At 43.4% G+C, this 288,358-nt stretch overlaps 9 protein-coding genes, 4 non-coding genes and 1 pseudogene across 29 annotated transcripts; 8 read left to right on the forward strand and 6 right to left on the reverse strand.

The window, feature by feature from the left end:
- The first annotated feature begins 22,880 nt into the window (after nucleotides 1-22,880).
- Nucleotides 22,881-24,455, forward strand: LOC139553903 (thyroxine 5-deiodinase-like; annotated as a pseudogene).
- Nucleotides 24,456-53,196: 28,741 nt separating this feature from the next.
- Nucleotides 53,197-106,023, reverse strand: ppp2r5ca (protein phosphatase 2, regulatory subunit B', gamma a). Of its 6 annotated transcripts, XM_071366669.1 has the most exons (16): nucleotides 105,813-106,023; nucleotides 103,126-103,194; nucleotides 101,005-101,158; nucleotides 71,189-71,388; nucleotides 66,348-66,458; nucleotides 65,756-65,848; nucleotides 63,802-63,932; nucleotides 63,573-63,632; nucleotides 63,242-63,350; nucleotides 62,089-62,142; nucleotides 59,776-59,946; nucleotides 59,285-59,412; nucleotides 58,481-58,582; nucleotides 58,037-58,109; nucleotides 57,231-57,350; nucleotides 53,197-56,636 (listed from the first exon to the last, which is right to left on the reverse strand). In XM_071366669.1, the coding sequence occupies exons 1-16, from the start codon at nucleotides 105,948-105,950 to the stop codon at nucleotides 56,499-56,501; spliced, it is 1,851 nt and encodes a 616-aa protein (XP_071222770.1). In that variant the 5' UTR covers nucleotides 105,951-106,023; the 3' UTR covers nucleotides 53,197-56,498. The 6 variants fall into 6 exon arrangements, 5 of the variants coding, with proteins under 5 accessions (XP_071222770.1, XP_071222771.1, XP_071222772.1 ...); XM_071366670.1 differs by lacking the exon at nucleotides 57,231-57,350 and having other exon boundaries at nucleotides 105,813-106,014; XR_011670757.1 differs by lacking the exons at nucleotides 57,231-57,350; nucleotides 101,005-101,158; nucleotides 103,126-103,194; nucleotides 105,813-106,023 and adding an exon at nucleotides 82,674-82,866 and having other exon boundaries at nucleotides 53,197-54,936; nucleotides 55,038-56,636.
- A 627-nt stretch (nucleotides 106,024-106,650) lies between these two features.
- dync1h1 (dynein, cytoplasmic 1, heavy chain 1) lies at nucleotides 106,651-154,735 on the forward strand. Its single transcript, XM_071366664.1, has 75 exons — nucleotides 106,651-106,997; nucleotides 112,519-112,606; nucleotides 113,097-113,270; nucleotides 113,392-113,647; nucleotides 113,925-114,111; nucleotides 114,362-114,633; nucleotides 115,172-115,399; nucleotides 115,681-116,757; nucleotides 116,908-117,087; nucleotides 117,406-117,555; nucleotides 117,679-117,825; nucleotides 118,048-118,188; nucleotides 118,460-118,636; nucleotides 118,777-118,887; nucleotides 119,047-119,166; nucleotides 119,558-119,797; nucleotides 119,965-120,120; nucleotides 120,382-120,495; nucleotides 120,636-120,746; nucleotides 120,983-121,192; nucleotides 121,401-121,547; nucleotides 121,795-121,961; nucleotides 122,404-122,577; nucleotides 123,706-124,060; nucleotides 124,352-124,546; nucleotides 124,781-125,063; nucleotides 125,400-125,500; nucleotides 125,622-125,781; nucleotides 125,982-126,222; nucleotides 126,417-126,600; nucleotides 126,776-126,988; nucleotides 127,492-127,730; nucleotides 128,004-128,160; nucleotides 128,592-128,819; nucleotides 128,986-129,216; nucleotides 129,641-129,781; nucleotides 130,825-131,058; nucleotides 131,738-131,944; nucleotides 132,344-132,465; nucleotides 132,750-132,915; nucleotides 133,756-133,919; nucleotides 134,190-134,319; nucleotides 134,702-134,835; nucleotides 134,961-135,075; nucleotides 135,318-135,479; nucleotides 136,920-137,134; nucleotides 138,016-138,220; nucleotides 138,641-138,814; nucleotides 138,996-139,115; nucleotides 139,306-139,426; nucleotides 140,562-140,757; nucleotides 142,450-142,567; nucleotides 142,876-143,091; nucleotides 143,457-143,669; nucleotides 144,037-144,164; nucleotides 144,478-144,631; nucleotides 144,954-145,251; nucleotides 145,475-145,728; nucleotides 145,983-146,117; nucleotides 146,279-146,373; nucleotides 146,537-146,711; nucleotides 146,903-146,978; nucleotides 147,217-147,377; nucleotides 147,576-147,687; nucleotides 147,798-147,982; nucleotides 148,292-148,405; nucleotides 148,948-149,118; nucleotides 149,417-149,634; nucleotides 150,148-150,251; nucleotides 152,103-152,317; nucleotides 152,628-152,781; nucleotides 153,054-153,196; nucleotides 153,574-153,742; nucleotides 153,978-154,102; nucleotides 154,336-154,735. Exons 1-75 carry the CDS (start codon nucleotides 106,745-106,747, stop codon nucleotides 154,462-154,464), a joined length of 13,935 nt encoding a protein of 4,644 aa, XP_071222765.1. The 5' UTR covers nucleotides 106,651-106,744; the 3' UTR covers nucleotides 154,465-154,735.
- LOC139554063 (small nucleolar RNA SNORD50) lies at nucleotides 145,303-145,374 on the forward strand. Its single transcript, XR_011670797.1, has one exon. It is a non-coding gene; the product is annotated as a small nucleolar RNA SNORD50 (small nucleolar RNA).
- On the forward strand, nucleotides 145,786-145,857 carry LOC139554062 (small nucleolar RNA SNORD50). The gene has a single exon (XR_011670796.1). It is a non-coding gene; the product is annotated as a small nucleolar RNA SNORD50 (small nucleolar RNA).
- LOC139554061 (small nucleolar RNA SNORD50) lies at nucleotides 149,180-149,251 on the forward strand. Its single transcript, XR_011670795.1, has one exon. It is a non-coding gene; the product is annotated as a small nucleolar RNA SNORD50 (small nucleolar RNA).
- On the forward strand, nucleotides 152,456-152,525 carry LOC139554064 (small nucleolar RNA SNORD50). The gene has a single exon (XR_011670798.1). It is a non-coding gene; the product is annotated as a small nucleolar RNA SNORD50 (small nucleolar RNA).
- A 401-nt stretch (nucleotides 154,736-155,136) lies between the features above and the next one.
- LOC139553909 (uncharacterized) lies at nucleotides 155,137-157,781 on the reverse strand. Its single transcript, XM_071366674.1, has 6 exons — nucleotides 157,719-157,781; nucleotides 157,447-157,554; nucleotides 157,104-157,171; nucleotides 156,874-156,948; nucleotides 156,126-156,221; nucleotides 155,137-156,035 (listed from the first exon to the last, which is right to left on the reverse strand). The coding sequence occupies exons 2-6, from the start codon at nucleotides 157,484-157,486 to the stop codon at nucleotides 155,505-155,507; spliced, it is 810 nt and encodes a 269-aa protein (XP_071222775.1). The 5' UTR covers nucleotides 157,487-157,554; nucleotides 157,719-157,781; the 3' UTR covers nucleotides 155,137-155,504.
- Nucleotides 157,735-168,255, forward strand: LOC139553906 (WD repeat-containing protein 20-like). The gene is made up of 4 exons (XM_071366665.1): nucleotides 157,735-158,068; nucleotides 161,174-161,356; nucleotides 161,575-162,867; nucleotides 163,487-168,255. Exons 1-4 carry the CDS (start codon nucleotides 157,799-157,801, stop codon nucleotides 163,535-163,537), a joined length of 1,797 nt encoding a protein of 598 aa, XP_071222766.1. The 5' UTR covers nucleotides 157,735-157,798; the 3' UTR covers nucleotides 163,538-168,255.
- An 18-nt stretch (nucleotides 168,256-168,273) lies between these two features.
- LOC139553908 (MAPK/MAK/MRK overlapping kinase-like) lies at nucleotides 168,274-174,040 on the reverse strand. 2 transcript variants are annotated; one of them, XM_071366672.1, is made up of 12 exons: nucleotides 173,619-174,040; nucleotides 173,280-173,394; nucleotides 172,769-172,858; nucleotides 172,599-172,669; nucleotides 172,394-172,472; nucleotides 172,194-172,242; nucleotides 171,883-172,061; nucleotides 171,600-171,701; nucleotides 171,318-171,491; nucleotides 171,053-171,176; nucleotides 170,658-170,849; nucleotides 168,274-170,076 (listed from the first exon to the last, which is right to left on the reverse strand). In XM_071366672.1, exons 1-12 carry the CDS (start codon nucleotides 173,623-173,625, stop codon nucleotides 169,999-170,001), a joined length of 1,260 nt encoding a protein of 419 aa, XP_071222773.1. In that variant the 5' UTR covers nucleotides 173,626-174,040; the 3' UTR covers nucleotides 168,274-169,998. The 2 variants fall into 2 exon arrangements, with proteins under 2 accessions (XP_071222773.1, XP_071222774.1); XM_071366673.1 differs by lacking the exon at nucleotides 173,619-174,040 and having other exon boundaries at nucleotides 173,265-173,394.
- Nucleotides 174,041-177,718: 3,678 nt separating this feature from the next.
- LOC139553910 (kelch domain-containing protein 2-like) lies at nucleotides 177,719-183,440 on the reverse strand. The gene is made up of 14 exons (XM_071366675.1): nucleotides 183,306-183,440; nucleotides 182,420-182,674; nucleotides 182,075-182,154; nucleotides 181,840-181,957; nucleotides 181,388-181,500; nucleotides 181,153-181,234; nucleotides 180,793-180,876; nucleotides 180,598-180,678; nucleotides 180,299-180,357; nucleotides 179,307-179,416; nucleotides 179,152-179,224; nucleotides 178,915-179,002; nucleotides 178,710-178,762; nucleotides 177,719-178,490 (listed from the first exon to the last, which is right to left on the reverse strand). Exons 2-14 carry the CDS (start codon nucleotides 182,666-182,668, stop codon nucleotides 178,367-178,369), a joined length of 1,314 nt encoding a protein of 437 aa, XP_071222776.1. The 5' UTR covers nucleotides 182,669-182,674; nucleotides 183,306-183,440; the 3' UTR covers nucleotides 177,719-178,366.
- A 130-nt stretch (nucleotides 183,441-183,570) lies between these two features.
- pole2 (polymerase (DNA directed), epsilon 2) lies at nucleotides 183,571-192,803 on the reverse strand. The gene is made up of 19 exons (XM_071366687.1): nucleotides 192,685-192,803; nucleotides 192,043-192,143; nucleotides 191,639-191,714; nucleotides 191,453-191,530; nucleotides 191,086-191,179; nucleotides 190,375-190,449; nucleotides 190,172-190,255; nucleotides 189,786-189,842; nucleotides 189,595-189,643; nucleotides 189,406-189,478; nucleotides 188,912-189,084; nucleotides 188,527-188,616; nucleotides 188,350-188,404; nucleotides 188,095-188,154; nucleotides 187,911-187,988; nucleotides 186,131-186,239; nucleotides 184,141-184,317; nucleotides 183,917-183,984; nucleotides 183,571-183,745 (listed from the first exon to the last, which is right to left on the reverse strand). Exons 1-19 carry the CDS (start codon nucleotides 192,777-192,779, stop codon nucleotides 183,727-183,729), a joined length of 1,611 nt encoding a protein of 536 aa, XP_071222788.1. The 5' UTR covers nucleotides 192,780-192,803; the 3' UTR covers nucleotides 183,571-183,726.
- A 33-nt stretch (nucleotides 192,804-192,836) lies between these two features.
- Nucleotides 192,837-202,960, forward strand: LOC139553911 (protein kintoun-like). Of its 10 annotated transcripts, XM_071366680.1 has the most exons (14): nucleotides 192,837-192,953; nucleotides 193,464-193,576; nucleotides 193,874-193,942; nucleotides 195,611-195,728; nucleotides 195,816-195,906; nucleotides 196,009-196,121; nucleotides 196,522-196,617; nucleotides 196,715-196,798; nucleotides 196,980-197,060; nucleotides 197,245-197,303; nucleotides 197,421-197,528; nucleotides 197,631-197,703; nucleotides 199,083-201,958; nucleotides 202,124-202,960. In XM_071366680.1, exons 13-14 carry the CDS (start codon nucleotides 199,958-199,960, stop codon nucleotides 202,499-202,501), a joined length of 2,379 nt encoding a protein of 792 aa, XP_071222781.1. In that variant the 5' UTR covers nucleotides 192,837-192,953; nucleotides 193,464-193,576; nucleotides 193,874-193,942; nucleotides 195,611-195,728; nucleotides 195,816-195,906; nucleotides 196,009-196,121; nucleotides 196,522-196,617; nucleotides 196,715-196,798; nucleotides 196,980-197,060; nucleotides 197,245-197,303; nucleotides 197,421-197,528; nucleotides 197,631-197,703; nucleotides 199,083-199,957; the 3' UTR covers nucleotides 202,502-202,960. The 10 variants fall into 10 exon arrangements, 9 of the variants coding, with proteins under 9 accessions (XP_071222781.1, XP_071222782.1, XP_071222778.1 ...); XM_071366681.1 differs by lacking the exon at nucleotides 195,816-195,906 and having other exon boundaries at nucleotides 196,513-196,617; XM_071366677.1 differs by lacking the exon at nucleotides 195,816-195,906.
- A 551-nt stretch (nucleotides 202,961-203,511) lies between these two features.
- lrr1 (leucine rich repeat protein 1) lies at nucleotides 203,512-209,269 on the reverse strand. Of its 2 annotated transcripts, XM_071366688.1 has the most exons (5): nucleotides 209,044-209,269; nucleotides 208,490-208,712; nucleotides 207,476-207,574; nucleotides 205,068-205,795; nucleotides 203,512-204,931 (listed from the first exon to the last, which is right to left on the reverse strand). In XM_071366688.1, exons 1-5 carry the CDS (start codon nucleotides 209,163-209,165, stop codon nucleotides 204,676-204,678), a joined length of 1,428 nt encoding a protein of 475 aa, XP_071222789.1. In that variant the 5' UTR covers nucleotides 209,166-209,269; the 3' UTR covers nucleotides 203,512-204,675. The 2 variants fall into 2 exon arrangements, with proteins under 2 accessions (XP_071222789.1, XP_071222790.1); XM_071366689.1 differs by having other exon boundaries at nucleotides 208,490-209,269.
- Nucleotides 209,270-288,358: the final 79,089 nt, after the last annotated feature.

Genomic DNA, 288,358 nt, shown 5'->3' on the forward strand with positions numbered 1-288,358 from the left:
GCACCAATGCTTAGTGCCAACTGTAAAGTTTAGTGGAGGAGGAATAATGGTCTGAGGCTGTTTTTTATGGTTCGGGTCAGCCCCCTTAGTTCCAGTGAGGGGAAATCTTAACGCTACAGCATACAATTACATTCTAGACGATTCTGTACTTCCAACTTTGTGACAAAGGTTGGGGAAGGCCCTTTCCTGTTTCAGCATGACAATGCTCCCGTGCACAAAGCGAGGTCCATACAGAAATGGTTTGTCGAGATCGGTGTGGAAGAACTTGACTGGCCTGCACAGAGCCCTGACCTCAACCCCCTCGAACACCTTTGGGATGAATTGGAACGCCGACTGCAAGCCAGGCCTAATCGCCCAACATCGGTGCCTGACCTCACTAATGCTCTTGTGGTTGAATGGAAACAAGACCCCGCAGCAATGTTCCAACATCTAGTGGAAATCCTTCCCAGAAGAGTGGAGGCTGTTATAGCAGGAAAGAGGGGACCAACTCCATATTAAAGCACATGATTTTGGAATGAGATGTTCAACGAGCAGGTGTCCACATACTTTTGGACATGTAGTGTATCACACTGCTAAGTATCGCATGATCTTGGTCAAAACTCATAACGAGGGAAAACTACTTCTCCTTTTCCATCAATCATATCCCTTCCGAGTGGCTCAGCAGTCTAAGGCACTGCATCTCAGTGCTTGAGGCATCACTATAGACACTCTGATTTGAATTCGGGTCGTATCACAACCGGCCTTTGATTGGGAGTCCCATAGGGCAGGGCACAATTTGGCCAGCGTCGTCTGAGTTTAACCGGTGTAGGCCGTCATTGTAAATAAACATTTGTTCTTAACTGACTTACCTGGTTAAATAAAACATTTAAAATGTCAGGGGTTCAAATGGGGAATTCCCACACCCTTGGATGGTGAAAAGATTCACTAAGCAATAAAAAAAAAAAAAAATTGCTAGCCTGGTTACCTGTTGTCATTGGTTGTCATACCATACATGACATACCTCTAGAGCAGTGGTTCCAGAACTTTTTATAGTCCCGTATCCCTTCAAACATTCAACCTCCACCTGCGTACCCTCTCTAGCACCAGGGTCAGCGCACTCTCAAATGTTGTTTTTTGCCATCATTGTAAGCCTGCCACACACACACTATATGATACATTTATTAAACATAAGAATGAGTGTGACTTTTTGTCACAACCCGGCTCGTAGGAAGTGACAAAGAGCTCTTGTAGGACCAGGGTACAAATAATAATATAATAATAATCAATAATTTTGCTCTTTATTTATCCATCTTACATATAAAACCTTATGTGTTCATCGAAAATGGTGAATAACTCACCACAGGTTAATGAGAAGGGTGTGCTTGAAAGGATAAACATAACTCTGCAATGTTGGGTTGTATTGGAGAGAGTCTGTCTTAAATCATTTTCCACACACAGTCTGTGCCTGTATTTAGTTTTCATGCCAGTGAGGGCCGAGAATCCACTCTCACATAGGAACGTGGTTGTAAAGTGCATCAGTGTCTTAACAGTGCGATTTGCCAAGACAAGAAACTCTGAGCGCAGCCCTATCCAGAAGTCTGGCAGTTGCTTCTGATTCATTTCAATATTCACAGAACCACTTGTTGCAATTTCGATGAGGCTCTCTTGTTCAGATATCGGTAAGTGGACTGGAGGCAGAGCATGAAAGGGATAACGAATCCAGTTGTTTGTGTCGTCCATTTCAGGAAAGTACCTGCGTAATTGCGCACCCAGCTCACTCAGTTGCTTCGCTGTATCACATTTGACATTGTTCGTAAGCTTGAGTTAATTTGCACACAAAAAAATCATACAATGATGGAAAGACCTCTGTGTTATCCTTGTTAATGCAGACAGAAAAGAGCTCCAACTTCTTAATCATAGCCTCAATTTTGTCCCGCACATTGAATATAGTTGCGGAGAGTCCCTGTAATCCTAGATTCAGATCATTCAGGCGAGACAAAACATCACCCAGACAGGCCAGTCGTGTGAGAAACTCACGCAAGCGGTCAGACAAGTGAAAATTATGCTCAGTAAAGAAAACTTTAAGCTCATCTCTCAATTAAAAAAAAGAACATGTCAATACTTTGCCCCTTGATAACCAGCACACTTGTGTATGTTGTAAAAACGTTACATGGTCGCTGCCCATATCATTGCACAATACATAAAATACACAAGAGTTCAGGGGCCTTGCTTTAACAAAGTTAAAAATGTTCACTGTAGTGTCCAAAACGTATTTCAAGCTGTCAGATATTCCCTTGGCAGCAAGAGCCTCTCGGTGGATGCTGCAGTGTACCCAAGTGGCATCGGGAGCAACTGCTTGCACACGCGTTACCACTCCACTATGTCTCCCTGTCATGGCTTTTTGCGCCATCAGTACAGATACCAAAGTCCATTTGATGTCACAAAGATGTCCAGTACTTAAAAAAAGATCCTCTCATGTTGTCCTGGTTTCCAGTGGTTTGCAGAAGAAGATGTCTTCCTTAATTGACCCCCCATAAACGTAACAGACGTATACCAGGAGCTGTGCCAGGCCCGCTACGTCTGTTGACTCATCCAGCTGTAACGCATATAATCCACTGGCTTGTACGCAAAGCAGTAATTGTTTCAAAACATCTCTTGCCATGTCACTGATGCGACGGGAAACAGTGTTGTTTGATGAAGGCATTGTCTGTATAGTTTTTTGGGCCTTTTCCCCCAGCATTGTCCCAGCCATATCCGCGGCAGCAGGAAGAATTAAGTCCTCCACAATAGTATGGGGCTTGCCTGTCCTAGCCACTCGGTAGCTCACCATATAAGACGCTTCTAGCCCCTTCTTATTAATGGTATCTGTTGCTTTCATACATGTCTTACTACTCAAAAGTCATCTTTATTCTCGCTCAAAAAACTCCTGTGGCTTATTTCTCAAAATGTCATATGAAGGTTTCCTGCGAGAGAGTAACGGTTAATGTGATTGGATGCTAATTATTTGACTAGGCTACCTGTATTTGACATTGTGTTGTTATTTCGGCAAGTGGTTAGAGCGTTGGACTAGTAACCGAAAGGTTGAAAGATCAAATCCCCAAGCTGACGAGGTAAAAATCTATCATTCTGCCCCTGAACAAGGCAGTTCCTAGGCCGTCATTGAAAATAAGAATTTGTTCTTAACTGACTTGCCTAGTTAAATAAAGGTAAATTAAATAATTTCACTGAACACCAGATGGTTTAATTTTATTTTTGGCAGTGAAACGAAGCTACTCAGGCGAGAGAAAAAAACTCACCCAAATGTATAGTCCCGTTGGAAAATACAAATGTTCTGTTTGAAAATGTGAAATACATTTTTATTTGGCGAACCCCCGACGGCAGCGGAGCAGGCTATATCAAATCAAATTTTATTTGTCACATGGGCCAAATACAACAGGTGGTGACATTAACGTGAAATGCTTACTTACAAGCCCTTAACCAACATTGCAGTTCAATAAATAAATGTATATAACAATAATGAGGCTAGATACAGGGGCTACCGGTACCGAGTCAATGTGCGGGGTACAGGTAAGTCGAGGTAATTTGCAAAGTGACTATCCATAGATAATAAACAGCGAGTAGCAGCAGTGTAAAAACATAAGGTCATAGGTCAAATGTGTAAAAACATAAGGGGGGGGGGTCTTCCTATGACACCGCCTAGTAGGACCTGGATGTCAGGAAGCTTGGCCCCAGTGATGTACTGGGCCGTACGCACTACCCTCTGTAGCGTCTTATGGTCAGATGCCGAGCAGTTGCCATACCAGGATGCTCTCGATTTTGCAGCTGTATCAGGATCTGGGGACCCATGCCAAATCTTTTCAGTCTCCTGAGGGGGAAAAGATGTTGTCGTGCCCTCTTCACAACTGTCTTGGTGTGTTTGGACCATGATAGTTTGTTGGTGATGTGGACCCCAAGGAACTTGAAACTCTCGAACCGCTCCACTTCAGTCATGGTCCAAACACACTAGGACAGTTGTGAAGAGGGCACGACAATGCCTATTCCCCCTCAGGAGACTGAAAAGACTTGGCATGGGTCCTCAGATCCTCAAAAATTTCTACAGCTGCACCATCGAGAGCATCCTGACTGGTTGCAACACCGCCTGGTATGGCAACTGCTCGGCCTCCGACCGAAAGGCGCTATTGAGGGTAATGCTGTCATGTACAAATAGATGATACAGTGCCTTGCAAAAGTATTGATCCCCTTGGCGTTTTTCCTATTTTGTTGCATTACAGCCTGTCATTTAAATTGATTTTTATTTGGATTTCATGTAATGGACATACACAAAATAGTCCAAATTGGTGAAGTGAAATGAAAAACATAACTGGTTTCAAAAAAATCAAAAAAATCAAAAACTGAAAAGTGGTGTGTGCATATGTATTCACCCCCTTTGCCGTGAAGCCCCAAAATAAGATCTGGTGCAACCAATTGCCTTCAGAAGTCACATAATTAGTTAGATTGCACACAGGTGGACTTTAAGTGTCACATGATCTGTCACATGATCTCAGTATATACAGTGGGGAGAACAAGTATTTGATACACTGCCGATTTTGAAGGTTTTCCTACTTACAAAGCATGTAGAGGTCTGTAATTTTTATCATAGGTACACTTCAACTGTGAGAGACGGAATCTAAAACAAAAATCCAGAAAATCACATTGTATGATTTTTAAGTAATTAATTTGCATTTTATTGCATGACATAAGTATTTGATACATCAGAAAAGCAGAACTTAATATTTGGTACAGAAACCTTTGTTTGCAATTACAAAGATCATACGTTTCCTGTAGTTATTGACCAGGTTTGCACACACTGCAGCAGGGATTTTGGCCCACTCCTCCATACATACCTTCTCCAGATCCTTCAGGTTTCGGGGCTGTCGGTGGGCAATACGGACGTTCAGCTCCCTCCAAAGATTTTCTATTGGGTTCAGGTCTGGAGACTGGCTAGGCCACTCCAGGACCTTGAGATGCTTCTTACGGAGCCACTCCTTAGTTGCCCTGGCTGTGTGTTTCGGGTCGTTGTCATGCTGGAAGATCCAGCCACGACCCATCTTCAATGCTCTTACTGAGGGAAGGAGGTTTTTGGCCAAGATCTCGCGATACATGGCTCCATCCATCCTCCCCTCAATACGGTGCAGTCGTCCTGTCCCCTTTGCAGAAAAGCATCCCCAAAGAATTATGTTTCCACCTCCATGCTTCACGGTTGGGAGGGTGTTCTTGGGGTTGTACTCAACCTTCTTCTTCCTCCAAACACGGCGAGTGGAGTTTAGACCAAAAAGCTCTATTTTTGTCTCATCAGACCACATGACCTTCTCCCATTCCTCCTCTGGATCATCCAGATGGTCATTGGCAAACTTCAGACGGGCCTGGACATGCGCTGGCTTGAGCAGGGGGACCTTGCGTGCGCTGCAGGATTTCAATCCATGACAGCGTAGTGTGTTACTAATGGTTTTCTTTGAGACTGTGGTCCCAGCTCTCTTCAGGTCATTGACCAGGTCCTGCCGTGTAGTTCTGGGCTGATCCCTCACCTTCATTATGATCATTGATGCCCCACGAGGTAAGATCTTGCATGGAGCCCCAGACCGAGGGTGATTGACCGTCATCTTGAACATCTTCCATTTTCTAATAATTGCGCCAACAGTTGTTGCCTTCTCACCAAGCTGCTTGCCTATTGTCCTGTAGCCCATCCCAGCCTTGTGCAGGTCTACAATTTTATCCCTGATGTCCTTACACAGCTCTCTGGTCTTGGCCATTGTGGAGAGGTTGGAGTCTGTTTGATTGAGTGTGTGGACAGGTGTCTTTTATACAGGTAACGAGTTCAAACAGGTGCAGTTAATACAGGTAATGAGTGGAGAACAGGAGGGCTTCTTAAAGAAAAACTAACAGGTCTGTGAGAGCCGGAATTCTTACTGGTTGGTAGGTGATCAAATACTTATGTCATGCAATAAAATGCAAATGAATTACTTAAAAATCATACAATGTGATTTTCTGGATTTTTGTTTTAGATTCCGTCTCTCACAGTTGAAGTGTACCTATGATAAAAATTACAGACCTCTACATGCTTTGTAAGTAGGAAAACCTGCAAAATCGGCAGTGTATCAAATACTTGTTCTCCCCACTGTATACACCTGTTCTAAAAGGCCCCAGAGTCTGCAACACCACCAAGCAAGGGGCACCACCAAGCAAGCGGCACCATGAAGACCAAGGAGCCCTCCAAACATGTCATGGACAAAGTTGTGGAGAAGTACAGATCAGGGTTGGGTTATAAAAAATATATCAGAAACTTTGAACATCCCACAGAGAACCATTAAATCAATTTTTAGAAAATGGAAAGAATATGGCACCACAACAAACCTGCCAAGAGAGGGTCGCCCACCAAAACTCACGAACCAGGCAAGGAGGGCATTCATCAGAGAGGCATCTGTCATCTGTCATATCTGTCATAGGACCACTTTAAGCCATACACTCCACAGAGCTGGGCTTTACAGAAGAGTGGCCAGAAAAAAAGCTATTGCTTAAAGAAAAGAATAAGCAAACACGTTTGGTGTTCACCAAAAGGCATGTGGGAAACTCCCCAAACATATAGAACTCTGACTCTGGTCAGATGAGACTAAAATTGAGCTTTTTGGCCATGGCTATCTCTGGGGCAAACCCAACACCTCTCATCTCCTCGAGAACATCATCCCCACAGTGAAGCATGGTGGTGGCAGCATCATGCTGTAGGGATGTTTTTCATTGGCAGGGACTGGGAAACTGGTCGGAATTGAAGGAATGATGGATGGCGCTATATACAGGGAAATTCTTGAGGGTAACCTGTTTCAGTCTTCCCGAGATTTGAGACTGGGACGGAGGTTCACCTTCCAGCAGGACAATGACCCTAAGTATACTGCTAAAGCAACACTCGAGTGGTTTAAGGGGAAACATTTAAATGTCTTGGAATGGCCTAGTCAAAGCCCAGACCTCAATCCAACTGAGAATCTGTGGTATGACTTAAAGATTGCTGTACACCAGCGGAACCCATCCAACTTGAAGGAGCTGGAGCAGTTTTGCCTTGAAGATTGGACAAAAATCCCAGTGTCTAGATGTGCCAAGATTATAGAGACATATCCCAAGAGACTTGCAGCTGTAATTGCTGCAAAAGGTAGCTCTACAATGTATTGACTTTGGGGGGTGAATAGTTATGCACGCTGAAGTTTTCTATTTTTTTTGTCTTAATTCTAGTTTGTTTCACAAGAAAAAATATTTTTGCATCTTCAAAGTGATATGTTGTGTAAATCAAATGATACAAACCCCCCAAAAAATCTATTTTAATTCCAGGTTGTAAGGCAACAAAATAGGAAAAATGCCAGGGGATGAATACTTTCGCAAGCCACTGTAGCTACAAATCATTCTAAGCAAATAGTCTCCGTGCTGCTATGCTGTTTGTTGCTAATTTGTTTCTGCTTGACTACCTGCCAACTTTACGGTTTTTACTTTTACATTTTTAATAACCGTTTAATCAAAATCTTCAATTTACACATTTAAGTTTTTTTCCTCGCTCAACTTTATTCATTCAACTTTTTCACCCCGGACGCTTTATCTGAACATGGTTCTACAGGACCTCCACTATCCTAAGCTAAGTAGTAACATTAACACTATGCCATCTAATTGCAGTCGCTGTACTCATAATATGCAGGAAAACTATCACCTTATGCTGAGGATAGCCGTGCCGCGAGCCCAGCTTTAGATGCAATCGTTAGGCAAGGGTCATTTAAGTGTAGGAAAGGATGAAACAGCGTCTGCGTACAGTCCCCGCAGCCGGACAATTTTCTCAAGGCTTCTGGAAGGAAATGCTCAACCGGTGTCGCTCATTCAACCGACAGAAACTTTCAACCGCTTCTCCCCATTAAGCAACTAGTCGGAGTCAGAGGCCGAGCCTTCTCTGGTCTCTCCTCCACCCGTTACGGGGTCTGAGCCGCCGAAGCCGCCCACCATTGGCTCTGACAAATTGAAAACCCTAGTCATTGGCAACTCCATTACGCCCAGTATTAGACTTTAAAAGAATCATCCAGCAATCATACACTGTTTACCAGGGGGCAGGGCTACTGGCATAAAGGCTAATCTGAAGTGTGCTGGCTAAGGCTAAAACTGGCGAGTGTAGAGAGTATAGGGATATTGTTATCCACGTCGGCACCAATGATGCTCGGATGAAATAGTCAGAGGTCACCAAGCACAACATAGCTTCAGCGTGTAAATTAGCTAGAAAGACGTGTCGCATCGAGTAGTTGTCTCTGTCCCCCTCCCAGTTAGGGGGAATGATGAGCTCTACAGCAGTCTCACAACTCAATCGCTGGTTGGAAACTGTTTTCCGCCCCTCCCAGAAGATAGAATTTGTAGATAATTGGCCCTCTTTCTGGGACTCATCCACAAACAGGACCAAGCCTGCCCTGCTGAGGAGTGACAGATTCCATCCTAGCTGGAGGGGTGCTCTCATCTTATCTATGAACATAGACAGGGCTCTAACTCCTCTAGCTCCACAATGAGATAGGGTGCAGGCCAGGCAGCAGGCTGTCAGACAGCCTGCCAGCTTAGTGAAGTCTGCCACTAGCATAGTCAGTGTAGTCAGCTCAGCTATCCCCATTGAGACCGTGTCTGTGCCTCGATCTATGTTGGTCATAACTAAACATGGCGGTGTTCGCTTTAACATTCTCACTGGATTAAAGACCTCCTCCATTCCTGTCATTATTGAAAGAGATTGTGATATCTCACATCTCAAAATAGGGCTACTTAGTGTTAGATCCCTCACTTCCAAGGCAGTTACAATCAATGAACTAATCACTGATCATAATCTTCATTGGCCTGACTGAAACATGGCTTAAGCCTTAGGAATGTACTGTGTTAAATATGGCCTCTCCTCCTGGTTACACTAGTGACCATATCCCCCATGCATCCCGCAAAGAAGGAGTTGTTGCTAACATTTACGATAGCAAATGTCAATTTCTGCATTTTTGTCTTTTGAGCTTCTAGTCATGAAATCTATGCAGCCTACTCAATCACTTTTTATAGCTACTGTTTACAGTGCTCCTGGGCCGTATACAGCGTTCTTCACTGAGTTCCCTGAAGTCCTGGCAGATAATATTCAAATTTTTGGTGACTTTAATATTCACATGGAAAATTCCACAGACCCACTCCAAAAGGCTTTCGGAGCCATCATCGACTCAGTGGGTTTTGTCCAACATGTGACCAGACCTACTCACTGCCACAATCATAAGCTGGACCTAGTTTTGTCCCATGGAATAAATATTGTGGATCTTAACGTTTTTCCTCATAATCCCTGGACTATCAGACCACCATCTTATTACACTTATTTTAGGAATGTCACAGATCCCTCCAGAACTTTCATTACACACACTGCCATTGTGGGTTGCGCAGATGATTACGGGTCTCGTCCCGTGTGTTAATCATTGTGCACGTGTGTTAATTATTCGAGGTACTCATTTGCTCTTTTGTTTTGGGTTTCTACCCTGTGTTTTGTTACGTGTTTGTTTGGTCTTCGTCTCTTCGTTTTACACGTCACGCCGTAATTTGGGCTTAATAAAAAAAACTATAACGCATTCCTGCGTCTGTCCCCTGATCCTTAATGCCAACGAGACAAGGAATCACAGTTTTGAGAGAAATATTCTTTAAAATCACAGAGGGATAGATTATTTTTCAGTTAATATCCATTATTGCCAGTTTTTAGAATTTTATACAAATTTTTGGAGAGTTTGAAGTTGTGATCCTTTTCTCCTGACAAGGACATTTCCAGGCATAGAGCTGACATGCAAATGAATAATATTGAAAGTATTTAGAAATTTCAGAAAATATATTTTCCCTTGTAAAATTCCCATAAATATATAGTAATATATTTTATTACTATAGAAATAAAGTTTCCCTGCAGGACAAGGGTTGTCCTGATCTTTAAGAATCTCTGAGCTAATATCCTGCTATTTTACACATTTTGCCATGAGGCTGAAAGAAAATGTTGCTGTTTTAAAGCTCATTTTATGTAATTCTAAACATTTATTTGATGGCTTATGACTTTTTCATATACTATCTGGGGGGCTCGACCTCCGGGGGGACACCAACCCCCAAAATAAAATAAAATGCTTATGGGGGGGGGGGGGGGGGGGGGCTGCGGGGGGTGTGCTATCCCAGTAGATGTACATTTCCAGGTGGGTGTTCCACATTACAAGAGGATGAGGTCATGAGATAATGTAAACTGCTTAGACTGGGTGAAAAGAGCTACATGCAATTGGTCAATAACATAGACAGAGAGAACTGTATTTCTGTTTTGTTTCACCGCATTCAGCCAAATGTGGAGCAACATTTTATGTCATTTGATTTAGATATTGGCCGACTATCAAATACCCATCTTGGATAGAGGGGGAAGGAAGCATAATTTATAACTGTTGACTGGAGGATAAAAATGAGAAAAGCTCCGTGCTGCTGCCATGTTGTGTTGCTACCATGTTGTGCTGCTGCCATGTTGTGCTGCTGCCATGTTGTGTTGCTACCATGTTGTGCTTCTGCCATGTTGTGTTGCTACCATGTTGTGCTGCTGCCATGTTGTGTTGCTACCATGTTGTGCTGCTGCCATGTTGTGCTGCTACCATGTTGTGTTGCTGCCATGTTGTGTTGCTGCCATGTTGTGCTGCTACCATGTTGTGCTGCTGCCATGTTGTGTTGCTACCATGTTGTGCGGCTGCCATGTTGTGTTGCTACCATGTTGTGCTGCTGCCATGTTGTGTTGCTACCATGTTGTGTTGCTACCATGTTGTGTTGCTACCATGTTGTGCTGCTACCATGTTGTGCTGCTGCCATGTTGTGTTGCTACCATGTTGTGCGGCTGCCATGTTGTGTTGCTACCGTGTTGTGCTGCTGCCATGTTGTGCTGCTACCATGTTGTGTTGCTACCATGTTGTGTTGCTACCATGTTGTGCTGCTACCATGTTGTGCTGCTGCCATGTTGTGCTGCTACCATGTTGTGCTGCTGCCATGTTGTGTTGCTACCATGTTGTGTTGCTACCATGTTGTGTTGCTACCATGTTGTGCTGCTGCCATGTTGTGTTGCTACCATGTTGTGCTGCTGCCATGTTGTGTTGCTACCATGTTGTGCTGCTGCCATGTGTTGCTATCATGTTGTTGTCATGTTGTGTTGCTACCATGCTGTGTTGGCTTGTATTGCTGCCATGCTATGTTGTTGTCTTAGGTCTCTCTTTATGTAGTGTTGTGTTGTCTCTCTTGTCGTGTGTTTTGTCCTATATTTGTATTTATTTATTATATTTTTAATCCCTGTCCCCGCAGGAGGCCTTTTGCCTTTTGGTAGGCCGTCATTGTAAATAAGAATTTGTTCTTAACTGACTTGCCTATGTAACGGATGTGAAATGGCTAGCTAGTTAGCGGGTACGCGCTAGTAGCGTTTCAATCAGTTACGTCACTTGCTCTGAGACTTAAGTAGGGTTTCCCCTTGCTCTGCAAGGGCCGCGGCGATGGGTAACGATGCTTCATGGGCGACCGTTGTTGATGTGTGCAGAAGGTCCCTGGTTCGCGCCCGTGTCGGGGCGAGGGGACGGTTTAAAGTTATACTGTTACATTGGTGCCGTGACCCGGATCACTGGTTGCTGCGGAAAAGGAGGAGGTTGAAAGGGGGGTGAGTGTAACGGATGTGAAATGGCTAGCTAGTTAGCGGGTACGCGCTAGTAGCGTTTCAATCAGTTACGTCACTTGCTCTGAGACTTAAGTAGGGTTTCCCCTTGCTCTGCAAGGGCCGCGGCTTTTGTGGAGCGATGGGTAACGATGCTTCGTGTGCGACCGTTGTTGATGTGTGCAGAAGGTCCCTGGTTCGCGCCCGTGTCGGGGCGAGGGGACGGTTTAAAGTTATACTGTTACACCTAGTTAGATAAAAGATAAATTAAATAAAAATAATTTTAAAAAACATATTACTTTAAAGTACTGAACAAGACAAGACACAAAGATAGGCGACAATTTCTCAAAAATGTTAAAAGGGTTCATGGCAATGAGTCACATGCTCGCAAAACTCCCAGTGTCATGTGATTTGGGTTGAAGAGTCACCACACACTTTGAAAGGCTTTCCTTGAGTGGTTCGCTGCCCTCAAGAGAGCGTGTGGTTGTTTACGAAGGGAGAAGGCTGAAAAGAACTGATGACATCAAAGGTCAGTTATCAATATGTTGTCAATACACTATCAATACGTTATCAATATCTTATCAATATGTGATATGGAATGATAATGATCATTGCACAGGTCACAGATATCTAAAAGATAAATGGTCCATAAACACTGCGTGTAGCTCCTTTCCAGTGATCAAGATAAGATAGATCAGATATTGAACTCTGAAAGGTCAGAACAACATTATGCTGCAAAGGGCCATTTTCTGTTCAAATAGCTTGAGAGAAGAACGAAGTTAAGTTTCATGTGACACATATAGTCACAGTTTGTATAACTGCTATCAAAGACAGAGCCTGCTGTGTGCGGATCGACGCACCGTTGCACACTAACCTACTCCACTGGATAGGTCTACCACGGGATGGAGATGATGCGATTATGTAAATTATTAGAAGTGTAATTTCATTTGATTCTTATTCATTTTTGCTTACTTCAAAAACATAGCCTACACACAATTACTGACAGCCGGCACCTGGGCATTCCCACTGGGCACAGACGTCAATTCAACGTCTATTCCACATTGGTTCAAGGTAATTTTGTTGAAATGACGTGGAAACAACATTGATTCAACCAGTGTGTGCCTAGTGGGTTATGAGATATATTAACTGATAGCCTAATTTTGACAGTTTGATCAATGTGCTAAAGGAAAAAGGACAACATAGGGCCTTATTGGGTCGAATCGTAACTATATGCACTAAGAGTGCATAAATACCTCTCACTTTCCTGCAAATCTTAGCCCTATAGGTTTACATATTTTTTAGGGATTTGTGTGATATTTTAATACGTGAAAATTCAAGATCCATTGTATTGAAAGAATGTTGTAACCAGTGGCACCTCGTCATTTCGAGCCTCACATTTCTTTTGCAAGAAATGTAAATAAAATATATACTGTATATATATATATATTGGGGGGGCTTGTCTGTTTTTAATGTTATTTTGGCATTAATACGTGTCACATATCAGTTTGCAAACAATGTAAAAAAATATATACAGTTGAAGTCGGAAGTTTACATACACTTAGGTTGGAGTCATTAAAACTCGTTTTTCAACCACTCCACAAATTTCTTGTTAACAAACTGTAGTTATTGCAAGTTGGTTAGGACATCTACTTTGTGCATGACACAAGTAATTTTTCCTACAAGTGTTTACAGACAGATTATATCACTTATTGTATTTGTATTTTCTCATTGTATCACAATTCCAGTGGGTCAGAAGTTTACATACACTAAGTTGACTGTGCCTATAAACAGCTTGGTAAATTCCAGAAAATGATGTCCTGGCTTTAGAAGCTTCTGATAGGCTAATTGACATCATTTGAGTGAATTAAAGGTGTACCCATGGATGTATTTCAAGGCCTACCTTCAAACTCAGTGCCTCTTTGCTTGATATCATGGGAAAATCAAAATAAATCAGTCAAGACCTCAGAAAAAAATTGTAGACCTCCACAAGTCTACTTCATCCTTGGGAGCAATTTCCAAATGCCTGAAGATACCACGTTCATCTGTACAAACAATATGTAATATAAACAATATACAAGTATAAACACCATGGGACCATGTAGCCTTCATACCGCTCCAAAACCGCCATAAAAAAGCCAGACTACGGTTTGCAACTGCACATGGTAACAAAGATCGTACTTTTTGGAGAAATGTCCTCTGGTCTGATGAAACAAAAACAGAACTGTTTGGCCATAATGACCATCGTTATGTTTGGAGGAAAAAGGGCAAGGCTTGCAAGCCGAAGAACACCATCCCAACCCTGAAGCACGGGGGTGGCAGCATCATGTTGTGGGGGTGCTTTGCTGCAGGAGGGACTGGTGCACTTCACAAAATAGATGGCATCATGAGGTAGGAAAATGATGTGGATATATTGAAGCAACATCTCAAGACATCTGTCAGGAAGTTAAAGCTTGGTCGCAAATGGGTCTTCCAAATGGACAATGACCCAAAGCATACTTCCAAAGTTGTTGAAAAATGGCTTAAGGACAACAAAGTCAAGGTATTGGAGGGGCCAACACAAAGCCCTGACCTCAATCCTATAGAAAATGTGTGGGAAGAACTGAAAAAGCGTGTGCGAGCAAGTAGGCCTACAAACCTGACTCAGTTACACCAACTCTGTCAGGAGGAATGGGCCAAAATTCACCCAACTTATTGTGGGAAGCTTGTGGAAGAGCAAAACAAATTCTAGCCCCTTGGATGCTGCCATAGAGTTACATTAGAAGTGCCCATCCAAGAAGGCTCAAGGTCATTGGCAACAGATAAAATGGTGTCAAATCACGTTATATGTACAGTAGCTCTGATTGGACTGATCATGTCAACATCATACTTTCAAAATCTTAGCTAGCAGTTATCATCATGAATCAAGTTGACAATCTACTGGCAAATCCTTTTTAATCCTTGTCATATGAAGAGAAATTATAGAAAAAAAACGTATCGGTACTCATCGGCCATTGGACATAAACATAACACAACAAATTGGAAATCGCAAATTCAACCATGACTGGTTTGGAAGGAATCAGTGACAGGGCTGCAATCATTGCAAAGCAATCACTAGCCTGCTATTCAGTGGGGTGGCTGTGTGGTCCCAAATCTGGGATTAAAGGGCTCTTTTCCAAGTTTAAAATGATAAACATTCAACATTGGCCATGCTGTCAATGAAGCATAATATGCCATGCTCAAAACAACTTAACTCAGAACTGAGAAAACTTGACTTCGGTGAGTTCAAGACAACTGGGAAGTCGGGAATAAATGAGCTCCAACTGGGAAAATATGTTTTGAACGGTCATCCAACTCGGATTTGTAAATCCGGCCTCTTTCTAGAGCTAAGACCTGAAGATCAATGACGTCATCATGATTCAACCTTGTTTTTTCTGAGTTCCCAGCTGTTTTGAAAGCATCATAAATCCAGAGAATGCCAGACTTTGATAACAAATTAGTCCACAAAGGAACGCAGCGCCACCTTCCTGTTCAAGTGAGCACTGCACAATAATGTAAGTCCAAAAATGTATTGAATGCTGCTGCATACATTTTGTAATATGCCAGAGAGATATGTATACTGTAGCTAAGAAAGTAATACTAAGTGTATGTTGTGTAGTAAAATGTTAGTAGCCCATGTGCCTCACCCTAATAATTTGGTCTATTTACCCTTCTTAATTTCACCTACTGTTCTGACTTCGTGGTGCACATGTAGCCTATATCCTGTTTTAGAGAAGTGTAATCATCAAATATTGTAAGAGCTTTCATTGTTTGCTTATATGCCCTTTTTATTTATCCTACGGTTCTGACTTGGTGTACAGGGAGAACACTGTAAGAACGGCCCATGTTCTGAATTCTGTCGCTGTACATTTCAAAAGTGCTAAACAAATAGTTATATTGACTACTGTACGTCCGTATGTTCGTCCGAGCTCACTCATTGTCTTACAGATTGCCTCTTATCTGCTTGTCGTTCCCTTATGCGATAGTTTGTACATCTCAATTCTCATTAGAAACCACATTTGTTTAAGCAAGTCAGCCATATCAGCTATTTTTTTTTTTAAAGGCAGCCATATCAGCTATGTTTTTTTAAAGGCAGTAAATGAGGCTGAATGAACTGTTTTGCTGCCAGATAAGGCTCCGCTGATAGCCAGGTGTAGTAGTGGTCAAGATGTTGGGACAGCTTTATGTAGGCCCTAACAGTTTGTGGGCACCGTTTGTCACCATTAAAGTGGAATTAATGTATTGTTTAGTGTTTTGTTTTGTAGAGGTTTTGCTGGCATGCATCCCACTTCTTTTTTTTTTGTCCCACCAAGATTTACATGCTAAATTCGCCAATGGTTGTAACTAACCCAAGACGCAGCAACCTTCTCAGCAGGGGTTGGGACCTAAATTATTTCCTAATATCAAGGCACAAGGCGAGACACAAATGCAGACACAAGAGGCAGATGGTTGGAGTCTTACAATATGTATTCATCCAAAGGGGTAGGCAAGAGAATGGTCATGGACAGGCAAAAGGGTCAAAAACAGATCAGAGTCCAGGAGATACAGAGTGGCAGTCAGACTCGAGCTCAAGGCAGGCAGAATGGTCAGGCAAGCGGGTACAAAGTCCAGAAACAGGCAAGGGTCAAAACCAGGAGGACTAGAAAAGGAGAATGCAAAAAGCAGGGGAACGGAAAACCGCTGGTTGACTTGGAAACATAAAAGATGAACTGGCACAGAGAGACAGGAAACACAGGGATAAATAAAATAAAAGAAGCCACACCTGGAGGGGGTGGAGACAATCACAAGAACAGGTGAAACAGATCAGGGCGTGACATCCTAATCGTTTCATTCTGAACAAAACCAAAAACCGTTCCAGTGTTCGGACCAGCAAAATAAAGTTCAGAACCGGTTCTAACCAAAACAAAGTCATGTTTTATAAGGTTCATTTCTGTTCCTTTTTTAAACCTGTGAAACCAACCGTTTTTTACATTTAGCTAATTCAATTACTTCACCAATCATTCCGGAAAGAGCAGGCAAACTAGTTGTTTACATATGTGATGGACAGACAAGTATGGCGCAAGGTGTGACTGAAATTTTGCGGGTGGGAAGAGAGCGAAAGAGGGTTGAGGAGGAGGCTTAAAGCTGCTGGTCATCTTGTTATGACATGCATTATGTGAATTAAGTCCACAAAATTATACCTAGGAGGAGAGGTTTCTATGGAGGAACTTTGAATGTCCTTTAAACTAGCAAGCAGAGTGACACCAGATCAATAACAAAAAACATCTTACCTTTTGGTAGTTAATATAGGTATATGGCAGGTATATCTCACTGGTCACCATAGCAGCACCCACTCGTAGCACGCGCTCCAGCAGGTATATCTCACTGGTCACCATAGCAGCACCCACTCGTAGCACGCGCTCCAGCAGGTATATCTCACTGGTCACCATAGCAGCACCCACTCGTAGCACGCGCTCCAGCAGGTATATCTCACTGGTCACCATAGCAGCACCCACTCGTAGCAAGCGCTCCAGCAGGTATATCTCACTGGTCACCATAGCAGCACCCACTCGTAGCACGCGCTCCAGCAGGTATATCTCACTGGTCACCATAGCAGCACCCACTCGTAGCACGCGCTCCAGCAGGTATATCTCACTGGTCACCATAGCAGCACCCACTTGTAGCACGCGCTCCAGCAGGTATATCTCACTGGTCACCATAGCAGCACCCACTTGTAGCACGCGCTCCAGCAGGTATATCTCACTGGTCACCATAGCAGCACCCACTCGTAGCACGCGCTCCAGCAGGTATATCTCACTGGTCACCATAGCAGCACCCACTCGTAGCACGCGCTCCAGCAGGTATATCTCACTGGTCACCATAGCAGCACCCACTCGTAGCACGCGCTCCAGCAGGTATATCTCACTGGTCACCATAGCAGCACCCACTCGTAGCACGCGCTCCAGCAGGTATATCTCACTGGTCACCATAGCAGCACCCACTCGTAGCACGCGCTCCAGCAGGTATATCTCACTGGTCACCATAGCAGCACCCACTCGTAGCACGCGCTCCAGCAGGTATATCTCACTGGTCACCATAGCAGCACCCACTCGTAGCACGCGCTCCAGCAGGTATATCTCACTGGTCACCATAGCAGCACCCACTCGTAGCACGCGCTCCAGCAGGTATATCTCACTGGTCACCATAGCAGCACCCACTCGTAGCACGCGCTCCAGCAGGTATATCTCACTGGTCACCATAGCAGCACCCACTCGTAGCACGCGCTCCAGCAGGTATATCTCACTGGTCACCATAGCAGCACCCACTCGTAGCACGCGCTCCAGCAGGTATATCTCACTGGTCACCATAGCAGCACCCACTCGTAGCACGCGCTCCAGCAGGTATATCTCACTGGTCACCCCCAGAGCCAATTCCTCCTTTGGTCATTTTTCCTTCCAGTTCTCTGCTGCCAATGACTGGAACGAACTGCAAAAATCTCTGAAGCTGGAGACTCATACCTCCCTCACTAGCTTTAAGTGCCAGCTGTCAGAGCAGCTCACAGATCACTGCACATGTACATAGCCCATCTGTAAACAGCCCATCTATCTACCTACCTCATCCCCATACTGTATTTATTTATTTATCTTGCTCCTTTGCACCCCAGTATCTCTACTTGCACATTCATCTTCTGCACATCTACCATTCCAGTGTGTAATTACTATATTGTAATTACTTCGCCACCATGGCCTATTTATTGCCTTAACTCCCTTATCTTACCTCATTTGCACTCACCGTATATAGACTTTTTGTTTTCTTTTGTTCTACTGTAATATTGACTATGTTTTGTTTATTCCATGTGTAACTCTGTGTTGTTGTATGTGTCGAATTGCTTTGCTTTATCTTGGCCAGGTCGCAGTTGCAAATGAGAACTTGTTCTCAACTAGCCTACCTGGTTAAAACCTCTTAGCGCTAGGGGTCAGAATTTTTTATTTTCTTAAAATAACGTTCCCAAGGTAAACGGACATTTTCTCTGGCCCAGATCGTAGAATATGCATATCATTTACAGATTAGGATAGAAAACACTCCAAAGTTTCCAAAACTGTCAAAATATTGTCTGTGAGTATAACAAAACGTATTCTGCAGACAAAAACCTGAGAAAATCTAATCAGGAAGTGATATAATTTTTTTTAAATCTGTGTTTCCTGGACCGTCTTTCTTCCATTTAAAGGGGTATCAACCAGATTCCTTTTCCAATGGCTTCCTCAGGCTGTGACCAGGCTTTAGACATAGTTTCAGGCTTTTATTTTGAAAAATTAGCGTGATTTTTCAAAAGTAGTCAGGTGTCCTCCGAATAGTTCCTCCGCACGTGAGAGGAGCTCTCCATTTTCCTTTTCTCTCTTAATGAATAGGTTATGGTCTGGTTGAAATATTATCGATTATGTTTGTTAAAAACAACCTGAGGATTGATTATAAAAAACATTTGACATGTTTCTACGACCATTACGGATACTTTTTGGAATTTGTCGAACGGAAAAAGGCTTTGGTTTTCTGAACATAACGCGCAACCCAAATGGCGTTTTTTTGTGATTAAAGTAATATTTATCGAACAAAAATAACATTTGTTGTGTAACTGGGAGTCTCGTGAGTGCAAACATCCGAAGATTATCAAAGGTAAGCGATTAATTTTATTGCTTTTCTGACTTTCGTGACCAAGCTAACCAAGCTAATACACTGCTCAAAAAAGTAAAGGGAACACTAAAATAACACATCCTAGATCTGAATGAATGAAATATTCTTATTAAATACTTTTTTCTTTACATAGTTGAATGTGCTGACAACAAAATCACACAAAAATTATCAATGGAAATCAAATGTATCAACCCATGGAGGTTTGGATTTGGAGTCACACTCAAAATTAAAGTGGAAAACCACACTACAGGCTGATCCAACTTTGATGTAATGTCCTTAAAACAAGTCAAAATGAGGCTCAGTAGTGTGTGTGGCCTCCACGTGCCTGTATGACCTCCCTACAACGCCTGGGCATGCTCCTGATGAGGTGGCGGATGGTCTCCTGAGGGATCTCCTCCCAGACCTGGACTAAAGCATCCGCCAACTCCTGGACAGTCTGTGGTGCAACGTGACGTTGGTGGATGGAGCGAGACATGATGTCCCAGATGTGCTCAATTGGATTCAGGTCTGGGGAACGGGCGGTCCATAGCATCAATGCCTTCCTCTTGCAGGAACTGCTGACACACTCCAGCCACATGAGGTCTAGCATTGTCTTGCATTAGGAGGAACCCAGGGCCAACCGCACCAGCATATGGTCTCACAAGGGGTCTGAGGATCTCATCTCGGTACCTAATGGCAGTCAGGCTACCTCTGGCGAGCACATGGAGGGCTGTGCGGCCCCCCAAAGAAATGCCACCCCACACCATGACTGACCCACCGCCAAACCGGTCATGCTGGAGGATGTTGCAGGCAGCAGAACGTTCTCCACGGCGTCTCCAGACTCTGTCACGTCTGTCACATGTGCTCAGTGTGAACCTGCTTTCATCTGTGAAGAGCACAGGGCGCCAGTGGTGAATTTGCCAATCTTGGTGTTCTCTGGCAAATGCCAAACGTCCTGCACGGTGTTGGGCTGTAAGCACAACCCCCACCTGTGGACGTCGGGCTCTTACCACCCTCATGGAGTCTGTTTCTGACCGTTTGAGCAGACACATGCACATTTGTGGCCTGCTGGAGGTCATTTTGCAGGGCTCTGGCAGTGCTCCTCCTGCTCCTCCTTGCACAAAGGCGGAGGTAGCGGTCCTGCTGCTGGGTTGTTGCCCTCCTACGGCCTCCTCCACGTCTCCTGATGTACTGGCCTGTCTCCTGGTAGCGCCTCCATGCTCTGGACACTACGCTGACAGACACAGCAAACCTTCTTGCCACAGCTCGCATTGATGTGCCATCCTGGATGAGCTGCACTACCTGAGCCACTTGTGTGGGTTGTAGACTCCGTCTCATGCTACCACTAGAGTGAAATCACCGCCAGCATTCAAAAGTGACCAAAACATCAGCCAGGAAGCATAGGAACTGAGAAGTGGTCTGTGGTCACCACCTGCAGAACCACTCCTTTATTGGGGGTGTCTTGCTAATTGCCTATAATTTCCACCTGTTGTCTATTCCATTTGCACAACAGCATGTGAAATTTATTGTCAATCAGTGTTGCTTCCTAAGTGGACAGTTTGATTTCACAGAAGTGTGATTGACTTGGAGTTACATTGTGTTGTTTAAGTGTTCCCTTTATTTTTTTGAGCAGTGTTTAAGGCTAACTGTTCTAGCATTGATTGCTACACTCACAAAAGCTTGGATTTCTTTCGCTGTAAAGTATATTTTCAAAATCTGACACGATAGGTGGATTAAATAAAGGTTAAATAAAAAATTAAAAAAATCCAGCGTGATAGGTGATAACTTGGCCTATGGTATCCTTAACTAGCATTGAAAAAGTTAATACAGTCTTCTCTAGCTACACTGAACAAGAATATAAACGCAACATTCAACAATTTCAAGATTTAACAGTTCATATAAGGAAGTCAGTCAATTTAAAACACATTCATTAAACTCTAATCTATGGATTTCACATGACTGGGAAGGACACATCTTCTTCGCATATAGTTGATCAGGCTGTTGATTGTGGCCTGTGGAATGTTGTCCCACTCCTCTTCAATGGCTGTGCTAAATTGCTGGATATTGGCGGGAACTGGAACACGCTGTCGTACACGTCGATCCAAAACATAACAACCATGCTCAATGGGTGACATGTATGGTGAGTACGCAGGCCATGGAAGAACTGGTGTGATGTGGAGGTCCTGGGCTGGCGTGGTTACACGTGGTCTGCGGTTGTGAGGCAATTGGAGGTACCGCTAAATTCTCTAAAATGACGTTGGAGGTGATTTCTGGTAGAGAAATTAACATTAAAATATCTGGCAACAGCTCTGGTGGATATTGCTGCAGTCAGCACGCCAATTACACACTCACTCAAAATGTGAGACATCTGTGGCATTGTGCTGTGTGACAGAACTGCACATTTTGGAGTGGCCTTTTATTGTCCCCAACACAAGGTGTACCTGTGTAATGATCATGCTGCTTAATCAGCTTCTTGATATGCCACACCTGTCAGGTGGATGGATTATCTTGGCAAAGGAGAAATGCTCACTAACTGGGATGTGAACTAATTTGTGCACAACATTTTAAAGAAATAAGCTTCTTGTGTGTATGGAAAATGTCTGGGATCTTTCATTTCAGCTCATGAAACATGTGACCAACACTTTACATGTTGCGTTTATAGTCTAGCCTAGCAGTTTGCTGTTTGCACTAACCTTTGCAGACTGATTATGCATATTATTTGTAGGCCTATTGTAATTTAGTGGGAGAGTGTCGATGAGTGCCTTGTGCGTAATTACGCACCTACAGGAGTTTGATGGTTAACTGCAATGTAGTGGATATATCATTGCCTAATTCATATCGTTATTAAACTCACTTTGTCATAATTAATTGAATTCAGATGATGAGTGAACAAACAAAAAAATACCCGTGGCCTTTTCCTCCCCATTCATTAATAATCTTTAACACGGGTCGATGTGAACTCCAAACGAATAGTTACACAATGTTTAGCAATTACAATATAGGCTACTAAATCTAAATTGTGAATCCTTGTTCTATTAGGATTTTCAGAAGAGCTTGTGTCACCGTTTTTTTCATAATTTATTCCGTTATTGTGCGCTACAACACTTCAAAATGAAATGTTACCCAATTATACATAATAGACATCTTGAAACCTGAATAGGTGTTTTGGCTGTGTGTTATGGAACGTTTAAAATAAAGTTCCCTTGTTCAGGCTATGAATAAATATTGTCAAGTGCCGTTTATTTGAATGAAGTATACTAGAGCATTTGACCCCTCTCTTATCCAATGATTGATAATGATAAATGTATAAGCAGACTCAATAAAAGCAATACAATCAAGCACCAGCGTCGTGGGGTGGTTTCATATTGTACAACGCTGAAAGCTCCAGCAGGCAACAAACACCAGACGCTGGGATCGGAAGAAATTGGCCGTACATACACGGTTAGGTGTTTTGGACAAGAAAGACAAGCATATAGGCTACTTATGAGGAGGAGGAGGCAGAGTTAAATCTCGTTTTCTTCCTCACACACACACATCTCGCTCTCTGCCTCTCCTATCATCAGTAGCCTAAATTAATAGAAGGTAATCCCCGCCATGTGAGGAGTCGGCCACGATTTGGAGGCGGGGTGTTTTTCATTCAAATCCACTGCCTGTGCTATAAAAAGGGAAGTTACATGTAGAGCGCAACTTCAGCAAAGGATCGTAGCGCAAGAGTAACGCGGTCTGTCTGAAGTTTTAGAAGCTATAGCCTAAAGATATTAGCCGGTCTGCGATTATTAGTCGGCATGAATACAGTCAAGGCTATGAAAAATGCAATTGTCTGTCTTATTTTACTGCCTCGCTTCTTCTTGGCAGCGATAATGCTGTGGTTTCTCGATTTCCATTGCGTAAGAAAGAGGGTCTTCCCCAAAATGAAAGAACAAGAAGGAAATATTGTCGACCCCCCAGTATGTATTTCCGAGTCTAATCGAATGTTCAGCTGGGAGTCAATCAAAGCTGTTTGGCATGGCCATAAACTGGACTTCTTAAAATCGGCGCACCTTGGATATGTAGCGCCCAACACTGAAGTTGTGCAGCTCGGCGACCAGAGATGCAACCGGATTCTTGACTATGCCAAAGACAAGAGACCGCTCATTCTAAACTTTGGCAGCTGCACCTGACCACCGTTCATGACACGCTTGAAGGCGTTCCAGCGTGTTGTGCAGCAATACGCTGATATCTCAGACTCTGTCGTTGTGTACATAGAGGAAGCGCACCCGTCGGACGGATGGATGAGCTCTGACGCTCCCTACCAAATTCCCAAACACCGCTGTCTCGAGGACAGACTCAGTGCCGCTCAAATAATGAACCGTGAGGTCCCTGGGTGCCTTGTTGTCGCAGACAGCATGGATAACTCGTCCAACGCCGCATATGGAGCATATTTCGATAGACTTTACATACTTCAAGACGGAAAGATTGTCTACCAAGGAGGTAGAGGGCCGGAGGGATACCGCATCTCTGAGCTGAGAGACTGGCTAGATCAATACAGACAAAGTGTTGGAAATTCAAGAAACGTCGTTATTCATGTCTAGAGTTTTATCAAATTTTAGGCGTCACCATTAAATAAGTTATGTCTCAACACATTTCATACACTGCAACTTTTCAAGAGTTGCGGCTCCAATAACGTGTCACAGGGACACACACAAGCATTTTCACTTGTGTTGTTTACTAGTGATGTATGTATAGGCCTATCCCAATGGTTGCAGAATTGCTTGTTTTAGTTGTAGTTATTATTTTGACCGTGGACATCTCAACATATTACGTCAATAGACGATCGCCTGCAAGGGTTTATTTGTCAATACCATTTGTTCTGTGTTCCCATATTTGTCATGCTCTCTTTATGCGAATGTTTGTGTGGAAAGTGTGAGTAAAGTAGGGTTTGCCATGACCAATTTATTGCCAGTATTTTTGTGAAGTTCGGTTTTTAAAAGGTACCTCACCAGAAAACCGACACTGATGTTTTAATGCTGAAGATAATGATTGTGTGCAATATCTTTTTACTTGTATTTTTGGTTTTGTAAATATGGTTAACTTTTTATGGAGATACTTTTATAATAAAATGTCTTATTCTATACTCTGGAAAATAACTATTTAAAACATTTCGCTCATTGCTGAAGGTGAATTCATTTAGGATGATGTGTATGGTATTCATTTAGCATGCTTGATCTGCATGGAATAACTAACTATAGTCACTTTTAAAATTATGGTAAGGGAATTACTGAGTAGATAGCCTATAGCCTCTAGCAACAGGCTTTCTCCCTTGTGCGCAATAGACTGTGGAAAACGCGGTTACTGGGTAAACCACACATTTCTTTGATAATTAAGAACACCTTTCTAATATTGAGTTGTTCTTCCCTCAGAACAGCTTCAATTCGACGGGGCATGGACTCTAGAAGGTGTCGAAAGCGTTCCACAGGGATGCTGGCCCATGTTGACTCGAAAGCGTTCCACAGTTGTCAAGTAAGTTGGTTGTTCTTTGGGTGGTGGACCATTCATTGGTACACACGGGAAACTGTTGCGCGTTAAAAACCAAGCAGCTTTGCAGTTCTTGACACAAACCAGTGCGCCTGGCACGTACTACCATACCCTGTTCAAAGGCACTTAAATATTTTGTCTTTCCCATTCACACTCTGAATGGTACACATGCACAAGCCATGTCTCAATTGTCTCAAAGCTTCAAAATCCTTCTTTAACCTGTCTCCTCCCGTTTGTCTACACTGATTGAAATGGATTTAACAAGTGACATTAAAAAGGGATCATAGCTTTCCCCTGTTTTCACCTTGTCAGTCTATGTCATGGAAAGAGCAGGTGTTCATAATGTTTTGTACAATCAGTGTACCGTAACCTGTGCATGCTGTTTTTTTTTATAAACTTCAGTCAGAAACCCAAACTATTGGCATCAGAGTGAATATCAATTTGCTGCGCTTTACTCTCTCTTGCTCACGCTCTCTCTCTCTCTCTCAGAAACTATTCATTGATATCAGAGAGAGCATATCAACATTTAGCTTCCGTCTAAAAGTATGCTGTTTGCTCCCATGTCATATGAACAAATTTACACTGAAGCTGATGGTCAAACGTGTTTAATTATCTCAAGTATCAAATCAAAGTAGAGTCCATGCCTTATGTGTTCAATAATCTATGGGTTCAATAATCTATGGGTACATCTACACAAGCACCCCCATTTTTATCTTTTTTCCCACTAATTGTTCTTTTGACCAATGAGATCAGCTCTAAAAAAAGATCTGATGTGATTGGTCAAAATACCAGAGAGTGGAAGAAAGATCAGAATTGGGCTGCCTGTGTAAACGCATCCTAAGTGTTCAATTATTGTAACGATTGTCGTCGAGATTGTCGTCGAGAAGGAGAAGAGGACCAAGGTGCAGCGTGGTAAGTATTCATAATACGTTTAATAAATATGAACACTCGAACAAAAACAACAAAACGACAAACGAACAGTTCTACAAGGTGCAACAAACACTAAACAGAAAATAACCACCCACAACTAACAATGGGAAAACAGGCTACCTAAGTATAGTTCTCAATCAGAGACAACGATAGACAGCTGCCTCTGATTGGGAACCATACCAGGCCAAACACATAGAAATACAAAACATAGAACAACATAGAACACCAGACATAGAATGCCCACCCAAACTCACGCCCTGACCAACCAAAATAGAGACATAAAAAGGATCTCTAAGGTCAGGGCGTGACAATTATCTGTGTAAATCATCTCACATATCAAAGTAAAGCCCATGCTCTACATGTTAAATCATCTCACATATCAAAGTAAAGCCCATGCTCTATGTGTTAAATCATCTCACATATCAAAGTAAAGCCCATGCTCTATGTGTTAAATCATCTCACATATCAAAGTAAAGCCCATGCTCTATGTGTTCAATCATCTCACATATCAAAGTAAAGCCCATGCTCTACATGTTAAATCATCTCACATATCAAAGTAAAGCCCATGCCCTATGTGTTAAATCTCACATATCAAAGTAAAGCCCATGCTCTATGTGTTAAATCATCTCACATATCAAAGTAAAGCCCATGCTCTATGTGTTAAATCATCTCACATATCAAAGTAAAGCCCATGCTCTATGTGTTAAATCATCTCACATATCAAAGTAAAGCCCATGCTCTATGTGTTAAATCATCTCACATATCAAAGTAAAGCCCATGCTCTATGTGTTAAATCATCTCACATATCAAAGTAAAGCCCATGCTCTATGTGTAAATCATCTCACATATCAAAGTAAAGCCCATGCTCTATGTGTAATTCATCTCACATATCAAAGTAAAGCCCATGCCCTGTGTGTTAAATCATCTCACATATCAAAGTAAAGTAACAATAATAAGAAAAGTTCTTCTTTTTTTACTGTTACACAAAGACTTCAGTGCCCCTAATAGGCTCACTGTTCTGAGGACCGTGTTCTCATTAAAAGTCATTCAGATGATCACTTAGATAAAACACTGAGAGGAGAGCTTCTGTCTGATCAAACTTTCTATGTAAAAAGGAATACTCAAAAGTATCCACACTTAGGGAATAAAAGGTGCTATCTACAACCTTAAATGGTTATTTGGCTGTCCCCATAGGAGAACACTTTGAAGAACCCTTTTGGTTCCAGGTAGAACCCTTTTGGGATCTATGTAAAACCCTTTCCAGAGAGGATTCTACATGGAACCCAAACGGGTTCTACCTGGAACCAAAAAGGGTTCTCCTATGGGAACAGCCGAAGAAACCTTTTGGAACCATTTTTTCTAAGAGTGCATGTATTCCTGCCTTGAGGAACCATCATATAGAATACGCCGTTTTGACCGCACTTGAACAACACTTGTGCTGCTGTGGTTACACTATGTTGCATTTATAACATAATTGAGCGGTCGTAAAGTTATGACCCACATGGGTGGTTCCACAGCATTTCAGTCATCATACTTCATAAAAAACGATCTGCTTTTCTCTGCTTTGTATCATTGAGAGAGAAAAACAACACTGGTTCAATCACCAGATATCATGTAATCAAACCAGAATGTCCTAAGAAGAGGTGGCCTTTGTGAAAATAACATTTCTGAAGGTCATATTGTGAATACATTCTCTATGAATGATTAATAATATATTGTAACAAAGATTTAACTTTCTTGTCGCACTGGTTATGGTTGCTGCCTTTGGTCATGGCGACCAGAGTTTGAGCTTCTGTAGGGACAATATAATGCATTGTTTATGTATGGGTTATCCAGTCCTTTAGGCTAAAACAGTCTCTGCAACAGCTTCAAACTCATGCACATTCTTTCCAAATGTGATCCTGTGTTTTTCACAGCGCAAGACACCCCTGGCTAGACAAACTCACATCCTGTAATCAAACCATTCTGTCCCTACAAGAGCTTTCATTTTGAGTTTGTGCAAAACCTTGGCAAAATGTATTTCCACCAAAACCAATCCCATTGTGCAAGTGTCCTTTCAATGATACATTATACAGGTCCTTATACAGGTCCTGACTCCTTTCTCCATACGAACAAGTGCACTTTTAGAACAAAACGTGTCCCTCTTCACGACTATGATATCAATTAGCGTGAGCCTGGAAGATCACATATAAATCAGACAGAATAGTCTGACACTGCTTCATTTGTCAGCTATTTCTGACACCGCACAAGTTCTTTCCCCCTGTTGCTTGGTTACTGTTTTTGCATAGGTCGACAAGACCTAGACTGAGAATCACAACAGAATGGGTTCTCCTTGCCAGCTCCTCACCAACAACTCAACCCACCAAATGTTTTATAACAGATTACCAATTATTTCGTCCCAAACATCAATACAATTATACTTGTAATATCACCATTATCAGTGTTGAGAAGGTTATTGAGTTTAGACTCAGATATGCAGATTTCTTTGTCACTCACAATTCAATGCATGTCACTGATTATATAAGATACAGCGCCTTTTTCAGTCTTAAACCAGTTAACAGGTTTCCAAGTTAACAATAAAATGTCAAATGTCTTCTACTGGGAGAACGTGTGTTTGCATTTGTGCCAGGTTTTATTACCGTCACAAAGATAGTTTTTTCTTTGTCGCCAGAAAGCAGTTGATTCGTTATACTTCCCTCTCTATGTTAGACTATGGTGGTACTATTTATGCGCAAGCCTCAAGCTCTACACTGAAGGCTCTTGTCTGTGTATCATACAGCCCTTCATTTTGTCACCAACCAGAGACGTCTAACTCACCACGGTGATCTCTACAGTGCTGTCGAGTGGACATCACTAGCAACACGCAGGCTCAAACACGGGTACGTTCTTATTTATGACGCCATTTTAGGAAAACTGCCATTTTAGTCATCCTGTCTTCTAGCTGGGAATGATAAACTGTACAAGCTCAGATCAAATCAAATGTATTTATATAGCCCTTCTTACATCAGCTGATATCTCAAAGTGCTGTACAGATCTCCATCTTGTTTAAAATGAAGAGTCCCGGGCGTTATAACAGAGTGTGAAAAGAAGGTTCTTTCATTACTCAGCCCACTGGTCTTGGAATTGCCTCCAAGCCCACCTACAACTACAGGACCCGGTGTCCCTGGAGGAGGTCAAAGGACAAATACATGAACAGATTGTTGAGACATGTAGTTGTCTCTAGTTGTCACTAGTTTGCGTTGTCTTACGTAAGGAAGCATGAGGTTTTACTTTACACACACACACACACACACACACACATCCACTGTTTGTTTGCTGTTGTATTTTTGCTGTTGCCAGTGTCTTCTGTCTGTGTTGTCCATTTTGTCTTTCATTATTGTCGTTTTTTTTTTTTTTTTTTACCCAGCCCTCGTCCCCGCAGGAGGCCTTTTGCCTCTTGCCCGGCCATCATTGTAAATAGGAATTTGTTCTTAATTGACTTGCCTGGTTAAATAAAGGATACATAAAATCAAATAGTATCTGTGTAAAACAAAGAACTGTTGTTACTTTATACTAATGTAATTTTATATACTGCATACATTGGTAACACTTCCTTGAATACTCTCTTCATAATGCACAATAAGCACATTTATAATGCCTTATGAGTTATGCATAATACAAGATAACACATATGCACTAATACCTGCTCATGAACATCTATAAAGTTGTATAAGCAGGCAGCATACAACCTTATGATGCAAAGTGTTGTAATGGCTTATATGTAGCCTTTATGCTTATAGGTGTAAACTCATTTGTAAAGGTGAGAGTGAATAATGTCTCTATAACTGTCTATGTAGTGCTTAATATACTAAGCATTGATTATCTTTTAAGTCTGATTGGTCTGAGTCTAGATCTGATTGGTCTGAGTCTAGATCTGATTAGTCTGAGTCCAGATCTGATTGGTCTGAGTCTAGATCTGATTAGTCTGAGTCCAGATCTGATTGGTCTGAGTCTAGATCTGATTGTTCTGAGTCTAGATCTGATTGGTCTGAGTCTAGATCTGACTGGTCTGAGTCTAGATCTGATTGGTCTGAGTCAAGATCTGATTCATTCTTTCCTCTCTCAGAGAGGCATCTACACTTATGTTACCAAGGCAACCAATCCAAAAACGACCAAATCTTTGAGGTCATCGTGTCGTGGATGACGCTTCGTGAGCTCCATCCAAATGTGATACGACGTTATAAGCATTAGGTTCTGTACACCAGGGCCCAAAATGTGTACGTATACCTAGTGTTGTGGAAAATGGTTCAGATCAACTTACTGGGTGCATCTCCAATACTATTAACTGGCCTCCTCTCCTTGTCTCCTCTCCTTTGTCTGCTCCTTGTCTCCTCTCCTCGTGTCCTCTCCTTCGTCTGCTCCTCGTCTCGTTTCCTTCATCTGCATGGTTCCGAGAATACAACGTAGAAAATAACGTAATGGATCTCACCAGAAATTAGCTCTCACCCCAGTCAAGTTACTTCACATCTGTGCAAATGTAGGAAAGGAGACGTGACGATTATTGAGATGCCCCCACTGTTTTCTTTTGTCTTAACAAATGATTAGAATGTGCCTAATGTATATATTTAAAACAGGGTTTGTTTCCTGTATCTAATCATTTTGTTTAATGACTAATATGTTTGTGTAGCGTTGAGATAATGTTCTAAAACACTAGCTTTGGTTAACTCAAATGGCAATGGCTCATGTAGAACTGAAAACAAAACCCTTATTGAAACCATACAAATAATGCACTGATTGACATTGGCAAGTATGTTGGGGAAAAAAGGGACACAATGCACAGTATACTGGAAATCAGTTGATATCTGTAATCATTTGGAATTAATGTTTGTCCCGGTTTTAAATCAATACTTCTGCCATAAAATGCATGTATAACCTTTCATTTCCGAGTGGTTAATGTCCCAATATGTTCAGTTGTTAGGTAAATGCCATCTGGGAGATACTTGTGCACTATGTGGTTCGTGCGTAGTTGTTGAATTAGAACGTTCTGCGTTGCCACTTGCTCGCAGTGACAGTTGTCAGGGAACTCAGTTCAATGTTGGAAAAAGACATTATTCCCATGACGTGGTTTTGAAATGAGAATTAGCATCAAGGCTAAGCCACGACCCATTGGCGTCATTGGGAGTGACGCATTAATAAACAACATTTATTTTTTCTGGAAACAACAATTGGAACGCACTTTGATAATCATTGTACAGATGACTTCCCTTTTGATGCCAAATGTTCCCATAATCTGATTCCCTTCCGTCTCAACCAAGTTGTGTTTAGCTTTGTGGGTCTGTTCGTTTCTGTGTTTTTAAAAGTCTGTCTTATTCTGACAAATCAAGATGCTTGTTGGCTGTTATTAATTACATTGCTATAACTGTATTTGAACACACTGTTGTTGAGCATTTATTTTGTTCAACGTAGAACTCAGTCTCTGATAACTCTGTATCATTTGTGGCATGACTTTGATGCCTACAGGACAAACAGCAAGAAGATACTGGCTACATGGTGGATTTTAAACACAACAATCAGACAGAAGTGTTCAGACAAATATTGTTAAGTCTTTCCAACACAACAAGGTATCAGACAAACCCTCCTTTCCATGGAAAACAGAAAGAACAAAAAAAACTAAACAGCTTACTGTTCATTTGTCTCATATCATAAAATGTATTCTCAGGTGAAATAAAACATGCTTATGTCAAACGGGGAGACTGAAAATCCCCAATCATCGTGAGCGACCGTGACAGAGAGAGAGAGAGGGGGAGGGAGAGAGAGAGTCAGACAGAAAGACGTGCTTTGGTGACGGACTTGTTCTGCGGCAGCTGCTTAGATTACTGTGTTTGGGCTTAAGCCTGCCTCCCCGTCGCTCACCTCAACTGCACTCTACTCCTCAGTCATATCCTCCCTCCCTCCCTCCCTCGCTCGCTCCACTCCTCCCCCCTCCCTCCCTCGCTCCCCTCCTCCCCCTCTCTGGCTCTCTCTACCTCTCTCTCCAGTAGAGCAATACCTCCCCCTACAGGCCTTCTCTCTGAGTCTTCAATGTGCTGGCTCCACAAGAATATCACCACTATCACTGTCCACATGGCAAGCACCAGCAACCAGACAAATATTTGGACCTGCATGGACTGGAAGTTGCACAGGCTGAGAGGAGGAGAGGAGAGGGATTCCGCTGTCTGAATGGATGGCTGGCTGATTGATGGCTTTTCCTCAGAACCAGCTGAACAACAGCCAGTGTGAGCTGAGGCTCTGTGACTTTAGCTGACCACCGTTGCGACGAACTGGCTGACTCCCGTTGGGACAAAGTGGCTGACTCCAGTTGGGACAAAGTGGCTGACCCCCGGTGGGAAGGCGTGGCCAAACGGTCAGAACTCATGCATCTGGTGCACGTAGCTTCACGTATGGACCACAGGGTTCAGAGAAGAGGAGTGGGGGGAAGAGGGAAGGCTTCCATGAGTGCCTGTCTGGGGCTCAGATCAAATGGGGACAGTGGTCAGTGGGGGTTGGTGGGGTAGGGGATGAGCAGGCCTGGAACTTCTTGATTTTAGGAGCAAGGCTATTTGGCCTTCTAGGGGTGCCCAATCTACCAGGGCCATCTGCCAGGGCACCAAGGCCATCTGCCAGGGCACCAAGGCCATCTGCCAGGGCACCAAGGCCATCTGCCAGGGCACCAAGGCCACCTGCCAGAGCACCAAGGCCACCTGCCAGAGCACCAAGGCCATCTGCCAGGGAACCAAGGCCATCTGCCAGGGCACCAAGGCCATTAACCAGAATAGCCCATTTAAATTGATTTGAAAACCAAAAAACACAAAGTATTCTGTTAAGAAAAACCTAAGTGTATGTAAATGTACATAAAAGACTAGCCTACATGTCGGAGTGTAGGGGATAGCCTGTCATATTGGCTACAGCCTATCATGTCTACACCGATGCTGACATGATGGAGGACCCAGAAAATGTAGCCAGTCAAAAGTTTGGACACACCTACTCATTCAAGAATGCCAAGTTGTCATCAAGGCAAAGGGTGGCTACTTTGAAGAATCTCAAATATATTTTGATTTGTTTAACACTTTTTTGGGTACTACATGATTCCATATGTGTTATGTCATAGTTTTGATGTCTTCACTATTATTCTACAATGTAGAAAATAGTAAAAATAAATACAAATTCCAAACTTTTGACGGGTACTGTATAGACTAAACGCCAGTCATGTTTGACAAATATAATGTAGGATAAATCATATTAACATCTAAAAGCTTGATTCTGTTGGCATACTGGAATCACTGTTCGTTCGTTAGGAAAGGACAGGAAGGCCATTGGCTGTAATCTGAGCGGAGGCAGTCAACATTTTGAAACTATTTAACCATAAACGCAATGGTTTAAAACCTGGATTTTTTATTATTTCATTTTAAGAGGCATGTCTTACCTTGTTTAAAGTAGCCTAGCCAAATTCAGACCATAGGAATGTTGAGGGAATTATTTTCTCAGCACTTCCTCATATGACCTTGAAACCAGTAGGATATTTCTACTGGTTTTCAAATTAACCTTCTTTCATTGTCCAGCAGCGATGGACACAATCCTTGTTATATTAGCAACCAATGCTAGTTGTTGCATCTTTAGATCATATTTTTTCAAAATTTCAAAATGATGTTTTCATCTCGGTCACATGAAACCACTTGCGTCAGCCTTATTTCTTTAAAAAATAATGTTTTATGGAGAGTGGTTGTATGAATTTGGGATCTATCGTCCCACAACAGTCCCAGAGTCTGTTTGGAATTTCTTTATGCCACAGAATGACAAGCTGACCAATAGAATAGGTAGGCAAAATGTTGTACTATGGGGGGATAGTAGATTGACCAGAGACGGTTAGTGGGAGGAGCTATAGGAGGATGGGCTCATTGTAATGGCTGGAATAGAATATATGGAACGGTATCAAACACATCAAACATATGGAAATTCCATGTACTACATTACCTCCTATAGCTCCTCCCACCGGCCTCTACTGAGATTGACATAGGCTAGTGATTTTGCTGTTTGTTACTCCTCTATTTGGCTGAGGAAAAGTAAAGGTGGACAATTATTTTAACGTCTTCAATGTGCGCCTCGGAATTCGATAAGGAGACGCTCCGTTGCGTCCCCGATGTGTCTGTCTTCACTTGCAGCCTACTTCGGAGCTGCAATGCATGTGAGAAGGACCCAATCATGTGACGGGCATTGGCTAATAAGAATTGAGATATCTGAGAGAGCTATGTGTGTGAGAGGTGCTTCGGAACACGACTATTGGCAGCCGGGAGAAGGGAATTATAATTATTATATTCAGCCTAAGGGCATAACGGCAACTTTGGCCGCAAGGCATGGATCTTTTTAGGGCCACACAAGGGGCATGGCTGATGCCACCGGGACTTTTGAAGCCTGGGAGTGAGGGATGAGGACATTTGAAGCCTGGGGGTGAGGGAGGGGGACATTTGAAGCCTGGGGGTGAGGGAGGAGGACATTTGAACCCTGGGGGTGAGGGAGGAGGACATTTGAAGACTGGGGGTGAGGGACGAGGACATTTGAAGCATGGGGGTGAGGGACGAGGACATTTGAGGCTCCTTTGGTCCTGTTTATGAAGGCCTCAACTTGAAATTCCCAAAATTATTTCAACTAGTTTGCCTTGGCAGAGACTTCTAAGTATTTCCAAATGCTATTTGGTTTACCAATTTTGCCAAGCAATCAATGTCAATATAAAAGTAATTGGAAGTACGTTAACAGGCCGACATTACACAGATGACATTACACAGAAGTTTGTTGTCAGTGAAAACGTTGGTAGGCTAAACTTTTTCTCATTTGAGTGGATGTTCAGACACAGTTCCATGAATCTCCCGACAGTCATTTTTCAGACCTTATATCTGCTAAGTAGCGATGTGATGCTGCAGAAATAAAGGTTATCACCATGACGTACCGCTTGACCTGTGTGACACACAGGGTATAGGTTTACTATTGGGCTATCTGCCTAAGAGATTCTTTATAAGACTGCAAATCTAAATATTGTCATGTTGTGTATTCAGAGAAAAAATCTATTGATTGGCAATAGTTGTGGCTAAAATGCTTACAACTACGTATACATATATTCTAAAAATCAAGGAGCCACTTGCAATGGCGTCGAGAAATCTGGGGCAGCCCTTTCCTGCAGTCAAATGACCTAGTGGCCTCATGGGTGGAACGTTTGATTTTTTTTCTTCCGAAAATCCAGTGTTTCTTTGTCAAGCGGTTTTATTATATTTCAGTCTTCTGTAATGTATAAAAAGTGTAATATTGGGATGGACAAACTTTGAAGCATAAAAATCACATCTGATTAATAGTTTAACCCAATAGCCTTACAATTTTTCTAATTCGTTTTTCTAAAATGCGCAAACTTCTTTTGTGTGTGGGATTTGGCAGATGTGAACGCTGCATGGTGAGATAATCAGGTCTTTTCTGCAGGGCCACTTTAGTTCTGAAACATTTTGGAAGTGCTTTCTAATTAAGTTAGATCCACTTTATTTAATTCAGAAAATCCAGTCAAGTCAATTAACCAGGAGCGGTCGGGGGCAGTGAGTTTGATAGGTCAGAGGTGAATCGCATATGGCCTGAAGCCCAGTCCAGAGGGAGCCTCAGGAAACCACAGAGTTCAGAGAGAGCGAGAGACATGCACTATGGGTTCATGTAGTACTTTGTCCGCAATGACCCACGGGATTATTGCAGGTGACAACTTGGACCAAGATATAACCAACCAGGTTAAGTTGTTATTCGCCGTCCTCTGTTATTATAAGGGAAGAAGAAGAGTGGACTGGACAACGAAGTAAAGATCGTTTAGATATCACTATCCACATAAAATACAATAGACATCGTTCTTTGCCTGGAGTCACAGTTTGTTATGGAGTCAACCTGACACCAAATTGATGAATTCAAAGCAAAAACACTATCACTGCATTAAGATAATCACAGGAGGAGATGCCTGTCTGGCTGCATGGCAGCTGGCCATGTTTGTTACCCAAGGCCTGTGTTCTAAAGAGATGACAGGTTCGCCTCCCACAGGCTGTCTCCTCTTGGCAGGTGACCAGCTCAGGTGGGGCACACAAGGACACGCTGCAGCGGGACAAGCTGTAGCCTGGAGATACTAGTAGACGTACAGCAAAACACGGCTCATTATGGAGAGCTCTGAGAGTTCCGACGTAGCTCCTCTGGACAACACCCACTTCTATCAACTTCTATCCGAACTACTGTCTCATTAGTGGCTGCTGATGGGAATCTCACCCCCCCCGGGAATGACGAGAGAACAACTCCAGTGTCAGTCCAAGTGTTATGCAATACAATGAGGCCTTTTGAAAAACTGGAACTTTCTGTTCGTCTGGCACATTCAGATTCACAAGGCAAGGCAGCGACATGGCTCGGAACGTGGATGGCTTGTTTGTATCACCACAGAACAAGAAACTAAAACCAATAATACAAATATTTTTTATCTGGGTAAATCACATCTGTCATCTATGTAAGAACTGAGTAATACAAGTTTGGCTAGCTTTGATGTTTTTTCAACACATGCTAAATGAGTTCGCACAGCACAATGTTTTTTTTGCCTCAACTTAAAATGTGTGTTTTCCAACACATAGCTACATAGTGCCGATTCCAGCTACAATAGTAATTTCAAATCAAATCAAAGTTTATTTGTCACGTGCGCTGAATACAACAGGTGTAGACCTTACAGTTAAATGCTTACTTACAGGCTCTAACCAATAGTGCAAAAAAGGTTAGGTGAACAATAGGTAAGTAAAGAAATAAAACAGTAAAAAGACAGGCTATATACAGTAGCGAGGCTATAAAAGTAGTGAGGCTACATACAGACACCGGTTAGTCAGGCTGATTGAGGAAGTATGTAGATGTAGATATGGTTAAAGTGACTATGCATATATGATGAACAACATTAACAATGTCTACACTATATTTCTGATTAATTTGATGTTATTTTAATGTACAAAAAAATCTGCTTTTCTTTCAAAAACAAGGACATTTCTAAGTAACCCCAAACTTTTAAACTGTAGTGTATTTATGTGGCAAGTACATGGTAATAACTAAATAAAATATCACATAGATGTTGTGACTAGGTATGTACTTATAAGGTCCTCAATAATAACCTTTGGGACAAAAATATACTATTTCATTACATTTTACTAAGTATGTAGTACTTACTTGCTTGGTTCCTAGTAATTAAGTTTGGGACTGAATAGTTACCATGCATTTACTTTTTGATACTAGGTATTTACCTGGTTATTAGGTAATAATTACCAAGCTGTAAAATAAGGGTTGCCAAAAGTATAAACACAAATATGACATTCTGCATGACATTAGCAGCCTTGTGGTCCAAATAGCATACCTGCTCTCTTTTAACACCAATAAACAATTTAAATTCTAATGGTCTACACACTGATGTAAGATTGTAAATCAATTTGTGTACCATTGGAATTTAAACAAACTGATTTACAATTTAAACAATCTTGAATCAGTCTGTAGACCATTAGAATTTAAACAGAGGTCAGTAGACCAAGTATAAACCAGCATTAAGTGTTGAGGAGCCTATTGTTGTGCCTTTTACTTGGAGTTTGAAAGAGGCTCTTCGGGGTCTCCATCAGTCTCAGCCCTTTGGCATTCACCTGGAATGTGATTATACCCAAGATCACCCAAACGCCTGTGAACCCTGCAAGAGGATACTACATGCCAGAGAGTGACGACACTCCTCAACCAACATCCTGAAGGCTCTCAGCTTTCACATATTGGCAGGTACTGGCTCCATCTGCACAGGCAGGGCATTGTCCCTCACGTCTAAATCCTTCTGACTACCACACTCTGTATTAGAAAGCCACACTGTGTGCACTCCACAACTGTACCTTCGAAAGGATTCCTGTGATACATTTCTTTGATGTACAGTCCAAGGCTACTGGGACAGAGGCCTTAAGGACTTTCTAGTAGGGTCCCCTATACGGATTTGTCAAAACGTGATCCCACAGACAGACATTCTGAGAATGTTAGAAACATGGCGTTCACGTCAGCTAGAGAATTTGGTTTGCTGAGTTAATTGATAATGGATACAGTTCAGGGGTATTTCCAATCCCGAAGAGCAACTCAAGCACTTGGTATGGAGGATTTACACTGGCTTCAGAAAATATTCACACCCCTAAACATTTTTTTCCACATTTTGTTGTGTTACAGCCTGAACTTAAAATATATATTTTTTTTTTCAACATTTTTACAAAATAATAAAAAATTAAGAGCTGAAATGTCAATGAGTCAATAATTATTCAAACCCCTTTTTTTATGGCAAGCCTAAATTAGTTCAGGAGGAAAAGTTTGTTTAACAAGTCGCATAAATTGCATGGACTCACTCATTGTGCAATAATAGTGTTTGGATTGACTACCTCACCTCTGTACCCCACACATACAGTACAATTACCTGTAAGGTCCCTCAGTCGACCAATGAATTTCAAACACAGATTTAACCACAAATACCAGGGAGGTTTTCCAATGCCTCGCAAAGGGGCACCTATTGGTAGATGCGTAAAATTGAAAAAAGCAGACATTGAATATCCCTTGGTGCATGGTGATGTTATTAATTACACTTTGGATGGTGTATCAATACACCCAGTCACTACAGAGATACTAACTCCGTTACCGGAGAGGACGGATACTGCTCAGGGATTTCACCATGAGGCCAATGGTGACTTTAAAACAGTTACAGAGTTTAATGGTTGTGATATGAGAAAACTGAGGATGGATCAACAACATTATAGTTACTCCACAATACTAACCTAAATGACAGAGGGAAAAGAAGGAAGCCTGTACAGAATAAAAATATTCCAAAACACGCATCCTGTTTGCAACAAGGCAGTAAAGTAATACTGCAAAAAAAATGTGGCAAAACAATTAACTTTCTGTTCTGAATACTAGGTGTTATGTTTTTTGGGCAAATCCATTACAACACATTACTGAGTACCACTCTCCAAATTTTCAAGCATGGTAGTGGCTGCATCATGTTATGGGTATGCTTGTAATCGTTAAGGACTGGGTAGTTTTTCAGGATAAAAAAGAAACTGAATAGAGCTAAGCACAGGCAAAATCCTAGAGAAAAACCTGGTTTAGTCTGCTTTCCACCAGACACTGGGAGATAAATTCACCTTTCAGCAGGACAATAACCTGAAGCACAAGGCCAAATCTACACTAGTGTTGCTTACACTGCTGCTACTCTCTGTTATTATCTATGCATAGTCACTTTAATAACTCTACCTATATGTACATATTACCTCAATTACCTCGACTAACTGGTGCCCCCGCATATTGACTCTGTACCGGTACCCCCTGTATATAGCCTCACTATTGTTATTTTACTGCTGCTCTTTAATTATTTGTTACTTTTATTTCATAATCATAATTTTTTTTGGTATTTATTTTATTTTAATTAAACTGCATTGTTGGTTAGGGCTTGTAAGTAAGCATTTCACTGTAAGGTCTAAACCTGTTGTATTCAGCATTTCACTGTAAGGTCTACACCGGTTGTATTTGGCGCATGTGACAAATACAATTTGATTTGATGTTCCTGAGTAGTCGAGTTACAGTTTTGACTTAAGTCTACTTGAAAAACTATGGCAAGAAATAAAAATGTTTGTCTAGCAATGATCAACAACCAATTTGACAGACTTTGAAGAGTTTTGAAAAGAATAAATGGGCAATTGTTGCATAATCCAGGTGTGGAAATCTCTTAGAGACTTACCTAGAAAGACTCACAGCTGTAATTGCTGCCAAAGGTGCTTCTACAAAGTATTGACTCAGGGGTGTGAATACTTATGCGAATGAGATATTTCTGTATTTCATTTTCAATACATTTGCAAACACATGTTTTAACTTTGTCGTTATGGGGTTTTGTGTGTTGATGGCTGTAACACAACAACATGTGGAATAAGTCAAGAGGTATGAATACTTTCTGAAGGCCCTGTATGTAGTAGTGCTACTGCAGTTGTTGTAGGCTACAGTGCGTCTCTACACTTGATCATGATTTTAGCCGAGCCACTCCAGTGCCTTTAGGGTCAGCTATGGTGAATACGTAGAAAAACACCAAAAGGGATAACTTGTTTCTACACTAATCTGTGACTTTTACTATCACCGGGGCAGGGCGCATTGAGACACGCACTCTACATAGAGCGGATCAGCACCACCGCTTCATTTCCCAGCTGAAGTAACATAAGGAACACTCAGCAAATAGCAAACAAACCAAGCATTTCATCTGTTAATATCCCAAAGCAGAGTATCCCTCATTGTCCAAATGTCATCATGTTAGGAGTAATGCCACCGGAAAATCCCCACTAGTCTAGCTTCTAATCTCATATTTGTCTGTAGTCTTTCCTAGATTTGCCAGAGTGAACACAGATTAGGATTAAATAACAGGAAATGGATCATATTTATGCGCTTTCTAATTTATTTGTTTTTTTTGCTTTTTAAATTTTGCTGTCCCAAAGTGAACCTTTAATTTACATTGTGCTAGCGGGATTGTAACATGAATTAGTTCACAAATGATGGTAAAATGCTATACAATTTCCTGGGGCATAAATTAGTACCCATAATGAACCACAAAATGATTATTCTGGGGTGGTAATGAATATCATTACCTTTTGAAACTTAATTGACCCTTTCCACTCTTCGCTTTGCAGAAGGCTTCTGAGGCTACAACTTCATGTCATAGTGCCACAGTTCCTGAAAAACATGATCTATGCTGTATGATCTATGCTGTAGGTGAGTCTCAATCTGATGAATAGACAATTCCATAATTACCCATGACCACCTCTGAAGAATAATTTTGTGTTTTATTATGGGTACTCATTTATACCCAGGAAATTGGATAGCATTTTACCATTATTTGTGAACTAATTGATGTCGCAATATACAATATATAACCTTCCTATCCCGCTAGCCCAATGTAAATTCAAGGTTCACTTTGGGACAACAGAATGTAAAATTAAAAAATTAAAAGCGCATAAATATGGTCAATTTCCTGTGATTTAATCCTAATTTGTGTTCACTCTGGCAAATCTAGGAAAGACTACAGTCAAATATGAGATTAGAAGCTAGACTAGTGGGGATTTTCCGGTGGCATTACTCCTAACATGATGACATTTGGACAATGAGGGATACTCTGCTTTGGGATATTAACAGATGAAATGCTTGGTTTGTTTGCTATTTGCTGAGTGTTCCTTATGTTACTTCAGCTGGGAAATGAAGCGGTGGTGCTGATCCGCTCTATGTAGAGTGCGTGTCTCAATGCGCCCTGCCCCGGTGATAGTAAAAGTCACAGATTAGTGTAGAAACAAGTTATCCCTTTTGGTGTTTTTCTACGTATTCACCATAGCTGACCCTAAAGGCACTGGAGTGGCTCGGCTAAAATCATGATCAAGTGTAGAGACGCACTGTAGCCTACAACAACTGCAGTAGCACTACTACATACAGGGCCTTCAGAAAGTATTCATACCTCTTGACTTATTCCACATGTTGTTGTGTTACAGCCATCAACACACAAAACACCATAACGACAAAGTTAAAACATGTGTTTGCAAATGTATTGAAAATTAAATAGAGTAATATCTCATTCGCATAAGTAATCACACCCCTACTTTGTACAAGCACCTTTTGTGGCGATTACAGCTTTACAGTCATTCTGGATAAGTGTAAGAGCTTTCCACACCTAGACTGTGCAACATTTGACCATTATCCTTTTCAAAATTCTTCAAGCCCTGTGAAAATGTTGGTTGATCATTGCTAGACAACCATTTTCAGGTATTGACAGAATATCAAGAAGATTTACGTCAAAACTGTAACTCAGGTACTCATGGACATTCACTGTCTTCTTGGTAAGCAACTCCAGTGTAAATTTGGCCTTGTGTTTGAAGTTATTGTCCTGCTGAAAGGTGAATTATTCACCCAGTGTCTGATGGAAAGCAGACTGAACCAGGTTTTCTAGGATTTTGCCTGTGCTTTAGGTCCATTCCATTTATTTTTTATTCAGAAAAACTCCCCCCGTCCTTAATGATTAAAAGCATACCCATAACGAGTGAGACAATTAAGCGCCACCTTAGCTTACTGGTCACAATAACACCCACCCAAAGCAGGTGTAACAGTATAACTTTATGGCGTCCCCTCGCCCCAACCCGGGCGCGAAACAGGGACCCTCTGCACACATCAACAACAGTCACCCACAAAGCGTCGTTACCCATCGCTCCACAAAAGCCGCGGCCCTTGCAGAGCAAGGGGCAACACTAATTCTAGGTTTCAGAGCAAGTGACGTAACTGATTGAAACGCTATTAGCGCGTACCCGCTAACTAGCTAGGCATTTCACATCCGTTACACTGGCGCTCCAGCAGGTATATCTCAGTGGTCATCCCCAAAGCCAACACCTCCTTTGGCCGCCTTTCCTTCCAGTTCTCTGCTGCCAATGACTGGAACGAATTGCAAAAATTGCTGAAGCTGGAGACTTTAAACATCAGTTATCTGAGCATTTAACTGATCGCTGCAATTGTAAATAGCCCACCCAATCAACCTACCACATCCCCATATTGTTTTTATTTACTTTTCTGCACTTTTGCATACCAGTATTTCTACTTGCACATCATCATCTGCTCATCTATCACTCCAGTGTTAATTTGCTAAATTGTAATTACTCCACTACTATGGCCTATTTATTGCCTTACCTCCTCACGCCATTTACACACACTGTATATAGACTTTTTTCTATTGTGTTATTGACTGTATGCTTGTTTATTCCATGTGTAACTCTGTGTTGTTGTTTGTGTCGCACTGCTTTGCTTTATCTTGGCCAGGTCGCAGTTGTAAATGAGAACTTGTCAACTAGCCTACCTGGTTAAATTAAAGAAGAAAAAATAAATAAAAATAAAATAAGTAGGACGCACAAATATCACCCCCCCAAAAATACTAACTTAACCTGTTATTGTAATGGTGAGAGGTTAGCATGTCTTGGGGTTATGATATAAAATGCTAACTTCATCTGTTATTGTAATGGTGAGAGGTTAGCATGTCTTGAGGGTTATGATATAAAATACTAACTTCATCTGTTATTGTAATGGTGAGAGGTTAGCATGTCTTGGGGTTATGATATAAAATGCTAACTTCACCTGTTATTGTAATGGTGAGAGGGTAGCATGTCTTGAGGGTATGATATTTGTGCGTCTAACATCCTCACTCATTATTCATTCAGAATTATCCGTAATCGTGGTAGAATCCACATTATTGTAGAAGTGTTTAAAATCATATTCTATTCTTTTTTACAATTAAAGTTACGCCAAAATACATAATTTACTATTTATTTCTATTGGGCACAAAATAATCTGAAACAAACAAAACAGAAAATGCATCCAAAAAATGTGTAGAATCTGTCACAGGCCGGCTCATAGCCTGTGACAAATGAGGGGACACGAACAACAGGTATAGGCCAATTAAAAAGGTTCTTTATTCTCAACAAAAACTATTAACTTTAAACAAAGAAAAAGGAATGAGGTGTGGAAGTATCATAATGTAGGGTGTATGTAGAGTGCAGGGATGCGTGAATCTGTGTGTGTGAATATGACTGAGTGAAAACTATATACAACTACAAAGGAACAAACAAAACAGGATCATACCTGGAGGAGCAGAGAGAGAGAGAAGTGATTAGTGGAGCAGTTTAAATACCCTGAGCCCAGGTGGCTCCAATCACTAACGACCCTCCTCTGCCTGCAGGAGGAACCGCCCCTGCAATGCAGAGGGGCCGTGACAAATCACAACGTTGATGTAGTCATTGCATACAATAGGACAAAATACAAGATGTTGTACTACTTTAACACACATATAGTGTAAGTGAATTTGTCCAAAAACTTTTGGTCTCCTAAAATGGGGGGGACGATGTACAAAAAGTGCTGTAATTTCTAAACAGTTCACCCTCAAATGAAAGCTGACAGTCTGCACTTTAACCTCATAGTCATTGTATCATTTCAAATCCAAAGTGCTGGAGTACAGAGACAAAACAACAATGTGACAGTAACAAATGTGTTACTGTCCCAAGACTTTCGGAGCTCACTTTATATCAATAGAGATTTATTGACGTGCTCAGCAACCCTAGACAGCGTTGCATTAGCGGTTGGAATGTTGCTCGGGCATGGCATAACCCGAACGGGATCAAATCAAATTAGATTGGTCACATACACATGGTTAGCAGATGTTAATGTGAGTGTAGCGAAATGCTTGTGCTTCTAGTTCCGTGCAGTAATATCTAACAAGTAATCTAACAATTTCACAACAACTACCTTTTACACACAAGTGTAAAGGACTGAATAAGAATATGTACATATAAATATATGGATGAGCGATGGCCGAACGGCATAGGCAAGATGCAGTAGATGGTATAGTATATACATATGAGATGAGTAATGTAGGGTATGTAAACATTATATAAAGTGGCACTGTTTAATGTGAGTAGTGATACATTTATTACATACAATTTTTTATTATTAAAGTGGCTAGAGATTTGAGTCAGTATGTTGGCAGCAGCCACTCAATGTTAGTGATGGCTGTTTAACAGTCTGATGGCCTTGAGATAGAAGCTGTTTTTCAGTCTCTCGGCCCCAGCTTTGATGCACCTGTACTGACCTTGCCTTCTGGATGATAGCGGGGTGAACAGGCAGTGGCTCGGGTTGTTGTCCTTAATGATCTTTTTGACCTTCCTGTGACATCGGGTGGTGTAGGTGTCCTGGAGGGCAGGTAGTTTGCCCCCGGTGATGCGTTGTGCAGACCTCACTACCCTCTGGAGAGCCTTACGGTTGTGGGCGGAGCAGTTGCCGTACCAGGCGGTGATACAGCCCGACAGGATGCTCTCGATTTGGCATCTGTAAAAGTTTGTGTTTTTTTGGTGACAAGCCACATTTCTTCACCCTCCTGAGGTTGAATAGGCGCTGTTGCGCCTTCTTCACCACACTGTCTGTGTGGGTGGACCATTTCAGTTTGTCCGTGATGTGTACACCGAGGAACTTAACTTTCCACCTTCTCCACTACTGTCCCATCGATGTGGATAGGGGGGTGCGCCCACTGCTGTTACCTGAAGTCCACGATCATCTCCTGTTTTGTTGACGTTGAGTGTGAAGCTATTTTCCTGACACCACACTCCGAGGGCCCTCACCTCCTCCCTGTAGGCCGTCTCGTCGTTGTTCGTAATCAAGCCTACCACTGTAGTGTCGTGTGCAAACTTGATGATTGAGTTGAACAGTCGTGGGTGAACAGGGAGTACAGGAGAGGGCTGAGAACGCACCCTTGTGGGTCCCCAGTGTTGAGGATCAGCGGGGTGGAGGTGTTGTTTCCTACCCTCACCACCTGGGGGCGTCCCGTCAGAAAGTCCAGGACCCAGTTGCACAGGGCGGGGTCGATACCCAGGGTCTCGAGCTTAATGACGAGTTTGGAGGGTACTATGGTGTTAAATGCTGAGCTGTAGTCGATGAACAGCATTCTTACATAGGTATTCCTCTTGTCCAGATGGGTTAGGGCAGAGTGATTGCGTCGTCTGTGGACCTATTGGGGCGGAAAGCAAATTGGAGTGGGTCTAGGGTATCAGGTAGGGTGGAGGTGATATGATCCTTGACTAGTTTCTCAAAGCACTGGTAAAGATCCTGGTAAACTTGAATAGCCCTAAGCTTTTTTCCATCTTGGGGGGCCTTCACATGCCAAATACCCGATCACCAGAACCAAAGTGTAGTACCACGCTGCTCCCGTCAATCTTGTCATATGATCTGTCTTTTGATTTTAACGTTGTTGATGTTTATATTCCTTTTTCTTTACCTCTTTTCTTAAGTGTGTTGGGACTCACTTTAAATGCACCTTTACATAAATATATACACACACAGTACCAGTCAAAAGTTGACACTCAAGAGTTTTTATTTTTACTGGGTTTTGTGACTACACTTTCAAAGTTCCTGAAATAAAAATGTTGAAATATATTTAGATTTGTTTCACACTTTTTTTGGTTACTACATGATTCCATATGTGTTATTTCCTAGTTTTGATGTATTCACTATTATTCTATAATGTAGAAAATAGTAAAAATAAAGAAAAACCCTTGAATTAGTAGGTGGGTCCAAACTTTTGACTGGTACTGTATTGCTCAAACTTGACCTTAAAAATGTGCAGTAATTAATACTCTGAGAAAATAGATAAGCTGCAGCCTACAGTTAAAAAAAACACTCTCATTCGAAGTCCTTACTAGTGATATAGGATGTAATCCATCAAGCATGTGGATGCAGACTGGTGTCAAATCCAAATCCAGAAAATTCAGAGCAATTATGAAGTATCCTATTTGGCCTGGTGTGGCACAGTGCAAGTGGGCGTAGTGGAAAATGTGTTTCCGTGAAACTGCTTTTCCTGCTGATTGCTTGGCTCTTCCTGTGCCGGTGAAGCACTAGTTGGGTTATGGTTGGATCTGATATGTCGTGTCCAAGAAATTAAATACTGCAAAAAAGATTTCATGATATAGGAGCTATAGCTACAAAAACCATGTCATTGTAAATATAACATTTAAAAAATAAAAACAGGTAAAAAAAAGTACACCAACTTTACCTAACAAACCTGAGATCCAGTATGACAAAGTAGGTGCTGTGATTCTCACATAACACTTTGAAAAGTGTTAAAGGGAAAGTAGGTCCACATTTCAAAATGACACATTGGTTACCTTACCCAGAAAGGAGTCTAGGGACAAGGTATGACAGCAATCCATTCTTTGGTTTAGTTTCCCTGGCACCGTTTTCACATGCTAACGTAGTCCTCCTGACATGGGTCCCTGAATAGGTTTATACTCCTTAAAAGAAGGCACTATTAATTTTATATGAATAAAAACATAATTCAATGTAAATTGATCTAGGAACACACATCTAATTATGTTTCCTAATTGGTAGAGCTGGTCTAGAGCATAGAAACACAATGACAAGGTACATTAGTAGAGGAGTTTGCACTTTAAATGACTGATATGTATATTTTTCCAAATATACACCAAATAGAACACCTTCCTTTCACTCTGACCTGGCAGTTAGATGTTGGCTTGGGGTCCATAACCACTACATGGTCAGGCAGTTAGGTGGGTCATTGCTATTATGCTGTGCCTTTTCTGTCCCCAGGAAATATAACTTATTATTTCGTGTAAAATGGGGGTTCCAAAAGGCTTTAAATATAGTCAGTAAATAGAAGTGTTCTTTGCCTTAAAAACAAACATTTGGATCTTGAAAGAGGAATTTTACGCATTTTTCACACACTTTCTTTCAGTGGATGTAGGCGTTTTTGCCATGTCCCCAGGTGTTATTAATCAACTTTCTAGTTAAATTCTCTCTCATCAATAACGTTTTTTTTTTTTCATGATTATTGTATTTATTATATTTAAGATTTTCTGTGTCCCCGATATTGTATTTATTTTATTAAAGATTTGTGTCCCTTTTCCACCCTGTTAGCTTGTTGTAAATCTCCATTTAAGAAAACAACCTCTTCCTACAAGGACACAGGAAGTGTCAGAATTTCAGTTTGATCGATGCTCCATGTTGTTAGTTTATATGTCCTATTCGTAAACTACAACCCTGTCAGGATAAATTATATTTAAAAACATTTTTTTTTAACCAAATCTAAAAATGTTTGATGGAGAAGTTAAAATCCTGTTCAAGTGTTCACAATTATGCTAGCTCAAACTTGCTCGCTCACAGAGCTATGGACAATTTAGGCTCAAAATATCCACCCTGTTAGGATTATGCACCTAACAGGTTGGAAAATGCACCTAAAAATAATAAGTGGCTGAGCTTGACCAATTTGTTTTTCTGAAAGTTAAAACGTCCTTTTTTCTAATAGAATACATTTACAAAAGTTAGGAGGTCCAAAAAGGCACCGCAAAGTAGAAATGACCCTGAGAAATTAGAAATGACACTAAGTTGTATTTTATGCCTGAAGCAAAATACAAGTCATTCAGTCAGACACCAAATAGGTTTTCGGGGCCCTCTTGTGGTCAATGATGCTACCTACAATGAGTTCTGAGAGGTCAATTTCAGTAGCAAGCTCAGCTCAAAAGGGATACTACCCCAAATACACAATCATTACATTTGTATTACGGACAGTATATGCAAATTGACCTAAACAATCTTTGATTTAAGAAAATCATGGTCAGTTGTATAAAGGCAGTCACAGGAAAGGTGCTGTCCGCAACACTCACTTTTTGGCAGACTACTGTATAATACACTGTACAGAACATTAAGAACACCTTCCTAACATTGAGGTGCAGGTTTGTAGACATTTTTGCCAATATATTAAAACCAGAATACCTTATTTACATAAGTATTCAGACCCTTTGTTATGAGACTCAAAATTGAGCTCAGGTGCATCCTGTTTCCATTGATCATCCTCAAGATGTTTCAACAACTTGATTGGAGTCCACTAGTGGTAAATTTAATTGATTGGACATGATTTGGAAAGGCACACATCTGTCTAAATAAGGTCCCACAGTTGACAGTGCATGTCAGAGTGAAAAGCAAGCCATGAGGTTGAAGGAATTGACCTTTGAGCTCTAAGATCGGATTGTGTCGAGGCACAGATCTGGGGAAGGGTATCAAAACATTTCTGCAGCATTGAAGGTCACCAAGAACAGTGGCCTTCTTCATTCTTAAATGGAAGAAGCTTGGAACCACCAAGACTCTTCCTAGAGCTGGCCGCCCAGCCAAACTGAGCAATCGGGGGAGAAGAGCCTTAGTCAGGGAGGTGACCAAGAACCCAATGGTCACTCTGACAGACCTCCAGAGTCCATCTGTGGAGATGGGAGAACCTTCCAGAAGGACAACCATCTCTACAGCACTCCACCAATCAGGCATTTATGGTAAGAGTGGCCAGACAGATGCCACACCTCAGTAAAAGGAATGACAGCCCGCTCGGGGGTTTGCCAAAAGGCACCTAAAAGGACTCTGATCATGAGAAACAAGATTCTCTGGTCTGATTAAACCAAGATTGGAGGAAACATGGCACCATCCCTAAGGTGTCTGGAGGAAACCTGGCACCATCCCTAAGGTGAAGCATGGTGGTGGCAGTATCATGCTGTGGGGATGTTTTTCAGCAGCAGGGACTGAGAGACTAGTCAGGATTGAGGGAAAGATGAACGGAGCAAAGTAGAGAGCTCCTTGATGAAAACCTGCTCCAGAGCGCTCAGGACCTCGGAAGGTGAATCTTCGCCCCCAGTCTAACAGGACAATGACCCTAAGCACACATACAAGACAACAAAGGAGTGGCTTCGGGACAAGTCTCCGAATGTCCTTGAGTGGCCCAGCCAGAGGCCGGACTTGATCAAACATCTCTGGAGACCTGAAAACAGCTGTGCAGCGACGTTTCCCATCCAACTTGAGAGCTTGAGAGGATCTGCAGAGAAGAATGGGAGAAACTCCCCAAACAAAAAGGTTATTCAACAAAGTACTGAGTAAATGGTCTGAATTTTTACCTAAATGTTTTTTTTATTTTTATACATTTGCAAAAAATTCTAAACCCATTTTTGCTTTGTTATTATGGGGTAGTGTGTTTAGATTGAGCGATTAAAAAAATAAATAAATACGTTACAGCCTTATTCTAAAATGTTAGCCTTATTCAAAAATTTAGCAAAATGTAGTAAAAGTCAAGGTCTGAATACTTTCCAAATACAAGCAGGTGCTTCCACACAGGTGTGATTCCTGAGTTAAATTAAGCAATTAACATCCCATCATGCTTAGGGTCATGTATAAAAATGCCCAGTTGCCGATTATTTTGTCTACCATGGCTAGAAGAGATGTGACTTAAAGAGAGGGGTCTCAAAATTAGCATAAGGGTTTTAAAGGGTGTGTGTGTCAGTCACCAGATCTCAACCCAATTGAACACTTATGGGAGATTCAGGAGCAGCACCTGTGACCGTTCTCCATCACCATAACAACAAATACGGAATTTCTAATGAAAGAATTGTGTCGCATCCCTCCAATGGAGTTCCAGACACTTGTAGAATCTATGCCAAGGCACATTGAAACTGCTCTGGCTCGTGGTGGCCCAACACCCTATTATGACACTGTTGGCATTTCCTTTATTTTGGCAGCTAGCTGTACATTGACTTCTACACGGAGTGTAAAAAAACATTTAGAACACCTGCCCTTTCCATGACAGACTGACCAAGTGAATCCAGGTGAAAGCTGTGTCACTTGTTAAATCCACTTCAAAAATCAGTGTAGATGAAGGGGACAACACTGGTTAAACGATTAAGCCTTGAGACATGGATTGTGAATTGATTTCCCCCCCATCTATCTTCAGAGTTCGTTCTGTTAGGTGACCTAAACTGGGATATGCTTAACACCCCAGCAGTCCTACAATCTAAGCTAGATGCCCTCAATCTCACACAAATTATCAAGGAAACCACCAGGTACAACCCTAAAATCGTAAACATGGGCACCCTCATAGATATTATCCTGACCAACTTGCCCTCCAAATACACCTCTGCTGTTTTCAATCAGGATCTCAGCGATCACTGCCTCATTGCCTGCATCCACTATGGGTCCGCGGTCAAACGACCACCCCTCATCACTGTCAAACGCTCCCTAAAACACTTCTGCGAGCAGGCCTTTAATAGGCCTGGCCCAGGTATCCTGGAAGGATATTGACCTCATCCCGTCAGTCGAGGATGCCTGGTTGTTCTTTAAAAGTAATTTCCTCACCATCTTAAATAAGCATGCCCCTTTCAAAAAAATGTAGAACTAAGAACAGATATAGCCCTTGGTTCACTCCAGACCTGACTGCCCTTGACCAGCACAAAAACATCCTGTGGCAGACTGCAATAGCATCGAAAAGTCCCCGCGATATGCAACTGTTCAGGGAAGTCAGGAACCAATACACAGTCAGCCAGGAAAGCAAAGGCTAGCTTTTTCAAACAGAAATTTGCATCCTGTAGCTCTAACTCCAAAAAGTTTTGGGACACTGTAAAGTCCATGGAGAACAAGAGCACCTCCTCCCAGCTGCCCACTGCACTGAGGCTAGGCGACACGGTCACCACCGATAAATCCATGATAATCGAACATTTCAATGAGTATCTGTCTACGGCTGGCCATGCTTTCCTCCTGGATACCACAACCCCGGCCAACAGCTCCGCACACCTCGCAGCTACTTGTCCGAGCCTCCCCAGCTTCTCCTTCACCCAAATCCAGATCGCAGATGTTCTGAAAGAGCTGCAAAACCTGGACCCGTACAAATCAGCTGGACTAGACAATCTGGACCCTCTCTTTCTAAAATGATCCGCCGCCATTGTTGCAACCCCTATTACCAGTCTGTTCAACCTCTCATTTCTTCCGAAATCCCTAAAGATTGGAAAGCTGCCGCAGTCATCCCCCTCTTCAAACGGGGTGACACCCTAGACCCAAACTGTTACAGACCTATATCCATCCTGCCCTGCCTTTCTAAAGTCTTTGAAAGCCAAATTAATAAATAGATCACTGACCATTTCGAATCCCACCATACCTTCTCCACTGTGCAATCCGGTTTCCGAGCTGGTCACGGGTGCACCTCAGCCACGCTCAAGGTACTAAACGATATCATAACCGGCATCGATAAAAGACAGTACAGTGCAGCCGTCTTCATCGACCTGGCCAAGGCTTTCAACTCTGTCAATCACCGTATTATTATCGGTAGACTCAATAACCTTGGTTTCTCAAATGACTGCCTTGCCTGGTTCACCAACTACTTCTCAGATGGAGTTCAGTGTGTTGAATCGGAGGGCCTGTTGTCCGGACCTCTGGCAGTCTATGGGGGTACCACAGGGTTCAATTCTCGGGCCGACTCTTTTCTCTGTATATATCAACGATGTTGCTCTTGCTGCGGGTGATTCCCTGATCCACCTCTACGCAGATGACACCATTCTATAGACATCTGGCCCTTCTTTGGAGCTTCAATGCCATACAACACTCCTTCTGTGGCCTCCAACTGCTTTTAAACACTAGCAAAACCAAATGCATGCTTTTCAACCGTTCGCAGCCCGCACCCGCCTAGCATCACTACTCTAGACGGTTCTGACCTAGAATACATGGACAACTACAAATACCTAGGTGTCTGGCTAGACTGTAAACTCTCCTTCCAGACTCATATCAAACATCTCCAATCCAAAATCGGCTTTCTATTTCACAACAAAGCCTCCTTCACTCACGCCGCGCAACTTACCCTAGTAAAACTGACTATCCTACCGATCCTCATATTCGGCGATGTCATCTACAAAATAGCTTCCAATACTCTACTCAGCAAACTGGATGCAGTCTATCACAGTGCCATCCATTTTGTTACCAAAGCGCCTTATACCACCCACCACTGCGACCTGTATGCTCTAGTCGGCTGGCCCTCACTACATATTCGTCGCCAGACCCACTGGCTTCAGGTCATCTACAAGTCTATGCTAGGTAAAGCTCCGCCTTAGCTCACTGGTCACGGTAACACCCACCCGTAGCACGCGCTCCAGCAGGTATATCTCACTGGTCACCTTTCCTTCCAGTTCTCTGCTGCCAGTGACTGGAACGAAAAAAAAAAAAAAAAAACATTATCACTGAAGCCTTACATTTCCCTCACTAACTTTAAACATCAACTATCTGAGCAGCTAACCGACCGCTGCACATAGTCCATCTGTAAATAGCCCACCCAATCTACCTACCTCATCCCCATATTCTTTTTTTATTTACTTTGCTGCTCTTTTGCACACCAATATCACTACTTACACACCATCTGCTCATCTATCACTCCAGTGTTAATCTGCTAAATTGTAATTACTTTGCTACTATGGCCAATTTATTGCCATACCTCCTCATGCCATTTGCACACACTGTATATAAAATGTATTTTTTTCCTATTGCGTTATTGACTGTACGCTTGTTTATTCCATGTAACTCTGTGTTGTTGTGTGTCGCACTGCTTTGCCTTGGCCAGGTCGCAGTTGTAAATGAGAACTTGTTCTCAACTAGCTTACCTGGTTAAATAAAAGTTGGGGGAAAAAATGTGTGCCATTCAGAGGGTGAATGGGCAAGATTTAAATGCCTTAACGGGGTATGTTAGTAGATGCCAGGCGCACCGGTTTGTATCAAGAAAGGCAACACTGCTGGCTGTGTGTGTCAAGAATGGTCCACCACCCAAAAGGGGTGTATATACAGTAAGTGATGAGGAAGAAATCATTTTTAGCCATATCCATTTTCCCTCAGATCAAATCATATACACTTTAAAACTGTCAAAACGTATAATAACTGACTGCGTTTTGAGATTTCCGTGAAGTAAAATGCCTCCCAGAATTGATGTATGGTTGAAAATATAAAATTCAAATAATATCTTTATTCATTCTATTACAGATGAACACCACTTGAGATTGTGATAAAAGCACACAAAAGGCTACGGACTGAAATCTGGTCACAGATAATTGGAAGAGGGAACAAAAGAAAATATTAGACGTGTTATTTCTAATAATGCAGAAAGTTACAGGGGAAAGAGAATGTATGTGCCACATTGACTTTGTCATTGCTATTGATTTTTATTCTGTACAGAAGACAATTTTGTACAAAATTAATCTAGATATAACACTACATAAAACAAAGTAAATCATATGTACAATATTAAATGAAGCCACATAGTACAGATCACAGACAAAAGGACACTTGTCAAGTTATTATATTCTGGAAAGTACATGTTCCATCTAAGAATTCCGGAAAACAATCCAAAACATTTGTTGTCTAACTTGCCATACGAGTAATTTGTGTGTCTTTAAAAAAACACACAAAAAAACAGTTTGAACAACAAATAAAAAGCTAACTGATCAAACATCTTTCCAAATGATACTGTTATATAAAAGCAAAGATTTTTTTTTTGGGGGGGGGGGTCAAATTGTTTCGGCGAGTGCCATTCGTCCAAGACAAAAGATACATGGTAGTTAAATGAACACCTTTTTGCATTTAACTATTAATAATGCAGTTACCAAGCCAAGCCTGGATGTCAGTCTTTCAGCATTGGCCTTTTCCATTGGCAGCTACAATGCTAAAACTAGCATCCAGGCTACCAGTTGCCAGGGACTAGAAACAGAAAAGACATTACAGATTGGATACACGTGCTAGATTTGCAAGTTCAAACAATGGTACCAGAGAAAGACTAACATTTACAATGGGGCCCCAATCAAATCAAATTGTATTCGTCACATGCTTCGTAAACAACAGGTGTGGACTAACACTGAAATGCTTACTTATGGGTCCTTTCCTTGTCCAGTCCAGGAATTGGACAGCTTCCTGACCTTGAAAAAGCAGAACAGACTGTACATATAGACAAAACGGGACACTGAAGAGCGCTTCATTGAAGATACACAAACATGTCACATCTATCAAGTTTCAGGAAGTGCTTTTTCAATAGACTTCTTCTTAACGGTTACAGATGTCATCCAAAGAGGGATTCAGGTTTGAAATCCCCTCTTTCTATGCTCATTCAACTGTCACATGAAATGGTTGTCATCCAAACAGTGTTGCTGTTCTCATCGTGTAATATTCCTCCATTCGATAAACGGCTCTCTGATCCCCATTTGTTCAGTATTTCACACAAGACGAGTAACAGTCCTTTCAGCTCCACAGCAAAGCACCTCTGGGTAGGAGGGCACTGGTAAAAACCAACACGGGGAAACGTGAGAACGCTGGGGGGGGGCTTCAGGGCATGGGATATCATGGGTACGAGGGCACTGGTAAAAACCAACACGGGGAAACGTGAGAACGCTGGGGGGGGGCTCCAGGGCATGGGATATCATGGGTACCTCTGGGTAGGAGGGGACTGGTAAATACCAACACGGGGAAACGTGAGAACGCTGGGGGGGGGGCTTCAGGGCATGGGATATCATGGGTACCTCTGGGTAGGAGGGGACTGGTAAATACCAACACGGGGAAATGTGAGAACGCTGGGGGGGGGCTTCAGGGCATGGGATATCATGGGTACCTCTGGGTAGGAGGGGACTGGTAAATACCAACACGGGGAAACGTGAGAACGCTGGGGGGGGCTTCAGGGCATGGGATATCATGGGTACCTCTGGGTAGGAGGGGACTGGTAAATACCAACACGGGGAAACATGAGAACGCTGGGGGGGGGGGGGGGGGGGGGCTTCAGGGCATGGGATATCATGGGTACCTCTGGAACGAATGGAGGACGATGCTTGACTAGCAATCAGCTCCAGGGCTTCTGAAAAGCCTGCATCTGAGGACAAGATGTGCGTTTGAGAAGGACTTCATTAGTCGGGCTGCGCAGAATCACAGTTCTACATCATCACCCTGCATCCCAAATAACAACTTATGTGATCGAGATGAGTAATTCTGCACCTCGCCTTCCTCAAACTGACACCCCCAGGTAAAGTGTCATAATGTCATTTCAGTTGGAACGTTTCTGGAATGTTCTGCATAATGTAGCATTACAGTGTGTGTGGCTACAGGTGTCTTGATGGACTGTGTCAAACCAAACACTTCCTAGCTGGCCATTGAGAGTTAAATGAAGCTTCCCAATAGCAGTAAGAACTGGGGACATGCATTATGTATGAATTACGGAGACTGACATGTCTAAGAAGGGCTTTTGAATATGACAAACTGGGTGCGGACTAACAAACACCCAATGTGTTTCTCAGTATGAAATAAGTACCATTGTTTGAACTGTCAATATTTCATTGTGATCTGGCTCACATATTGCCAATGGACTTCAACAGAAGGGAAAATCAATCCAACGAAAGAATGTGCATGGCACAAAAGTGTAGAGTGTAAAGAGTCCAGTGTCCACAGAGAACCTCCCGTCCTCCCTCCATCCTAGTCATAAAGTGACTTCATCAGAACAGATGGATCAGTCACTTCAGAAAGTCCTGTTGCTCTTCATCTTATTAATGAAAAAAACAACAATTGAATCATCTGAGGCTCCAAAAAACAAAGGCAAACGACGCAGGCTGTCTACCTAGATAGTCATCCTGGTTTCTCTCACACAGAAAAACACGGACACAGAAAGAACACAAACGGTCTTGGCACTGGCAAATGTCCCTGGGATTAAACAAAATTTAATAAAAATTAAACTAGAGAAGAAACAAAACGTCCCGAAAAGTCGATCCAACAGTCATCCCCGAACGGCTGTTCTTAGTTTTGTTTCCCCTTGACAGAAAATGACATAAGAGGAAACGAGAGGAGCCCCCCCCCCATTCTGTTTCTGCTCTCTACGTTTGTTGTGCATTCTACCAACTGCGCTCAATGGGGGAACATAGGAGCTTGTCATGTCACTAGTGGAACGGAACTTCCCCCATTTTCATTCGTACAGTAAGAACATGGAGGGATGAGCCGATACTGTTTTATGCACGATTAAGCAACAACAAAAAAAATGTTGGCAAGACTAAAAAAGAAAGTTGCGGCCCCACCCCTCCCAACCTGAGAAAGCAGAAATCCAGGGGGGGGGGTTGTGTACTGGCGACGATGAGGAAACTGGGCCAGTAATCTGAATGTGCTGTGTGGATGAGGGTGGAGAGAAGAGGGGACTGGACACTAGAGGAAAGCGAGAAGAGGGGACTGGACACTAGAGGAAAGAGAGAAGATGGAAATGGACACTAGAGAGAAAGGGGCAGACCTAGAGCCCATCGCGGGTAGTGATCATGACGTCGGCTCGGCGATGGGTCTCCAAGGCTTTTGCGGTGTAGATGTCCTGAGGGAGATCAGACTTACGCCGCACCATAGGCCGGTCTTTCCTCTGGTCTCTCGTTCGTAACTGCAACAGGGGAAGGGGAGAGTGTTAAAGAGAGTTAGGTCCAATGGAATAAAAATGCTTTGCTTGTAACTACAGTATCCTCCTGGGTATGGTCTACTAAGTTTTTTCCACAAGTACCACTCCTTTTTTCACATTACAAAGTCATGTTTAGAAACAATCACCAATTGACAGAAAACCGCTCACCATGCTTCATGCTAATGAACTAAGGCAGCCATGCACCAAACAGGACAGTGAGAAAAGAGTTGGTGAAATGTTAGCTACCAGGACTACCCTCATGACATTTAAACAGAAAGAGAGACAGAAGGGAAGGAAAGAAAGGTGAGAGTAGAAGAGACAGAACAGACAATAACAAAAGTAGTTGATTCCAGTGTTCAGTCCATGGTCTGATGAGTCATCCCTCCTCTATAGGAGAAACAGTTGATGAGTCATCCCTCCTCTATAGGAGAAACAGTCCAGGACCCATTTTGAAAAGAGTGATCAGGGCCCAATGTCATAACATGTCTCAGAGTAGATCATAATGATTAAGATGACAGGTGCAGGGGGGGACCTGATCCTAGATCAGCACTGACGGACAGACCGAAGACGGACAGTTACCTGAGCGACTTCTTCCGTTACAGTCTTTTTTAACCTGTGAACTTCTTCATAGGTTAATGGACCATCAAACTCCATTGCTACTGGACCGTTGAGGCCAGTGGAATCAACACGGATAAGAGACTAATGTAACAGGAAACGAACACACAAAAATAAAAATGGGAGAAAGAGACTTAAGTCGCATGCAAAGAAGAATGAATCAGAGAGAGTTTAGATAAACAGAAGGGTTTAGAAATTGGATGCTGGAGTCATGGCTTCTATTAGTGATCTGGTGAGAGTAGAAAATGATGCGGTTCAGACAGACTAATTCAACTGATCGTTACTACGGTCATTAAGAGTAGATTTTACCTTATACTAGGACTGTTCAACATCCACCCTAGAAGACTACCTATAATAAAACAAAACATTGGGAATGTAGTTCACAGTAGGTACTTCCACCTTAGTTTGTATTTACTGAGACCAGAAATGAAGCAATATAAAAAAAATGGGAATGCAGTTTAGGAAGACCATTCAGTCACCTGGCATTTCACTTGACTTAGTACAGGGTTGGCTACGGAGATCGCATGCCAATAGATCATTCAGCACCCAACCCATCTCCTGATCAACCTCCTGATCTTAAACCAGGAAAGGGTGATGCAGCGCATGTGGAAATGTTTTTGATAGAAAAGACTGGTCATGCTCTGCACAGCAAACAGTCCTCAGAGGGAAGACAGAATAGGAAACTACTCCTGCTCTTTAGATGGTACACGCATGTACACACTGCTGTGTGTCCCACACACACACACACACACACACACACACACACACACCTGTGGGTTGGATTTGGCAAGGTTCTCAATCTTGATCCAGGCCTCTTCCCGGTCTTTTGACTTGGCCTTCTCTCTATAGAAGGAAACAAACATCTACATTCATAACCGCAGCCCCCCTCTACAGTCACTACAATGTATAGTCCTTCAGATATGAAATATTATCATTCAGATTTTCATATGTAGTATAATCATTACAATACTGTCTAAACTTGAGACAAAATATTTTCTTCCAGATTAGCGTATCATAATCTATTTACCATTACAATATGTAGTCAACATTTGATACATGCTAATCTGAATGAGAATATTTAATGAATATGGTGCACATTTGAAATGTAATATTAAATCATTCACATTAGTATATCATATTTTAGTCTTAACTACAATCTGTAGTCAAGATTTGAGATACACAATATTCTCATTTCGGATTAGCAAATGACATACTTGTTTTTCTCTGCTCTGAACTGCTGTGTGCAGTCATCAAAGAGCTTCTGGTTCATCTCCATGAAGAGCTTGAGAGCATTGTAGATGAGACCATGGATGGTCCTGCACAGAGACACACACACAGGCAAAGACAGCAGTGAGTCAGTCTGCCGTCATGTCTAAAAGGGTAGCCCTGTCCTCCAGCCCAAACCGAAATTAGATTCCAGTGAATGACTAAAGTAGGTCTGAACCACTGTTGAGCTCCCTGCAGTCAACACTAGCACTTTCAGAGCAGCTTAATGTTAAAGAAGTCTCATTCCACATAAAACCGTTTGGTAAGGTGTTGAACTTTCAAATCATAAAAAAAAAATGTGTTAATTAAATATGCCTCCAAGGGACATGGGATGAAATTAGTTTTATTGGTAATCTGTTTGACTGAACCTGCCTGCAGTGCCAGATGGCTGTGCACTTTTGCCACTGTTCCATTGGTTATTTTGCACCAGGCAAGCTCACAAAAATCCAGGCAAGCTCACAAAAAGCCAGGCAAGCTCACAAAAAGCCAGGCAAGCACACAAAAAGCCAGGCAAGCTCAATCAAGAGCAGCTAAAAAGTTTATAGTATAGTATTTAAACCCAGGTCTTGCTAACACTACATGTTCTGAGATATTGGAGTGAGTGGCCTATGAAGGCAGATCAGGGTCACTGTTATTAGGTCACACAGCGGAAAATGAAAAATGTCTTACTGGACCAGGTAATCCCTCCAAATCTTAGTTTGTCTTCTTTCTTTTGGTGCCTAATGAACACGGCTCTTTGAGGGGCTACTTACTTGTTCCAGTGGGTCTTGGAGTTTCGGTAGAGCGCCGGGAACATGATGGGTAGGATCTTGGCTGCGTTGTCGCTGATCAGACTCATGATGTACTCGTTGTTCCAGTAGTACAGAGCCCTCTCTGCTACCTGCACAATGACCCAAAGCACACAGCACCATCGGTGAGGACAGCTCACTCAAAATGGTGACAGCAGGAGGCGCCATATAGAGAGATAGAGAAGCACACTTGATTGGTGAATCATCCTTCCATTAAGCCTAGAAATAACTGTTCCAACATATCTCTAGAACCCCTCAAGTTGGTTTCCACTACAAGGTCGAACCAGGCGGTACGGTCATTACATCCTGGATCTTGCTTTGTTTCAATGGACTACTTAGTTCTAGGAACCAACTAGAAACATTTCACTACTCAAATTCACTTTCCCACATAACCGTAATGACTAAAAGTCAAAAGGTCACCAATAACAGGGTTCCCATGGCATGGGGTCAGTCACCTGGAAGTGTGGGCTGGACACACACTTGGCCAGCTGCCTGAACAGTGGCTCCATGACCTTGACGAACTCGGACGGCTCGATGACGTCTAGAATCTCTTCCAGCTCGTTAAGGAACATCACCTCTTTGGGGGAGTGAGTCTTGGGCCAGTATTTCAGAAGGGCCATGACCACCTGGGAGACACATTGAGCAGGGAGCGGAATGGATATTGACCAACAGATCAGTGAGTAACACACACAATAATGTTCATGAATAAGCAAAAACATTACTTTAAATTGAACTTTTTATAAATAGTGTATGTTAACATGCAAAGAGCATTTACACACATTAATGTTCATTAAAGTTAATACATTATTTGTCACATGCGCCGAATACAACAAGTGCAAACCTTACCGTGAAATGCTTAAGCCCTTAACTTAACCAACAACACAGTTAAGAAAATAATTACTAAATAGACTAGTTTTATAAAAAGCAACAATAAAAGCTCCCGAGTGGGGCAGCTGTCTAAGGCACTGCATCTTAGTGCAAGAGACGTGACTACAGTCCCTGGTTCGAATCCAGCCTGTATTACATCCGGTCGTGATTGGGAGTCCCATAGGGCAGCGCACAATTGGCCCAGCGGCATCTGGTTTTGGCCTGGGTAGGCCGTCATTATAAATATGAATTTGTTCTCAACTGACTAGCCTAGTTAAATAAAAAATGTAAATAACAAGGCTATATACAGCAGGTATCGGTACCAAGTCAATGTACGGGGGTATAGGTTAGTCGAGGTAATTTGTACATGTACAGCACCAGTCAAAAGTTTGGACACACCTACTCATTCTAGGGTTTTTCTTTAATTTGACTATTTCATACATTGTAGAATAATAGTTAAGACAAACTATGAAATAACACATATGGAATCAAATAGTAACCAAAAAAAAGTTAATTTTTAAAAATATATTTGCGATTCTTCAAAGCCACCCTTTGCCTTGACAGCTTTGCACACTCTTGGTATTCTCTCAACCAGCTTCATGAGGAATGCTTTTCCAACAGTCTTGAAGGAGTTCCCACATATGCTGAGCACTTGTTGGCTGCTTTTCCTTCACTCTGCAGTCCAACTCATCCCAAACCATATCAATTGGGCTGAGGTCGGGTGATTGTGGAGGCCAGATCATCTGATGCAGCACCAGCAAAGCATCCCCACACCACCACCTCCATGCTTCAGTGGGAACCACACATGCAGAGCTCATCCGTTCACCTACTCTGCGTCTCAAAGACACGGAGGTTGGATCCAAAAATCTCCAAATTGGACTCATCAAACCAAAAGGACAGATTTCCACCGGTCTAATGTCCATTGCTCATGTTTCTTGGCCCAAGCAGTCTTCTTCTTATTGGTGTCCTTTAGAGGTGGTTTCTTTCCAGCAATTTCACCATGAAGGCATGATTCAGTCTCCTCTGAACAGTTGATGTTGAGATGTGTCTGTTACTTGAACTCTGTGAAGCATTTATTTGGGCTGCTATTTCTGAGGCTGGTAACTATTGAACTTTTCCTGTGCAGCAGAGGTAACTCTAGGTCTTCCTTTCCTGTGGCCGTCCTCATGAGAGCCAGTTTCATCATAGCGCTTGATGGTTTTTGCGACTGCACTTGAAGAACTTTTCAAAGTTCTTGAAATGTTCCAGATTGACTGAGCTTCATGTCTGAAAGTAATGGTGGACTGTCATTTCAATTTTCTTATTTGAGCCATTCTTGCCATAATATAGTATTTTACCAAATAGCGCCATCTTCTGTATACCACCCCTACCTTGTCACAACACAACTGTTTGGCTCAAACGCATTAAGGAGGAAAGAAATCACACAAATTAACAAGACACACCTATTAACGTAGGGGTAAAATTGCCTATGCCTAGATAAACAGCAAGTAGCAGCAGTAAAAACAAAGGGGGGGATGGCAGGAAGCTTGGCCCCAGTGATGTACTGGGCCGTACGCACTACCCTCTATAGAGCCTTATGGTCAGATGCCGAGCAGTTGCCATACCAGGTGGTGATGCAACCAGTCAGGATGCTCTCGATAGTGCAGCTGTAGAACCTTTTGAGGATCTGGATAAGAGCGTCTGCTAAATGACTTAAATGTAAATGTAATCCGTAATAGTTTGCAAGCCCTGCCACATCTGATGAGCGTCAGTCGTAGTAGGATTATAAAGTGTAACCGATCCGTTTTGATCAATGGGTCGATATGCATTGCAATACAAAAACCTTCTGAGAAGAGGGAATATAACATCACTGAAGGGGTAATCAATACACCTTACTTGTGAGCAGAAATTTCACAACTTACTGGTTCAGTGAGAGTGCTGTCCTTCTCTAGAAACTGCACCACACAGTATGCCAACTAGGGGGGAGAAAAAGACAATGGGACACAATTACTGGCTGATCCTAAAATCAGTCTAATTGTGTTGACATTCTCAACGACAATAGTCACTAACAAATAATTGCAGTCATGAAGTTGCAGTAACTGTTGGACTCCGTAATACTAGCAGTATAACTGCAATGTAACAAACTGACTTTTTGTGAGGTGTTCTCATTTTGCATTAGGCTAGCTCTAACACAGTTGATCGAGCTGTAATGTAGATATTATGCTATGGTCCATAGAGCAATGTATTGCACAGCAGTTTCACTATATATATATATATATATATCTAGTGAAACAGTCTGGAAGACACCGAGAGAAACAGTGCGAGCGAGAGGCTGGCCCAGAAAGAGAGAGGCCCCTGACAAGGACCTTTGTCTTCATAGTAATTCTGGCTTGTGAATAGCAGATATCTGATTCCAGCTAGCTTGTAGCAGCCAGGCTACTGCCCTCACCTCCCACACTGCCTGAATAAGTCGCTCTGGATAAGAGCGTCTGCTAAATGACTTAAATGTAAATGTAACAGGCCAGGCCCCATTGGAAACAAGCCCCACTGCCTGACCTACACCTAATATCAGTCATTTCCATAGTGTGCATTCAGTAGGGCAAAAGGGGCAGAACAATCAGAATGTGGCAGATAGAAAGGGATTAAATAGAGCTGAAAGCTCCCTATTATTGATGGCAGAGAATCATGTCTGTTGTACACACTGTATTTCTGTGTGTACATTCTGTAACGTCGCACCCTCTTGAACAGAGCCCAGGGCAGCATGGCTGATAGAACAATCAGAGCTGTGTCGTGTTCATTAGGGTCACACAATGGAAAACGTTTTAAAATGGCCACACACACTACATGTTAAATTCTAAAGTATTTTGTAATGTCCTTTTCGTTATGGTCGGACCCCAGTAAGACTAGCTGTCGCCATTGGAGATGAAAAAAATATTAAATCAAATCTGTCAACGGAAAACGAAAACACACGTTTCTTATTGGACAAGGAAGTCCCTCCCCCCCGTTTCAGTCTGTTTTCTTCCATTTTGTACCCAATGAACACGACCCAGACCCTAGACAGACACAAGGGCTTACCTGCGGATGGTAGACACTAAGTGATTTGACTTTGTGCAAAGGCAACAGGACCTTTAAAAGGAATATCTTGTGCTCCTCTTTTAGTGGTAAGGCAAACCCATTGATTATACTATGAAAGAGAGAAACAAATTACAATTAGAATGATTCTAATCTAAATCATTTCAACTGAACTCAAAATAGTAATGAATATGAAACAGATAAAAGGATAAAACAGCAGCAGAGCAATGGTTAGAGATCCTATCTGCAGTCCAGAAGACATTATGAGACTGGATAAAAGTCCAAAATAACTAACTGTACTGCAATACACGCCGAGTTAGAGCTTAAGGTGTACCTTCCAAGTATCTCCAGTAATTCTGCTATTCCATTATGGTGCTCAGTCTCGTAGATAAACCTGTCAAAAAACACAGAGACATTACATTTTAGTTACACAACCAAACGTCCATTTCTTAGTGGTTTGAAACTAAAAAAACAACCACGTTGTCCCCACTGAATCTTTAGCAATCGATTTGATGTGTTAAAATATCTGACATAAAAACAAAAGCGGTTAAGATTAAACGCACCTATAAAATATATTATTGATGTGTTTTCTGATGTAGGCCCGTAGTCCCAGGAACTTCCCATATATCCTGTGGAGAGTTGTTTTCAGGAAGTCCCTCTCCCGCGGGTCTTCACTGTCAAACAGGTCTAAAAGCTGTGGACACATGACATCCCTCCCGTGCTTAACATTTAACTTTTTTTTTTTTAGGAAAGATTTCTTTAGTAAATAAAATGGTTTGTAACACCATGTGCCAAAAAAATGTGACTGAAAATTGTGTTGTATGATGCAAGGAAACGCTTGAGTAAAAATATCCTTCATTAGTATCACTGGTGTTGACAATGGAAGACTGCTGGTCTCTGATCCCATGTAGTGCATCTCTTGCCGTTGTGCCATGCGCAAGGCACTTAACCCTCCCCAAAGTTAAATATTGCACTGATAGGCTAAAGTATAAAACACGTGGTCTGTCAACCCCCCCACCCCACACCTGGAGAGCTACTGGGCGTGCAGGCCTTTGATCCAACCCTGCTCAAAACACAAGAGTTAGCTTATCAAGGTCCTGTTGAGCAGCTGATGTTTTTTTAAACAAAATGAGCCATGGTAGAGCAGGTCTGGAGCAAAAGCCTGCACACTCCGTAGCTCTCCTGGACACTCCAGGAGGAGGGTTGGTCTCGCTGCAACATTACAATTACAACCAAATACTTTGTCTTTATAAAATAATTCCCTCATTCAAAGAACCAGGGATCAAAAGGCTAAGTAGGACGAGGTAGCTAACAAAGATGTTTATCCATTTGTAAAGGTTAAAATATTCAGGGGAAATCTTGACAGCGTAGGTCATAGGAGTTACTTGTCAATTAGTAACTTTGTCAGAATTACATGGTCAGTATAGGTTAGGAGGCGAATCTTGGCCAATTTTGAGCGCTTGAGAAGGTTTTACAATTGGAGTATTCAGAATTTGCGGTTCCACACGAGCACCTGTACCAACTGGGTGTCGGGCATTTGCGGTTCTACATGAGTGCCAGTGGAAAGTTATTTTAGGAAATAGAACATAAAATTAATACATGCTAATAGCTAAATAGTTAACTAGCTAAACTACACAATATATTTTGAATTGGCCATGTAGTTAAGTCTGTTGTATATCTTTATTTTACCTGCTGCGCAAATGTCTCCCTCCCCTCTGGCAACAGCCCACACACAGGTGATGCACACCATTACTTTTCTAGGATTTTCATTGCTATAACTGGGATTTTTTTTTATTTTACCCCGCTTTTTCTCCCAATTTCGTGATATCCAATTGTGATCCAATTACCATCTTGTCTCCTTGCAGCATCTTGTCTCCGAAACATGACCCGCCAAACCGCGCTCCTTAACACCTGCCCGCCTAACCTGGAAGCACCAATGTGTCGAAGGAAACACTATTCAACAGACGACCGAAATCAGCCTGCAGGCACCCGGCCCGCCACATGGAGTCACTAGAGCATGATGAGCAGAGTAAAGCCCCCCCTGCCAAACCCTCCCCTAATCCAGACGATGCCGGGCCAAATTGTGCGCCGCCCTATGGGACTCCCGGTTACAGCCGATTGTGACACAGCCTGGGATCGAACCCGGGTCTGTAGTGATGCCTCAAGCACTGCGATACAGTGCCTTAGACCGCTGCGTCACTCGGGAGGACCCCACACTAGTAATTATTATCAACAAATGTGCAAACACAGCTAGGCTCACTTTGTCTCAAAAACACATCTCACGACTGCATGATTAAAAGACCATTCGTGCCAGTCAATGTAGGTCAATATTAATTTCACTCCGATGCACTCTGCAGAGATTGGGAGGACACTGAGCAAAACATCGCATCAGGAAGACACTGATCCAATTCTGATCAGAGTAGCCTAATTGTTTGATATTGTGATTTGAGTGATTTTGTTTTACTTGTCCATTTGGACAATTTAAAATGTATAATCTATGTTTCTTTCAGCTCTTACCTGCATCACAAACTTCTGGTCGATGTACTTCTTTGCTATGTTCGGTTGAAAGTCAGGAGATTCTAAAAACCGAAGGAAAAATTCGTAGACGAGCTGGAAAGAAAACATTTTTAAAATGCATAATTTGCAGAATGCATAGCAAGTGCCCTTCCTTACAAAAACGCTTGGTAAAAATCTAAAATATGTTTCATTAGATCACATAATTAGACAACCTAATTTTCATTAGATCACATAACAGCGTCAGTAATTTGGTGGGAAATATCTGTATATAACATCCTATCATAATGATCGATAATAAAAACAGACATGCTCTTTTTGTCCAAGCCGAGAGGTAAGGAAGGTCCAATGACTGTTTACGCTGATTAGATACTTTAATTATACAGCACTGTACTTGAGAGAATGTAAGGTCTGCAACACTTCATTCTTACTCAAACAGCAGGGTCGTGTGTTCATTAGGACACGCAACTGAAAACAAATTTGCCGGGTAAAAGTCCATGTAGTTCCTTCCGGTTTAAGTCTGTTTTCTTCATTTTGGTGCGTAATTAACACGACCCAGGCCATGTGAGCTGGGTTAGTAAATATCCCTAGGTACCTGGAGATGTGGCCATGCAGCCTCAAGCGTAGGCTCGTCCTCCTCGGGGTCGAACTCTGCTCCTGTGGGGTTGGACGACGGAGGCAACGTTCGGAACATGTTCACCGCAAACTAAGGGGGGGGGGAGAAGCAAAAGAGTATATTCAGAGTCAGTAGACCACAGTGATGAAGGCCAGTATGGAGTCAAATTGCTTCAGTGGCTGTTGTTTTACATTGAATGTAACAGAATTGACAAGGACACATACTTGACCTTTCCGTCATACCTTAAACCAGGGCTATTCAACTATATTCTTACTGGGGCCAGATGTAAAAAAAATATATATATATACACACTGCTCAAAAAAATAAAGGGAACACTTAAACAACACAATGTAACTCCAAGTCAATCACACTTCTGTGAAATCAAACTGTCCACTTAGGAAGCAACACTGATTGACAATAAATTTCACATGCTGTTGTGCAAATGGAATAGACAAAAGGTGGAAATTATAGGCAATTAGCAAGACACCCCCAATAAAGGAGTGGTTGTGCAGGTGGTGACCACAGACCACAATATATATATATATTAAAAAAATTAAATTAAAATTAAAATAATTTAAAAAGCGACACCAATAAAAAGGAGTTTTCTTAAAACGTTGCTAAAAGTAATTTAGAAAGACGGTCGCAACCCAACAATTAGATCATAATTGAAAAGGAAAAGAAGCAGCCTTTGTTATTTTTTTTATTTCAACTAATAAAAGCTTCCTAAAACTTTAGGTAATCTCTTTTTTTTTTTTTTAACTAAGCATCTCAATAAATACCAAAAATATGTCAAATCAGGTAATGCCAAATTCCAGTCTGAAGGAAGTATGCTTTGAATTAATTTCCCTCTGTCATTTGGTGCATTGTTTGTCTCACTCCCTTCAAACAAGTCCTTGTGAGCGTCAGAGCGGGAAACAAAAAAGGCACGTACGTGTTCCTTAAGAGTCGTAGCTTTCAGAAGTATTTTGTAGCTTAAACCATTCAAAACGATAGAGCCAAATTCAAATTAAAGAAAATAGTCAACATGCAACAAAGGCGCTAGAAACCGCTAAAACCCAGACAACCCACTATAGTACTGGTCATTTCGGCACTGAAAGTCAGAGTTTGGATGAGATATTTTTTACTGTTCAGAATTGATCAAAGGGCCGGTCTAAATCAATTAAAACGGTCTGGATTTGGCCTGCGGACAGCCAGTTGTATAGCCCTAAACTAATCACAGAGCTGAATTAGTGAAAGTGATAGACAAGAGCACGTTATCCCATCTAAAATCACTTCTAGACCTGTGTTTACCTCAAGGGAACAAGGAAGGGAAGAAGGGGGGGGGGGGGGGGGGGGGATGTCTGAAGTATTCAAAACACGTCCCTAGTTAGTATCCACTTGGCACGGTTCTTTCCTTTGACCCAAGTGGGTTACCATTTGTCTCTGAACATCAACTGACTGACTGTGGGGTGCTATAACTGACTGACTGTGGGGTGCTATAACTGCTTCTGCCAGTAAAGACAGATCATGAGACAGTGCAGTTGGCCTGAGGAATAGAACACTGCTATTTCTGATAGCTAGGTACGCTATGTTCAAACCCAGATTTAGCTTTGAAAAAGAGAGATGCGTTTCACATTTTAATATGTCATCTTATCTGTATGTAATTCGAATAATGAACTGCCTTTTGAAGATATTTAAAAGATCTCCGGATTTGAAGATCCATTCATTCAAAAAGAGGGACGTTTTTTTAAATTCACTGTCAAATTATTATAATAACTCTCATTAGCTGCCCAGCTACATATGGCAGCTTAGATCTATTCTAGAGAAACATTTCAGACTGGACATTGGTGATTACGTCAGACAGACAAGGAAGACTAGAGTTGGAGATTAGGCATCCAGGGCGAAGAATTATGAAATAAATATATATTTTTAAAATCAGGACTAAACGGAAGGTTTTGACACATGAAAAGGCTTGCTGCATTTACACTTATCCATGAAAGCATTACGCCGAGCCATAATGACATTTCACATTTAAAACAACGATGGGGTAACTTAACTGGGTGGCACGCATGCAGGGTATTGCGTCGCGCTCCATATTTCAATTATAAATCCTTTTTTTTTTTCATGGCTTTGACATCCATAGCTACTTCCTATTTGTATGTGAGCCGTAACCAGGATTCATGTCAATTCTGGAAGTCAATTAACATTGCAATTCCAATTTTCCTCATTGCCAAAGATTGTCTATTATATTGACAAGATGTTCGAGCAGTCACTTGACTAATGGAAATACATGTCCTCAAAGATGGAAGGCGAGATCAGGTGTGACCATTCTAGCCAATGAGGGGGCAGATACACAAGTGAACAACAGGCCATAGAGATAGGGGACTCATCTTTGTATCTGTACCATTATTATAGCATCTGTGAAAGCATGGGCAGTACGGTTGAGCAGTATCCAGATGTTGATACTGTTAAACCGTTTCTGTACCATACCGGGGTAAAAACACACAGTTGAAGTCGGTAGCTGACATACACTTAGGTTGGAGTCATTAAAACTAGTTTTTCAACCAATCCACACATTTCTTGTTAACAAACTGTAGTTTTGGCAAGTCGGTTAGGACATCTACTTTGTGCATGGCACATAATTTTCCCAACAATTGTTTACAGACAGATTTTTCCCCTGTATCACAATTCCAGTGGGTCAGAAGTTTACATACACTAAGTTGACTGTGCTTTTAAACAGCTTGGAAAATTTCAGAAAATTATGTCATGGCTTTAGAAGCTTCTGATAGCCTAATTGACATCATTTGAGTCAATTGGGGGTGTACCTGTGGATGTATTTCAAGGTCTACCTTCAAACTCAGTGCCTCTTTGCTTGACATCATGGGAAAATCAAAAGAAATCAGCCAAGACCTCAGAAAAAAAAATGTGTAGACCTCCACAAGTCTGGTTCATCCTTGGGAGCAATTTCCAACCGCCTGAAGATACCACGTCCATCTGCACAAACAATAGTACGCAAGTATAAACACCATGGGACCATGCAGCTTCATAACGCTCTGGAAGGAGACACGTTCTGTCTCCTAGAGATGAACGTACTTGTGTGCGAAAAGTACAAATCAATCCCAGAACAACAGCAAAGGACCTTGTGAAGATGCTGGAGGAAACGGGTACAAAAGTATCTATATCCACAGTAAAACGAGTCCTATATCGACATAACATGAAAGGCCGCTCAGCAAGTAAGAAGCCACTGCTCCAAAACGACCATAAAAATGGAAGAATACAGTTTGCAACTGCACATGGGGACAAAGATCGAACTTCTTGGAGAAATGTCCTCTGGTTTGATCAAACAAAAATAAAACTGTTTGGCCATAATGACCATTGTTATGTTTGGAGGAAAAGGGGGAGACTTGCAAGCCGAAGAACACCATCCCAACCGTGAAGCACGGGGGTGGCAGTATCATGCTGTGGGGGTGCTTTGCTGCAGGAGGGACTGGTGCACTTCACAAAATAGATGGCATCATGAGGCTGGAAAATTATGTGGATATATTGAAGCAACATCTCAAGACATCAGTCAGGAAGTTAAAGCTTGGTCGCAATCGGGTCTTCCAAATGGACAATGAACCCAAGCATACTTCCAAAGTTGTGGAAAAATGGCTTAAGGACAACAAAGTCAAGGTATTGGAGTGGCCGTCACAAAGCCCTGACCTCAATCCCATTGAAAATGTGTGGACAGAACTGAAAAAGCGTGTGTGAGCATGGAGGCCTACAAACGTGACTCAGTTACACCAGCTCTGTCAGGAGGAATGGGCCAAAATTCACCCAACTTATTGTGGGAAGCTTGTGGAAAGCTACCCAAAACGTTTGATCCAAGTGAAACAATTTAAAAAGGCAATGCTACCAAATACTAATTGAGTGTATGTAAACTTCTGACCCACTGGGAATGTGATGAAAGAAATAAAAGCTGAAATAAATCATTCCCTCTACTATTATTCTGACATTTCACATTATTAAAATAAAGTGGTGATCCTAACTGACCTAAAACAGGGAATTTTTACTAGGATTAAACGTCAGGAATTGTGAAAAACTGAGTTTAAACGTAGTTTGCTAAGGTGTATGTAAACGTCCGACTTCAACTGTATACACATACTTCATTGTATTTAATTTGATGATGCACAAAACAATTTAGGCAACAGGGATCTTGATCCAGGAGGGGATTGAATGTCTCTGCTGTCACCAAAAAGCTTGATCTTGGCATCAAGCTAGCAAGTCAGAAATCCAAAAGCAGGGCGTCCTGAGCTTGATAATTTATTTGACATGTTAGATTTCTTATAGTTATACTTAACTTAGAAGCAGTGGCTTAACTCATCAAATAAGCCTCATGTAGGAGTTTAGCGATTAAATTTTTTTGTTGACCAAATTTGACACTCATTGACCTCCAAAAATTCCTAAATTCGTATTTTCATGGACAGATTTTGGGGCGGAGTAAAACCTCTCGCTTCGGCTCTTTCTGAATGTCATTGCTTTCAATAATTGGGGGTAGCACATCCTGGACAGCAGGTCAGATTGTCAGAAGGTTGTTTGTGCTACCCACAATAGAGATTAGAGATTATGGTTGCACATTGGGTAATATTGAAACGTGTGCTACCCTACCCTTTGTATTCAATTCTGAACAGTAGGGACACAATAGTAGCACATTCTGATGGACAGCTCAGACTGTCAGAAAGTAGCACATTCTGGGCAGTAGCAGAGATGATCATAGCACCAGCCCTACCCAGCCAGAGACACCCCGCCCAAGCTGGCCTTAGGGGTGTCTCCTCTCTTCCAGTCAGTCTGCTGACACTCACCACGTGCACCACCTCTGGGTAGATGGGCTCTGTGATGACGTTCCTGTTGTGCGTGATGTACTCCACCATCTCGCTCAGCGCCGCCCGCTTCACTTCCTTCCATTTCAGGTCACTTAGTGGGTCTGACAGGAAGTCAAAGAGCACACAGCACTGGCGCAGCTTCTGCACAAACAGCTTCTCCTGCTCCGCCGGAGCACAGTCTGAGGGAGAGAGATGTAATTTTCAATTAAATAGTGCTCGCTGCATGCAACAAACAACATACAGAAAAATAGTCAACCAAAAAAATACACTGCCAACAGAAGTACACATTCCAGTTTTGACCCTGTTCACTTGAGACAACTTCTTTATAACCCCATATGGTCTTAAAGCTGGGGAGGTCCTAAATAGAATTTGAAACGCAAAGTTAAATTGCTCAAAATTCTAGTTCAAATCCCTGCTTGACCAGACAAAATGTTATGTCCCCTACTCAGATAAAAAGCCATCTTTGCCTGTTCCCACAAAAGAAGGAGATTTGGGGGGGGGGGGCAAAATATAAAAGCCAACAGATGTGTAGGGGGGGGGGGGCAATATATAAGAGCCGACAAATGTGTAGTCAGTCGCTTCATTTGGTCAAATACACAACTGAAAAGGCATCACTTCCTGTGCGTACTATACAGAGTTAATTAAGAATTGTTTCCACCTTGGTAACCAAAATGCTCAGAACATACACTCTTGCTGCACAGCCTGCACCATGTCCCAAAGTCACCAATAACAACACTGCCAATGTAAACAACAAAGACAGCAGGCAAATAAGCACATATGCCATCACTAATCCCTCATCTGCCATGGCAAGGTGGCAGGCAGTCAGCATGACAGAGAACCAGGGCTGGGCAATATCAAATTAATTTGATTAATTCCAATGTATATGTTTGTGAGCGATATTCCAAATGCCTGTATCGTAATATAAGTTTTTTTTTAGTTTTTTTTTGCCAAGCCCCTCCGGTTGTCTCACACAAACAACAACGATGACAAATCACTCCTTCCTCTGACAAGTGGTTTCAACTCGCTACCTGCATTTGAAGTTCAATTTCTGTTGGAATCAGTCATATGGACACCAAAACACATTGAGACATTATTTTTACTGTAATAGGAGTTCACTTTCCTAAAGATATCCTTTTGATGTCTCAACTCATCAAATTGCAGAGCAGACACTACTGAAACGGGAGTATCAATTAATATTGATTATGGAAAATGTACGATCAGGTTGTCTCACGTGGCATTTCAGAACCACGTGCCGCTAGTAGCATTTTAGCCAAAGACGTCTAGTCTCGTCTTTAAAAAAAAATTTATACAAAGTGTGCAATAAGCATAAAAACACAATTATATAAAAAAAGGAATTGGCAACTCGTTCTCATTCTGAGAAATAAGGTAGACATCTTAACAAAGTGGACAGGCTAACGTGCTGTTCAAACAGTTGGAGATGGATAGAAGGGTGTGTTCATAACAATTCAACTGTTCTGCCTTGTTAGCAAATAGATCCAAGTTGGCTAAACTTGAAATAAAAACATTAGCTGGCTAATCACGAGCACGTGGGCTTGTGCTTGAGAGATGGTTGATAAGACCTGTGTTCATTTTCTATAGTGCCTGCTACGAGAAGTGTATGTGCATTATGCATGGTTCTGGTTAAATTTGTAACAAAAATAGCATTTTTAAAGACAGATCAGTAATTATTGCAAAGAAAACAGGTTAAACTATTTAGATAAAATAATGACATAATTAGCAGGCCTTATGGTTGTGGAAGGCTTAACTTGGGAATACATTTCACAAGGCCTGAATTAATTTGATTTTTTCAGACTTTTTGAAATGCAATGTATTTAACCTTCTCTTGTACAACAAAGCTAAGAGAAATTTATTTTTGTCATTTTAAAAATCGAGATTACAAAAATTGTCCGTCAGTTACGCAAAAAAAAATTACCGGAGATCTGATTTAGGCCATATGGCCCAGCCCTAGAGATAACGTCAGTAGAACATGCCAACATACACAAAATGGGACACATTCCACAGCGCATAATTTAATGTATTGGGGGGGCACCATGTCAGTTTTGACACAGAGCTGTCATGCTGCAGCACAGAGAGCTGTCAAATTAACACTTACTGTCCACCAAATTTTCTTAATACGTTGCTATGGGCACAGCCAAACAACGGAAGTGATGGATTCGACTTAAGTAGCTCGTAGTAGGTAAAGTATACAAGTGTAATTTTAGATTTATTTCACTCAAGTTGGCTAACGTTAGTTAGACCTACCTACAAGTAGATGTGTCAGAGTTAAGGGCCTGCCACCAAGCCAATAACTATAAAAGGATAACTAGGCGATAATGATCAACTATAGGTTTCATAACTAACACGTTGGTGAGCATCCACACCAGAGGAAAATGTATTATTCTACAGCAGTGGTTCCCAACCGGAGGTACTAGGACCCTGGGGGTACTTGAGAAGCCTAATGAGATCATAGGCCTACTGATAAATAAATAAAAACGAGGGGGTACTTCAGGGGTACTCCGGTCAAAACAAAATTCAGTTGGTGGTACAGTAACCAAAAAAGAGTTGGGAACCACTGCTCTACAGTCCTACACCTGTCAATCAACTGATCAACGCATCCTACTGCAAACTGCCTATTAATAAGGTGGTAACACGAGACCATTTAGTGCTTTCATGGTGTATTCTTTGTCAGTGACAAGTGTTGTGTCTTTGGCATCATTAAACTGAAGATGAATCTTTATCAAAAATTCTCTGTAATTATTATTACGTAATTAAACTACTTAATCATGTAACTGTAATTAACTCGGAAGTCAGGGAACCAAAGAAAATATTCAGATTACAAAGTTATAATTTTGCTAATATAACTTTCAGATATTTTAATATCTGATCACTTAGTCTTCTGACTAATGAATTCTTCTTTACCTCACGTTAGTCTCATTCCAAACGTCGTAAATTGTTGGTTATCTGCACGAACCCAGTCTTCACTATGAGTCATCCATACATCAATTGTCTTAAAATAATTTATTTACTAACTAAGTACTCACAAAAATGCATAAAACAAACAAGATATGGTTACAAAGAAATGATCGGGGGATGTGCCCTAGTGGGCTAAACCGGTATGGCGGCTTGTTAGACAGAGTGATAATTATAACAATTGAAATGCTAATCCTTTGCACATGAACACTCACTCATTCGGGAACAATTGCAATCAAAATGTATATTTACGCTCAGTGTGTTGTCAGGATCTCTGTTGAAAAGTTTGTTTCTGTTGGAGAGTCTGTCCGCCCTCTCTCTCTGTCGTGGTTAGAATGGATAGTTCAGAGTGACATTCATTCATGTCGTTATAGATAGAGGTTTCGGCGGTTGTCAGTCTTCGCGTTCAATGATACCGAATTCCTAGCTGCAGACTAGTAATTAATATCAAATACTTGTTCATATTCTGTCGGTATCGATAGTTTAAGAGTTTAACCACGTGGTATGGTTAAAAGATTCAGCCATCTACTCAAACCTTAGGTTTATGGTCTCTACTCAAACCTTGGCCCTCTCGTGGTGAGCTGGTCTGCAACCTTTAGCCATCTCGTAATTGAGGTAAGCTCGGTCTCCTCTCAACCCTTGGCCCTCTCGTTATCGAGGTAAGCTGGTCTGGTGATAGAAAACCCGGGTGGGGGTTTTATTTGGAAGAGCAGAAAAGGCTGTCTCATGATGCCAGGTCCTGGCTGTGCCCCCGGGGGCGTGCCAATGACTTAGTGAAACTTTAGGGAATTTGAGTTTCCTTCATTAAAACAGTCCAAAATCACATTACACAATTTCACAAACAGTATCATCCTCACTCATCTTATACAACAATTAGATGTAAACCTCATAACTGAGGCTATTGTATAAACAGCGTTATGGTAATGTGGACGTATTGTCTCCCATGAGTTTCACAAAATTGTACCAAACGGACCAGTACGTAGATGGATTCTTCAATCTTTTGTACCTTCTCCAGAACATAAAATGTAATTCGGTTCTCCAGTTCTGTGAGGTGGAAGAAATTCCTTTGTCCTCTCTATGAAACTCACTCTGTCTCTATACTGTGGCCATGAGGAGATAATCTCCTCCAGGAATTTACCACCTGAGGTCGCAGCAGCCTGAGTGTAGGAGATAGAGAGAGGGGGATGGTGCTCGCTGTACCCAGAGGGCAACGTCATGACACAAGACAGCCGTGAAGATGGCACGACAACACCCCCCCCCCAGGAGACTGGAAAGATTTGGCATGGGTCCCCAGATCCTCAAAAAAACGTTTTTTTATAATCTACAGCTGCACCATTGAGAGCATCCTGACTGGTTGCATCACGGCCTGGTATGGCAACTTCTCGGTATACGACTGTAAGGCGCTACACAGAGGGTAATGCGTACATCCCACTACATCACGGGGCCAAGCTTCCTGGCATCCAGGACCTACACTACCGTTCAAAAGTTCAGGGTCACTTAGAAATGTCCTTGTTTTTGAAAGAAAAGCACATTTTCCCCCATTAAAATATCATCAAATTGATCAGAAATACAGTGTAGACATTGTTAATGTTGTAAATGACTATTGCAACTGGAAACGGCTGATTTTTTTATGGAATATCTACATAGGGGTAGAGAGGCCCATTATCAGCAACCATCACTCCTGTGTTCCAATGGCACATTGTGTTAGCTAATCCAAGTTTATTGATCACTAGAAATTGATCACTAGAAAACCCTTTTCAATTATGTTAGCACAGCTGAAAACTGTTGTTCTGATTAAAGAAGCAATAAAACTGGCCTTCTTTAGACTAGTTGAGTATCTGGAACATCAGCATTTGTGGGTTCGATTACAGCCTCAAAATGGCCAGTGTCAGACACTAGGCAGTGTCAGAGTTACGCCCAAAACACTAGTCACCCAAGTCAGACTGTTCTCTCTGCTACCGTACGGCAAGCGGTACCGGAGCGCCAAGACTAGGTCCAAAAGGCTCCTTAAAAGCTTCTACCACCGACCCATAAGACTACTGAACAATTAATCAAAATGGCCACCTGGACTATTTATATTGACCCCCACCCCCCCATTGTTCTAACACTGCAGCTACTCACTGTTTAATATCTATGCATAGTCACTTTACCTGGAATTTCACAATAAGAGGAACGGCCTATAGCGGAGAGGCTTGCGTAGCCTATTGCGCATGGAAACAGCTAGAAGAGAGGCCAGTGATGTGTGTAGCCAAAGTAAAAAGCTAAATATTAGGGCTATAGGCCAAATATTTACCAGTCAAAGTGCACAAAAAAAGGAAACAGATTATGAAATGGCATATCTGTCTGTTCCTCCAGGCTATGCTCAGTGGTCCCCGGGCATGCAACGCTCCACTATTGATTAGGCCTACGTTTTTACAACACAGTGCAATGAGGAATGAATTGTTATCAAGTGAGTACACAATTATTTTCTATAGGCTGTAAACTGTCTTGGTGAAGGCTAATGATTAGACCTGATTACCAACAATGACATGACAGCCTACAGGGAGGAGAAGAGAGCCCTGGCGGAGTGATGCCAGGAAAATAACATCTTCCTCAACAAAACGAAGAAGCTGACTGTGGACTTCAGGAAACAGCAGAAAGAGCACACCCCCATCCACATTGACGGGGCCGCAGTGGAGAGGGTGAAAAGTTCCTCGCCGTGCACATCCCTGACAACCTGAAATGTTCCATCCACACAGACGGCGTGGTGAAGGCGCAACTGCGCCTCTTCAACCTCAGGAAGCTGAAGAAATTCAGCTTGGCCCCTAAGACCCTGACCGCCTGCAACCGCAGGGCTCTCCAGAGGGTGGTGCGGTCAGCCCAACGCATCCCCGGGGGCACACTGCCTGCCATCCAGGTCATCTACAGCACCTGGTGTCACAGGAAGGCCAAGGACGTCAGCCACCCAAGCTACGGCCTGTTCACCCCACTGCCATCCAGAAGGTGCAGGTGCATCAAAGCTGGGATCGAGAGCCAGAAGCTGTTTCTCAATCTCCAGGCAACACACACAAAATACCCCATAATGATGAAGCAAAAACTGGTTCAGAAATGTTTGCACATTTATAAATCTGAAACACCACATTTACAAAAGTATTTCAGACCCTTTACTCAGTACCTTGTTGAAGCACCTTTGGCAGCGATTACAGCATCGAGTCTTCTTGGGTATGACGCTACAAGCTTGGCACACCTGTATTTGGGGAGTTTCTTCCATTCTTCTCTGCAGATCCTCTCAAGCTCTGTCAGGTTGGATAGGGAGCGTTGATGCACAGCTATTTTCAGGTCTCACCAGAGATGTTGGATCGGGTTCAAGTCCGGGCTCTGTCTGAGGTCCTGAGCGCTTTGGAGCAGGTTTTCATCAAGGATCTCTCTATACTTTGCTCCGTTCATCTTTCCCTCGATCCTGGCTAGTCTCTCAGTCCCTGTCGCAGAAAAACATCCCCACAGCATGATGCTGTTACCACCATGCTTCACCATAGGGATGGTGACAGGTTTCCTCCAGACATGATGCTTGGCATTCAGGCCAAAGAGTTCAATCTTGGTTTCATCAGACCAGAGAAGCTTGTTTCTCATGGTCTGAGAGTCTTTAGGTGTCTTTTGGAAAACTCCAAGCGTCCTGTCATGTGCCTTTTACTGAGGAGTGGCTTATGTCGGGCCACTCTACAATAAAGGCCTGATTGGTGGAGTGCTGCAGAGATGGTTGTCCTTCTGGACTTTTTTCCCATCTCTGTCAGAGTGACCATTAAGTTAATGGTCACCTCCCTGAACAAAGCCTTTCTCCCCGGATTGCTCAGCTTGGCCGGGCGGCCAGCTCTAGGAAGAGTCTTGGTGGTTCCTGTCTCGGAGCTCTACCTTACATAGATAATGTATGTCATAACAAGATTCCGAGCGCTTCAAGACAAGCCTCCTCCACCCTCTCTAGCTCTTTCCCCACCCGCAAAATTTCAGTCGCATCTTGAGCTTTACACATGCAAAACACTGATTAGTGAAGTCATTTAATGGTCGAGTTAACGTAAAATTTAAAAAGAATTGAATGATATAAACTGCTACTTTTTTGTTAGTTAGAACAGGTTCAGAACTTTATTTTGCAGTTCGGCACAGCGGAATGGATTGAAAAAAACAAGTGGTTCTGTTCAGAACTAAACGTTTGTTAAAGAATTGTGGATCCAACCCCTGGTTTCAAGCGGGCCCTGCAGGTGAAGGTGGTGTGTGTTTAAAGCTATGGAACGCCATATGGGTCTTCGCGTGTCAAAAAAGATACGTCAAACACTGTTCTATTATAGAATGTTGTGTGTGCCGAATTTGCATGTGCAAGCCAAGCGCCACCATTACTATCACTGTCAAAGCTGTACAATACTACGTTGCTAATAAGGCATTATTTGTTCGACTGTGTGAGCATTTGAAATAGGATCAGGACCAAAATGACAAGGATCAAAATTGTTTGCAAATAACTTTGATACAGATGTTATTAGCAACTTCTGGGGTAGCTAGCTAGCTTTAGCTTGGTACCTAGCTAGCACAAATACAACCAGCCTGAAAACAAATGAAACTGCTGTCATTGTCAATATTCTGTGCAATGATTTAGGAATCCATGCGAGTAAGTATTAGCTAGGTAGCCACTTGTTCTTCTATTGAAATAACTAGCTAGCCAGCTACTTAACCTTGTTGCCCAAAACTAACGTTACAAGCAGCAATCTAGCTAGTATGGCTTGACCGGACCGGGTTGTGTGTTGTGAAACTAGCCACAATAACGATTAGGCACAATAGTGGAATTTGCATTTCGCCGTTCAAAATAAGTCGCTCTTAGAAAGCGATGCAGAAGGTTACAATTGGAATCATTCCATATTTAGACTAGATAATATTAAACAAGGTTGGACTATTGGAATGTGGAGCAATGAAATGGGGTATCAGTCTACTCGTTGACACCAATATTTGCATCGTAGCTCTTATTTCAGGAAATTGACTGTGGGAAATCACCTCCCCAGTCAGCCTATTGTGCATATTGACATTCATATTGCACTGTACAGACTTACCTAAGGATTGGAGATCAATGAAATGGGTCTTCTCAGTACCCAATAGCTTTCTTCCCCCCAAAGTACTCCTCAGTTATCAGGCTCCAAAACATACATTGTCAATCAAATCTATTTATAAAGCTCTTTTTACATCAGCAGATGTCACAAAGTGCTATACAGAAACCCAGCCTAAATTAAATTGTTTTTCCTCTGGAATAGTGTTCAATACACATAGTAGGTTGACTGGTACAATTAAATGTGCCTCAATTCACAGTGGTTTCAGTGTCCCGCAATAAGAGCTACGACGCTAATGTTCTCTGGGTGTCACTGAGTCGACTGATAACCTATGGATTGTGGATCAATGACAGGGGGTAAGGCTGTACGGGTTAATAAGTATGCCACCAATGCAATTCTAAAGTCTAATACATCCAGTGGGATTTCAACAGATATGGCAACAAATATTTGTCATTTGTTTTTATATCGTTTAGCACGATCTATTCCACTATTTGTATTAAATTGCATCACTTATTTTGAAGGCAAACTGCAAATTCCACTATTGTGGCTAGCTTCACATAGGTGGGTCCGACCACCATTAATCAAATAAGAACAGTCTTATAAATCAGGGGTATTTTAAATGACGACACCTAGCTAGATAGCTAGCAAACTAACTATAGCTACTGAAACAGATTGTCATTTTGCTAGCTTTATGACCAGCACTGTCCAGAGCTTGGGGAAGTGCGTTTGCGCTAGTGCGGCAGGTGCACGAAACAAAACTTTACCAGCATCATAGCATATGTGTAGTTGAGACATATGAAATACGAGTGTAATAAATTAGTAATAACTACGTAAAAAAATGTATGAATGTGTTAAATGATTGAGACGTGCAGTCATTCAGGTCCTGATTGGTCAACAAGTTATTTGACATGTCTGTTTTGACACGCAAAGATTCAAACGGCATTCCATTTCTGCTGGTGGGTATTTGACACTAGGCAAAGACTCGGTTCGAATACATCAGAAAGGCCTCACAAATCCACATTGTTTGGATTGGGCAAAGTAATAAAGGCAGTGTCATTTCTTTCAGCCATCCAATCACTTATAAATTTGTGTTTACCGCAAGGAAACAAGGACAGAATGAAGGATCAATACTGCATTCTAAAGAAATCTAACAGTGCCACTGTCAGTTAAAATCACCAGCTCTGCATGCACCCTTACCTTGCCTATGTCATGTGCAGACTTCTCCAATTACAAAAACGCTTGCTGATAAAGTTACTGTACATGTGCCTAAAATACCCTCTAATGGGATGTGCAAGAGAGATAAAAGCATCTACGTTAACCCTGATGTAACCCCCATTACTATAGGACACAATAGTGTCACAGAGGCAGCCTTGATCATCTTTACGTGACTATAATAACAGCAGTAATGGGAGTCACATTGGGTTAAGAGTGACATTTCCGTAGGTCATAATCACATAATAGTTAACAAAAATCGCAATCTGTTTCAGTACGGGCTACTGTAAGTTGTGAAAAACTTTCCAGGCAAACATTTTGGTTGTTTATTTCAAGATAGTGGTATTACAGCCTATAAATGGCTTTAGCAAGGAGCTCCAATGTGACATAAGGTCTGTTATAAACTGAGTGGTTCGAGCCTTGAATACTGATTGCCTGACAGCTGTGGTATACCACGGGTATGACAAAATATTTATTTTTACTGCTCTAATTATGTTGGTAACCAGTTTATAATATCAATAAGGCACCTCAGGGGTTTGTGGTATATGGCCAATATTCCACAGCTAAGGGCTGTATCCAGTCACTCCGCGTTGAGCATAAGAACAGCCCTTAGCTGTGGTATATTGGCCATATACCAAACCTCCTCGTGCCTTATTGCTTAAATATACAACGGCTTTCAGCCAATCAGCATCCAGAACTCAAACGACCCGGTTTATAATATATGTCATTTAGTAGAAACTTTAGTCCAAAGCAATTTACAACCATGCATGCATGCATACATACATTTTTATTTTCTCATATGGGTGGCCCCAATGGGAATCAAACCCATGACCCTGACGTTGCAAGTGCCATGCTTTACCAACTGAGCCACAAAGGACCAGTGACATTTAATTTTTGTATTATTTTGACAGGTCACTGGCAAAGACATGGGCTCTGAATAGGTCAAACATGCCTCATTAGCAAAACACAATGCACCCATCGCATTCTCCACATTTCCATTGTACCTTTCTTTCTGAATAATACTTCTAAGGCCTTTCTACTGACTTTTTTCCTATTATATTAGCAAGAGGGAGCCTCCGATGTCTCACAAGGACACAGGGGATGAGGGAGAGAGACCACTTGATTGTTCAAAACAAAAGAATGTCATTCAATGTAGGGATGTTGGTCGACTCCAATTCACAACCAAATCAATAACTTCCCACGGCATAATGGATCTTATTCAACACCACCAACTCCATTGGCTTTCACAGAACAGTGGGGAGCATAGGCCCACATTCCCAGAAAAGGCCATGTCTGCGTGCTATTGACTCAGTGTGCTGGCTAGCCCAGAGCTTACTAAATGCGCCTACTGCTAGCCTATCAGCCTACTGCTAGCCTATTAGGCTAGCCTATCAGCCTACTGCTAGCCTATTAGCCTATTGCTAGCCTATTAGTCTACTGCTAGCCTATTAGTCTACTGCTAGCCTATTAGCCTACTGCTAGCCTATTAGCCTACTGCTAGCCTATTAGCCTACTGCTAGCCTATTAGCCTACTGCTAGCCTATTAGCCTACTAACTGTGACTCTCAAAGGTTTGTTGTTTCAGGGGAGGGAAATAACAGGCGTTTTGCCCTTCTTTGGCGGTGGCGACCTCTCCTCCGTTGGGAAGAGGAAGGAAGACAGATAAGGGCGGGGAAGCAGCAGAAGCAGAAAAGGGGCTGCTGCAGCGGAGGCAGTAAGCTACACCTCTGGCCAATTTGTGCCCAGATTAACTGGAGTGTGACAAACCATGGGCCAGAAAAAAGAGGTAACGAACACAGGCCGAGTCTGCCGTACCCCATTTATGTATTTCTCCTACCTCTTAAAAAACTCTTACAAATAAATAAAAACATACAAATCACTCTCTCAAAACACACAGAGAGAAACATAATGAAAACCTTCCCTAGGCTATGACCTCACTGGGCTGTGCGGGGGATGGGCAGAGAGAGTAGAAAAACCAGCTTTTTCTCAATCTTTTCATGAAGCTCTGCCTGCAATCCCTAAGAAAACCATCCCTTGATCCCCCTATAAGGAAACAATAAAACCCTTTCCAAACGTCTATCCTTCTGAAACAAAGACCCTTAAAGCTTATCTTCCCATCTTGGTGACAAATCAGCCAATAACCAACGGAGGGGAACAGAACAGATAGAGAAATGCTGTCTCTCTTCTCGAGGACAAAATGTAACAATGGTTCCTACGTACCTCTGAAGTGCATTAGAGCCACCGGCTGGAAAGGCCCATTGGAATTAGGTGCATCCACAACCATCCTGATTCCAGCTTTATTGCATGTCAACATCTAAACTCGACCAGGAAGGCAATCCACTTAAGGTAAGGGGCCAGCCTCCATTTTAGCACAAAAGCAGATGAGAAAATGAAGCTCTCTGCTGCTGGAGGGAACTGTCTGGTTAGTGACGTCAACGGTAAGGAGCAAGCCGGTTGGCTGAGCACAGTCACATAAAGTGACGTAGGCAGGCAGCTCGGAAAGAGGATGTTGATTGGTAAACAGAGAGTAGGGGGCGGGACTTGCAGGGACAATATTGGATCTGTGATCTGTGAACCGTTTTGAGCTTGGCCCTGCCTTCTTTAAGGAATAGGAACTCAACAAATTCACTGTATTCTATTCCAGACATTACTGAATATGACTCCAAGTGCCTAATGGTTGGTAAAATTCTCAATTTGAATGACAAAGGTACATACATGATGGACCTATTGTAACGTGATCAAACGAAAACACAAACAATGCAAAAATGACACATCTCAAATAATACACTCCAAATATCACACTGGAAATACTGTAGTGTCAGTGAGTATAATTTAGGAAACATCAATAATCTAAATCTTCTATCAATTATTGTAACACAAAAACTGCTGTCTAACGTTGTAACCATTCCACTTACAGTGGCAGTGCTTTAAATGATTGGTGGAATTGGCCCACTGTGTCAAATCAAATCAAACATTATTTGTCACTAATAGTAAAATGCTACCCAACAATGCAGAGAGAGATAGTAGAATTTTTTTAAACAATTATAACACAGGGAAAAAAACACAAATGAGTAACGATAACTAGGCTATATGCACACGGGGTACCAGTACTGAGTCAATGTGCAGGGAGGGGTACGACATAATTGAGGTAGATATGTACATATACAGTGCCTTCAGAAAGTATTCACACCCCTTGATTTATTCCACATGTTGTTGTGTTACAGCCTAAATTTAAAATGGATTCAATTGAGATTTCTCGTCACTGGCCTAAACATAATACCAGATAATGTCAAAGTGGAATTATGTTTTTCAATTTTTTAGGAATTAATGACAAATGAAAAGCTGAAATGTCTTGAGGGGAGTTAGAGACTCATATCTCCCTCACTAACTTTAAGCATCAGTTGTCAGAGCAGCTTACAGATCACTGCACCTGTACATAGCCCATCTGTAAATAGCCCACCCAACTACCTCACCCCAATATTGTTATTTATTTTTGCTCCTTTGCACTCCAGTATCTCTATTTGCACATTCATCTTCTGCACATCTATAACTCCAGTGTTTAATTGCTAAATTGTAAATATTTCACCACTATGGCCTATTTATTGCCTTACCTCCCTAATCTTACTTCATTTGCACACACTGTATATAGACTTTTCGATTGTGTTATTGACTGTACGTTATGTTTATTCCATGTGTAACTCTGTGTTGTTTGTGTAGCACTGCTTTGCTTTATCTTGGCCAGGTCACAGTTGTAAATGACAACTTGTTCTCAACTGGCCTACCTGGTTAAATAAAGGTGAAATAAAATAAATAAGAATTGAGTCAGTATTCAATCCCTTTGTTATGGCAAGCCTAAATAAGTTCAAGAATGGGTGAGGTGAGGAGGAGGATTTTTAAAGATACTGTTAGAAGAAGTAGGGTTTCAGATGTTTTCAGAAGATGGGCAGAGACTATGCTGTCCTAGCTTCAGGGGGAAGCTGATTCCATCATTGGGGAGCCAGGACAGAGAAGAGCTTTTGACTGGGCTGAGCAGGAGCTGCATTCCTGTAGGTGTGGGAGGGCCATGAGACCAGAGGTGGCAGAACGGACTGCTCGGGTTGAGGTGTAGGGTTTGAGCATAACCTGAAGGTAGGGAGGGGAAGTTTCTCTTGCTGTTCCGTAGGTAAGCACCAATAATATTGTTTAACATGATTTTTGAATGACTACCTCATTTCTGTACCCCACACATACAATTATCTGTAAGGTCCCTCAGTTGAACAGTGAATTTCAAACACAGATTCAACCACAAAGACCAGGGAGGTTTTCCAATGCCTGTCAAAGAAGGGCACCTATTGGTAGATGTGTGAAAATATAAAAAGCAGACATTGAATATCCGTTTGAGCATGGTGACGTCATTAATTACACTTTGGATGCTGTATCAATACACCCAGTTACTTCAAAGATACAGGCTTCCTTCCTAACTCAGTTGCCGGAGAGGAAGGAAAGTGCTTGGGGATTTCACCTTGAGGCCAATGCTGACTTTAAAACAGTTACAGAGTTTAATGGCTGTGATAGGAGAAAACTGAGGATGGATCAACAACATTGTAGTTACTCCACATTATTAACCTAATTGACAGAGTGAGAAGAAGGAAGCCTGTAAATAATTAAAATATTCCAAAACATGCATCCTGTTTGCAACAAGGCACTGCATTAATACTGACAAAAAATGTGGCAAAGCAATTCACTTTTTGTCCTGAATGCAAAACGTTATGTTTGGGGCAAATCCAACATAACACATCACTGAGTACCACTACACATATTTTCAAGGACGGTGGTGGCTGCATCATGTTATGGGTATGCTTGTAATCGTTAAGGACTGGGGAGTTTTTCAGGATAAAAAAAGAAATGTAATGGAGCTAAGCACAGGCATAATCCTAGAGGAAAACCTGGTTCAGTCTGCTTTCCACCAGACACTGGGAGATTAATTCACCTTTTAGTAGGACAATAACCTAAAACACAAGCCCAAATCTACACTGGAGTTTCTTAACAAGAAAACAGTGATTTTCCTGAGTGGTCGACGTATAGTTTTGGCTTAAATCTACTTGAAAAATCTATGGCAAGACCTGAAAATGGTTGGCTAGCAATGATCAACAAACAATTTGACAGAGCTTGAAGAATTCTGAAAAGAATAATGGGCAAATGTTGCACAATCCAGGTGTGGGACTTACCTAGACAGACTCACAACTGTGAGAAACAAAGTCCATGAAGTCAATAACTTGCTTGTAACAGATTACATTCATATTTTGACTATCTATGAAACTCACTTAGATAATAAATCAAATCAAATCAAATCAAATTTTATTAGTCACATACACATGGTTAGCAGATGTTAATGCGAGTGTAGCGAAATGCTTGTGCTTCTAGTTCCGACAATGCAGTAATAACCAACAAGTAATCTAACCTAACAATTCCACAACTACTACCTTACACACACACACAAGTGTAAAGGGATAAAGAATATGTACATAAAGATATATGAATGAGTGGTGGTACAGAACGGCATGGCAGATGCAGTAGATGGTATAGAGTACGGTATATACATATGAGATGAGTACTGTAGGGTATGTAAACATAAAGTGGCATAGTTTAAAGTGGCTAGTGGTACATGTATTACATAAAGATGGCAAGATGCAGTAGATGATATAGAGTACAGTATATACATATGAGATGGGTAATGTAGGGTATGTAAACATTATATTAAGTGGCATTGTTTAAAGTGGCTAGTGGTACATTTTTACATAATTTCCATCAATTCCCATTTTTAAAGTGGCTGGAGTTGAGTCAGTATGTTGGCAGCGGCCGCTAAATGTTAGTGGTGGCTGTTTAACAGTCTGATGGCCTTGAGATAGAAGCTGTTTTTCAGTCTCTCGGTCCCTGCTTTGATGCACCTGTACTGACCTCGCCTTCTGGATGATAGCGGGGTGAACAGGCAGTGGCTTGGGTGGTTGTTGTCCTTGATGATCTTTATGGCCTTCCTGTGACATCGGGTGGTGTAGGTGTCCTGGAGGGCAGGTAGTTTGCCCCTGGTGATGCGTTCTGCAGACCTCACTACCCTCTGGAGAGCCTTACGGTTGTGGGCGGAGCAGTTGCCGTACCAGGCGGTGATACAGCCCGACAGGATGCTCTCGATTGTGCATCTGTAGAAGTTTGTGAGTGCTTTATGTGACAAGCCGAATTTCTTCAGCCTCCTGAGGTTGAAGAGGCGCTGCTGCGCCTTCTTCACAACGCTGTCTGTGTGGGTGGACCAATTCAGTTTGTCCGTGATGTGTACACCGAGGAACTTTCCACCTTCTCCACTACTGACCCGTCGATGTGGATAGGGGGGGGTGCTCCCTCTGCTGTTTCCTGAAGTCCACAATCATCTCCTTTGTTTTGTTGACGTTGAGTGTGAGGTTATTTTCCTGACACCACACTCCGAGGGCCCTCACCTCCTCCCTGTAGGCCGTCTCGTCGTTGTTGGTAATCAAGCCTACCACTGTAGTGTCATCCGCAAACTTGATGATTGAGTTGGAGGCGTGCATGGCCACGCAGTCGTGGGTGAACAGGGAGTACAGGAGAGGGCTCAGAACGCACCCTTGTGGGGCCCCAGTGTTGAGGATCAGCGGGGTGGAGATGTTGTTACCTACCCTCACCACCTGGGGGCGGCCCGTCAGGAAGTCCAGGACCCAGTTGCACAGGGCGGGGTCGAGACCCAGGGTCTCGAGCTTGATGACGAGTTTGGAGGGTACTATGGTGTTAAATGCTGAGCTGTAATCGATGAACAGCATTCTCACATGGGTATTCCTCTTGTCCAGATGGGTTAGGGCAGTGTGCAGTGTGGTTGCGATTGCGTCGTCTGTGGACCTATTGGGTCGGTAAGCAAATTGGAGTGGGTCTAGGGTGTCCGGTAGGGTGGAGGTGATATGGTCCTTGACTAGTCTCTCAAAGCACTTCATGATGACGGAAGTGAGTGCTACGGGGCGGTAGTCGTTTAGCTCAGTTACCTTAGCTTTCTTGGGAACAGGAACAATGGTGGCCCTCTTGAAGCATGTGGGAACAGCAGACTGGGATAAGGATTGATTGAATATGTCCGTAAACACACCAGCCAGCTGGTCTGCGCATGCTCTGAGGACGCGGCTGGGAATGCCGTCTGGGCCTGCAGCCTTGCGAGGGTTAACACGTTTAAATGTTTTACTCACCTCGGCTGCAGTGAAGGAGAGCCCGCAGGTTTTGGTAGGGGGCCGTGTCAGTGGCACTGTATTGTCCTCAAAGCGGGCAAAAAAGTTGTTTAGCCTGTCTGGGAGCAAGACATCCTGGTCCGCGACGGGGCTGGTTTTCTTTTTGTAATCCGTGATTGACTGTAGACCCTGCCACATACCTCTTGTGTCTGAGCTGTTGAATTGCGACTCGATTTTGTCTCTGTACTGGGACTTAGCCTGTTTGATTGCCTTGCGGAGAGAATAGCTACACTGTTTGTATTCGGTCATGCTTCTGGTCACCTTGCCCTGGTTAAAAGCAGTGGTTCGCGCTTTCAGTTTCACGCGAATGCTGCCGTCAATCCACGGTTTCTGTTTTGGGAATGTTTTAATCGTTGCTGTGGGTACGACATCGTCAATGCACTTCCTAATGAACTCGCTCACCGAATCAGCATATTCGTCAATATTGTTGTTGGACGCAATGCGGAACATATTCCAATCCGCGTGATCGAAGCAGTCTTGAAGCGTGGAATCAGATTGGTCGGACCAGCGTTGAACAGACCTGAGCGCGGGAGCTTGTTGTTTTAGTTTCTGTTTGTAGGCTGGAATCAACAAAATGGAGTCGTGGTCAGCTTTTCCGAAAGGGGGGCGGGGGAGGGCCTTATATGCGTCGCGGAAATTAGTATAACAATGATCTAGGGTTTTTCCAGCCCTGGTAGCACAATCGATATGCTGATAGAATTTAGGGAGTTTTGTTTTTAGATTAGCCTTGTTAAAATCCCCAGCTACGATGAATGCAGCCTCAGGGTGTGTGGTTTCCAGTTTACAAAGAGTCAGATAAAGTTCGTTCAGGGCCATCGATGTGTCTGCTTGGGGGGGAATATATACGGCTGTGATTATGATGGAAGAGAATTCCCTTGGTAGATAATGCGGTCGACATTTGATTGTGAGGAGTTCTAGATCAGGTGAACAGAATGACTTGAGTTCCTGTGTGTTGTTATGATGATCACACCACGTCTCGTTAATCATAAGGCATACCCCCCCGCCCCTCTTCTTACCAGAAAGATGTTTGTTTCTGTCGGCGCGATGCATGAAGAAACCAGCTGGCTGCACCGACTCCGTTAGCGTCTCTTGAGTTAGCCATGTTTCCGTGAAGCAGAGCACGTTGCAATCCCTGATGTCTCTCTGGAATGCTACCCGTGCTCGGATTTCATCAACCTTATTGTCAAGAGACTGGACATTGGCGAGTAGTATGCTAGGGAGTGGAGCGCGATGTGCCCGTCTCCGAAGCCTGACCAGGAGACCGCCTCGTTTGCCCCTTTTACGGCGTCGCACAGGGTCGCCGGCTGGGATCAGATCCATTGTATTGGGTGGAAGGCAAAACACTGGATCCGTTTCGGGAAAGTCATATTCCTGGTAGGAACGATGATGAGTTGACGTTAATCGTATATTCAGTAGTTCCTCCCGACTGTATGTAATGAAACCTAAGATTACCTGGGGTACCGATGTAAGAAATAACACATAAAAAAACAAAATACTGCATATTTTCCAAGGAACGCGAAGCGAGGCGGCCATCTCTTTTCGGCGCCGGAAGTTGGAAGGTAATAATACCTTTGATGATACAGTGGTAGCAATTAGAGGTCAACCGATTTATGATTTTTCAACGCCGATACCAATACCGATTATTGGAGGACCCAAAAAAGCCGATACCGATTAAATCGGCCGATTTTCTTTCTTTATTTGTAATAATGACAATTACAACAATACTGAATGAACACTTATTTTAACTTAATATAATACATCAATAAAATCAATTTAGCCTCAAATAAATAATGAAACATCTTCAATTTGGTTTAAATAATGCAAAAACAAAGTGTTGGAGAAGAAAGTAAAAGTGCAATATGTGCCATGTAAGAAAGCTAACGTTTAAGTTCCTTGCTCAGAACATGAGAACATATGAAAGCTGGTGGTTCCTTTTAACATGAGTCTTCAATATTCCCAGGTAAGAAGTTTTGGGTTGTAGTTATTATAGGAATTATAGAACTATTTCTCTCTATATGATTTGTATTTCATATACCTTTGACTATTGGATGTTCTTATAGGCACTTTAGTATTGCCAATGTAACAGTATAGCTTCCATCCCTCTCCTCGCTCCTACCTGGGCTCGAACCAGGAACACATCGACAACAGCCACCCTCGAAGCAGCGTTACCCATGAAGAGCAAGGGGAACAACTACTCCAAGTCTCAGAGCGAGTGACGTTTGAAACGCTATTAGCGCGCACCCCGCTAACTAGCTAGCCATTTCACATCGTTTACACCAGCCTAATCTCGGGAGTTGATAGGCTTGAAGTCATAAACAGCACAATGCTTGAAGCATTGCGAAGAGCTGCTGGCAAAACGCACGAAAGTGCTGTTTGAATGAATGCTTACGAGCCTGCTGGTGCCTACCATCGCTCAGTCAGACTGCTCTATCAAATCATAGACTTAATTATAACATAATAACACACAGAAATACGAGCGTAGGTCATTAATATGGTCGAATCCGTAAACTATCATCTCGAAAACAAAACGTTTATTCTTTCAGTGAAATACGGAACCGTTCCGTATTTTATCTAATGGGTGGCATCCATAAATCTAAATATTCCTGTTACATTGCACAACCTTCAATGTTATGTCAGAATTACGTCAAATTCGGGCAAATTAGGCGGGCCAAACTGTTGCATTTACACTGACTCTGCGTGCAATGAACGCAAGAGAAGTGACACAATTTCACCTGGTTAATATTGCCTGCTAACCTGGATTTCTTTTAGCTAAATATGCAGGTTTAAAAATATATACTTCTGTGTATTGATTTTAAGAAAGGCATTGATGTTTATGGTTAGGTACACGTTGGAGCAATGACAGTCCTTTTTCGCGAATGCGCACCGCATCGATGATATGCAACGCAGGACACGCTAGATAAACTAGTAATATCATCAACCATGTGTAGTTATAACGAGTGATTATGATTGATTGATTGTTTTTTATAAAGATAAGTTTAATGCTAGCTAGCAACTTACCTTGGCTTCTTACTGCATTCGCGTAACAGGCAGGCTCCTCGTGAGGCAGGTGGTTAGAGCGTTGGACTAGTTAACCATAAGGTTGCAAGATTGAATCCCCGAGCTGACAAGGTTCAAAATCTGTCCCTGAACAAGGCAGTTAACCCACTGTTCCTAGGCCGTCATTGAAAATAAGAATGTGTTCTTAACTGACTTGCCTAGTTAAATAAAGGTGTAAAAAATTTAATTAAATTTTAATTTTTTTTTAAAAAAATCGGCAAAATCGGCGTTCAAAAATACAGATTTCCGATTGTTATGAAAACTTGAAAATCGGCCCTAATTAATCAGCCATTCCGATTAATCGGTCGACCTCTAGTAGCAATACATGGTTATAATATATCTAATGAAAAGACAGAAATGCCAACAGAGGCGGTGTTGCTGTCTATATTCAGAACCACATTCATGTAAAGCATGTTGAATACTATTGAAGTAATATGGCTACAGGTTCCTCTGCCTCACTTAAAGCCCATTCTTATTGGAAGCTGCTATAGACCACCAAGTGCTAACAGTCAGTATCTGGATAATGTGTGTGAAATGCTTGATAATGTATGTGATATCAACAGAGAAATATATTTTCTGGGTGATTTAAATATTGACTGGCTATCATCAAGCTGCCCTCTCAGGAAAAAACTTCAAACCTGAACCAGTGCCTACAACCTGGATCAGGTTGTCAGTCAACCTACCAGGGTAGTTACAAACAGCACTAGAATTAAATCATCAACATGTATTGATCACATTTTTTACTGACGCTGCAGATATTTGCTTTAAAGCCATATCCAAATCCATAGGATGTAGTGATCACAATATAATAGCCATATCTAGGAAAACCAAAGTTCCAGAGGCTGGGCCTAATATAGTGTATAAGAGGTCATACAATAAGTTTTGTAGTGATTCATATGTTGATTATGTAAAGAATATTTGCTGGTCTGTGGTGTGTAATGAGGAGCAACCAGACACTGCACTTGACGCATTTATGAAATTACTTATTCCAGTTATTAATAAGCATGCAGACATTAAGAAAATGACTGTAAAAACTTAAATCCTCTTGGATTGATGAGGAATTTAAAAATTGTATGGTTTGAGAGGGATGTGGCAAAAGGTATGGCAATTAAGTCTGGCAGCCCAACTGATTGGTAAACGTACTGCAAATTAAGAAATCATGTGACTAAACTAAAGAAAATGAAACTACACTATGAAACAAAGATAAATTATATAAAGAATGATAATAAACAGCTTTGGGGCACCTTAAATGAAATTTTGTAGAAAAAATCCAACTCGGGTCCTTCATTCATTGAATCAGATGGCTCATTCATCACAAAGCCCACTGATATTGCAAACTACTTTAATGACTTCTTCATTGGCAAGATACGCAAACTTGTGGATTACATGCCAGCAACAAATGCTGACACTACACATCCAAGTATATCAGACCAAATTATGAAAGACAAGAATTGTACTTTTGAATTCCGTAAAGTCAGTGTGGAAGAGGTGAAAAATGATTGTTGTCTATCAACAATGACAAGCCACCGGGGTCTGACAATCTAGATGGAAAATTACTGAGGATAATAGCAGACAATATTGCCACTCCTATTTGCCACATCTTCAATTTAAGCCTACTAGAGAGCATGTGCCCTCAGGCCTGGAGGGAAGCTAAAGTTATTCCGCTACCCAAGAATAGTAAAGCCCCCTTCACTGGCTCAAATAGCCAACCAATCAGCCTATTACCAACCCTTAGTAAACTTCTGGGAAAAATAGTGTTTGACCAGATACAATGCTATTTTACAGTAAACAAATTGACAACAGAATTTTAGCACGCTTATAGGGAAGAACACTCAACAAGCACAGCACTTACACAAATTACTGATGATTGGCTGAGATAAATTGATGATAAAATGATTGTGGGGGCTGTCTTGTTAGACTTCAGTGCAGCTTTTGACATTATTGATCATAGTCTGCTGCTGGAAAAATGTATGTGTTATGGCTTTACACCCCCTGCTATAATGTGGATAAAGAATTACTTGTCTAACAGAACACAGAGGGTGTTCTTTAATGGAAGTCTATCAAATATAATCCAGTTAGAATCAAGAATCAGGAATTTTTACTAACGACATACCACTGACTTTGAGTAAAGCCAGAGTTTCTATGTATGCGAATGACTCAACACTATACACGTCAGATACTACAGCGACTGAAATGACTGCAACACTCAACAAAGAGCTGCAGTTCGTTTCAGAGTGGGTGGCAAGGAATAAGTTAGCCCTAAATAATTATAAAACTAAAAGCATTGTATTTGGAACAAAACACTCACTAAACCCTAAACCTCAACTAAATCTTGAAATGAATAATGTGGAAATTGAGCAAGGTCAGATGACTAAACGGCTTGGAGCAACACTAGATTGTACACTGTCATGGTCAAAACATATTGATGCAGTAGTAGCTAAGATGGGGAGAAGTCTGTCTATAATAAAGCGATGCTCTGCCTTCTTAACAACACTATCAACAAGGCAGGTCCTACAGGCCCTAGTATTGTCGCACCTTGACTACTGTTCAGTCGTGTGGTCAGGTGCCACAAAAAAGGACTTAGGAAAATTGCATTTGGCTCAGAACAGGGCAGCATGTCTGGCCCTTGGATGTACACAGAGAGCTAATATTAATAATATGCATGTCAATCTCTCCTGGCTGAACGTGGAGGAGCGATTGACTTCATCACTGCTTATATTTATGAGAGGTATTGACATGTTGAATGCACCGAGCTGTCAGTCTAAACTACTGGCACACAGCTCGGACACCCATGCATACCCCACAAGACATGCCACAAGAGGTCTCTTCACAATCCCCAAGTCCAGAACAGACTATGGAAGGCAAACAGTACTACATAGAGCCATGACTACATGGAACTCTATTCCACATCGGGTAACTGACGCAAGCAGTAAAATTAGATTTAAAAAACAGATTAAAAAAACACCTTATGGAACAGCGGGGACTGTGAAGCAACATAAACATTGGCACAGACGTGCGCACACGCACACACTACTGTAGATATGTGGTAGTGGTGGAGTAGGGACCTGAGGGCACACAATTGTATAAACTGCCTTAATTTTGCTGGACCCCAGGAAGAGTAGCTGCTGCTTTGGCAACGGGATAGATAATAAACAGTAACAGCGTATCTGATGAGTCAAAAGAGATTCGTGCAAAAAGTGTATTTGCAGATATTCCTGGTAGCTATTTGTTAACTATTTAGCAGTCTTAACAGTCTATGACATGGGTGGCTAGAGTCTTTGACAATTTTATGTAGCTCTGCTGTCAGAAGTGTTATCATCAGGACAGTTTGACAGTGAATAATAACTTATGAAATATGGAAACTATTTGTAGGTACGTGATATGGTTTAGAAAACCCTATTAAGTCTGCACAAAAAATATTGTCTTCTCTACACAAGTGAAAAGAGGAGTGGGTAAACTTCAGTTTTAAGCCAAGTAGCAGAAAAGTCACATGCAGGGCATTAAATGCCAACGGACAATTGAAGATGGAGAGGGTAACTAGACAAGAGTAAATTGTTGTTGTCCTTGTTTCAGTGTCCATCACGTCCTTGTTTCAGCCTCCATCACGTCCTTGTTTCAGCCTCCATCACGTCCTTGTTTCAGTCTCCATCACGTCCTTGTTTCAGTCTCCATCACGTCCTTGTTTCAGTCTCCATCACGTCCTTGTTTCAGTCTCCATCACGTCCTTGTTTCAGACTCCATCACGTCCTTGTTTCAGTCTCCATCACGTCCTTGTTTCAGTCTCCATCACGTCCTTGTTTCAGTCTCCATCACGTCCTTGTTTCAGCCTCCATCACGTCCTTGTTTCAGCCTCCATCACGTCCTTGTTTCAGCCTCCATCACGTCCTTGTTTCAGTCTCCATCACGTCCTTGTTTCAGCCTCCATCACGTCCTTGTTTCAGCCTCCATCATGTCCTTGTTTCAGTCTCCATCACGTCCTTGTTTCAGTCTCCATCACGTCCTTGTTTCAGTCTCCATCACGTCCTTGTTTCAGTCTCCATCACGTCCTTGTTTCAGCCTCCATCACGTCCTTGTTTCAGCCTCCATCACGGCCTTGTTTCAGCCGCCATCACGGCCTTGTTTCAGCCTCCATCACGTCCTTGTTTCAGCCTCCATCACGTCCTTGTTTCAGTCTCCATCACGTCCTTGTTTCAGCCTCCATCACATCCTTGTTTCAGCCTCCATCACCTCCTTGTTTCAGTCTCTATCACGTCCTCGTTTCAGTATATCAACACTTTTCCTCCTCAACCTGCTTTCAGTGTGTTGTCTTGTTTGCTTCTGATCTGGAAAAGACAGTCCGATGTGTTTTTATGGACTGTGTTTTCTCTTGCCAAAAAGGTTAAAGTGCTGACCTTTCATGAGCGGCCAAGCAATAATACACCTGTCAGTCAAAACCCATAGATTGCAGCGCTGCGATGGCAAGAATAGGGCTGAGTAACGACAATTAGCATAATTGCGGATCACATGGATCTCTGAAGACAGAGAACTTAACGGTCTGCACCTCTTTCTAATTATACTCTACGAGCCAGGCTTAAGGTTATTAAAGGAGGGCAGCCTACCTGCCGCAATAGAGGAGGGCAGCCTACCTGCCGCAATAGAGGAGGGCAGCCTACCTGCCGCAATAGAGGAGGGCAGCCTACCTGCCGCAATAGAGGAGGGCAGCCTACCTGCCGCAATAGAGGAGGGCAGCCTACCTGCCGCAATAGAGGAGGGCAGCCTACCTGCCGCAATAGAGGAGGGCAGCCTACCTGCCGCAATAGATGAGGGCAGCCTACCTGCCGCAATAGAGGAGGGCAGCCTACCTGCCGCAATAGAGGAGGGCAGCCTACCTGCCGCAATAGATGAGGGCAGCCTACCTGCCGCAATAGATGAGGGCAGCCTACCTGCCGCAATAGATGAGGGCAGCCTACCTGCCGCAATAGAGGAGGGCAGCCTACCTGCCGCAATAGAAGAGGGCAGCCTACCTGCCGCAATAGAGGAGGGCAGCCTACCTGCTGCAATAGAAGAGGGCAGCCTACCTACCGCAATAGAGGAGGGCAGCCTACCTGCTACAATAGAGGAGGGCAGCCTACCTGCTGCAATAGAAGAGGGCAGCCTACCTGCCGCAATAGAGGAGGGCAGCCTACCTGCTGCAATAGAAGAGGGCAGCCTACCTACCGCAATAGAGGAGGGCAGCCTACCTGCTACAATAGAGGAGGGCAGCCTACCTGCTGCAATAGAAGAGGTCAGCCTACCTCAAATCAAATCAAATTGTATTTGTCACATACACATGGTTAGCAGATGTTAATGCGAGTGTAGCGAAATGCTTGTGCTTCTAGTTCCGACAATGCAGTAATAACCAACGAGTAATCTAACCTAACAATTCCACAACTACTACCTTATACACACAAGTGTAAAGGGATAAAGAATATGTACATAAAGATATATGAATGAGTCATGGTACAGAACGGCATAGGCAAGATGCAGTAGATGGTATCGAGTACAGTATATACATATGAGATGAGTAATGTAGGGTATGTAAACATAAAAGTGCATAGTTTAAAGTGGCTAGTGATACATGTATTACATAAAGATGGCAAGATGCAGTAGATGATATAGAGTACAGTATATACATATACATTATATTAAGTGGCATTGTTTAAAGTGGCTAGTGATACATTTTTGATAAATTTCCATCAATTCCATTATTAAAGTGAGCTGGAGTTGAGTCAGTATGTTGGCAGCAGCCTCTGTGTTAGTGATGGCTGTTTAACAGTCTGATGGCCTTGAGATAGAAGCTGTTTTTCAGTCTCTCGGTCCCTGCTTTGATGCACCTGTACTGACCTCGCCTTCTGGATGATAGCGGGGTGAACAGGCAGTGGCTCGGGTGGTTGTTGTCCTTGATGATCTTTATGGCCTTCCTGTGACATCGGGCGGTGTAGGTGTCCTGGAGGGCAGGTAGTTTGCCCCCGGTGATGCGTTGTGCAGACCTCACTACCCTCTGGAGAGCCTTACGGTTGTGGGCGGAGCAGTTGCCGTACCAGGCGGTGATACAGCCCAACAGGATGCTCTCGATTGTGTATCTGTAGAAGTTTGTGAGTGCTTTTGGTGACAAGCCGAATTTCTTCAGCCTCCTGCCAGAATAGAAGAGGGCAGCCTACCTGCCACAATAGAGGAGGGCAGCCTACCTGCCGCAATAGAGGAGGTCAGCCTACCTGCTGCAATAGAGGAGGTCAGCCTACCTGCTACAATAGAGGAGGGCAGCCTACCTGCTGCAATAGAAGAGGGCAGCCTACCTGCTGCAATAGAAGAGGGCAGCCTACTTGCTACAATAGAAGAGGTCAGCCTACCTGCTACAATAGAAGAGGGCAGCCTACCTGCCACAATAGAAGAGGGCAGCCTACCTGCCACAATAGAGGAGGGCAGCCTACCTGCTACAATAGAGGAGGGCAGCCTACCTGCTACAATAGAGGAGGTCAGCCTAGCTGCTACAATAGAAGAGGGCAGCCTACCTGCTACAATAGAGGAGGGCAGCCTACCTGCTACAATAGAGGAGGGCAGCCTACCTGCCACAATAGAGGAGGGCAGCCTACCTGCTTCAATAGAGGAGGTCAGCCTACCTGCTACAATAGAGGAGGTCAGCCTACCTGCTACAATAGAAGAGGGCAGCCTACCTGCTACAATAGAAGAGGGCAGCCTACCTGCCGCAATAGAGGAGGGCAGCCTACCTGCCGCAATAGAGGAGGGCAGCCTACCTGCCGCAATAGAGGAGGGCAGCCTACCTGCCACAATAGAGGAGGGCAGCCTACCTGCCACAATAGAGGAGGGCAGCCTACCTGCCACAATAGAGGAGGGCAGCCTACCTGCTACAATAGAGGAGGGCAGCCTACCTGCCACAATAGAGGAGGGCAGCCTACCTGCTACAATAGAGGAGGGCAGCCTACCTGCCACAATAGAGGAGGTCAGCCTACCTGCCACAATAGAAGAGGGCAGCCTACCTGCCACAATAGAGGAGGGCAGCCTACCTGCTACAATAGAAGAGGGCAGCCTACATGCTACAATAGAAGAGGGCAGCCTACCTGCTACAATAGAAGAGGGCAGCCTACCTGCTACAATAGAAGAGGGCAGCCTACCTGCTACAATAGAAGAGGGCAGCCTACCTGCTACAATAGAAGAGGGCAGCCTACCTGCTACAATAGAAGAGGGCAGCCTACCTGCTACAATAGAGGAGGGCAGCCTACCTGCTACAATAGAAGAGGGCAGCCTACCTGCTACAATAGAAGAGGGCAGTCTACCTGCTACAATAGAGGAAACACAGTACAGGGTGTAAGCTCTATTGGAAACTGGGTTGGGGTCAATTCCATTGATGTTCAGTCAATTCAGGAAGTAAACTGACATTTCAGAAATTTAACTAAGGAGAATTGAATTAAAATAAATCCAAATGGAATTGACCCCAGCCCTGATTGGCTGATATTCTACCACCATAAGAGAAGCTTCTCCAATAGGGAAACTCATGAGACGGTATAGACCAACAGAATACCATCTTGTTCCATATTTCTCAAGGTGTCTTTCCTAATGCGTATGTACATTTCAATCTACACCAAAGGCCTGGAGCATTAAAGATTAATTTTAGGACAAGCCTTTAAAAATAGGCACCTGACTAACTCTGCCACCACAAATGCCCAAATCCATTTACCATTCATCCAAGTCTCCCGATTGCAGCTTCCAAATGTTTACATGACTTCTAAGTCGTGCGACACAGGTGAATAACATTTAGAGATTTATGATGCCTATCCATTTAGTGGGGTTATTGGTGCCTGCCAAGTGGGTGAATGTACTGTAACAAGTAAGAACACATAAACCATTGTAGTCTGACATACTTTATCTTTACATTTGCAGGTATGTAGGTATTCAAATGTTTTGAGAGAAGCTTCCTGCTCGCCTATCAGATGCGGTTAGTTAGCAGATAGCTAATGACATACATATAAGTGAGGAGTTATTTGCCAGGGAATAGTGGCCTGTCAACAATACATAGTGATGGGGGGGGGGGGGTTAATAGTCCTGTACAGCCACAGTGCAGTCCTTAAACATGTCAGGTGTGATTTGTGTGATGACATTAAAAGGTTTGGCTTGCTCAGACATGCTCCGGTTGCTCCCACCTTCGCTTAGTGGTTACTGCAAAACAAACCAAGGACAACACCAAATGCCTTTGTGTTGTCTGGTAGAGAAAACCAATATCCATACTGGCATCTAAGTGTAGAATGCACGGCCAATACACTGCTTCTCTGTAAGTAGTAAGATATGCTAGTAATGTTGGATCAGTAGGAAGGAGAGTTGTGTTTGTGGTCTGGGGGGACAAAACATGTGGTGCTCTGATATCCATACTAGCATTGGCTACAACTTGGAATGCAATGCCAATACACTGCATTCTATGTAGTATGCTATTGTGTGGATATTGGCACAGAACCAAGCACCGTTTAAACATGGTTTAAGCACTGTTTAAGCTTTGAACGTGCCTGGTTGATCGTGTACGATCAACATAATTCCTCTATAGAAAAGTAGTGGTTCTTCGTTGTCAATCAATCAGTCTTTCAACCAATCAATGTCTTTCTTCTGCGGGTAAGAAGAAAGACCCACAGGGCTCAGATGTAAAAAAAGATTCCCTTACGTTGATGACTTCTTGCAAATCCAATCAGTTTACCATTCAATGTCATCACATATACTTTTTGGTCTGAAATGACTTGGAAACAATGTTGATTTAACAATTTTTTTGGCCCCAATGATACTTTTCTGAAAGCAACAGATCTTGTCTGTAATGCTCTGTGTAAACAAACGAGTCATGAATGATTACTGTAAAGGTGTAAACCTCAACCCCCTATATCTCATCACACAGGTATGTCCAAACAACAACTGCCAAGTATCTGTATAGAATCAATCAGTCAGTGCTTTCAATCACTGTTGGTGGGCAGCATGCCGAATGGTGCATCATGTCACTCTGCTCCCTCGAATATTACTATGGTGTGAAAATTACACAGCTATTCCCACCTAAAAACCTATACATAAATTATTTAACATTTTAAAAACCAATAAAGGGAAACAAAACAGTGGAAATAAAGGATTTTTATCTAGATTTGCAGAGAGTCTATTTCTCAGGATAATTATTTCCAAGAAGCAGTACAGGACCCTATACCGAAAGCATCTCAGAGTAGGATTGCGGATCTATTCATTTTTATCTAAAAAAGCTAAACTGGTCCTAGATCAGCACTCCTACTCTGAGACACTTTGTGGATATAGGCCCAGGGCCCATATGCGTGCTGAGATATGATCTGAATGGCAAAACTGATATTAACGAATAAACAAGGAGGCAGCTGATCCTAGATCAGCACTCTATTTTGTCATTTGTTTCATTTTATTGAATATTAAAATATACAATCTACCTGCAGTGAAGCCGCTCAAGATTATATTACATTCAGTCATCTAACAGACCCATCTAGAATGATCCACAGAAGCAACCAGGGTCAACACTCTTACCTTAACTGTGCCGATTCCATAGTGGCACCAATCCCACTAATGACCGATCTTTGTCTCAAGACTCCATTTGAATCACTGTTACCCTAGACATGATGTGCAGTCCCTCTCTAGGGACTATCTGTTTCTTCAAGATAAGACTTGAGATACAGTTGAGTGCAGATGATTAGCATTGGAGATAGACATGAACTGCCATCCGCTATGGTCTAAATAATGTAGCACGCTAAGTCCTGAAGGTTAAAAAGCTGGTTATGAGAATCCTAGGAGCCTATGAATTGTTAATATAACCTCCCCTGCACCTAATAGGTCAGAACTAACGGTGTTACGCTAATGTCATGCATGTGATTACCGGTAAACACAGAATGTGTGAGCCCTTGAGACATATTGAACTGAACTGTACAATGATAAACTGAGAACAGTGAATATTTAAGAGAAGTCACTTTAACTTCTTGTCCTACTCCGACTCTAAAATTTCATCTTTGAGGCCATATTGGAAGTGAGAGACAGTGTTTGTTTGGAACCACACTCTTGTGATAAGTAACCTTGCCTGAGACCTGAAGACTTACATTGGCTCCCTAAGCTAATACCTAGGCTTTAGCTCAGTAGGCTAACACAGTCTTGTTAACTCGGAGACTTGAGTTTGAACCACCCGAGTCTGTCACGTGTACTGTATATGTGCATCTCAAGTGTACCTTTAATAGCAGGCAGCGTCTGCAGCTTCCTATTGGTGCTGATGGGGAAGACAGACGCACTCAGCCTCCGCTCCCTCTTGACTGCTGAGTTTGAGCCAGGTTTCACCCTCAGCAGCTGGGTGTTGGGCGGCTGCGCGCTCTTCTTATTGGAACCCTGTGGAAACAAGAGTCGCAAAGCGAGGGTTCCCGTTACTGGCCAGCAGTTTCCTGCCCAAGGAAGCCAGGGATCACAATTACCCAAATTGTTTCCACAGGGAGGAGTCAGTGATGATGTGGAGTTGTGGTTAAGGGTCATGTTCCTCTTCCAAATCAGATGTTTCCCTGGGAGGGAACCTGATCAGAGGCGCTGTGTGTGTGTGTGTGTGTGTGTGTGTGTGTGTGTGTGTGTGTGTGTGTGTGTGTGTGTGTGTGTGTGTGTGTGTGTGTGTGTGTGTGTGTGTGTGTGTGTGTGTGTGTATATACTGTCTCTGTTGACACAGGGTGTGTAATGGAGTCCCACAGAGACAGATAACTGATAGAGCTGTACAGGCAGTGATAGTGGCATCATGCTGTCTGTCTGTCTGTCGGTCTGTCGGTCTGTCTGCCGGTCTGTCGGTCTGCCGGTCTGCCGGTCTGTCTTCTGCCGGTCTGTCTTCTGCCGGTCTGTCTTCTGCCGGTCTGTCTTCTGCCGGTCTGTCGTCTGTCTTCTGTCTTGTTAACATTGACAAGGTAATCTGGAAAACCTACCTCATATTGTTCCTTTGTTAAATGAGAGCGTATGTTTCCCAATAATCTCCATTAAAACTTTGATTAGGTGAATGTTGAATGCAGCTGTAAAGCCTTGTGGGGTGGCGATGGACATTCTCATGAAGTATAGCACATCAGCCATCATGACTGAAGAGATATAACAACATATAACACTAGTTGGGTTTCTTCAGGGTTTTTCGACGGATACTGCTTAAAAATTCAAAAGGCACTCTCACATCTGAGCAATCTTTGTTGCAGGTGCACGGTAACAATTGAATAAGATGAGAAAAAAGAAGAAACCTGCACACTGCTCTTGCTAGTATCGCCGTTCTTTATTACGCTTTACGTTTCGGCCTCAAGGCCTCCGTCAGAACTCAGAAACACCTAAAATGGCTTAGTACTGCTTCTTACCTTATCATAATCCAAAAAACGTGAACTTGAATTTGATTGATTATCTCAAGGTTCAACAGTTATGTCTGGAAGTGTAAATTATGAATGTGGACAGAGTTGTTCTCATCTCACCCTCTGCAATATCCCGGGTGTATTTTGCAGGTAGTGATAACCACAAAACACACCCCAGATAAAATAAATGCTATATGATGCACAATAATATTTGTGTAACAGTGACAACTGTGTGTTATCCATATCGTATCACTTCATTGTGACTACAGATAAAAAGTAATAACAGTCAATAGGCTTGCTGCTACGATTCTCTTCTAAATCAGTATTCATGTTCACACTGGTGTGGTAATTATACAGCACAGGAGCCTCTTGGTAAAGGGACTTAGCTCTGCTTCCTCATGCTGTTTCAGCAGATATACATACGTTTTAAGTCTAAATAAATACTACAGTACCGTACTGTAGGACCATACGGATAGACTGTAGACAGCCAGACATGACTGTCTAATTCTAGTCAGTACCTAACAGGTCGATCAACTGACAGTGTATTAAAAAACACTTACAATGCATAACGCTAATATTGATTAGTAGGTTTTCTAAGAACTCTGCATGCCAGAGGAACCCTGAGGCTTTGTTCCAAATGGCACCTTTTCCCTATTTAGTGCACTACTTTTGGTCAGAGCCTTATATGCCCCCGTGCACTAGATAGGCAATAGGGTACCATTTTGGAAACACTAGAAGAATCCATGCAGTTTGTTTCACACGAGTGTAAAAGTCAATTGATTTTCACCTTGCTTGATAAGTACTTGACGGGTGTGGATAGAATATAACAGAACAGAACAGAACAAAACAAAGATGGGTCCAACTCTGTTTTCAATTCAAAAGGTTCATCAGTATCATTGTTCATCAGTATTCATCAGTACTTTCCAACTTTTTTTAGATTTCTTTGAAGTATGGTTGTAAAACTAAGAGAATACAGCTTGGACTGCTTCCTACCTCATGGTCAGAGTTGGAATGTCCATTTTTGCATCCAGGTTTGCTTGACTTCACAGACTTGGAAGATTCCTACATAAGACAGACAAACTGTGTGAGTGACAGTAGGCCCAGGTTAGATAGACAGATAGATAGATCTGGCAAAAAATACTTGAATCAGTTATATAACACATTGCCCTTTATGGCTGTGAGGTCTGGGGTCCACTCACCAACCAAGAATTCACAAAATGGGACAAACACCAAATTGAGACTCTGCATGCAGAATTCTGCAAAAACATCCCCAGTGTACAATGTAAAACACCAAGTAATGCATGCAGAGCAGAATTAGGTCAATACCCACTAATTATCAAAATCCAGAAAATAGCCTTGCTATTGAGAGAGGCCGCTGTAGGCAGACCTGGCTCTCAAGAGAAGACAGGCTATGTGAACACTGTCCAAAAAAACGAGGTGGAAACTGAGCTGCACTCCCTGACTTCCTGACCAATGTATGACCATATTGGAGACACATATTTCCTTCAGATTACACAGTCCCACAAAGAATTTGAAAACAAATCCAATTTTGATAAACTCCCCTATCTATTGGGTGAAATACTACAGTGTGCCATCACAGTAGCAACATTTGTGACCTGTTGCCACAAGATATGGGCAACCAGCAGTGGTGTAAAGTACTTAAGTAAAAATACTTTCAAGTACTTCTTAAGTTGTTTTTTGGGGAGTACCTGTGCATTCCTAAAGAAAATAATGTATGTTTTACTCCATATATTTTCCCTGAAATCCAAAAGTACTCGTTACATTTCAATGCTTAGCAGGACATGAAAATGGTCCAATTCACACACTTATCAAGAGAGCATCTCTGGTCATCCCTACTGCATCTGATCAAAATACTTTCATACTTTTACTCAAGTAGTATGTCACTGGGTGACTTTCACTTTTACTTGAGTAATTTTCTATTAAGGTATCTTTACTTTTACTCAAGTAATACTAAACTCAGCACTGTCAACTGCATTTATTCTCAGCAAACTTAACATGTGTAAATATTTGTATGAACATAAGATTCAACAACTGAGACATAAACTGAACATAATCCACAGACATGTGTCCCTGAACAAAGAGGGGGTCAAAATCAAAAGTAACAGTCAGTATCTGGTGTGGCCACCAGCTGCACTAAGTACCGCAGTGCATCTCCTCCTCATGGACTGCACCAGATTTGCCAGTTCTTCCTGTGAGATGTTACCCCACTTTTCAACCAAGGCACCTGCAAGTTCCCGGACATTTCTGGGGGGGAATGGCCCTAGCCCTCACGCTCCGATCCAACAGGTCCCAGACGTGCTCAATGGGATTGAGATCCGGGCTCTTCGCTGGCCATGGCAGAACACTGACATTCCTGTCTTGCAGGAAATCACACACAGAACGAGCAGTATGGCTGGTGGCATTGTCATGCTGGAGGGTCATGTCAGGATGAGCCTACAGGAAGGGTACCACATGAGGGAGGATGTCTTCCCTGTTACGCACAGCATTGAGATTGCCTGCAATGACAACAAGTTAAGTCGGATGATGCTGTGACACACCGCCCCAGACCAAAACCGCGACTCGCCAGTGAAGAGCACTTTTTGCCAGTCCTGTCTGGTCCAGTGACGGTGGGTTTGTGCCCATAGACGATGTTGTTGCCAGTTATGTCTGGTGAGAACCTGCCTTACAAGCCCTCAGTCCAGCCTCTCAGCCTATTGCGGACAGTCTGAGCACTGATGGAGGGATTGTGGGTTCCTGGTGTAACTCGGGCAGTTGTTGTTGCTATCCTGTACCTGTCCCGCAGGTGTGATGTTCGTATGTACCGATCCTGTGCAGGTGTTATACATGGTCTGCCATTGTGAGGACGATCAGCTGTCCGTCCTGTCTCCCTGTAGCACTGTCTTAGGCGTCTCACAGTACGGACATTGCAATTTATTGCCCTGGCCACATCTGCAGTCCTCATGCCTCCTTTCAGCATGCCTAAGGCACGTTCACGCAGATGAGCAGGGACCCTGGGCATCTTTCTTTTGGTGTTTTTAAGAGTCAGTAGAAGTTTTCATAACTGTGACCTTAATTGCCTAACGTCTGTAAGGTGTTATTATCGTAACAACCAATACACAGGTGCATGTTCATTAATAGTTTATGGTTCATTGAACAAGCATGGGAAACAGTGTTTAAACCTTTTACAATGAAGATCTGTGAAGTTATTTGGATTTTACGAATTATATTTGAAAGACAGGGTCCTGAAAAAGAGAGTTTCTTTTTTTCTGAGTTTATTAGCTCCTTTTTCCACCACTGGCAACCATTTTTCTGAGTTTATTAGGTACTTTTTCCACCACTGGCAACCAGTGAAGAAAACACCATTGTAAATACAACCCATATTTATATGTATTTATTTTCCCTTTTGTACTTTAACTATTTCCCCATCGTTACAACACTGCATATAGCCATAATATGACATTTAAATGTCTATACTGTTCATTTGTGATTGTTTATTTAACTTTTGTTTGTTATCTATTTCACTTGCTTTGGCAATGAAAACATATGTTTCCCATGCTAATAAAGCCCTTTGAATTTAATTGAGAGAGAGAGAGACTCATTCAATAAGTAATTAGGCTATTTCACCTATGAATCCTAACAGTTTTGTTATTCAATAATATCTGTACATCTAGCCTACTCACCTTATCTTTTTTCCCTTTATTCGGCATTTTTAGGCGAGGAGTCGGAGCCCCCCGTCCTTCTGAAAACTCCGTTCGCTCCCTCAATGCCTCTGATCCCTCCGTGTCACAAAAGTAGCCCACACCTCTGTTTTCGTCCATAGAGGTTTGAGTCGTTGACTTCGGTCATGTGACTTTAAAATCCATCCACACAGCTCTCCACTTCATTTACCGTCACTGCCTATGGTTACTGCACTGTCATAATCCTTAACGACCTTGTGCCAACTCAATAGGGGTGTCAGACAGACTGTGATAGGCTATAATATTAAACTAATCCGTACTAAATTTGTAATACAACGACAGGGATTTCAGTTTATTCACATCAAAATATATTTATAGAAGGTAGGTGCCTAGATAAATATAAACCTGTCTAAAAAAATAGTTTAATTGAAATGTTTTCCGTGCCAGACACTTTCTTGAATAGCAATACCGCCCCTTGGTGGTACAATTAGCTTGTAAATGCTCTTTCTGAACCCGCATTTGTTAAAAGGTTGTTTTATCACAGAGACATATACATTTTCGCGAAATCTGATTATTTCTTGTTCCAAATATACCACAGAGTTTAGGCAATACTGTAGTTTAGGTTACTATTAGTTTTCAGGCAGTAAAACAATATGCGTTTATCAGCCAACTCCCATTTCCCCCTTTCAGACAAAAGTTGAGACCGGTCTGAATTGCATTGTGGGTAGCGTAGTAGTTTTATGGGACATTGCTTTCGACATAAAGCTTCAAATTCGTCCTCTGGTACTACAAATACCAGCATGCACTGCATGAATACATCTGAAGGGTAGCGAATGTACTGCCGCATTGACACGTTACCAGTTGATGTGGTTTGACCAGACGTTTCTTTGTTCAGTGTTGAGTCTACGACCGATTGTTGGTCGTTATTTCAGAAAATGTCGGACGGCGGCGGGGGCGACGATAGCTCCGGCACCATGGAGGTGTCTACCACCGTTCAAACGGTTGCTGATGCCGCGGTGCTGCAGAAGCATATTCGTAAACTTGTCCCTCTGCTCCTGGAAGATGGCGGCGATGCTCCGGCCTCCTTGGAAACCGCCCTAGAAGAGAAGAGCTCCATAGAGCAAATGAGGAAGTTTCTTTCGGACCCCCAAATTCACACCATTCTGGTTGAGAGAAGCACTCTCAAAGGTCAGTCTGATTCAAATACGGTAGTTAGTTTACTAACTAGCTAGTTAGTTTAAGAAATTGCTAGCTAATTGTAAAAAAAATACAAATAATTTGCTAGCTAATAGACTGCACCTTCGTAGGCTACATCTTAACGTTAGCTAGCTAGTCAAATTAAATGTGCTCATGCTGCTGCAGTATCCGTCAGAGGATTCCTCTCACCCAAACATTTACTGGCGGTTTACGTAGATAAGTTAAAATGTCAGAGGTACAATCTTATAGAAAATACAAGGCAGATAACGTTTACAGTGGATGCGGTTCAATGAACGGCTCCATTGTTCTAGAGGTTTGCCCTCAGCTATAGGATCATGTGAATATCAGGCTCCTGTTAGTCCTAGACCACTGTGCCAAATAGAAATGCCATTTCAGTCACACACGCACGTCTATATTCCTTTTATCATCTAGGCGTGGCACACTTAACTAAGGAAATTAGGTAGTTATCTGGCTACAGTGATGAGGAGTTGAAATGTCTCCATTCGAGTGGTGGACTTTGATTGTTTTCTGTAGGCTTGGTTGGGATGCACAAACAGAAAGTGCATATTTATACGAATGCTGCAATGCAGATTTTTATCTCTAGCAGCAGTGAGTGACCTCATCTTGCAGGGAGGAGAGCACAAAAGATTTGAGTCATCTCTGAAAGCAGTGTCATGCGCTTAGTAGGGTTTGGCGATTTTACGATTGCATCATCTATCGACTACGTTTGACAGCCATCGTCGATGGGCGATTTTACATATGCATCATCTATCGATGTTTGACAGCCATCGTCGATCGTGAAAACATCGCGATGTCATAAACGATATTTGAACTTGACTGCACCTCCGAAGTCTGGCACAGCACAACATGTATGTCGTAGTTAGACTATTTGCATAATGCAAGTGAACAGTGTAGAACAGTGACATGCCTAGTTCAATAAAATAAAAAAGATTGTAAAAAGAGCGGATAGCGCAAAATGTCAGAGCCTGACATGTCCCCCCCCCCCCCTCTCCAATATCGGATGATCATGGGCCTTTTCAACTTCGTTGTCTAGGTTATTGTTTTAAAATCTTAATTTCTCCTTAATCGACATTCGATTTGAATGTGACTTGTTGGCCTAGGCATAGCCAACTCTTTCATGATCAACCATCAAATTCATATATTGGCATAACGGAGTGCCATTTCATTTGTTTGCGAATAGCCGCCTAAATAAGTAACAATAGTAGTAATGAGGGGGAACAAACAATTGCAAGATGGACTAATCAAATTGGAAGTTGAAACAAACCTTATACGTTTCTGATTTACTTGACCAGAGTGTATGCAAAATAAATTGTGCCGTCAGAAAATTCCTCATTGCAAACCAAACTGCAAATAATAGGCTATAGGCCTACGCATACTCTTAGTCCATATAGACCTCATCAGAAGGAATTCGCCTCGACCACGCCAACAAATTGGGGGGACATTCTTTCCCATTGACCCCAATTGTCAACATTTTTGTTTTGTAATGTTTTTTTTGTTATACAGAAATTACAAAGCATGCCGAAAAGCTGCTGTGTTCAATGTACATGTAACCAGGTAAAAAAAAATAAACATCAACCTACGGTTCACAATTCTCCCACGTAAGGAAACAGACCTTGCGAGAAGTACCCTGTGCTGTGGCTTCAGGCTATTAGGTGTGGGAGAGTAGGGGAAATGTGGGGACCCGGTGTCCAAGTAGGCTCCACGTAGCTATGTGTGTGGAAAACATTTCACCACAGGTAACAGGCTGACTACACCGGTCGTGTCGCGTGCGCGAGCGTTGCGCAATAAATTCAGAAATCTATGTTATTCAATTATTGCACCCATACTGCTCGCTCTCGCCAACGAGCTTCTGCGTTGCCAAGGGCTAAAAATATCAGTTATATTTCTGACGCAGATCGCGCTGCAAGTCCTGCCTCTCCCATCTCCTCATTGGTTTATAGAAGCAGGTACCCACGTACCATCTCCTCATTGGTTATACTCACGTGGGTGACTGAAAGACGAACGAGGTCAGTGGCGATAATGCACCTAATTTATGAAAGTTGCCAATCCCAATATAAAGTCAAGAGAAGGAAAGGCCTGGAAGGAAGAGATGACTAGAAACAATTCGGTTGACCGTTTTTATGTGTGGATTAATTGGAGGAGTAGAGGACCTTGTGCATTTCAGGTAAAATAACAACTCAATGTTTATATCCCAGGACAAATTAGCTAGCAACAGCAAGCTAGCTAAATAGGACAAATTAGCTAGCAAGTGCAAGCTAACTAGCTAAATTGCCATAAATGTTTAATGCTTTTCAACCTGTCCCCAAATTAATATAATTGGTTCAGAGTTTGTTTTGATATTTTAACCTGTGTGTCGTGATCGCGTTTGATGTGGGGGGACAAAATAAATGTATGCACAATGGCGCACGCGCGCAGCCGGTTTGGTTCCGTGTTAGGCTGTATCACAACCGGCCATGATTGGGTGGCGCACAATTTGGCCCCGCGTCGTCTGGGGTAGGCCGACAGTCTACTCGGTGACACCCACAGAACACAACTTTAAAGAGTTTACTCAAATATTAGCGTTGTAGCGCTTATCGCGGGACTGTGGCTGTGAACTCACCTCCCCAGTCAGCCTATTGTATGTATTGACATTCATATTGCACTGTAAAACTGTGCAGTTCAATATGAATCAATGGAATGGGGTAACAGTCTACTCAATACCCAAGATATTTTTTCCCAACATCCTCCTCAGAGTTATCAGACTACAAAACATCCACACAGTATTGTTTTTCCTCAGGAATAGTATTCAATACACATAGGTTGACAATGTGGCTCAATTCAGTTGTTTCAGAGTCCCGCAGTAAGAACTACGATGCTAATGTTCTGTGGGTGTCACTGAGTAGACTGATACTCCATGTCATTGATCCATAATCCATAGGTAAGGCTGAACAGTGAAATAAGTAGGCCCCCAATGCAATTCTAAAGTCTAATACATCCAGTGGGATTTTAACATATTTGTCAAATTAACAAAATATTGTCTTTTGTTTTTATATAACATTCCAATCTCGTTTAGCATGATCTATTCAATTATGGCATAATTCTACTATTTGTATGCATTTGATGACACTTTTATTTTGAAGGATAACCACAAAGTCCACTATTGTGGCTAATCCTTATTGTGGCTAGCTTCACAGATGGGTCTGACCACCATTAATCAAATAACTGTCTTTTATAAATTAGGGTTATTTTAGATGACACCTAGCTATATAGTTAGCTAGCTATAGCTACTGAAACAGATTATTTAGTTTTGGTATGTTTTTGGGGAAGAACATTGTTTGCTTTCATCAGCTAGCTAGCTTTTCTTTAATGATCAGCACTGTAGGCGCGCGAGACAACTTTACCAGCATCATAGCATATGTATCGATGAATCGTTGTGAAATATGAAATACGAGGGATAGTGTAATCAATGTGTAATAACTACGTAAGAAATTAATTAATGCGTTCAATTATGTGACGTGTAGTCATCCAGGTCCTAATTGGTCAAAAAGCTTATTTGACACGCAAAGACACAAACGGCATTCTATAGAAATCCTGGTTGAGAATGAAACGACTGAACAAATGAAAAAGCACAGCAAATAAGTGAAAGAAATAGGTTTTGATGTTTTACTGGTAATGGGGACATGTGTAAATGCCATCAAAATAACTTTTTTTTGGTGTGTGTGTGTGTAACCTTTTTATTTAACAAGGCAAGTCACTTAAGAACAAATTATTATTTACAATGACGGCCTATCCCGGCTAAACCCGGACGACGCTGGTCCAATTGTGCGCCACCCTATGGGACTCCGAATCACGGCCGGATGTGATACAGCCTGCATTCGAACCAGGGGCTGTAGTGACGCCTCTTGCACTGAGATGCAGGTGCCTTAGACTGCTGCGTGTGTGTTTGTGTGTGTGTGTGTACACTAACAGTCAAAAGTTTTAGAACAATAGTGAAGACATCACAACTATGAAATAACACATAGAATCATCAAAAAGTAACCAAAAAAAGTGTTAAACAAATCAAAATATATTTGAGATTCTTCAAAGTTGTGGTTCGCTGTAAAAAAATCCGGTATGGTGGTTCTCGGTAACGGCTGGATCATGACTATAGGCTGGGAGTGTGTGTACCTCCCCACGTTGATTTGTACATGTTCATTGACTTTGGTGTCATATATATGATGATGGGGAAATGTTTATTTTAACATTGAGCTTCAATAAATCCCCACTATAGACGCGCCGACCGGCGCAACTGCCTATCGAATAAGATGCATCTGGATTTTAATATAGACTACATTTTATAAAACGCAATAAGGAACCATATAGGTCAAGTTTTTTTTTACCATGTCTTAGGCCTACCTAAAGCTTTCTGACAAGGGACACCAGCATGTTCACCTTTTCTGCCCCAGAGTTGCGAACTCAACAGGATGATGGACTTGTAACTGTTGACGGAGGTTTGTAGTCGGTCCATCCTTTGCCCTGACTCTTTCTGCAAGTGACTTCGGTCATGTCTGCTGGCTCACCATCATTCGACCTGAAACTGAACTGCCAAACGGGCGACAATTCTTTCCTACTAAGTCAGCCGTGTTAATTCAGTTTTTATTTTTGCATGAGGGAGGCTTTACTATAGTTGCAAAGTGAAATCCTGTCACTTGCTCTCCTTTTTTTTAATACTCAAAATGTCAAAGGAGCCGCATGTAAGAACCTTGCAGGGGCTCTTACCTAGATAATCAAGATGAAGTAACAATAGCCTTCACGTGAAACGGCTACAATATTCATTTTTAAATTGTAGGCTAATATAACCGATATCTGAGTATTTTTATGGACAAGAGAAACATGGTCCTACCATTTTAAAAACAATATATATATATATATATATACTTTTTTTCTTTCTGCAACCTTGATTAGATAAACATAACTAGGCCCAACACTGTTTTGAACAGTTATTTATTGAGATTTCTTTTGTGGCTTTAGGAACAATTTTAAATACATTTTGCACCAAATCACAGTTCTAGTATAACCAATGTGTCCTTTATGCTTTTATATTGCTTTCTTTCCACCAATTGACCCCTCTGTGCGCAATATAAATTGACCCCCCCCACCCCACCTCCACGTTTGGATGGGACGGTATCATTCCAGACATCGCCCAACCCTAAGGGCCAAATGTTGGCAGGGCATAACACTTTATAGCACTTACCTTTTTGTTTTCATGGCCTCAATTGCAGTCAGTCTGCACCAAGAACAAACTGTAGTGTAGGCTTAAATAGGCTAATTGCTGAAGTATTTGTGTATCATTAAAATATTATGCCGCTGTTTCATTTGAATCATTTTCTAATTGTATTTTAATATCTTAGAATGGGCTTTCCTCTTCGGGATGTTACATATTGTGCTTTAGGTAATGTAGGTTGAATCCATACACCCTTTTTCTATGCTTCTGTGCTTTCACTGACTGGTATTCTTGTTTTTCTCTCCTCAGAGGATGTTGGGGATGAAGGAGAGGAAGAGAAGGAGTGCATCTCTTACAACATCAACATTGACATCCACTATGGGCTCAAGTCCAACAGGCAAGAACTTTTATGATACAGGAAGTAAATGGCAGTATCAGGGAGAATTACGCAACAACAAAGAGTGTGAAGCGAGAACCTAATCCCCCCCCCCAGTTGTTGGAAAGCTATCATATTGTAAGAGAGTGAAGCGTGCACATGCGCTCTGTGAGTGCATTGTCTTGCAGTCTGTAATATTTTTTGTTCACCCTGCCGCTCGTGGCAATGTTATGTCACCGAGTCTGTTTTAAGCCCTGAGTCATCCTTGACCGCAAGATCATAAAGTGATATCCATTTTGAGATTGTGATGGCATAGGGTTTCCATTTTTAGATGTGCCTAGGGATAGTTAGACTGATTCTTTTCCCAGTTAGATAGGCCTGCCTTACGTGTTACCTTTCTGTATCAAACTGTGGTGAAACAGTTCCTAACATTGCATAATACTACATCAACTAGCCTATATCCCTGTTTATTCATATGTGGATTATGACATTTTACAACTTTGTTTTTCAGTCTGGCTTTCATCAAGAGGACTGGAGTGATTGACGCTGACAAGCCCATATCGACCCAGGTGCGCGTGTTGACTCTGAGTGAGGATTCTCCCTACGAGACCCTGCACTCTTTCATCAGCAATGCCGTTGCTCCCTTCTTCAAGTCCTACATCCGTGAATCTGGCAAGGCAGACAGGTAAACCTGGAACTAAGTGGACTATCATGGTAGTTTCGTAAAACGGTTCTTTTTTTTCATATTTTGCACATCTCGTTTATACCCAGTGGGTTAATAATGCCTCCATTTTGTCCTGGTCCAGGGATGGCGACAAGATGGCTCCCTCTGTGGAGAAGAAGATTGCAGAGCTGGAGATGGGCCTGCTACACCTGCAGCAGAACATCGAGATCCCAGAGATCAGCCTTATCATCCACCCCATCATCCTCAACATCGCCAAGGCGTGCTACGAACGCGGTGAGAAGCCCAAGGTCACTGACTTTGGCGACAAGGTGGAGGACCCCACCTTCCTCAACCAGCTGCAGTCGGGGGTCAACCGTTGGATCCGGGAAATCCAGAAGGTGAGGGTCGAAACAATGACTTGTCTGAGAAATTGGGTGCCAGGTAGTGTTCAGTAGCAGGCCATACTCAAGCAAAACGTCTTACAAAGGAACATAAAAAATGGTGTTTATATTGAACACGATAAGTTAGTACCTCCCCCGCTTCACTCCATTTTGAAACGCTTGCCACTGACTGAACATGACCATGGCTTGTTGGTTGCATTTGACATCTCTTACTGTGGTTTTTGTGTTCTCTGGCTAGTCTGAATGGTTGTTTTGAATACTCTCTTCCTGTCAGGTGACCAAGCTGGACCGTGACCCGGCCTCTGGGACGGCCCTGCAGGAGATCAGTTTCTGGCTGAACCTGGAGCGCGCCCTGAACCGCATCCAGGAGAAGAGGGAGAGCCCCGAAGTGCTGCTCACTCTGGACATCCTAAAGCACGGCAAGCGCTTCCACGCCACCGTCAGCTTTGACACTGACACCGGTGAGTTGTGTTTGATGGAACAAGCGCCAATACCTCTTTATGAATTGGATATTACAAGGAACCTTTTCCTTTTTATTTATTTATTTGTTTGAGGACTTGTCACTCAATATACATTTTCCACTTTGACATCACTACTTTAGAACCATGGAGATCCTATTGTATTCTAATTCCTAATTCTATGTTTAGAACGTGCCATCATTTTATTAGACTTAATGACTTGAATATGTTTTCCCCCCCATCTGTTTCCCAGGTCTGAAGCAGGCAGTGGAGACGGTCAACGACTACAACCCCCTGATGAAGGACTTCCCCCTGAACGACCTGCTGTCAGCCACTGAGCTGGATAAGATCCGCCAGGCGCTGGTGGCCATCTTCACCCACCTGAGGAAGATCCGTAACACCAAGTACCCCATTCAGCGGGCCCTGCGGCTGGTGGAGGCCATCTCCCGAGACCTCAGCTCCCAGCTCCTCAAAGTGCTGGGCACCAGGAAGCTCATGCACGTGGCCTATGAGGAGTTTGAAAAGGTGAGTCTACAGTGGCAGCTGCTACAAATACTCCATAGACGAGTTGGTTGTTTAGCTAGCAACATAACCGAGACGTGTACAACTATGGGGGTAAAACACAGAGTTGGCTTAGATTGTTGACAACATGTAAGCTATATTTCGTCCCCCCAATGTTTATTGAAAACATAAATACATTTGCACAATAACCACTTGTTGTCTCTCAAATGCATTGTTAGTTGTTGGTTAGCTAGCTAGCAAGCAAATTTTAGGCATATTAGCATTGACATCAGTCAAAACAAGACATGGTACCAATAACAAGATTAAACAAGCTGAAATCAGCCACTTACGATTCCCCACACGGCAGTATCTTGTCGTTCTTGCTATCTGGCCATCCAGATTCACAACAACACTGACTTATGCCCCATGGATGGGTGCACATGGTTTTTGTGTCGTTGTTAGCTAACCCATCTAGACTCTTCTATATTGTTGTATTGACATGACTTAATAGCATTTAGTTGATAGTAGCATTTAGTTGATACTAATTTCTATCCCATTGCAGGTGATGGTAGCGTGCTTCGAGGTCTTCCAGACCTGGGAGGACGAATATGAGAAACTCCAGGTCCTGCTGAGAGACATCGTGAAGAGGAAGAGGGAGGAAAACCTGAAGATGGTGTGGCGCCTGAGCCCAGCCCATCGCAAGCTCCAGGCCCGCCTCGACCACATGAGGCGCTTCCGCAGGCAGCACGAGCAGCTGAGGGCCGTCATCGTTCGTGTACTCAGGCCTCAGGTAAGAAAGAGGCAGAGATTTGTCAATGGCTAGTGCCCCCGAGGGTTGGTATTATGGGCCCAGATTAAGTTTATATCTGGATTAACCACTGTTGATGGAGATTCTCTATTGAGCATACTTTTAAGTCCAGGAGTAAGCTTAATACAGTTCTGGAATTCCTCTTCCCCCCCCCCCCCCACAATGACTTGCCGTTTTGGTCAAGAGTTGCCCTTGCTGGTTTCTAAGTGGTAATATCATACGTCATTGCTAAAAGGTTTTCTTTCTCTCTATGCCTTGTCAAGGTGTCTGCGGTGCCCCAGCACGCCCCAGGCGAGGCGGTGGAGCCCACTGAGATGAAGGTGGCGGAGGTGCTGTTCGACGCTGCGGACGCCAACGCTATTGAGGAGGTGAACCTGGCCTATGAGAACGTTAAGGAGGTTGACGGCCTGGATGTATCCAAGGAGGGCATGGAGGCCTGGGAGGCAGCAATGAAGCGCTACGACGAGCGCATTGACCGCGTGGAGACCCGCATCACCGCCCGCCTCCGTGACCAGCTGGGAACGGCCAAGAATGCCAACGAGATGTTCCGTATCTTCTCACGTTTCAACGCCCTGTTCGTGCGCCCCCACATCCGCGGCGCCATCCGCGAGTACCAGACGCAGCTCATTCAGCGCGTCAAAGATGACATTGAGTCGCTGCACGACAAGTTCAAGGTGCAGTACCCACAGAGCCAATCATGCAAGATGAGCCACGTGCGTGACCTGCCACCTGTGTCGGGCTCCATCATCTGGGCCAAGCAGATCGACCGGCAGCTGACCGCCTACATGAAGCGTGTGGAAGACGTGCTGGGCAAAGGCTGGGAGAACCACGTGGAGGGCCTCAAGTTGAAGCAGGATGGCGACAGCTTCCGCGCCAAGCTCAACACTCAGGAGATCTTTGACGATTGGGCACGCAAGGTGCAGCAGCGCAACCTGGGCGTGTCGGGCCGCATCTTCACCATTGAGACCAGCCGGGCCCGCGGTCGCACAGGAAACATGCTGAAGCTCAAGGTCAACTTCCTGCCCGAGATCATCACGCTGTCTAAGGAGGTGCGCAACCTCAAGTGGCTGAGCTTCCGTGTGCCGCTTGCCATTGTCAACAAGGCACACCAGGCCAATCAGCTCTATCCATTCGCCATCTCCCTGATCGAGAGTGTGCGCACGTACGAGCGCACCTGCGAGAAGGTGGAGGAACGCATCTCCATCTCACTGCTGGTGGCCGGCCTCAAGAAGGAAGTGCAGGCTCTGGTCACGGAGGGCATTGCCCTGGTCTGGGAGTCCTACAAACTGGACCCCTACGTCCAGCGCCTGGCCGAGACCGTCTTCAACTTCCAGGAGAAGGTCAGTGTTTTTTTGGAACCATAAGGTTGGATCTCACCTGGCAATTTTTTATTTTAAGCGTGCAGTTGCTAGACTTGCATTCCGCACTTGATGGTCGTATGTTCGGATTCCGCCCTGAATGTATGATATTCATGTCTTTTTGTTTTCCAGGTGGACGACCTCCTGCTCATCGAGGAGAAGATCGACCTTGAAGTGCGTTCTCTCGAGACCTGCATGTACGAACACAAGACCTTCACAGAGATCCTCAACCGCGTGCAGAAAGCTGTGGATGACCTCAACCTGCACTCCTATTCTAACTTACCCATCTGGGTCAACAAGCTGGACATTGAGGTCTGTGCAAAACCCTTACAACACTCTCCAGTATACTTTCTGTGTTGTGTCTTGAGGCTCTTACCCTGTGTCCTGCTGGTCACATTCCTGAGGAAATTACTATTCCTATTTAAAACGGCACCTCCCTCTGAGTACTCCAATTACAAGTTGGCACTCTTTTTCATGGTCCTTCGAGCCGGATAGTTGTTCTGGAACATGACCAGTAGGGGCCACAAATACCAGCACCTATTCTGTTGCTGCTGGTCCCTATTCTGTTTTTTGTTAAAAGTGGTTTATTGAATCAATATTCATTACAAATTTTATTTTCCCTGTGTGTAGATTGAAAGGATCCTCGGGGTGCGTCTGCAGGCTGGGCTCAGGGCCTGGACCCAGGTTCTCCGGGGTCAGATGGAGGACAAGGCTGATGTGGACATGGACACAGAGGCCCCTCAAGTCAGCCACAAGCCTGGCGGGGAGCCCAAGATCAAGGTAAGGGTCCAAGACTGCAGTAGGAGGATTGATTTGATAAGAATATAACTAATAAAATGTCTTCCCAAAGGCACAAATTGCAATTTATGAAACGTATTATGCTTTTTTTTCTACTTGTGAAAGAACGTTGTACATGAGCTGAGGATCACCAACCAAGTGATCTACCTAAACCCGCCCATTGAAGACTGTCGCTACAAGCTCTACCAGGAGATGTTTGCCTGGAAGATGGTCATCCTCTCTCTGCCCAGGATCCAGAGCCAGAGATACCAGGTCTGGAGGCCATGCAGAGCACTTTTATATGTTCAATTCATTACTATCACCTAGCTAGCTGCTTTAGCAAGTTAGTACTGAATTCATTGCTAGCTTCTTTAGCAATTTAGTATTGAATTCAGTGATATCATCAAGCGAGCCTCTCTAGCATGCTGGGGACAAGTACATGGGATGTTTTGGTATAGGTTGCTATAGTTGATGTATTGGTGTCCTGGCCACTAGGTGGGCGTCCACTATGAGCTGTCTGAGGAGGAGAAGTTCTACAGGAACGCCCTGACAAGAATGCCAGATGGCCCGGCTGCCCTGGAGGAGGCTTACAACTCAGTCAAGGACAACGTCAACGAGGTGGAGCAGTACGTCAAGGTATGCAATCAATCGTGTTGATGTATTGGTGTCCTTAACATTTCTGTAAATGTGCCAGATTTAGCCAGCTAGCTATTTGAAACACCCATAAATTATACTGGATCTCTTTCTCAATTGTCTTTCCTTTTGTCCTTGGTTCCTCCCCTTGTACCTTGTCCTCCAATGTCTTTTGATCACAATGAAGCAAATAACGATTATTTGAGATTTACCCCAAGATGGAGTTCACTTAGCTATTGGTTCTGTCACTCACCAATGTGTCTCTGTTGTGTAGGTGTGGCTGCAGTACCAATGCCTGTGGGACATGCAGGCAGAGAACATCTACAACCGCCTGGGTGAGGATCTGACCAAGTGGCAGGCCCTGTTGGTCCAGATCCGCAAAGCCAGGGGGACCTTCGACAACGCCGAGACCAAGAAGGAGTTTGGGCCTGTGGTCATCGACTATGGCAAGGTAAAGAGACTGACGATTCAGCAGTAGAGTAGAGCAACTTCTGCTGTTCTGTACAGTTGTGCGCTCATGAGATGTATTGTTGCCTAGAAATGTGGTGATGTAGATTGGTTCTACTTTTGATCTACTTTGTTCAACTCCAGGTCCAGTCCAAGGTGAACCTGAAGTATGACTCCTGGCACAAGGAGGTTCTCAGCAGGTTCGGCCAGATGCTGGGCAACAACATGCAGGACTTCCACTCCCAGATCTCCAAGGTAAGCCCTTTCCTGTCTGCCAAGAGAAACTGGTTTCATTGTTGTCACCGGCAATAGATTCCATTGTCATAACTAGCATGAAACTGTTAGTGTGGCTGTTGGAGCAGACTATTGGTCTATCTGATTTCAACTGCCATATCTTCATCTGTCCCACCACAGTCCCGCCAAGAGCTGGAGCAGCACTCCGTGGACACCGCCAGCACTTCAGACGCTGTGACTTTCATCACCTATGTCCAGACGCTCAAACGCAAGATCAAGCAGTTTGAGAAGAACGTGGATGTAAGTACTGTAAAACATTTTTTCTTTTTATTTTTATCATAGGATCCTCGCAAGCTGTGACCTCAAATCATTGTCATGGGTGAGAACTCGTACACAAGCGCGCGCTCAGTCAACGCTGCTGTTCTATTATATACTATTGAGTCCACTACCCACTTTATATTTTTAAATACAGTTCATTGCTACTATGCATGCTCCCTCTACTACTTCTAATACTTGTTATTTTTTTTACTTGAAATTATTGATTAATGTACTGCATTGTTGATGGAACTAGTACATAACTATTTCACGGCCCTTTTTACCCTGCTGTAAACTGTATGTGATGAGTACATTTAGATTTTTGATCTGAAAAGATGGATGTATTTTTTTTAAATCCTGACTTCTTTCTTCACAGCTTTTCCGCAACGGTCAGCGGCTTCTCGAGAAGCAACGCTTCCAGTTCCCGCCGTCGTGGCTGTACATCGACAACATCGAGGGCGAGTGGGGTGCCTTCAGCGACATCATGAAGCGCAAGGACACGGCCATCCAGCAGCAGGTGGCCAACCTGCAGATGAAGATCGTCCAGGAAGACAAAGCCGTGGAGGGTCGCACCATCGATCTCCTTGCCGACTGGGAGAAGACCAAACCGGTGGCTGTAAGAGAAAATGATTTAAGATACATTTTTGTTTGAAAGATTGATATATATATATATATATAGGATGGTTTTGTTTAATTTGATCTTTGCATAAATCTTTATTTTTGAATTTTGCGCTTGGAATTTTGGTGAGGGTATAAGCTGATCCTAGATCTGTTGTTCCATAGGGGGGCCTACGTCCAGAGGAGGCCCTCCAGTCTCTCACCATCTACGAGGGCAAGTTTGGTCGGCTGAAGGATGACCGGGATAAGTGTTCCCGCGCCAAAGAGGCCTTGGAGCTGACCGACACTGGCCTGCTGAGCGGCAGCGAAGAGAGAGTTCAGGTATGATTATTACACCTCTGTCTTTTTAAACTAGAAGTATTAACTTTTCATCACTATGGTATTTGCAGCCAGCCGTTACTGGATTAGGTCTGTTCATTAGTCAGTGCAAGAGCAACTCTGCATTTGGCATCGTTGTTCTCCTTGCCTCGTTGTGCCTGGAGTCTTGGTATATCTGTCGATACAAACATGTCACTTCCCTGTAAGATGTCCTCAGATGCTCCTCTGTGGTGCTAAAGTTTGGTCTGTTTCTATGTGCTGTAGGTGGCTCTGGAGGAGCTGCAGGACCTGAAAGGGGTGTGGTCGGAGCTGTCCAAGGTGTGGGAGCAGATTGACCAGGCCAAGGAGCAGCCCTGGGTCTCTGTTCAACCACGCAAGGTAAGATTAATTAGTCTTTGTGTTCAAGGACACTGTGGACCATGTCTGTTTAGGATTGTGCGTGGACCTTGTCTGTTTTGGGCCCATCTATTGGGCCAAGTCTGTCAGTATAATGTGTATCTGTATTTCCGATTTTGTAGCTGCGTCAGAGTTTAGACGGCCTGCTAAACGAGCTGAAGAACTTCCCAGCTCGCCTGAGGCAGTATGCGTCCTACGAGCACGTCCAGAGGCTTCTCAAGAGTTACATGAAGGTAAGACCCCGTATCTCCCTCGGTACTAGTCGAAACTAGACATTGCATTGTTGCAATTGAAAAGTAGTTACTTGACACAAAAGATTGAACCATGTCTGGTTGACATTCCTCTTGGATGGGAAAAGCTTGGACAATGACTTTGTACATGTTAATGTTGAATAACATCCTGATCACGTCTACAATATACCTGAATCAAGTTTCCTAACACTAAACTGTCCTTTTGTCTCGTCACTCAGATCAACATGCTGGTGATCGAGCTGAAGTCGGAGGCCCTGAAGGACCGCCACTGGAAGCAGCTGATGAAGCGTCTGCACGTGAACTGGGTGCTGTCGGAGCTGACCCTGGGTCAGATCTGGGATGTGGACCTGCAGAGGAACGAGATGGTGGTGAGAGACGTGCTGCTGGTGGCCCAGGGAGAGATGGCCCTGGAGGAGTTCCTCAAGCAGGTAACCACAACATTCCACTTAAACAAACCTTTATTGTTCCCTGCAGCGCAATTACAAAAAGGAAAAAGGATTTAATATCTGAGTAGTCAAGTATGTCCATAGAGACTGCAATATTAGTGCACCTTTCGACCAATTGGTGATCAAGTCATGTCTATGACCGTAAGTGGCAATATTGATGATGTATTATTTTTCCATTGGTCCGCGACAGATCCGTGAGGTCTGGAACGCCTATGAGCTGGACCTGATCAACTACCAGAACAAGTGCCGTCTGATCCGTGGCTGGGACGACCTCTTCAACAAGGTCAAGGAGCACATCAACAGCGTGTCGGCCATGAAGCTGTCACCTTACTACAAGGTCGGTGGACGTTTCAATTCAAATGGGTTCTTGCCAGAGATGTACTCTTGATCTTTGTGGTCTTTACATCATATAAATGCAGTCTTGGTCTCGTGATGGGATCTGGTTTCTTAAGAGGTTGGGCCTGGATCCTGAGTTCCTGTCTTGACTCGGTCTCTGGTTCTTGTAGGATAGTATAAGAACACACAGTTTACATGGAATGGTCCTAGTCTCCATGAGGCATTAATGGTTCCTTCTGTGCCATCAGGTGTTTGAGGAAGATGCTATGAGCTGGGAGGACAAGCTGAACCGGATCATGGCCTTGTTTGACGTGTGGATCGATGTCCAGCGCCGCTGGGTCTACCTGGAGGGTATCTTCACTGGCAGTGCTGACATCAAACACCTGCTGCCTGTGGAGACCCAGAGGTTCTCGAGGTAAGATCCGTAGTTCTTCTCTTCTGATCTTCTCCTCCAATACATTTTGTGAAGGAATCAAGGAAATATTTGAGGTTCCCCCTTGTCACCTAAGATTGGGAATAGGTCAAAGAACCTTGTCTATGGTAAGGAGGACTTGGTAAAGATCTTGGTAAGCTTTTAGGGGAAAGGCGATGGATACCTAGTCAGTTCAACTGAAATGTGTCTTCTGCGTTTAACCCAACCCCATTGAATCAGAGAGGTGCGGCGGTGCTGCTTTAATCGACATCCACGTCATCGGCAACTGAGCCTTGCTCTGGGGCCGAACGACAGATTTTTACCTTGTCAGCTCGGGGATTCGATCCAGCAACCTTTAGGTTACTGGCCCAACGCTCCCACCCGCCAGGCTACCTGCCACCCCAAGATAACATTACTCAACCTTTTATTTCTCTCTCCCGTATAGCATCAGCACAGAGTTCCTGGCTCTGATGAAGAAGGTGACCAAGTCTCCTCTGGTGATGGACGTGCTGAACATCCAAGGGGTGCAGAGATCTCTGGAGAGGCTGGCTGACCTGCTGGGAAAGATCCAGAAGGCCCTGGGAGAGTATCTGGAGAGGGAGAGGTCCTCATTCCCCAGGTAAGATGTTATCCATGTCTCTAATAGTGCCATCTGCCATAGGCCTGTCTCTCATTTCCTGGGGCGGGACATCCGTTTTTTGGAAAATCCGGGAAATCCTATATCCGGTCTAAAGTGTAGGGTCTTTTCTCAGTAGAAATTGCTCAAACCAAGAGCAAGTCCTGTTGTAGCGTACCTCTTTGTTTGAATTCTGAAAAAAGAGGGCCGTATCTAAAGCTTCGCACTTTAAAGTCAACCCTGGGTTGGGCTATCTCAAATTGCGTTTCCACTACCTTGAATAGAGAGATTATGTCATGTTGCTAGCTAGCCAATGTGACTGTGCAGCTAGCTTTGCTAATGTTGCTAGCTAGAAAACTAGAACATTGTACTAAGTCTTTTGGCAACAACTAGCTAGATAAACTTGCTAGCTAGCAAGATGTTGAAGAAATAATTAAATTCACCCTCACCACGCTGTATCTAAAGTTACCTTATACTCCCGACGCCAGGTAGCCAAATGTTTAGCTTGCTAGCTAAACGGTTAGCGTTGTCGCCTGCATAACAGGCTAGCTAGCTTAATTCCTAACCTTGCTTCCCATGTCACTGGCTACTAGCTAGCAGGCTAACCAAACACACCAGACAGGTTTGATAGCTCACTAAAATCCCTGCTATCTCATGTTTGCTAGCCAGCATTTTTCAATGCTGATTTGCAAGCTAACGTTAGCTAGCATTTGAGGGCTGACTGTTCTCATAAACGTTTGTGTATTGCAAAAATAAATGAAGGATCCACCTATGTTGGTAGTTTGTGTCATGTCTGACTACTGCAGTACTACTTGTCCATGTGCTAGCTGACAGCAACAGGCCCAGGCAAACTAAAGGTTAAAGCATCCAGCAGCGATCAGCTTCTCATTAGCTGGCTAACGTTAGCTATTATAGCTATAAAGTATTATTTACTCTTACTGTTTTTAAATAAATTATATAATTGATTGTATATACGTAGTCTTAGCAAGTTAAGCTTTTTTAGCTGTAATATTTAGCCCCCCCCCATTGAAGATATTAGTAATTGCTGATCATTTAGGATGGTCATTTAGTCCTGTAAAGTGACTGATGGTCAACACATTCAGGATACACATGTTTGTTTATGTTTACCAGGTTCTACTTCGTTGGTGATGAAGACTTACTGGAGATCATCGGAAACAGCAAGAACGTGGCCAAGCTGCAGAAGCACTTCAAGAAGATGTTCGCCGGCGTCTCCAGCATCCTGCTGAACGAGGAAAGCACGGTGGTGCTGGGCATCTCATCCCGTGAAGGTGAGGAGATCTTCTACAAGACCCCCGTGGACCTCCTAGAGCACCCCAAGATCAACGACTGGCTGACCCTGGTGGAGAAGGAGATGCGGGTCACGCTGGCCAAGCTGCTGGCTGAGTCGGTCACAGAGGTGGGCGCGTTCAACAAGGGCAACTCCATCGAACTCGATAAATACATCGATTGGATCGACCGATACCAGGTACGGAACATCGCAGTGGGCTATTGTTCATCCAGCAGTCAGCCATGATCATGTTGAGTCAGAAATTGAGTCGGCAATGACACAACAGAAATTGGCCACGATCCACAATCAATCAATTTTATTTACATAGCCCTTTTCACAAAAATATTTGTCACAAAGTGGTTAACAGATAGTAATCCGGTTAGTAGTCCTGAAAGAATATCCATGAAAATTGTAGTAAGACCAGCAACGCCCACAAAGATCTTGGAACCAATTAAACATGTTGAAAACCATCTCTCCCTCTAACTCCAGGCTCAGCTGGTAGTGCTGTCGGCTCAGATCGACTGGTCTGAGAAAGTGGATGCCGCTCTGACCACCATCTCGGGTGGCGGGGACATGTCGCCCATGTCGATCGTGCTGACCAATGTGGAGGCCACCCTGAACGTGCTGGCCGACACCGTGCTGATGGAGCAGCCTCCACTCCGCAGGAGGAAGCTGGAACATCTGGTGAGTGGAAGATGACACATTGGCAGACATTCTGGACAAGTTGGTTTGGAAGAATGGGTGTAGCTTTTTAGAAGAGCATTCTCCAAGTAGGATTTCAAAGATGATTATTATTGTTAAATGCACAGACTTTGGCATCCAAGCTTTTATCTGTCAGTCCAATTCTAAGCACTTAGAAGTATAGTACCACTATCCAAACGGATGAAAAAGTAAACTGTTTGTGCTCCTTCCCTATAGATCACTGAGCTGGTCCACCAGAGGGACGTGACCAGGCAACTGATTAAAAACAAGGTCGACAACCCCAAGTCGTTTGAGTGGCTCAGCCAGATGCGGTTCTACTTTGACCCCAAGCAGACGGACGTGCTGCAGCAGCTGTCTATCCAGATGGCCAACGCAAAGTTCAACTATGGCTTTGAGTACCTAGGAGTCCAGGACAAGCTGGTCCAGACCCCGCTGACCGACCGCTGCTACCTGACCATGACCCAGGCCCTGGAGGCCAGGTTCGGTGGAGCTCCCTTTGGTACGCGCCAAGAACTGCATGCCACTCTCTAGACGAGGCCTGGGCAACTCCAGGGGTCTGATTGGTGTCAAACTTTTGCCCCAGCTAACACACCTGACTCCAATAATCAACTAATCATGATCTTCAGTTAAACATGTCATTAGTTTAAATCAGGTGTGTTTGCTAGGGATGGGGGGACAAGTGTGACACCAATCAGGCCCCCGAGGACTGGAATTGCCCAGGCCTGCCCTAGACACTACATAGCCAATAAAGTAGACTGGCTTTCAGAATTTAAAAACTAACTGAGCTGCAACTTCATAGCATATCCTCTGGTGATTTTTCGCTCTTTATTTCCAGGGCCCGCCGGAACTGGAAAGACCGAGTCTGTGAAGGCTCTGGGTCACCAGCTGGGACGCTTCGTCCTGGTCTTCAACTGTGACGAGACCTTCGACTTCCAGGTACGCTAATACTGACTGATACTTTACGCTAAAAGAGGCTAATCTTGGTTTTAATGTTTATTTCAGAATCAGAGAAGCCTCTTTTTTTTTTTTTTTTAAAGATCTGTTTATCTGTCTCCAGGCGATGGGTCGTATCTTCGTGGGCTTGTGCCAGGTAGGCGCCTGGGGCTGCTTCGACGAGTTTAATCGTCTGGAGGAGAGGATGCTGTCGGCCGTCTCACAGCAGGTCCAGTTCATCCAGGTGGCCCTGAGGGAGCACAGCAACCCCAACCGAGACCGCAGTACGTATCTCCACAATTTATTTTGAATGTGCTTTTTAGTCCATGAAAATGTATTGTCCGAGAGGCCCTATGTTATAAAAAAAAAAAAAAAACATAAAATGTCTGCTGACAATGTTGCATCGTTCATTTCAAACCAAGCATGTTTTCATATGCACTTAAGAATGTAAGTTAAACAATGTCACCGTTTCCCCCTTCTCCAGGTGCTCCCGTCACCTGCGAGCTGCTCAACAAGCAGGTGAAGGTGAGCCCCGACATGGCCATCTTCATCACCATGAACCCCGGCTACGCCGGCCGCTCAAACCTGCCCGACAATCTGAAGAAGCTGTTCCGCTCCTTGGCCATGACCAAGCCCGACCGCCAACTCATCGCCCAGGTCATGCTCTACTCACAGGGCTTCCGCACCGCAGAGATCCTGGCCAAGAAGATCGTGCCCTTCTTCAAGTATGTACTGTACCCAACCAGGCCAGGCCTTGAAGCTCGTGGGGTGGGGGGGTTAATATCGTTTCTGCTGCCCATCAAATAATGGGAAATCTTTTATGCATGCCAGCACTACTACCCCTGAAAGCTTCACTCTATTGGTTTTGTGGTCCTTCTCATTGACTGAAAATCTATTTTTTCTCTCTGTGCACCTGCAGGCTATGCGACGAACAGCTGTCCTCCCAGAGTCACTACGACTTTGGTCTGCGAGCTCTCAAGAGCGTGCTGGTCAGCGCCGGCAACGTGAAGCGGGAGCGCATCCAGAGGATCAAGAAGGATAAGCGTGAGCGCGGCGAGAATGTAGACGAGAACGAGATCGCAGAGAACCTCCCCGAACAGGAGGTAAAGGAACTGAAGTATCTTTGGGTTTTCTCTTCAGTTTTATACATTATTAAAAACTACAGGGGTTGTCGCCTAACCTAGAAGATAAGTCCCCTTTCCTCTGTGTCCCTGTGGAAGGGATAGGACCTCTAGAAGAGATGTCACCTAACCTCTGTGTGTCTCTGTCTGTGTTCAGATCCTGATCCAGAGTGTGTGTGAGACCATGGTACCCAAGCTGGTGGCTGAGGACATCCCCCTGCTGTTCAGCCTGCTGTCGGACGTCTTCCCCGGCGTGCAGTACATGCGCGGCGAGATGACGGCTCTGCGCGAAGAGCTCCGCAAGGTCTGCGCCGAGATGTTCCTCACCTATGGAGACGGAGACGACGTGGGCAGCATGTGGGTTGAGAAGGTACGTAATGGAGTCCCCAATTATTCACTCTGTATGGTTTCACCCAGAAATATACACCTACTCATTCAAGGGGTGCAAAGCTGTCATTAAGTCAAAGGGTGGCTATTTTGAAGAATCTCAGATATAAAATATATTTTGATCTGTTTAACACTTTTTTGGGGGGGGGGTTACTGCATGATTCCATGTGTTTTTTTCATAGTTTTGATGTCTTCACTATTATTTTACAATGTAGAAAATAGTAAAAATAAAGAAAACCCTTAAATGAGCATGTGTTCTAAAACTTTTGACCTGTAGTGTAGATTGGCAAAACCAAACTCTTTCTTTATCCTAATGACAATTGTTACATCTATGACAGTATCGTTACTACTTTGAACTCTCTTGAATGTAATTCCCTTAGAACCTTTGGTGCCAACATTGATTAAAATGTCTGAATTTGAAACCAAGTTTGTCTGCACTCCCAAGATGTCAAGTCTGTAATGTTAAACCATATCATATCATTCCAGGTGCTCCAACTGTACCAGATCACCCAGATCAACCACGGCCTGATGATGGTGGGACCCTCTGGCAGTGGCAAGACCATGGCCTGGAGGGTGCTGCTCAAGGCCCTGGAGCGCCTGGAGGGGATGGAGGGTGTGGCGCACATCATCGACCCCAAGGCCATTAGCAAGGACCACCTGTACGGAACCCTGGACCCCAACACACGCGAGTGGACCGATGGGCTCTTCACGCACGTGCTCAGGAAGTACGTTTTAGCAGGCTTCGATGTATTGTTGTTCAAGCCATTCTATGTAGTGTGCTGATTTTAAGCATCACATGGTCTCGCGAAACGACTGGTGTTCCCCAGGGCTCCGTACTAAGCCCTCTTGTTCTCTCTGTGCACCAAGTCACTTCCCTTCTCTCGTATCCTCACATGGCGTCTCTTGTCATTGTCAGGCTGATGACACTCAAAATGGTTTTATCTTTCTGTATCTCCAGTCAATTAATCAATTGTTTTGGGTTTTTTTTTTCATCCCAGGATCATTGACAACGTGAGAGGCGAGTTGCAGAAACGGCAATGGATCATCTTCGATGGCGACGTGGACCCCGAGTGGGTAGAGAATCTCAACTCTGTGCTGGATGACAACAAGTTGCTCACTTTGCCCAACGGAGAGCGTCTCAGCCTGCCGCCAAACGTATGTCGTGTCCCTCGAGCCAGATCCTTTTTAATGAAAAAAATCCATTACCATGACATGAGCTTTACATCTGTAATACTATTGGTCACCCTATGAAGTCAACATTTGAAACACACTTGCACATACTGATTCAGTTTTAGTCCAGGTGGAGGCTTAATTTGAGTCTGTGAAACTGCGCCATTGTTTAAAACTGGTCATTATCTTTTAGTCCAAAAAAGATCTAGAAAGAGTGTGTGCGACTCTTTTATTTATTTATATAGCTTACAGTTTATTCACCGTTAGTCAGTCACCTCTACACTAAACAATTTTCTCTGGGTGTGTTCCAGCGGCAGCTTTTTATTGGTCCAAAGGCGACTACCTTTAAAACAATTTTACATTTGGATCTGTGACATCAGCATTCCTCTCATAACTCCATAATGTGGTGTCTGTAGGTGCGCATCATGTTCGAGGTGCAGGATCTGAAGTATGCCACCCTGGCCACCGTGTCACGTTGTGGCATGGTCTGGTTCAGCGAAGACGTGCTCAGCACTGACATGATCTTCAACCACTTCCTGGCGCGCCTGCGCAGCATCCCATTGGACGAGGGCGAAGATGAGGCTTTCCGCATGCACAAGGGCACCGAGGACGAGGGCGAGGAGACCGCCTCCCCCATGCTGCAGGTTGGTACTGTTGCTACCCGGGTCCTGTTCAGTAGGGCGCACCATAACAAAACACTTGTTTCACTCTGTTGGAAAACATTTTCTCCCTACTGAACACAGCCCGTGCTCATCTCGCGTTACGTTAACAGTCTTGTAACACTCTCCATTGTCATGTCCCCCTCTCCAGATCCAGAGGGACACGGCAGCCATCCTGCAGCCCTACTTCACCTCCACTGGGCTGGTGATCAAGACCCTGGAGCACGCCTCCAAGATGGAGCACATCATGGATTTCACGCGGCTGCGTTGTATGGGTTCCCTGTTCTCCATGCTACACCAGGCTTGCCGCAACGTGGCGCTCTACAACAACAACCACTCAGACTTCCCCATGCCCAACGACCAGCTGGAGCGCTACATGCAGGTCAGCCAGCGGTGCCACAGCGCCTCCTGCTTGTGGGGAGGCTAAATGCAGTCCCTCAGGGCTTGGTGTCAATTCCATTTTAATTCATTTAAGTTTAGGAGATTAATTGAAATTGCAGTTCAAGAATCGAGTAGTTGGGGGGGGGGGGGGCATGCAAATGTTTTTAGAATTCACTTGGTGGATTGATTGAGTTGAAACTATCCTGTCAGACTGGAGACTTACCCCAGAGAATGAAATCTGATGAATCCAGACTACATTGCACTAAGCAGCTCCTCTCCTGTCACACTAAGCGTCATTATTATTATTGGGTTTGTAACAATGCTGCACTAATTGTAAACTTGATTTTTGTACAAAGAATATATTAGAAAAAATTATGAATGGGTTTTATAAATGTTAACCATATTTCTGCCTTTTGGGTCCACAGAGGTACTTGATCTACGCCGTGCTGTGGTCTTTCTCAGGCGACGGCCGGTTGAAGATACGTGGCGAGCTGGGTGAATATATCCGCCGCATCACCACTGTGCCCCTGCCCTCTGCGCCCAACGTGCCCATCATCGACTACGAGGTAGGAATGGACGTGCTCTTGAATCTCAGATCATCAAGCTGAATAACAAAGTGGATCACCCATTTAACTGTCATTAAAATTCAAAACTTTATTTTTCCTTTTTCTTATTTTTCTAATCCTGTGGTAGAACTGGAGCCAGGGCTTAAAATGAACTATTAAATGAATCATTACTAATTAAATTAACTTTTTAGTCCACCAACCACTGGCAGGTAGATAAATACCAGCCACTCAGATTTTTTTGCCAGACAAATTAGGTTTTTTTTGCTGCTAAAATGACACCAACAAAACAGAAATGGATGAGCATGCTTTGTAATGTTTCTAAAACATATGTGTTACTAGTAAGAGGTAATGTGATATGTTTAATTTCATTTTTTGTGACCTTAAGTCTATTAACCAAAATATAGCTGATGAGACAAATGTTCACCTGCCCCTTTAAGGGCGGGAGGTTACCGTGGTAACGTAACTCAAGTCATGTTTGTGCCCGTGAGATTCTGACTAGTAGAAGCGTGGTCTTCTCTTCCCTAGCTGTTGAAACTAAAACGTAGTTTTGTTCACAAGCTAAGTTGTTTTTCTATGTAAATAGCTGGGAAACACAAGGACAAAGTCTCACTTCAGTAGAATTTTCGATCTAAAAATGAATCTTTCACTCAGCTCTTCACGTGTGCACAGCCCCAAGTGAGGCAGTGTTTGCAGCTTGAGGATTCATAGTTCTTTTTGCGATTTATTATTTTATTTTATTTACCAGCTATGAAACAAAACGGCAAAAATACTTTTAAGACAGCTACTGCAGCATTTTTATTACTATAAATTTGATCATATTTGACTAATGAAATACTTGCACTGTGGAGCCCTGACCACCTGCCGTCGTGGCTGGTGAAATATCATTTTTACCCACCAATGCCAAAATCTACCAGCATGTGGCCCGTGTTAGGCCCTGACAGGAGACCTGAGTTTTTTTTCTGTTTTCCTGACTATATGAGCTAACTAGGAAAACCTCTTGTCCCTAGAATTATACTCCAACCCTCTGTTTTTCTTCCCGTCAGGTCACCATCTCCGGCGAGTGGCAGTCGTGGCAGGCCAAGGTGCCCCAGATCGAAGTGGAGACCCACAAGGTGGCTAGCCCGGATGTTGTGGTACCCACCCTGGACACGGTGCGCCACGAAGCCCTGCTCTACACCTGGCTGGCTGAGCACAAGCCCCTGGTCCTCTGCGGCCCGCCCGGCTCGGGTAAAACCATGACCTTGTTCAGCGCCCTCCGAGCTCTGCCTGACATGGAGGTAAGTGTGGTCCCATCAGGAACGCTGTTTACTGGGGTTAGATGGCGCTAGACCTGTGGGTGTCAATTGTAGTCTAAACTGACCATGGTCTGAGTCATGGGGTGTTTCTCAAAATGCATACTACCGTGCTCTGAGCACTCAAATTGGAGCACTGGGGGGTCAGAGTATGAGTCCAAATCAAAGTATGCGAAACAGAGTACAGTTATCAAATGCGTACTCCATTTGTACGTATTTTGAAGCATGCATCGTTGCAAGCTTCAACTGAAAGTATGCAAAGAAATAAGAGGCAAACGTGTAAAAAATTACTCAAAATGTATTAACATAAATGTAATGTTTTATGAGTTCTCCATGCAAGAACGTCCTCGGAGAATGCACTCGGCGCATTAGTGTGGAGCACGGTAGTATGTATATTGAGAAACATGTTGTTTTTTTTTTGTGTGTGCTGAATTGGAACAAAAGCCGGCACACCCTGCATGTCTTCAGCTGGTCACCCTAGAGCTGGACTTAGGTCAGCTTCCAATGTCCACTTAGAATGCATACCCAATACATTGCTAATACCACAATAAGTATGCTAGTGTGGACATTGGACCAGAGGCTAAATCTTCAAGTGTGCCAATGAGTCGTTCAAATGAATAATAGGTCTTCCTGCGTAAGTTAACCCTTTCACATCTGCTCCCAGGTTGTGGGTCTGAACTTCTCCAGCGCCACCACCCCGGAGCTGCTGCTAAAGACCTTTGACCACTACTGCGAGTACCGTCGCACGCCCAACGGTGTGGTCCTGGCCCCCGTGCAGCTGGGCAAGTGGCTGGTGCTCTTCTGTGATGAGATCAACTTGCCTGACATGGACAAGTATGGTACCCAGAGGGTCATCTCCTTCCTCAGACAGGTGAGGTGGTCTAAGCTTGTACATACACACACATACTGGCTGTGTCTCAATAGGTTTAACATGACTCCTTCCTCAATGGCCTTTCCACCTATCAGTGGTACTGAAGTAAAGGAGACCAGGAAGGATGCCATTTGAGAATGGGCCGGTGTGTTCTGAAGTTAAACACAAAGGCAAGGATAGGCAACCCTGGTCCTGGAGGGCCGCAGGCAATTCGTTTTTTTATATAACCGACCTGTGTTGAATTTAGGAAATCACTGAATTGATCACTTATCTGTTGGTCATGGGGGGTTGCCTGCAGCACTCCAAGAACAGGGTTTCCTACCCCTACACTAAGGCCTATGTTATGCTGAGTTCCTGCGGGAGCATTAGCTCACCTTCCTCTGGTGTTTCCCCCTGCAGATGGTGGAGCACGGAGGCTTCTACCGCACCTCAGACCAGACCTGGGTCAAGCTGGAGAGGATCCAGTTTGTGGGAGCCTGTAACCCCCCCACCGACCCCGGCAGGAAGCCCCTCACCCACAGGTACACTGTCAACATGACCTATGTCCATTCTGAGACCATGTTGCTTTATCCTAGGTCTTGTTTAGTAGTAGCGACTCACATGGTACACAGCGAGGGAGCGATGTGACGAACTGTAGCAAAACGTTTTGAAATGGGGAAAAGGAGAGTTTTGTATAGGTAAAGTAGGTCCTACCCGTTTCAGTCAGTTTTCTACCGTTTGGTGCCTAATGAATACGACCCCGGACTAGACTCACTGTGGTCGGTTTTGAATGATGAGTAACTGTTGTGTGATTTTTGAAATCCAGGTTCCTGCGCCACGTGCCAGTGGTGTACGTGGACTACCCCGGCCCCGCCTCCCTCACTCAGATCTACGGTACCTTCAACCGGGCCATGCTGCGTCTCATCCCCTCGCTGCGTACCTTCGCTGAGCCACTCACCGCCGCCATGGTGGAGTTCTACACCATGTCTCAGGTAAGAGCTTACATATCAAACATAGACGGATAAAGTAGTAGAAGTATTTACAGTAGTATTTTGAGTATTATCAAATTTTGCCATGACTTATGCCATGTTATTGTGATATCTGACTAACAAAATCAATGGAGGGCCCCTGGAGGTCAGGGCCCCCCCTGTGCGCGTGCCCGGTCGGTATTCGACTACAATTAGTTTAGATGGTTGGCTTAGACTAACATACTCATCTAAAAATAGTTAACTGTCAGTGACTGACGAAACAACAGAGAAACTGCTGATGCAAAACCACATTTTTAAATTGTGTATTCTACTATTCTGACTCTCAACAGTAAGTTGAGACCCTGAGTAGCAAACTTTGTTTTATAGATTTTTTCTTTTTTTTACTCTGACATGTTGCGACACATTTTGGGTCATGACCCATACTTTAAGAAAGGCTGATCTACAGCAGTATTATCAACAGTATTATTATCTAATGTAGTATTTACAGTTATCTATTATCTAATGTAGTATTTACAGTTGTCTAATGTAGTATTTACAGTTGTCTAATGTAGTATTTACAGTTGTCTAATGTAGTAGCAGCAGCCATTTCTATGGTACAACATCCTCACAAATATGTCTTGTATAAGAGCCACTATAGGAATCACTCTCAATGTCTGATTTTTATAGTGCTGAACACAATGGATAGGATGTAGCCTATTCCCAGATCAGTTTATGCCATCTTGCCAAAAACCTATGGTTGTTAGCAAAACGTCACAAACTGATCTGGGACCAGGGTAGATTGGATGTGCTGTAAGGGAACTGACCTTTTTGTCCTCATGGAGCATGTCCCTCTGTCCACTACAGGAACGCTTCACCCAAGACACCCAGCCCCACTACATCTACTCTCCCCGTGAGATGTCCCGCTGGGTGAGGGGCATCTTCGAGGCCCTGCGGCCCCTGGAGACACTCCCTGTGGAGGGTCTCATCCGCATCTGGGCCCATGAGGCCCTGCGCCTCTTCCAGGACAGGTGTGTGTGTGTTCAGTCCTTAGGGAAGTAGCCAGACTCCCCCAAAGTAGCCTAGTATAATCTTTGGGGGAAAGATTGTTTAGCATTATTAATATGGCTTGGCGTTTTCCCTTGCCAGGAATAACACCAGGTGCTTGTTCCAGGCTATAACCAAGGCCCTGAGTTTTCTTGATTGTGTGACCTGATCGATTTGAAAAGTTGGATGCAAAGAGATCAATGTTGTTGTCTAAGTCCTGACTGACCTGTTAAACTATTCTCTCCCATGCACAGGTTGGTGGAGGATGAGGAGAGGCGCTGGACAGACGAAAACATTGACATGGTGGCCCTCAAGCACTTCCCCAACATTGACCGTGAAAAGGCCCTCAACAGGCCTATCCTCTACAGCAACTGGCTCTCTAAGGTGAGCTTCCTGCCCATAGAAGCAATATAATACAGTTCCGTTTATACAGACGCGATATAAGTTATTTTTTTAAATACATTATATATTACTGCACTGTCCATTTTGCTACACCTGCAATAACATCTGCTAAACACGTGTATGTGAATAAAATGTGATTTTGATTTGAGACGCAATATAATACGGTTCTGTTTATTGAGATGCAATATAACACGGTTCTGTTTTAATTCTGTGTATCGGCATATGTTGCAGCATCACCTAACTACCATATAGACATACCCACCGTGAATGTAGAGCCAAGAAACTTGACAATTATGGCTTGTGTAGGTTGAATGAAAGACGTTTTTTAGTTGTTGTGTTAATGGCTGTCTGTCCCCATCCTCAGGATTATATCCCAGTGGAACAGGAGGAGCTGCGAGACTACGTCAAGGCCCGTCTGAGGGTCTTCTACGAGGAGGAGCTGGATGTGCCACTGGTGCTCTTCAACGAGGTTCTGGACCATGTCCTCCGAATCGACCGGTAAATACACAAAATACTTCTCTGCTTCACATTGTGAAATTTTAAGCACGTGGATACACTTGAGGTTTTTTGATATGACTCCTTACTCAGACATTGTTAAAACGGCCAATTCATGTCCTTTCCAGAATCTTCCGACAACCCCAGGGTCATCTCCTCCTGATTGGAGTCAGTGGAGCAGGAAAGACCACCCTGTCACGCTTTGTGGCCTGGATGAACGGCCTGAGTGTCTATCAGATCAAGGTTAGTAAAGAAAAGTCCAGCGGTAATGGCTAACTGTAAATCTAACTCTGTTCCTTTTGAATTACCATTTTAAAGCTATCTGAATCGTCATCATATTATGGGTGGGAAAAGTAGTGTTTCAGAAGTGTTTGTTATGTCTGTGTGGAATCCATCTAATGTAAATTGGAATAAGTCAAAATGTAGGTTCTAATGAGTTCAGTGGTTGAATGAGGTGCTGACTGCATTGTGATGTCTGTATCCAGGTCCACAGGAGGTACACGGGTGACGACTTTGACGAGGACCTGCGGACGGTGCTGCGTCGCTCCGGCTGCAAGAACGAGAAGATCGCCTTCATCATGGACGAGTCCAACGTCCTGGACTCTGGCTTCCTGGAGCGCATGAACACCCTGCTGGCCAACGGAGAGGTAGAGACCGCTAACCTAAGCTTACACTTTAATACTCAAAAATAGAACAGTCTCCGTTCCTCTGTCTGCACTGACGTTGAAGAGACAGGATGGGGTGAAGGCCAAATCAAGATCATATTGCTTTTACCTATCTTGTCAGCTCAGAGCAGAAGAAGGAACGAGGAGAAGGTAGTCACTTTAAACATCCCCTGTCGCCTCTTCCATTGGTTCCTACCTAGATACTGCTATTGAGGAACTTGTTGGTAGAAAATGCCATACCCTCAAGTTCCTATATACATGACCAAAGGTATGTGGACACCTGCTCGTCGAACATCTCATTCCAAAGTCATGGGCATTAATATGGAGTTGGTCCCCTCGTTGCTGCTATAACAGCCTCCACTCTTCTGGGAAGGCTTTCCACTAGATGTTGGAACATTGCTGCAGGGACTTGCTTCCATTCAGCCACAAGAGCATTAGTGAGGTTGGGCGATAAGTTCTGGCTTTCAGTCGGCGTTCCAATTCATCTCAAAGGTGTTGGAGTTGAGGTCAGGGCTCTGCAGGCCAGTCAAGTTCTTCCACACCGATCTCAATAAACCATTTCTGTATGGACTTTGCTTAAGGCACGGCGGCATTGTCATGCTGAAACAGGAAAGGGCCTTCCCCAAACTGTTCCAAAAAGTTGGACGCACAGAATCGTCTAGAATTTCATTGTACGCTGTAGCATTAAGATTTCCCTTCACTGGAACTAAGGGGCCTAGCCCGAACCATGAAAAACAGCCCCAGATCAGTATTCCTCATCTACCAAACTTTACAGTTGACACTATGAATTGGGGCAGGCAGCGTTCTCCTGGCATCCAACCAAACCCAAATTCGTCTGCCAGATGGTGAAGCGTGAGAATGCCAGAGAACGTGTTTCCACTGCAACAGAGTCCAATGGCGGCGAGGTTTACTCCAGCGTCGGCTGAAATGGAAACCCATTTCATGAAGCTCCTGACTAACGGTTGTTGTGCTGACGTTGCTTCCAGAGGCAGTTTGGAACTCGGTAGTGAGTGTTACAACCGAGGACAGACTATTTTTTACACGCTACGCGCTTCAGCACTCGGTGGTCCTGTTATGTGGGCTTGTGTGGCCTACCACTTCGAGGCTGAGCCGTTGTTGCTCGTAGACGTTTCCACTTCACAATAACAGCACGTACAGTTGACGGGGCAGCTTTAGCAGGGCAGAAATTTGATGACTTGATTTGTTGGAAAGGTGGCATTCTATGACGGTGCCTAGTTGAAAGTCACTCTGAGCTCTTCAGTAATGTCATTCTACTGCCAGTGTTTGTCTATGGAGATTGCATGGCGGTGTGCTCAATTTTATACACCAGACAGCAACGGGTGTGGCTGAAATAGCCAAATCCACTGTCCACATACTTTTTTGTGTGTGTGTGTATATATTCTCTAACGTGTCCCTGCCCAGGTGCCAGGTCTGTTTGAGGGTGACGAGTACGCCGCCCTGATGACCCAGTGTAAAGAGGGCGCCCAGAAGGAGGGCATGATGCTGGACACACACGAGGAGCTCTACAAGTGGTTTACCAGCCAGGTCATCAGAAACCTACATGTGGTCTTCACCATGAACCCCTCATCTGAGGGCCTGAAGGACCGCGCCGCCACCTCCCCTGCCCTCTTCAACAGGTGGGGGCCTCCTATATCCACACCTGCAGTCAAGGCCTAAAATTTACTTTTTGTTCCACCAGCCACTGTGGCAGGTAGATGGAAAAAATCTTTTTTTGAGTCTTTTATTAACCAAAATATCAGATGAGACAAAATGTTCCGCTGCCACTTTAAGGGTGGGAGGTTACCGTGGTAACGGGGCCACTCGAGTCATGTCACTTGGCTGTGATTTTGGATCTGACTAGTAGACCCCGCAGCTCTTCGCTATCACTCAGCGCCTCCAAAAATGAATCTATCAGCACAAACCAGGCCTTGTTACTGCGTGAGGTGCGATATAGATTTTGTATTTCTTTGTGCGATTAGCAGCTATGAAACAGCAGAAATACAGCAGAAAAACAACTACTGCAACATTTATATAAATCACAACTAGCAAATGTGCTCCTACTTGACTTTTTATACTAAATGTTTATTTGCAAATGTAACGCTCTCCCTGTAGAGCCCTGCAAATTGACCACCCACCTACGTAGCTGGTGAAATACACATTCTTACCCGCCAATACCTAAACCTATTGCATTTGACAGGTGTTCATTTTATGCCCCAGCCTACAGTACAGTGACGCTGGTATTACCTTAGTAGCTGACTCTAAACCCACTCAAACATTTCCATTGAACACATTTGCACACTGTCACTGGTCACTAGTAGTGGCTGATTCTGAACTCTTAGGAAAACATATTTTTTTTCCGTTGAATTGATTCTTTGGGATCCGTTTTGGATAGACAAGACACACTGCATTCAACCCCCCCCCCCCCCCCCAGTCGTTTTCAGATCTGTCATGATTGTAGCCTTCCACTGCAGTATCTGTGTTGGTCTCTCATAACTCTTTCTCTCTTCCCCTTCCACAGGTGTGTGTTGAATTGGTTTGGAGACTGGTCAACTGAGGCCCTCTACCAAGTGGGCAAAGAGTTCACCATCAAACTGGACCTGGAGAAACCCAACTACAAGGTGCCTGACTACATGCCGGTGGTGTACGACAAGCTGCCCCAGCCACCATCTCACCGTGAGGCCATCGTCAACGGCTGCGTGTTTGTCCACCAGACACTGCACCAGGTAAGACTCACACTTTGGTAATCAGACCTGGTTTTCAAATTGTATTTTTTAAATTATTTTTTCAAATAACTCAGCTGAGCTTGCCTAGTGCAATGGAATAGTCCCAAAAGTGCAAAAACACGGCCCATCTGGCAATCCAGGCAGGCTCAAACAAACGCTTAAAGTATTTGAAAGAATAGAAATACCAGACCTATGCACTTGTGGAGATCTGAGAGGATTTGATTGGTGTAAGCAATATAGTGAAACTTCCACCTAGCCTATCAAGAGGCTTGATTTATACCTGTCAATTCCTCTCAGATCTCCACAAGTGAGCTTAGAGGTACGATTTGGGATTGGGACAACATTTTTAACCAGGTCTGTCGCTCATATGACGGTAAAATGGTACTCACGTTTGCTTATGATGGTGTTCTTCCTCCTCAGGCTAACAGCCGGCTGTCCAAGCGTGGCGGGCGCACCATGGCTATCACCCCGCGCCACTACCTGGACTTCATCAACCACTACGCCGACCTGTTCAACGAGAAGCGCAGCGAGCTGGAGGAGCAGCAGATGCATCTCAACGTGGGCCTGAGGAAAATCAAGGAGACCGTGGACCAGGTGAAGCTTCCTTCCATAGTGGTCTTTCCTGACAAACATAAACTTAAGACGTGGATAGAGCTAGCTAGCTAGCTTGCAGATGCACAATTTGGCTCAGTGTTTCAAGATTATGGTAGATCTGCTTGGATTTTTATTGTCCGTTCCAGTTGTTTGTTACCACAGTCTGTATCTTAACCCATAGGTGGAGGAGCTGCGTCACGACCTGAGGATCAAGAGCCAGGAGCTGGAGGTGAAGAACGCGGATGCCAACGACAAGCTGAAAAAGATGGTCAAAGACCAGCAGGAGGCGGAGAAGAAGAAGGTGAACGAGAGGAACTATTTCACTGTATACCAGTGGTCTGAAAATTCCATCCTGCTGGGCCAAGAAATAAGCAGATCAGGTCCTGATGTGGCTCCCGGGCCGGGACTTTCAGATCTCTGCTGTATACTAACCTCTGTGGAAGTAGATGGTGGTTGTATTAGACCTGTGTGTTTTCCGTTGTGATTTCTAGGTGATGAGTCAGGAAATCCAGGAGTCTGTGTACAAGCAACAGGAGAAGATCAAAGACAAACAGCTGAGTGTCAAGGTAGACCTGGATCAGGTGGAGCCCGCTGTTATTGAGGCCCAGAATGGTACGTCTCCCTTCTGTTTTATTTTCTATTTAATTTCCTTACACTTCTGATAGCTGCTTTAGACATTGTTGCATAATCAGCTTAGAGGCAGACTGATCTATTTAACAAGCTGTGTTGTTTTGGGAGCGTTCATATTTAGCAATGTCACTGCTGCTGTTGAATGATTACATCCCCAAGTTTACATTATGAGATGCCCCGCTGATAGAAACAACAAGTTTACATTATGAGATGCCCCGCTGATAGAAACAACACGTTTACATTATGAGATGCCCCGCTGATAGAAACAACACGTTTACATTATGAGATGCCCCGCTGATAGAAACAACACGTTTACATTATGAGATGCCCCGCTGATAGAAACAACACGTTTACATTATGAGATGCCCCGCTGATAGAAACAACACGTTTACATTATGAGATGCCCCGCTGATAGAAACAACACGTTTACATTATGAGATGCCCCGCTGATAGAAACAACACGTTTACATTATGAGATGCCCCGCTGATAGAAACAACACGTTTACATTATGAGATGCCCCGCTGATAGAAACAACACGTTTACATTATGAGATGCCCCGCTGATAGAAACAACACGTTTACATTATGAGATGCCCCGCTGATAGAAACAACACGTTTACATTATGAGATGCCCCGCTGATAGAAACAACACGTTTACATTATGAGATGCCCCGCTGATAGAAACAACACGTTTACATTATGAGATGCCCCGCTGATAGAAACAACACGTTTACATTATGAGATGCCCCGCTGATAGAAACAACACGTTTACATTATGAGATGCCCCGCTGATAGAAACAACACGTTTACATTATGAGATGCCCCGCTGATAGAAACAACACGTTTACATTATGAGATGCCCCGCTGATAGAAACAACACGTTTACATTATGAGATGCCCCGCTGATAGAAACAACATTGCTCTTTTTGAGCAGATTTCTTTGTTTCTTTCCAAGTTCAACTTAGGTTCTTTATTGTCCTCTCTCCCGCGGTCTCCCGGTACGAGATGGATATCTCTCTTCTTATTCTAACTTCTCTGCTTTTCTTCTCACTTTCCCTCTTTGCTGTTGATTCTCCTCTCCGTCCTCTTGTGCCCCCCCCCTTCTGGCCGGGGTTAGCCGTTAAGTCCATTAAGAAGCAGCATCTGGTGGAGGTGCGTTCCATGGCCAACCCGCCGGGGGCGGTCAAGCTGGCCCTGGAGTCCATCTGCCTGCTCCTGGGGGAGAGCACCACAGACTGGAAGCAGATCCGCTCCATCATAATGAGGGAGAACTTCATCCCCACCATTGTTAACTTTTCTGCCGATGAGATCAGGTGACCATGAGTGTTTTGTTGGAGGGGGAAGATTGCGGCGGTGGGGGTTTGCGTGACCGAGGGAAGGGGTGTTTGTGATTTGTTTCAATGGCAGAGAGGAGTTGTGTGATTTGACATTTGATTGAACCAATTACAGAGCGGTTTGGTCTGTGCTGCCGACATGTTTTGGCACTTCTACAGTCAAATCTAGAGTAAGACGCATTCCTGCTAGCAAGTTTTAAGAGATCCAAAATGGCCTCTTTCTTCAATGGAGTTCAAATGCCTAAACACCGCTGCCCTGAAACAGTCCCTTTGCCCCCCTCTCCCAACCTTGCTGCTGTCAAACCCCCCTCCTCCCACCCCTTCTGTCGTGCATGGTTCCTAAAGAGTGGCCCCCCCCTCTTTTTCCCTCCCCCCATCCATCCCTCCCCAGCCGTCAGCTCTATTAAGCGTCACCATCTTGTTGAAGTGCGTGCCATGACCAACCCCCCTCCCACGGTTAAGCTGGCCTTAGAGTCTATCTGCTTACTGCTGGGCGAGGAGACTAATGACTGGAAAAAGATCAGACAAGTTATTGTCAGGGACAATTTCATCACCAACATAGTCAACTTTGTCTCAGAGGACATGAGGTACTGTGCTTATCCATTTTATATTACTCTGATCTCAATCTTCCTCACGCAGTTGTGATTTACTGTATTGCTAATTGCCAATTGGTTGTCTTGAGAAATCAGAATATAAAGAAGAGTAATGTACTGATTTATTGATAGTAGACCAATCTTGGCATGATTATGCTCATTGAATCAAGTTAGCATGTCCAGCAGTTGGCTAGATGTGTTTTCTGACCGTAGTTGGTAGAAAAACAGTCTGAAATCAGTCGCTACGATCTGTATCCATTTGGATGAAACATTTCAAAATGATTCATAAGTCACAGAATACTAAATAGAATGCAATTTTCCAGTTGAAGGGGAATTTCACCCATTTCAATCAGTCATTACTATGTTAACAACATTAGGTTTTGTCATCTATCTATCCCCCCAAAAACCCAGTACAAGCTACAACAAGTGCATTTTAATTTCACCGGTAGACTCAAGAAGAAGAACTTCCTGTGTATTCGTCTGCTCCAAGTGTACCACCACTCCGGCATTCATAGTGAATGCACGATGCACAACGGAGCCAGAGCAGGAAGCACCGCCCCCACACCAAGCTGTAGTCTTTCAGTGAATCGGCCAATAGGAGCATCGCTGAAAAGACATCTAATGGCTCTGTCAAGCAAGGACAACCATATCTAACACAGATGTATAGTGTGGTCGGTATAACATAGAGGCTTCGTGAAATGCCTTTTTAGATCTCATCCACCACATCAATACACCGGATGTTGTCATCGGGTATATCGTTCAGCGCGTGAAACCCAGACCCGCCGACCTTTGTGGTCAAATATATATGTGAAACACTTCTCACTGTGCTAGAAGTGTTTCAGACACGATCAAAACAAACCCAGTCATATTTTTGGTGAAATTTCCCTTTTTCAAAGCTGTAACAACCAAAAAGCCTCTCTTTTTTTTTTTTGCTTCCTTGCACGCCACCCCTTTCGTACATAATTTCATCATAATCATTTCTGAATACCCTGCTCGCAATTTAATTAATTTCACATTTATTTTATACAATTGCCTGTTGCTCTGTCCTATAACCCTGTGACCTCTATTGTAAACGCAGTGAGTCAATCCGTGAGAAGATGAAGAAGAACTACATGTCCAACCCCAACTTCAACTACGAGATGGTCAACAGGGCCTCCCTGGCCTGTGGGCCCATGGTCAAATGGGCCATCGCTCAGGTAAGGAAACCACCCACCCACTGATCTTTTATACTGGGAACGGTTTACGGGTGACTCTAAAGTCTTTCCTCGATTCCTTGCATCCTCTCTCCTCGTCTCCCTCTCAAAACTCATTGAAGGAGAATGTCATAGAGGAGGAATCTTGGATCTTCCAATGCATTTGGAGAGAAAATATTTGAGATTCATGTAATGTCTAATTAGTGCCAGGAGTAAATTCTTCCTTAACATGTGTAAAAACTCTGCGCCTTACTTATAACCTGCAGTTATAGCCTGCAATTATATGGACCCATCTCTTCCCCCTCTTCTAGCTGAACTACGCTGACATGTTGAAGCGCGTGGAGCCGCTGAGGAACGAGCTGCAGAAGCTGGAGGACGATGCCATGGACAACAAGTCCAAGGCGGAGGAGGTGGAGCAGATGATCCATGACCTGGAGTCCAGCATCGCCCGTTACAAGGAGGAGTACGCCGTGCTCATCTCTGAGGCCCAGGCCATTAAGGCAGATCTGGCCGCCGTCGAGGCGAAGGTAGGGAAGTCCATCCACCCATAAAACATCCATTCCCAATAAACTAAACCATTTCACAATCTCCATAACCTTAGGAATTAGCCAGCGATACCATTTCTCCATAACCTTAGGAATTAGCAAGAGATTTAGGAAATGCGTTTTAGAGCAAATAGTGTTTTTTTCAAAGAAAAAGGCGTGGCATCTCAACTATGAACATTCTGAAAGTCAATGCCCTAGACTTGACAATAGAATGTTGCCCAATGGGATGAGACTTCAGTTTAAAACTCCATTCCAATGTAAAGCAATTGAAGACTAGGTGGAAAAGCGCTGTATCAATCCAATCCATCATTGTTAAATCTGACCTTGACCGTCTTCTGTGAGTGCAGGTGAACCGCAGCACAGCCCTGCTCAAGAGCCTGTCTGCCGAGAGCGAGCGCTGGGAGAAGTCCAGCGAGACGTTCAAGAACCAGATGGCTACCATCGCCGGGGACTGCCTGCTGTCCGCAGCCTTCATCGCCTACGCAGGCTACTTCGAGCAGCAGATGAGGCAGAACCTCTTCACTACCTGGTCGCACCACCTGCAGCAGGCTAATATCCAGGTACTGGGGGGGTTGGGTTGTTCAGTGGCTCATGTAACGGAGGTAGTTCTCCGCACTAGGCTTCAGTTGACATCATGAGTAGGAAGGGGTCATGAGTTTTTACAGGTCAAATCACAGGATGAGGGTTAAAAATACTGGCCCTAATGATAAACGACCTTGTGGGAGATGTGGAGAATTGTGTTGGCTCCCACAGCTATTTCCTAGGCTTTAGTTCAGACGGTTAACTGTTTTGAGTCGCATGAACAACCCAAGTTTGAAAAACCAGACTTTTACGCCGACTCTGGCAGTCATCTGTAACTCAAGGCCGTATTCTTTCTATGTAATGTTCTAGACTCCATTTTGTATGGCTAATCTGTCTCTCCACTAGTTCCGTACGGACATCGCCAGGACTGAGTACCTGTCCAATGCGGACGAGAGGCTGCGCTGGCAGGCTAACTCCCTCCCGGCAGACGACCTCTGCACCGAGAACGCCATCATGCTCAAGAGATTCAACAGGTGAGTGTGTCTATCCGAATCACAATATCATCCCCTTTTTTTGTTGAAATGTCCTAAATGACCAATACAGAGTGGTAGAGGATGATAGTTCTATCATAAACCTGTTTGGAAAGCTAAACACTTCACTGCGGATCCTGTCGGAAGATACTAAACTTTACCATGGAAATGTTTGTATAATGAATGCCTATCCTAGTTCCACGGTGCATCCAACAGTGTGATGGATAGACTGTTTTTTAAAGACTCATGGAAAGCTGTCCATTTCTTTGGGCTAAATGAGATTCTAATACATAAAAAAAAATAAAACCTTTCCCAGGTATCCACTGATCATCGACCCGTCCGGCCAGGCCACAGAGTTCATCATGAACGAGTACAAGGACCGCAAGATCACCAGGACCAGCTTCCTGGATGACGCCTTCCGGAAGAACCTCGAGAGCGCACTGCGTTTCGGAAACCCTCTGCTTGTGCAGGTCAGAACAGACTTCACGGTCGATCCAGCATGTTCCAGACCATGTGTACCTCTACAATACCATGTAACACATGCTATTAATCTGAATAAATTGGGAGGTAGTCCTCTGCTGCTGCCGTAAAATATAATCTCCCTTGAGACTGGTAACATAAATGTTACTATATTTAACATAAGCTTTAACGTAAATGTTAGCTCCAGTAGCTAGCTAGTGAATGCAACGTTTGGTTCTGGGTTCCAAGATTACTGTTGGGCTAGCCAACCTTGGTAATAAACCATTTAGCTTCCATATAACTAATGGTAATATGTAACAATGTCTCCCCCAGGATGTAGAGAGCTACGACCCCATCCTGAACCCGGTGCTCAACAGAGAGGTGCGCAGGACCGGCGGACGCGTGCTCATCACCCTTGGCGACCAGGACATTGACTTGTCGCCATCCTTTGTCATCTTCCTCTCCACACGCGACCCCACGGTGGAGTTCCCTCCAGACCTGTGTTCTCGTGTGACCTTTGTCAACTTCACAGTGACCCGCAGCAGTCTGCAGAGCCAGTGTCTCAACGAGGTGCTGAAGGCCGAGAGGCCCGACGTGGACGAGAAGCGTTCCGACCTCCTCAAACTGCAAGGTGAGACGCGCGCTTGCGCAACTCTCATTCCGTGTGCCGACAGTCTCTTGCATTAGATGATGAATCTATCCAGAACCTGATTTCATGTGAATGAAACTCGTATACGGATCTGACTGCTGATATGCAATGCACACGAAAGTATCTACTCTCTACTCTTAGTCCTATTTTATCCTTCAAATATGGAAGCATTAACCTTCCCTCCCTCCCTCCCTCCCTCCACCAGGTGAGTTCCAGGTGCGTCTGCGCCAACTGGAGAAGTCCCTGCTGCAGGCCCTGAACGAGGTCAAGGGTCGTATCCTGGACGACGACACCATCATCACCACCCTGGAGAACCTGAAGAAGGAGGCGGCGGAGGTGACCAGGAAGGTGGAAGAGACTGACATTGTGATGGCTGAGGTGGAGGCGGTGTCGCAGCAGTACCTATCCCTCTCTTCGGCCTGCAGCTCCATCTACTTCACCATGGAGGCCCTGAACCAGGTACACACACACTGCTATCTCTTATAAAGATTCTCCCGTGTGCAGACAGCCTCTTGCATTAAATGATGAATATATCCAGAACCTGATTTCATGTGAATGAAACTCTTATACGGATCTGACTTCTGATATGCAAGTCTCTTGTAGTTCTGTTTCTATGCTGGTGACCCTCTTAAAAACCTTCTAGTAGTGAACCAAAAAGTACTGTACCGAACCGGTCCAACCTGCTGTGTTGATGACTTCCTGTCCGTCTCCAGATGCACTTCCTGTACCAGTACTCGCTGCACTTCTTCCTGGATATCTACCACACGGTGTTGTACGAGAACGCTAACCTCAAGAGCGTTAGCGACCACACCCAGCGCCTCACGCACATCACCAAGGACCTCTTCCAGGTAACCGCACATCTCAAACACCCACTAGAACCTAGAATGTCTAAAAACCTCACATCTAGAACATCTAGAGCTGGAGTTTTTCTTCAAAGAGCTCAAGTTTATGGGGTTTTGTTTAGAGGTTTTCTAGTGCAAAATCACCAATCCCATTGTCTCGTTTTCAGGGGGCGTTCAACAGAGTGGCCAGAGGCATGTGTAACCAGGATCACATCACCTTCGCCATGCTCTTAGCCAGGATCAACCTGAAAGGCATGACAAGGTATTGAACTTTGAACTTTCTACACACTCCTGGTTATAATGTGAAGGTTATGGTTCGGTTCCAAAATCTACACTACCGCAATGTATTGAGGATGCATTCTAAGTGGTATACTAGTGTGGCGTTGCCCTGCATCTTATTGATAACCATTTCCTGTTGCCCTCAGCGAGCCGTCCTACGACTCGGAGTTCCAGCACTTCCTGCGCGGTGCGGAGATGGTGCTGAAGGGTACAGCGGTGCCCAAGGTGAAGGGCCTGACCACGGAGCAGTGTGAGGCCATGATCATTCTCAGCCGTCTCCCCGCCTTCAAGGACCTGGTCTCCAAGGTGGAAGCTGATGAGGTGAGAAACTTGGAGGGAAGGAAGGGGAAGAAAATTACTTTAGCAATGTGAAGCTCTTTACTAAACCGTTTGTTAAACCGACTCTTTACTAAACTGTTTGTTAAGCAGAAGAGTTACAATTATTTTGTAGAAGAAACGAGTAAGAAAGGAAAATTTAAGTTGACATGGATTTTTTTTTTTTACCATTGCAGCAATTCTTCATGTGGATTGAGAGCAACTCCCCTGAGCTCTCCGTGCCCTACCTGTGGACAGAGGAGAAACAGTCAAGTGAGTCTTTCAATCCGATTTACATTGGGGGACGCATGGCAACCCATGAAGTTTAGAGGCTGCTATGCATTGTCGAGATCCCAATTTATGTTCTTGATAGAATTTGCATTAAAAATACAAAATGAATGTAGAGAAAATGGGTAGTTTGAGTGTTTGTGGTTCAGTGGTGGCGGTATAGAGTGCAGTCCCGACTGCAATGTAGTCAATGTCAAAAATGTACTTTGTCTGTCCTCGACAGCCTCCATCGGTCAGGCAGTGCACCAGCTGCTCCTGATCCAAGCCTTCCGTCCGGACCGCATGCTGGCCATGGCCCACATCTTTGTATCTAAGGTCCTGGGAGACACCTTCATGGCCATCATCGAGCAGCCCCTTGACCTGGGCAACATCGTGGAGAGCGAGGTAACAGAGCATAGAAACAGAATCTACCATTGTAGTCATTTCATATCTATGGTACAGAAGTCTGGACATCCCTGAATCGACAATCATCTCAGTGTGTTATTTGTACAGTGTTTTTAAGGGTCGCTGTTCTGCGTACCATTGCATATTACATCTGCTCATCTCCTCATGAAACGACTACTTGTTCTCCTACCCGCCTAGGTGAAACCCAGTACCCCTGTTCTGATGTGCTCCGTACCCGGGTACGACGCCAGCGGCCTGGTCCGGGACCTGGCAGCCGAGGAAAACAAACACATCACCTCCATCTCCATTGGTAGGTAGCCTACAGCAGGGTTTAGTCAGTTTAAAAACAGCCCAGGAGTAAGTATGAAACATCTACTGGCATCTTAGAAACCTGGTTCCTCCTCTCTCCCTCTCTCTCAGGTTCTGCTGAGGGCTTCAACAAGGCCGACCGCGACATCAACACCGCTGTCAAGTCCGGCAGGTGGGTGATGCTGGAGAACGTGCACCTGGCTCCTGGTTGGCTGATGCAGCTGGAGAAGAAGCTCCACTCCATGCAGCCCCACGCCAGCTTCCGTCTCTTCCTCACCATGGAGATCAACCCCAAGGTCACATTCCACTTTCAACTTCCTTAGAAAAATAAACAAGCTAGCGAGTATGACAGTGTTTTACACTCTGTATTGAGGACCATAAACACATAACAGTAATGAACGCGCTAGAAAGGGATTTTTGAAGAAAGTTCAAGCTCACTCAATTGTTGATCAAAATAAAAAACTGATTTAAAAAATATCCACGTTACTTGAAGTATAACTTATCACTGTGATTGGTTAACCTCAAGCTTTTTCTCGCCATGTGGCACAGTTATTGAATGTCTTGACTATTGAGAGATCTAAATGTGTTTCCTCTGTTCCTCTCAGGTGCCAGTGAACCTGCTGCGTGCTGGACGTATCTTTGTGTTTGAACCTCCTCCCGGTGTCAAGGCCAACATGCTGAGGACCTTCAGCAGCATCCCTGTGGCTCGCATGTGCAAGGTGACCAACACAACTATATATGAATACTGATTTCTCTCTCGCTCCTTCTTTTCTCTCCTGTCACTTTTTGCCTCTCTGTTCGTCTCACACCTTCTTCCTCCGTAAACTTGGATGAATGATTTCTTTTTACCTTGACTATTAAAGGGTCAATCTGTAATTGTGACTATCATTTTTGAACTTTTAAATGAATTATATATTTATATTATATACCCATAGATTCTTTAAGAATATAACTAAGGCCTATTGAGCTTAGTTTAAGTGTCCTACCCCATCAAGAAACCAAGATATAATCTTGTTTTACTCCATTGTTTGTAAACAATGTAATTGAAAACTAACGTTGTATAGTCTTGAAACAACATGGTTAAAACTATAATTTTAATATTGTGGATGATCAGTCCTTGCATGCATAGCTCTGTCTGAATTTGAGAGCTCTAACCCCATTCCTCAGTTATTTATCAAAACAGTGGTGGGGTGGCCACTGTTTGAACTGCAGATTGCCCCTTTAAAAACAAACTCTTCTCCTTGTCTGTCATCCTCTGCAGGCACCCAACGAGCGTGCCCGCCTCTACTTCCTGTTGGCCTGGTTCCACGCCGTCATCCAGGAGCGTCTGCGCTATGCCCCGCTGGGCTGGTCCAAGAAGTACGAGTTCGGAGAGTCGGACTTGCGCTCGGCCTGCGACACTGTGGACACCTGGCTGGACGACACCGCTAAGGTCAGTCCACACGCTGTTGTCTCTTACGTTGGGTTCTTTCTGTATGCTGAACGTCTCTTACATTAGATGATGAATCTATCCCAAACCTGATTTCATGTGAATGAAACTCTTATACGGATCTGACTTCTGATATGCAATGCACACATAATATATACATTCTTGCCATTAAGAATGAAGTTGAAGGTCACTCAATAAAAACAAAAAATGACTAGTCTCTAAGTTGGATGTGCGTGGTGACAATAGAACAGGTATTTCTATGGTGGTAACCTTCCATTCTCCTGTTCCTCCACATCCCCAGGGCCGTCAGAACATCTCCCCAGACAAGATCCCCTGGGCAGCGCTGAAGACCCTGATGGCCCAGTCCATCTACGGCGGCCGCATCGACAACGAGTTTGACCAGCGCCTGCTCAACACCTTCCTGGATCGCATCTTCACCACGGGCAGCTTCGACTCAGAGTTCAAACTGGCCTTCAAGGTGGACGGTCACAAGGACATCAAGATGCCCGATGGCATCCGGTCAGTGGCTGGGGTTGGGTGGTAGTTTAATGTACCCCTTACTTTAATGTTATTACAAAAATATAAACGCACCAGGAGTATTTCTGTCAGAAAGCCCTTTTGTGGGGTAAAACGCATTCTGACTGACTGGACCTGGCTCCCTGCCCAGTCATGTGAAATCCATAGATAATGGCCTAATGAATGTATTGACTGGTTTCCTTCTATGAACTGTAACGCAGTGAAATTGTTGCGTTTATTTTTTTCCTGTGTGTGTATCAACTGAAAACTGAGGTGTAGTATACAGTGCATACAAAAAAACTATATATTGTGATCAATTCTCAGTGAAATGTTTGTCATAAAGAAATTCAGGGGAAATGCACACATTTTAGGCATTTCAGGTGATTTTCTACCATTCTCCCTCTCTCAGTAAAAACCTTTCTCTCCCTCCTCTCTCCTCCCTCCTCTCTCAGTAACACTGTTCTGTTTCTTCTCCTCCCTCCTCCCTCAGTAACACTGTTCTGTCTTTGGTTCCAGACGTGAGGAGTTCATGCACTGGGTGGAGATGCTGCCAGACACCCAGACCCCGTCCTGGCTGGGGCTGCCTAGCAACGCTGAGAAGGTCCTGCTCACCACTCAGGGTATGCTATTGGCTGCAGCTGGTTGGCCCTGGCTGCAGCTGCACTCAAGAGGCTTGTCCGGTTTTGTCTGTGGGATCCTTTGTCTGCAGCGAGGAGACTGCTGAAACTCATCACTCATCTTTGGTTTCTCTTCTCTCCATATCTGTTGTAACACATCTTATTTCCACAGGCCTCATTTCCACAAGCCTCATTCTCATCTAACTAGAGAAATGACTACCATTGGTATAGAGCATATTCTAACTTGGGCAAGGATAGGCAACCCTGGTCCTGGAGGGGCCGCAGGCACCATGTTTTTGATTTAACCGACCTGGAAGCCCAGGTGTGTTGAATTCAGGAAATCACTGATTAATTACCTCCATTGGTATTGTGTGGATCCTAGTTGGAACAAAGTCCTGTAGTACCAGTGGCACTCCAGGAACAGGGTTGCCTACCCCTGAACTACAGGAATGATTACCAGGGCCTAAAATGTACTTTTTGGTCCACCAGCCACTTGTATTTTTTACCAGCCCAAATGTTTTTGTCACCTTAATGACATAAAAAAACAAACTGATGACCATGTTTCTAAAACAAAAAATGTATTTAGTAAGAAGTAATGTGGTATATTGCTCAATTATTATTTTTTTTATTTTTTTTGTGACTTGAGTTTTTTAACCAAAATATCAGATGAGACAAAATATTCAGCTGCCCTTTTTAAGGGCGGGAGGTTAACGGGGTAACAGGGCCACTTGAGTCGTGTCTGTGTGCGTGAGAGATTTGGGATCTGACTAGGGCGTCTGAGCTATCAGCTGAAGCAGCAGACTCAAACTAACGTTGAAAAACAACCAAACTTGTGAACAAAACAATTGAAATAGCCAAGAATCACAAGGACAAAGTCTCACCTTGTAGACTTTATAGTAAATTAGACAAACTTTGATGCCTGTGCACAGTGCCTCTTAAAATAAATATATCAGCACTTCACTCAGAGCGCACAGCTCTGACAGGTGTGATTAGCAGCTACGAAACAAAATGGCAGCAGTAATTTGAAAACAGCTACTGCAGCATTTTTTCTTGTGTTAAATCACAACCAGGACACGTGGCTAGTAAAATAGATGTTCTTACCCACCAACACCTAGCTCTTCCTGCATAAGGCAGGTGTTCATTTTATGCCCTGATGACTACCATTTGATACAGAGCATATTCTCTGACTGCTTCCAGTAATGTGGTTGTAGGCCCCTTTCCTCTCCTTATTCCTTTCCTCATATCAGTTCCAGTGTTCTAACCGAAGGCCCCCGTGTGGTAGCCTTACCCATGTGAATGGGAGTGTTCTGTCCAGCAAGAGGGGTGTTCTCACCCTCCAGCAGCTGTATTTCACATTTATCGTGTCTCGCTTGGCTTCCAGTTCCAACTCCCAGCTGTTGATGCATCCATCCCTCCCCATCCACACCTCAATCCATTCACTCATCCCCTTCATCCATCCACTCATCCCCTTCATCCATCCTTTCCCCTTTGGTTACAGCTGATTTTTTTCTCAGAGCCCCAGAAAATGTTTTCACTTCTATATGTCCTCCTTTAAGAAATATTGCATGGTCTCCCTCCATTTTGTTGGTACTGACTTGTTTTTGTTAATGTTGACTTTTGTCGTCTGTCTGTCTTTGACTTTATGTTGTAATCCCTTGTTTTTGATTGTGAAACACAACAACCCTTTTATTAACACTTCTATGAGGATGAGGCAGTACAAGGCTATGTTCTTGGTCCACCGTTGATATCTTCTTCCCACACTCCTCCCCTGGGCTTGTCTCCCCTCCTCCTCTCCTACCTCTCTCCCCTACCTCTCTCCTACCCCTCTCCTGCTCCCCTTGCTGGCTGCTTCAGGCACTGACATGATGGGTAAGATGCTGAAAATGCAGATGCTGGAGGATGAGGATGATCTGGCCTACGAGAAGGAGACTAAGCGCGAGCGCACGGCGTCCACCTCGGCTGAAGCCCAGCCCGCATGGATGCGCACGCTGCTCACCACCGCCACCAACTGGCTGACGCTCATCCCGCAGGTGGTCAACCACCTGAAGCGCACCGTGGAGAACATTAAGGTAACGTCCCGGCAACGTCTCATTTGGTCAGCGTGACGCCTGGGATCTGATGGGCGTTGTGATGCCTTTTTCCTGACACTTCTATTTCCAACCTACACACTGCAATCTCTCTTACATAATGCTTTTTTCCCTTTATGCATTAAGTGATGAATCTATCCCAAACCTGATTTCATGTGAATGAAACTCATATGGATCTGACTTCTGATATGCAATTCACAAACACTGTGGGTGTCTTCAAGGACTATACAGGTGAAAATATCTTGTTTAATCAACTTCTATACATTTAATCCCCCCCCACACACACACACAGGATCCTCTGTTCCGCTTCTTTGAGCGCGAGGTGAAGATGGGCGCCCGCATGCTGCAGGAAGTGCGTCAGGACCTGACTGATGTGGTGCAGGTGTGCGAGGGCAAGAAGAAACAGACCAACGACCTGCGCACCCTCATCAACGACCTCGTCAAAGGTTCTCCTCTCATTCTCTACACAAGATCATCTTCGTTTCACTATCAATATGGTTACATAGTGACAATGTGTGAGGATTACAGTAATAGTCAATGGCTCAAATTCTAATTTAAGATCCATGTGTGGTACTTTTTTGTTTTTATAGAAGTCTTCCATTGACATCAATGGATGTTTTTACTTAGTGGTCAAAAGTTAAACTCATGCAACTCGAGTTAGGAATTTGGCATGTAGTTTCTACAAGGCTTCCCAGTGCTAACGGTGTGTCTCGTCCAGGTATCCTGCCCCGTAGCTGGTGTCGCTACACCGTGCCTGCGTCCATGACTGTTATCCAGTGGGTGGCCGACTTCAGCGAGCGTGTCAAACAGCTGCAGGCCATCTCCCAGGGAGCCGCCAGCGGGGGCGCCAAGGAGCTCAAGGTGCCTTCATCTGACATCCTATATCAAAGGGAAAGGAAGACATAAGTGGATTTGGTGTTGCCTTAAAAGGATTCCATGAACATAGACAGCTGCTTTGCCTAATTCGTTAGGTTGGAATATTGCTAATGTTAGCATCCCATTGGATTTTATTCATTTAAGTCTGAATGACAAACTACTTTTAAGTCCATGAACAAGTTGTCACTTTAAGAGTTAAAAATAAAGCCACTTTGGAAGCAATCCCATTAATGGGTGATTTGCAATGAAATGATACCATAATTGGCCCCGGGAACTTGACATTAGACAAGGTATTGGACTCTAAGCAGTAGTGTTACCCATAACTCTCCACCAACTCTGAATCAGTGTCTTTTCCTGTCCAGAACATCCATGTGTGCCTAGGCAGCCTGTTTGTCCCCGAGGCCTACATCACGGCCACCCGTCAGTACGTGGCCCAGGCCAACAGCTGGTCCCTGGAGGAGCTGTGTCTGGAGGTCAACGTCACCACCGCCCAGGGGGCCGCGCTTGATGCCTGCAGCTTTGGCATCAAAGGTCAGCTCACCAGTATTAGTATACAGTACCAGACAGGTCATTGGGTATTCTCATCCAGAAAGCAAGAATTAAAACCAAAGCTACTTTTAATATAGTTATGGTCTGGCTGTGATCCTCCAGGGCTGGTTTCCTGGACCCATATTAAGTCTAGGCCTGGATTATTAAAATACATTCTCTATCCAATATACATGATCAACCTAAGTGACCTTTACAAACCCCTCTTTCTCCCCGACAGGTCTGAAGCTGCAGGGAGCCACCCACGGCAACAACAAGCTGTCTCTCTCCAATGACATCTCCACAGAGTTGCCACTGACTCAGCTGCGTTGGGTGAAGCAATTGAGCGCCGAGAAGAAGCACATGGTACATCTGAGCCACATAGAATATCATGTACATGGGAATGCACAAATGTGAAGCTTTCTTTAGAATTCAATATCCCCTCGGGGGTATTACATATCAATTTTCTCCACATAGACCAGACCTCCCAATTCCCTTCAATAGATGGTTCATAGAATGTTGGGAGCTAGTCATTCTCCAAATACCATGAACATTGTACTGTTAATGACAACTCGCTTGTATATCCGTCATTCCCACAGGTCACTCTCCCCGTGTACCTGAACTTCACCAGAGCTGATCTCATCTTCACCGTGGACTTTGACATCGCCACCAAGGAAGACCCTCACAACTTCTACGAGCGTGGAGTGGCAGTGCTCTGCACAGAGTAGACTCTGGAATTTGTTTTATTCATCATTCCTATTAATCACTTATTCCTAGTGTAGTCCACAGGGTAATGTAGTCAAGTAACTAGTGGGAGAAGTAACATTTGAATTTAACATTAAGTCATTGGTAAGTGGAAGAAAGTCTGAGTAATGTGGTCAGTTGGATTGTGAAAGGGAAGTTGGAAAGAGGTGAATACGTTTTTTTATGAAGGATTCTGTATGTTATGATGGCGTAAATGACTTGGAAAATAAAGTATCAATGGTTTAACATGGCTAACATGGCTAACTGGGTACTTTTTTTCTTTTTTCTTTTTAAACTTTGGTCCATGATTTAACTGTTACATGCATGACTAAGAATAGCACAGCATTACCAAAGTGAGGTAACCATATTGCTGCTTATCCATCTCAGATATGAGGGACTAAACCAGAGCATTTTGCTTCCACTGTGGGATTAGATTCATCGTTCTGCTTTTTGTAGGCTGAATTACATGCACACTAGCCCCTTGTTGTAATGTGGAATTTTCTCCATAATAGGATAATTGTTCAATGCTTTCATTACAAAGAATCATCTGTAGATGTCTGCCATTCTTGTTTGGAATGCACCCAACGAATTGACATTGAGGGGAGCAGTCAGAACAGATGAAGAGATGCCTTATAATTAACGACCCGTCAATTTGATTTGGTAGAACCGCTTTATTTAATATTAGTCTAAAGCAAATCTGTCAACCACACAATAGAACTAGCAAATGCATGATTTATTCAGTCCGCCAAAATATACAGCACCATAGCAATGCAAATGAATATGGAATGTTATTCCTTACATGAGAATTAAGTTTTTCAAATTAGTGTTTAAAAAAAAAAGTACATTAAGTAAAGAAATAACATTCACGTGTGACACATTCTCCTAGTAAACTTGAATAGCCACAGATTATCACCTAGTCAACTTGTTCTGCAGAAAAAGATGGTCAAAGGTGTCCCTGTTTTTCCACTGTCATGATCCTGCCCACCTGTGTAGATAAGCAGGTATAAGCAATAGTGTCTCTAGGCTAGGGGGTGTTTCTGGTCTTGGACCAACTCACCTCAGGAGGAGAATCCCCAGCCTCCATTTTGGTGACACACTGCTTCTTCCTGTGGCCACAATCTTGTAGTGCCTCTGCTCCTGGAAGACTTAACTTCCTTTTGAAGACACCCCTGAGGGGGATAGTACTGTCGGGAGATTTCTCTGGTATCTGGACAGAGGTTGCTGCCCCCACGAAAGTGGGAAACACCGGTGTGCAAGGTGAGTATTTAGTAGTGAGCACTCCAGAGTCTGCAGATGTCTCTGCCACAGGGCCCCGCCCCTTGCTGTGGCTACATGTCCATAGCTCAGAGTCACTTGCTGACCTCATCTGGACATCAATGAGATGAGGCTCTGTTGGCCCACCACTTTTGATCACTTCTTTGAGGATGACAGTGGGAGGGTGATTGTTCCTTCTTTGGCTCCTGCCCCAATACCTGCAGCTCCCCTGCCTCTGTCGCCTGGGACCAGCGATAGACTCGTCCGAATCTTCTGAGCTCCCGTCATATGGGTCCAAGGACTGAAGCGAGACAGGTATTTTATACTGTTAAGTATAGTATGAATGTAAGTGATTTGCTCATCAATGCTTGTGAATTGCAATCCTACTTACCAAAGAAAGCCACGAATAACGTCCCACCGGCTTGTGTGAACATGTTAGCATCCTTTGAATGGGTTGTCTGCTCTCTGGTGCACTACTTCCACATCCCTGATCAGAGTAACATTGTAGAAACTAGTTACAATGTTATGCACATTTTAGAAACTAGTTAAAATGTGCATAACATTGTAGTTTGGTAACTTAAAATGTTATAAAAACAACAAAAAATTAAGGGTTTTTAACTTGTATCAAAAGGTGAGTGCATGTTAGTTCTTGGTCATGACTCCGTTCCATTACACAAGTCATTGCACAAAGGCATCTTCTGTACAAGGGTGTTTAAGAGCCCGATGCTCAATCTGAACATTAACATGAGTCACTTGCGGTACAAATTCTGGAAGTATAAGGAACTTGCATATCAGCAAGAAAAAAGTTAAATTGATACACATTGATAGGTTTAGTGTTCCCACACGGCCATATCTCCATGTTATTGCACTTGTTTACGGAAGACAAGAGGCCACCACCTGTGCTAATTAGCTATCTAATGTGCTCCGAACACTTGTGTCAGCGTAACTCAGAAAGTGTAGCGGAAGTCAATTTCGTGGATGAATACTGCCTACCCATACAAAAAAAAGAGTGTGTGTAACTGCAGTCTTTCATAAGGGTAGAGTTTGAGAGTTAAGGGCATGCATGCTCATAATTAATTGTAGACTGCCTACCATAACATTTTACTGTCAGTCAAAAGGACATACAATGAGACTATTACCATGGTGCTGGTATCAGACCATCTTGGACTGACATCTGACTCGGAATCAGTACTGGACTCCACTTTACACAGCTCCTACAATAAAATAGGGGAAGAAAGAGAAAAGAGCTATTACATATTACTCACCTCAAAGTTGTGGCACAATAATGTTTACCTAGGTGACTGGCAATCACTTTAACTGTCTAGAATATACAAAATGTGCATACAACTGCATCTTTGAATTTCCTCACCATGTATTTGAATGCAAGCTTATCCACACTACTGGGGCCACCTTCAACAAGACTGTCATCAGGAAAACCTGTGAGTAAAATAAGTCCATGTATATTTTATAAAGGTAAATAATCAGTAGGCCTAATTAGAGTATTTTTTTTCTGTCATCACAATTAATAACGTGACCTCAATTGGCCTACTGTGATAAAAGGCCCACGTTTGTTTTTTTTATCATTGGTTTTTCTGCAGAAACGCACGTCTATTCGGATGAAAACCTAAAGTATGTGCATAAGTCTGTATGCATTCGGTTTTCATTGCTCACTACCATCTGTAAACACTGACACTCAATTCACCCAAAATTACCTGGAAGTGAGTGTTGCTGCTGCCGGTTCGTTGTCGCCATGGTTCTTTGATTGACCACCAACTTCACAGATTTGGACAGGTGCGCCTTGTCAGCATCTCAGCTGACTGCTGTGAATTGATTGACTAGTTTATTCGTTTTCATTGGTTCATTTCAAACAGGTGATTTTACCTTCATGCCTCGTTTGCCAGTATTAAACTTCAATTGGAACAAAAACATTTTTTAATGGTTCTCATCTGTTCAACTCCTGTCCATTTGTATAGGTCACACTCACTGGCGCGAGTCGACTCCAAGTTACCCATGAACGGTGATGCGCATGCTCCATGCGTAAGATCCGGGCTCGAGGAAGGATGAATGTTATTGTTAATTTTAAAGATGGCGGCGGAGGGAGGAGGGAAGGAGTTGAACGAAATTAAAACTCAGTTCAATACACGGGAAGGCGTCTATAAACTCCTCACTCACTCCGAATATAGCCGCCCCAACAGGGTGCCTTTTAATTCCCAGGGTTCAAACCCCGTCAAAGTCTCCTTCGCCAACGTCAATGACCAGTCTGGTAACGGCGACCGAATCTGTTTTAATGTGGGCCGGGAGCTGTACTTCTACATCTACAAAGGCGTTAGAAAGGTAGGTAGCTAAACATTATTATAACAGCTTGCTTATAATTGATGTGTCTTAATTGATGACCACAGGTCAGTGTTGTCCAATTTTCATGGTTTAAGACTAATGCACAGCACTGTGTCCTATAGCACCACCAGTCTGTTCTGACTGCACAGTCCACCTCGTCCAAAAGTGTTGTGGTATGCACGGCGAGCCAGCTAGCAGACTGGCTAACTCTAATCTGACAGTCACAGTTAGGTTGTAACATCTATCAACGGACCACGGACATAGTGGACATTTTACTACAATATTGGCAGTGAATGCATGCTCGTGAAATCACAAGTGTGACCTCTATTTGTACTTCCACTTGGGTGATGACTTACAGTGCACGGATGCCCTGTCTGATGTGACCTAGGAAATCTAGCCTTGAAATGTGTAAAGCTAGCTACATGACTGCTTAAACGACAGTTGTGGACTCAAGAACAAGGTGTTGTTGTGAATGAATTTGCACAATAACTTGCAAATTCACATACATATGAAGATATTATATAACCTCAATCTAAATCTGCATACAAGATTTCCATTGAATGGTTTTGCATTAACTTCCAATGATGTGTTCGATGTGGTGACGTAGGAAGTACTTAATGGAGTTCAATCAGACAGAGGGGCATCTTAGTGAGTGAGTCGCTGTGAACTTTTGGACATGACACGTTGATAATGCAGGGCTACAGGTGCTTGATCCTATTTTCCTCAGTGTGGCAGATAGTAGACCAAATCTGTAGTTTTTCCATTTCTTCCAAGTGTGTAAACAGATCAAAACATCTACAATATTCACAAGGACTATACAGGTGCAAAAATTATATTTTGCCCTGTTTACCAAAACTTGTCAATAATCAACTGACTGGCTTTCTTGATGTCTATAGTATTCTCTCTGGTATGCAATCTGGTTTCTGCACAGGTTATGGATTGTGTCACTGCAACCTTAAATGTCCCTTAATGATGTCGTCATTGCCCTCGATTCTAAGCAGTTGTGCTGCTATTTATATTGACTTTGATACGGTAGACCATTCCATTCTTGTGGGCCGGCTAAGGAGTGTTAGTGTATCTGAGAGAGGTAGTTAGTAAACCAAGCCAAAGATCCCTTGAAGAGTGCAGTGTATAAAGTCAGAACAGCTGCTGTCTCAGCCACTGCCTGTCACCAAGGGAGTACCCCAAGGCTCAATCCTAGGCCCGACACTATCCTCAATTTACATCAACAACATAGCTCAGGCAGTAGGAAACTCTCTCATCCATTTATATGCAGATGATAGTCTTACTCAGCTGGCCCCTCCCTGGATTTTGTGTTAAATGCTCTACAACAAAGTGTTTTTGGTGTCCAACAAGCTTTCTCTACCCTTAACCTTGTTTTGAACAGCTCCAAAACAAAGGTCATATGGTTTGATAAGAAGACTGCCCCTCTCCCCACCGGTGTGATTACTACCTCTGAGGGTTTAGAGCTTGAGGTAGTCACCTCATACAAGTACTTGGGAGCATGGCTAGATGGTACACTGTCCTTCTCTCAGCACATATCAAAGCTGCAGGCTAAGGTTGCATCTAGACTTGGTTTCCTCTATTGTAATCCCTCCTCTTTCACCCCAGCTGCCAAACTAACCCTGATTCAGATGACCATCCTACCCATGCTAGATTACGGAGACGTAATTTATAGATCGGCAGGTAAGGCTGCTGTCGAGCGGCTAGATGTTCTTTACCATTCGGCCATCAGATTTTCCACCAATGCTCCTTATAGGACACATCACTGCACTCTATACTCCTCTGTAAACTGGTCATCTCTGTTTACCCATCGCAAGATCCACTGGTTGATGCTTATTTATAAAACCCTCTTAGGCCTCACTCCCCCCTATCTGAGATATCTACTGCAGCCCTCATCCTCCACATACAACACCCTTTCTGTCAGTCACATTCTGTTAAAGGTCCCCGAACCACACACATCCCTGGGTCGCTCGTCTTTTCAGTCCGCTGCAGCTAGCGACAGGAACGAGCTGCAACAAACACTCAAACTGGACCGTTTTATCTCCATCTCTTCATTCAAAGACTCAATCATGGACACTCTTACTGACAGTTGTGGTTGCTTTGCGTGATGTATTGTTGTCTCTACCTTCTTGCCCTTTGTGCTGTTGTCTGTGCCCAATAATATTTGTACCATGTTTTGTGCTGCTGCCATGTTGTGTTGCTGCCTTGCTGTGTTGTCATGTGTTGCTGCCTTGCTATGTTGTTGTCATAGGTCTCTCTTTATGTAGTGTTGTCTCTCTTGTTGTGATGTGTGTTTTGTCCTATATTTTATTATTTAAAAAATAATAATCCCGTCCAGGCAGAAGGCCTTTTGCCTTTTGGTAGGCCCTCATTGTAAATAAGAATTTGTTCTGAACTGACTTGCCTAGTTAAATAAAGTAAAAATATATTAAGTAAATAAAGTAAAAAAAACTAAAGCGTGTACCTTTCTGACATTCCCTTGCTGGGATATACTATATGGGCCTATGGTTGGAATAGGCCTATGCAAAAAAACAGCTGAGCTGTCTGGAGACACAAGAAAACTTTCCACTCGAAAACTTTCCGATCTGCTGATGGTGTCAACCATTCACCAGTGCGACTGTTATGCTAGTAAACTCACTGTGCCCCTGAGGCATTTTTAATAAAGCACAAAGCCAAGACGCTAGAGTTGCATGCCCTGGTCTGATTCTTAATGTCAGTATTGTTCATAACACACAGCATCAAGCCCCCTGAGACACTACATTGTCATGTAGGCCTTTATTTCAGGAAGATATTTGTTAAGGGTGTCTTTTTGATGTCCTCTGATTATTACAATTGATTGTACTGTAATGCAATTGAACTATTGACTTCAAAGGCCACGTCATAGACCTAGTTACCACTTCAACAGGCTTTTCGTGTTTGCTGTTTATGTTCAAAGAATTCTGTGTCATCATGAGCACTCTACTCAAGTTGGCTTTGTTGCTTTTGCATGCCACCCTTGATGCTTTGATCTGCGATTTGATCAAGAGCCGAAAACACACAACACTGAAAAGGTTACTGCCCTAATCATATCTCACTGTTTTTTTTTGTACTCTTCTCTTTCAGGCGGCTGACTTGAGCAAGCCTATCGACAAGAGGATATACAAGGGAACACAGCCCACATGTCATGACTTCAACCACCTGACGGCCACGGCGGACGGCGTCTCCCTGCTGGTGGGCTTCTCGGCAGGCCAAGTGCAGCTCATCGACCCCATCAAGAAGGAAACCAGTAAGCTCTTCAATGAGGAAGTAAGTTGTCATGAAAGTCTCAAAAGAAATGTAAAGCCACATAAAGCTGTGATTGGCTAAAACCACCATAGATTTGGGGTAGAGAGAAATGTCGTTTTGTTACTGACTTCAAATAGAATTTTTTGACATAACTCAATGAAAGCCATTGTTGCTTACATTTGAATGTTTTTTGTTCCTTGTCTCCCTCTTCCCTTTCTCTCCCAAAACGCTTTCCCCAGAGACTAATAGACAAATCCAGAGTGTCTTGTGTAAAATGGGTGCCCGGCTTGGAGAGGTTGTTCCTAGTCGCTCATTCCAGTGGAAACATGTACTTGTACAACGTAGAAAACACGTGTGGCACCACGGCGCCTCACTACCAGTTGCTCAAACAGGGCAAGAACTACTCGGTGCACACATGTAAGAGCAAGTCCACGCGCAACCCTTTGCTCAAATGGACGGTGGGCGAGGGAGCGCTCAACGAGTTTGCCTTTTCACCTGACGGGAAGTTCCTGGCGTGTGTCAGCCAGGACGGCTTCCTTCGGGTCTTCAACTTTGACGCGGTGGAGCTGCACGGGACCATGAAAAGCTACTTTGGGGGTCTGCTGTGCATGTGCTGGAGTCCGGACGGAAAGTACATTGTCGCGGGGGGCGAGGATGATCTGGTGACCGTGTGGTCGTTTGTGGACTGCCGGGTTATCGCGCGCGGTCACGGACACAAATCATGGGTCAGCGTGGTGGCGTTTGACCACTACACAACCAGCGTGGAGGATGCAGACCCTATGGAGTTCAGCGGCAGCGACGAGGACTTCCAGGGTCTCCACTTTGGTCGCGACCGGGCCAACAGTACGCAGTCCCGGCTCTCCAAACGCAACTCCACGGACAGTCGGACAGTACACACCACGTACAGGTTTGGCTCAGTGGGCCAGGACACTCAGCTGTGCTTGTGGGACCTCACAGAAGATATCCTTTTCCCCCACCTCCCGCTTTCCCGGACAAGAACACACACCAATGTGATGAACGCTACCAGCCCCCCGGCGGGAGGTGGAGTCGCTGGTGACATGGTGAACAATGTGAGTAATAACCCTAGCACGAACGACAGCGGCGCCAACACCCCCAGTAACTCCCTCTCCTCTCCCCTGCCACGCTCCAACAGCTTACCGCACTCGCCAGCTATGACTGCCAACAACAAGAGCAGTGCCATCGCCTCGGGTGTCAGCAAGTTCGCCACGCTCTCCCTTCACGATCGCAAAGAGCAGCACCAGGAGACGGACCACAAACGGAACCACAGCATGGGTCACATTAGCAGCAAGAGCAGTGACAAGCTCAACATGCTCACCAAATCCAGAACAGACCCTGCAAAGACTCTGGGGACACTGCTCTGTCCCCGCATGGAAGACCTACCCCTACTAGAGCCTCTTATCTGTAAAAAGATAGCACATGAGAGACTGACTGTCTTAATATTTCTTGAGGACTGTATAGTGACAGCTTGTCAGGAGGGATTTATTTGGACATGGGCGAGGCCTGGAAAAGTGGTAAGTTCTTTTTGAATAGAATTTAAGTTTTGCATAATACCCATGCATTTCTCTTTGTGGTTAATTTGGGCACTGCAAGGATCCATTTTGAAAACTTTAGTATAATTGTGGACATTTTGGACAGCATTGTGTTGGGATCTCCTACATGTCACATCTCAATCTGTCTGTATGTGTGTGTTTTGTGTTCATCTGCCACCCCGTGCAAAGCCCATACATTTTCAAAATATGAATAATGGTTAAGACGCTTGTATGTTATGTACAATCAAGTCCCCTGGTGGATAAGTAAGTGCACTTAGGCAGCACTCCTTATCAGTGGAAAGAAGACATTGATCCCAACCGAGTGTGTTTGTGTGCATCGGCTCGAAAACACCCATATTGACTCGTTACCATCCCACAATGCACCGCAGCATAACCAAGCAGGACCTCTGCACGCTCACCCACTACACAGATTCTTTCAGCTTTCTACGTTAATGTATTATATTCACTGCATCATGCACTCACTAACTGCTGTGCAAAGGCCATTTGAATACAGGAAAGTGGGAGAAGGAAGATGAGGGGTGGTTCATTTGATGCTTTGAAAACTTTCCACAATGCCAAATCTCCTTGTTTTCCTTTCCAGGGTTTGTCATCCCAAAAGCAAGCCGTCTCTCCCAGTGGAACGATAATATAGCCAACACTATTTCTGCTGCTAAGAAACCTGCATTACACCAGAGCCCGGTGCTGCTCTTCACCCCACAATGCATTGCAAGTTTTTTCCTTTTATTTTTTTCCTTTCTCTTGTTACTTTTTCTATTCTCTCTTTATTTTTTGGTTATCATTCACATGGCCTAGATGGTAGAAGTATTCAAATACAGAAATGGAAAGGGTGAGGAGACATTTTGGATAGTGATTCTAATGTATTTTCTGGACTTTTGAAATGTTTTTTTTTATTATTTGTCTTTTTTCGCTCCCACATCGCACTAGACTGTTTTCTGGACTTTGAGCTTGGCTTAGTTAGATGCAAACCAATCAAATTATGCTTGTGTTTGAAAATGAGAGTTCACCCAACTTTCATAATTCCTATGCAAGTGGTCCATGGACCATAGTCTAAAAACTGCACACAAAAATCAAGTTGTTTAGCCTTTATGATTTTGAAGATGTGCACTGTCAAAGGGTATTAAAGTTGCTAGAGTCCCAACTGTTTTCTTGACCTAGCTACAGACGATCGCAGGTTTTGATGTGCCTTGTCTTCCGTTCAGAAGACAGTCTCAGTCATCGTAGGTGTGGTTTTTTTCAGTCACTCCTGGCTCATAGGCTGCATTCAAGGTAAGAAAAAGATTAACAAATTAAATTTGAGTGAACTAACCCTTTAGCATCCAAGGATTTGCCTCTAACCAAATTCTTTACAAGTATTTTATTTTATTTTATAGAATCTCCCCATTGAGAACTTTGCACAGATTTTGTTACAGTGACTGCAAAAACCACACCTACGATGACTGAGACTGTCTTCTGAACGGAAGACAAGGCACATCAAAACCTGCGATCGTCTGTAGCTAGGTCAATACTAAACAAAAATATAAACACAACATAAAACAATTTCAACGATTTTAATGTGTTACAGTTCATACAAGGAAATCAGTCAATTTAAATAATTTCATTAGGCCCTAACATTACTGGGAATACAGATATGCATCTGTTGGTCAGATACCAACAAACAAAAAAAGTAGGGGCGTGTATCGGAAAACCAGTCGGTATCTGGTGTGACCACCATTTGCCTCATGCAGCGCGACACATCTCCTTCACATAGAGTTGATCAGGCTGTTGATTGTGGCCTGTGGAATGTTGTCCCTCAATGGCTGTGCGAAGTTGCTGGATATTGGCGGGAACTGGAACACGCTGTCGATCCAGAGCATCCCAAACGTGCTCAATGGGTGACATGTCTGGTGAGTAACACAACATGTTGGTCCCATTTTTAATGAGCTGAAATAAAAGATTCCAGAAATGTTCCATATGCACAAAAAGCTTATTTCTCTCAAATTTTGTGCGCAAATTAGTTTACATCCCAGTTAGTGAGCATTTCTCCTTTGCCAAGATAATCCATCCACCTGACAGGTGTGGCATATCAAGAAGCTGATTAAACAGCATGATCATTACACAGGTGCACCATGTACTGTGGACAGTAAAAGGCCACTTTAAAATGTGCAGATTTGTCACACACCACAATGCCACTGATGTCTCAAGTTTTGGGGGAGTGTGCGATTGGCATGCTGACTGCAGAAATGTCCAACAGAGCTGTTGCCAGAGAATGTAATGTTCATTTCTCTACCATGAGCTGCCTCCAACGTCTTTTAGAGCATTTGGCAGTACGTCTAACCAGCCTCACAACCGTAGGTCACGGAGCACGTGTAACCAGCCCAGGACATCCACATCCGGCTTCTTTACCTGTGGGATCGTCTGAGGAAGGGTGGGGGATTCTCAGAAGTATTTCTGTTTGTAATAAAGCCCTTTTGTGGGGAAAAACATATTCTGATTGGCTGGGCCTGGCTCCCCAGTGTGTGGGCCTATGCCCACTCATGGCTGCGCCCCTATCCAGTCATGTGAAATCGATAGTTTAGAGCCTAATGAATGTATTTCAATTGACTGATTTCCTTCTATGAACTGTAACTCAGTAAAATACTTAAATTGTTGCATTTTATTTTTGTTCAGTATAGTTTATTAGAGGAAAATGGCTTTACATTTTGGGTGTGCAATAACTCTGACAGCTGTTAGGAGGAGAAATTATTACACATCTTTTATATCTAGTAAAGGAACACTCTACCCGAAAACTATATTTTGTTATTTTTTTGTTATTGTTGATATAGTCCCAATGTTTTGCATGTCAGCAATCAAGTTTTCAAGATGTGTAACTTTTGAAATTCAATATACTGGCTGTATTTCTGTACTTTTGAGTTATACAGTACCAGTCAAAAGTTTAGACATCTACTCATTCAAGGGTTTTTCTTTTATTTTTACTATTTTCTTCATTGTAGAATAATAGTAAAGACATAAACGATTACATAACACATGGAATCATATAGTAGCTAAAAAAGTGTAAAACAAATCAAATATTTGAGATTCTTCAAAGTAGCCACCCTTTGCCTTGATGACAGCTTTGCACACGCCTGGCATTCTCTCAACCAGCTTCACCGGGAATGCTTTTCCAACAGTCTTGAAGGAGTTCCCACATGCTGAGCACTTGTTGGTTGCTTCAGTTGGTTTGAGGTCGGGTTATTGTGGAGGCCAGGTCATCTGATGCAGCACTCCATCACTTTCCTTGTTGGTCGAATAGCCCTTACACAGTCTGGAGGTGTGTTGGGTCATTGTCCTGTTGAAAAACAAATGATAGTCCCACTAAGCACAAACCAGCTGGGATGGCGTATCACTGCAGAATGCTGTGGTAACCGTGCTGGTTAAGTGTGCCTTAAATTCTAAATAAATTTGTGTCACCCGCAAAGCACCATCACACCACCTCCTCCATGCTTCACGGTGGGAACCACACATTCAGAGAAAATCCGATCACCTACTCTGCATCTCACAAAGACACGGCGGTTGGAACCAAAAATCTCCAATTTGGACTCATCAGACCAAAGGACAAATTTCCACCGGTCTAATGTCCATTGCTCGTGTTTCTTGGCCCAAGCAAGTCTCTTCTTCTTATTGGTGTACTTTAGTAGTGGTTTCTTTGCAGTAATTTGACCATGAAGGCCTGATTCACGTAATAAGGGGTGGCAGGTAGCCTAGTGGTAAGAGCGTTGGACCAGTAACCGAATCCTCGAGCTGACAAGGTAAAAAAAATTGTGTGGCAGATGGTAGACCCCCCCCTCCAAAAAAAATCTGTCGTTCTGCCCCTGAGGAAGGCAGTTAACCCACTGTTCCCTGGGTGCAGAAAACGTGGATGCCGATTTAAGGCAGCCCCCCCGCACCTCTCTGATTTCAGAGGGTTTGGGTTAAATGCAGAAGGCACATTTCAGTTAAAGGCATTCCGTTGTACAACTGACTAGGTATTCCCCTTTCCCTAATGTTGATGTCTGTTACTTGAACTCTGTGAAGCATTTATTTGGCTGGTACAGTAAAACTGGTAACTCTAATGAACCTATCCTCTGCAGCAGAGGTAACTCTGGGTCTTCCTTTCCTGTGGCGGTCCTCATGAGAGCCAGTTTCATCACAGCACTTGATGGTTTTTGTGACTAAACTTGAAGAAAAGTTATTGAAATGTTCCGTATTGACTTACCTTCATGTCTTAAGGTAATGTAATGATGTTTTATCTTTGCTTATTTGAGCTGTTCTTGCCATAATAAAGACTTCGCCCTATTTGGGAAAATACCATCTTCTGTATACCACCCCAACCATGTCACAACACAACTGATTGGCTCAAACGCATTAAGAAGGAAAGAATTTCCACAAATTAACTTTTAACAAGGCACACCTGTTAATTGAAATGCATTCCAGATGACTACCTCATGAATCTGGTTGAGAGAATGCCAAGAGTGTGCAAAGCTGTCAAAGGCAAAGGGTGGCTACTTTGAAGAATCGCAAATATATTTTGATTTGTTTAACACTTTTTTTGGTTACTACATGATTCCATGTGTTATTTCATAGTTTTGATGTCTTCACTATTTTTCTACAATGTAGAAAATAGTAAAAAAATATATATAAAAACCCTGGAATGAGTAGGTGTGTCCAAACTTTTGACTGGTACTGTATATCTTAACTTGATTGCTGGACATGCAAAACATTTTTGGACTATATCAACAATGGACTAATGAAACAAATACCAAAATATTGTTTTTGTGTAGGGTGTTCCTTTAAGCATTTATTGTAATTATTTCAAAATAAAATCTGCTCTATCGTATTATTGGAATTCAGTGAGTGATCGGGGTAATAGCAAATTATTACTGTAGTGTAAGTTCTAATCGTTTAAGGAAATGGTTATATTTCTAATACAGAAAAATATACATTCATTATATTAAAATCTTGAGTATGCAGTTCTTTTCTCTTATATCAAAATACATCTGGATGAATTTTGTACACGAGATTAATGTATTAAATGCTCGAATTATACGCTTAAAATAATCACAATGTGCAGAAGTCAGACAAAGCAGCTGTCAACTTCACAAATATTATGACGCTCAGGAAGTCTTATAGACTAAGATAAAGAAAATTATATATTTTGCTTACCATCAGCAACACTTTTCTATGTGTCCCAAAAGACCCACAGTAGGACCTTGTTCCGTGTGACACCTATTTAAGGAGTTAAGTGACTCCACACTAACCACAGAAGGAACGAATGGTGAAGTGAATATATTTTTTGATTGTGGTTAACATTTGACACTTTTTTTATTCTTCATTAAAAAGGTATATATTCTATTACACTTGTATTGTTACTGATTTTGTTTGTCCATTTTATTGTGCAGATTGATTTTTATAAGTGCTTGGTGAAATGTTTTTACATTTGGGTTGTAAAGATAAGATACACGTCATGAAACACACTTTCACTTTGCTTGTTCCCATACAATACGTGCTGGGATAAGTATGGACGTACACTGTATATGCCTTTCATTGCATATGTACAATAATACCTCTGTCTCAAATTACTTCGATACAGTCTGTCACAGTATTGGAAAATCTTATGTCATTGAACAAAAGGCAAAAACATTCACAGAACTTAACTTACAAAATATGTTGCTTTTTCTCAATAGTTTATACATGTTAGACTCTTATGGCAATGCAGTAGTACAGGGGTAGGCAACCCTGTTCCTGATGGAACTGGAGGATTTTGTTCCAACTAGGCACCACACCTGATCAACTGAGGTAATTGATCAGTTTAGTGATAAATTCAACCCACCTGGTCTTCCGGGTTGGTTAAATCAAAAACATGACGTGCCTACGGCCCTCCAGGCCCAGGGGCGATACTAAAACACATTGAGAGTTTATGGAGTTGGTTACTTTTGTAATTGTCATGTACTCGACTATTGCTTTGGAAGTCGCAGGTGGTCTAGGAAATCTACCATTTTGATTATATCAAAAAGATATACTCTGTGGAGCAAAAAAGAGAGAATTTCCAAAAATCTGATTTTATCTAGCACTGGGATACAATGTACTGTGCTGAATCAATGAACTTACCAAGGAACTAACACCTGATCTTTCATCATTTTATTAAATACACTGAGTGTACAAAACATTAGGAACATATTGAGTTGCACCCCCTGCTTTTGCCCTCAGAACAGCCTCATATTTCTCATTGAATGGACTCTACAAGTTGTTGGAAGTGTTTTGCAAGGATGCTGTCCCATGTTGACTTTAATGCTTCCCACAGTTGTGTCAAGTTGGGATGGATGTCCTTTGGGTGGTGGACCATTCTTGATACACACGGGAAACTGTTGAGCATGGGAAAACCCAGCATTGTTGCAGTTGCTGATACAATCAAACTGGTGCGCCTGGCACCTACTACCATATCCCGTTCAAAGGCACTTAAATATTTTGTTTTGCCCCTTCACCCTCAATGGCACACATACACAATCCATGTCTCAAGGCTTAAAAATCCTTCTTTAACCTGTCTCCTCCCCTTCATCTACACTGATTGAAGTGGATTTAACAAGTGACATCAATAAGGGATCATAGCTTTCACCTGGATTCTCCTGGTCAGTCTGTCATGGAAAGAGCAGGTGTTCCTAATGTTTTGTACATTCAGTGTATATCAGAGCTCGTCCTTGAAGTTCTGCGTTGCATGCGAGTAGTCATTAGCTCACTTTTGAGCAAATTTATCAACAACCGTTAATAACATGACACACCTAGTTAGGAAATGGTTGGGTTATTAACGGTCAATAGGCATCTTCTCATTTGCCTAACACTGATGACCGAGTCAAATATACTTTGGGGATCATGTTGTATTTCATCTGCCGGAATGATGACTTATACAAATTAACCCTGGTAATTATTGCTATGGGACATTCCTTTGTCCAACACCATGTTAGCATTGCTCACAAGAAAGCATCAGGCTTTGAAGTAGCTAAGTAGCTTTGTTCAACAATGTCTAACCAAATAAAAAAAAATCTAATCCGAGTAGGTACAACAGGTCTGTTGAACAGCAACAGTTCTTAAGAATTGGGGCTCTCAGTAGCCACCAGGTTTCCTATCCAGAGGAGGCATGTAGTAGGTCTTGAAAGCAGAGCAGTGGGATTCATCCCTTGGCTGTTGGGTAAAGAGGAGAAAAAAGGGGTTAACAGAAAAATATGAACAACACGCTATTCTACTGAGTACTGAGGCTGTAAATCAAGGGTCTCAGAGTAGGAATGTTGATCTAGGATGTGTGTTGCTTTTTAGATCATAATGAATAAGATTACATGGACGGATGGGGTCTGATCCTAGACCAGCACTCCTACTCTGAGATTCTTGACACATACAGCCTCAGATGTTATTTAAGATGTGCACTAAAGTCATGTCTGTACAGGACATTTTGTCGTCGGGAGTAGCCATACTAGTGATTAGAGCGTTGGGGCCAGTAACCGAAAGGTTGCTGGATCGAATCCCCGAGCTGACAAAGTAAGAAAATTTAAAAAAGTCGTTCTGCAAGACAGTTAACCCACTGTTCCCCGGGCGCCGAAGACGTGGATGTCGATTAAGGCAGCCCCCCGCATCTCTCTGATTCAGAGGGGTTGGGTTAAATGCAAAAGACACATTTCAGTTGAAGGCATTCAGTTGTACAACTGACTACGTATCCCCCTTTCCCATATGGATGTCCTAAAATGTACACTGTAATACAGTCTGTTTACCTTAGCCAACCGCGAGTGGCACTTTTTTGATGTGATGGCTGGGAGGGACCCACGGTGAGTGATGGTGAGAACTGGCACTGTGCTAACAGGGTAGGTAATCTGGGGTGCAGGCACTACCACATTGAGCTTTGGTAATTCCACCTGTGGGGCGTTGCGTCTGATCAGAGGCTCGGCAACGTGCTTAATGTTGTGCTGCAAAACAGAAGAATATTATGCCATCATAAGAGACTAGCCCCATCATAGTAGGGCAAAGTACATCCAAATTATGGAATATTTTGTCATTTTTCCAGTATGTAGCATATTAAGACATTTTATCCTACCCTTTGTAATGTGGTTGATTACTCATAAAATGTGATGTAGGGTCAACTTTTTTAGGAGATGTGTCTGTCTCTTACCTGCCTCCTGCCCTGTCTGGCCATGCGCCGCAGGTGATCCACAGAGTTGGGGGTGCCACTGCTCTCTCCTCCCTCTACAGTCACAATGGCCCTGCGCAGACTATCAGCTCTCCTCTCCGCCAGCCTGAGACAAGGACAGGAGGAGGGAAGATAGCATTTACCATATGAATTCAATTAAATACTTTATCTCTCACACTACACATACTACAATAATAAATCACAGTATGTCTATGTATTTGTTATACAGTACAGTTTGTGTGCTTACCGTAGCTCTCTAAAAAAGATGTGCTGTAGCGCCGCTCTTGCGCCAATGCGCTCCTCTGGGTCGTAGGTCAGCATCTGGTAGAGCAACGACAGACTGGGTCCTGAACAGTTTGGGATGAGCTGAGATATTCCACTGCCTTTCCGCAGAGGGAAGTCAAAACGCATCGCCCTAGACCTGTCAAAAAATGTATGTACAACACTGTCACTGAGGACAATGATTTCCACTGAACATACTGTAAGTCATTGGTCTTCATTACATGATAAGCGTATCTAACAAACGTACTGAGGGAATTTTTGAAGGAGACTGTTGTCAGGTGTACCCAAAACATCATGGATCTTGGTCACCTGATCCAACTCATTGGTTCCCGGAAACAGAGGGCTGAGACTGAAATACACAAACATGATGGTCTGTGATGTCATCAAGGCTATTTTACACGACAGCAGCTGTTCACGAATGTCTGTGGCTTCGGCCGTAGAGGAACACAACGCTAAGGCCATAACCAAAGTCTCCTACTAGAATGGACATAAACAGTTCTGTATCTAATTTGATGATAGATGAAAGGTACCTGATGATCTCGTAGAAAACACATCCTACACTCCACATGTCCATCTTGTGGGAGTAATAGCCATCTGTGAGGAGGCACTCTGGGGCTCTGTACCAGCGGGTGGAGATGTATTCTGTGTGGGGGGGCTTGGAGTGCAAACTCCTGCATGAGCCAAAGTCTCCAAGTTTGAGCACGTCGTGCTATGGAAGCAACCAACCAAGTCATGGACAACATATGGTAAACAATGTAACAGTAACAGTTCTGATTTACAGGCAAGGTTTTCAGCATCATAATTATTATTATTATTTTTATTTATTTTTTTATTAACTTACTTTGATTAGAATGTTCTCTGGCTTAATGTCCCGGTGAAAGATCCCGTTGCTGTACGAAAATAACAATAGGGTACAACTGTTTAGTTTTAGGGGAAGAAAAAAAAAACAGACCCTTAAAACCCCCCTCTGTGCCAGTGAAAGGTCTGTAGGAAATGTATTTATACATGGACTAGATCCCATCTCCATATTTTCATTCTTACCTATGCATATGATCGAGTGACTTGCAAAGTTGGTACATGTAGTGTCTGATTTTACTTTCTGGCAAAGGTTGCTGCCTCCCTGCAAGTGAGACAAGTTAGCAATGCACAAGATAACTGAATGGGGAATAGTATTTGATGTGCTGTAGTTACAGTTGTGGTAGACGTTTTATGTCATTCACAGTAGCAGTTTCACTGTGTGTCTGACCTCGTATGAACTCATAGATGTTCATCTCCATCAGCTCACATACCAAGGACAGAGTCCCTGACTCTTTGTCACTGTAACACATTGAATGAATCAGACAAAATGATCATGTTATTATTCGGTTGAGGCTTCACACAAACAATTCAAAAGACAGGGACAAACATTGTACTCACAATATCAATTCATGCAGCTGAATGATGTTTGGGTGAGGGTTCAGTATTTTCATGGCCTGGACTTCTCGCAGGTTGTTGGCCTGTTCCAGGCTGAACAACAAACAAAAAAACATGTAGCGAAACCTGTTATTAACTCTGTAACAGACTGATAACCACCAACACATGTTAAATTAACTTTCTTTATATTGTAGAGAACATGTATCATGTCATGACTTCTTTTCAAAGACGATTCACAAAATTGAGAGTTAGAGTAGTTAACTATATATGTTAAACGTTAATGTACAGACTTAGAAAAATCTGTTCTAAAAAGCAACATTGTCCCTAACCGAACTCAACCTCACTAGGTCACAGTTAGGGTATGTTGACAGTGACTTCCAGTTGGATAGGCAGGGTTGTCATGCTGCTAGCTCAAGTTTCAAGGCAAGGGTCCACACACACAGAGGACGTAGAGCACCTCAAGGCAAACAGCAGGCAGAACAATTATAAGGCAGCATACCTGATAGTTAGTTACCTGCTGAGTGACTGCTTCATCGTTTTACACGCATAATATTTCCCATCTTTCAGGTTTTGAGCCTTCACCACTTCTGAAAATGTCCCTTCTCCAATTTTGTTGATTATCTTGTAATCTGCATAACAAAACAGAGTTTAGACATGTAGCTAACGTTACTCTTGTAATAAGTAAGAAAAAAAACATGCAGCTCTAGCTAGCAGCTATCTAGCTGTATAAATATATGAGAATATGAAAAGTTGCCTGGAACAGAATTTGACATGCCACGATATTTCCTAGCCAATGTAAGGTTAGCTAACGATAGCTAGTAACGTAGTACAGGCAAGCAAGCGATCAACGTACTATCCATTCTTCAAAGTGTTCACTGCACAGAAGTAGATTATCCATACTAGTCCTATATTTAAATAACACATTGCGATAAATTCATGGAACAGCCGTGTTGTGGCAAGATTGCTAGTTGGCTGATCTAGCTAGCTCCTCCAAGATTGAAAGCCTGGAGAGAAAAAAACGTCTTGCTGCTCTAGCTAGCCATGTTAGCTGGGCCGTCACCTTGGTAACCAGGCACGCCTCACCCTCAACTCTCTGACCAAAAAGGTGGATGATTGAAAACAATACATTTGTCTCGTTACAATAGCGCAATAGTTACGCCTCGATCACACCGACATTACTAAAATGGTACGCAGCACAATTTGGATATGTGTGCAACAAAAGTTCAACATTAACCTTCTGCTACCATCTCTGTCAAACCGTCTACGTATATGTTAGCTAAATCCAACGTATGCACCACACAGAACGTACTATTTGGGCCTCTGTAACGCAATAGTGCAAGGCACACGCAGCGTTCCATTGGAAATTAATGTACTTCTGGTATATCAAAATGTCTGACTTAATCGGTGTGATTGAGGCGTTACAGTGGCTGGCTGGGTGGCTATCTATGCAGAACAAAAATATAAACGCAACTTGCAACAATTGGGTGGGCATAGGCCTACCCAGTTGGGAGCTAGGCCGACCCACTGGAGAGCCGGGCCCAGCCAATAAGAAAACGTTTTTCCCCACATAAGGGCTTTATTACAGACAGAAATACTCCTAGGTTTCATCAGCTGTCTGGGTGGCTGGCACGATCCAGCAGGTGAAGAAGCCGGATGTGGAGGTCCTGGGCTGGCATGGTCTGCGGTTGTGAGGCCGGTTGGACATACTGCCAAATTCTCTAAAACAACGTTGGAGGTGGCTTACGGTATAAAAATAAACATTAAATTATCCGGCAACAGCTCTGATGGATATTGCTGCAGTCAGCATGACAATTGCACACTCCCTCAAAACTAAAGACATATGTGGCTTTGTGTGACAAAACTGCCCATTTTAGTGGACTTTTGTCCCCAGCACAAGGTGCACCTGTGTAATGATCATGCTGTTTAATCAGTTTTTGTGCTATTTCTGGGCTATTTTATTTCAGCTTATTAAACATGGGACCAACACATTACATGTTGCATTTATATTTTATATTTTTGTTCAGTGTATATATATATATATATATATATATATATATATATATATATATATATATATATATATATATATATATATATATATATATATATACAGTTGAAGTCGGAAGTTTACATATACTTAGGTTGAAGTCATTAAAACTCGTTTTTCAACCACTCCACACATTTCTTGTTAACAAACTATAGTTTTGGCAAGTCGGTTAGGACATCTACTGTGTGCATGACACAAGTAATTTTTCCAACAATAGTTTACAGACAGATTTTTTTATTTTTTTTATCACACTTGTGATTCACTGTATCACAATTCCAGTGGGTCAGAAGTTTACATACACTAAGTTGACTGTGCCTTTAAACAGCTTGGAAATTTTCAGAAAATTATGTCATGGCTTTAGAAGCTTCTGATAGGCTAATTGACATGATTTGAGTCAATTGGAGGTGTACCTTTTGATGTATTTGAAGGCCTACCTTCAAACTCAGTGCCTCTTTGCTTGACATCGTGGGAAAATCAAAAGAAATCAGCCAAGACCTCAGAAAAAAAATTGTAGATCTCCACAAATCTGGTTCCTCATTGGGAGCAATTTCCAAACGCCTGAAGGTACCACGTTCATTTGTACAAACAATAGTACGCAAGTATAAACACCATGGGACCACGCAATCGTCATTCCGCTCAGGAAGAAGACACATTCTGTCTCCTAGAGATGAACGTACTTTGGTGCGAAAAGTGCAAATCAATCTCAGAACAACAGCAAAGGACCATGTGAAGATGCTGGAGGAAACGGGTACAAAAATATCTATATCCACAGTAAAACGAGTCCTATATCGACATAACCTGAAAGGCCGTTCAGCAAGGAAGAAGCCACTGCTCGAAAACCGCCATAAAAAAAGCCAGACTACGGTTTGCAACTCCACATTGGGACAAGGATCATACTTTTTGGAGAAATGTCCTCTGGTCTGATGAAGCTGTTTGGCCATAGTTATGTTTGGAGGAAAAAGGGGGAGGCTTGCAAGCCAAAGAACACCATCCCAACCGTGAAGCACGGGGGTGGCAGTATCATGTTGTGGGGGTGCTTTGCTGCACAGGGGACTGGTGCACTTCACAAAATTGATGCCTTCATGAGGAAGGAAAATTATGTGGATATTATTATTATACCTTTATTTCAACAAGGAACACAGACTGAGACCAAGGTCTCTTTTGCAGCTGGGCCCTGCGTATACATGTTTACACATACAGTTTAGGTACAATGATTTAAGAAACAAAACAAAACGATCACAGACAACACAAAAAAATATAGCAGCAGATTATTACATTTACACATAGGGGAATAACCTAACAGCACAAGAACTTGCATTACCCGAAGCAGTTACAAGCAATATAACAATCCTCCAATAAATGTTTAAAATGGACGACAAGTCTCAACTTTAAGTTTAGTCTGCAGGCTATTCCATAGGCAAGGAGCATCACAGGAAAAGACAGCCATACCCAACTCTGTGGAAATCGCATGGGCCTCAAGTGTAATCCATGCTTGAGACCTGGTTTAAGGAATTCTAATGATGGGTGATGACAAGAAGGTAGTTTCTTCAGAAGTGCTTTATAGACAAACACAAGAGCATGTTGTTCTCGTCTCATGGACAGCGAAGTCCAACCCACATTATGATATAAAACACAGTGGTGAGTTCTGTAGCTAGCACCCGTAATAAACCTAAGTGCCAAATGAAAAGTAGCATCCAGCGATTTAAGTATTGATGCCGTAGCATGCATGTAGATAATATCCCCATAATCTATAACAGACATAAAAGTAGCTTGCATAATGTGTCTTCTATTTGTAGGGGACAAACATGTCCTGTTTCTATATATTGAAACAACATCTCAAGACATCAGTCAGGAAGTTAAAGCTTGGTCGCAAATGGATCTTCCAAATGGACAATGACCCCAAGCATACTTCCAAAGTTGTGGCAAAATGGCTTAAGGACAACAAAGTCAAGGTATTGGAGTTTCCATCACAAAGCCCTAACCTCAAGCCTACAGCAAATTTGTGGACAGAACTGAAAAAGCGTGTGCGAGCAAGGAGGCCTACAAACCTGACTCAGTTACACCAGCTCTGTGAGGAGGAATGGGCCAAAATTCACCCAACTTATTGTGGTAAGCCTGTGGAAGGCTACCCGAAACATTTAACCCAAGTTAAACAATTTACAGGCAATGCTACCAAATACAAATTGAGTGTATGTAAACTTCTGGCCCACTGGGAATGTGATGAAAGAAATACAATCCGAAATAAATCTTCTCTACTATTATTCTGACATTTCACATTCTTAAAATAAAGTGGTGATCCTAACTGACCTAAAACAGGGTATTTTTACTAGGATTAAATGTCAGGAACTGTGAAAAACTGAGTTTAAATGTATTTGGCTCAGGTGTATGTAAACTTCTGACTTCAATTGTATATATATAGTAAATCATACAAATTCACCTCAGTCTTATTCTGTCAGTCTGGAATATTTAAGCAAGCACCTTGGCCATATGAATGACTGCTTAGTCACTTAACATTAACCATCCATGAGTGTGAAAAGGGAACTGTGGTTTTAACATCCTTTTATCGCTCATTTCAGGATATGGATTTATCTAGAAACATCCACGGCAATGTTAAAGTATCAGTGCCTAATCTGCTGGCAGCCAAATAATAAATGGCTCTATAGAATGAATTGGACATGGGATTTCTTCCCATCTGGACAGTATCGTGATACAAAGGAAAACCAGAGACAATGAGTCAACCCATCCCTTAATAGGACCATGCTGACTTAATTGATGCCTTCAATTGACCGATAATATGCAAATGAATATATGGATGACAGGAAAAGCCTTCATTTCCCTCAGTTGTTTCACAGATTTTTACATTCATCATTCAAGATAGTGTGTATGTAAAAGAAAAGATTCAGATCTGGCATATTTGTCTGGTTTATTTTCTTGATTCAAAATTACACATTTTAAATGGTTTTTTTTTACAATATATTTCATAATAAAAATGTCAAGGGAAAGCTGTGCAGATCAGACAAGAATAATACCAAACAAGTAACTTCTTGATAATGAAATTCAGTGCAATGTGGCTCCAATGTAACTGGTATTACCTGATTAAAAACAGACAAAATGCTACACGAGCCTCTTCTGACTAACATGGTCTAAGGTATGCCACCTCTCCAGCAGGGTTGAATACATGGTACTTTTACTTAAAAAAATATACATTTTTTTTTTTTTTACACGGGCACAACAAATCCACACATATATATGCAATACAATACAATATATACATCATAAAAGTAAGCACTCAGAATTAGGATAATGAACGTTGCCATGGTTGCTGATTGACTGGCCTAAGGGATTTACCAACACTAGTCCCTACAAAAGCCTCTATTTCTCTAAATGATTTACATTAATTTACTTTGTTTTTCCCGAAACCACTCCTCATGACACTTGGTGACAAGATCAGGTGAGCTGTCCTCTTCGTTCAGCTAGCAGCAAGGCCATGGCAGTCAACCATCTCAAACACACTCAACCCTACCACCCCAAAGAACGTGGTGGTATAATGGCTCTTATGAGCCCAGGGCGTTGATGCCTCCCATCCGCTGTCTGAGAGTGTGTAGCAGATGTTTAGGCAGGCAGTCCCAGGACCCAGACAACAATTCTCTGTGCTGCAGCGCTGCTTCCATACAGAACCTAGAACAAATCAGGCAATATTTAACTTACCACTTCGCATGGGAAGGCAAGTTTTAGGTTGACCACAAGATGTACTGTATCAAAGTTGACGTGTTCATTAGGCAGAAGAAAACTGACTGAAACAGGGACCTGGACTTTGGGTTGTGTTCACTAGGGCATGCAACAAAAAATAGTATTTCGGTGTATGGGCCATATTGTCTGAGTTCTGTTTCTACTCACCGGACAAGTGACTTGGGTTGAATTGTGAAGACCAGCAACTCTTTGCTGTGAGCCTGTTGAAAAGGAAATCGAATAACATTTCCATGCATTCAAACTATACTTGGTAGTAAAACTGGTTATCAATCTGTTTGTTGATCTAATTTCAAGTGACACCAAGAAAGGTCTAGTAGTTTATGACTGAGTGGTGTGTTCTAACCGTACTCACCGCTCGCTGATGGGACAACAGGTTGTTGGCACAGCCACCGAACACAAACACCTCCCCGCCAGGACCGGAACAGGCCGTGTGCCAGAGCCTGACACACACACACACAAAATCAGAGAAAAATCACCACTGACTCATAACACAAACAATGTACAGTGAGACAAGCAGCTTCTTTTCCTAACCACTTATTTGGTGATATTGTCATGAAGATGAATTGGTTTATCTCTATGGAGATATTACCTGGGGCTCTCTGTGTGATTGTGCTTGAACTGCTGCCACTCGTTCTTGCTGACACAGTACAGCCAAGCATCACCTGTATACATGACAAATAGATAGAGGAATTAATTGTGGTCGAGCCATGGACTCTAAAGGAAAATGAAATATTCTTCACTCACTGAGCGTCTCTCGGGAAGTTGTGAAGCCTCCGAACAGGAATATGTGGTCAGGTGACACAGGGGTTAAGGAGTGCCATGAGCGTCCCACAGGACCCTGCTGAGGAACACTCCTGCAGAAGGCCAAGGAGAGGTGGAGGGAGAGATGGGACCAGGAGAGGTGGAGATGGGACCAGGAGAGGTGGAGGGGGAGATGGGACCAGGAGAGGTGGAGATGGGACCAGGTGAGGTGGAGGGGAAGTGGGCCCGGGAGAGGTGAAGGGGAGATGTGACCGGGAGAGATGGGACCGGGGGAGATGGAGGGGAGCGTGGGGAGATGTGACCGGGGGAGGTGGAGGGGAGATGTGACCGGGAGAGATGGGACCGGGGGAGGGGAGATGTGACCGGGGGAGGTGGAGGGGAGATGTGACCGGGAGAGATGGGACCGGGGGAGGGGAGATGTGACCGGGAGAGATGGGACCGGGGGAGGGGAGATGTGACCGGGGGAGGTAGAGGGGAGATGTGACCGGGAGAGATGGGACCGGGGGAGGGGAGATGTGACCGGGAGAGATGGAGGGGAGCGTGGGGAGATGTGACCGGGGGAGGTGGAGGGGAGATGTGACCGGGAGAGATGGGACCGGGGGAGGGGAGATGTGACCGGGAGAGATGGGACCGGGGGAGGGGAGATGTGACCGGGAGAGATGGGACCGGGGGAGGGGAGATGTGACCGGGGGAGGTGGAGGGGAGATGTGACCGGGAGAGATGGAAGGGAGCGTGGGGAGATGTGACCGGGGGAGGTGGAAGGGAGCGTGGGGAGATGTGACCGGGGGAGGTGGAGGGGAGCATGGGGAGGTGGAGGGGGAGAGGGTTAAGAGTTGTTAGTACCATCATAGTGAACACACAGGGACATCCATGGGTAAGAGCACAACATCCTCCCATAAACATGTTTTTTTAAATGGATGCGTATAACACTATAACATGCATGAAGACATTTTGGATAAGTTGGCATAGCGTACATTTCATGCCACTCCCAGGAGTCCATGTCGATGTAGTACATGTCGTTCAGGCGGTAATCCTGTTGCGAAAGAGTCAAGCCTTACTCATATGGAGGAAGAGCATCAAACATTTAGAACACAATATCCTTTATAATCTATGATGTAACAAGGCATAACAATATGTAAATCATATAAATTAACACCGTGAAGCCCTAAATCTCTGTCTACAGGCCAGTGATATTGTTTTACATTAGACAGCATGACCGTAAACTCAGCAGGAACTTGAGTAAGCTCTATTTTCAAAGAACATTCCTACTTACCCTGTAACGCCCCCCAAACACGTAGCCTCGGTTGCCCACCTTGGCACAGGCATGCGCTGCCCGGGGAGAGGGGGCGTTGCCCTTTTGCCAGGAGAGGGAGGGAAAGGAGAGGTGAGAATGGGGCTCCCAATGAGACAGCTGTACAAAATGGCTTCCAACACAAAGTCGTGACCGGATTTATGGGAATGGCGTTACCTTGGTGACTGGCTGGCTCCAAGTGGACGTCTCCAGGTCTAAGATGTGAATGTGGTTATTCCAGCCCCGCCCCGGATTATCTCCCTGTTACAACATACAGTGAAGGGGTTGTGTTCATTAGGCCATGCAACAGAAGAAAAAATTCTACAAAACACCAAAATTGGCAACTCTTATTGGACAAGTCCAGGTTGTCCCTCCCTGTTTCAGTCCATTTTCTTCCGTTTGGTGCCTAATGAACACGACCAAGGATTTACCCTTTTTGTCGACTCCCTTTGCTGCAGACTAATAGACTAAACAGACCATTGTTTTTATACTGCCATTAAAAAGCAGCTGCAGAGTTGTAGAATGAATTGACAATACCATGAATGAAGTTTCATCGTATTCAAATGTCCCTCGGTGAGCTCCTTGTGCCATATAGCCGTAGCCCCCGAAGAATACTAGCCTGTCGACACACAGAGCAGTTCATTGAGAAACATTCAACAAAATAAACATCTCTTTCTTTAGAGGCAATATGTAATGGCGCAACAACAATATGTAATGGCGCAATGAGTTAGACCTATAATCTCACTCACTGCCTGCCAATCGGCCACCTCACCTGTTCTTGTGGACCCAGCAGCCCAGTTTGTCCTTGCAGGACGGGGCCAGGCCCTTGAGATCCTTCATCTCCTCCCAGCAGAGGGCCGGTGTTCGGAGAGGGAGCCGGAAGACCTGAAGGCCGCAGAACAGGGACAACGTTGAGATGGTATGAAATCAAAAAAGTTACAACATCATAAGTTTCGTAACGGACATTAACATTTAAATGGTTTGTTGGAAAACAGGCTTCTGAGGTGAGATGGAGATAAATAAATACATCCTGCCGTGGTGAATTAACATTGATGCTGAAAGTGGGGATTTTAACCAAAAAATTCTCGAAAACATAGTTCTTAGCGTGCAGCACATAAAATATTTTTGTAAACACAGTTTCTGGAAAGGGAGGGACTGGACACAGCCTTAGGTGCCAAGATTCTACAAGACATAACAGTCCACGCACACACGGTATATTCTCACCCGGTCAGTGTTTCCCCTGGCATGGTGGCCTCCAAACAGATAGAGGACGCCATCCACACACACTCCACAGCTGCCAGACATGGAGGTATGCAGGTTACCCGCAGTCATCTGCTTCTTCCTGCAAATACAGACGGTAGATATAAGGGCTCTGGTCAAACGTAAGGCACTATATAGGGAGCCATATAATTTGAGACACGCTAGACACTAACAAAAGGCCGTTTAAAATCATTATTACCATCGTTCTGTCTCCATGTTGTAGATCCAGATTTCATTCCTTGGCAAGTATAAGTCAAAGAAGCCAGTGGTCTGGGAATTCTAATGACAAGACAAACGAGGGAAGTCAATGGATTTAAATCATCTGTAAACATGTCGGCTGGAGTTCGGCTGTTATCTCTGGCAAAGTGGACTGTGGCAAATGGTATCATAGGTCAAAGTCGACGGCAAATCTTCCAATAAAAACTATAATTGATTGAAGACTCATTGATTCAATCATTGATTAAAATGGTATAGTTCCAAATTAAATTATTTAGATACACTATCATATAAACAAAAGTCTATTCAGCCTGTCATACTTGTTTACCTTATATCCTCCCCAAACATACATGTAGTGTCCATCCACCGCTGCTATGTGGCCACTGCGCTCAGCTGGCTGCTCCAACTCGAAGGGCTCTGCTTCTGTGTCCAGAACAACTACATCCTCATCATCCTCATCGAGTTCATCAGCCTCGTCCACCACCCAGTCAAATTCTCCCTCCTCTTCATCCCTCTCCAACTCCTCATCTTCCTCAACAGGCAAGCGGTCAGGAATGTCCTCCTCTATTTCTGCCATGATCACCTGGATGGGAGAAGAGAGCTATATCGTTTTGCATACACAGGGATTCAGAGTAGAGGAGTATGATAAGTATTGGAACAATACAGACATTCACTATAGTTAAGTCTCATCCCAACATGCAGCTAGCTATAGGATATAGCTAAGCAGGTAGCTCAGCTACCAATGGGCTGTGTTATGAACAGGGTTAGTATGCCTAAAAAGAGAATACGTTTTACAGTATGAATTCTAAGAGATTTATAAATAATTCAGATTGTAAAATGTCTTCTCTTTTTAAGTCAAATATAGCGCGTTAGCTGTTGCTGGGTAGGACTAGAATTGTTGTTGCCAGCTAAGTAAGTTAATATCAACAGCTGGCAACTGTTTCAGTGCCACCATGACTGATGGTTGGTGCACTGACTGTTGGTTTACATGGAAACACAAGTCATGATGTTGGCTACCATAATTTTTAGCCTACACCGACTCAACGTGACACCAAAAGCTACCTAGCCAACGTTAGCAAACTTAGCTGTGTCTGCAAGCTAGCTAACGTACTACAGTTCGCCCTATCAACCAATTTAACAGCGTTTTAACGCCACCTAAACTTTGAAAAAAAGGAACTATGCAACCTTGCAGCAACAACAAAAAATCCACTTACGTAGTCTTCTTTAAATAGTCCACGTCTGCTTTGGCCTTCAGTGTGAAACGTTAAGTTTTTGTTCAGTGATTATTATGCGACATCTGGTTGAAGTCGTCAATTACAAGATGCCTGACCGGAATTAACCAATAACTTCTTATTTCCGCCATCTTTGTGAGGTCAAATAAAATCATTTGATTTATGCAAGTACAGAGGAGTAACACAATTCTTATTTGCTTTATTGTCCAACATTAACAAGTCAAGTAAAAAAGCACAAAGATGACAATTCAATGACAGTGAACCTTTATTCTCCATTATACAAAAGGTACATACAAATAAAATAAAAAGGGATTTAGCAAAAGTATTTTTAGACATATTTTACAAAAACATTTTACACAACCACAACAGCCGATCCCTCCGTCCAAAATAATCCTTATGGTCTTTAGAGGCTTTGAAGTTTGCTGTGAGGAAAAATAAAGAATATTTAGATCAGCAAAGAGAAACGAAGACCGACATGGAAACCAAGTTGACTCTCAATATACTAGTTACCATATTGCCAGTAAAGCAATGATTAGCACCAAGTGAATTATGTGTAGAGCATGCATAAACATAGAGTAAAAAACATTTCTCACCTGTCCTCAACGGTCCTGTTGGATGGGTAATATACCTTAAAAGTGAAGCCACTTTTTGGGAAGGAGCCCTGCAAGAACAGAATGACAATACATAAAAATATAACTTTCTTAAATTAAGAATATAAGATCTCATCATAATATAGTTCGAAACCCAAGTCCAACATCTCATACCGAGTCTCATAATAAAACAAAATGGTGGAAATCTAGGAATAAGCGTAACGTACCGGGTTGATGCAGAGGCAGTCTGTGTTGGAGATGTTGAAAGGGTCATATTTGTCCGCAAAGATGATGACATCAGGCACGGGGTAAACCCGTAAAGCATAGTCATAGGCCCAGAACACTGGACTGACATACAGCGGCAGGGGAGTCAGGTGGCCCTGAGACAAGATGGTCTTCACAAACTGGAGAAAGAGAGTTTATTGGTGATTGTCAGACATTTTCATGCCGTTATCATTCATGAAGAATAAATTCAACTACAGGACAAATATTCACACAAAGCACCTCAGAGTAGGAGTGCTGATCTAGGTGTGTGTGTGTGTGGGGGTGGGGGGCTGATCCGCTTTGTGAATATGGGCCAAATTAACTAGCTAAGTTTATATAATGTACAGTACCAGTCAAAAGTTTGGACACATCTACTCATTCAAGAGCATTGCTTTATTTTTACTATTTTATACGTTGTAGAATAATGGTGAAGATATCAACACTATGAAATAACACATATGAAATCATGTAGTAACCAAAAAAAGTGTTAAATGAAATAGATTTTAGATCCTTCAAAGTAGCCACCCGTTGCCTTGATAGATTTGCATACTCTTGGCATTCTCTCAACCAGCATCACCGGGAATGCTTTTCCAACAGTCTTGAATGAGTTCCCACATATGCTGAGCACCTGTTGGCTGCTTTTCCTTCACTCTGCGGTCCAACTCATCCCAAAACATCTCAATTTGGTTGAGGTCAGGTGATTGTGAAGGCCAGGTCATCTGATGCAGCACTCCATCACTCTCCTTCTTGGTCAAATAGCCCTTACACAGTGGAGGTCTGTTGGGTCATTGTCCTGTTGAAAAACAAATGATAGTCCCACTAAGCACAAACCAGATGGGATGGTGTATTGCTGCAGAATGCTGTGGTAGTCATGCTGGTTGTGTGCCTTGAATTCTAAATAAATCACTGACGGTGTCACCAGCAAAGCACCCCCACACAATCACATCTCCTCCTCCATGCTTCACGGTGGGAACCACACATGCAGAGAAAATCCAATGACCTACTCTATGTCTTACAAAGACACGGCGGTTGGAACCAAAAATATCAATTTGGACTCAGACAAAAAAGGACAGATTTCCATCGGTCTAATGTCGTCCATTGCTTGTGTTTCTTGGCCCAAACAAGTCTCTTCTTCTTATTCGAGTCCTTTAGTAGTGGATTATTTGCAGCAATTCGACCATGAAGGCCTGATTCACGCAGTCTCCTCAACAGTTGATGTTGAGATGTGTCCGTTACTTGAACTCTGTGAAGCATTTATTTGGGCTGCAATTTCTGAGGCTGGTAACTCTAATGAACGTATCCTCTGCAGCAGAGGTAACTCTGGGTAATCCTTTCCAGAGGCGGTCCTCATGAGAGCCAGTTTCATCATAGCGCTTGCTGGTTTTTGCAACTGCACTTGAAAAAAACGTTCAAAGTTCTTGACATTTTCCGGATTGACTGACCTTCATGTCTTAAAGTATTGATGGACTGACATTTCTCTTTGCTTATTTGAGCTGTTCTTGACATAATATGGACTTGGTCTTTTACCAAATAGGGTCATCTTCTGTATACCACCCCTACCTTGCCACAACACAACTGATTGGCTCAAATGCATTAAGGAGGAAAGAAATCACACAAATTAACAAGACACACCTGTTAATTGAAATGCAGTCCAGGTGACTACCTCATGAAGCTGGTTGTGAGAATGCCAAGTGTGCAAAGCTGTCATCAAAGCAAAGGGTGGCTACTTTGAAGAATCTCAAATAAAATAGGATAAACCGTTTTGGTTACTACATGATTCCATATGTGTTATTTCATAGTTTTGATGTCTTCACTATTATTCTACAATGTAGAAAATAGTAGAAATAAAGAAGATCCCTGGAATAAGTAGTTGTGCCCAAACTTTTGACTGGTACTATAGGTAATTGTACTAGTTGAGGTTGGGTATGTCATAACTGAGGAGCTAAGACTCACATGATTTGGAATGTCGAGGTTGCTGCTAGGCAGTCGGACACAATTTCTGCACATCTTGTTCACCAGGTCTTCTCTGATGACAACAATCTCCTGGCTGCAGTACTGAATTCTGACATAGGAACATTTGATTCACAGGTTGTGAGATGTTAAAAGATGACATTTACAAAATGCAGGCAAAACAAAGACTACATGCAATCACAAAACATGTGAAAAGTAACTGTCAAAGAATGGTCAATTGTTATCACAGAAAGTTGGTGGCATCTTAACGGTGGAGGAAGGGCTTGTGGTAATGGCTGGAGCGGAATAGGTGGAATGGTATTAAGTGCATCAAACACATGGTTTTAATGTGTTTGATGCCATTACATTTGCTCCGTTCCAGCCATTATTATGAGCCGTCCTCCCCACAGCAGCCTTGACTGTTTGTTATAATGAGCAAATAGAGCCAAATGTATTTGACAACAATGTTAAAAATATTAGCCATTACGTGCACATTTTTTTCATAGGAACTTCAACAGATGGGCTTCGTTGCCAAAATCCCGAACTTTTATCCACTTCCTCAGAGTCAGATGAACTGGATACCATTTTTATGTCTCTCTGATCTTAAACATGTGGAGATGGGAGAACCTTCCAGAAGGACAACCATCTCTGCAGCACTCCACCAATGAGACCTTTAGAGTGGTAGAGTGGCCAGACGGAAGCCACTCCTCAGTAAAGGCACATGACAGCCCACTTAAGAGTTCGCCAAAAGGCACCTAAAGGACTCTCAGACCATGAAAAACAAGATTCTCTGGCCTGATGAAACCAAGATTAAACTCTTTGGCCTGAATGCCAAGTGTCAGGTCTGGAGGAAACCTGGCACCATCCCTACGGTGAAGCATGGTGGTGGCAGCATCATGCTGTGGGGATGTTTTCAGTGGCAGGGACTGGGAGAATAGTCAGGATCGAGGGAAAGATGAACGGAGCAAAGTGTAGAGAGATCCTTGATGAAAACCTGCTCCAGAGCACTCCGGACCTCAGACTGGGGTGAAGGTTCACCTACGCAGGAGTGGCTTCGGGAAAAGTCTCTGAATGTCCTTAAGTGGCCCAGCCAGAGTCTGGACTTGAACCCAATCGAACATCTAGGGAAAGACCTGAAAATAGCTGTACAGCGATGCTCACGTTCCAACCTAACAGAGCTCGGGAGGATCTGTAGACAAGAATGGGAGAAACTCCCCAAATACAGGTGTGCCAAGCTTTTAGCGTCATACCCAAGAACATGCAAGGCTGTAATCGTTGCCAAAGGTGCTTCAACAAAGCACTGAGTAAAGGGTCTGAATACTTATGTAAATGTTAATTCATTTTTTATATATATAAATTTGCAAAACACAGTTTTACTTTGTCATTATGGGGCATTGTTTGTATATTGATAAGGGAAAAAACCTATTTAATCCATTTTAGAATAAGGCTGTAACAAAATGTGGATAAAGTCAAGGGGTCTGAATACTTTCCGAATGCACTGTATATCCCTTTAATAAAGCTCAAGAGACATCCCTTTAATAAAGCTCAAGAGACATCCCTTTAAGACAAATTCCTGAAAATAGAATAAATCAACAAATGTTATATTTCCAAGCTGATTCACATCCGGCCGTGATTGGGAGTCCCATCGGGCGACGCACCATTGGCCCAGCGTCGTCTGGGTTTGCCCATGGTAGGCCGTCATTGTAAATACATGTTTTCTTAACTGACTTGCCTAGTTAAATAAAGGTTAAATACATTTTAAAAATACATATATTTCAGTCACCTGCATGGGTTGGTAGTGAACACAGAGAATGGCACCCTCTGTCTGAACTCCTCAGTGATGTGGTCTGCCAATGGGGGCCTGAGGACATAAGCATTTATATAAAGTACAGTACATCAGAGGACTACAGTCATATCATGAGCAACACAACAGAGGAATAACAGGTCTCTTGTTTTTCAACTCTCACCTGGGTAGAATTGTACTCGGACCAGGGTCTTCAGGACCGGGGACGAACACGAAGCGACTACTGCAGTTTTGAAAGGATGCATTCAGTTAGACAAGTAAACACAACAATTTCCTGTAGAAGACCCATAATGCAGCATGGTGAATATTTCCCAAACAGTTTGTCACCCTGGATGCAACAATGTAGTACTGTTGAAATTGTTTCCTGGAATATCAGACTTTCAGGTCAACCAAGTGGTTTTCCTCCCTCACACGTTACCTGTTGTGGATGCTGGGATATTCACAGATTGCATCGGCAAGAACTTTCAACGACTCTGGGGGGAAAAAATAAAATACTTCAATTGTGTGTACTAATGCTTCTGTCATTACCCATTTGAACACATTTGCCAGGTCAGTATATATTTTTTTTTTTTTAAATACTCAAAATCTTTCTTACCTTTGAGTGATTTGATTTGTGTTTTTCCATAGGGGGCCGAGGAGAAGTTGCCGCAGAAGATGAAGCAGGTAGGAGGCATGGCTGCGTATCCTACAATGGGCACATGTTAAGGTTGTTTCAGACCATACTATTAAGCAGTAGAGATAGAAATTGAGCACACTGATGGAGACTTCAAAATCTGTCAGAGATGGACAATGAAACACATGACAATATCCATCAATGTCAACTTTAATACGACTTGCATAAATGCTTGAATCAATCAATCAACCTAATTGTATCTATAAACCCCTTTTAACATAAACAGTTGTCACAAAGTGCTTTACAGTAACCTGGTAAATACCCCCATACGAGCTCTTCTGTCAGTGACGTTATGGGTGGAACGAACCTGAGAACATAAGGTGGATCTTCTCCAGCACCTCCACGCTGTCCAGCCACACGTCGGAGACCACCACAAACATGGCGTCCTCGTTCTCTTCCTCCAGCTGCTTTAGCTTGGCCGAGGCTTTCACCGACGTGGTGGACGGCCCACCGAAGAAGTTCACGTTGCCGTAGTAGGCCCTAAAAACCAGAGTCCATTCTCATCCGCTGTTTTATTTATTTATTTATGTGTGTATATATATTTATTTGTTTATGTGTATATATATATATATATAGATATATATATATACACACACATATATACATACATACATACAGGGGAAAGGAAAATATATTTTTAAATGCCAACTGTAGAGTAAAAAACAATACATTGGAATTTAAAATAACTTTCGACCTTCTCAGTAGGCCTACTGATTTTCAGAGGAAAATGGATTATGTAGTTAATGTCCATTTCTAAATGAAGGCAACACTGATAGGTCAGCAACATTGTAATCTATTGACCTTGTGGTGGATGATGGCTCAGTCGGCGGGAATCCAAATGCGTTGACATGGAAGACTGAGTCCTCATACCAGCCTATGGGGGGGAAAGAGGACTGGACTACTAAGTCATTGCATAACACAATAAGGTGCATTGAAGGTACATCTCCTTCAATGTCCATTAACGTGGATGAAGAAGATCAATTATTTTACCTTCTGCCAAAACAAAGCAGGACTCTGTGTAAAGTCCACTGTGGAACTGGTGAGGACAAGGTTAAAGAAAACATGCATGATCTGAAATACAATCAACATTGACTATAATCAAGACTTTAATTGGCCCCTTGAATTATGTAAGAGAACATTTGTATAATTCGCTCCCCATCACCACCACAGTGAAAGGATATTGCCTTTGAGAGGTTCAGCTGTACTGTACCACTGGGGTCTTCCAGATAGAATTTCCCCTGAAAAAAAAAAAAACATTCCAGGTGAAGCTGGTTGAGAGAATGCCAAGAGTGTGCAAAACTGTTATCAAGGCAAAGGGTGGCTGCTTTGAACAATCTCAAATATATTTTGATTTGTTTAACACTTTTTTGGTTACTGCATGATTCCATATCTGTTATTTCATAGTTTTGATGTATTCACTATTATTCTACAATGTAGAAGATAGTAAAAATAAAGAAAAACCCTGGAATGAGTAGGTGTGTCCAAACTTTTGACTGGCACTGTATATCTATAGATATTACTATATTTTCCAATTAAAAAGTCCTTAACATGAATTTTAGCTGCTCACCTCTTTAAGCTGTGTGACCATCCCCAAAACAATGACCTCTCCTAGCTTAGCCGTACTACCTAAAAGTGCTTCAACAGTCTGAAGCTGAAAACAAGAACAGAGCAAGATCCGGGCAATCAATGTTCAACATGAGAACTTCCTCTTAGCTTATATCAAATCCATTAAACATGTTTAAGTGTGTTTTCGGTTATGACAGTTATTACCTGAAATTTGTTTCTGCCTTCTTCTGCAGCGGCCCCTATTACAGGTGGGGTGAAGAGTTCATGCCGATGTGTACGCTACAGAAATGGGGTAACTGTCAATGTTGATCTGGGTACATTTATTTCTCACTGATTTAACTTTCATTTATCAAGTGGATTGGGAACACATTCTCTTTACAACGACCTCACAGAGAGCAGCGTCTCAGGAAAGAAGCATTTTTAAAAGTAACTGTCCAGTGAAAATCTCACGTTTAAAAGTTAATATTCTGTTAACCCATACCCAAATAATGTTGATGACTCATCCTACACTTGTATGTGGCCAAAGCATAAATTGGAGGGGGAAAAACACTTAAAAAACCCCACCTCAAACTTGTATCTCAAACACTGTTTAAAAAATGCTTGCTATTTCCTCATAAAGGATGATGTCATCCTCCTGAGGAAGATGAGCTGGCCAATCAGTGGTCTGCTCTCGTGAATATTTTTAATGACCGGTAAACGCCCACACCATTCCAACACAGAAAATATGCTTTTTAACATACTGTTCTTAATTACAAATTTTTAGAAGGAAAACTTTTTCACTCATATTGTAATTACATATAGGTAATATTATGTCAGAGAAGTCTGGAAACACTGTACAGTTGCTTTAAGGCCAAAATATACAAAGACCATCAAACTATGATGGATTCAGAGGGCAAAGAAATGTAGCCTACTGACCTGCTGTAGGAGTGTGTAGCGTTCCCTAAAGAGCTCTGCCTTGTCCCTGGCTGAGCCACAGAGACTTGGGGCAGAATGGGTGGTCATGTTGAGGCTGGGTGAAGAACAAACAACGGTTTCACTGATGGATGTCTTCATATGTTGGTTTCAATAGGAAGATAATTTATTCTAGAGGTTTTTTTTATATAACATTTGGACCATGTAGACTAGATGGGGTCAACCTATAGTAGTAGTCGTTTTATTACCTTGCATGTTGCCAGTACTTGGCAGCTAAAAGCTGAATCAAGTACACAGCACATACAAGTAATTAAACAAGTAAAAAAACAGTAAAACATCAGGAAGTCAAGGTTTATACATTCATACTTACGGTACAAACTTCTTCCTCTCTGTGCTGTAGATATATCTTGGCACGTCAAAAGCACCAATTATGTTGAAAACATTATCTCTGAAAATAATCAAATAGTTCACATGAATAAGTCAAATTTGAGGATTACTATTCTAGAGAATATGTATGAAATTGGTTATTGTGAGACTGACACCTTTCCCAACTTACATGGTTTCATCACATGACTGGCTGCAGTCCTGCACAGCAGTCTCCACCACAGCCAGCTCAATCATACTGGAGGACACTGTCCAGGAGAAGAGAGGAATAGCTACATCATTCACAAGCATTGAATATTCTGAAATAACTTTTTTGAGGCGACAGGTAGCCTAGTGGTTAGAGCATTGGACTAGTAACCGAAAGGTTGCAAGATCGAATCCCCGAGCTGACAAGGTAAAAATCTGTCGTTCTGCCCCTGAACAAGGCAGTTAACCCACTGTTCCTAGGCCGTCATTGAAAATAAGAATTTGTTCTTAACTGACTTGCCTAGTTAAATAAAAGGTAAAATAAATAAAAAATAGCCAACACAACTGACTATTGCTTTTAGTAGCTTGTTATGATCGAAGAAGACGTACATGGCTGCTTCTCCACAGCATCCATGACCCTCTCGATGATATCATCCAGTTCAAGCTCATCGACAGACTCCAACACCTCCACCAGGTACCTGCTGGCTTCCCTGGAGGACAACAACAACAACATAACGAACACATCTGAGGGGTATACTACAAAGCTGGATCAAGGAGTTAGCCAGCTAACTTGTCTGAATATTCTGAAATAACTTTTTTTAGTAAGATATGCTTGAAATGGGCATGGTCTAATTGACTTAACAACCAAACACATATCTATGTTTAGCTAACTTTCAAATCAATTGTTATTTCTGGTTGTTTTTCAAAGTTTGCTGGCTAACTGATTGATGCTGCTTTGTAGTGTACCTCTGACTGCCAGACATCAATCCCATCATTCCTATTAAAAACATACAACATTTGCATTAGTTTCTATTGATGAATTGCTTAAATATGCATAGTATACTACTAAAATGTCTAGCTAGCTGTCCATGTAATTTACTGTAGCTAAGCTAACCTTAGCCTCCTAGTTTCTTTCTTGGTATCACTGACACAACAAGACATATTTAGCTATTAACTAGCAATGCAGCCATTACATTTACTCTAAACCAAATATCATGTCAAGAACAACATGATTGACAAATGATAGCGTACGGTCGAAGCATAAGTCCCCTCATCTTGAAGCCAGCAGATACTTTCGTCTTCACTCTGCGAACCTCCATGTTCAATCTTTCTTCAACAATCAACATTTGGCGCTAAATGTTAACTTCCGCCTATATGTTTCGTCACTTCCTTCAAAGCAAAGATTCTACACAACAAGCTTCACTACTGCACGATTCTGCCGATATTTGCTGTTTGAAGTCAGCTGATGTTTTCAAAACATTGGGTATTCTCAAAAACACATGGATAAAGCAGCCAGACATGTAAGTAGCTATTACCCAGATTGTTACTTGCATGATCAATTGTTACTTGCATGATCAATTGGCATGGTTATTAATGTATATCAGTCTTGGCATATGTTTATTTATCATATCGCAATATTATTCTAAAATGTTTACAGCACATAATTTTATTGGTGTAAAAAATAATGCAGAATAGAACAACCATTATTAGTAGGTCAGGTTGAAGGATAGGTCATAAGTGTCCAATGAGACAACCTGCCCTGAAGCCTATCAGGACAAGAAAAACTTGTTTTCTCCAAGAAGCTGTTGGAAAACATCCTCTTGAGGCGACGGAGGAGAGATCCTTGTACCTTAACTTACCATATGGCCTTGGTTCCTCGCTGTCAAAAGCTGTGTTGACAAAAATGAATTACTTGGATCTCTAAACAAGGTTACATTTTTACAGATTTCTTCAACCAGATTAGTGGTTGTACTGCCACGTGTGGTCTTTTATGTAGCCACCTTTCGTTATTTTGTCCTCTCCCTTTTTAGCACCCATAGATTCTACAATTGCAAAGCACTGTCCAGAGCTTGTAGCCGGTGAGCGAAGCGGTCAAACGGCTGTAGTCGAGGGAAATGTCCTGTACGTGTGGGGAGGCTACGTGGTAAGCAAAAACTGTCAAACAAATGGAAGAGTTTGAAGAAAGTCTACTAGCAAATATCGTTACAAACATTGCCAATGGATAGTCTTGAATTTATGTTAAGCATTTCAATATTTCACTAATATGTTGTTAGGGATATACAAAATTATTCAATGTAGTTATGCAATAAAATAAAAAAATTCTCCATACAGTATTGATGAATATGCAAAGATAGAATTTAAGAATGTAAAGCAACGTATTCCATCTTCCCATTCAGTAATAAACAAATATTTACTTTTACGTTTCAATTGTTTTCTGCAGTCAATTGCTGATGATGATTTTTCTGCCAAATTATGAAGTCTGGTTTTATGATTTCGAAAGGGGTGTATGGTAAGAATATTAATCTAATTATAACAAATTGTATTTTTGTATATGGGAAGTATATAGATGAACACATTTCAAAGATTGTGAATTAATAAATTGATGTAATAAAACAGTTTGGATCCTTGGAAAAAACGACATTCTAAACATTAAAAAAAATCTAATCTACCCATGAAAAAAAAGAATATGCAACAATTTACTCAAAGATTGCATTTAAACCAACATATTCATTAGATAGCAGACTTTGTAAACACTACAGGTCATAATTTGTAAACTCTGCATTGCATGTCAGAGGTGTTAGGCCTACTACATAGTTACTAAAATGTTATTACATTGACACAGTGGAATATTGGTTTTTAGAGAGTTTTTGAATTTTGAATTGTGTTAAAATTCTAGACTAAATTCTAAAATTCAGGGAGCGTTTGTAAATTCACTCCGTAGTGTCAGAGTGTACCCAGTGGGCGCTCTGAGCATTCGTAAATTCATATCGTTGTCAGATTGTCCTATCATAAATTCAGAGCGTTTCTCTCTATGAATGGGCACACTAGATGCTCTGGCCGAGGAGTAGCGTTTGTAAATTCACTCTGGATATCTACTCCGATTTCAGAGCACTCTCGTCTGGGTGTGTCAGAGTGCAGAATAACTATGACCAGTGTCGTCAGTAAACATCGGCAAAAAAAAACGTAATTCAATTGTTACCATAACACAGTTAGAGTCACTAACCCTCGTGATAACATGAAAACACTAACCAACTCTGCTAGGGCGAGTAAAATGGTCGGAGTGAGGTGTTCTCTCTTATGTCTGGAAGTAGCTTTCAAGCTAGCCAACGTTAGGCAGATAGTTTGGGTGCTTTACTGCCGTCGTGAGGTCAGAACGCTCGGATCAACCCTAATTACTCCTCGGCCAGAGCGTCCAGTGTGCGCTCTGAATTTACGAACGGACAATCTGATAACGCTCTGAATTTACGAACGGACAATCTGACAACACTCTGAATTTACGAACGGACAATCTGATAACGCTCTGAATTTACGAACGCCCAGAGCACACTCTGGCACTCCAGATTGAATTTACGAACAACCCCTTTACAACGACAGTCAACCACCCACGCCAACTGCATAAAGAGTTGGCTAGGTTGCTAGGTAGCTACTTCCAGACACTAATGAGAAAACACCTAATTCTGAACATTTTACTCGCCCAGGCAGAGCTGGCATAGCTTCTTGAGTGTTGTCATGTTATCAAGAGGATTCGTGACTGTAACTGAGTTACTGACAACAATTTAATTAAAACAATTCGTCGATGTTTACTTACACCTGTCACAACAACCAAGTTTAGGGCGTTCGAAAATTCCTCAATTATTCTGTGCTCTGGCACTCAAACCAGAGCACTCTGAAATCGGAGTAGGTTGCTAGGTGGAATTTACGAACATACAATTACATAGCATGGTTTAAATATTCCCCATCTAATGTTAATGGAGAGCTAACATGGCTGCCATCGAATGTTGAAGTGTCATGTAAATGCTTCATAATGCAGAAACCCCATTGGTTAAACTCTCTAAATATATCTGGTTAATGTTATGTTTTATGTGCAATGTGTGTTCTGGAATGATTTAGCTGCAGAACTGAATCCCTCATTTCCCTGTTCTGTTTGTTTATTGTTTGTTTGTTCTCCAATCTGAAGGGAAATGTGTCAAATGTCTGGAGAGGTCCCATCCCCAATGTCAGGCACCTGTGGCTGCTCTCTGAATGGAGACATGTACATATTTGGGGGATGCAATGACAACGGACAGACCAATCAGGTAACCCAGAAAAAGGGCTCCAGAGCATGTATTTACAAAGTGTCTCGGAGTAAGAGTACTGATGTATGATTCGTTTTTTCCTTTTAGATCATAATGAATAAGATTACATGGGCAGGGTGGATCTGATCCTAGATCAGCACTCCTACTCTGAGACACTTGATGAAAACGAGCCCTGATGGTACAGTACACATTGACAGGGAAGTGTGAAAATCCTCAATAGTTTACAAAGCCTTATATTGTTTTGTTCACATTTACATGCTGAAATGCCCTGTGTTTGCAGCTTTACTGTGTCAAACTCCTGGATGGGAAATATAGCTGGAGGAAAGTGAACCATAAGAGTGGCTCCTCTCCCTCACCCAGAGATAAGCTCTCTTGTTGGGTTTTCAATGGCAGGTAAACATTCTTTATGTAAATAGAAAGATTGTCAGGGTTGGGATTACACCTTTACTATTAGGGGTGGTCTAAATAAATAGTGTGCTGGCCCAACTAAAGTCTTTCCTACACTTATGGGGGTTCCTAGCTCCCCTGTAATATGAATTCCTTGTGATTGGAAGATGTTTTAGTATTTCTGTAGTAATATGAATCCCTTGTGATTGGAAGATGTTTTAGTATTTCTGTAGTAATATGAATCCCTTGTGATTGGAAGATGTTTTAGTATTTCTGTAGTAATATGAATCCCTTGTGATTGGAAGATGTTTTAGTATTTCTGTAGTAATATGAATTCCTTGTGATTGGAAGATGTTTTGGTATTTCTGTAGTAATATGAACCCCTTGTGATTGGAAGATGTTTTAGTATTTCTGTAGGCTCATCTACTTCGCTGGATATGGTCATAAGCAACTTGATGACATCAGTAACAATAGAAGCTTCCTTATGGATGAGGCATCAAGGGTAATGTTTGCTTCTGGGTGCAATTATGTCCAAAGGTATACATTCATTTACTATTAACTTTCCTTATTGTATGGATTAGTAATATTGTGCTTTGCAGGTAGATGACATCTATTGGGGATGGAACAATGAAGTCCATATGTTTGACCCAACATCGGCCAGTTGGAGTGAACCACATACCAGTGTAAGACAGAGGTTAAATTGTGTTTACATATATAATAAAGCAATTCATTTAGTGGATATACAAAAACATGGTGTTGTCATAGCATATTATTAACAGTATAGCATATAAGGCAAGACACTTAAAATATGATAGTTTCTTTGTGGATATCTAGCTACACTGTAAATGTTGTTTTTGTCTAAAGGGTCGTGCCCCTGACCCCAGAGCTGCCCATGCCAGTGCAACACTTGGCAACAAAGGATACGTATGTGGAGGCAGAATAAGGGTGAAAAACGATGCATCTCAACTCCTCTCTCGTGTTTTTTCATTGACACAGACAACCTAAAGTGTCACAACGATTCATGAGATTGTGTCTTCTGCTGAACATTAATGAAACATAGGACTTTTGACTCTGTTTTTTTTTTGCGCTTGTTTGGAATAAGCTCTTCTGTTTTTCTTTTCACTTTTAGGAATCCAGGACAAGTGACATTTATTGTCTAGATCTAGAATCATGGACATGGTCCGAAATGTACGTATTTACACTCTTTCAAATGCTCAGCTTAAAATGGTTACTGTTCTGTACTATACTGTTTTCACATCACACTTGATTTAAAAAAAATCTGTTCTTTCAAAATGGCTTTTCCAGAGTACCAGAATCCACTGTGCCAATGGGAAGGTCGTGGCATACCCTAACTGCAATATCTGATAGCGCTTTCTTTCTATTTGGAGGACTGGGTATGGACTGAACCAATGAGTGAGTAATTTACCCATTCAGGTTCCCAATCCTACCTCTGTACCTTATGTTCCATGGAAACATGGCATTATTTTGTTTTCTAAAAAAATGATGCATCTCTAGGCGATGGCTGGGCATTTGATGTTGAGATAAAGAAATGGAGGGAGCTTGAGCATCCATACATGAACAAACCAAGGTAATGTATGTGCAAGTTGTTAGCAGAAAGTGTTTTATTTTCCAATCTGAGGTATGTACCTAAAATGTGCAAATGGTAAAACTGTTAACACATTGTCTGACTCAGAGTGAATTATAGGATCTCTATATGTAATTCTATGATATGGGCCTCATTTCCCAGAGCTTTCATAGCGTTAGTGTTAAGATCATCGTTAGAACCTTCTTACGATGTGTCTTTAGTAGTGAAAGTGTTTCCTAGAGCCTTCGCTAGTAACGTGGCCGTTAAAAACCCTTTGCACATCGACTGATCCAGGCTGGGTGGGCTTTACTTGTCTCATTGCGCTCTAGCGACTCCTTGCAGCGGGCTGGGCACCTGCAGACTGACCTCGGTCATCAGTTGAACAGTGTTTACTCCGACACATTGGTGCGGCTGGCTTCTGGGTTAAGCCAGCAGGTGGTAAGAAGTGCGGTTTGTCGAGTCATGTTTTGGAGGACGCATGACTCGACCTTCGCCTCCCGATCCCGTTGGGGAGTTGCAGCGATGAGACAAGATTGAAATTGGGGAGAAAAAGGGGCAGTATAATATATAAATAACTTCGGCATGCTCATAACGGATATTTAATGTCTGCTTTAAAAAATATCAAAATTATCTACCGATAGGTGCCCTTCTTTCCAAAACATATAAAAACCTCCCTGATCTTTGTAGTTGAATCTGTGTTTGAAATTCACTTCTCGACTGAAGGACCTTACAGATAATTGTATGTGTGGGGTACAGAGATGACGTAGTCATTCAAAAAATCATGTGACTTGTTAATTAATTAAACGTTTACTCCTGAACTTATTTAGGCTTGCCATAATATAGGGGTTGAATACTTATTGACTCAAGACATTTCAGATTCAAATTATTTTTCATTAGTAAAAATTCCCAATAAATAATTTCACTTTGATATTATGGGGTATTGGGTGTAGGCCAGTGACAAAAACTCTACATTTAATCAATTTTAAATGCAGGCTGTAACACAATAGAATGTGGAAAAAGTCAAAGGGTGTGAATACTTTCTGAAAGCACTGTAGTCTATAGCCTATACTGTAAGTAAGCCATTTATTTTAATGCAGTCATCTGCAGTTTTCATTTGAAACATATTCTTATTTATCCTTTGCTTGGTTGTTACAATTGCAAAGACAACTTTGTATTTCTAGTCAACTTTGTTGAAGTTCACTACAAATCACAGAGAGGAGGATTAACACTGTTTAGCAGAGATCCTCTGTGTATACAGTGACGCAGGAGGGCAAAAAAAACGCATTACCGCTTTGGACATACCGACAGAGTCATTGCGCAAAATAGTATGCAGCATCATCTGGAAATGAATGTGAATGTTGAACAAAAGTTTTTTTTCACAGGATATGTGAGGATTACATAGCCAAGAATGTGAAGAACTGCAAGCTGCTTCAAAAACAGCTTCCATGTATGCCCCCAAAACTACTGCCAGCTGTACAGAGGAGAATGTCCTTTTTTCAGACATCTAGGAAAATATAGCATTTTCATATGTAAATATTAGAGGGAAATTATCAATAGTAGACTACAGTAAATTGATAATGCAGAGTTCATAGTTCATACTCTATGTTCCACGTATTACTGTTGATAAGGCCTTCAGGGTATGTGGGAAGATTTGTCTTTCAAAAGAGTGTAGTTAATTATCATTATGTATCCATATATTTAAAAAAAAATGTTTTACAGTTTATTTTATATTATGACTGTGAATGGGTATGTTTTCTGCCTGCAAACAAGACTGTTGTAATGTTTGATATCATAATTTTTACAACTACAACTTTGCTTTGGCCACCACTTTATAATAACAACATTCTATATGCAACTTTTCACTAACTTTTCACTAAATTCACTAAAGTTGTGTTATGGCTTTGGAATGACTATTACACGAACGCCACGCGATTGGACGAGTCCTCTCCAGTATCTGGCTGCTGCGCTGCCTTGTTGCCATGGTTTCGTCAACATACAAGACACTTGGCAGCTTGCTCCTACGTTTACGCCACAACTCCGTGGTAACCTAGTCTACAAGCAACTCAAAAGTACTGAGAAACTTTACTTTTGGCAGGTTGCGAATGATTTGCTGTATAATATCGGTTCATATTTCGTGTAACACCTTAAAATTACTGTAGTAAAGTTGTTGTTTTGTGCTGGGATAGCAAGCTAGCTACAAGAGTGAAAAAACTTTGTGACTAACGTTACAGTAGCTAAGTTAGCTTATCGCACCAATATGGAGTTCGGTTCCAAGCTCAAGGACCTGAATATTACACCGGATGAAATAGGCCGCTTTACCAAGGCTTTTCAAAATGAGGAATTCAGAAAGATGCTGCACGAATACGCAGAGGAAATATCAAAGCCAGAGAACAAGAAGAAATATGAGGAAGAAATCAAGTTGTTAGAACAAGAGAGGGGCGTGGACATTCAATTTGTCCACCCTGAACCTTACCGAGCCCTGAAGACGAGTATGGACGGTAGGCAGAAGTGCTTCATCAATGTCTGCAGCAATGACATGATTCGTAAACCTGAGTTTAGGAGGGTAGACGAGGCTGGCAGAGTAGGGCAGCATTGGTCACTACCCCACAGCTTGACACCTGGAACGCCAGACAGGGATACAAAGGGGAATAAGTACACAATCTATGATGTTGTGTTTCATCCAGACACTATTCACATGGCTGGAAACAACCCGAGATTTATGGAAATGGTCGACAAAACTGCTGTTGAGGCTGTCGAGAATGGGGGCAGAGTGAAGCTAGACAAAAACAATGTAAGAGTTTTGAAAATCAAATACAAAGGGACACCACACGCTGCCGTCATGCGCAAGCCCTTACCTGGTCAACCTGCCAAGGAAAAACCTTCACCACTTGACGATCATCTCTCGTTCCCCTACCCCGACGAAAAACAACCAGACACGGCAACAAATCAAAAGGAGAGCCGTAAACCGAAGGCCGAGATTCAGTCCCACACCCAGATCAGCCAGAGACAACAAAACGCCAATTCACCCAAGGAGCCAACGAAACCACATTACACTCTAAAATACAGATCATTCATTGATTTGCAAGACTTCAGGTGTTCCAGAGATTCAGCTCAGAGCCCACGCCCTAAAGAGATTGTCATCACTATTGATTTGCCTTTGCTTAGATCTGTTGCGGATGCTGATCTAGACGTGACTGAAAGACTTGTTAGTTTGGAATCCAAGAAACCAGCTTACAGACTAGAGGTGCCGATGGCATATCCAGTGGATGAAAACAAGGGAGAGGCAAAGTTCAACAAGCAAAAGAAACAACTGGTTGTTACTTTACCTGTTCTACCTCTGAAGGAGCCAACAGTCGCTGAAGTGTCTGGCCGGCAGCTTGTCAATGATGATGGTGAAGAGGATTTTGAGAATAGTTATGCAGCGCAGTCGGAAGACACAACACGTGGCAAAGAAGATACCCCCGACCACAGCGGACGTGGCAAAGAAGATACCCCCGACCACAGCGGACGTGGCAAAGAAGATACCCCCGGCCACAGCGGACGTGGCAAAGAAGATACCCCCGACCACAGCGGACGTGGCAAAGAAGATACCCCCGGCCACAGCGGACGTGGCAAAGAAGATACCCCCGGCCACAGCGGACGTGGCAAAGAAGATACCCCCGGCCACAGCGGACGTGGCAAAGAAGATACCCCCGACCACAGCGGACGTGGCAAAGAAGATACCCCCGGCCACAGCGGACGTGGCAAAGAAGATACCCCCGGCCACAGCGGACGTGGCAAAGAAGATACCCCCGGCCACAGCGGACGTGGCAAAGAAGATACCCCCGACCACAGCGGACGTGGCAAAGAAGATACCCCCGACCACAGCGGACGTGGCAAAGAAGATACCCCCGACCACAGCGGACGTGGCAAAGAAGATACCCCCGACCACAGCGGACGTGGCAAAGAAGATACCCCCGACCACAGCGGACGTGGCAAAGAAGATACTCCCGACCACAGCGGTTGCATTGAAGGGGACAGCTCAGAAGACGTTCACTGTGAAAATGCTACATCACCCCGGTCTGAAAATCAACTCATCTCAGTCCTGGATGACAAGATAGAGTTTTCTGAACAGTCTGGTGACATTGAGGACAAGCAACACAAACTGAGAAGTGGTGAATCACACCGAGCTAAAGCTTCAGAGCCCACTGAGTTTGATGGCAAGACTGGGTGCACTGACCAGAATGAGGGACAGTCAGATGACAATAATTTACATGAGGTGAGCCATCATCTTTAGGTTAACATTCATTCAGTAGAAGAAAAATGTACTATTATAGTGTATGTCTAGCAAAAGCTGACCCTGTTGTTGTTGAACCATTAGGCTTCTGTTCATCAGTGCTGTTACTAACCCCAACATCCACTGTGACAATTACTTTTCTTTTAGGTGGAAACAGACCCCTCATCCCTGAGCGAGAGAATAGATGACCCATCTAATACTGCAGCAATGGTCATCCCATCCAATCTTGACAACAATAACCAGGCCAAAGACTGCTCATCCCCCAAGATAGAAGAGATCGTTGAAAGTCAAGCTCCAACTAAGGATAAACAGAAGACTGTGCGATTCAGTGAGCATGTGGAGGTGGCTCAGTCTCAGGAGGAAGATGACCTGCCTGTTGAGCAGACCTTTCAGGACTGTGATATGAGACCACAGCAAGCTCTGCTGACAGAAATTAACCAGGATGGACAAGAGGTGGTCATTAGTGATCATACTACATCTGCTGGTTTCGTTTTTCAAAACTCCTATATCTATGACCTGGACTGAGTCTCATGTCAAGGAACTTGCTCCGTCACAAAGATACTATATGAAGTCTGTTGCTGATTCAATTAGTTGAGGTCTTGCGTGAAAACCTAAAATCCTTTTATCTAATTGAGGGCAATAGGAAAAAGTATATCTGAATGAGTGAATCAGTAAGACTCCCATGTCTTCAGTATTAATTTCAGAGTTCTCCTTTTGAAACAATGTTCATAAGTTATTTCCCATATACTTCTTTCTACAAAAGGGAGGAAAGTTTACATCTAGTATGTTTAAGCAATAAAGGCAGAGGGGGTGTGGTATATGGCCACGGGCTGTTCTTATGCATGACGTAATGCGGAGTGCCTGGATACAGCCCTTAGCCGTGGTATATTGGCCATATACCACAAACCCATGAGGTGCGTTATTGCTATTATAAACTGGTTACCAATGTAATTAGAGCAGTAAAAATAAATGCTTTGTCATACCCGTGGTATACGGTCTGATATACCATGGCTGTCAGCCAATCAGCATTCAGTGGAGTACTCACCCAGTTTATAATTTGTTTTATACTTACCATTTGCTATTAGGCCTACATGTTGAGGGTGTGGAGAAGCTCACCATTTGAGCGACGCTTCAACAACTGTAAAATGATGTACTCAGACCATGCCACAAGGTTCAAGTCTGCTTGACATATCAAATGATGCATTAGTCACACCACAAATACTAACATTTCAAAGAATTGTTTTACTGTTATAATTTTCTTGTACATTGTTTGTGTATTACTACAAGATGGAGCTACCTGGGGAGGCAGGTAGCCTAGTGGTTAGAGCATTGGACTAGTAATTAAAAGGTTGCCAGATCAAATCCCAGAGCTGACAAGATAAAAATATGTCATTCTGCCCCTGAACAAGGCAGTTAACCCACTGTTCCTAGGCCGTCATTGAAAATAAGAATTTGTTCTTAACTGACTTGCCAAGTTATATTGAAACAGATGACAAATATATTTTTAAATCTTCAGAAACTAATTGAGACAATGATGGATATGGATAGTTTCTTTAATTTCCTTTCAAACTTGTACCAATACAGTAAAAATAAATACATTTTTTGAATTCCACAAACATATAAAAATGTTTCATATACACAAACACACCTTGCTTAAACAGATATAAACTACTACTTGTCATTTTAGGTTTCTCAATCTGTAACACTGATTGGGAAACACACTTGAAGACAAAATGTCTGAACATCAGCATATGTCCAATCAGTGGTCACATAAGCAGTTCTGAGATGCGTGTTGGGTCCAATGTACAAAGAGTCCATACTGCCCTTTACATTACAGTCTACACTGGCTGGTCACCATTGCCTTCAGAATAATACCAAAAGCATTAACCACGTTTCCATCCGACCATTTCATGCAGATTAATTATCTAACTCATGAAAAAGTTACAACTGGGCTGATGGAAACAGGAAATGCTGTTTATAAATACCAACAGATTATTTGTTTGTTCGACATGGTGGGATCTTTTTGTGTCTAAAATTAATTATGCGAGAAATTACGGTGGAAACGCCTTTATGTGCAAATATTGATATAATAACCATCACATCGAAGTAAACTCGGGAGTCACGTGATTATATTTTGTGTGGTCCTCCCACTACAACCCGGGAAACCATGCAGTTTTATTAAGCTACAGATGAACTTCACAGGGTGGTGAAAGAGCACGGTGATGAGCTTGAAGTATTGAGGGTCTTATTCTGGTGACATGATGATCGATGCTTGGCTGCCATTTGACAAATAATATCCCTGTGCTCTATAATAAAATCTCATCATGTAGGTAGCCTACCAGGACTGTATCTGCCAGCTGTTGGCTAGAGAGCACGTGTCAAGACCAGAGTGGGTACATTTGCTGTATAAAGCAACAGTTGTGACAAAACCCATCAGTAGAGTTGACAATACCATGGAAAACTATATAACTTGTATTTTCACATTCGGTACATGGGAATTTAACAATTAAAAGTTACGTTTATGTGCACTACGTCATCACACACAGCATTTAAATTTAATGGAAACATATCTGGTGGGAAAATGCGCATATTTTTTTTTTTAAATGCAGATTTCAGAATATTCGCATGAAAATCTGCCGCAAATTGGATGGAAACCTAGCTACTGTACTGATTGCCGTGGAACAGTTGAGGGACTTAAATCATCTCAGGCCTCGCTGAAGGCATTGGTCTAGGAACTCAGAGTAACATGATAGGGAGCAAAAGTGACGCTGCACCGGTGCATCTGTTCCTCCCATGTCATCTACCAAAACCACAGTGTGAGAGACCAGATGCAGATTCATGCTGACTGCTGTTTTGATGTAGTAGTTCACACAGGTACAGCCACAGTCACAGGTCTTGGCAACCTCCAGGTCTTGACAAAGGTGGGCAGGGATGAGTTGAGGCCCGTAAGGGATTCTATGTGGTGTAAACACAAAACAGAACTTAGGCTCAAATATTGCATAAAACTTTACGTGATACTACACGTTTACACTTCCAAACAAGGTAAAAGCACGTAAATGGGTGAAATGTTGAAAGGAATAATTGAACTAACCTGAGGTTGGCCACAGCCCTGGCGGCCATCTCCTGCAGAGTCAGGGGGAAGGTGAGCTGGATGGTGTGGTCCAGGGGGTTGGGATGGGCGAACGGATTACCAAACAGGTCCAGGTTCTCCAGAGTTAACTTTCGGAAGTCCCCTGGCAGCAGGGCCAGCTGGTTGTGTGCAGCAGACAAAAAGCGCAGCTTGGAGAGATGGCTGATGCGAAAGGGCAAACACACCAGTCCGTTGTTGTCCATCTTGAGGTTGATCAGCTCTCGCAGCTGGCAGAAATGAGGCGGCAGGGCCTGCAGGCGGTTCTGACTCAGGTCGAGGTGTTGAAGTGTGCGCTGGAGGCTGGACAGACAGAGGGCTTCACTAAAGGTCTCTAAGTGGTTGCTGTGGAGAATAAGCTCAGCCAGGCAGCCCAAGTCTCCGATAGTGTCAGGAAGTTTTTTAATGTTGTTATTACTGAGGTCCAGTCTGCGCAGTGCCTTGAGGGAGAGCATTCGCATGTCTACCCGTGAGAGCTTGCAGTAGGACACCTGGAGCTGCTCTAATGAGTAGGGAAAATTGGAGGTCAATGGATAGTCCTTCTTGGATACAATAGTCAGCTTCTTCTTGGGCTTCTCCACATCCCTGGCTCGGACGGGTGTCAGTGTAGAGAGCGGCAGGCTGTCCGTGTCATTTCCTCTGTGAGCCAACCGAGCAGCCGAGAGGAAGTTCTTCAAGCTGTTAGCATCAGCCTGAAACCCAAAAGAAGACCGATGTCACTAGTGGTTAACAGTCAATACAACAGCTCTTATCGTACCTGCTATCAAACAGCGTTACATGAGACGGATTGCATTATTTATAAATCCCTCCATATCAAACAAGTTAACACATTTCCTATCTATCCTTCAGATTGAGAAACATTCACGATGGTGGAAAAGTGCTTGGCCTATAATAAGACACGTAAAATGCATAATTAAGCAATAAGGCATGAGGGGATGTGGTATATGGCCAATATACCACGGCTAAAGGCTGTTCTTACGCACGACACATCGCAGAGTGCCTGGACCTTAGTGCCTTACGTGTCTTATTATAGGCCAAGCCCTATTGCTATTATAAACTGGTTACTAATGTACTTAGAGCAGTAAAAATAACTTGTCATACACGTGGTATAGTCTGATATACCACGGCTGTCAGCCAATCAGCATTCAGGGCTCGAACCACCCAGTTTATAACGTAAACTAACAACCCAAGGACTTCCTCATATTGTATTAGGCCTACATTTGTTCCCATGACACAGATTTCTTTGGTCTTAGTTGTGCTAGCACAAGATGAAACATTTAATTACAAAAAGATTACAATACACATGAGATGTTATTAACATAAGTCACACAAAGGATTGCCTAGTGAGTCCTTCTCACAATGCTAGCCTGGTTTCATTTGTGTATCACCATAGCTGTACGCACCACAGCCTGTCTGTGCGTGTGATGGGTTGAAAATGTGTTTCAAGATCTAGGGGAAAGGTCAACACTGCCCTAACACAGCCTAGAGCCATTGTCACCCATTGGAGGAAACAGTCGCTCATTTACAGAACATGCTCCCCACATTCAGACAAGTCTGGCTAATGCATAAATATCAAACTAAGATACACACGGAGTGTACAAAACATTAGGAACAGCTGCTCTTTCCATGACAGACTGACCAGGTGAATCCAGGCGAAAGTGGTGGATTGATGTCACTTGTTAAATCCACTTAAATCAATGTAGATGAAGGGGAGGAGACATTTTAAAGAAGGATTTTTAAGCCTTGAGACAAGATTGTGTATGTGTGCAATTCAGAGGGTGGGCAAGACAACATATTTAAGTGCCTTTGAGCTGGGTATGGTAGTAAGTGCCAGGCGCACCAGTTTGAGTGTCAAGAACTGCAATGATGCTGGGTTTTTCACGCTCAACAGTTTCTCGTGTGTATAAAGAATAGGCCACCACCCAAAGGACATCCAGCCAACTTGACAAGTGTGGAAAGCATTGGAGTCAACATGGGCCAGCATCCCTGTGGAACGCTTTCGACGCCTTGTAGAGTCCATGGGCCGACGAATTGAGGCCGTTCTGAGGGGCAAAAGGGGGTGCAACTCAAGGTGTTCCTAATGTTTTGTACACTCAGTGTATTATGCAATGATTCTTTTAAGCATCGGAGATGATTGAAAATCCTAATTAGGGCTGGGAGGATACAGCAATGTAACATTCTATATGTTGGGTCATGTTAACTGATTAATATGCATGCCCTAAAATTATTTATTTCAGTGTAAGCGCTCTACTTTTCCAGCAGAAATGTAAGTAGCATGTGAACCTGAAGGCCAAATTATATATATAATTTTTTTAATTCTCCTTTTTCATTGGAGATCAGATTCCGCCATACAGAAATGTCTAGATCCATACCTTGCTCAAGCAGATGTCAACAGCAGGCTCCTTCAGTCTCACAGTGGCTTTGCCCTCCTCAACAAACCTGGTGAAGAATGTTTCAATGTTTTCTTTTAGCTGTAGAGGAAGTAGGTACACACATTAGAGTAAGACGTGGAACAAAAAACAAAGTGATGGTGGATTCGTTACCTAGCATTTCTGGTGACTCGTTCATGCAAGACCACACACGATATTAAATGTCCACATTAAAGGGAAAATCCACTCAAACTATATTTAGGCATTTTTATCTTTAGTTCATGTTACAGATTTTGCATCATCATGATGATGTGGCTGGTGACACTTTGGTTCTTGAAAGTCTAATATACTGAAAACGTGTCTGCTGACATGCAAAATATTTTGGGACTGTATCAACTAGTAATGGGGGGGTAAACAAAAATACAATTACATATCGCAATATTATTTCTGACAATATATCATATTGTTTGCAATATTATTTTTACGCTAGTTGGCTATATCTGCACCGAAACTCCAGTATTTGTCCTTCATAGCTTGTTATCCAGCTTATTTTTTTAAATAGGGAGCCAATTCGTTTTCATCACTTTTATTTCAGTAATTGATCAATACTCATTCTCATGGCTCTCTTGTCCCTCTGCAGCAGACATATGGTGAGCATATCGAATTGCAATACATGTGATTTCGGCACCAAAGTATAGTGATAATATCGTATCTTGAGGTCCCTGGCAATTTCCTGCCCTAGTATTAACAGTGGACTAAGGAAAAAAATACCCAAAATAGTTTAACACAAACAAACAAGGGTTTCCTCCAAGTTATCTGAGATAATGGATTTCAATCAAATGCAACTCATTCATTCCACAATGAAGTCATCATACATTTGAAAAGTAGCTATACCAATTAACAAGGTCAAGAAGTTGGGTGATTCATCCTGTGTACTTGGGGTACACCTGTAAAACATAGAATACATAGCTAGACAACTGGCCAAGTAGTTAAATAAACAAATATCTAGATACTAACCTTATATTTTGAGCCTGTCCTATCCTTTGCTGTACAGATCATTAGATAAATGTTGTGGTGTTGTGTGGTCTTGTCCACATGTCTCCCAATAGACAGCACAGCCCTTGCTCCCTTTCCTCTGTTTTTCATCCCATACGTGGGAAGCATCCGGCTCACGACTTCGACGTCGCACTGAAGCTTCATTGCTCGAGGTGTATAAATAAATGCGTGACCTGTGTTAGTTCTGTAAATATATCCCAATAAATGAATGTTCAAAAAAGTTTTTCCAAACCAAACGGGCAGTTTGACCCAATGTATGATTTTGGTTTAACACAACCTGCTGGCATACAAAAGGGTAACGTTAGCCCTTGTCACGCCACTAAGTTACTTTGCTAGCAAGATATGTCAACCTTAGCTACAAACTAGCTATAAAACCCCCTAAGTCAAATACAAGGACATCTGTTATCTCCTAGCACACTCAGCCAGACAACGAACATAGCTAGATAGCTAACCTCGTTACCTTAGCTGACTAGGTTAGTTGCTAAAAAAGGTAGCACAACATAATATACACTTACGTTGGCAAACTGCAAGTTATGACAACAGAACTAACGAAATGGCTCAAACGCTTTACCGGACCGTTATGGAATACAAGAGTTGACGACAACAAAAAAAAGCATGCAAGTTCTCTCTCTAGCATGTAAACTAAATTGTCAACATGGACCCAAAGAATAACAAGGAAACGTCGCTACCAAGATGATCGAACGGCCTCAATTTCGCGCGCGCGAAGAGAACTGATAAACGTACATGCGCAGACGTGATTTTGTTTGAGAATCTTTTCTTTGGTTGTGGCAAGAAAAGGTGCAGCTTTTGTCAAATGAACGTCAAAAGTAGATTTTTTGTTGTTGTGAATTTTAGTTTACCCTAACCCCTTTCTTAACCGTAACCTAATTCTCCTAACCTGCTACGAAGTCAAATATGACTTTCATTTGACAAAACCTATAACCCTTTTAGCCATGACAATTTTTTTCTTAGCACCTACCTCCGGTTCTCACCATTCTGTGAAATTTCTAAATAAAAGTAATGATCGGTATGAATGCCATTAAATTGGTTGAATGGCGCTTCTTTCGGATGATTAACACTGAAGTCCCAAATGCAACCAGGTCAGACAATAATTGTGTATGATCTGTGTAGAAAATAACACCATAATTGCTTTCAATAGCTAGATTTCCATCCAATTGTCGGCAGATTTAATGTGAATATTCTCAAATCCGCATATTTCCCACCAGAGGTGTTTCTTTCAAACTGACTAGGGTGTTAATGTGTAAATAAACATTGCTTTTAGAGCTAAACTGAGCATACCAAATTATACAGACTATCAGAAGCACAGTGCACTTTGTTTCATGTCTGTAGGCTTTACCATTAACTTTTTTTTTTAAATAACTAAGGTTTAAATAAATATAACTAGGCAAGTCAGTTAAGAAAAAATTCTTATTTACAATGACGGCCTACCAGAAGGCAAAAGGCCTCCTGCGGGGACGGGGGCTGGGATTAAAAATATAGGACAAAACACACATCACTAGATAAAGAGGGACTTAAGACAACATAGTATGGCAGCAACACATAACACAGCATGGTAGCAGCACAAACATGGTAAACATTATTGGGCACAGACAACAGCATAAAGGGCAAGAAGGTAGACAATACATCACGTGAAGCAGCCACAACTGTCAGTAAGCGTGTCCATGATTGGGTCTTTGAACGAAGAGATGGAGATAAAACTGGACAGTGAGTGTTTTTTGCAGCCGTTCCAGTAGCTAGCTACAGCAAACTGAAAAGACGAGCGACCCAGGGATGTGTGTGCTTTTGGGACATTTAACATAACGTGACTGGCAGAACTGGTGTTGTATGTGGAGGATGAGGGCTGCAGTAGGTATCTCAGATAGGGGGGAGTGAGGCCTAAAATGGTTTTATAAATAAGCATAAACTAGTGGATCTTGCGACGGGTATACAGAGATGACCAGTTTACAGAGGAGTATAGAGTGCAGTCATGTGTCCTATAAGGAGCATTGGTGGCAAATCTGATGGCCGAATGGTAAAGAACATCTAGCCGCTCGAGAGCACCCTTACCTGCCGATCAATAAATTACATCTCCGTAATCTAGCATGGGTAGGATGTCATCTGATTCCGGGTTAGTTTGGCAGCTGGGGTGAAAGAGGAACGATTACAATGGAGGAAACCAAGTCTTGATTTAACCTTAGCCTGCAAATTTTTATTTATTTTACCTTTATTTAACCAGGTAGGCTAGTTGAGAACAAGTTCTCATTTGCAACTGCGACCTGGCCAAGATAAAGCATAGCACTTCGACACACAACAACACAGAGTTACACATGGAATAAACAAAACATACAGTCAATAATACAGTAGAACAAAAGAAAACAAAAAGTCGATATACAGTGAGTGCAATGAGGTAAGTTAAGGCAATAAATAGGCCATGGTGGCGAAGTAATTACAATATAGCAATTAAACACTGGAATGGTAGATGTGCAGAAGATGAAGGTGCAAGTAGAGATACTGGGGTGCAAAGGAGCAAGATAAATAAATACAGTATGGGGATGAGGTAGGTAGATAGATGGGCTGTTTACAGATGGGCTATGTACAGGTGCAGTGATCTGTGAGCTGCTCTGACAGCTGGTGCTTAAAGCTAGTGAGGGAGATAAGTGTTTCCAGCTTCAGAGATTGTTGCAGTTTGTTCCAGTCATTGGCAGCAGAGAACTGGAAGGAAAGACGACCAAAGGAGGAATTGGCTTTGGGGGTGACCAGTGAGATATACCTGCTGGAGCGCGTGCTACGAGTGGGTGCTGCTATGGTGACCAGTGAGATATACCTGCTGGAGCGCGTGCTACGAGTAGGTGCTGCTATGGTGACCAGTGAGCTGAGATAAGGCAGGGCTTTACCTAGCAGAGACTTGTAGATAACATGTAGCCAGTGGGTTTGGCTACGAGAATGAAGCGAGGGCCAACCAACGAGAGCGTACAGGTTGCAATGGTGGGTAGTGTATGGGGCTTTGCCATCCATTTTGTCACCAATGTGATAGACTGCATCCAGTTTGTTGAGTAGAGTGTTGGAGGCTATTTTATAGATGACATCACCGAAGTCGAGGATCGGTAGGATGGTCAGTTTTACGAGGATATGTTTGGCAGCATGAGTGAAGGATGCTTTGTTGCGATATAGGAAGCCGATTCTAGATTTCATTTTGGATTGGAGATGCTTAATGTGAGTCTGGAAGGAGAGTTTACAGTCTAACCAGACACCCAGGTATTTGTAGTTGTCGACGTATTCTAGATATAGGTCTGTAGCAGTTTGGGTCTAGAGTGTCACCCCCTTTGAAGAGGGGGATGACCGCGGCAGCTATCCAATCTTTGAGAATCTCAGACGATACAAAAGAGAGGTTGAACAGGCTAGTAATAGGGGTTGCAACAATTTTGGCAGATCATTTTAGAAAGAGAGGGTCCAGATTGTCAAATCCGGCTGATTTGTATGGGTCCAGATTTTGCAGCTCTTTCAGAACATCAGCTATCTGGATTTGGGTGAAGGCAAAATGGTGGGGGCATTGGCGGGTTGCTGTGGAGGGTGCCGGGCAGTTGACCGGGGTAGGGGTAGCCAGGTGGAAAGCATGGCCAGCTGTAGAGAAATGCTTATGGAAATTCTCAATTATAGTGGATTTATCGGTGGTAACAGTGTTTCCTAGCCTCAGAGCAGTGGGCAGCTGGGAGGAGGTGCTCTTATTCTCCATGGACTTTACAGTGTCCCAGAACTATTTGGAGTTAGTACTACAGGATGCAAATTTCTGTTTGAAAAAGCTAGCCTTAGCTTTTCTAACTGCCTGTGTATATTTGTTCCTAACTTCCCTGAAAAGTTGCATATCACGGGGGCTATTCGATGCTAATGCAGAATGCCACAGGATGTTTTTGTGCTGGTCAAGGGCAGACAGGTCTGGAGTGAACCAAGTACTATATCTATTCCTAGTTCAAAATTTGAGTGGGGCATGTCCCGTGTGGCTCAGTTGGTAGAGCATGGCGCTTGCAATGCCAGGGTTGTGGGTTCATTCCCCACGGGGGGACCAGGATGAATATGTATGAACTTTCCAATTTGTAAGTCGCTCTGGATAAGAGCGTCAGCTAAATGACTTAAATGTAAATGTAAATGCATGCTTATTTAAGATGGCGAGGAAGACACTTAAAGAATAGCCAGGCATCATCTACTGACGGGATGAGGTCAATGTCATTCCAGGATACCCCGGCCAGGTCGATTAGAAAGGCCTGCTCGCAGAAGTGTTTTTGGGAGCGTTTGACAGTGATGAGGGGTGGTCGTTTGGTCGCAGACCCATTACGGATGCAGGCAATGAGGCAGTGATCACTGAGATCTTGATTGAAAACAGCAGAGGTGTATTTGGAGGGCGAGTTAGTTAGGATGACATCTATGAGGGTGCCAGTGTTTACGGATTTGGGGTTGTACCTGTTAGGTTCATTGATAATTTGTGTGAGATTGAGTGCATCAAGCTTAGATTGTAGGATGGCCGGGGTGTTAAGCATGTCCAAGTTCACATATGGTATCGAGGGCACAGCTGAGGGCAGAGGGAGGTCTATAGCAACAGTGAGAAACTTGTTTCTGGAAAGGTGAATTTTTAGAAGTAGAAGCTCGAATTGTTTGGGTACAGACTTGGATAGTAACACAGAACTCTGCAGGCTATCTTTGCAGTAGATTGCAACACTTAGGGAATAGGCTTCTAATGTTAACATGCATGAAACCAAGGCTTTTACGGTTACAGAAGTCAACAAATGAGAGCACCTGTGGAGTGGGAGTGGAGCTAGGCACTGCAGGACCTGGATTAACCTCCACGTCACCAGAGGAACGGAGAAGTAGGATAAGGGTACGGCTAAAGGCTATACGAACTGGCCGTCTAGCACGTTCGGAACAGAGTAAAAGGAGCAGGTTTCTGGGCACGATAGCATAGATTCAAGGCATAGTGTACAGACAAAGGTAGGATGTGAGTACATTAGAGGTAAACCTAGGCAATGAGTAATGATGAGAGAGATATAGTCTCTAGAGACGATTAAACCAGGTGATGTAATCGCATATATAGGAGGTGGAACAACATGGTTAAGGCATATTGAGCAGGGCTAGAGGCTCTACAGTAAAATAAGACAACTTTGATATGTGTTGAGATATTACAATTTGTATATCCAAATTCTGGGTCAAAAGGTCGCAGGAGATAATGCACAAGTCCGTGGCAAAGCCTTTCACAAAAATGGCACCAGAATCAAATTTATTTACATCAGCAGATGTCAACGTGCTATACAGAAACCGAGCCTAAAACAGCAAGCAATGCAGATACAGAAGCATGGTGGCTAGGAAAAACTCCCTAGAAAGGCAGGAACCTAGGAAGAAACCTAGAGAGGAACCAGTCTGAGGGGTGACCTGTCCTCTTCTGGTTGTGCCAGTTGGAGATAAGAGTACATGGCCATTAAGGCTAGATTGTTCTTCAAGATGTTCAAACATTTATGGATGACTAGCAGGATCAAATAATAATCACAGTGGTTGAGGATGTAACAGGTCCGTAAATGTCCGTTTGCTTTTCATAGCCGAGCATTCAGAGGTCAAGACAGCAGGTGCGAGAGAGAGAGAGTCGAAAACAGCAGGACCAGGACAAGGTAGCGCGTCCAGTGAACAGGTCAGGGTTTCATAGCCACAGGCAGAACAGTTGGAACTGGAGCAGCAGCACAACAAGGTGGACAGGGGAGCCAGGAGTCATCAGCCCAGATAGTCCTGAGGCATGGTCCTAGGACTCAGGTCCTCCGGGAGGGGAGGGAGAGGGGGAGAGCGAGAATTAGAAGGAGCATACTTAAATTCACACGGGACACCAGATAAGACAGGATAATTACACCAGATAACAGATTGAACCTAGCCCCCGGCACAGACTTTTGCAGCATAGATACTGGAAGCTGGGGGGGGGGGGGGGGGTTAGGGGACACTGTGGCCCCGTCTGACGATACCCCAGGACAGGGCCAAACAGGCAGGATATAACCTCACACCAAGAGGGATATCAACAGACCACCAACTTACTACCCTGAGACAAGGCTCAGTATAGCCCAAGAAGATCACCTCCACTGCACGAGCCTGACACAGGTGGACTAAGATGAACAGAAACTCAAATATCAAGATAGGAACGTCCTATCAACATGACATTTTTTATACACGTAAAATATATGCAAATTCATGTGCATATTTCATGTTGTACACAGTAAATCGTTGACAAATGAGTAACCACCCAAGTTATTTATTTTTGAACTACTAATTCAATTAGTCGCACACATGCTACTGAACTAACCAGTGGTAATTCTTTCAGGATTTGTGTGCTTGTAACAGATAAACACTTACGTAATTCGACTCAAAATACTCTTCATATTTCTCTTCTGCCCACCCCAGCTCTAAACCCTTTGAGCTAGACACCAAATAACCTTACAAGCTGCTTCAGATTACATTACATAACATCTTTTGATACTATTTCTACTTTTTAAACCATAGCAATATACAATTCAATGCATTCCAATGGCCATACACTTTCAACTGGTAATTCACATCCGCAGCTCCTCCAACACCTTCTATGCTAGACTCACCAAACCTTTACCCTTCCGACAGAGTGTGTGTGTGTACACTGGCAGTAAAAGCTGAGTGCGGAGAGAGACACAGGCACCAAGCAATGTTTCTCTCTCCTGTGTGTAAGAGAGAGACAGGCACCAAGCAATGTTTCTCTCTCCTGTGTGTAAGAGAGAGACAGGCACCAAGCAATGTTTCTCTCTCCTGTGTGTAAGAGAGAGACAGGCACCAAGCAATGTTTCTCTCCCACTCAACTACAGACTTGCTAAAGACATCTTGGCACCTCAGTGGTTTATCGCTGGTCGCATCTGCAATTCTAAATGAAGTCTCAATGGCTGCATATCAAATTGTTACTAAGAACTTGAGGTTTAAACGTATTCAAGTTTGTTTTCATCAAATCGAGAGAGCGAGACAGAACGCAGTGAGAGAAAGCATCTCTACCGTAGCCATGCATAACACCCCACTCTCCCTCAGAGACATGCTCACAAACGGTTTATCAGACATTGACACTTACATACACACATTATTCACAATATATTAAGGAAGTTATTTCATACAATTGATCAAAATATTATGATTTATGAAGTGAGCACCAGAGTCAAACAGCATAAATCTCGCTCAGCGTCAAGATGTTATCACGTGACCTAACCACTGAGCTATAATAAGAACTAGAGACAGCCTCCAAGATGGCCGACCACTGTTTTCAACGTAATAAACTCACGCTCGCATAAACCGATTCGTATATAATTTAAAAAAAGCTTGGTTTATATCATACCTGCAAACGTTTTTAGAAATGTTTTCAATAACATTAAAACAAGTCGTGATTGTTGTGATTGTATTGTGTAAACAGAACATATCATACTACGGTCACCTGAGGTGCACAGAGCAAGCACAGTCCTCTTAGTCCTGAATAACTTAACACAAAATGTTCTTCATGTTTCCATTGGTTCTGTGGTGGTGCTTCCTGACTGCATATTTCCCTTCCCCATTGTCTGAACAGAACATATTATACTGTCACCTGATGTGCAGATAGAGCAAGCACAGTGTGTGTGATGGATATGTCACACACAAGCTACATGGCCAAAAGTATGTGGACACCGCTTGGAATTAGTGGATTCGGCTATTTCAGCCACAACCGTATAAAATCGAGTACACCGTCATGAAATCTCCATAGACAAACATTGGCAGTAGAATGGCCCATACTGAAGAGCTCAGTGACTTTCAACGTGGCACTGTCATAGGATGCCACCTTTCCAACAAGTCAGTCAAATTTCTGCCCTGCTACAGTCAACTGTTAGTGCTGTTATTGTGAAGTCGAAACGTCTAGGGGCCACAACGGCTCAGCCGTAAAGTGGTAGGCCACACTTTGCCTTAACAGCTTTGCACGCTCTTGGCATTCTCTCAACCAGCTTCATGAGGTAGTCACCTGGAATGCATTTCAATTAACAGGTGTGCCTTGTTAAAAGTTAATTTGGGGAAATTCTTTCCTTCTTAATGCATTTGAGCCAATCAGTTGTGTTGTGACAAGGTAGGGGTGGTATACAGAAGATAGCCCTATTTGGTAAAAGACCAAGTCCATATTAGGGCAAGAACAGCTCAAATAAGCAAAGAGAAACGACAGTCCATCGTTACTTAAATAGCAGCGGTTGATTACCTGAAAGTCAGACAAAGCTATGTAGGCTTTGTCCTTATTAAGGCCAGACTAACACCCCAGCCAGAGCTCACCATTCCAAGACTGGAGCTGTGTTGGCCGTGGAGATCGCCAAACTCAGTGGAAGAAATAGACATGAAGTTAGACGCAATCAGATTCTACACTGACAGTAAAGTTGTATAACAATACATACACGTGTACGCGAATAACCGCGTGCAGCAAATCAAGCAGTCAACTCAACTAGATCAGTGTGCTTACGTTCCTACAGAACTCAATCCAGTAGACCATGGTTGTCCGTCTGTCCCAGCAGCTCACGTGACAAGTACAACATGGCTGTCTGGACCAGCTTTCTTCAGCAACCGTGAAAGTTCAGTCTCTGAAGACCAAGAATCATTCGACCATGTCAATCCGGAGTCTGATCCCGAGATCTATTCTACAGCGGCGGCCTTCACTACCCAAGTCTCAGAGAGCCAACTGTGGCCTCAAAGTACTTTGAGCCTTTCTCAGACTGGAGATATCTCACAAAGGCCCACCTTCTTCCCAATGCTTCACTCACCCTTCAGACTGCAGTGACTGTGTCGGCTGGCACATGTGCAAGAAAGGCTTCTCTGAGGTGGAGTTTTCCAATGCCAAGCACATCGTGATCAGAAGTGTTCAACACAAGGTCAAGTCCGATGAATTCAAAACGTGCCCTTCCTACGAACAGTCCGCTCTGTGATCTCCACCCCGTCATGGACAGCGAAGGCTTACTAAGAGTAGGTGGATGCATTAACCAATCAAAAAGTTTCAGAAGAGCGAGACCAACCCTTTCAATATCCCAAGCCATCATCATGTGGCAATCCTGCTTGTCCACCACAATCAACGTGTAAAACACCAAGGAAGACACCTCACCGAGGGTGCCATCCGGGCAATTGGTTTATGGATGGTTGGAGGACAAAACGGCTATGTAGCTAGCTACATAGCCGTCTTTGTATCAAAGATAATTGTGTAGTTTAGAGTAATTAGAGTAATTATCGAGGTTAGCTAGCCAGCTATTTTCGTCCTTCTAACGTAGTCAACACTGCTAGCTAGCCAGCTAGCCAACTTCTACCGAATAGCAGCACTGTAGAAACTATTACATTACAACGGAACGACTTGATTAGTGTAGTGTTAGCTAGCTACATAGTTGTCTTTGCTGTCTTTGTATCTAAGATAATTGTGTAGTTTAGAGTAATTATCGAGGTTAGCTAGCCAGCTATTTTCGTCCGCCGCGCCGCCGTTCTCCTACCTAGTCAACACTGCTAGCTAGCCAGCTAGCCAACTTCTACCGAATAGCAGCACTGTAGAAACTATTACATTACAACGGAACGACCTGATTAGTGTAGTGTTAGCTAGCTACATAGTTGTCTTTGCTGTCTTTGTATCCAAGATAATTGTGTAGTTTAGAGTAATTATCGAGGTTATCGAGGTTACCTAGCCAGTTATCGAGGTTACCTAGCCTGCTACACTTTCAAACAAAGTCAACAACGCAGCCACTGCTAGCTAGCCTACTTCACCAGCCAGCAGTACTGTATCATTTTAGTTAATAAGATTTTTTGCAACGTAAGCTTAACTTTCTGAACATTCGAGACGTGTAGTCCACTTGTCATTCCAATCTCCTTTGCATTAGCGTAGCCTCTTCTGTAGCCTGTCAACTATGTGTCTGTCTATCCCTCTTCTCTCCTCTCTGCACAGACCATACAAACGCTTCATACCGCGTGACCGCTGCCACTCTAACCTGGTGGTCCCAGCGCGCACGACCCACGTGGAGTTCCAGGTCTCCGGCAGCCTCTGGAACTGCCGATCTGCGGCCAACAAGGCAGAGTTCATCTCAGCCTATGCTTCCCTCCAGTCCCTCGACTTCTTGGCACTGACGGAAACATGGATTACCACAGATAACACTGCTACTCCTACTGCTCTCTCCTCGTCTGCCCACGTGTTCTCGCACACCCCGAGAGCTTCTGGTCAGCGGGGTGGTGCCACTGGGATCCTCATCTCTCCCAAGTGGACATTCTCTCTTTCTCCCCTGACCCATCTGTCTATCGCCTCCTTTGAATTCCATGCTGTCACAGTTACCAGCCCTTTCAAGCTTAACATCCTTATCATTTATCGCCCTCCAGGTTCCCTTGGAGAGTTCATCAATGAGCTTGACGCCTTGATAAGTTCCTTTCCTGAGGATGGCTCACCTCTCACAGTTCTGGGTGACTTTAACCTCCCCACGTCTACCTTTGACTCATTCCTCTCTGCCTCCCTCTTTCCACTCCTCTCCTCTTTTGACCTCACCCTCTCACCTTCCCCCCCTACTCACAAGGCAGGCAATACGCTTGACCTCATCTTTACTAGATGCTGTTCTTCCACTAATCTCACTGCAACTCCCCTCCAAGTCTCCGACCACTACCTTGTATCCTTTTCCCTCTCGCTCTCATCCAACACTTCCCACACTGCCCCTACTCGGATGGTATCGCGCCGTCCCAACTTTCGCTCTCTCTCCCCCGCTACTCTCTCCTCTTCCATCCTATCATCTCTTCCCTCTGCTCAAACCTTCTCCAACCTATCTCCTGATTCTGCCTCCTCAACCCTCCTCTCCTCCCTTTCTGCATCCTTTGACTCTCTATGTCCCCTATCCTCCAGGCCGGCTCGGTCCTCCCCTCCTGCTCCGTGGCTCGACGACTCATTGCGAGCTCACAGAACAGGGCTCCGGGCAGCCGAGCGGAAATGGAGGAAAACTCGCCTCCCTGCGGACCTGGCATCCTTTCACTCCCTCCTCTCTACATTCTCCTCTTCTGTCTCTGCTGCTAAAGCCACTTTCTACCACTCTAAATTCCAAGCATCTGCCTCTAACCCTAGGAAGCTCTTTGCCACCTTCTCCTCCCTCCTGAATCCTTCCCCCCCTCCCCCCCTCCTCCCTCTCTGCGGATGACTTCGTCAACCATTTTGAAAAGAAGGTCGACGACATCCGATCCTCGTTTGCTAAGTCAAACGACACCGCTGGTTCTGCTCACACTGCCCTACCCTGTGCTTTGACCTCTTTCTCCCCTCTCTCTCCAGATGAAATCTCGCGTCTTGTGACGGCCGGCCGCCCAACAACCTGCCCGCTTGACCCTATCCCCTCCTCTCTTCTCCAGACCATTTCCGGAGACCTTCTCCCTTACCTCACCTCGCTCATCAACTCATCCTTGACCGCTGGCTACGTCCCTGCCGTCTTCAAGAGAGCGAGAGTTGCACCCCTTCTGAAAAAACCTACACTCGATCCCTCCGATGTCAACAACTACAGACCAGTATCCCTTCTTTCTTTTCTCTCCAAAACTCTTGAACGTGCCGTCCTTGGCCAGCTCTCCTGCTATCTCTCTCAGAATGACCTTCTTGATCCAAATCAGTCAGGTTTCAAGACTAGTCATTCAACTGAGACTGCTCTTCTCTGTGTCACGGAGGCGCTCCGCACTGCTAAAGCTAACTCTCTCTCCTCTGCTCTCATCCTTCTAGACCTATCAGCTGCCTTTGATACTGTGAACCATCAGATCCTCCTCTCCACCCTCTCCGAGTTGGGCATCTCCGGCGCGGCCCACGCTTGGATTGCGTCCTACCTGACAGGTCGCTCCTACCAGGTGGCGTGGCGAGAATCTGTCTCCGCACCACGTGCTCTCACCACTGGTGTCCCCCAGGGCTCTGTTCTAGGCCCTCTCCTATTCTCGCTATACACCAAGTCACTTGGCTCTGTCATATCCTCACATGGTCTCTCCTATCATTGCTATGCAGACGACACACAATTAATCTTCTCCTTTCCCCCTTCTGATAACCAGGTGGCGAATCGCATCTCTGCATGTCTGGCAGACATATCAGTGTGGATGACGGATCACCACCTCAAGCTGAACCTTGGCAAGACGGAGCTGCTCTTCCTCCCGGGGAAGGACTGCCCGTTCCATGATCTCGCCATCACGGTTGACAACTCCATTGTGTCCTCCTCCCAGAGTGCTAAGAACCTTGGCGTGATCCTGGACAACACCCTGTCGTTCTCAACTAACATCAAGGCGGTGACCCGTTCCTGTAGGTTCATGCTCTACAACATTCGCAGAGTACGACCCTGCCTCACACAGGAAGCGGCGCAGGTCCTAATCCAGGCACTTGTCATCTCCCGTCTGGATTACTGCAACTCGCTGTTGGCTGGGCTCCCTGCCTGTGCCATTAAACCCCTACAACTCATCCAGAACGCCGCAGCCCGTCTGGTGTTCAACCTTCCCAAGTTCTCTCACGTCACCCCGCTCCTCCGCTCTCTCCACTGGCTTCCAGTTGAAGCTCGCATCCGCTACAAGACCATGGTGCTTGCCTTCGGAGCTGTGAGGGAAACGGCACCTCCGTACCTTCAGGCTCTGATCAGGCCCTACACCCAAACAAGGGCACTGCGTTCATCCACCTCTGGCCTGCTCGCCTCCCTACCTCTGAGGAAGTACAGTTCCCGCTCAGCCCAGTCAAAACTGTTCGCTGCTCTGGCACCCCAATGGTGGAACAAACTCCCTCACGACGCCAGGTCAGCGGAGTCAATCACCACCTTCCGGAGACACCTGAAACCCCACCTCTTTAAGGAATACCTAGGATAGGATAAAGTAATCCTTCTAACCCCCCCCACCCCCTTAAAAGAGTTAGATGCACTATTGTAAAGTGGTTGTTCCACTGGATATCATAAGGTGAATGCACCAATTTGTAAGTCGCTCTGGATAAGAGCGTCTGCTAAATGACTTAAATGTAAATGTAAATGTAAAAAGGTGCATAAGCAGTGTCAATTTTGTATTTAACCTTTTTGTGAAGGGATCAGCTTGTCCGAAACACCCTGACAGGCAGGAGGCACAAAATGAACAGACCAGAGGCAGTGGTCGTGATTCCTTTTCTTGTGATTGTTTACAAGACAGGTCTTCTTTCACCAGACGAAATAACTTGAGTACAGGGTAACAGAGTACAGCGTTGACCTAAAGGCCATGGCCAAAAAGGGAAAACAAAACAACTACTCCTGTCTTTAGACTATTGTCTACACATTCTCTGCGAGCCCTTGTTTTCTTTTTTTATTTAAATTTTCTCCCCAATTTCCTGGTAACCAATTGGTAGTTACAGTCTTGTCTCATCGCTGCTCGGGAGAGGCGACGTAAGGTCGAGGGCCGTGCGTCCTCCGAAACACAACCCAACCAAGCCGCACTGCTTCTTGACACAATGCCCACTTAACCCGGAAGCCAGCCGCATCAATGTGTCGAAGGAAACACCATACACTTGGCGACCGTGTCTGAGTGCCCTGCGCCCGGCCCGCCACAGGAGTCGCTAGTGCGCGATGGGACAAGGACATCCCTGACGGCCAAACCCTCCCCTAACACGGATGACACTGGGCCAATTGTGCTCCTCACTGTCAAACTAGACATTAGAGTCTAGTTTGAGAAACAGACGCCTCACAAGTCCTCAACTGGCAGCTTCATTAAATAGTACCCGCAAAACACCAGTCTCAACATCAACAGTAAAGAGGCTACTCCAGGATGCTGGCCTTCTAGGCAAGAGTTGCAAAGAAAAAGCCATATCTTAGACTGGCCAATAAAAAGAAAAGATTAAGATGGGCAAAAGAACACAGACACTGGACAGAGGAACTCTGCCTAGAAGGCCAGCATCCCTGAGTCGCCTCTTCACTGTTGACATTGAGACTGGTGTTTTGCGGGTACTATGGACTTGTGAGGCGTCTGTTTCTCAAACTAGACTAGTTGTGCACCGGGGCCTCCCACTCCTCTTTCTATTCTGGTTAGAGCCAGTTTGCGCTGTTCTGTGAAGGGAGTAGTACGCCGCGTTGTACGAGATCTTCAGTTTCTTGGCAATTTATCGCATGGAATAGCCTTCATTTCTCAGAACAAAAATAGACTGACGAGTTTCAGAAGAAAGTAGTTTGTTTCTGGCCATTTGAGCCTGTAATTGAACCCACAAATGTTGATGTGCCATATACTCAACTAGTCTAAAGAAGGCCAGTTTTATTGCTTCTTTAATCAGCACAACAGTTTTCAGCTGTGCTAACATAATTGCAAAAGGGTTTTCTAATGATCAATTATCTTTTTAAAATTATAAACTTGGATTAGCTAACACAATGTGCCATTGGAACACAGGAGTGATGGTTGCTGATAATGGGCCGCTGTAAGCCTATGTAGATATTCCATTAAAAAACAGCATTTCCAGCTACATTTTACATTTACATTTAAGTCATTTAGCAGACGCTCTTATCCAGAGCGACTTACAAATTGGTGCATTCACCTTATGATATCCAGTGGAACAACCACTTTACAATAGTGCATCTAACTCTTTTAAGGGGGGGGGTTAGAAGGATTACTTTATCCTATCCTAGGTATTCCTTAAAGAGGTGGGGTTTCAGGTGTCTCCGGAAGGTGGTGATTGACTCCGCTGACCTGGCGTCGTGAGGGAGTTTGTTCCACCATTGGGGTGCCAGAGCAGCGAACAGTTTTGACTGGGCTGAGCGGGAACTGTACTTCCTCAGAGGTAGGGAGGCGAGCAGGCCAGAGGTGGATGAACGCAGTGCCCTTGTTTGGGTGTAGGGCCTGATCAGAGCCTGAAGGTACGGAGGTGCCGTTCCCCTCACAGCTCCGTAGGCAAGCACCATGGTCTTGTAGCGGATGCGAGCTTCAACTGGAAGCCAGTGGAGAGAGCGGAGGAGCGGGGTGACGTGAGAGAACTTGGGAAAGTTGAACACCAGACGGGCTGCGGCGTTCTGGATGAGTTGTAGGGGTTTAATGGCACAGGCAGGGAGCCCAGCCAACAGCGAGTTGCAGTAATCCAGACGGGAGATGACAAGTGCCTGGATTAGGACCTGCGCCGCTTCCTGCGTGAGGCAGGGTCGTACTCTGCGAATGTTGTAGAGCATGAACCTACAGGAACGGGTCACCGCCTTGATGTTAGTTGAGAACGACAGGGTGTTGTCCAGGATCACGCCAAGGTTCTTAGCACTCTGGGAGGAGGACACAATGGAGTTGTCAACCGTGATGGCGAGATCATGGAACGGGCAGTCCTTCCCCGGGAGGAAGAGCAGCTCCGTCTTGCCGAGGTTCAGCTTGAGGTCGTGATCCGTCATCCACACTGATATGTCTGCCAGACATGCAGAGATGCGATTCACCACCTGGTTATCAGAGGGGGGAAAGCTACAATAGTCATTTACAACATTAACAATGTCTACACTGTATTTCTGATCAATATGATGTTATTTTAATAGACCAAAAATTTGCTTTTCTTTCAAAAACAAGGACATTTCTAAGTGACCCTGAACTTTTGAACGGTAGTGTACATTATGTAACGGCTGAAATACATTTCAGAAAATGGCCACTTGGTGGTAGAAAAGGTCTGTGGCTTTGGTTTCTGTGAGGGTGTAATTATTACCATAGATGAGACAGGTTGAAATGCAAAAATGCCTTTAGAAGGAACCACACTTAGGCCACTGCAAGATTCTAGACTTTTTAGAAGTGTTCTGTTGAGTTGGTGTGTGTGAGATGTCCTGGAATCAGCTTCCTGTATTTCCCAACTTGGCTAGGTGTCAGAGGTAGGTTGAGTAGCACTTCAGCCAGCTGGTTGGTGACAGATACTTAGTGGTCATAAGGGTGACGTTCCTGCCTAACTACATTGCAGACAACATGCCAGATAGGCAGACAGACAGCGAGACGGACACTAAGAGTATGGCATTCACTGGGCTATAGGAATGAATAATCAATTACAGGAGAGATGGGTCGTTTAGTCTTATGTGTAGGCCTACTATGAAAGATGTGTGTTAGATCCGACATCATTAACACAATGGGAAAAATCTAATTATTTATTTTTTAAATATTGAAATAGCCTGGGCGACCGAGAAAAACGAATTGGTACTATTTAAGGCCAAGTGACAAACAATACTGCAGGCACTAGGGATAGGGGTGTGAGCATGCGGGTCTGGGCAGATGAGATGTAGTCATTGTTTGTGTGCGTCTGTAAGTTGTTGTTCGTATGTATAAGTTTATATCTGGACTGAAAATAAACAAATAAAACAATAATATAAAATAAAAAAAGAAGATTGGCCATTATTTCAGTCCATGCTTCAGCCTTTTGTATTGACTGCACCCTGTGGGCCCATTTTGAGCATGTGAAAAAAAAATGTTTTTTCCTTTATCATTATAGAACTAGAAAACGATCGACCTATGGAAGTGGATGGCAGGTGGCTACCGTCATCTGTGGCTGTACTGATACCAGCAAATTCATCTTAATAACTCTCTGACACTCAGTGAGAGACATAGAAACCCCCGCTCTATTTCTGGCTTCATTGAATTCAGAAATAAGGGGCCCTTGCCATGTCTGAGTGCCAGATAATAAACTGAATGCGGTGTGTAAATACTCAATGTGGGACAGCAGTCAGGGATTTGGAATGATGAACATAATGAGGAACACTGGCAATCTTTCCAGAGAACTATACTGTATTTCTACACATTGATTTGTACGAGAAGAAAATATTAGACCGTTATTGGTATTCATCATGGTTCATTTAAGGATACCAGGGACATTAAACATATACTGTATATATAATAATTTAAGGGCAGAACACTCAAACAGAGAGGTCATTATAATTTTTTCATTTTATCTGAAATATGTGCTTAATTGAGCTATGTTGATATGTGACATATTCCCAACGTGCCAATCAATGTTGAGACCAGAGGATGTAAGCAAAAAAATAACTTGATTTAATAGGTCTGGAAGGGTATAGACATCCTGTAATTATCTCATTCAATACATTTCCAAGCATCAAATGAAATGACTTGTGTTTTTTTCCCAATTATTCTGTTAGGATAACTCCTTTCACTCCTTATCCCTCATGACCACTCAAAACTAATAACATTTTCAATTTCCATTTAGGCTACATGGTAATTCTATTACCAGGATAATTAAGAAGAACGCTTCTTAAAACTTCTTATGGCTGCAATCCCGGTAACGGGATCGATATGACAACAGCCAGTGAAAGTGCAGGGCGCCAAATTCAAACAACAGAAATCTCATAATAAAAATTCCTCAACATACATGTATCTTATACCATTTTAAAGGTAATATTGTTGTTAATCCCACCAAAGTGTCTGATTTCAAATAGGCTTTTCAGCGAAAGCACCACAAACGATTACGTTAGGTCACCACCAATTCACAGAAAAATTCAGCCATTTTTCCAGCCAAAGAGAGGAGTCACAAAAAGCACAAATAGAGATAAAATGAATCACTAACCTTTGATGATCTTCATCAGATGACACTCATAGGACTTCATGTTACACAATACATATATGTCTTGTTCGATTAAGTTCATATTTATATCCAAAAACCTCTGTTTACATTGGCGCCATGTTCAGAAATGCCTCCAAAATATCAGAAGAAATTGCAGAGAGCCACGTCAAATAACAGAAATACTCATCATAAACTTTGATGAAAGATACATGTTTTACATACAATTAAAGATAAACTAGTTCTTAATACAACCGCTGTGTCAGATTTCAAAAAGCTTTATGGCAAACACAATATTCAATAATCTGAAAACAGCGTTCAGCCACAAAAGCAAGTCATACAGTTACCCACCCAAATTGTGCAGTCAACAAAACTCATAAAAAGCATTATAAATCTTCACTTACCTTTGCTGATCTTCGGCGGAATGCACTCCCAGGACTCCCACTTCCCACTGTCCATCATTTATGTCCAAATAGCTATTTTTGTAACGTGTTTGGTAAACAAATCCAACGTCAGGGAAGCGCGTTCACTAAAACCTGACGAAATGTCCAAAAGTTCCGTAACAGTCCGTAGAAACATGTCAAACGATGTATTGAATCAATCTTTAGAATGTTTTTAACATAAATCTTGAATAACGTTCCAACTGGAGAATTACATTGACTTCAGATGAGCGATGGAACAGAGCTCCCTCTCATGTGAACGCGCATGGTCAAAGAATGGTCAGGTCATGGCAGACCTGACTAATTCCCCTCTCATTCGGCCCCCCTTCACAGTAGAGGCATCAGACAAGGTTCTACAGACTGTTGACATCTAGTGGAAGCCGTAGGAAGTGCAAACTCATCCATATCTCGCTGTGATTTCAATGGGATCTTGGTTGAAAATCGACCAGCCTCAGAATTTCCACTTCCTGTTTGGATTTTTTCTCAGGTTTTTGCCTGCCATATGAGTTCTGTTATACTCACAGACATAATTCAAACAGTTTTAGAAACTTCAGAGTGTTTTCTATCCAATTCTAATAATAATATGCATATATTAGCAACTATGACTGAGGAGCAGGCCGTTTACTCTGGGCACCTCTGTGCACCTTTCATCCAAGCTACTCAATACTGCCCCTGCAGCCATAAGAAGTTTTAATATAATATCAGGGACTCTATGATGGCATAAAGTAAAACAAAATCAAATTGGAAAGCTCGTCAGCTCATTCATAATGCAGAAATTACTAAAAGCAAATTGTCAAATGCTGAATGAATCTCAACAGCTAGGTTTTCATCCAATTGGCGACAGATTTCATGCGAATATTCTAAAATCTGCATAAAGGTAATTTCCCCACTAGTGGTGTGTTTCCACCAAACTGACTTGTTGCTGATAAAAATCAGTGCGTGATGATGTAGTTCACACAAAATTTACTTTTTTGCTTAACTGAATAAAAATCTCAAGTTCAATGTTTTTCCATCACATTTTCAACTCTAAAAACTATTGTGTTAAAACCTCTACACCTCTATTTGTCCAACGGCAGTCAAGCAGTGGTGGGAAAAGTACCCAATAGTCATACATGGGTAAAAGTAAAGATACCAAAAGAAAATGACTAAAGTTAGAGTGAAAGTCACCCAGTAAAATACCACTTGAGTAAAAGTCTTAAAGTATTTGGTTTTCAATATACTTAGGTATCAAAAGTAAATGTAATTTCAAAAATATACTTAAGTATCAAAAGTAAAAGTATAAATCATTTCACAATCCTTATATTAAGTGAGTCTGCCAGATCAGAGGCAGTAGGGATGACCAGAGATGTTCTCTTGATATGTGCATGAATTGGACAATTTTCCTGTCCTACTAAGCATTCTAAATGTAATGAGTACTTTTGGGTGTCAGGGAAAATGTATGGAGGAAAGTACTTTACAACACTGCAGTCAAGCCTGATCATCATGCCACCATAATATGACCCTCAATATTTATTGGAAAGGAGCATCAAGCTCATCACCATCATGCCCCCCCCAATATGTTTGGCCTTGGGCCAATTCTTTTCTCAGCTAAAAGTAGGAGGAACAGAACATAATATCAGCCCAATTAATAGGCTTATGCTACAAACTATACACAATTTATAACACATCTGGTTAGTAGGCTATATAATCAGTTCAATGTCAATAACATGGCATAATATTTTCAATCTTTTAATTTTGAAAAATATATATATTTCACCTTTATTTAACCAGGTAGGCCAGTTGAGAACAAGTTCTCATTTACAACTGCGACCTGGCCAAGATAAAGCAAAGCAGTGCGACAAAAACAACAACACAGAGTTACACATGGGATAAACAGAGGTACAGTCAATAACACAATAGAAAAATATACAGTGTGTGCAAATGTAGTAAGCTTAGGGAGGTAAGGCAATAAATAGGCCATAGTGGCGAAATAATTACAATTTAGCATTAACACTGGAGATATAGATGTGCAGATGATGATGTGCAAGTAGAGATACTGGTGTGCAAAAGAGCAACAACAAAAAAATAACAATATGGGGATGAGGTAGATTGGATGGGCTATTTACAGTTGGACTGTATACAGCTGCAGCGATCGGTAAGCTGCTCAGATAGCTGATGTTTAAAGTTAGTGAGGGAGATATAAGTCTCCAACTTCAGTGATTTTTGCAATTCGTTCCAGTCATTGGCAGCAGAGAACTGGAAGGAAATGCGGCCAAAGGAAGTGTTGGCTTTGGGGATGACCAGTGAAATATACCTGCTGGAGCGCATGCTACGGGTGGGTGTTGCTATGGTGACCAGTGAGCTGAGATAAGGCGGGGCTTTACCTAGCAAAGACTTATACATGACCTGGAGCCAGTGGGTTTGGCGACGGATATGTAGCGAGGGCCAGCCAACGAGAGCATACAGGTCGCAGTGGTGGGTAGTATATGGGGCTTTGGTGACAAAACGGATGGCACTGTGATAGACTACATCCAATTTGCTGAGTAGAGTGTTGGAGGCTATTTGGAAATGACATCGCCGAAGTCAAGGATCGGTAGGATAGTAAGTTTTACGAGGGTATGTTAGGCAGCATGAGTGAAGGAGGCTTTGTTGCGAAATAGGAAGCTGATTCTAGATTTAATTTTGGATTGGAGATGCTTAATGTGAGTCTGGAAGGAGAGTTTATAGTCTAACCAGACACCAAGGTATTTGTAGTTGTTAACATATTCTAAGTCAGAACTGTCCAGAGTAGTGATGCTAGTCGGGCAGGCAAGTGCGGGCAGCGATCGGTTGAAGAGCATGCATTTAGATTTACTTGCATTTAAGAGCAGTTGGAGGCCACGGAAAAAGTGTTGTATGGCATTGAAGCTCGTTTGGAGGTTTGTTAACACAGTGTCCAAAGAAGGTCCAGATGTATACAGAAGGGTGTCGTCTGCGTAGAGGAGGATCAAAGAATCACCAGCAGCAAGAGCGACATCATTGATATATACAGAGAAAATAGTCGGCCCGAGAATTGAACCCTGTGGCACCCCCATACAGACTGCCAGAGGTCCAGACAACAGGCCCTCCGATTTTGCAGCTCTTTCAGAACATCAGCTATCTGGATTTGGGTGAAGGAGAAGCGGAGGGGGGGGTTTGGGCAAGTTGCCGCGGGGGGTGCAGAGCTGTTGGCCGGGGTAGGGGTAGCCAGGTGGAAAGCCTGACTTCCCTGAAAAGTTGTATATCGCGGGGGCTATTCGATGCTAATGCAGTCCGCCACAGGATGTTTTTGTGCTGGTCAAGGGCAGCCGAGTCTGGAGTGAACCAGGGGATATATCTGTTCTTAGTTCTAAAAAAGATTCATGGGGCATGCTTATTTAAGATGGTGAGGAAAGCACTTTTAAAGAACAACCGGGCATCCTCTACTGATGGGATGAGGTCAATATCCTTCCAGGTTACCCGGGCCAGGTCGATTAGAAAGGCCTGCTCGCTGAAGTGTTTTAGGGAGCGTTTGACAGTGATGAGGGGTGGTCGTTTGACCGCGGACCCATTACGGACGCAGACAATGAGGCAGTGATCGCTGAGATCCTGATTGAAGACAACAGAGGTGTATTTAGAGGGCAAGTTGGTCAGAATGATATCTTTGAGGGAGCCCATGTTTACGGATTTAGTGTTGTACCTGGTAGGTTCCTTGATAATTTGTGTGAGATTGAGGGCATCTAGCTTAGATTGTAGGACGGCCGGGGTGTTAAGCATATCCCAGTATAGGTCACCTAACAGTACGAACTCTGAAGATAGATGGGGGCAATCAATTCACATGTGGTATCCAGGGCACAGCTGGGGGCAGAGGGGGGTCTATAGTGAGAGACTTATTTCTGGAAAGGTGGATTTGTAAAAGTAGAAGCTCGAACTGTTTGGGCACAGACCTGGATAGTATGACAGAACTCTGCAGGCTATCTCTGCAGTAGATTGCAACTCGCCCCCTTTGGCAGTTCTATCTTGACGGAAAATGTTGTATTTGGGGATGGAAATGTCAGAATGTTTGGTGGCCTTCCTAAACCAGGATTTAGACACGGCTAGGACATCAGGGTTGGCGGAGTGTACTAAAGCAGTGAATAAAACAAACTTAGGCAGGAGGCTTCTGATGTTAACATGCTTGAAGCCAAGGCTTTTACGGTTACAGTAGTCAACAAATGAGAGCGCCTGGGAAATAGGTGTAGTACTTGGGGCTACAGGGCCTGGGTTAACCTCTACATCACCAGAGGAACAGAGGAGGAGTAGGATGAGGGTATGGCTAAAGGCTATAAGAACTGGTCGTCTAGAGCGTTGAGAACAGAGAAGAAAAGGAGCAGATTTCTGGGCGTGGTAGAATAGATTTAGGGCATAATGTACAGTACAGACGGTATGGTAGGATGTGAGTACAGTGGAGGTAAACCTAGGCGTTGAGTGACAATGAGAGAGGTTGCATCTCTGGAGGCACCAGTTAAGCCAGGTGAGGTCTCTGCATGTGTGGGGGGTGGGACAAAAGAGCTATTTAAGGCATGTTGAGCGGGACTGGGGGCAATTCAGTGAAATAAAACAATAAGAACTAACTGAAACACCAGTAGACAAGGCATATTGACATTAGAGAGAGGCATAAAGCAATCACAGGTGTTGATCGGAGAGCTAAGACAACAACGAGTAAATGGCGATGAAGGGGCAGATAGGGTCAGTTAGGTACACACAGGACCTGAGTTCGAGGCTTGGGCTGACAAATAAACAAAATGAGGTACCGTGTTAGTGAACAGTCCAGCAGGCATCAGCAGTGTAGCCGATTGATCATAGGGTCCAATGAGCAGCAATAGGTGAATCAAGGAGCCGTTCAGTAGTCGCTACTAGGCTAGGCGAGCGGGAGACACGGCGTGCAGAAAGCAAGCGGGATGGGCTAGCAGATGGGTCTTCGGCGACATTGCAACGGGAAAGCCTGTTGAAACCACATCGGACGATTACATCGGCAGACCAGTCGTGATGGATCGGAGGGGCTAAGTGTCGACAATAAAGGGTCCAGGCCAATTGGCAAAAGAGGTATTGTAGCCCAAGAATTAGCTGGTATACTTCATCGGCTAGCCAGGAGATAGGCCTAGCTCGAGGCTAGCTCAAGGTTAACTGGTGCTTGCTTCGGGACAGAGGCGTTAGCCAACAATAGCCACTCGGTTGCAGCTAGCTAGCTGCGATGATCCGGTGTAATGGTCCAGAGCTTGCGGCAGGAATCCGGTGATGTGGTAGAGAAAAGCAGTCCGATATGCTCTGGGTTGATATCGCGCTGTGCAGACTGGCAGGTATTGTCCGAGTTAAAGCTGGCTGGTGTCCGAGCTAAAGGTGAAGACCGCTAGCAGTAGCTAACATGACTAATAGCTAGTAAGCTGGCTAGTTGCTGATGGAGGTACCAGTTATAAGGTTTACAAATAGCACTATTTACACGGGACAAGACAAACACACGCCCGACTGCTACGCCATCTTGGATATTCTCCATGGACTTTGGTGTCCCAAAACTTTTTGGAATTAGTGCTACAGGATGCAAATTTCTGTTTGAAAAATCTAGCCTTTGCTTTCCTAACTGACTGTGTATATTGGTTCCTGACTTCCCTGAAAAGGTGCATATTGCGGGGGCTATTCACTGTGGATTACATTGATCTGATTACATTGATAAAATCACCAATGCCCTGGACGTTCTGACCGCCTAGGCGAGACAAAAATAATGACATTTTAGACACCCTTATGAATCTTAACATGGCACTTTCAAAAATTACGTTTCCACCCAGACAGAGGCTCTACCTGACGCAGAAAACTGTAAACTTCAACTGCTGGCTACTCGTCCGTTGTATAACCCAACAACAGAAGTGCTTCCCTAAAAGCTGCCTGGGTTTAAACAAACATCTTCTCTTTTCAGAAAGAGAAAAGCTCAATGAATAGGGACTAAATAGCAAAGTTTAAAAAACTATCTCCTCCAATAACATAGGCTGCAGTTTAGCTTCCGATTGTCATAGAGAGGAATCAATATATCCTCATTGTCACACCCTGGCCTTAGTATTCTTTGTTTTCTTTATTATTTTAGTTAGGTCAGGGTGTGACATGGGGAATGTATGTGTTTTTGTAGTGTCTAGGTGGTTGTATGGTTTATGGGGTTATATAGAGTAGATGGGTTTGTGTTTAGTATAGTTGTCTAGCTGTGTCTATGGTTGCCTGAATGGTTCTCAATCAGAGACAGATGTCATTAATTGTCTCTGATTGGGAGCCATATTTAAGGCAGCCATAGGCACTAGGTTTATGTGGGTAATTGTCTGTGTCTATGTTGCATGTTTGCACTTAGTCTTTGATAGCTTCACGTTCGTCTGTTTGTTGTTTCGTTGTCCTTCTTCTAATAAAGAGAAGATGTATTTTCCACACGCTGCGCCTTGGTCCTCTCTCTCTCCCATTGACGATTGTGACAGAATTACCCACCAGAATCTGACCAAGCGGCGTGTCAAGCGGCAACAGGACCCACCTACAGAGGATTTCTGGACATGGGAGGACGAATTGGATGGTAAGGGACCTTGGGCTCAACCAGGAGAATATTGCCGCCCCAAAGCTGAGCTGGAGGCAGCGAAAGCAGAGAGGCGGCGATATGAGGAGGCAGCACGGAAGCAAGGCTGGAAGCCCGCGAGTACAAACCAAAATTTTCTTGGGGGGGGGGGGATAAAAGGGAGTGTGGCGAAGTCAGGTAGGAGACCTGCGCATACTCCCTGTACTTACCGTGGAGAGCGAGAGTACGCAGTAGAGCGCATGGTGTCTCCTGTACGCGTGCATAGCCCGGTTCGGTACATTCCAGCTCCGCGTATCGGCCGGGCTAGATTGAGCGTTGAGCCGGATGTCATGAAGCCGGCCCAACGCATCTGGCCACCAGTGCGTCTCCTCGGGCCGGCTTACATGGCACCAGCCTTACGCATGGTGTCCCCGGTTCGCCTACATAGCCCGGTGCGGGTTATTCCACCTCCCCGCACTGGTCAGGCGACGGGGAGCATACAACCAGGTAAGGTTGGGCAGGCTCAGTGCTCAAGGGAGCCAGTACGCCTGCACGGTCCGGTATTTCCGGCGCCACCTCCCCGCCCCAGCCCAGTACCACCAGTGCCTACACCACGCACTCTCCCTGTGGTGCGTGTCTCCAGTCCAGTGCCTCCAGTTCCGGCACCACGCATCAAGCCTCCTGTGTGTCTCCAGAGTCCTGTACGCACTGTTCCTTCTCCCCGTACTCGCCCTGATGTGCGTGCCCTCAGCCCGGTACCACCAGTGCCGGTACCACGCACCAGGCCTATAGTACGCCTTGAGAGTCCAGTGTGCCCTGTTGCTGCTCCCCGCACTAGCCTGAGGTGCGTGTCCTTAGCCCGGTACCTCCAGTTCCGGCACCACGCACCAGGCCTATAGTGCGTCTCAGCCGGCCAGAGTCTGCCGTCTGCCCAGCGGTGCCTGAACTGCCCATCTGCCCAGCGGCGCCTGAACTGCCCGTCTGCCCAACGCCGTCTGAACTGTCCGTCTGCCAAGCGCCGCATGAACTGCCCGTCTGGACTGAGCCTTCAAAGCCGCCCGTCTGCCATGAGCCTTCAGAGCCGTCCGTCTGCCATGAGCCTTCAGAGCCTTCCGCCAGACAGGAGCCGCTAGAGCCTTCCGCCAGACAGGAGCCGCTAGAGCCTTCCGCCAGACAGGAGCAGCGAGAGCCTTCCGCCAGACAGGAGCAGCCAGAGCCTTCCGCCAGACAGGAGCAGCCAGAGCCTTCCGCCAGACAGGAGCAGCCAGAGCCTTCCGCCAGACAGGAGCAGCCAGAGCCTTCCGCCAGACAGGAGCAGCCAGAGCCTTCCGCCAGACAGGAGCAGCCAGAGCCTTCCGCCAGACAGGAGCAGCCAGAGCCTTCCGCCAGACAGGAGCAGCCAGAGCCTTCCGCCAGACAGGAGCAGCCCGAGCCTTCCGCCAGACAGGAGCAGCCCGAGCCTTCCGCCAGACAGGAGCAGCCCGAGCCTTCCGCCAGACAGGAGCAGCCCGAGCCTTCCGCCAGACAGGAGCAGCCCGAGCCTTCCGCCAGACAGGAGCAGCCCGAGCCGTCAGCTAGCCATGAGCAGCCAAATCCGTCAGCTAGCCATGAGCAGCCCGAGCCTTCCGCCAGACAGGAGCAGCCCGATCCGTCAGCCAGCCATGAGCAGCCAGATCCGTCAGCCAGCCATGAGCAGCCAGATCCGTCAGCCAGCCATGAGCAGCCAGATCCGTCAGCCAGCCATGAGCAGCCAGATCCGTCAGCCAGCCATGAGCAGCCAGATCCGTCAGCCAGCCATGAGCAGCCAGATCCGTCAGCCAGCCATGAGGAGCCAGATCCGTCAGCCAGCCATGAGCAGCCAGATCCGTCAGTCCGGAGCTGCCGTCCCTCAGTCCGGAGCTGCCGTCCCTCAGTCCGGAGCTGCCGTCCCTCAGTCCGGAGCTGCCGTCCCTCAGTCCGGAGCTGCCGTCCCTCAGTCCGGAGCTGCCGTCCCTCAGTCCGGAGCTGCCGTCCCTCAGTCATGAGCTGCCCTCCAGTCATGAGCGGCCCTCCAGTCATGAGCGGCCCTCCAGTCATGAGCGGCCCTCCAGTCATGAGCGGCCCTCCAGTCATGAGCGGCCCCTCAGTCCGGAGCTACCCCTCAGTCCGGAGCTACCCCTCAGTCCGGAGCTACCCCTCAGTCCAGAGCTACCCCTCAGTCCGGAGCTACCCATCCGTCCGGTGGCGCCCTCTGGGATGGTCTTCAGTCCGGGACTTGCTACAAGGGTCGCCGCTCCAGAGGCACCACCAAAGCGGGTATTGACAATGGTGGAGTGGGGGCCTCGGCCCGCGCCCGAGCCGCCGCCATGATGGGGGCCACCCCGGACCCTCCCCTTCTGTTTCAGGTTCTGCGGCCGGAGTCCGCACCTTTGGGGGGGGGGGGGGTACTGTCACACCCTGGCCTTAGTATTCTTTGTTTTCTTTATTATTTTAGTTAGGTCAGGGTGTGACATGGGGAATGTATGTGTTTTTGTAGTGTCTAGGTGGTTGTATGGTTTAGGGGGTTATATAGAGTAGATGGGTTTGTGTTTAGTATAGTTGTCTAGCTGTGTCTATGGTTGCCTGAATGGTTCTCAATCAGAGACAGATGTCATTAATTGTCTCTGATTGGGAGCCATATTTAAGGCAGCCATAGGCACTAGGTTTATGTGGGTAATTGTCTGTGTCTATGTTGCATGTTTGCACTTAGTCTTTGATAGCTTCACGTTCGTCTGTTTGTTGTTTTGTTTCGTTGTCCTTCTTCTAATAAAGAGAAGATGTATTTTCCACACGCTGCGCCTTGGTCCTCTCTCTCTCCCATTGACGATCGTGACACTCATATGCATCGCAGTCACGTCTTTCCGGGGCATTTCAGAGCTTGTTTCTACCATAACCCATCACCGAGTTAAGCATTGTTATATATCGCTTGATATAATCTGGATACGTTTAATGTATTTATTTCAAAATATAAAGCAAACAATAGATACCCTTTTGCCATTTTCTTTAACAAAGGGTATGTGACACCCTCTCTCAATTCGATCCCTGGTTTTAGTCAAACACACCAAGCCCTTCCCAGACACTGAGGTATTATATCAGTGCATGTGACAGTATTGGAGTATTTGGCTATGCCGACATCTATGGATAGGATAATTGTGTATGTCAAACAGGTATGCTTACTACTTGTTTTTTGTAAAATGAAGAAATAAACGTTTATTATCTATGTAATTCTGTGTTTATGCCCGTAAACATTTTTGGTGGACGCGTGTACATATAGGAGGTCCCTTACAAGGCAGAAGGGAATTTTAATTTAACCCCTGCATCGGAGTTACATTGTTGCTATCACTATGCAACCTACTACCTATAGTAATATCCCTTTAATAAAATCCCTCCTGAAATCAAATCAGCTGAGTTTGCTTGGACACCAGCCTGATCTCCAGCTCCTTCCACCTCTGGAAACTATCTGGGTGGTCATGTGACTTCTCATGCGAGCTGAGGAGGTGGCACTGATTCTTCCAGTCCCTGGTTCCATCCCTGGCCAGCACAAATTTGCACTCGTGCGAAAAAAGTTTGCAGCAAAAACAGAAGGCTGCATCGTTGCCTTGGTCTCTCCCGGTTCGCCATCCTCCTATTGTAGTGGGCCACCGAAAATTTTTGTTGCCCCTCATCTCTTGGGAAATTCCCCTCCTTATCCTGATGTGGCCCAGCCTGCACTAGCATATCCCGTTAAGATCCATTCATATATTTTGGCCACTCACCGGTATCTTTTATGTTTTTGTCTGGGAGTCGGATTTAGCAGCAGCACCACCACTGTCATCCTGGACGGGGTGCGACGAATCGGAGTCTCTGTCCAAGATAGTAGGGTCTTCGCCGGCATTGTTTGGAGGTGTGGCTAGGCCTGGTTCGACCACTTGTTCTTGTCCAACCAGAGAAATGTCATCATCGGTGGAAGTGCATGGCTCGGACTCCTCCGGTTTGCCCTCTTTGCTGCTAGAATCAGCGAACGGGGGCTCGTCGTTCTCGATTAATAAATGGCCTGTCCTCGTGGGCTTGTCACACCGGGTGATGGACATTGCTGCACACTGATACATTTCACCAGCGAATTTCTTTGTTTTAGAAATTAGGCCTCTTTTCTTATTGTTGTTTTAAAACATCATCTTCCTGATAGTTTTTGTATCTTAGACATAGTAAGAACATTTTTCAAATCTCTATAGATTACTTTTAGCTAAAATTATATGCACTAGTAGTAGCTAGCTAACGTTAACAGGCTAGGTTAGGCTACTGCCTTAATCACGTATTGTCTTCCTCACACACAAACTAAAAACCATAATGCAATAATTTATTTGGCAGATTCATTTTTATTAATGTTTCATAATTGGATAATCCCATATAAACACACACATCACCTTAGCTACCAAGGATAGTGGGAGTGAACTTCGGGAGAAGGGGGAATGGGGTGGGGAACTGCAGCAACGCTATGAGCTGGTGGCTGGGGTGCTGCGGGCGGTGTAGTAGCCGATCAGGGGCGCCGAAGAGCGGCAGCCAATTGTCAAAATGCCGCCTCAAATTCAAGTGCCGCAGGCGGCGGTGTAATCTTGCCTAATGGGAGGGCCGGCCCTGCTCATCACCGTGCACTTTCACAATCCTGTGAAGTTCATCATAATTAACCTGTACATACTGTCCAATAGAAACTCTTGTTTCGAATCTGTCAATTTCTGTCACCTTGATTACTCAGATTTCTCTCGACCTACGTTGTAAACTCTAATTCATAGGCTAGGTTGTGGCAACCTCATGCTCGATATAGAGAAAATTCAAGTATCATGTAGTAGGCTAAACCTATCGATGTTACATTGAGCTCGTTGTATGGAATATGAATGACAGTCATCCAATATGCTGTAATAGAAATGAGGCCAAGATCATAAAAAATATATTATCATACTCCCTCATTTTAAATGGCAGCGACCGCCACTATTATACAACTACCTTTTTTCCGAAGTGGAGATGCTGATTTTTATTGCGCCTGCGCTATAGATGTCTGTATCGGTCCGCCAATACAGGACCAGTAAAGGCCCAGTCTACTACTGTTGTGAAAAAAATCTCTCTCAAAAATATAAACATATATACATGAGGTGGTGCTGCAGCCCTACTTCCCGCAAATATGGTTTTCTATCAATATTTGCACATAAAGGTGCCATTTCTCGCATAATGAATTTTACCAACACAAAGTGATCCCACCTTGTCTACTGTATTTTGTTTTTTGTCCACATTTGGAAAGTTTACACACAAATTTGCTGTTTCCATCAGGCCTGTCATTACATTTTTTATCCGACATGTACTTTACTTGCATAAAAATGTTTGATAGAACTGTTAGTGAAATGCTATTCCACAGTAAATAAAATAGTGTTTTGCCCAAACCGTGCCTGTTTTCAGTGTGCTTCAGTATTTCCTGACTGTAGAAACAATATTTAGTTTCTAACATTTGGAAATAGCTGCGAGGGAAGTTTCCATATTGTTTGTACCTGGCAAAAATCCACTTGTATCAAACTAACCTTTCCCTAGTTTGCCCATTGGCTCTGTCAAACATGAGTTGGTATCAGGATGGCTCTGATATTACCTGATTTCCCCTGAGAGCTCGCTTTGGATTTGAATTAAATAGTATTTCAGGGACCAACATGTTTCATTAACGAGGGCACGAGGACTGGTAAAAGAAAAAAAAATGCATCCATAAAAATATTGCTAGTTTTAAAAATGAGTTCAGGAATTTTTATCCATTTGATTGAGATAAATGGTATACTGGTATTTATTATGTGATATTACAGACGTGATTTTGAATTGCATAACAGTGAGCGTTGAACAGAAAAATACACTGTTAATTTACTAAACCCACATTGTTACTGTATTACTCTTTTATTTGATAGATAAGCGGCTCTCTTAGGCAAGCAATGACTTTGTAATGATTACATTGACTTCTCTACTTAAATCACTTCTGGGATGACACCTACACTCAATGACATCCCCCATCTTTAATTGAAGGAACATCTGTCACCTGTCTGAGACACATCTTAGTTCACTTTAGAGCTTCTTTATCAGTGCCATGAGAGCCATACAAGTGGTGTCACCTTCGCACATTTTTATAGATATGTGTGCAGATGTCAAAAGTGACTTAAAAAAAATGAAAAACTTTATTGATCCATAACTCCAAGTATCCCCAGCATTTATTCATAATGAACAAACACACACATCAACAACCACCATCTCGATCAGGTGGGGGCAATTATTGGCCCATTTTCTACTGAAAATCCACTTGTACTAATGCCAACCCATCTTATTTACAACCCTCTATGTTATTTAAAGCAAAAGACGATGCTCTGGGAAAAATTGCAGAAAAAAAAGCTGCTGGCAAAGTGAGTGGGAAGCCAGCACGACCCAAAATTGCTTCAAGGAGAGAAAATATATTCAGTTTAATGATCAGGCCCCTCCATTGACATTTGGAAAATCCAATATTCCATCTCGGAGCAGGCAATCTCTGTGAGTCTCTCTCTCTCTCTGTCTCTCTTGGCAAGGAGTCTTCAATGCGATCGGCGGCGAAGACCAATAAACATTTATAACTGCTCACATTTGGCATCAAGTCCACCCACACCAGTGTACCAGAGGCAGGCAATAACACTGTGTGTAACCTGTGGTGTGTGAGAAAACAGAAACATCCTGCTGAGTTGCAAAACGACCGGACAATAATATACACATGGTGACAGTGACGTCCAATCAGTGCAGCTGTTATTGTGTGTAAACTAGACCCCCCCCGCATTCATACAGATTCATCAGTATTGATTATTCTTTGATCTCCTTACTCTCGACACTCCTAATTGATTCTTCTCTGAACTCTTGAATCTCGACACTTCTAATTGATTCTTCTTTGATCTCCTTACTCTCGACACTCCTAATTGATTCTTCTTTGAACTCCTGACTCTCGACACTCCTAATCGACTCTTCTTTGAACTCCTGACTCTCGACACTCCTAATTGATTCTTCTTTGAACTCCTGACTCTCGACACTCCTAATTGATTCTTCTTTGAACTCCTGACTCTCGACACTCCTAATCGACTCTTCTTTGAACTCCTGACTCTCGACACTCCTAATTGATTCTTCTTTGAACTCCTGACTCTCGACACTCCTAATTGATTCTTCTTTGAACTCCTGACTCTCGACACTCCTAATTGATTCTTCTTTGAACTCCTGACTCTCGACACTCCTAATCGACTCTTCTTTGAACTCCTGACTCTCGACACTCCTAATTGATTCTTCTTTGAACTCCTGACTCTCGACACTCCTAATTGATTCTTCTTTGAACTCCTGACTCTCGACACTCCTAATTGAGTCTTCTTTGAACTCCTGACTCTCGACACTCCTAATTGATTCTTCTTTGAACTCCTGACTCTCGACACTCCTAATTGATTCTTCTTTGAACTCCTTACTCTCGACACTCTTAATTGTGGTGAGTCACACCACTTTGTACTACAATTCCATTTCTGGTTTAATTTAGTACAATTTAAAATTTCACATAAAAAAAGTACGTTGATAACTTTCTGTTTTAGATCTACAGGATAATTTAGGAGAAGTGTTAGCTAATGTATATTGAATGTGTTCAAATGAAAAATCCAACCACCGGTATAGAAAACCTGAACTGTGAATAGGATAGAGCACAGAACAACCTTGGCATAAGCAGCTTCAGCAGATTACTTTGTTGACCTTAATGGAAATGAACATAGACAACTTATTCAACCCTTTCTTTTTTTAAATTAAACTTCAACTAAATCCGTCTGGAGAAGCGGGTTTGTATGACCTGCATGCTAATTAACCATGGAAGAAGTTGCCAATTTGTTTTGGTGCCAGTGTTTAAATGTTTTTTTTCTTCTCATTTATTTGCAAGCCTAAAAATATTTAACATCAGGCGACTTCCATGTTTATTCATGAAGTTGCCAGGATACATGTAAATACCTTCACCACCACCTGTACAGTTATGAGCTCCACCCCAAGAGCAAACAGAACAAACAAGTAATGCACAATAGAGAGATTGCTTCTCTCAAAACTTAGCCTTGTAAGGCGCTTTCAGGAAGCCAATCAAAACGGTTTTATTACTTTGGCCCCAAGGCCAACAATGACTTACTGCATCTTTGTAGAAAAATCACACTTTTAAAAAGTTAATATTCTGTTAACTCTATCCAAATAATGTTGTTGACTCATCCTATGCTTGTATTTGTGGCCAAAGCATAAATTAGAGAAAACACTACAAAAACCCCACCTCAAACTTGTATCTCAAAAATGCTTGTTATTTCCTCATAGAGGATGATGTCATCCTCCTGAGGACGATGAGCTGGCCAATCAGCGGTCTCCTCTCATGAATATTTTTTATGACCGGTATATGTCCACACCATTCTCTTGTTAAGATACGCCCACATCATTCCAACACAGAAAAGCTGCTTTTTAACACGCTTAATTAACATTTTTTGGGAAGGAAAACTATTTCACTCATCTTGTCATTAATTATAGGACATATTTCATAGAAATCTAGAGACACTGGACAGTTACTTTAAAGCCAAGTATAATTATGAAATATCCAGTGTTTGGGCTCATCAAATACACCTTAGTAATCCTTTGGCACACTCGGCTGGGTGGAAGATTTTAAAGTATGGACAGGTATACTTTTTCTGCTAATATCATAATATGGTCCAAACCCTAAAAGGCCTAATGAGGACCCATGCAGAGGTTTCAAACACTTAACAAATCTATTTATGTTTCTTTGCATTTAATTGTCTGGTAATAAGAAGCCACCTATGTACAGTACATGCACTTACATAAAAAAAGACTGAAATCTCTTTAATTACTATTTGTGTTCTCATTTAATCCTGTTTTCAATGGAACACATCAACCGTTCCAACTGAACTCACCTCGTAACATTAGCTCATTGCCATGTCTCTATGTCTACCATACTTTATAGTATGATATCATATAATAATACATGCCACTTAGCAAGCACTTAACACACTGACCCATGTTTGTCCTTTAAAGCCCCCACTATTAGCCAAATAATGATTATTCTGCGCTAAAACACACATTTATACTGGCCCACTGGGCTAAAGATGGACCAGCTCATCTGGCATTTGCCAGAATTGCCCAATGCCCAGTCCGTTTCTGGTACAGTGATTGTGGAGTATGTGTTTTGATAAAGTCAACATCCTTCACTCAGCTGCCAGCTAGCTGCCCCTTACCTCTATCAATTATTCAAACCGTCCATAGCATGCATTTGTAGCTACTGTAGCTGCCTGCAGGATGATGATGCTGGACCACCACTGCAAGCGAAGAGACAACAAACAGGGCCCATAGCCATCAAGCGTCTCAGAGTGGTAGATCTGATCAAAGAGGTCAAAGAGGCCAACTGAGATCAGCAGTTCCACTCTTTAAGAATACAGACCTGCGTTCAAATAGTATTTGGAATCTGTCAAATACTTTGAGTTTTTACTTGAACCTGCCTGCCAGATGGGTGGGGTTTGCATCGATTCAGGCAGGCAAGACCAATCAGAGCGGCTAAAGTAGACCTAGAGTACGTGAAGGATTTCAATTTACTATTTGAACCCAGATCTGACTACTGCAACACACTGTCAAAATAACGAGCTATCTGTGTGGTTCCTGCATGGCTTTTCTGTGTCATATTGTTCCTTATCACCATCACAAGGCTGAGTCAAGATCTACGGGAGCCAATCAGGCGTAAAGAGCAAACATGACTGTCGTGTTCGTTACGTGTTTTCATTCCGTGTGTGAGTACAAAAAACAAATGAGACGCATCAAAATAGTTTCTGACAGCAAGTCAAGGGAGTACAGGAGGGGATACGTCTACAATGAAGCCAATTACGTCTAAAGACTGGGTTAAGAACTATGTAAATCAGACATGAGTTTACATGTGTACAGTAATCGTCTTAATTAGTACACACATTTTGAATCAAAATAAAGATTTCAGACACTGTACACTTCAATATTTTATCCGTCATATTTCTTGCAACGCGAACGTACTATACGACCTCAAACATCACAATGGAATAGCCTGAAACCTTTCTCCAAACCCCAGGGAATTTCACCGCCGTTGGGCTAACTGAATATTTCAGTTCACGTCTGGTAGCTGTCACACAGGTTTAATTGCCCTCATGTAGGTTGATTATAGCTTGCTTGACTTTGCCTCTCTGGAGGTTTACGGTAATAGAGTTATGGAATTCAAACAATCCATTTGTTCACAGCAATGTAATTAGTGTGGGTCCAATATTATTAACCTGGACACAGTATCCATTTCAGGGGAACTGACTCTGTCGTTAACTAAATGGGGAGTGTTGTCACAGTTAATGAGAACTAATGGCACTTGACTACACATCCTCAACCCCCAAAACCATCTCATTACGCATAAACAACGTTCTTTGTCTCCGCCTCCTCTGGTGGACCTTTGATATTAGATCCATATATTTGTTTTATACAGGTTAGAGATTGTTTGTAAGATAAGGTACTGTTGTGCCGTTGACCCTGGTTGGTTCATCTAGAGGACATTGTTTAATTTATTTAAGTACGCTTCGAAGATTCAAAAGTATAACTTCACAATAACATCAGATGCGATATCATACCATCTTTCTTACTATGTACGATGTGGGTCATAAGGGGGCTTGGCCTTGGCCAGTCCAGTGTTTGCAGTCCACAAAATGGGTTTTCTTTTGTTCATTTATTTTCCTGCTTCATTGAACATAGATCAATGGAATGTTAATAATAATGGGATAATTACTCAGAGAGACAAAAATAGTAAATAACATAGGAATCTGTTTTTATATCACATTTTTCTCTCTGTGGGGGGGCACTTAATTGATCAAACTAAGGTGAAAGGAAACATTTTTTGGATCAAATATTTTTCTAACCTTTGAGTAGGTATCTAGAACCTAAAAGGGTTCTTTGGCTGTCCCCATAGGAGAACCCTTTGAATATCTCTTGTTCGTTCCAGGTACAACCCCTTTGGTTCCAAATAGAACCCTTTTGTGTTCCATGTAGAATTCTTTACACAGAGAGTTCTAAAGTGACTAATGGTCTGCCAAACAATATAAGCTGATAAAACAGAATATTCATAAGAATACTGTAAATACGGAAATGGTTTACTCAGTTGGAAACGGATATCAAACTAGTCAATGACAACTGTGTGGAGTTTGGAGTTTGTGACAACAACTATGTGAGTTTATTACAGTATTATAGACACTATTTCCTGGTGGAAATTTGTGAAATGTACTCTAATATCCACGAAACATTACCCATTGTCTTATATCCATGTCTGTGAACTGTCTGTAAGTGTTTGAGAGATAAAATAATTGCTCCAGAAAACATCAGGAACCAGCACAATGCAATATTTCAGCATGATCTCCATTGTACAAAAACCCTTCTTAGTTATTCCAGACGGTTAGCTTTTTTGTTGTGTAACAGTTTGTAGAATACTTAATTCAACATGACCACGGAAGCACAGTCAGCAGCACTGGGTGACTCACTGAACTTAAAGTGTACCCTTCATTGACAGTCTTCTTGAGTTACCAATTCAAAGAGATGCTGCCCCAGCCATCAAAATGTCTCCATGGTGCCTCTGGGAGCACTGCTTTAAATTGAATTCACACTGCTACCCTGCTGTTGCCCGGGCTTCTCCTGCCTCTCCTCCCTCTCTCCTGCCTCTCCTCCCTCTCTCCTCCCTCTCTCCTGCCTCTCCTCCCTCTCTCCTGCCTCTCCTCCCTCTCTCCTGCCTCTCCTCTCTCTCTCCTGCCTCTCCTCCCTCTCTCCTCCCTCTTTCCTCCCTCTCTCCTGCCTCTCCTCCCTCTCTCCTGCCTCTCCTCCCTCTCTCCTGCCTCTCCTCCCTCTCTCCTCCCTCTCTCCTACCTCTCTCCTACCTCTCCTCCCTCTCTCCTGCCTCTCCTCCCTCTCTCCTCCCTCTCTCTTCCCTCTCTCCTCCCTCTCTCCTGCCTCTCTCCTCCCTCTCTCCTCCCTCTCTCCTGCCTCTCCTCCCTCTCTCCTGCCTCTCCTCCCTCCCTCCTGCCTCTCCTTCCTCTCTCCTCCCTCTCTCCTGCCTCTCCTCCCTCCCTCCTGCCTCTCCCTCCTCTCTCCTGCCTCTCTCCTCCCTCTCTCCTCCCTCTATCCTGCCTCTCCTCCCTCTCTCCTGCCTCTCCTCCCTCTCTCCTCCCTCTCTCCTGCCTCTCCTCCCTCTCTCCTCCCTCTCTCCTCCCCCTCTCCTCCCTCTCTCCTCCCTCTCTCCTGCACCTCTCCTCCCTCTCTCCTCCCTCTCTCCTCCCTCCTTCCTCCCTCTCCTCACTCTCTCCTGCATCTCTTTTCAACATGATTGATACTATGGCCTCCTTCAATGACTATTCGGGATCGTTAGCATTTTAGAAGGAATAGTAATTATGTTTTAGGTTTGTTGTGAGTGAGATAGAGGAGTCAAACGCTAACAAGTAACCTTAACTTAATCTCAACTTATTTACTGGCATCAATTGATTGTGTGACAGACTAGTGACAGGTTGAACATCCAGTAGATTAGGCCTACAGCAGACGACAGAGAAGTGAAGGCAGAACTGAAGCTTGTGAGTGCCATGCAGTAGCTATGCCCTAACAGGACAGCTTCTGTTTATACCATTACCTAGTTGCTCCCATCTTAAAGTGAAAGTTCAAGTGAGGTATCACATCTTCTTGAAGTGGAAATCCGAACACGTTTTAGCAGGGCTGAAGAAAATTGCTTACTGATGTTTCAGAGAGACATTTCAGACCGAGTTGAAAGACAGAGCTTTGTTTCTCCTTATAATTGTTAGTTCCTCCCTTCGGTTCCACAACTTCCGACATTAAAAGTCCACTGTTTGAAGTTCCAAGCAGTACATTTAAATCGGTGGAACAAAGCCATTATTTTGTTGTTCAAAGCCCCCAATGCTTTAAACAAATGACTTATAAACATAGCACATGCAAACACAGCCTAGTGTCCTCTATGTGCCTGTTGGAACAACAACAATACGTTTCTGATTGGTTTAGCTCTCAGACGGAATTAGAGGCAAAGCTCAGGGAAAGAGGAGGACTTGGTTCCAAGAAGGAATGCGACAGGGGTTTAATCCATTTCCCTACCAAACAAAACAGACGTGTGTCTGATCTATACAAAGAGTTGGGCTACAATTGATTATGCCAGTGAATGCCACATTGTTCCCATAAAACAGGAGCTATTATCTGCCCCGAAGAATCAGTCTGCTGCAGTGAAAATCCTGTCATGGTAATTTCATTAAGAAGACAAAAGCCTTCCTAGAGAGTGCCTTATACATGACGTCAAGCACAACAGATGGATTTATGAGAATATTTCTATACATACAGTAACAGCCAAAAGTTTGGACACACCGGCTCATTCAAGGGTTTTTCTTTATTTTTACTATTTTCTACATTGTAGAATAATAGTGAAGACATCAAAACTATGAAATGTTTTATTTTTTTATTTTTTCCCCCTTTATTTAACCAGGTAGGCTAGTTGAGAACAAGTTCTCATTTACAACTGCGACCTGGCCAAGATAAAGCAAAGCAGTGCGACAAAAAACAACAACACAGAGTTACACATGGGATAAACAAACGTACAGTCAATAACACAATAGAAACATCTATGTACAGTGTGTGCAAATGTAGAAGAGTAGGGAGGTAAGGCAACAAATAGGCCATAGAGGCGAAATAATTACAATTTAGCATTAACACTGGAGTGATAGATGTGCAGATGATAATGTGCAAGTAGAGATACTGGGGTGCAAAAGAGCAAGAAGATACATAACAATATGGGGTTGAGGTAGTTGGGTGGGCTATTTACAGATTAGCTGTGTACAGGTACAGTGATCGGTAAGCTGCTCTGACAGCTGATGCTTAAATTTAGAGAGGGAGATATGTCTCCAGCTTCAGTGATTTTTGCAATTCGTTCCAGTCATTGGCAGCAGAGAACTGTAAGGAAGGGCGGCCAAAGGAAGTGTTGGCTTTGGGGATGACCAGTGAAATATACCTGCTGGAGCACGTGCTACGGGTGGGTGTTGCTATGGTGACCAGTAAGTTGAGATTAGGCGGGGCTTTACCTAGCAAAGACTTATAGATGACCTGGAGCCAGTGGGTTTGGCGACGGATATGTAGTGAGGGCCAGCCAACGAGATCATACAAGTCGCAGTGGTGGGTAGTATATGGGGCTTTGGTGACAAAACGGATGGCACTATGATAGACTACATCCAATTTGCGGAGTAGAGTGTTGGAGGCTATTTTGGAAATGACATCGCCGAAGTCAAGGATCGGTAGGATAGTCAGTTTTACGAGGGCATGTTTGGCAGCATGAGTGAAGGAGGCTTTGTTTGCGAAATAGGAAGCCGATTCTAGATTGAATTTTGGATTGGAGATACTTAATGTGAGTCTGGAAGGAGAGTTTACAGTCTAACCAGACACCCAGGTATTTGTAGTTGTCCACATATTCTAAGTCAGAACCGTCCAGAGTATTGATGCTAGTCGGGCGGACGGGTGCGGGCAGCAATCGGTTAAGATCATGCATCTAGTTTTACTATCATTTGAAAGCAGTTGGAGGCCACGGAAGGTGTGTTGTATGGCATTGAAGCTCGTTTGGAGGTTTGTTAACACAGTGTCCAAAAGAAGGGCCAGATGTATACAGAAGGGTCTCGTCTGCGTATAGGTGGATCAGAGAATCACCAGCAGCAAGAGCGACATCATTGATATATACAGAGAAGAGTCGGCCTGAGAATTGAACCCTGTGGCACACCCATAGAGACTGCCAGAGGTCCGGACAACAGGCCCTCTGATTCGACACACTGAACTCTATCTGAGAAGTAGTTAGTGAACCAGGCGAGGCAGTCATTTGAGAAACCAAGGCTATTGAGTCTGCCGATAAGAATGCAGTGATTGACAGAGTCGAAAGCCTTGGCCAGGCCGATGAAGACGGCTGCACAGTACTGTCTTTTATCGATGGCGGTTATGACATTGTTTAGGACCTTGAGCATGGCTGAGGTGCACCCATGACCAGCTCGGAAACCAGATTGCATAGCGGAGAAGGTACGGTGGGATTCGAAATGGTCGTTGATCTGTTTAACTTGGCTTTCGAAGACTTTAGAAAGGCAGGGCAGGATGGATATAGGTCTATAACAGTTTGGGTCTAGAGTGTCTCCCCCTTTGAAGAGGAAGATGACCGCAGCTTTCTAATCTTTGGGGATCTCAGATGATACAAAAGAGAGGAGGAACAGGCTAGTAATAGGGGTTGCAACATTTGATAATATGTTGCAGATTGGGAGGTATTGCCCGAGCTGAGGCTGGCTGGTGTTCGAGTTAACAGTGAAGACCGCTAGCAGTGGCCAACTGACTACTAGCTAGTAGCTAGTTAGCTGGCTAGCTGCTGATGGGGGTTCCGGTTCTTAAATATAAAAATAGCAAATCCGTACCACATTGGGTGAGGCGGGTCGCAGGAAAGCATATTCAGTATGTAGATGGAAAGCGAGATGAAATATATACGAAAAAAAGAGGAAAACGATATTTACACGGGACGGGACGTGACAAGACAAAACACACGTCCGACTGCTACGCCATCTTGGAACTCTATAATAACACACATGGAATCATATTTTCAATTTGAGATTCTTCAAAGTAGCCACCCTTTGCCTTGATGACAGCTTTGCACACTCTTGGCATTCTCTCAACCAGCTTCATGAGGTAGTCACCTGGAATGCATTTCAATTAACAGGTGTGCCTTGTTAAAAGTTAATTTGTGGAATTTCTTTCCTTCTTAATGCGTTTGAGCCAATCAGTTGTGTTGCTCAAATCAAATCAACGTTCATTGGTCACATACACATATTTAGCAGATGATATTGCGGGTGTAGTGAAATGCTTGTGCTCCTAGCTCCAACAGTACAGTAGTGTCCAACAATAATGAGTCTGACCCCATCAGTTGTGTTGTGACAAGGTAGGGGTGCTATACAGAAGATAGCCTTATTTGGTAAAATACCAAGTCCGTATTATGGCAAGAACAGCTTGAATAAGCAAAGAGGACCACAGTCCATCATTACTTCAAAACATCATTAAATCTGGAAAATTTCAAGAACTTTGAAAGTTTCTTCAAGTGCAGTTGCAAAAACCATCAAGCGCTATGATGAAACTGGCTCTTATGAGGACCGCGACAGCAAATGAAGACCGAGAGTTACCTCGGCTGCAGAGGATAAGTTCATTCGTTTCCAGCCTCAGAAATTGCAGCCTAAATAAATGCTTCACAGAATTCAAGTAACAGACACATCAACTGTTCAGAGGAGACTGTGTGAAGCAGGCCTTCATGGTCGAATTGCTGCAAAGAAACCACTACTAAAGGACACCAATAACAAGAAGAGACTTGCTTGCCCATCTGGCCCATATAGACTAAAGGACTATGCACTCTCCGCTGCATCAACCACCATTGAACTGCACATAACAACTGCATTTCCTGTAAATATACTTAGAGCATTAAGGGGATTCTGATTTTGATTGAGTCTTGGAACTCTATATGTAAGTAAATATACTTAGTGCATAAAGGGGATTCTGATTCTGATTGAGTCTTGGAACTCTATATGTAAGTAAATATACTTAGTGCATAAAGGGGATTCTGATTTTGATTGAGTCTTGGAACTCTATATGTAAGTAAATATACTTAGTGCATAAAGGGGATTCTGATTTTGATTGAGTCTTGGAACTCTATATGTAAGTAAATATACTTAGAGCATAAAGGGGATTCTGATTCTGATTGAGTCTTGGAACTCTATATGTAAGTAAATATACTTAGAGCATAAAGGGGATTCTGATTCTGATTGAGTCTTGGAACTCTATATGTAAGTAAATATACTTAGAGCATTAAGGGGATTCTGATTTTGATTGAGTCTTGGAACTCTATATGTAAGTAAATATACTTAGTGCATAAAGGGGATTCTGATTTTGATTGAGTCTTGGAACTCTATATGTAAGTAAATATACTTAGTGCATAAAGGGGATTCTGATTTTGATTGAGTCTTGGAACTCTATATGTAAGTAAATATACTTAGTGCATAAAGGGGATTCTGATTTTGATTGAGTCTTGGAACTCTATATGTAAGTAAATATACTTAGTGCATAAAGGGGATTCTGATTTTGATTGAGTCTTGGAACTCTATATGTAAGTAAATATACTTAGTGCATAAAGGGGATTCTGATTTTGATTGAGTCTTGGAACTCTATATGTAAGTAAATATACTTAGTGCATAAAGGGGATTCTGATTTTGATTGAGTCTTGGAACTCTATATGTAAGTAAATATACTTAGTGCATAAAGGGGATTCTGATTTTGATTGAGTCTTGGAACTCTATATGTAAGTAAATATACTTAGTGCATAAAGGGGATTCTGATTTTGATTGAGTCTTGGAACTCTATATGTAAGTAAATATACTTAGTGCATAAAGGGGATTCTGATTCTGATTGAGTCTTGGAACTCTTTGTGTAAGTAAATATACTTAGTGCATAAAGGGGATTCTGATTGAACCTTGGAACTTTTCACTCCATTTACTACACTCGGTATCTCCGCCCAGGTTCTCGACTGTTCCACAACAACATGACAAAGGTCATTAAATCCTAATAGAATTCAATTTGGCTCTAGAGATGTAGTTCACTGGTGTAGACAGGGGGCAATAAGATCCAAAAGTGCCCAACAACATAATACAGCTCAGCATTTAACACCATAGTACCCTCCAAACTCGTCATCAAGCTCGAGACCCTGGGTCTCGACCCCGCCCTGTGCAACTGGGTCCTGGACTTCCTGACGGGCCGCCCCCAGGTGGTGAGGGTAGGTAACAACATCTCCACCCCGCTGATCCTCAACACTGGGGCCCCACAAGGGTGCGTTCTGAGCCCTCTCCTGTACTCCCTGTTCACCCACGACTGCGTGGCCATGCACGCCTCCAACTCAATCATCAAGTTTGCGGATGACACTACAGTGGTAGGCTTGATTACCAACAACGACGAGACGGCCTACAGGGAGGAGGTGAGGGCCCTCGGAGTGTGGTGTCAGGAAAATAACCTCACACTCAACGTCAACAAAACAAAGGAGATGATTGTGGACTTCAGGAAACAGCAGAGGGAGCACCCCCCTATCCACATCGACGGGTCAGTAGTGGAGAAGGTGGAAAGTTTTAAGTTCCTCGGTGTACACATCACGGACAAACTAAATTGGTCCACCCACACAGACAGCGTTGTGAAGAAGGCGCAGCAGCGCCTCTTCAACCTCAGGAGGCTGAAGAAATTCGGCTTGTCACCAAAAGCACTCACAAACTTCTACAGATGCACAATCGAGAGCATCCTGTCGGGCTGTATCACCGCCTGGTACGGCAACTGCTCCGCCCACAACCGTAAGGCTCTCCAGAGGGTAGTGAGGTCTGCAGAACGCACCACCGGGGGCAAACTACCTGCCCTCCAGGACACCTACACCACCCGATGTCACAGGAAGGCCATAAAGATCATCAAGGACAACAACCACCCAAGCCACTGCCTGTTCACCCCGCTATCATCCAGAAGGCGAGGTCAGTACAGGTGCATCAAAGCAGGGACCGAGAGACTGAAAAACAGCTTCTATCTCAAGGCCATCAGACTGTTAAACAGCCACCACTAACATTTAGCGGCCGCTGCCAACATACTGACTCAACTCCAGCCACTTTAAAAATGGGAATTGATGGAAATTATGTAAAAATGTACCACTAGCCACTTTAAACAATGCCACTTAATATAATGTTTACATACCCTACATTACCCATCTCATATGTATATACTGTACTCTATATCATCTACTGCATCTTGCCATCTTTATGTAATACATGTACCACTAGCCACTTTAAACTATGCCACTTTATGTTTACATACCCTACAGTACTCATCTCATATGTATATACCGTACTCTATACCATCTACTGCATCTTGCCATGCCGTTCTGTACCACCACTCATTCATATATCTTTATGTACATATTCTTTATCCCTTTACACTTGTGTGTGTGTATAAGGTAGTAGTTGTGGAATTGTTAGGTTAGATTACTTGTTGGTTATTACTGCATTGTCGGAACTAGAAGCACAAGCATTTCGCTACACTCGCATTAACATCTGCTAACCATGTGTATGTGACTAATAAAATTTGATTTGATTTGATTTGATTTGACATAATGTTTTACTGAATGGAAGCTGGTGGCAACCATCTCTGTCTTCCTTTTGCAGAAGTAGCACAATTGATCAAATTCCTCTCTGGATCACAAATACCTATAAATGTTTATCCAGCAGCAATCTCTCAGATGTCCGTGAAGTGTTTCTTTGAGATGTGTGACACATTAAAGGAAACAGAAGCAAAGATAAGGTATCAAGATAAACACAATGTTGTTAACGAGAATATATCTTCCAAACATTTCAGAGTCAGACCACATTAATAAACAAATAAAATGTCTGGTGCACTCTGACTCTATAAACAATTCCTTGCTCTGTGTCTATTTGACAAGTTGGAGATAGACTTTTGTAATCACAAGCCCCTGTTATGTCTAATGTGACTGGCCAGTTACCTCATGGTTATGTCATAGTTATTTCCTTAAATTATCATTCTCCTCACACAGACTTGACAGGGCAGCCAGACACAAATGACTCAGGAAGGTCAGAAGCCCGCACAGAGGTTTAAGGTGTCCATCACAATACTTTCACTGACCAATGGATTGTTACATGGTTTATCATACTGTATGCTGATGGGGTTAGACAGGCTGCTCGTGTTGGACATCTACGAAGCTACCTCGAAGAGTACGCTCTTTGAAAAAAAGGTTCTACCTACCACCATAAATTATTCTTGTCCCTTTAGAGAAGAACCCTTGGGTACAGGTAGAACGTTTTCACCCAACAAAGAATCCCTAAAGAACTCTTGAACCTTCTCGGATGAAAAAAGGTTCCATTGTAAAACTCTTGTCCCTGTAGAAAAAAACGGACTAATTTCTTCTTCAAGCTATAGGAGGTTGGACTGCTCCTCTCTATACCTCACTGGGTCAGGCTGCAGACTGTAGAGTGTATACCATGACTTCACAGGTGTAGGTAGGTTGGTAGATGAATGGAAAACTGCTTTGCCACAATCTTTGTAACTATATCTAATCTTTTGTTCTGCACTGTCATCTATCGATTGCAAACATTTCAGTTCTGAATAATATATATCTATGTGTTTCTCCATGTTACAAAGTTGAGGGCAAGAGAAGATATGCAAATCACTTTTGTGTTACATAATAGATGCACATGTACAGCTGAATCTGGGCTGGTTGGGGTGCAAAGTCCTCTGGTCTGTGAAGATACAGCAGCAGCTATCAAAGATGGAAATATATTTTAATCCATTCCAAACCTGCTCAAGGAGATAAAAAAAAACTTTCCTCTGATGAGATTCATTTTTTCAGATTCTGAGGAAGACTTTGCCATACTACTTCTTCAACATCACCTCTGATGTTTCTCAGCATCCCTCTCTAGTGCAGTGTTTCCCTCCTGCAGTACCCCCAACAGTGTTTCCCTCCTCCAGTACCCCCAACAGTGTTTCCCTCCTCCAGTACCCCCAACAGTGTTTCCCTCCTCCAGTACCCCCAACAGTGTTTCCCAACTCTGGTCCTCCAGTACCCCCAGCAGTGTTTCCCTCCTGCAGTACCCCCAACAGTGTTTCCCTCCTCCAGTATCCCAACAGTGTTTCCCTCCTCCAGTACCCCCAACAGTGTTTCCCAACTCTGGTCCTCCAGTACCCCCAACAGTGTTTCCCAACTCTGGTCCTCCAGTACCCCCAACAGTGTTTCCCAACTCTGGTCCTCCAGTACCCCCAGCAGTGTTTCCCTCCTCCAGTACCCCCAACAGTGTTTCCCTCCTCCAGTACCCCCAAAAGTGTTTCCCAACTCTGGTCCTCCAGTACCCCAACAGTGTTTCCCTCCTCCAGTACCCCAACAGTGTTTCCCTCCTCCAGTACCCCAAAAGTGTTTCCCAACTCTGGTCCTCCAGTACCCCCAACAGTGTTTCCCAACTCTGGTCCTCCAGTACCCCAACAGTGTTTCCCTCCTCCAGTACCCCAACAGTGTTTGCCAACTCTGGTCCTCCAGTACCCCAACAGTGTTTCCCTCCTGCAGTACCCCAACAGTGTTTCCCTCCTCCAGTACCCCCAACAGTGTTTCCCTCCTCCAGTACCCCCAAAAGTGTTTCCCAACTCTGGTCCTCCAGTACCCCCAACAGTGTTTCCCAACTCTGGTCCTCCAGTACCCCCAACAGTGTTTCCCAACTCCCGTCCTCCAGTACCCCCAAAAGTGTTTCCCAACTCTGGTCCTCCAGTACCCCCAACAGTGTTTCCCTCCTCCAGTACCCCCAACAGTGTTTCCCTCCTCCAGTACCCCCAACAGTGTTTCCCAACTCTGGTCCTCCAGTACCCCCAAAAGTGTTTCCCAACTCTGGTCCTCCAGTACCCCCAACAGTGTTTCCCTCCTCCAGTACCCCCAACAGTGTTTCCCTCCTCCAGTACCCCCAACAGTGTTTCCCAACTCCGGTCTTCCAGTACCCCCAACAGTGTTTCCCAACTCCCGTCCTCCAGTACCCCCAAAAGTGTTTCCCAACTCTGGTCCTCCAGTACCCCCAACAGTGTTTCCCTCCTCCAGTACCCCCAAAAGTGTTTCCCAACTCTGGTCCTCCAGTACCCCCAACAGTGTTTCCCAACTCCGGTCCTCCAGTACCCCCAACAGTGTTTCCCAACTCCGGTCCTCCAGTACCCCCAACAGTGTTTCCCAACTCTCGTCCTCCAGTACCCCCAAAAGTGTTTCCCAACTCTGGTCCTCCAGTACCCCCAACAGTGTTTCCCAACTCTGGTCCTCCAGTACCCCCAACAGTGTTTCCCAACTCTGGTCCTCCAGTACCCCCAACAGTGTTTCCCTCCTCCAGTACCCCCAACAGTGTTTCCCTCCTCCAGTACCCCCAACAGTGTTTCCCTCCTCCAGTACCCCAACAGTGTTTCCCAACTCCGGTCCTCCAGTACCCCCAGCAGTGTTTCCCTCCTCCAGTACCCCAACAGTGTTTCCCAACTCCGGTCCTCCAGTACCCCCAACAGTGTTTCCCAACTCCGGTCCTCCAGTACCCCCAACAGTGTTTCCCTCCTCCAGTACCCCAACAGTGTTTCCCAACTCCGGTCCTCCAGTACCCCCAACAGTGTTTCCCTCCTCCAGTACCCCCAACAGTGTTTCCCTCCTCCAGTACCCCCAACAGTGTTTCCCAACTCCGGTCTTCCAGTACCCCCAACAGTGTTTCCCAACTCCGGTCTTCCAGTACCCCCAACAGTACATATTTTTGTTGTAGCCCCGGACAACCACACCTGATTTTACTGGTCAACTAATCATCAAGCCTCCGCACCTCTCTGTAGTATCTGCATTGCCACATCTTTGCCACATCTTTTTCGCTTGTCTTTGATTGATGTTCTACTCTTGCTCTCGTGACTTTGACTGGTGTAATTAGCACCAGTTGACCTCTGCAGCAACACTTTGACTGGTGTAATTAGCACCAGTTGACCTCTGCAGCAACACTTTGACTGGTGTAATTAGCACCAGTTGACCTCTGCAGCAACACTTTGACTGGTGTAATTAGCACCAGTTGACCTCTGCAGCAACACTTTGACTGGTGTAATTAGCACCAGTTGACCTCTGCAGCAACACTTTGACTGGTGTAATTAGCACCAGCTGACCTCTGCAGCAACACTTTGATTGGTGTAATTAGCACCAGTTGACCTCTGCAGCAACACTTTGACTGGTGTAATTAGCACCAGCTGACCTCTGCAGCAACACTTTGATTGGTGTAATTAGCACCAGTTGACCTCTGCAGCAACACTTTGACTTTCCACCTCAAATAACAGGAGCAGCTACAGACAACTGGAGGCTCCTGTTCAACAGTCTAGTTAGTAGCCGATTCAAATTTCTTAGAGGTAGTTTCAAAAAATTTTAACATTTACATCGCACCTTAATAATGTAAGTGTGATTTCTGAAAACCCTCGTTTTTCTGTTCTGGGACGTTCAATTGAACAGAAACGGTTTCGGTACTAAACGATCAGTTGAAAAACAGAGAGGAGGTTGGGTTGTGGGTTGGGGAACGCTATCAGCATGGCCACTGCCCTTTAAATACGTCACTCATTGCTTCAAGCCACACCTCACCACACTCAGTCTGTTTAAAAAGAAAGTACAACGTTATTTTCATTTATTGGACATAAAATACATAAAATTGTCTCCAAGTGATTTACATTTTAGAAATCTGTTTCCAGTATTCCCACGCATAATAGAGAGACAAGTGATCGCATACAAATGTAAGCAAGGTTTTAAATTATGTTTAACTCAAATATTAAATCTGTTTGGGCGTCTTGCGGTCAATTTGCATTCACCAAATTAAGAAAAAAATCGGCCCCCGGCTGAATGTAGTTGATGATCCCCGATGTAGAGTGCTGGGCCTCAACATCATCCTATCTCAGGCAGTCTACACCTCCTTTATATGAGCCTGTTTGCATTCAACTTAATTTCACATTTCACAGCTCATCAATTCTCCACGATACACTGCCCAGCCTCCAGTCCAGCCATACATTTAAATGGCACTCGGATAATAACAAAGTGGATTATTCCTCTATCTGGTCGAGACCATGAATCTTCCAGGTATCAATTCATGTCCTGCAGTCAGTGATGGTAACACTGGTAGTGCTGTTGCTCATTTGTCATGTGAAACGCTTTAATATCTTTCTCCCAATTGCAAGGTTAAGGAGTAAATTAGTTCTTGAATCAACGTTATATGACCGTTGGCTTCCATTTCCATGAACTATCTGCATACTGTGCTTCCCCAGAGGTCTTCTTCCATCTACTCGGCTCGTTCAGAATAAAGATTTATTGGGGTGGCTTTGAATAATGCCTGTTTTTTTTTCTTCAAATCTAAACCACTAAACAACATTTGGGAGGAAAGTGTAGGGTTGTATGAAAAATATCAACTCATATTATTCTGCAATTGTTTTTAATAAATGTCTCTTGTCCTTAGCATTGTAAATGTGGCTCTCAGATATAGCTCCTCTATATGCAGTGCATGGAAATAGAGATGGATGAGATTGATAGATGAATTTACTCTTGTCTGGTTTGGGTTGAAAATGATTCAGTCAACCTTTTTATCTGTTTTTGATTATGGTGATATTATTTATCAAAGTGCAGCTGCTACTACTCTTAAACCTTTGGATGGCATTTACCATAGTGCCCTTCGTTTTGTTACCGGGGACAGTTTTGATACTCGTCACTGCATCCTGTATCGAAAAGGTTGGCTGGACTTTGCTAAAGACCCGTAGATCTCTACATTACTCCCCTTTTTGTTAACAAAGCCCTACTTTATAAACTTCTGTCTTATCTAACTTTGCTGTTGAAGTATAGACACCTGAGTTACCTAACCCGTTCACAGAATTGGTTAACTCTTGAGGTTCCTAAGGTATTCAGCCAGCTAGCTAAATCTGCTTTTAGTTTTAATCCACCGTATTGCTGGAACAAAATTCGAAATAAAATTCATCTTGAGGTTCTGGTGTCGTTCTGGTGTCATTCTGGTGCCGTTCTGGTGCCGTTCTGGTGTCGTTCTGGTGCCGTTCTGGTGTCGTTCTGGTGTCGTTCAGGCAGTTTAAAGTATTGATTGAGGACTTATTTGTGGAGGAATGTAACTGTTTTTCTGGGTGATTTGTAATGTTATATTTGTGTTTCCCGTGACTGTGTTTTTGTATTTTAATGTGTATATGTGTATGTGACCAATATAATGTGATTTGATTTGAGTGATGGAGAGCTACATCAGATGACCTGGCCTCCACAATCACTCGACCTCAACCCAAACTTATATATATAGTTCCAGTCAAAAGTTTGGACACACCTACTCATTCAAGGGTTTTTTCTTTATATGGACTATTTTCTACATTGTAGAATAATAGTGAAGACATCAAAACTATGAAAAAACACATATGGAATCATGTAGTAACCAAAAAAGTGTTTAACAAATCCAAATATATTTTATATTTGAGATTCTTCAAAGTAACCACCCTATGCCTTGATGACAGCTTTACTCACCCTTGAAATTCTCTCAACCAACTTTATGAGGTAGTCAACTGGAATGCTTTTCCAACAGTCTTGAAGGAGTTTCCACATATGCTGAGCACTTGTTGGCTGATTTTCCTTCACTCTGTGGTCCAACTCATCCCAAACCATTTCAATTGGGTTGAGGTCAGGTGATTGTGGAGGCCAGGTCATCTGATGCAGCACTCCATCACTCAAATCAAATCAAATTGTATTGGTCACATACACATAGTTAGCAGATGTTAATGCGAGTGTAGTGAAATGCTTGTGCTTCTAGTTCCGACAGTGCAGTAATATCTAACAAATAATCTAACAAATTCACAACGACTACCTTATACACACAAAAGGGATGAATAAGAATATGTACAAATAAATATATGGATGAGCAATGGCCGTGCAGCATAGGCAAGATGCAGTAGATGGCATAGAATACAGTATATACATATGAGATGAGTAATGTAGGAAATATAGACATTAATAAAATGACGTTATTTAAAGTGACTAGTGATACATTTATTAAATCCATGTATTACATTTATTAAAGTGGCCAGAGATTTGAGTCAGTATGTTGGCAGCAGCCTCTGTGTTAGTGATGGCTGTTTAACAGTCTGATGGCCTTGAGATAGAAACTGTTTTTCAGTCTCTCTGTCCCAGCTTTGATGCACCTGTACTGACCTCGCCTTCTGGATGATAGCGGGGTGAACAGGCAGTGGCTCGGGTGGATGTTGTCCTTGATGATCTTTTTGGCCTTCCTGTGACATCGGGTGCTGTAGGTGTCCTGGAGGGCAGGTAGTTTGCCCCCGGTGATGCGTTGTGCAGACCGCACTACCCTCTGGAGAGCCTTGCGGTTGTGGGCAGAGCAGTTGCCGTACCAGGCGGTGATACAGCCCAACAGGATGTTCTCAATTCTTGGTCAAATAGCTCTTACACAGCCTCGAGGTGTGTTGGGTCATTGTCCTGTTGAAAAACAAATGATAGTCCCACTAAGCACAAACCAGATGGGATGGCGTATCGCAGCAGAATGCTGTGGTAGCCATGCTGGTTAAGTGTGCCTTGAATTTTAAATAAATCACTGACAGTGTGACCAGCAAAGCACACCCACAGCATCATACCTCCTCCTCCTTGCTTCATGGTGGGAACCACAAATGCGGAGATCATCCGTTCACCTACTCTACGTCTCACAAAGACACGGCGGTTGGAACCAAACATCTCTAATTTGCACTCATCAGAACAAAGGACAGAATTCCACTGCTCTAATGCCCATTGCTCATGTTTCTTGGCCCAAGCAAGTCTCTTCTTATTATTGGTGTCCTTTAGTAGTTGTTTCTTTGAAGCAATTCGACCATGAAGGCCTTATTCACGCAGTCTCCTCTAAACATTTGAACTCTGTGAAGCATTTATTTGGGCAGCAATCTGAGGCGTAGTTAAATCTAATGAATTTATCATCTGCAGCAGAGGTAACTCGGGGTCTTCCATTCCTGTGGCAGTCCTGATGAGAACGAGTTTCATCATAGCGCTTGATGGTTTTTGCGACTGCACTTGAAGAAACTTTCAAAGTTCTTGAAATTTTCCTGGATTGAATGACCTTCATGTATTAATAAAGTAATGATGGACTGTGGTTTCTCTTTACATATTTGAGCTGTTCTTGCCATAATATAAACTTGGTCTTTTACCAAATAGGGCTATTTTCTGTATACCACCCCTACCTTGTCACAGCACAACTGATTGGCTCAAACACATTAAGAAGGAAAGAAATTCAACAAATTAACTTTTAACAAGGCACACCTGTTAATTGAAATGCATTCCAGGTGATGCCTTCACTCTTATTCTACAATGTAGAAAATAGTAAAAATGAAGAAAGACCCTTGAATGAGTAAGTGTATCCAAACTTTTGACTGGTACTGTCTATACAGTGACTTTGGAAACCTTTTCCACATTCTGCTACGTTACAGCTTTATTCTAAAATGGATTAAATAAAATAAAAAATCCTCATCAATCTACACACAATACCCAACAATGACAAGGCAAAAACAGGTTTTTAGAAATTTTAGGAATTGTATTAAAAATAATAAACAGAAATACCTTATTTCCATAAGTATTCAGACCTTTTGCTATGAGACTCGAAATTGAGCTCAGGTGTATCCGGTTTCCAATTATTCATCCTTGAAATGTTTCTACAACTTGATTGGAGTCCACCTGTGGTAAATTCAATTGATTGGACATGATTTGGAAAGGCACACCCCTGTCTATATAAGGTCCCACAGTTGACAGTGCATGTCAGAGCAAAAATCAAGCCATGAGGTTGAAGGAATTGTCCGTAGAGTTCCGAGACAGGATTGTGGATCTGGGGAAGGGTACCAAAAAAAGAACACAGTGGCCTCCATTATTCTTAAATGGAAGAAGTTTGGAACCACCAAGACTCGTCCTAGAGAACCCGATGGTCACTCTGACAGAGCTCCAGAGTTCCTCTGTGGGGATGGGAGAACCTTCCAGAAGGACAACCATCTCTGCAGCACTCCACCAATCAGACATTTATGGTAGAGTGGACAGGAGGAAGCCACTCCTCAGTAAAAGGCACATGACAGTCCTCTTGGAGTTTGCCAAAAGGCACCTAATAAGAAACAAGATTCTCTGGTCTGATGAATCAAAACTTGAACTCTTTAGCTTGAATGCCAAGTGTCAGGTCTGAAGGCAACCTGGCACCATCCCTACGGTGATGCATGGTGGTGGCAGCATCATGCTGTGGGGATGTTTTTCAGCGGCAGGGATTTGGAGATTAGTCAGGAATTAGGGAAAGATGAACGGAGCAAAGTACAAAGAGATCCTTGATGAAACCTGCTCCAGAGCGGTCAGGACCCCAGACTGGTGCGAAGGTTCACCTTCCAACAGGACAAAGACCCTAAGCACACAGCCAAGACAACGCGGGAATGGCCTCGGGACAAGTCTCTGAATGTCCTTGAGTGGCCCAGCCAGAGCCCAGACTTGAACCCAATCAAACATCTCTGGAGGGACCTGAAAATAGCTGTGCAGCGACACTCCCCATCCAACCTGACAGAGCTTGAGAGGATCTGCAGAGAAGAATGGGAGAGACTCCCCAAATACAGGTGTGCCAAGCTTATAGTGTCATACCAAAGAATAGTCGAGGCTGTAATCGTTGCCAAAGGTGCGTCAACAAAGTGCTGAGTAAGGGGTCTGAATACTTATGTGAATGTGATATTTCAGTTGACCTCATTAACATAAAATAAATCAAAACAAGAGCTACACAAGGCAGGTAATGCACATGGGCATTGTCATGCTGAAACAGGAAAGGGCTTTCCCCAAACTGTTGTCACAAAGTTAGAAGCACAGAATCATCTAGAATGTCATTGTATGCTGGAGCGTTAAGATTTCCCTTCACTGGTACTAAGGGGCCTAGCCGAACCATGAAAAATAGCCCCAGACCATTATTCCTCCTCCACCAAACTTTACAGTTGGCACTATGCATTGGGGCAGGTAGCATTCTCCTGGCATCCGCCAAACCCAGATTCATCCGTTGGACGGCCAGTTGGTGAAGTGTGATTCATCACTTGTGTGTGGCTGCTTGGCCATGGAAACCCATTTCATGAAGCTCCCGACAAACAGTTATTGTGCTGACGTTGCTTCCAGAGGCCGTTTGGATCTCAGTAGTGAGTGTTGCAACCGAGGACCAACGATATTTACGCGCTATGCACTTCAGCACTCGGCGTTCCTGTTCTGTGAGCTTGTGTGTCCTGCCACTTTGCAGCTGAGCCGTTGTTGCTCTTAGACATTTCCACTTCACAATAACAGCACTTACATTTGACAGCAGCTCTAGCAGGACAGACATTTGACCAACTGACTTGTTGGAAAGCTGGCATCCTATGACGGTGCCACGTTGAAAGTCCCTGAGCTCTTCATTAAGGCCATGCTACTGCTAATGTTTGTCTATGGAGATTGCATGGCTGTGTGCTCAATTGTATGTACCTGTCAGCAACGGTGTGGCTGAAATAGCCGAATCCACTAATACTTTTGTATATATAGTGTACTTTGTGTATAATGTGTGTGTATTTATGTTGTATTATACAGGGCACATTTGAAAAAGAGAGCTAGATCTCAATATGTCTTCCTTGTTAAAATAAAGGTTACATTAAAAAATATGACCTGAAGATCAAAAAGCTAGCAGAGACCAAACACTTACCCTCTCTCAAACTTCAACAGTCCAAGTAACAAGAACTTCTAATGACCCTATTTCGCTATTACATTTTCCAAAGGTGATTTTCAATTCCACTGCTCGCCCCTCTCTGCCCCATCCAGAAATCACCAAAATCAATTAAATTGTTCTAATGGGGTGTAGAGCCATTCGCTTCCTTCATGCAGTGACTGAATCCATTCTCCATTTGTAATTGATTCAAAGCTACTAAAACTCTCTGTTGTGAATTTCAATTTCTGTCCTCGTTTCTCCTCAGTGCATGGACTGTCAGTTAATGTCACTGAAAAGATAGATTCACCAGTTTAATAGAAATGATCAACATGTCATTTGATAATAAAATGACGAAAGTAGCCTACAGAGACTAATTGGTTTTATTGTCAAGTTATGGTATTTCATACCCCATGCCTCTTCTGCTCTGACAGTGATTGTCTTTCTGTACCTTATGACACAGCCTGCTCTGCGCTCTCTCTCTCTCTCTCTCTCTCCCCCGATCCTTCTCATACACTGTGTGTGGTGCTTTATCTCATTCTTTCTCACTTCGCTCTCTCTCTGTATGACTCTCCCCAAAGATGATGGATATACTGACAAGATACCTGTCTCTCCACCCTAACAATGGGAGTCATTGTCCACAAAGCGGCACGGTGGGAAATAAATGTTTAGTTTCCTCACAATAACTAATCAATTTCTTTGATCTAGTATCTAGCTAATAAATCAACCTGCTTTTAGCTGTCAAGCTCCTGCCTATTCCTCTCTTTTAGATTGGTGGATACATCATTATTTTACTACATTTTTAAATATTTAATGAGGGTTGTTGATGTCAACCGCCTGTATTCAATTGAGAGGGATGCTATTCTACTAGCCTCATGTCATGAATATGCATATCCAGCTCGAGACAACTCCGATAGTGTTTTTCCCCAAAGTTACCGGGATGTCACGTGTCCTACTTATATCAGTACACTCGTAACAACTTAAGCATTACAAAACGTAGATTAGATAAAATAAACCTCACGCAGCAAATAAGCCATTCACATTTTTTGTTGACCAAATTCGACACTCACTGACTTCCATACAAAAACGCCTTGATGGTGGCTGAAAGAAACGAAACAACCCCACCTGCTGGATTAGACTGATATTTGGGGGAGAGTTGGGCCTCTCGCTTCGGCTCTTCCTCTCTGCTCTCCCTCTAGGTCAATGACAGGACAAGGCTAATCAGAGAGCGGGTGGTCAGTCCTATTACCCATGTGTCTTTCCCAATCCAATCACGGTTTAGGTGTCATTATTATCATAGATTAGGTCATAAATAGGAATGGCTGCCAAGTGCCAACCTACCGGTACGACCTGCAGAGCTTCATACTCTGATTTCTTTATAGCTAAAACATATGACCACTACGCAACCAAATACCTTTATCAAAAATTGAATGCTGCTCCCTGCAGAGAAAAATAAATGCTTTCCAATCAAGGTGCATGAACTATGGAGCGAGCCGACGATGAAAAGATATCCAGCAACTCTTGAAAGGACAATGGAAGTTTGTTTCAAAAAGTATTTATCAAGCCCTGCATCCTGCCTATGTTTGGCACATTTGGACTCTATTTCCCATGTTGCCTCTAAATATTATTTCATTGGCCCAGAGATGGTTCTTCACCAGAACAAGTTGAAGCTTTGATTGGCTGTCTGATTCACAGTCACACTCCTGTAATGAACTTTCCATTTCTCATCAGAGATCGACTGTTCTACAGATGATAATTACTCTACATATGATAACTACTCTACAGATGATAACTACTCTACATATGATAATTACTCTACATATGATAATTACTCTACAGATGATAATTACTCTACAGATGATAATTACTCTACAGATGATAATTACTCTATAGATGATAACTACTCTACATATGATAACTACTCTACATATGATAACTACTCTACATATGATAATTACTCTACATATGATAATTACTCTACATATGATAACTACTCTACATATGATAATTACTCTACATATGATAACTACTCTACAGATGATAATTACTCTACATATGATAATTACTCTACATATGATAACTACTCTATAGATGATAATTACTCTACATATGATAACTACTCTACAGATGATAATTACTCTACATATGATAATTACTCTACATATGATAACTACTCTATAGATGATAATTACTCTACATATGATAATTACTCTACATATGATAACTACTCTACATATGATAACTACTCTACATATGATAACTACTCTACATATGATAATTACTCTACATATGATAACTACTCTACATATGATAACTACTCTACATATGATAACTACTCTACAGATGATAATTACTCTACATATGATAATTACTCTACATATGATAACTACTCTATAGATGATAATTACTCTACATATGATAACTACTCTACAGATGATAATTACTCTACATATGATAATTACTCTACATATGATAACTACTCTATAGATGATAATTACTCTACATATGATAATTACTCTACATATGATAACTACTCTACATATGATAACTACTCTACATATGATAATTACTCTACATATGATAACTACTCTACAGATGATAATTACTCTACATATGATAATTACTCTACATATGATAATTACTCTACATATGATAACTACTCTACAGATGATAATTACTCTACATATGATAATTACTCTACATATGATAACTACTCTATAGATGATAATTACTCTACATATGATAATTACTCTACATATGATAACTACTCTACAGATGATAATTACTCTACATATGATAACTACTCTATAGATGATAATTACTCTACATATGATAACTACTCTACAGATGATAATTACTCTACATATGATAACTACTCTACAGATGATAATTACTCTACATATGATAATTACTCTACATATGATAACTACTCTATAGATGATAATTACTCTACATATGATAATTACTCTACATATGATAACTACTCTACAGATGATAATTACTCTACATATGATAACTACTCTATAGATGATAATTACTCTACATATGATAATTACTCTACATATGATAATTACTCTACATATGATAACTACTCTATAGATGATAATTACTCTACATATGATAATTACTCTACATATGATAACTACTCTACAGATGATAATTACTCTACATATGATAACTACTCTATAGATGATAATTACTCTACATATGATAATTACTCTACATATGATAATTACTCTACATATGATAACTACTCTACAGATGATAATTACTCTACATATGATAACTACTCTACAGATGATAATTACTCTACAGATGATAATTACTCTACATATGATAATTACTCTACATATGATAACTACTCTATAGATGATAATTACTCTACATATGATAACTACTCTACATATGATAACTACTCTACAGATGATAATTACTCTACATATGATAATTACTCTACATATGATAACTACTCTACATATGATAACTACTCTACAGATGATAATTACTCTACATATGATAACTACTCTACAGATGATAATTACTCTACAGATGATAATTACTCTACATATGATAACTACTCTACAGATGATAATTACTCTACATATGATAACTACTCTACATATGATAATTACTCTACATATGATAATTACTCTACATATGATAATTACTCTACAGATGATAATTACTCTACATATGATAACTACTCTACAGATGATAATTACTCTACAGATGATAATTACTCTACAGATGATAACTACTCTACAGATGAAAACTTCAGTGAAAGTGCCTCATTTTTAATGAACTCTTCTGGCAGATAGAAATAAAGTAAAATAAATCACTTCACAGTATCTGGGTTGTTCCACGAAATGAGTGCCCTTTGATATTTTAAGTAGAAATTGTGCACAAATATAGCATTTTAAAAGCCTGTTATATTAAAGGAACTGCCCTTTTAAAGGCCCAATTCAGCTGTTTTATATAAATATAATTTAATTTCTTTAATAGTGCATAAACATGGGCATAAATGGCTTTTTAGCAGAAAACTATTTCTCGAGCAAGAATTTAGCTAGGACTGTCTGGGAGTGGGCTGAATTGGAAAACTGAAAACTAGCTGTTATTGGCAGAGAGTTGGAACTCTTTGTTATTGGTCTATTATACAACGGGTGGTTCTAATCCTGAATGCTGATTGGTTAAAACCGCATTCCAGCCGGTGTCTATTCCACCGTTATTCCAAGTTACCACCGGCTAAATCTATGACGTTAAAATGCCTATTTACTCTGTTCCATCTGACTGCGCAGTACACTGTCTCCTGAGTCAAGCCTGGTAATAAAAAACTTGATCTCCACTATAAAAAGCATCTAGACATTAGCTCACATTTCTTTCAGACTAACACTTAGTTTTCAACAGCAGAGATTTGTATAAACCTTGCTGTCTGTCTCTCCGACATTTGCAACATTGTTTTAATATTAAATCAAATCAAATCAAATGTATTTATATAGCCCTTCTTACATCAGCTGATATCTCAAAGTGCTGTACAGAAACCCAGCCTAAAACCCCAAACAGCAAGCAATGCAGGTGTAGAAGCACGGTGGCTAGGAAAAACTCCCTAGAAAGGCCAAAACCTAGGAAGAAACCTAGAGAGGAACCAGGCTATGAGGGTTGGCCAGTCCTCTTCTGGCTGTGCCGGGTGGAGATTATAAAAGAACATGGCCAAGATGTTCAAATGTTCAGAAATGAATAGCATGGTCAAATAATAATAATCACAGTAGTTGTCGAGGGTGCAGCAAGTCAGGAGTAAATGCAGCAAGTCAGTTGGCTTTTCATAGCCGATCATTAAGAGTATCTCTACAGCTCCTGCTGTCTCTAGAGAGTTGAAAACAGCAGGTCTGGGACAGGTAGCACGTCCGGTGAACAGGTCAGGGTTCCATAGCTGCAGGCAGAACAGTTGAAACTGGAGCAGCAGCACGGCCAGGTGGACTGGGGACAGCAACGAGTCATCATGCCAGGTAGTCCTGAGGCATGGTCCTAGGGCTCAGGTCCTCCGAGAGAGAGAAAGAAAGAGAGAAAGAGAGAATTAGAGAGAGCATACTTAAATTCACACAGGACACCGGATAAGACAGGAGAAGTACTCCAGATATAACAAACTGACCCTAGCCCCCCGACACATAAACTACTGCAGCATAAATACTGGAGGCTGAGACAGGAGGGGTCAGGAGACACTGTGTCCCCATCCGATGATACCCCCGGACAGGGCCAAACAGGAAGGATATAACCCCACCCACGTTGCCAAAGCACAGCCCCCACACCACTAGAGGGATATCTTCAACCACCAACTTACAATCCTGAGACAAGGCCGAGTATAGCCCACAAAGACCTCCGCCACGGCACAACCCAAGGGGGGGCGCCAACCCAGACAGGACGATCACGTCAGTGACTCAACCCACTCAAGTGACGCACCCCTCCTAGGGACGGCATGAAAGAGCACCAGTAAGCCAGTGACTCAGCCCCTGTAATAGGGTTAGAGGCAGAGAATCCCAGTGGAGAGAGGGGAACCGGCCAGGCAGAGACAGCAAGGGCGGTTCGTTGCTCCAGAGCCTTTCCGTTCACCTTCACACTCCTGGGCCAGACTACACTCAATCATATGACCCACTGAAGAGATGAGTCTTCTGTAAAGACTTAATTAAAGGTTGAGACCGAGTCTGCGTCTCTCACATGGGTAGGCAGACAATTCCATAAAAATGGAGCTCTATAGCAGAAAGCCCTGCCTCCAGCTGTTTGCTTAGACATTCTAGGGACAATTAGGAGGCCTGCGTCTTGTGACCGTAGCGTACGTGTAGGTATGTACGGCAGGACCAAATCGGAACGATAGGTGGGACCAAGCCCATGTAATGCTTTGTAGGTTAGCAGTAAAACCTTAAAATCAGCCCTTGCCTTAACAGGAGCCAGTGTAGGGAGGCTAGCACTGGAGTAATATGATCACATTTTTTGGTTCTAGTCAGGATTCTAGCAGCCGTATTTAGCACTAACTGAAGTTTATTTAGTGCTTTATCCGGGTAGCCGGAAAGTAGAGCATTGCAGTAGTCTAACCTAGAAGTAACAAAAGCATGGATTAATTTTTCTGCATCATTTTTGGACAGAAAGTTATGTAGATAGAAAAAAGCTGTCCTTGAAACAGTCTTGATATGTTCGTCAAACGATAAAATTTGATCTCCAGCTGTCCCATAGTAATGAACGTGTCGGGACGAGACAGACAGGCAGCGTTTCTCAGCCAGTCGAAATCATGAATCAGCTGGCATCAAAGTGCAGCTAGTTTGCAGTATTTCCAGCTTCAGTTTGAAGGCTAAAAACGTGTTGTTGGCTAGCTCCTCTGAGGAACAGTGTCCTAAGAAGAGAGCACATGTTCTATGCCAGGCCAAATCGCGCCTCATTTGCTCATTGTTATGGATGTATCTGTAATACGGTGCGTGCTGGTGGCAGGGAAGTCAGGCGCAGGAGAATGAACTTCGTAAAAACGGAGCTGTTTAATAAACATTCAAAAACCTCTGAAAACCAAAGTATACAAAAAATAACATAATAGGGTACGAAAACCTGTCGCACACCAGAACAAATAACACACCTACATACAACAAACAATCTCTGACAAGGACATGAGGGGAAACAGAGGGTTATATACACAACAGGTAATGAATGGGATTGGAACCAGGTGTGTAGGAAGACAAGTCAAAACCAATGGAAAAGGAAAATTTGGATCAATGATGGCTAGAAGGTCGGTGACGTCGACCTCCGAACAAGGAGAGGGGCCGACTTCGGCTGAAGTCGTGACAGTATCCAAATAAATGTCACTAGAAAACAGCTTAAACAAATGAAAATGCAGCTACTGTTGTTATTCTGGCTGCACTGCTTGACGTGACTGTAAATTAGCTGTAGTTGGCTAGCTAGCAAGCAAAGGATTAGAAGGTTGTCAGCCAGTATGGAAATGGAACATTTAGATCGAACGACTGGGTCGCGTTCATAGATACAGAACAAAAAGACTGAACGACTGGGTCACGTTCATAGATACAGAACAAAAAGACTGAACGACTGGGTCGCATCTCTGAACCGATAGAACGAACGATCAGCCGGCTGTGTCGGGACTATATCTTGTGTAAGGATGAAATAGTATGAATAAATTCATCAAAGTAACGTTTGCTAGTGCCAGAATTCAGCCTTTTGACATGTCCCTCTGTGCATCCTCTGTGACTTCTAGCATGTTCTAACCGACTAAACTGTAACATTTCTCCCAAGTTTTCACCATCATTGTAAAGCCATGGTTATTTTTGTTGCTTTGACAAAGTAATTTATGAGGATTGTTATTTATTTCCTGTTATTAGTGATTAATTTTAAGGTAAATAAAAAACTTGTCCCTCATTTTAGGGTCAACCCTGTCACTTGAACTGAACTCATTTTAATATGGTGAAACTATTCCTTTTTAAATATATTTTTTTCTTTCAAAAGAGATATTGAACATCTAATAGTCAAATCTGTGTAAAAGCAGGTGAGCTGGTTCTACTCATTTTGGCCATTTTCTGGTGTTTTGTGATGGGAAACTGAGCGGGTCGAACATAACACGTCAACCCTGTTACCCATAAATAAACCGGCTAGGAATGTTTTAACAATTAAAACATTGTTGTGATTCGATTGCCCATCCCTGTTGCACACAGCAAGCTTCCATTCCCTCTGTCACAAGGGAATTTATGGCTGATTTAAGATGAAGTCGTCAACCCTGTTACGGTCAACCCTGTAACTATATTTGGTACATAACAGGCAATTTAACACAAGTAATTTTTTTATTTCATCTTGAGATGGTAAATGTTTTGTTTAGGAAGTTACACTAGCCTAATCAAAAGGTACCTAATTGGTGGAACAACCCATCTAATCATCCAGAATGAATTTTCATTCCTGTGTCGAGTCAGGATATATATTTTATACTTAACTAGGCAAATCAGTTAAGAACAAATTCTTATTTATAATGACAATCTAACGAGGAACAGTGGGTTAACTGCCTTGTTCAGGGGAAGATTTTTATCTCGTCAGCTCGGAGATTCGATCCAGCAACCTTTCGGTTACTGGCCCAACGATCTAACCACTAGGCTACATCCCGCCCCCGGAATGTACTTGGGACCGAAACAGATCAGTATTCAAATATATGTATAATTGATTACAAAACCCATAAATAAACCTGAAACGCATAGCACTGGGATGCACGCGTGCCTGCGGCAATTAGCCAAAGCAGCTAACCGTGAGAGGCAGGCAGGCAGGGTGTGAAGTGTGGATGTCAAGACAGGAAACCAGAGAGAAACGTTGGGGCGTTCCGACAAAACCCTCCGTCTCACTGAAGCGCCAGCAGGGACCAGATTCAGATTCAGTCAGGGTTTGAGTTACACGTTGACTCTTGTACGGTGTGTGACATTGTTATTGTTGATGCTTATCAGGGGGGGGGGGGTACAAATTGATATAAACATTTTTATGGGGGTGCCCTGGATTCACTAAACCTGTCGTTTTTCACCTGTATCCTCTGTCGTCTCTGGCCTTCTATTCCTAGCACGGTGCTAGTGTAGGGAAGTTTAGGGTTTTTAAAAGGTGTCGGTATGAACTAGGATGGCTTAGGTAAGGATCTTGCAAGTGCTTTCTTTGTCTAAAACCAGGCTAGGATATGGATTTGAATGTTATAATTACAACAACTAAAAAACTTGGGTCAATCCCGCGCTAACCAGATGTACTACATACTGTATCTAAGTCAACTGATTTTTCTTAAACATGAATGTACATTGGTATTTGCATATGATGAGCACAAGAAAACAATGTTTACAATATTAAACAAATATATTCTCAACTAGGCCTACATATAAATTCAGACATGCTTACCTCAATGCACTAAATGTTGTTTTTGGGTCATCCCCAAAACACAATTATCTGGATTGACAGATTAGGGCCGTCGGTCCAAAATGTGAACAACTGGCCAAAGACTAGATACGGTACAGCTGTTCTTAAGCAGGACGCAACGCGGAGTGCCTTTACACAGCCATTAGCTGTGGTATATTGGCCAAATATCACAAACCCCTGAGGTACCTTATTGCTATTATAACCTGCTTACCAATGTAATTAGAGCAGTAAAAATACATGTTTTGTCATACCCGTGGTATACGGTCTGATATACCACGGCTGTCAGCCAATCAGCATTCAGGACTCAATCCACCCAGTTTATATACAGTAACTGACCACAGCAGAGGCTCTAAGCCTCCAGACCTGACAGCAGTGTATTCTGTTTGGCGACGTGCGTCATTGATTAATATGTTAGAGGTTGAAATTGGCATTCTGTTGTTGGGGTCAGAGAGGAAGAGGTGAAGCGAGAGGCTCCACTCCAGTTAAAATCTGTCCATGCGGGAATACAGTGATAAGCAGACCGATAAGCAGACCGCCTGCCTTCCTGCCTTTGGGACAGCGACTCACATTGTTAGGGTTGGAGACATGACAATCTCGTCATTATATACATTATCTCTGGTGGGGTGAAGCACATTAGTACTGGAGGTACAATTAAGGGCCCCCAAGGAGACCTGGAAGTGACGAGACAGGCTGTCGCCAGGGGCTTGGGGGCTGCCTCGGTCAGTCATACAGCCCAGTTCAGTCCATCCATCCCCAGACCCCCTTTAGAATGTTTTAAAGTGTGAACGGTTCAGATAGCAGGTCTAGAGCTGCAAGCCTAATACCTGAGCTTAGATTCACCAATAGGGGATGTTTTGGAACGCAGCACAGCAACATTGCCTGCTGTGCTGACATGACTCTGTGGGAATAGTCTATGTGGCAGTGACTGTATAGCCATGGATCATATGATACCATTCATTGCTATGTGAAGATTCACTAGATCATCTAAGCCAAATGAAGCCGGTTAAGATGGCATCTCATGGAGACATCCATGAGATCTCAATTGCTTACTTCTCACGTCCTCTCTCCTCGTTTCCTTCTCAATACCAATTGGAGGAGGTCAGAGGGGAGGGACCCCTAGATTTCTCATTCAATTGTTTTTTAGAAGGAAACAGGGGGAGAGAGGGATTTTTAAATAAGTACATCTCGTGTATTAGAAGCAATTATTGGTACAATGATTGTCTTCAAATTTTGAATTTATTTACACAAAGATTGACCACAAAGATTGTCATTTTTCCATTCACTATAATGGGGGGATCCTGTTTTCTGCTAACAACGCCTGCAATACCGAGGTCGGCATTGAACTTCAATGAAAGGGGGTAGTCGTTCTCCCCTGCTATGGGGTGGTTGGTGAGAACAGACAATCTTGGAATGGAAGGACTGCGTTTGGACCGGAAAGCGATGACGTTTTTGCTACATTGCAGTCAGTGGCTCCAAAGTGACCTTTGGAACACATCCTTGGCTCCGTTCTCAATGTGTGTCAAACGCATTTGCGAATTTTTCTGCTCCCACTTAACAAAGTTAAAGCAATTGCTGTCAGCCAGGCGCAAGGACACAGAAAAAGGCTAAGAATAAATTGGCAGTCTCTAAGTCCTCTGCATATTTTGGGACATTTGAGCGTATGGCCTGAGTGTAGGCCTCATATTTCAAAACCAAAAGAGTCTCAAACGGTCATAACATTTTTCTAATGCTCCCTTATGTGTCTTTCATAACACATAACCGGGATCCTAAAAATGGGAGGCAAATTAGGCATGCAGCTGGTGTTCTCTGGATCCCCATGCCAAGAAAGCTAGAATGTGTCCTCCGCAATGTCTCACTCTGGTGCCCTAGGGTAAAACCTGTTTCACTTATCTCTTATAGACTGCAGCTGTTGCAGTACCTAACTGTTCTCTAGCTCTCATTTTGAAACGCACACTATGGTTCTCTATCCTGGTCCCGGGGCCCATTTTAGTTTTTACCCTGGCGCTACACATCTGATTCAAATGATCAATTCATCATCATCTTTGATGATTTGAATCAGGTGTGTAGTGCTAAGGCAAAAACTAAAATGTGCACCCCTTTGGGTCCCCGGGCCAGGATTGAGAACCACTCCTGTAAAGGACTGGAGGACATAAGCAGGAACAGAGTTTAAGAGTGAGAACTATTAAAGTGTATGCTATATGCATACAATCCCCACAAAAAGCCAGTAAATCTTACTCTTCAAACTGACTAATGGAGTTACAGTGTAACCCTAAGCATTAGCTCAGGGAGCTAACACAAGTCTCCAGGTCTCAGGCAAGTTAAAGGACCACCCTGAAGTATAAAGATGGTTCCCCACCCTGAAGTATAAAGATGGTTCCCCAGGGTGGTTCCCCACCATGAAAGTAGTCTATGATCCAAGAGAAACTGCAATCCATGTTTACATGGATTACAGTTTTTCCTGGCACATTGACTACTTTCAGAGTGAGGAACCATCTAACATCAAGTTGTAAAATAGTGAACTCTTCCGTTTAAGTCTCCTCATCTGAACCACCTTCAGTTACCCCTTTGACCTCCTCCTGTCAATGTGACCGAATAGGGTTTGAATTCAGGTCTCATGCTAAAGCCTGAGCTAAAGCCTATAATTATCCCGGAAAGCTAACGCCAGTGAGGCTCATCTTGTCACCACCGTTACACTGGACTCGCTACATGACAAGGCAAACTGAGGTTGTTCTCGCTGATGTGTTTTCTGCTCTCACAGAGAAAAACAGTTGGATTCTGACCGATGGTTAATAGGCTCCATGCCAAATAGTCCTAGAGGAGTGGTAAACGTGAAAGCAACAATAAAAAATCTATTAGAAGAGGATTAAAGGACACACAATCATTTGATGTTGTACTGTATGAATATGGAGCCGGCTGGATTTCATCCAAAAACATACACACTAGCAAAGGCTTAAATAGGAAAGTGTTTTCAAGATGATAGATTTCAAGGTAGAGAGAAGGGAGGAATTGCTGAAAAGAAGCTTCGTGAAATACAACCCCTGTAAGGAGGACACATCAAGGTTCCTCTCAGGATGCACACCGAGCTTCTTATCTGTGCTAATTTATCACCAGCGGCAAAATTTGCAGGTCTCAAGATTATCTTAAACTCCAGATTTCTCCCAGGTGTGCTTCTCTTATCAGAGGCAGAGCAGCCAGCAGACCCTAGCCCTGTCTCCTTCAGACCTGTAAATCTCACTTGTTTTTCAACGTCTTTGCCATCTCAAAACTTTTTATAAATGTTTTTCAAATATACCTTCTTTCAATACTTAAAAAGGATTCATAAAGAGTGTATAAATATTCATTTTTAATATATTTTAGAAATCAGTTAGAACCTATTGCTTGAAAATGTTTGCTTTTTATTTTGGTGCTTGACAAATATTGAGCTTATGAAATATAAAGCATTTTGAAAGCATAAACAACCAACACTATGTCATCAACAGAGACCGATTCCAACATACTAGCGATGTGCAAATAACAGCAATGTACTTTATTTTTTGGAAAGTGTTTATTGAGAAGTTCACATAAAATGTAATAACATCTCCTCTCTCCCTCTGTTTCTGGCTGCTCTGCCATCACCAAGACTGAATCACAATCAGAGCAGAGGTTTGATGCCAAAACCTATTAAATGGGCCATTAGTTCACTGTTTCCTGTCCAACCAGACACTGGACAAAAGAAGCACATCCATCCGTATTATATCTCTATTTGTTCAGAGAAAGCGTTTTCTTTGGCTTCTCAGCACTTCCATGACAAATGAATGATTTGATAAGGGAGTCAACTCTAGGATATTATGCCCATGGAGAATGTCGCCTAACCAGTTGCCCTGAAGGTCATGCAGGTTTTAAAAACAAGTTCAAAACCTCCTAAGGTACACCAACACTTATAAATATTAGAGTTTTTCCACACTGGGTTTGGAATGGATATCTTTCAATGAGGTAAGCTAAAGTACATAAACAGCTCACTTTAACTATTGCAATCAAAGAGAATTATACCAGGTAGAAAAAGGATACGCTCATATTATCCACACCAAGCATGTCACGCCCTGACCATAGTTTGCGTTGTATGTTTCTATGTTTTGTTTGGTCAGGGTGTGATCTGAGTGGGCATTCTATGTTGTTTGTCTAGTTTGTCTATTTCTATGTGTTTGGCCTGATATGGTTCTCAATCAGAGGCAGGTGTTTGTCGTTGTCTCTGATTGGGAACCATATTTAGGTAGCCTGTTTTGTATTGTGGGTTGTGGGGGGATTGTTCCTGTTTCTGTGTTTGTTCACCTTACGGGACTGTTTCGTGTTCGTTAGTTTATTCGTTATTTGGTTTGTTTGTTTCAAGTATTCTAAATAAATATGAATACTCACCACGGCTGGAAGCCAGAGAGGCAGCCCCAAAAATTTATTGGGTGGGGGCACACGGGGAGTGTGGCTAAGTCAGGTAGGAGACCTGAGCCAACTCCCCGTGCTTACCGTGGAGAGAGAGGGACCGGGCAGGCACCGTGTTATGCCGTGAGGCGCACGGTGTCCCCGGTGCGCAGGCAGAGCCCGGTGCGGTACATAGCAGCGCCTCGTATCGGCCGGGCTAGAGTGGGCATCGAGCCAGGTGCCATGAAGCCGGCTCTACGCATCTGGTCTCCAGTGCGTCTCCTCGGGCCGGTGTACATGGCACCAGCCCTACGCATGGTGTTTCCAGTACGTGTGCATAGCCCAGTGCGGCCTATTCCACCTCGCCGCACTGGCATGGCTACGGGGAGCATTCAGCCAGGTAGGGTTGGGCAGGCTCGGTGCTCGAGACCTGTAGTGCGCCTTCACGGTCCGGTCTATCCGGTGCCTTCTCCATGCACCAGCCCTCCTGTGACAGCCCCACGTAACAGCAGCCCCAAGCACTAGCCCTCCTGTGGCAGCCCCATGCACCAGCCCTCCGGTGCCGGCACCACGTACCAGGCCTCCAGTTCCAGCACCCCGCACTCGCCCTGAGGTGCGTGTTCCCAGCCCGGTACCACCAGTTCCGGCACCACGCACCAGGCCTACAGTGCGCCTCCAGGGTCCAGTATGCCCTGTTCCTGCTCCCCGCACTCGCCCAGTGGTGCATGTCCCCAGCCCGGTACCACCAGTTCCGGCACCACGCACCAGGCCTACAGTGCGCCTCGGCAGGCCTGAGCCGCCCTCCTGTCCAGCGCCGCCTGAGTCTCCCTCCTGTCCAACGCCGCCTGAGTCTCCCTCCTGTCCAGCGCCGCCTGAGTCTCCCTCCTGTCCAGCGCCGCCTGAGCCGTCCGTCTGTCCAGCGCCGCCTGAGCCGCCCGTCTGTCCTGAGCCGCCTGAGCCGCCCGTCTGTCCAGAGGCGCCTGAGCCGCCCTTCAGTCCAGAGGCGCCTGAGCCGCCTGAGCTGCCCTTCAGTCCGGAGCTGCCCTTCAGTCCAGAGGCGCCTTTTATTATGGTCCTCGGTCCAAGGTCGGAGGCGAGGGTCGCCGCTTTAAAGAGGCCAATGAAGAGGGCTAAGACTAAGGTGGAGTGGGGTCCACGACCCGCGCCAGAGCCGCCACCGCGGACAGATGCCCACCCAGACCCTCCCCTATAGGTTTAGGTTTTGCGGCCTAAGTCTGCACCTTGGGGGGGGGGGGTACTGTCACGCCCTGACCATAGTTTGCGTTGTATGTTTCTATGTTTTGTTTGGTCAGGGTGTGATCTGAGTGGGCATTCTATGTTTGTCTAGTTTGTCTATTTCTATGTGTTTGGCCTGATATGGTTCTCAATCAGAGGCAGGTGTTTGTCGTTGTCTCTGATTGGGAACCATATTTAGATAGCCTGTTTTGTATTGTGGGTTGTGGGGGATTGTTCCTGTTTCTGTGTTTGTTCACCTTACGGGACTGTTTCGTGTTCGTTAGTTTATTCGTTATTTTGTTTGTTTGTTTCAAGTATTCTAAATAAATATGAATACTCACCACGCTGCGTATTGGTCCGATATCTCCTACTCCTCCTCAGACGAGGAGGACGAAGAACGTTACAAAGCATTGATTTGATTTATTCAGCCTACATAATAATACTTCTTTAACCTCTAGTGTACCTGCTGCTGTTCTGGTATAGTTGGACAGACCAACTATAATAACTGTGTGCAAAAGTCTGGTAGAGCAAACCTATCAAAGGGAATGTCAGCTTTCCCATTGGGTAGAACAGTCTCTTCATTGAGCAGAGTGACAGATAAAGAGGAGGTGTTCTCAGCCTCCAAAGGGCACCAATCCATCTAACAGCAGCAGAGACTGTGTTTGACACAGCTGCCAAACCAGAACATGGCCTGCAGCCTAGCTGTGAAGGCAGCTAAAGAGACCCTCTCTTACAGCAGTGCAAAGCTAGTAGTAGCCTATTACGCCAGCCGTCAATACTACCCAAATAACTTCCTCTCTAGATTGTACATTGTGATTCAGTGTAACGTTACAGTGTCAGTCAGTCAGTGATTGTTCACATACAGTGCACTCGGAAACTGTTCAGATCCATTTTTCCACATTTTGTTACGTTACAGCCTTGTTATAAAATTGATTAAATAAATTTTATTTCCTCATCAATCTACACAATACCCCATAATGACAAATATTTGTTTTGGGGGGGGGGGGGGGAATATTTATAGCAAATAAAAAACTGAAATACCTTATTTACATAAGTATTCAGAACCTTCGCTATGAGACTTTAAATTCAGCTCATGTGCATCCTATTTCCATTGATCATCCTTGAGATGTTTCTACAACTTGATGGGTGTCCACCTGTGGTAAATTCAAATGATTGGACATGATTTGGAAAGGCACACACCTGTCTATATAAGGTCCCACAGTTGACAGTGCATGTCAGAGCAAAAATCAAGCCATCAGGTTGAAGGAATTGTCCGTTGAGCTCCGAGACAGGATTGTGTCGAGGCACAGATCTGGGGAAGGGTACCAAAACATTTCTGCAGCATTGAAGGTTCCCAAGAACACAGTGGCTTCCATCATTCTTAAATGGAAGAAGTTTGGAACCACCAAGACTCTTCCTAGAGCTGGCCATCCTGCCAAACTGAGCAATCAGGAGAGAATGGCCTTGGTTAGGGAGGTGACCAAGAACCCGATGGTCACACTGACATAGCTCTAGAGTTCCTCTGCGGAGATGGAATAACCTTCCAGAAGGACAACCATCTCTGCAGCTCTCCACCAATTAGGCTTATGGTAGAGTGGCCAGATGGAACCCCGCTTGACAGCCAGCTCGGAGTTTGCCAAAAGGCACCTAAAGGACTCTCAGACCATGAGAAACAAGATTCTTTAGTCTGATGAAACCAAGATTGGAGGAAACCCGGCACCATCCCTAAGGTGAAGCATGGTGGTGGCAGCATCATGCTATGGGGATGTTTTTCAGTGGCAGGGACTGGGAGACTAGTCAGGAACGAGGGAAAGATAAACGGAGCAAAGTACAGCGAGAATCTGCTCCAGACCACTCAGGACCTCAGACTGGGGCAAAGCACACAGCCAAGACAACGCAGGAGTGGCTTCGGGACAAGTCTCTGAATGTCCTTGAGTGGCCCAGCCAGAGCTCGGACTTGAACCCGATCGAACATCTCTGGAGAGATCTGAAAATAGCTGTGCAGCGACGCTCCCCATCCAACCTGACAGAGCTTGAGAGGATCTGCAAAGAATGATAGAAACTCCCCAAATACAGATGTGCCAAGCTTGTAGCGTCAATTCCAAGAAGACTCAATGCTGTAATTGCTGCCAAAGGTGCATCAACAAAGTACTGAGTAAAGGGTTTGAATACTTATGTAAATGTCACATTTCCGTAAAAAAAAATGATATACACTTTAAAACATTTCTAAAAACCTGTTTATGCTTAGACATTAAAATAAGGCTGTAACGTAATAAAATGTGGAAAAAGTCAAGGGTTATGAATACTTTCCAAATGCACTGTATGTACATGCAGGACTATACAGTACACCTACCCTTTCCCCCATCTCCAGAAGAGGGCACTGGTCTGGAAGTACAGCTCCACTGGGCTTTCCCCCATCTCCAGAAGAGGGCACTGGTCTGGAAGTACATCTCCACTGGGCTTTCCTCCATCTCCAGAAGAGGGCATTGGAAGTACAACCAGGGCTCTAAAGTGTGAACATTTTGTTCGCACATGCAACTTAACATTTTGGCCGTGTGCTCAGTACATTTGTGCTATGCAATAAAAAACTCAATGCGTAACAATATTTTGCTGCAACACTTCTCTTCACTGCTGAAACAAGACGGGCTGATGCATTGTTTCCAAATCGTAACCAATCATAATGCTACAAATGTTTAAATGTAGCTAATTAAACCAATCACACACTAGGCACACGCCAGGCGACACAACTAACCCCTTTTCAATAAACTTTACCTCAGAACTGTCAGCTGAGTAATGACATTAGCTAGCAAGCTAGAAAGAAAGAACAACAACAATGAAACGAAGCGGAATTGAAGCTTTATTTAACAACAAAAAATAAAATGATGAAAATGATCAACCAGAAGAAGATGATGAGGATGAGGTCACTGTCGGAGATAGTGCCAATAGTGTGATTCGGGTCGTTCCTGCATGTGGGCATTCCTGCGTCTGCAGGAACCCCTCTTTATACTTCTATTGGGAACGCATTTGCAGGAACGCACCCTCCCTCAAGCATCCCATTGGTTACTGCATGAACGCCCCCCCCCCCTCGAGCATGCCATCTTCATGCTTTTGTGACACATTTTTGATTGGATGGTTTTCCCCTGATTGTCTATGTGATTAAAATGTGGGTCAAAAGGGAAATAACAGAGAGAAAAAAAAATAAAGACACTACCGGTATCCTAGCTAGCTACCGGTGTCACCCCCACCTGCTGTGTACCAGAGCCCTCCTAGCTTACTAGCTAGCGTGCACACAGTGTCCTTCTCTCCCGCCTGCCAAACACCTGCCCTCGCCGTCGTTAACAGAACTGTGGGAAAGCAGTGCCCGACAGGCGGAGGCAATGTACACTGTATACTGGTGTGCTAGCTAGCTACCTATCCTGCCTAGTGTGTACCGGAGTCCGAGCTAGCTAGTTAGCTAGCTAACTAACTACCTAGCACACAGTGGGATTCGCTCCTGCTGTGGTTTGCAGAACTGCGGTAAACCAGTGCACGACAGGTGGGGGCGAAGGACACTGTCTTCTGGTGTCTTAGCTATTGTTAGCTATCTAGCTAGCTACCTATCCCGCCTGCTGTGTGCCGGAGTCCTAGCTAGTTAGCTACTTGCGTTGTCACCCCCGCCTCTTCTTCTGTGGCGTTTTTTGGCGGTTGGCATCCAACGTTATGATGCATTACTGCCACCTACTGTACTGAAGCGCCTTGCCTCCCGCCTGAGTCCTAGTTAAAAAAATGGACCAATAGAAGTATAAAGACGGGTTCCTGCAGATGCCCACATGCAGGAACGCCTCAAATTGCAACTTCACCCATCTCGATGTTGCTACTGATCTACCTCCTCAGAAAACGATCAACATTCTTAGACAGGGGTGCCTTTGCGAATTCAAGTGGCTAAAGGTCGAAGGAACAAAACTAGCTAGTGTGAAATACTACAATGTGTGAAATAATAGCAGCAGGGAAGACTTATTTTGCTACTGGGTCCTGCGTCGTAAAACAAGAGTCGTGGCTAAAACATAACTTAAGCCAAAAGCACATCAAATGCCAGGACAAGTGCATTGGGGAAGGAGGGGAAGCAACACTACGTCTACTAGCTACCAGCCGTATTTGACGGGCAAACCGGTCAACAGGCAGAGCTAGAGATTACATTTAACACGGCTTACTGCTACATTTTGATTACATTTAACACGGCTACCCGGATAAAGCACTAAATAAACTTCAGTTAGTGCTAAATACGGCTGCTAGAATCCTGACTAGAACCTCCAAAAATTAGATCATATTACTCCAGTGCTAGCCTCCCTACACTGGCTTCCTGTTAAGGCAAGGGCTGATTTCAAGGTTTTACTGCTAACCTACAAAGCATTACATGGGCTTGCTCCTACCTATCTTTCCGATTTGGTCCTGCCGTACATACCTACACGTACGCTACGGTCACAAGACGCAGGCCTCCTAATTGTCCCTAGAATTTCTAAGCAAACAGCTGGAGGCAGGGCTTTCTCCTATAGAGCTCCATTTTTATGGAATGGTCTGCCTACCCATGTGAGAGACGCAGACTCGGTCTCAACTTTTAAGTCTTTACTGACTCATCTCTTCAGTGGGTCATATGATTGAGTGTAGTCTGGCCCAGGAGTGTGAAGGTGAACGGAAAGGCTCTGGAGCAACGAACCGCCCTTACTGTCTCTGCCTGGCCGGTTCCCTTCTCTCCACTGGGATTCTCTGCCTCTAACCCTATTACAGGGGCTGACTCACTGGCTTACTGGTGCTCTTTCATGCCGTCCCTAGGAGGGGTGCGTCACTTGAGTGGGTTGAGTCACTGACGTGGTCTTCCTGTCTGGGTTGGCGCCCCCCCTTGGGTTGTGCCGTGGGGGAGATCTTTGTGGGCTATACTCGGCCTTGTCTCAGGATGGTAAGATGGTGGTTGAAGATATCCCTCTAGTGGTGTGGGGGCTGTGCTTTGGCAAAGTGGGTGGGGTTATATCCTTCCTGTTTGGCCCTGTCCGGGGGTATCATCGGATGGGGCCACAGTGTCTCCTGACCCCTCCTGTCTCAGCCTCCAGTATTTATGCTGCAGTAGTTTATGTGTCGTTGGGCTAGGGTCAGTCTGTTATATCTGGAGTACTTCTCCTGTCTTATCCGGTGTCCTGTGTGAATTTAAGTATGCTCTCTCTAATTCTCTCTTTCTTTCTCTCTCTCTGAGGACCTGAGCCCTAGGACCATGCCTCAGGACTAACTGGCCTGATGACTCCTTGCTGTCCCCTGTCCACCTGGCCGTGCTCCATTTTCAACTGTTCTGCCTGCGGCTATGGAACCCTGACCTGTTCACCGGACGTGCTACCTGTCCCAGACCTGCTGTTTCAACTCTCTAGAGAGCAGGAGCGGTAGAGATACTCTAAATGATCGGCTATGAAAAGCCAACTGACATTTACTCCTGAGGTGCTGACTTGCTGCACCCTCGACAACTACTGTGATTATTATTATTTGACCATGCTGGTCATTTATGAACATTTGAACATCTTGGCCATGTTCTGTTATAATCTCCACCCGGCACAGCCAGAAGAGGACTGGCCACCCCTCATAGCCTGGTTCCTCTCTAGGTTTCTTCCTAGGTTTTGGCCTTTCTAGGGAGTTTTTCCTAGCCACCGTGCTTCTACACCTGCATTGCTTGCTGTTTGGGGTTTTAGGCTGGGTTTCTGTACAGCACTTTGAGATATCACCTGATGTAAGAAGGGCTATATAAATTTTATTTTATTTTATTTGATACTGCAGTCCAACGAGGAGATGGTTTTTACCAAATTCAGACCCCATGTTACTCACCCAGAAAAAGAATGGATTGCAAATCAACCCAACATATGGTTAGTGCTATCCGGGATCCTTGGGCCGTCCCTACCCTAAACCCTAATCCTAAAAGCAGGTTGATTTGTTAGCTGGATTCTAGATCAAAGAAATTGATTGGTTATTGTGAGGAAACTAAACGTTTATTTCATTATCCAACTATCAGTTCACAGTCAGCATGTTGCCTGGTTACAGTTTTGTATTATTATTATTATTATTATCTGTTAGCTGAATGCAGTAATGGATAAAATTTAACAGTTTGCAGTTGCACTTTAATACAATAGTTTGTTTTAATCACCAATATAAATATGTTTGTTTGTATTTGAAAGTGCAATAACAATGTTCTGTTTTGTATGTTATATTTATTTGTGCAAAACTAATTACCTACAGTATGTAAATAGGTTTGCTGTTTGTACTTTTGAATACAATCAATGTTCTGTTTTGTGTATTACATTTGTTTATCCAAAACGAATCACCTATGTAATAATGTTTGCAGTTTCACTTTTGGATACAATTATTGAAAGTAGTTTTAAATCTAATTTCTTGCCCACTCTTTAGTGATGTGTTGTTCGACATCATCAAGGTAACAACTGATGACAATTAACAATGATAGGACAGTCAAAACAAATGTTGAGCGGCAAAAGTGGAGCACTAAAACAAATGTTTGGCACACCACTGGGCTTTCCCCCATCTCTAGAAGAGGGCACTGGGGTGGAAGGTAGCCTAGTGGTTCAGTGTTGGGCAAGTAACCGAAGGTTACTGGTTCGAATACCCGAGCTGACTAGATGGAAAAATCTATTGATTTGCCCTTGAGCAAGGCACTTAACCCTAGTTGCTCTGGACAAGAGAGTCTGCTAAATGACTAAAATGTAATGGTCTGGAAGTACAACTTCACTGGGCTAGAGTGCTCAATGGCAAAAGGACGAATATCAGTTTGACAGTGGCATGAAAGCTTCACCAGCCATTGCATGGTTATAAATGCCATACATCCAGCCAATGAAGAACTGATATGAAGGTTTTACTTCATGAGAGAACTGGAAGACACAAAATAAAAATGTACAAGGGCAAAGCAATCTCTCATCAAAATTGTCCAAGACAAGAGGGTCTGTAATCTCAGAATTGCAAGGTGGGTTTTGTATGGGAATAGAAAACAATAGGCCAGGGCCTCCCGAGTGGCGCAGTGGTCTAAGGAACTGCATCACAGTGTTTGAAGTGTTACTACAGACCCGGGTTCGATCCCGGGCTGTATCACAACCTGCTGTGACCGGGAGTCCCATAGGGCGGTGCACAATTGGCCCAGCGTCGTCCGGGTTAGGGGAGGGTTTGGCTGTGGGGTATGTCCTTGTCCCATCGCACACTAGCGACTCCTGTGGCGGGCCCGGGCGCAGTGCACGCCGACACGGTCACCAGGTGCACGGTGTTGCCTCCGACACATTGGTGCGGCTGGCTTCCAGGTTAAGTGGGCATTGGGCCACTCGGGAGGCCAGCTGCACCAATGTGTCGGGGGAAACACCGTTCAACTGATGACCGTAGTCAGCCTGGCCCGCAAAAGGAGTCGCTAGAGCGCATGAGCCAAGTAAAGCCCCCCGGCCAAACCCTCCCCTTGGTTGGGTTGTGTTTCGGTCGGATGCACGGCTCTCGACCTTCGCCCCTCTCTCTCTCTCTCTCTAATGCAGCGAAGAGATAAGACTGTAACTACCAATTGGATACCACAAAATTGGGGAGAAAAAGGGGTAAAAGTAACAAAAAATAACTAAAAACTACAACAAAGATACATTGGTGCAGCTGACTCGCCGGGTTAAGCGGGCAGGGGTTAAAAAGCACGATGTTTCGAGGACGCATAACTCGACCTTCGGAGTTGCAGTGATGAGACAAGATTGTAATCTTGAAATGGGGTAGAAAAAAGGGGGTAAAATACCCAAAATAATCTAAATTGGCCTAGTTGGCTAGACTTTATACACTGAATTAATTTCCTCATTGGGCAACTTCTGAGTGTAGATATAGGATATAGGCCTACTGCCTTTTACTGTAGCCTATGAACAGTAATGTTTGATAGTAGGCTTGTGCATTTAGTTTGAGGGCAAATCACATGCACAACTTCACTTCATCTGCCACAAAAGCAGATGCTTTGAACTCTCACCAACGCCTCAGGATTTTAGCCTATGCATCATAGCCTACCTTGAAAATATTGTTTTGCCCGGAACGTGCCTCCTAGATGCACACTTTAGTAAAACAATTGCTTACAGCACCATATAAATGAAATCTGATAGTCAGGTGCCTAGTCAGGTGCCGGAGCAAACTCTAATCATTCTGGAGCTAGCCAGCTGAGGAGTTCCATCACCATCCGGACCCGTTTCTTTTGTTGCTGCTGCAGATACGGAACCCCACCGGGCCTTCACGACTGACTGCCGCGACTGACTGCCGACGTTATCTGCCCGAGGGATTTATCCAACTGGCACCTCCGTCCCGACGTTACCTGAACGCTCATCTGAGGCCCGCTAATCGTTAGCTGTCTTATCGGCTGCTATTTGAACAAGTATATTGGACAACTATTATTATTATTATTATTTATTTATTTTATTTTTTTCCTTGGGTCACTATATCTATTTTGCCAATTTGGATTGATCCCCTCTACCACACGGAACCCCACTACACGGAACCCCACTAACCTACCGACGGAAACGCACGAGGTATCTACAAACAGACCTCCATCCTATGCTGCTACCGATAGCCATATACCCGGCCAGCTGTCTGGATCGCCACGACCCCAACCAACCTCTACTCACTGGACCCTTATTGATCACTCGATTAGCATGCCTCTCCTTAATGTAAATATGCCTTGTCCAATGCTGTTCTGGTTAGTGTTTATTGGCTTATTTCACTGTAGAGATTCTAGCCCTGCTCTCTATACCATATCCAACCTCTCAGTTCCACCACCCACATATGCGATGACATCACCTGGTTTCAATGATGTTTCTAGAGACAATATCTCTCTCATCATCACTCAATACCTAGGTTTACCTCCACTGTATTCACATCCTACCATACCTTTGTCTGTACATTATTCCTTTAAACTATTTTATCGCCCCCAGAAACCTCCTTTTACTCTCTGCTCTAGTAGCTCTAGGCGACCAATTCTCATAGCTTTTAGCCGTACCCTTATCCTACTCCTCCTCTGTTCCTCTGGTGATGTAGAGGTGAATCCAGGCCCTGCAGTACCTGGCTCCACTCCTATTCCCCAGGCGCTCTCTTTTGATGACTTCTGTAACCGTAATAGCCTTGGCTTCATGCATGTTAACATTAGAAGCCTCCTCCCTAAGTTTGTTTTGTTCACTGCTTTAGCACACTCTGCCAACCCGGATGTTTTAGCCGTGTCTGAATCCTGGCTTAGAAAGACCACCAAAAATTCAGACATTTTCATCCCCAATTACAAGATTTTCAGACAAGATAGAACGGCCAAAGGGGGCGGTGTTGCAATCTACTGCAAAGACTGCCTGCAGAGTTCTGTTATACTATCCAGGTCTGTTCCCAAACAATTTGAACTTCTACTTTTAAAAATCCACCTCTCTAAAAACAAGTCTCTCACCGTTGCCGCCTGCTATAGACCACCCTCTGCCCCCAGCTGTGCTCTGGACACTATATGTGAACTGATTGCCCCCCATCTATCTTCAGAGCTCGTGCTGCTAGGCGACCTAAATTTGAACATGCTCAACACCCCAGCCACCCTACAATCTAAGCTTGATGCCCTCAATCTCACACAAATTATCAATGAACCTACCAGGTACCACCCCAATTCCGTAAACACGGGTACCCTCATAGATATCATCCTAACAAACTTGCCCTCCAAATACACCTCTGCTGTTTTCAACCAAGATCTCAGCGATCACTGCCTCATTGCCTGCATCCGTAATGGGTCAGCGGTCAAACGACCTCCACTCATCACTGTCAAACGCTCCCTGAAACACTTCAGCGAGCAGGCCTTTCTAATCGACCTGGCCGGGGTATCCTGGAAGGATATTGATCTCATCCCGTCAGTAGAGGATGCCTGGTCATTTTTTAAAAATGCCTTCCTCACCATCTTGAATAAGCATGCCCCATTCAAGAAATTTAGAACCAGGAACAGATATAGCCCTTGGTTCTCTCCTGACCTGACTGCCCTTAACCAACAGAAAAACATCCTATGGCGTTCTGCATTAGCATCGAACAGCCCCCGTGATATGCAACTTTTCAGGGAAGCCAGAAACCAATATACACAGGCAGTTAGAACAGCCAAGGCTAGCTTTTTCAAGCAGAAATTTGCTTCCTGCAACACAAATTCAAAAAAGTTCTGGGACACCGTAAAGTCCATGGAGAATAAGAACACCTCCTCCCAGCTTCCAACCGCTCTGAAGATAGGAAACACTGTCACCACCGACAAATCCACTATAATTGAGAATTTCAATAAGCATTTTTCTACGGCTGGCCATGCTTTCCACCTGGCTACCCCTACCCCGGACAACAGCACTGCCCTCCCCTCTGCTACTCGCCCAAGCCTTCCCCATTTCTCTTTCTCCCAAATACAGTCAGCTGATGTTCTAAATGAGCTGCAAAATCTGGACCCTTACAAATCAGCCGGGCTAGATAATCTGGACCCTTTCTTTCTAAAACTATCTGCTGAAATTGTTGCCACCCCTATTACTAGCCTCTTCAACCTCTCTTTCGTGTCGTCTGAGATCCCCAAAGATTGGAAAGCAGCTGCGGTTATCCCCCTCTTCAAAGGGGGGGACACCCTTGACCCTAACTGCTACAGACCTATATCTATCCTACCTTGCCTTTCTAAGGTCTTCGAAAGCCAAGTCAACAAACAGATTACCGACCATTTCGAATCCCACCACACCTTCTCCGCAATGCAATCTGGTTTCAAAGCTGGTCATGGGTGCACCTCAGCCACGCTCAAGGTCATAAACGATATCGTAACCGCCATCGATAGGAAACAATACTGTGCAGCCGTATTCATTGACCTGGCCAAGGCCTTTGACTCTGTCAATCACCACATCCTCATTGGCAGACTCGACAGCCTTGGTTTCTCTAATGATTGCCTCGCCTGGTTCACCAACTACTTCTCTGATCGAGTTCAGTGTGTCAAATCGGAGGGTCTGTTGTCCGGGCCTCTGGCAGTCTCTATGGGGGTGCCACAGGGTTCAATTCTTGGACCGACTCTCTTCTCTGTTTACATCAATGATGTCGCTCATGCTGCTGGTGATTCTCTGATCCACCTCTACGCAGACGACACTATTCTGTATACTTCTGGCCCTTCTTTTGACACTGTGTTAACAACCCTCCAGGCGAGCTTCAATGCCATACAACTCTACTTCCGTGGCCTCCAACTGCTCTTAAATACAAGTAAAACCAAATGCATGCTCTTCAACCGATCGCTGCCTGCTCCTGCCCGCCTGTCCAACATCACTACTTTGGACGGCTCTGACTTAGAATATGTGGACACCTACAAATACCTAGGTGTCTGGTTAGACTGTAAACTCTCCT

This window comes from Salvelinus alpinus, chromosome 25, assembly GCF_045679555.1.
Source record: "Salvelinus alpinus chromosome 25, SLU_Salpinus.1, whole genome shotgun sequence".
NCBI lineage: Eukaryota > Metazoa > Chordata > Actinopteri > Salmoniformes > Salmonidae > Salvelinus > Salvelinus alpinus.

Bases quoted from the DNA above. Each gene is read 5' to 3' on its own strand.
- ppp2r5ca (XM_071366669.1), bottom strand. From the start codon at position 105,950: ATGGACGAAAACAGAGGTGTGGGCTACTTTTGTGACACGGAGGGATCA. The intron at 62,143-63,241 runs GTAAGCCCTTGT...TCTCCCCCCTAG, and splicing joins TTAGTGTCTACCATCCGCAG to TTGGCATACTGTGTGGTGCA. The intron at 56,637-57,230 runs GTAACTGTCCGT...CCCCTGTTGCAG, and splicing joins TAACGGAAGAAGTCGCTCAG to TTACGAACGAGAGACCAGAG.
- LOC139553906 (XM_071366665.1), top strand. From the start codon at position 157,799: ATGTTATTGTTAATTTTAAAGATGGCGGCGGAGGGAGGAGGGAAGGAG. The intron at 158,069-161,173 runs GTAGGTAGCTAA...CTTCTCTTTCAG, and splicing joins TCTACAAAGGCGTTAGAAAG to GCGGCTGACTTGAGCAAGCC. The intron at 162,868-163,486 runs GTAAGTTCTTTT...TTTCCTTTCCAG, and splicing joins GGGCGAGGCCTGGAAAAGTG to GGTTTGTCATCCCAAAAGCA.
- dync1h1 (XM_071366664.1), top strand. From the start codon at position 106,745: ATGTCGGACGGCGGCGGGGGCGACGATAGCTCCGGCACCATGGAGGTG. The intron at 132,916-133,755 runs GTAAGAGCTTAC...TGTCCACTACAG, and splicing joins AGTTCTACACCATGTCTCAG to GAACGCTTCACCCAAGACAC. The intron at 152,782-153,053 runs GTTCTCCTCTCA...TGTCTCGTCCAG, and splicing joins CATCAACGACCTCGTCAAAG to GTATCCTGCCCCGTAGCTGG.
- LOC139553911 (XM_071366680.1), top strand. From the start codon at position 199,958: ATGGAGTTCGGTTCCAAGCTCAAGGACCTGAATATTACACCGGATGAA. The intron at 201,959-202,123 runs GTGAGCCATCAT...CTTTTCTTTTAG, and splicing joins ATGACAATAATTTACATGAG to GTGGAAACAGACCCCTCATC.
- LOC139553910 (XM_071366675.1), bottom strand. From the start codon at position 182,668: ATGGCAGAAATAGAGGAGGACATTCCTGACCGCTTGCCTGTTGAGGAA. The intron at 181,501-181,839 runs GTGAGAATATAC...TGCGGCCTTCAG, and splicing joins CCAGGGGAAACACTGACCGG to GTCTTCCGGCTCCCTCTCCG. The intron at 180,679-180,792 runs GTAACGCCATTC...TCCTGGCAAAAG, and splicing joins GGAGCCAGCCAGTCACCAAG to GGCAACGCCCCCTCTCCCCG.
- pole2 (XM_071366687.1), bottom strand. From the start codon at position 192,779: ATGTTGATTGTTGAAGAAAGATTGAACATGGAGGTTCGCAGAGTGAAG. The intron at 189,085-189,405 runs GTCAATAGATTA...TCTGGTTTTTAG, and splicing joins GAGCCATCATCCACCACAAG to GGCCTACTACGGCAACGTGA. The intron at 187,989-188,094 runs GTGAGAGTTGAA...TTATGTCCTCAG, and splicing joins CCGAGTACAATTCTACCCAG to GCCCCCATTGGCAGACCACA.
- LOC139553909 (XM_071366674.1), bottom strand. From the start codon at position 157,486: ATGGCGACAACGAACCGGCAGCAGCAACACTCACTTCCAG. The intron at 157,172-157,446 runs GTAATTTTGGGT...TTTTACTCACAG, and splicing joins GCAGCAACACTCACTTCCAG to GTTTTCCTGATGACAGTCTT. The intron at 156,949-157,103 runs GTGAGGAAATTC...ATTTTATTGTAG, and splicing joins AGCTTGCATTCAAATACATG to GAGCTGTGTAAAGTGGAGTC.
- lrr1 (XM_071366688.1), bottom strand. From the start codon at position 209,165: ATGCTAGAGAGAGAACTTGCATGCTTTTTTTTGTTGTCGTCAACTCTT. The intron at 207,575-208,489 runs GTTAGTATCTAG...CTTCCTCTACAG, and splicing joins GGACAGGCTCAAAATATAAG to CTAAAAGAAAACATTGAAAC. The intron at 205,796-207,475 runs GTATGGATCTAG...TTTGGGTTTCAG, and splicing joins TTGACATCTGCTTGAGCAAG to GCTGATGCTAACAGCTTGAA.
- LOC139553908 (XM_071366672.1), bottom strand. The intron at 172,243-172,393 runs GTAAGAATGAAA...ATTTTCGTACAG, and splicing joins TCACTCGATCATATGCATAG to CAACGGGATCTTTCACCGGG. The intron at 171,702-171,882 runs GTACCTTTCATC...TGTGTATTTCAG, and splicing joins GTTTTCTACGAGATCATCAG to TCTCAGCCCTCTGTTTCCGG.